This window comes from Neodiprion fabricii, chromosome 4 (genome assembly GCF_021155785.1).
Source record: "Neodiprion fabricii isolate iyNeoFabr1 chromosome 4, iyNeoFabr1.1, whole genome shotgun sequence".
Classification (NCBI taxonomy): Eukaryota; Metazoa; Arthropoda; class Insecta; order Hymenoptera; family Diprionidae; genus Neodiprion; species Neodiprion fabricii.
Genome location: NC_060242.1, coordinates 38,618,145 through 38,893,840, shown reverse-complemented (window position 1 = coordinate 38,893,840; position 275,696 = coordinate 38,618,145). Strand labels below are relative to the sequence as shown.

The following is a 275,696-nucleotide window of genomic DNA, read 5'->3' as shown; positions in this document are numbered from 1 at the left end:
GAGGCACGCAGCGAACATCCGGGAGCGAAAGCGGATGCTCAGGTGAGAAGATCTAACATGATCGTAGAATTTTGCCTCCGGGTTTCGGTCTCGTTCGTTTTTCATTTCAGCCCGATAAGGAAGAAGGCCGACTTCTAAATGTGATTGCGATTTTTAGCAGCATCAACTCGGCTTTCGACGAGCTGAGAGTTCACGTGCCAACGTTTCCCTACGAGAAAAGACTGTCGAAAATCGACACCCTCCGCCTCGCCATCGCCTACATCGCTCTCCTCAGGGAAGTTCTTGCCGCCAGACTCGATCCTCTCACGTACGTCGAACGGTGTCTTCGAGGCGAGATAAGTGGCGAACGTGCAGAATGGAACACCAGTGGTGAGGAATTATTTGTTTGGGAAACGTTTCGAATTGGAGATGATCGAAGCTCTGGGTCCAATTTCACGACTCGAATCGGTTCGAGTCACTGTTATATCGAGTATATCTCGCTCCTTTATTAGCCTTCGGAGGAGTAAGGGAATTTCCTCGATTTTCTAATCTCACGTAAATTGTACCTCGTAGATTTGACGGCGCGGCTGTCTTGGATAAATTGGGAGAACCTTGGTGTTAATCCAAATCGTCGTTCGGTGCTGACGACGCTTGCACTCACCGCTGACAATATGAACTGAATTAGTTTACGTAGCATAAATGAAGGGGAAGTATGATAATCACGTAACAGTACCTATTTAGCCGTAATTTATTTGTTGTAAATAATATTTTTCTGATGCAAAACATCGCGTAGTTAGTTCGCAAATTTACAGTAAATACGTGCATACCTAAATTAAAGTACACCGTTGTATCTAAATAATTTTATGCGCAGCCAGGAATGTAATATTCAAAGTGTTCAACGTATTAGATGTACATCTATACCTACATATGTATACATTTTGAAAGGATTGTACGGAGCAGATATTTTAGGCCATGTGCAATATTGTACTTATAGTATGTATAAATGGCTGTATAAAAGTAATTTTTATTTTGCGCTTTGAATATCAGTATATATCTTGAATCAAAATGGTACTGCACGCTAAGGCTATATTACCTACAATGAAAAAGAAATAAATAAGAAATGAATTTAATTAAGTATAAGCTGGTACAATTATGTTTTAACCATAACTTATTTCGTATGTGCAAGAATCTTATCACGTACTATGACACTGTGTTATACGTATCAACGGTAGAAAAGAAAATGAACAAAATTAATGACATCCATCGACATATATACTTAGTATGGACTGTGCAATCCCAACATGAAGGCCTACGAAAAGTGTCCGCTAGATTTAGACAGAGAGAACGAGGTGGAGGTCAATTGCTTTCTCTCTCTATCATATTGGTACGCTCCTGAATAGAAAGAGATGGAGATTGACCGCCACCAGTGGCTATCACTTTCTACCAGCTGGTCGTATTCCACTGGCATGGCCTGAGCCTAATCCACACTACCTATATGTCGATGACGATATCAGTGAGCTCGGAACAAAGTATTGCCGAGGGATTTCGCACTTCTCGAAGTATTATGCATCCTCAATTTCCCACAGCGGACGAGTCGACAGCGGCAGGGTCCACAGTAGCCGGCTAGAGGGCTCTAGGTGTAAGATGCGTGAGCGTAAATGACAACAGTTGCGTCGGCTGTGGTAACAAGATGAAGATCGAAAACAAATGAGCGGCTATAACTTAGCGAAGCCGGTATTCACGTCGCGACGATTTGCAGTGTTATTTCCAACCAAAAAGCATTAATCGTCAGTCACCTCGTACTCGCCGATTTCAGACTCGATTCGGAATTCATCTTCACTCGGCCGTGAGAATAAGCTTGCTACTTTCTCAGGTACTTTTTAATTACCGACTACCATCGAATCGCGAGCATCGCGAACTGACTGACGTTTTCGTATCATGGACAAGATATAAAGTGCTCGTACCTCTGCGTTGTAAGCCTCATTGTGTTTCTTGAAACGTTCGGATCTGAGCAGTTATTGATTGATTGTTATAAGCTTCTTCGGATTTGTATAATCGCACATTTAACCTAGTTGGGAAGATATGCTGTATTGCGAAACAAATGACTGCGGCGAGGACCGATTGTCTATTCGTTTAGTCGCATCCTGCGCAAGGGTCCCTGGGTAGTTTAAAATTCTTAATATCACGCTAAAAACATTGGGTTGGACTCTTCTGCATTGTAATAATTAGTAGCGAATCAAATATTTGTAATGCGAACTTATTATTGATGTGACGTCACTTTCTGTAAAATATGGTGCTGCCGAAATCGAATAGACAATCTGCGTATATACTTTTGCAAAACGACGGTATGTAATGTGAATTGCAGCGACTGATTGCAGTTTTTCTTTTATCAAAGACACGCCGCGAACTCGTATTACCCCGAAAATTGAACTTTCCTCACTGATCCCGTGATGAGCTTGGACGGCAGGAACAAACCGAGCAACAAGAGTCCACGAAAAGGAAGGACTTCGTCGGCCGGGGCCTCGGACGACGAGATCAGCGTGATAGCGGTGATAAAGAAGGGCAGTAATTCTGCAGGTATTCCGAAACGAGCGAGGTATCACTACATCCGTGAGCTGCCATTGGCCGTGGTAAAGTCGTTCAAAAAGTCGTTTCAAAAAGCCGAAGAGACTCGGACCCCCGTTTCCAATACTGGAGAATCACTCCGCGGGCCCAGATCGGATGGTCAAGTGAAAAAACCACGAGTGATCGACCTCAGCGACCAGGCATCAAAGATGGAACTTCGTAGGCAATTCAATGTCACCGAGAAGGATGAAGACGAAGATCGTAGGTTCATTCACTCATAAAAATATTTTTCTCAAGAAATTTAATATTTTTTTCTTTATTATTGACACATTGTGTTTAAGGGGATGATCTAGTCAGTCTTTATCGACAGAGTAAAATTTCGCTCCTTTCGAAGATTATTTGAATAATGCTGTATAGTCAGTCCTTACCGATCGAGCAAAATATTACTTATTTACGAGGTTGAAGTTAGTAAAGTTATCGTAACGAAACATTGGGGTAAAAGTTACTATTTCTTAATTTTACAATGATTTTGAAGGAACTGAGATTTCGAAATATGAGTGAGTTTTGTTTTATTACGGTTTACTAATTTTCAGAGAATTCCAAAATGGTGAAATAACGATTTTTCCTCAGCATGATCCATTACGATAACCATACTTACGTAACTTCAATATGATACTTATTTCATAGACTATTATTGAGAGCCTATACACATAGACTTTATAGAGATAGACTGCGGGATATTACGGGGCCGCTGAAGCCCAAACCGAAGGTCAGAGATAGTCCTGGAGCTGGCCCACTTTGTTGCACGATCGAAAGAGTTGGGAGCAGTCGCCATGCGGGGAAAGCAATTAGGCAAGCAGGGAGGTACCCTTGTATCAAGTCTATGTGTTTCCCCCGCCACCGAAAAAATTTTTAGGGCAACCATGTATGGGCTCTAATAATAGCCAAAATAAGTATCCTTTAACGCGGCCGGTAAAAACTTACTATTCCAAGTTTATCGACGAAAATTTTATCTGCATTTCCAATATGAAAATTACTGTATGTATTTATGAATTAATCCCGTAAAGAAATTTGCAGTAGAAACTAACAAATATTTATCATAAAGTTGCCGAAAAATTCAAGTATTTAGACGGACAAAAATCAAAAAATTCAACAATTTATAGAGATTTCTTTGGAAAGTTCCATTTCATATATTTCGACTCAAATCATGTATTTTTTTCCAGGATTGAGCTCCGGTTCGGTCTCCACGGGACTGCCCTCGGTACCAGTTCACAAACTTCCTCCAGGAACTGTCCTTATAAAACAAGAACCCAGAATGGAGAGCGCCGACGGAAACGACGACACTTTCACTGTCAGGACCCCGGAAGCCGACGCAGCCCCGAACAACTCGAACGGAAGCTCAGTTGAGACAACGACGGCCACGACTACGACAACGACTGGTAGCAGCAGTAGCAGCAGCAGCACAAGCAGCGGCAGTAGCGTCAGTAGCTGTGGTAGCGCTAGCAGCAGTGGTGGCTTTGAGTCCCGACCCGCCACACCATCCAGCAAAGTTAAACGCACACACAGAGCAGCCAGAGCGAGTGGAGGAAAAAAGTAGGCAGGCATTACTTACGATCTTGATCTTTTTCCGCCTTATCTTTTTAATATCTTTTCATTCTATTCCATCCGGAAGAATTCTCGACGTGGTTCCAAGAAGAAATCCTACGCGATGTAGCTCGAAGAAAAATGCGACTACAACTGGGATAGCGGCAACGACGTCCATGACGTCGGCTACGTGTCCCCGGCAACGGCAGCGACTTCTCGCTACCAGGAGACTAGGGAGAAACGAAGGAATTGCCGAACTAGGAACCAGCAGAAGAACCAGACCCTCAACCACACCCTACATGAATACCAGATCGGTTACCAGAAAGCTCTACACCGTTGGAGCCACCTATCAGGCCCCGACTCGAAAAGATGAGACTGAATGGCGAGAATGGCCCGTTCACGGCATGCACGAAAGACCCGTCTTCCATCCTCAGGTCATTACTCATCTATGCATAATATATGGTGTATGGTAAGCGTAGTTTAGATGTACTAGTGACCGGTCATTTCTCAATGTCACCTTTGAATACTTACCCTGGCACAAACTTCCGACAAATGTTGAGTACTGAAAGTTCTGGAAGTTTGAGATCAAAAGCGATCTTGAACCCTTCACTGACCTCTTCTACACGACAAATCTTTAGGTTGGATTAGCAGCGGGTTATGCAGGTCGTATTTTCTGGTCGAGCACCGATACCGAAGGGTTGGACTGCACGTACCGGGAGGTTCTGGATGGACCGGATGAGGTGGAAGTGGTGTCGGTGGACCCACGCCCGAGGCGAACCCCGCCGACGACGTCTCCCACGTCGTCGAGATTCCTCCAAAAACCACCATCGACTAAAAATGCTATTCAGCCCATCATCGAGGGCTCGAATGTATCCTTTAGAGCTTGCATGCACGAAAGCCTGCATTCGGTGCTGGCCTACTGTGCCCAGGTAATGTTGCCCAGCTACCGTCGCATCGTCGGAAAAAAACGGCGCCACGACGCTGAGGCTTGGACTCAACTGGACAACGAACTCAAAGACGGAAAAAAGTAAGCACACTCAAGCTATGCAAAGATCCAAGCAGGATTCACGTCGCAATGTACTTCGATGTATGTGAAAGTTGCATGCATGGAACTTTTTCCTAAAATCGATTTATTTCAGCACAGAGCAAATGACTACTGATGGGCAGCCGCTCGGTGCGGACAGTATAAACCTTACGGAGCTCGAGGATTCGTCGATAAGCGACGAGACGCTGATGGAGATGTCTTCGATATACAAAAAGCTTCTACCGATGGAGGACCTGCCTTCTAGTCACGAAGACTCACCGCTACCACCGGACGATAATTGCGACAAAAAACCGAATGATGGGTCATCTGCAATCCTCCGGAACACCAGCGAGGCCTCAGAAATCGCTAAGATCCTTTCGGAGTATAACGAAAGCCTGAAGGAGCAGGGAGCTGCCTCTTTTGCCGGTCGATCCTTGAGCCGAGGATTGAAGGACGGAGTGAAAACGAGTTGCAGGGAACCGGAAATGAAGCGAAAGACGTCGGTGATCTCTGCAGAAGACGCAACTGGATCTTTATCACGAGAACCGTCGAACACCACGACGATTACCGTCAGCGAAGGGGTCCAAACTCCCGATCGAAAAACTAGCGGCCATCATTGGCTCGAAGAGCTCCTCGTTGACACTAGTCTTCTCTACTGCGTCGCAACTGGGGTTGGACAGCGCGACCTCAGTCAATATGTTGACAGTCTCGACGCAAAACACAGCTTGCAGTGGCTTCAACCCCGCGAAGGATGAAAAAGTTCCTTCCGTCGTTCCTTGATGTGCTTTTTGTATAATTCCGTGAACTGTTTTCACAAATTCATTATAGTACTCAAGTTAGATAATCAGATGATATATAGTCGAGTTGAGCAGGGATAGTTATATTGGATACTACTGTGTATGTAAAAAAAAAAAAAAATTAGTTTCATGCCCGACAGAAGCTGCGCAATGAAAAATGTATTATATTATTACTAATTGGCAAAGATAAACTACATAAACGGTTAAATTATCAAACCGTAAATTTGTATATTCACGTTTATGCTGCATTCTCACAAGTATGTTTGCAGGTAAATTGTGGCGCAACTTAATGTTTCATGATTTGTGCCAATAAACGTCAAAATGTATTAAATCACACCGTCAATTTTTCAGTTTCGTATCTGGAATAAGTCTGATAGTCACAAAAGTATTTAAAAATTTATGGGGTCAAAAATCGACATTCCACTAAAGAAAATGGTTATTTTATTTATTTTGTTCATGATGAATAATTAAAACGGTACAATACTTTCGTTATCTGGCAGGCTTTTTACATGAGAGAAAAGGACCGTGTAATCCATCAATCAATATTTAATTACACGCTATACTCTGAGAACTTCCAATCCTCGCAAAAATTGTCAATAAAATGTAAAATTCACAGTTAAAACGTTGAAACAACACTAATCTATATAATGCTCAACAATGCACATTGCGTCCATAATGCAGAGGCTCAGCTGCATATCAAATCTAACTCTGCATCTACGCGTAAACACCTAAAATGCTAGAATTAATCACAATATCTCAAATTAGAATAGATTCATTCGAATGTGTTTTGATTATTAATAAATGTAGCCCGTTACAGCCTGGCCGAAACAATTGGATCCGGTCTGATGAGGGTCCGAAGAACACGGTTGTGCTTAAACCGTTCGCGTCAAGTTTCTGATCCTTGTTGACTGGGCGACGAGAAGAACTGACGACGACTTCTCGTCGTCAAAACAAGGCCGTCATTTATACCGGCGTGAATGAAAAGCATGCAAATCACGAGGATGACAAGATAGAGGAAGAACATCGCCACGATGCCGAGACTCCGTTGTCAATCGCGAACTTCATGTCCACGCCTCCGCCGCCTGTATCTGAATAGAATCAAAAAGCGAGCAAAAATTGGTGAGCACTCTGAACTAAGGATTAATGACTTTTGAACATTCGCTAACCTTCTGGCGCCCTCAGAGTCGCTTCCTAAACTCCGAGCAGCTGAAGAACGAGACGAAGATCGATGCCGGCTTCTTTCCTCTTCGTCGTCTTCGTCCTCAGTCTCGGTGACCGTCCGCTGTATCTCATCTTCCTCTTCCTCCTCACCCTCTTCGGGATCGGGAGCCTCGCGACGCCTTCGGCGGCCGTTGCCGTCTGTTTCCTTCTCCTTTTTTTCAGCACATCGAACCTTGCCTCGCCGACTCCCTTTTGGACTCTCCTTCTCCACGCCGGCTCCAACTTTGAAGCTATCCTTGAGTTCCACGGATCGCTTTCGCTTCTTCTTCTTCGGCTCGGATCGCTTACCGCGACGCTCTTCATCGGTCGAATTCTCCCGCCTGGAACTCGTCGACTTCTTCTTGTTCTCTCGTTTCTGGAGCTTGTCCTGTTTCGACGAAGTTCGGGAACTCGATGTCGAGTAGCCCGTGTCCTGACGACCGCCCCTCGTCCTCCTTCGCACGAACAGACAAGAATGGTCAAGAATAGTGCCGACCATAGACCAAGAACATTTACTTACCTCGTCGCAGCCTCAAGGTTTCTCGGCGAGAGTTCGTATTTGTCGGTTTCTCGCGCGGACTCGTCACTCTCTGAGTCCTGATCCCTCCTGGGGCGTCTGGATCCGTGCTCTTCGCGCTTCCGTTTCCGAGAAGTCGGAGTGCTTCGAGATATGATGCTGATATTGGCAGATTGGGCCTCGCGCTTGCCAAGGTTCTCCTCCTTCCGCCGGATCTTACCCTCACTTTGAACGACGTAAAGTCGGTACAACTGGAGGAGTATGACCAGGGTGTTTTTGCAGGTGAAAAAAATATTCATGTAGCTGACTATCTGGTAGTGGATTATCAGGATCAGACGGAAACCGAGAAACGGTCCGTCTTGCAGCGCCATGTTCAGTGCGATTCCCCAGACGTCGATGCTGCAACAGCTCGTCTCCTGCGCCCGGACGCCCCGTTTCCGCTTCACTGTCGTTCCGGACGATAATCGAGATTTCCTGGACTTTGTTGCCGTCAGGACTACCGTGAACTGCATCAACGACCAAGCCCAGATCGCCAATGTAAGGTACACCAACAGAGGTTCTTGGGCGATCTTTCCCTCCTGTGGAAATGGCAACAAAAAAGAAACAATGATCATTCTTCTCAATCTTAATCTGATTCAAACATTTTTTAATCGATTCATCTCCCAGATGGAATAGAGATCGAGAGATGGAAGAACAACTGAGGGCATTACACCTGACCTTGAATGAATCGAAGAACTCGATGATGTCAGCGGCAGTGCCAATGTAGACAAGCAACAGTTGGCTTAGCTGATCTCGCGTCAGTTCACCCTTGGGAAGCATCCAGCGACCGATTATCAAAATAAGCATTAAGAATTGCTCGATCAACGTCACCCAGGTCTCGGTCGATATTTGGATATCCGGTAACCTGATGTTCATCTGCATATAAAAATTATTACCCGTGCATCAGATTAAATTACGCAATTTGGACTTAAACTGCTTGCTATACGGGCTTATCAAAAATTGTAACGTCGCTGTAATATTTTTGCGTGGAAATTTACGTACACCGAGAGCTTTTTCCAAGTTTTTTAAATCCGCCCCAGCAAGATTAGTGAAATTCAAATTATCAGTAAGATTGATGTTGGAATCGCGCATTTTTAGGCGTCTGTCCACCTTGTCCAATTCCAGAAGCCATATCGCCGGTACAACGCTGCTGAGGTAGAGAAAAACAGAGGGGCAGAACCTTTAAACAAAAAACATTCTTTTAGAATGATGAGTAAGGAGCAGCACATGTTTCACGTAACATGCGAAATGTGAATGCCTAGATGATGCGGAGATATTATTTCACGCGAATCCCTGTGGAGCGAGTACCGTCTTTAATGTAGGTCGATAAATATTGAGTCTGTTTGGTTGAAATCGAACGAGTTGCTAATGCCCAATTTCCGACCGTCACCCCAGAACACGCGCACAAAAGACCGCCACTGCACAGTTTATAGGGGCGACCGCTACATTCATCCGGACCATCAAACGCTATGCCCCGGAAAATTGGCTTGTTAGGGTCCGCGCTTCGTTAGAATAAAATAAAACTGCAGCAGTCTGGTTTGATATATACCGAGAAAATACAACGGAGATCATAATTCCAGAAATTTCATGTCCATTTTTTTTTTCATTTTTTGCGGTGCAGATTCTCGTTTTTAAACATGTATTCTTGTTTTGATACCCAACGTATCATTTCCGATTCGGTTAGATTCTGGATGATTCATTTACCGCGTCACTGGCACACAGTTGTTTAAATAGCTGTAGTGGCTCGTGTGTTACGCAATAATATACTCATCATTATATTTATCGTAGAACTTCCGATACTGTTGTAGACTCTAGGCAAAAATGAACCCACGACATGCTGAGGTTGATCTTACCACTTCCACTCTTGGTTTTCCTTTATGGTTAGCGTGAATATCCCTTCGAAGAATAGGAGCAGAATCGGACAACTCAGATACCAGTAGAGAGGATTTTTTTTGAACGTAGTCACTTGCCAGATGGCGACGAAACCGTGAGCAGCGAAAACGAGCCTCGTTATTATTGCTTTCAAAGTCGCTAAAAGTTTGGCCATTGTGTACTCGCTTACTCTATCAACGGTTTCGAAAGTCACTGAGAGTTTCGACTTATCGTTAGCCGTGTTTGATTGTTACTAATAAACAAATTTGAATAGAACACGCGAAAAATTCAGTTGAACAACATCGTCTCATAAAGGAGAATTCAAATAACTTGACATTCAAACGTTATGTCATTTATCGCGTTTTATTTTCCCTCGATAAGTGCAATGGCAATTCCACTTTCAACTGGATGACGGACTTGAAAGGATCAGAGATTTACGAAGACTGCACTCAGCCCCGTCTATATTTCGGTCACCCCGCGCATGGTTTGAAAATTGAAGGGTACCTCCTGATCCTTGGGGCGAAACACGTGGCGACATCTCGCCGTGGTGCATCCAGGTATAATAAGGGTAACATGGGGAAGACCTCGAATCCTTCGAATGCTCACAATCGGCCAGCAGCCGGCATTTGCAAAAACCAGGTGAATGCACGTAATTTTGCAAAATAAATAATCGGTTAAATATCTCAAACATTTTTATTACTAGTCCGTATAAAAACGTAAATGCTAGTTCTTCGACCAATTCTTCATTATACTCTAAAAGTGATCTTTTCATACACGTAGTGTGCGATTTACCCCAAAATTATTAAACTTTGTAGCCCTCTAGATTTTCTCGAAATTACATTCGTATTTTTCTCTGAAATCTACGTTTGAATCTTGAAATATCTGTCGCTAAAATTATGTCTGCGGAAGTCTTGACCAAAAATCTCAGTTTAAATCGGTTCGATTGCGCGCGCGCAAATAGCGATTTGGTAGGTAGCGCTACGAGTGGTGGTGGACTGAACTAACAGAAAAAATGTCTCGCTGTTGTTGCAGATTATTTCTCACAAGTAAAAATGTAAATAAAAGGTTAGTCAGCTGACCGCTTTCCGTCGATAAGCCCCGTAGTTGCGTTGCGGAGCTCAATATGTACGTGGCTACGGCCACCGCGGTTCGTGTGGATTATATCGTCGTATATCAAAGGTTCGTAACACCAGACGAAAATCAACCCGCTCCCTTTCTCACGCCACCTTCAAAACACCTCCCCTAGTAGAACAATTTAACACACAGGCCTTGAATTATTATTTATCTAAAATTCCTTCATCCGACATCTGCGTATATTCACATAACTGTGTAAATAATGATCATGCCGAGCACGCGCGATGTTGTTGATAGGTAAGGCACGTCCCACTCATGAGTAGTCACGTATACTTACGGATGTCAAAATCAAGACCGAACTCATACATAGCGTGCACCTACGATCAAAGATTTATTCAAAGTCAATTAAATATTCCATGTGTCACCTCATCCCCCGATTCCAGATATATCTACGAAATCCTCCGGTTTGCTTGATAACAGATACTTGGTTAATGAGGAAAAAACGACATTGCCCAACAGTTGTCTGTTTTTTATTCTTCGGTTTTTTATATCTACATGTTTGTTTAGCCAATCTGCTATTACCGTTGGAACAAGAAGAAAAAATGTTCGCAAGTAAAGTGTCGATATTGCTTTCAGATGAACGTTCCGCTTTACGGAGTTGTTGCGGCGGTTGTCATTCTCTTCGTCACGCTCTTTGGATTGGGGACAATTTGCAAAATCATCATCGTTCTACTTGTCCTGTTAACTGGGTGATTGCAATATCTGTTCATCCATATATTTTCATACACATGAGTAAATCTTGCAAAGCACTATCTTGTTGACACTCTTGAATTTATTGAAACAAGTTCAAGGTTGTTACAAATCTGAATAAGGCAGGAACTTTCAGTCATGAAACTTTCCTTATATATAGCAATTTACACCCAACCTTCAAATGCCATGCGTAAGGCAGTCAAATGACGTAATAATTTACCAAATTTGGACAAAACTGTGTCAGAGTTGATGCTTTGTACCTTCTTGCTAATGTGCTATTTCTTTTAATATGTAAATTTAGGAAAATTACAGGTAGAATTATTTTTATATCAGTCAGCTTTATCACACAGCAAGTATTTATAAAACTTATTATCAATCATAAACATGTTATGCCTCTGATACTTGAATATGTTTAATGATTTATTGCAGTCATAAAACTTCAGTCCCTGGATTTATCAGGTGGCTAGTTTTATTGCCTGTCCATTAAACTTACTTGTAGAATTTGTCTAAACATTTTGGTAGCTATCCATCTTGCCAGAATTACATGTCTTGCCCAGCCTCGCTTTGTGCACACATAATACTTATTATCTAAATTTTATTTTTATACAGGATACTAACATCCATTTATGCTCGTTATGCTCCAATTCTTCCTGATGAAATCAAAGCCAGAAGAGAAAACTTATACAAAAAGACAGACAAGCTGCGACAGGTATTTCATTTTTCAATTCAGTATCCTGCAGTGTAAATGAGATAAAATTTGTTAAACTAAACGGAATATTTTTAATCTCTCATTATTTTTTTAGCAACTCGACGACGCTTACAAAAATAAAGTGAAGTTTACCTCTGACAGAAGAGTTACAGGGAGTCATGTCATCGATGAATCTTTACAGGTGAATTACAAGACGTTGAGGTAACATATGCACCGAGTCGGGATTGAGTAGTTGTTTCTATGAGTGTATCGTACACCCTATACAGAGAGTACAACGTAGATACCTACCACAACCATATTGAGAACTGGACAGATGCTAAACAACACATACTATTTCCAGGAAATACTGGACTTCATTTTAAGAGATCACGTAGAGCCATGGTATGGACGGTTAACAGATGATGAAGAATTCCCTAAATCCGTAAGGGACACGGCTCAGAAGATTGCCATCAACTTAGCAAATAGGTGACTATATTGCTGAAAATGTTCTACCAAATGTATTATTGATTCTTAAAATTGACCGCACTCTGATTCGACATGAGCTCTGGTAACATTCCAATAGCCTCTTTCCATGCATTGATTCCAGAGTAAAAGATGTCGACTGGATACCGTATCTGACAACGCGTTTGGTTGACGATGCAGCGTCGCATGTACGTCTCTACCGACAGGCCAGAGCTAAGATGAAAAGTGGGAAATTATACAAAGGTGGTGGAAGTTCAAGCACCTCAGGAAGTACTCCGAAAAAGACTGTAACTCCGACGCATCGTAGAAACAAGAGCGAGACTGATATCTCGTGGTATTCACAATCAAAATTTTATGTCCCAAACTTGGGATCACTCACTGAACCTGGAACGGAACCAGTAGAAGAAAAGGAAGATTCTTTAGAGAAAGTATTCTTTGATCTCGAAGTGCAGATGGAGAATAATCTGATATGTAGAGATCTCGTTTGCACAAATGAGAGTCAGGAGCTCACATTCCTTGCGGAAATATCAGAGATTCTCCTATACTTGTTGCTGCCGAAGGAAGATTTCAACTGCCTCACTGTCAGGATTATCCTCCGGGAGCTTCTTGTCAACGTTGTCATTAAGCCTATGCTAAAATTACTCTCCGACCCAGATTACATCAATCAAGCATGTATATGGTTGGTAAGTAATAGACGAAAATATAATTATCAATAAGAGATGTAGATAAGTGCACCAACACCATCTCTTTTTCAATTCCAGTGTACAAAAGATATGACACTACCTAGCGAAACCTTTTTAACCGTAATTCGAATAACGGATAACCTGGAGGAACTGGCTGCCACCAAAGTTGTTGTATTAAAAGAAATCGCACATTTGAGATCTAAAGATTCGGGCGGTGACAACGACTTGACAGTCAAGCAACGACTAAACAGCATGCTATATGTGAAAAAGATTCTTGAAACTAGGATGATAAGGATGCAGGAGGGTCTCGAAAGCGATCTGACAGATGGTATGAGTGCCCACCAAGAGTGGAACAGGCTACTAGTTCCTGGGCACAAGTTAGTAAACCTGCCACTGGACGAACTGTTGAAGAACAACATAGCGCTCAGCTATTACATTGACTACATGACGAGCATTGGGGCGGAGGCGTACTTATTCTTTTACCTGAATATATATGGGTGGAAAGTGTCAGCGGAGCAGCAAATATCTGATATAGAGCTTCAGAAGCTTCACGGCAACGGTGCGGATAATTCAAAAACGAAAAATACTGATTTGGAGAATCTTAAAGAAGCAGCGGTAAAAATTTACCAACAGTATCTTAGCGATAAGGCCTGCATACGACTCCAGCTCGACGATGCTCTTGTCAAAATACTTGCCACCCGGATAAAGTCCGAACCTGTACGTGAAACTTGGTTCGACGATTTGCAGACCTGCTGCTATGAGAAACTGCAGAATGAGGATAGGTTCCTTCCTGCTTTTAAACGTTCCATTTCGTACGTCCGGCTACTCGCAGAGCTAGAATTACTCAAGGATCCAACTTCTGAAGAAGATTCAAGATCTTTGGATAGCATAAGCGTATCAAGCTTTGGTAACGACCTCGATGTACAACAAGGGGAGTTAATCGACATCCGCCGGGGCAACGACGACTCAGGCAACAGAGTGAAGTCAAATCCAAACTCTTCGACACATCTGATAAGCCTGGGTACGGAGTGTAGCGGTGGGATATCTGATGAAACTGATCTAGACTCTGAGGTGAACATCGACAGCGATGCAAGTGCAGATGTCAATCGGGAGGGGACATTCGCAGAGCCCAAGAGAGTGACACGGGATTTGAGCTCCGGTCCAGAGTCTGACGTGACGTTTTACTTGGAGCCGGAAAGCGAACGATATTTAAAGATTGGCGACACAATGATGACTGACCAAAATGCAATAAAGAAGCTGGTGCAGGGGAGGTTTGACATTTTAGCAGAGATAATTGAGACTGGTATCGTTAATGATAAAGGTAAAACTTATGGGATTTACGCGGTGGCCGTGACTAAAAGGTATGATACTGGGTATCAGGAAAAGTGGCACATCTACAGGAGATACTCTGACTTTCACGATCTTCATCAGAAAATCAAGGACAAGTATTACGATTTAGCCAAGTTGCCATTCCCAGCTAAGAAAGCCTTCCACAATATGGACCGTGCCGTTCTCGAGAGAAGAATGACCATGCTCAACATCTGGCTACAACAGCTCACTAGACCACTCACTGTTGATGGCCACTTGGGCCTCCAGTCCTTACTACTAACGTTCTTGGAGCAAGGAGATTATGACAAAGGAGTCACAGGAGGTCATGTTGCTAGAACAGTTAGTTGGATACGAGTCTTTTCTTTAAATAGCCTTTGCGAAGTATCACTAAGTTACTGCAATTTTACAACCCATCTCAACGAATTTTTGAACACAAAATAATAGCTATCTGTGTTCATAGAATATCTCGATGTTATAATCATGTTGTTTTTCTTGAAAAGAAGACTTAAATCTTTTGCAGCTCGACACTTTGGTGAATCCTTTGAAGACTTCAATGAAGAATATGACGCAAGCAGTGAAGACGATGCCTGACAATATGCTGAGCACAGTGGACGGTGTTATGGACAACATAAGTAAATTCTTTGGAAATCCAAAAAAGAACAGTATGCTTTATGAGAGTGTCAAAGTTGGAGCGAGTCTTGATGTCGAGGTAAGTTTGGTAGAAAATCTGCTAAATGCAAAATAGAATTCTCAGTATAGATTTAAGACCGAATATGCAATGAATGAATGGTGTAAAAAAAAAAGGCTAAAGTTATGCATATTTCAGACGGACGATAACATTCCATTGAGAATAATTTTGCTCCTAATGGATGAAGTGTTCGATTTGAAAGTGAAGAACCAATGGCTAAGGAGGAGAATCGTTACGTTACTGAGGCAAATAATCAGAATGATGTTTGGCGACATTGTGAACAGGAGGATAGTGGAATATGTGTCACTTTTAACAAGTCCGAAAAACGTTGCAACGTATTTGAAACTATTCAAGTAAATATTATTGGAATCAAATCGATAGAATTTCGAAATATTTTTCGGGCCGTGACATATTTATATATTTTTTTTTTTTCACATTTTAGGCATAGTTTCTGGCCAAACGGTGTCAAAGCAGAGGCTAAACCACCGCGAGATGCAGAAATGAAAAGCAGAACGCGAGTAGCAGCGAAGGTAGCGCTTTTATCGTGTTTTTCAGATGAACTCAAACATATCATTGGTAGTGAAACGACTCGCCGTGGATTGCTCAGAGTCTTTCAACTTTTTCAAGAACCTGTGCTTAATCGAAGACTACTTTATGTACTCCTGGAGGGTATACTAGAAAATTTGTTTCCTCAAAACGACTTGGTGTCGGTAATTAGAAAATTGTATTCCTCGTCACCAAGGGTAAAAGTCAAAGACAAGGGGAAGTCTTGATCCACGGAAAAAATGATTTAACTTCAAGTGAATAGGGTGTCAAAAAATAATTCACATGCAGTCATGTAGCTCGATTCTTATATTTGCAAGGAATAGGTACAGATAAGCATTTCGTACGAAATGGCAAAACTCCGTATCTGTGAATTATATATTCGAAAGAAAATTAGAAAAAAATAAGTATTAATCTGTCTCTATTTCTTACGCGTAAGGAATCGCTTACATCACTGCTTTGGATACATTAGGATGCTTTAAGAAAATAGATATTACAACTATTTCCCAACTCGAAAGCTGTGAATCTGTCGTTTGTACTTCAAGAATTGAGGTTTTTCACATCTGGGGTGACAGAAAAACTTCTAAGAGCTCCTCATTTTCTTCATTCCTCATAACTTTGCAAAGGCTAGTCAATATGCTAGTACTATTTATTTATTTGGAATCTCAAGTTTTGGACTAGAAACAAGAGATTGAAGAATTATGGGAGATAGAAACAAAAAAGTGATTATTTTGCATATGATACAATTGTACTTCGGTAACAAAATACAAAAACGTGAAAATTATTATTAAATTACCAAAGATCAACATCGTTTCGAAATCATGGAAACTTATAACCGGCAGCTATATAACGAGAACGGTATTACGTGACTAACAAAGCTCATTCGCATGTGTATGCCTGCGTATTTTAAATTTTCGATTCATCGTAATCATATATTATTCATAGGTAATTACTATTACCCACGTATTAGCGATCAATGAAACATTCCAAAGGCATTTTAACGCTACGTACTCATAAATACGAGAATATATTATTTCGAAGGGTAATAGGGGAGCATCGCTCTGTCAATCCCGGTGTTAATCATGATACGCAAGTATACTCTAGCCCGTGTAAAAAAAAAAACGAAATAAATAAGAACACACTTTTAATTACCTGTTATTGTTACGATTATTATTACTATTATTACTTTATTCGTCATTCGCAGTACAATAGACATCACTTTGTACACGTTAATATTAATTTGTTATACGTCTATTATACACTTATATACAGTAAATATTTAGAATGAAAAACGGTAATTTTATTCTCTATAGTTAGTTACCCCGGCCGTGATATTAAGATAATTTATATTCGAACTTACTCATCTGTATGTATATGATATGTAAAAGTACATGTATACGTATAGTTGAACTGGATACCCTGCGACTGTGCCATTCGCATTATTTATATTTATTTATTGGACCGGAGTTCGCGGGACGGGAGAGATAATATTCAATTGAATTCGTGGAGTGCTGAACATAGCGTAATTGATCATATTCATGTTAAAAAAATACTCATTTATCATTCGAATTCGGCACATCATTACTCTAAAATAATAATTTATATTCCATAATATCTCTGTATATAGATGTAGTTATTTATATTATTATATTAAATAATTACCTAATTATTAAAGAATCTATGCATCAAAGTTATTTCAATCATCTCTGTTTGTCGAAGTACAAATTATTGTCCACAATCTTTTTTCTTTATGCATTATCATACTGCAGATGATATTTTCTACTCACAAAACAGATCAAAGGTCTAATTTATAATAATATTCATCTATTCGCCAGAGTTTTGCCATAGGAAAAGTAGACAACACGTGTCACTTTGTCAATCGTTTAAAGTGCGCCCTCCGTCTGAAGCTTTTTCTGAGCCAGAAAATGGTGTTGCCTTTGGTGCCGGCGCGTCGTATCGATTATTTCGAACTTTGAAAATTTACGGACCGGAAGACTGACAGGCCAACAATAAGTATAGTTCATCCGTTAGTAATAATAATAGTTAATATAGAACTTACACCTCGCGTGATTCAACGAAAAATATGTTCAATAACAAAAACTTGTCAGTGCTTTTAATGGTCATCGGATTTGATACACAATGCGAATCCCCGGGACAAGCGCGTCCGTTAATGTGACGTCATAGGCCCAAGTGAATCGCAAGGTATTTACACGAGTCGCTTCGGATAAGGGAAGGAGCAAGAATTTTCACTTGAATCAGGAGATCCAGTGTATCGAAGCTGAACCGTAACCCTTGATCGCAACATCTGACGAAAAGGATGAAAAAAATGTTTTCTCTCAATATCACATTAAATCCCCATTGTTCCGTGAAACTAATTGAGGATCCTTTTAGCGGCAGCTGCGCCAATTAAGCGATCGTCATCCGTGTGAATAAATTAACGCACGTGTGATATATGTGAAAATTATCGTCCGGCAATGCCGCAAAAGTTTTGCCAAAAACTCATCGAACAAACGATATAACATCGATGGTATATAATATATACGCGCTCCACGAAGCCCTCTAAAGTGTTAAAGGGTGAGTTCAATCTTGCGGGTCAGGGCGACGACGCGACGTTTCCGCGTATCGTCACATGTACGCATGTATGTTATGCATGCAGCCTACCAACAACGAAATACGCAAAGACAAAAGGCGACGAGAGGCTGTACAGGCAGGGGACAAAGGATGAGGGTTTATTAGCTGCACCAGGGCGGGGGCAACACGCGGCTCTCGTTCCGTCCTGGCTGCTGCAACCGAGGACCTGGAGGCCTAGCAGCACTCGGGAGGGCCGATATGCGTGATCGGCGTCCGTATACCGCAGTCGAAGAGCGCGATGATGCTGGAAAGAAAGGCGGCGGGGTGGACGAGAAGGGGCGGGGGGGGGGGGGGGGGGGCAAAAGGCAGGAGAGGGACAAGCAAGGGGGCATTGTGCGGAGGAACACACCACCGCCACCGCTACTGGGGGGGGGGGCCCAGGCCTTTGAGAAAAAAGAATAAGAAAAAGTACGGAGGGGGTTGGTTGACACGTACGCTGCCGTTGCAGACTGCTGTATGCATCGAGGGGCGGCGGGGGCCGGCAGGGGGTGGATGGGAGGGGAAACTGGAATTAGTGGACGGGGGACGCGAACGCGTATGCGTGCACACTGGACTCGGAACGAACGAACGTGCATGCAGGGTACATGGGGATAGAGGAAAATCGATATGCATGATTCACGCACGCAACCGTCGAACGGCGAGGGGCCACGGGGGTTGCAGGCGGGGGTAGCCACTTCCTCGACGTCCCCTTCTACCGGCGGCCCCTACTTCGCGTGCCCCCCGTGGGTAGTTGGTAATTCTATACAAGGAACAGGCGAGGGGTCGCGTCGACGTAACGCGTCATACGGTGCAGTTTACGTCCGCGTCGTGGTGGTGGTTCTTCGCCTTCTTCGTCTGCACGGTTTCGCCATCCTCGAGATTGTACATGACGAGTGATACCGTTTCCGGGACGGCCCGGTCTCATCCGGCCCCCGAACGAACGCAAATATACTCGAAGCGTATAGGTGGTAGGTACGTTAGTCTCCAGGCTACGCAACCTACCCCGTTGATCACGATTCGGTTCATCCGTCTGTCGGTCGATCCGGCAGACAGTCGGTGGTCGGTCCGGAGGAGGAAGAGACTGGTTGTTCAGTCGTTGGCGAAGTTTCGCGTGGCACCGTTCGAAATTCGGTGCAAATATACCCGCTGCGCGGTTCTTCCATAAATTTTTAGCGTTGAAGCGAATTTTCACTGGTTTTCATTCGCCGAAAGCTCTTTTTGAATTTTTATCGGGACTTCGAAATCAGGCTGTAAACGACTCGGGTCTGCGAATATCGCCGATCCTTAAACTGACGCGGTTAACGCGGATCGCGTTGAAATCTCTCGGATGCGTCGCGAGTGCGGGACGCTTGACTAATGAGGATTGATTGTAATCAGTGTAAAGCATTCAAGACGCAGTGCAAGTTTTTGAATTCTCGATCGAAGTGCAACGATGAACGATATTACGGCATTTCATTAACCGAAACAAAGCGATCGATATCAAGCCTCTGTGGTATTTTTGACCGAGTGGAAAAAGAATGCAGATTATTATAAGCTAGTTCTAGTCCGAAATGCTTTGAAATATTGATCGTTGAGGATTGATCGATCCTTTTCACTTCATCGGGCCTGCATCAGTTCGTATTTTAATGCAATCCTGAACGAATATCACGCAGTTCGACATATCCGAGTCGAACTCTTCATCTCAAAGAAAAAGAAATTATGCAACGATTGTTAAAGTTTCATGGATACGTATAAGAGAAATTGGGACGAAATTTATAAACATAAACTTTCCGCGCTACGCTGCATGTATAATGCAGGATATAAATATGGATGCGAAGCGTCGCGGATTCAACTATAACCCGCAGCACAGCGTCGGGGGAAAATCGTACACTAGTAGTTATACGGGGGAGAAAATGGAAAGGGGCGAAAAAGGGGGTAGCGGGGAAAAACGGGGGAGAAAAGGAAAATTCGTGGCGCAAGGACGAGCTGGCTTACAGTTATACGTGGGGTGAGCGACCCCTTTGCACACCGCGCCGCACTTTAATACCCCTAGGCGACCCCGCTCGGTAGCAGCAAGGGTGTCCCTATGTGCACATCAGACATAGTGCAGGGCCAGGGGGGCCGCATCGCCATTCGCGCGTCCCTTATTCAGCAACATGGAGGTTCTTGCCAGACGCCAGACGCAAGTGGAGCAATTTTTTTGCCCAGTTTATACGATTTTCATTTCGTTTCTTTATCTCGATCGTTGTATACCGGAGGACTGCTCGTTTATGTACAACGCGAAACGCGCTCCAATTCGTTGTGTGTCAGATCGCATATCGGGAGGCTCCTTGCAGATGAGTCTCGCGACAATTATACCGCTTAGGTATAATACGAAGATCGCGGTTTATGGCAGCGTATGCAATGTACCACATGCGATCTGTTTGAGTAACAGAGAGCGTAGCTACAACCCGGTGCAAAGGATCGTACAATCACGGTGAACGGAATATGTAAGTAAATACACGATATCCCATGCAGCTATCTTGCGTATATTACAGTATAGACGTGGAGGAGGAAATAAAATAAGTGTAAAATGAGAAAATGGTGCCGACCTGCGGTCGGTCGGTCGGTCCGAGCTGCGGCTCTGGTTTCGCAACGAGATACGCCTGAGACTCGAACAAATAGTATAATGTCGCCTTGCGTTTGGTGCAAGCTGCCTAGAGAGTTATATCTTGTGTGATGCAGCGGCGACGAGGAGGAAGGAAAAAATTAATAAAGATACTCGCGGTATTACACGAAAAATTATCGCTTTGTTCAGCTGCACCGCTGCAGGGAGTCAACCCAATCAATCGCGGGGGGATTCCCGTAAGCTGTTTTACTGGGGGTGAACTTCTCTCTTATCCTCCATGCCGCAGTTTCCACTTGTACTAACAGGGGTGCTTGGACGCGACTGCCACTGTGTAGATGCAGATAAGTAATTCTTCATCCTCCGCAACCATCGACAGCTCTTACAATCGGTGAGAAACGGGACGTTATCGTAACGAAACATTGGGGAAAAAATGATCACTATTTTCTTGACTTTAAAATGATTTTTAATGAACCAAGATTTCGAAATATTCATGTGTTTTGTTCTATTGCGGTTTACTGACTTTCTGACAGTTCCAAAATGGCGATACAACAATTTTTCCTCAGCCTGAATCGTTGCGTTACTAACTTCAATACGATCTCGTCTCCCTTTCCCCTAATGTTCCGACGTGCCAATTATAAGAGCTGCCTTTCGATTTGGTGCATTATATAATAGGAGTGTGATTTTCGATTGGTGACCACGCGACCTCGATAGAGAAATTAAAAAAACGTACTCAGAAAAAACTGCAGCCAATCCCGTACCGCGCAAAGCTATATACATGTGACAGCGTGTCAATTTCTGTGTCAGTTACGAAATTTGTTTGTCATAATTTTTCCGATGCGGTGGATTACAAGATGGTATAACATCGTTGTCCCGCTAAGAATAATCTTCTCTGTTTCGGGTCGTTATTGATTCTACTCTTTTGTTTACCGTATAGACCTGATTTTTGCGAACCTTTCGAAACTTTGCATTCGCGAACCTTTAGTCAATTTCAAAGACGAAGTTTCAAACCTGGTTTTATACAGAAAAAAAGGATTACCTATTGTTGTCGTACCGATCCTACCAATAACATAATTCGTACAGCAATATATGAAAACTTTTCCCCGAGCCTGTATCAAATATAGAGAGTTCACAGAATCTTAGATACCTGTACATTTTCTTCACACACACTGACATAATTACAGAATTTCTACATATTTATGAAATTTCTTGACGTAGAATCGTTGAACATGTTTGTGTTACCACGAACGAGTGGAATATTTCGTAGGTATTTCTCAGGCAGATAACTTTCGCCGGAAAATATAAATTTTTAGCCACATCAATGACAGTACTAAGTTACCAAGTGACGGTACACCCGAGTGAAGAAATTGATTGGAAGAAGGAACCGTTTTAGAAACAGATCGAGAACGCCTATTCGGAATACGCACCCGCAACAGGACAGTCTCTGTCGCAGAGTACACTTTACACCCATGTAATTATAGCCAGCTCCTACGGTCGTAACTACCCGTGCGCAAGTATCGCGATGAGTGCGGAGAAACCACCTGTTGATGGGACGCTGGGAGGGAACTATCAACGCGTTGAGAGAATCGTGGGTGAAGAAGAAAAATAGGAATAAGAAGAATTGAAACGTGGTGACGACTGTTGAATAGAGGAAAAATAGAACGACGATGGGGAGAATAAGTAAAAACAATGGGTCGCCGCATGTAGCTGGTTTTATGATCCAGTTCCATCTCCGGTGCATCGTCATTTTCTCTACCTGTGAGGGTGTTTGGAGGACGGAGGTGAAACTGGTGTACACATCCATGTGACGGAGGTAAAAAGGAAGGGCGAAAGGGGGATGGGGTGGGGGACGGGCGGGAGGGAGCGAGGTGTAGACTTACTTTAGAGACCGTGGTGTGGGATTACCGTACTTATATTCAAGTCTAATATTAAGTTACCATTCTGCTTTACGGCAAGTGAACAAGCTGCCTGCATATAGGAAGCCATCTGACCGCTCCTGAGGCAGTTGGCTCGTCTGTGCCCACCTAGGCCATCTCTGATCTATAGCTACGTCCTTCGACACGTTCGTTACAACTACCCGCTGCAGATGGATATATGAGAGGCACCCTTAATCGATTTACTGCACCGGAAACAACCGTCGAACTACCTAACGTAACGTATTGGACACTCTTTATCACTATTCAATCGACATACCTCATCTACTGGTTCGTTTATTAACTGTACAAGATATCATTCATGCAACGTCCAATACTGCAGTGTATATTATTTGATGTAAAGACAATTAGTACGTCCATCGTTGAAGCGTGATTCTTACGTTCAACGTTTCGGTGAATCTATGACACTGCAGTTGAAAATGCACTAGTGTTTTCAAGGAACAATTGATCACAATTTCTAATCACGCTTAGTTTTTTCATTTTGTAGAATGCCGATCGAAGTTGTATCTTTGCGCGTGACGACGTAAACTTTTTACTCCTGACATTACCAGCGCCATATGGTTGTAAAACCGTGTGATGTTAGATATTCCGTCAATTTTGTTAAACATTTGTTTATTCCTTAATGCGAACTCACGATGTTTAAATTTATGTAAAATGAACCGGTTGTAGAAAATATTTGAAAAATGGCGAGACTGACCGAAGAAACGTCGTTATTCAGAATAACGTGCTGGCCGATGATGGTTACCGGTTTGCCAATTTAAAGATCGGCGCGTGCTGAACTCGGTAAGATTGATAAACGGAAAAAAAATACGAACACGGGATGCCGGAGGTACTGACTTCTGTGTGTGCTGGGGTTACCGATAAGCTGCCTAGCACCATTTGAAATCAGTGCCGCTCCTCCCATCACTCTGCACTAGCCGAGGATAAATCGAGGCTAGTTAAGGTGAGATAATATTAAGAGTCGTTTTTCTACGACGTATGCGGTAAAGTCTGCAGCACTCTACTTTACTATCGAAGCACAGTTATTTCCCTTTCGTAATTGAAACGATATCTTTTTACCTATAGCTAGTAAATACTTCTTTTTTGTCAAGATGAATTATTGACGTATCATTATAATTATTATTCTTATTATTTAATATGCGTATACGTTTGTATCAATTTTCGGTAAGATGCTACATAAATTCATACCCGATTGAATGTCGCACCTCGGTCATGGATATGTGATATATCAGGGTACTCATTATACGGCATCGTGTATATAGTGTTGATTAAGCTATCTTTATTTACAATTAATGTATTCCAGCGATCCAGTAACAGCTGCGATTTCACGAGGAGCGTAGTATTGGCCGTTCGGATCGAGTACCTGAAAGTTTGACGACCGGAATAAGAGGAGGATTAGGTGCTGCACAGGGACGCCTGTGTTACGTTCATTTATCACGGGATATGTGAATTTGTAAGTCATGTACGCAGAATAACCGTACTTGTAACAGTGAGAGAAAAAAAAAATAACAAAGGAAGAATATGCATATAGTGATCGTCGAAAATATCATACTAACAAGAACGATGGTAACTGCATCCGACCAACGCAGAATATTCTAGCCTGCTGAGTAGTTAGGTGGCGGAAGGTTAAGTCGAGTCCTTGCTTCGGTTGGTGGCCTGCAGTCTAGTCCACGTTTCACCGAGGGCTTTGGCAAAGTGGTCGTCAACTGCAATTCGGAAACCATAAACAAATGAGTTTTGCATTCACCGTGAATCAGTTTTTCATATTTCCACTATAATAAGACCCGAATTCGCACTCTGTGAATTTCATCCTTCAAAAATCGAAATGAACAAAATTTTTATCTTACAATTAAACAGAATATTTCTGATTCCTATTCTTTCATTTTTTTTTTTTTTTTGGTACGATCGATATATCAAAACACACACACGTGCGTCTGTTCTCTCCCTGTGCCGTTATACGAGATAAACGAAGTGTAGACTAATAGTTGAATAACATTTTGCTTGAAAACAATATGCTCAATGAATCATAACGCGGTTTTGAACGGATATAAAGAATGATCGTCTATACGTATGTATGTATTATCTGTATAGATACACATAAGGCGACTTGTCCATCGCATCACTATCAATTATCGACAATAACGTATTGTAATATTTGTCACTGCAGGTACGTACATGGATACATGGATACGTATACACTAAGCGTGTACAACAATTAACAACGAAGAGATTTTACATGACTATGCCCATTGAATCGAGGTGACAAAGGAGTCGGAATATCGTCATTATCATATTTGAAACTCACCGCTGAGACCGGTCGCCTTGTCGTTTGATGACGTCGCGTCGAACACGGCCGCGTATTCTTCGAGGCCCAGGGACCGTTTAAAGTGTTCGTCGATCGCCGGGTCGCAGACAACGCCGCTGCTCCTGACCCCGGTTCGCTGGGTCCCCGTTGCAGCGGATGCAGTGGCCGTGCAGGCCGCTACCGCCGTGTCCTCGACGGTCGTTCCTAATTTCAATCGTAAACAATTTAACAACAGGGTGACAACAGTTGTTGAAACAGATTCGATCTGGACCAATGAGATCTCTAACCCTGCTGGTAATAATAATGAAGCAAGTAGAATTGGCGTTACTTTGCACGAAACTCAAAGGTAATATGATTAACGATCCGTCATCGGCTGTTTTTCGCTTCGATTAACGATCAACTAATAATAATAATAATAATAATAATATTAATGAGGATAATTTGAAAAAAATATATCCGTCTTTATTGTATTACAATAATACTGTCTTCCTACTTGATTAAATTCACCTGGTTGCGGTGTCGTTGGCACGATTACACTCGGCCTCGCATGGTGATGTACCCTGGCAGCTGACATGTCAAGAGCTTCGCTTTGGATCGGATCTCGCCTGCGTTCTTTACGCCAGGCACTGCTGGGCTTTCTGTGAAGATTCGACGCTTTTGGCCTCTCCTCTGTAAACATACATGTACACAATTACAAATCTGCATTTGCATCAATGCGCAGCAAGCTCTTATATTATCCCTATTCCCATTGATGTATCATCACTATCAACCATGAGACTGTCAACCTTCCCAAACGTCCTTTAAGGTAGGTGGATATATGGACAGAAAATCGTCACAGTTTTTCGTTAAATTTTTCTTCAACCAATGCGAGTTACAGATTTTATACAACGGTTTGGCTAACGTGCATAAGTTTTCTATCAACGAAAGAAAGGCACTATTGAAAATTTGCAATACGTCTACAACCTCTGGATGTGTAAGACCTTGCGATTTGTAAGCCTTCGTATGAATTTCGCCAAGGCTGCCAAAAAGAACCACTTGACTCGGATATCGCGATTTTTACCCTCGCTGATTCGTCGATATCGAACGACATTGCACTCCTGGCAACGTGTATTTAATTTTTGAAAAATGAAAACTATCAAAAGTATTCTAAAAATTTTCTTGTTCCTGGTTTATTTTTTATATATTCCTAGTCTTTTACTCGTCTCGTCTCGTTTGACGTTGGCGTTTCGTTACCCGGGTAAACTATAATCGCAACTTCAACTTCCGTATAGGCACTCTCTGCAGTTGATACGCGCGGTTGCAATCTCGGCTCATAATTAATAAACCGAACATATAATAATGTGGTTACAGATCGACGACATATGGCGAAAGTTGTACTAGAAATGTATACGTGGAAGGGCGTGCTCAAGAATCAATGAAATATAAGCGAAATCAGCGGATGCTCTCACGTACAGCTATAGGTATGTGACTGAATGCTTTGTCAGTTGCGTTATAAGTATTATATATTATTCATCTACCATGTTGTACCGCATAGGACACGTCGGTGTGTATGTACAGCATAGCTCACTCTGTTCCGGACAGCTGATGGAAAAAGACAAACGATAATTGGTGTGGAAAGCTCTACGTACGTACAAAGAATTAGTAAACCTGAATCGCTTCGTCGACCTGAATTTTCCAACCATGAGGTTTAGTCTCGGCCCGATGAAACACAATCCAAGTACAAACAACGTGATTGATTCACTCGCCTTAAAGGGGTGCCTTGCTCGATTTTAACGCTGATGTATATATCTCCAAATATCAAAGTACAAGTATCTCAAACGCAAAAAAGGGCTCAAGAGTCCCACTCTATACGCAATTTTGAACAACAGAATCCCAACACATTTTCATTTGACGCTGCAGAAATAAAGAAATTGCATGAATTCTACGAATTTACTATTGCGATTTCGTAAAACTTATGCCATTTCTTTATTTCTGCCTAATTTAAAAATGCGTTGAAGTTTTTGTTTTTTGTTTTTTGTTCAAAATTACGTATAGAATGGGACTGTATTTGTCAAAATCGACCAGTTGAATCACTTTCAATTTTTTTTCTCCCAATTCAGGACAATTTTTAGAACAATTTATACCTATATTGCGTCAGAACAAAGGTATACAAGGATAAACTGAAAGTATGTATACGTGAGTGGATACGTATTTCCTGCATTATGCCAGTGATAATGTAATTGTGTATATGTTATACAAACTTATGTAGATATAATTCGAGCTGTACTGCTGCAGGTGTCGAGAGAGAATATAAGACGCTACAAGTATAATATTACATACACATGAATACAATATTCGATCGTGTACCGCATATGCTAATACTAAATCGCTATATGTATAATAAAATCGTTATTTATTTATTTTATCAAGGCTATTGTGCGCATGAATTCATCGGGTAAACGAATGTAATTTACGTTGTGTACATAGCGTATACATTTGTCAGCGTCCGTATGATGAACCGCTGGTAAGGAGTCACTTATTATCGTAAGCTCGTCTCGTGCGAGTGCAGCGAATTTGAAACGCGGTTTCGCGCCAAACGAACGCGCGCACGCGTGCAATCCTCCCACCTGCATAATCAGCGATCAGAGACTAGAAACTAGATAAACTGCCTAGCCGCTGCGTTACGTGTAAGTGTACGAGGAGAACACACATCCAGATATGCGGGAACTTTAAATAAACGTTGTGTAACGAATAAACCTTGTCTAATCAACATAAAGAATCCCTGGTTCGTCATTGCGCCAACGGTGCATACGATCGAACGGAACCAAGTTTGAAAATATAACGAGCGAAGAACCGCCTTATGAGAATTGTAAGAAAATTTGTTGAAAACAGAGGAAGAGATTTGGCAATAAAACAGATAACTCCACAATGACGTGTAGGAAATTACGAAATTGCATACGTATATACAACGGCGTGTATACCTATATATGTATCATAGTAAGACTTGACGAAAAGTTGCCGAGGTGGAGCAAGAGAAGGGAATTGGGGATGGCGTCGGCGGCGAGGGGGGAGAAAGAGGAGGTGGTCTATCGATTTGTGTAAATAATTACTATACTCACCCTGTACCATTGTGGCTGCCCTGGATAAGACGTCGAGAGCACTCTCGACAGCGGACATGTTTTTTTCCTGGGACGTAGTTTTTTTTCTTTGTTTTTTTTTATAGGGTTGCAATCTTTCCTCTTTCCTTATATTATACGTCTATACGTCTATACGTAAATCCTTTGGTTTACAAAATCCGTTTCCTTCCTTCCGTATACACGGACAAACTGCTGCACGTCTGCAGTTCCGGTTGACACGCAAAAAGCTTTTTCTCTCTTCTTTGCGTGTAATATTATAACGCACACGTTTATCGTTGCGCCTGAAAAAGGATCAGGATTGTTTGTAAAACGCAGATGCGTAGGTGCTTGATATATATAAGTATATATGTGCAAGTGATAATCAAATACGACAATATATGATCATTGTTCGCAGGAGGCGTATATTTCACGATTAGATACGTATAAATCTGTACGTATTGACGAACGAGCGATTTTACTCGCGTTGCAATACCTGTTACGCATTACGACTATGTATAGGCTAAACAAAACTTGGTTTTAAAAAAAACGTGGCATTGTCCGTGGAATGCGCCCTCCTTGCGACCTCCTCCCCGACCCTCCTCACTCCTCTAGCTCGGTACTTCCCACCCACCCGCGCCTCACCGCGCCGCGCAAACGGAACAATTTCATAATAATCATCATATCGCGGGAGTAGCGCGCGACTAGAGCGCGTCCGTATAATTTTATTATTGATATAATTCAGCTGCACATGCCGGATCTTTACTCTGTCAGCTTCTTTTTATCATTCGTTTATAGCAATTTTTTTTTTTTTTTCTTTTTTCCTTGTTATTTAAACATTCAAACACATCGCGGCCCCTTGAATAATATTTGTTTTCTCGTCTTGCGATCGTGACACTATGCGTACAATGCATCCTAGGTATATTTTATTTACCGCGCGCGGATTCGTCGCGACGTGGTTTTTTAAATCGGGGCCGCGGCATGAAATGTCTTCGCGGTGTTGCAGCCGTTGTGTTGTTACTGTATTCGGGTTGTTTCGAATACATGCCTACGCTCGGTTATAATACGTGTTGATATTATAACGCGTTAACGGCTTTTGTATAGAAAGGAAGAAAAAGCTAGCGTTTTAAGGATTTTAGGAATAAGGAGAGTGCAACGATCTGGGGACAAAGAGACTGAGGGTGAAAGAAATATTTGGTAAAGGCAAATGAGAACGATAAAAATGAAAAATAAAAATTACTCCGTTTGTTCGTAGGCGAATTGGATCGTAAGAAGAATTTCGCTAATCTCGAGCATGGGAGATATGGGAAACCGTGCGGTAACGACTTGAGAGATAGGGGGGAAAAATGAGAGAAGTAAGGAAAGAAAAAATCGAGGAAAGTGGGCCAAAATCGATCCCACACATCGGAATAGAGATTGTAGGTATATACGTAGTCGCTGAGAGCGGTTGAAAGGTGTATATGTATACATAATAACGTAAATCGGTTATCGGAATGTTTGAGATAACAATTTTGTTTGTTTTTGAATTAGAGGCGAATGTTCTTAATGCGCATACGAGCGAAAGCTTGATTCTTTCGTCGTGTCGTTTTGACAAATATAAATAATTAAGCGAACTTGACCAGTTGGACATACAAGGACGTTATACAAACCGAAAGTCTGCACATTTGGGAAACACGACGTATACAGTATACAATATGTGCATAACACGATGCGTGTATCGTTCGTGTGTGCGTCGCGTAGGAATTTAGCGATAGTATGAGGCAGCACTGGGATGTGTAAATAAAATGAAGCTGTGTAGAACGCAGGTACATAGAATTTACGATAAATAATACATGATTCGAGGAATTTTAACGTTTCTTGCAACAAATAGCGAAGGAACGAACGAGTTACAAAGTTCGTAAGCTGTCTGGCATCCCCAATAACAAATCGATAGTGGAATGCGGGACAGAATAAAAAAAAGCAGACCTTGCATTCCTGAGGAGCTAAATGGAAATGTTTTACGAAGAGAGAAGACTTACCTGTTCGATACACCTTAATCGCAGTTCCCGTGCACCTCACACTTGGCAATAGTGACAACCGACTGATGTGTCGTGAAAACTTGCCCCCGGAGACTTGCTTGTATTATTTTTTCATTGAGAATTATTAAAATCGAATGGTATGCGGACAGACACACACAGCACAAGCTGTTTGACACGAGAAGTAAGTCGGGGACCCCACCACTTGTACGCAACTGGAATGCATGGTATTCGTTCGAGGAGCCGACCTCTACCGGCAAAATCGTCAATTCTTTTGTCGTCTCGTTTCCCCGCACAACAAGCCGTCCAGCTCCTACGATCCATGCACTACACTCGGCCACTTTTACGTACGAATTCTGCACACCCATACAGACTTGTACTCATGCGCATACGTGTGAATCCTTCAAATGCACGTACAAGTATATCGATGCATTCATAGTGCATACGACGTTGCTTCGTATTTGCCTACGCAACGTGCGTCATGAAAGTTTATTTGTCGCGTATATATGCCGAACCAAGGATTACAGACAATATGCATCGGAAATAAACCCACCCTGATATTCATTAAGCCGATACCACGCCTCTTCTTTACCGATTGAAATTATCCTCATTGCAGTTTTTCAAATTACTTCTAAACTCGGACGTCGAATCAATTGTCCTACTACTGTTGTGTGGTTTATGCAGTGTTGAATTGACGAATGTTGAATGAAAACGACAAAAACTTGATTTCAACAAAGTGTCTCTGTTGTATTGCTTCCTGCGCAAAGATGGCTACTTGTACTCTTCACCAAAGCGCACCGTTCGTATAATTCTTTGTGCATTTATATTCTTACCCTTCGTGGACTGCAGTGATTCACGTGGAAATGCCAAACTTGACTTGTTAGTATCTTACCAGAGGCGCGGAAATATCATTTACTGACGATACGCTATTTTCATTTACAAAGTTTTCGAAAAACTGTAAATCTGCGATTACCGACGGTTCAAAATTCCCCGACGAGTGGAGTGTCGCCTTAAGGTTACTGTCAACACCTGCAGAAGTTTGAGCATAGTCCGTGATCATGCGCGGGTCCATTACGAATTATTTGACATTTGTTATAGCGTCTTCAACGTTTTTCAATCTGTCGTGAATTGTTCAATTTAAAAAATAAGCAAATGATATGTATGATATAATAAGACCCAAAAAATGTTTTTCGGAAAAACCATTAGCTTGTAATTTTAAGATTGTCTCCAGTTAATCCAGTAAACCGTGATAAATTAAAATGCACTCATAGAAAAACTGTAAAACAATCTTGTGTCGAACTAAATAATTTTTTTTTTCCTCTTCACTGATTGTGAGAAGTTTATTTCACTTTAATGAACAACACAAAACCAAATGGACAACTTGTAGAGAATAGCTGTAGCGGTGTGAAATTTGTGAAAACAAAGTACTATACGCATTAAAAAAAATATGATTCTTAGCTACAGATATGAATCATTATGTGATACCAGATGACTGGAATTATACATTATTTATTGTTCTGGAGTATCTTCCTGCAACGCTATGGTGAAGAGTAACTTGGCCATTTCCCAAATATTAGTGACTCTTATCCCAACTTGATTGGAGAGCATCTGAACTAAACGTTCAGTCTCACAGTGTTCTACAGCGAGAATAAACGTGGCACAAAGAACAACCCCAGCTGCTAAATAAAGAACATTACTTTCAAGGGCCATGATGTACCCTGGGTCAATTTGAAACTCTGGAAACCTTTGCTTCATCAAAAATACAAGGCATGAATATAGCCTTTCATGCTGAAATGAAACATGTACGTATCGTTACATTCCAAGGTATAGAATTTCATGTAGAAATGGAAAGGCTAAGTGTCTAGATGCAAATCGTACCTCCAAATATGCTAAATCCAGCAAATTAACACATGCATCATATATTTTAGGCATCTGTCCGAGCTTCGTCGCAGCAAGAAGTATTTCAACACAGTGTAACGGTGTGAATAATGGTATTTTAAAGTCTAGAGCTTTGTATACACGGAATTCTGAACAATATATGCTATTTGTAGTGTACTCAGACTTGTCGTCTAACCATTGCAGCCCACGCACTACCTGCAATATATCAACATCATATCAATTCAAAGCAGTACTAGCTATTCCTCGACAAAGCTTTTCCTTACCGCAATGAATTAGTCCAACAGTAGTAGTGAACAGTTTGCCACGACTAAAGAGGCTCGATTATTATATACCTGTGAAATGCTTAGACCTTTGGTATGCGAATCCATCTTGCTTGCCAGTTGCATGCAAGACATAAGCCTCAATTTTGCTTCACTGGAAATAATTTTGCATATCTGTGGCCAAGCGACCTCACCCGGATTTGATACCATTTCGGCGACGTACAACTCGCAAAACTGGTTTGACATGAATCTATCGAAGAGATGAACCGTCAAGTATCTGGTGTTAGGTCCCAGACCAAGGTGGTCGGTTATTACAAATATTGCTTTTATCACCGGTACAGGAACAGCTGTAAAATATCACCCGTTACAACTGTGCAACCACCATTGTATTACGCAAAGAAGATTCGACGAATCCTTATGTATTGCGTCGGCATGATGGAGCAATTAGTCATGAGCTTACCTATGAACGGGATGAAAAATTCGCTTCCTTCCGCAAAAATTTGCTCCTGCCTTGCATTGTCCTCGTGCACGTGTTGCAGCCATTCTTTGATCAAGGGTTCTAGAAATTCCTGTTATATTAGTTGTGAATAAGTGCAGTAGAAAATATCCAGACAAGTTGAAAAATAATTGACAACCGATGTACGCCGTGTCCAGATCCATTATCCTCGGTAATTTCGTGGCGCACATCGCGGTGTTTCGATAAAGTATTATGGGCTGAATTTCTTCAGTCAACGTCGTTGGAGTTGCGAAGGGAACATGAACGATTCAAAAATTATCTCGGGTCGAATAACGCTTCCGTTTGAATCGCACTTTCCTTTTATAGTATTTTTCGGACACGAACTACGCAAAATGACATCAGAGCGGCAGCAGGAGCGTTGCCAGGAGATATGAAATATCCCGTCATGCTCATACATTTCAGTGATACCAGTGATTGAGTCATTGATTAGTTAAAATCATCTGTCAGATAAATATTTGATGTGTTTCATAAGGAGGATATTTTGTCTCACATAAGATAAATTGTGATAACCTCAGTTGTGTATTTGCTGAGAGATTAAATGACTTTATTTTAACCAGCGCGACGCAATTTGTGAATAACAAATAACAATGGACGTTGATACCAGGCGTTGAAATATACGCTAGTACGTCTCTGACTTCCACGTTTTAAAACTTCTAAACACTCAAAACCGGCTTGGCTATGGAGACAAACAATTATCCCACGATGAACGGACTGGTGAAATTCACCAAGCTAAGGTCAACGATGGACCCAGGATTCTGGGCCAAGCTCTCAGAGTTGAAACTGGACAGCCTCAAACTCAACGACCAGATTAAGATTCCTTTGTGGGCCAGTTATAACCTGGACCGGCAGAGCGACAGGCAGGGTCGCACCTTGAAGTTGGATTGTACTTCGTTCAATGAGTGAGACCGAGTTCGATGAATGAGTTCCCGTTCTAGCCCAACCTAAAGATTTAAATATGCCACGATTTTGTCACAGCCTTATCATTCCAGGAACGTCGAGATGACATCTCATAGATCAGTCGTTACCTGCTCTGGTTTTCTGATAAATACTAACACTTACGAATCTTTTCGTGAGATAAAACCTGAGAAATTCATCAGCGAAGCAAGTGTGTCCTTGCTACGGTCGATCAAGGATGGAAGCGCGGTACGAGAGCCGTGTCGTCTTGCTTTCTTCATCCTATTGTCATTCGCAGATCTAAAACGCTACAGATTTCATTACTGGACTGCCCATCCGACATCCTTCAACTTGCCCGAGCTTTATCATGTGTGTAATCCATTGTCTGCGGGGTCTCAGCTGTCACCCGATCAGTTGGCGCAGTTGACACGCAGCTTTTTGGCATTAGACAGTAAGCAAAAAGCATTCTTTACCGTACTTGTACCTGGATCGGATAATTTGCATGTCGAGCATCTTAGCAAAGGAGTCGATTTGTTCGAGAAGAAAGCTACTGCAGATGTAAGTGTGGAGCAGGTAAGCAAAGCAGATCGATAACCTTAAATGCTATGTTAAGACACCTAAATTGTATCCGAATATTGAAAGAAATGCGTTACATATTGCTAAAGAAACTTCTTGCACACATCCAAGAACAGTAATTTATATGTGAAATATTTTCAGTGCGAAGAAGAGATTTACTTTGGCTTCTACGATCCTTGTAACAGTCCCGAACCTGGTTGGCCTTTGCGAAATTTGATCTGCTTATTATTTTGGCATTGCCCAAAGGCATCTTTCAACAGCGTTATCAAAATCGTTGCCATGCGAGGACCTGATGCCAAAGATGCTGTAATTTTTACCATGAAAGCTAAGGAATATGAAAACAAAATGGAAACTCGAGAGATTATTTTTGAAGGGCGATTCGTTGGATGGGAAAGAAGTCACAATGGTAAAATGGGTCCCAACATAATTGATTTATCAAACTCCATGGACATCGTCAAGTAAGTCTTTCAAGTAAGTGTTAGTATCATCTGAAAAGGATGATTTATTGACTGCTTTGTCTCACAGGCTATCAGAAAGAGCGGTGAACCTTAATTTGAAGCTGATGAAATGGCGGTTAGTACCTGACTTGAACTTGGAAAAGATCAACAAAACGCGCTGCCTACTATTGGGTGCTGGGACTTTGGGATGTTCTGTAGCCAGGGTACTCCTTGGGTGGGGTGTTCAGAAATTGACTTTGGTCGATGGCTCCACTGTTTCACAGAGCAATCCCGTTCGTCAGAGTCTCTATACTCACACGGATGCCGTAGAACGGCGTTACAAGGCAGAAGCAGCCAAGGATGCCTTGCTTCGAATTCATCCTAGTTTGGTTAGAAATAAATGTTACTTTTCATGCATCTCACAGTATATACAGGATGTAGTCAAATTAATTGCAAAAAGTAGCTTCTTAGGTCTTTATTTAGACGAATTTCTTTAAAATAAATTTACGAAAACAAAACTGCAGCATCTATGTTATTTTTGTCAGACTCGATTAGCTGAGCAATATACATCAGCGTTTGTGATATCTGTACAATTATTCATTAATTTTTCAGGATGTAGAGAGTGCAATACTCCAGATTCCGATGCCAGGCCATGTAGTAGGGCCAAGTATGATGGATGCAACTAGGTCAGCAGCGAAGTTTCTTGAGGAGCTTGTGACGCGACATGATGTCATTTTTCTCCTGTTGGACTCCCGTGAAGCTAGATGGTTACCTACACTTCTGGCTGCGGTTCATGGAAAATTGGTGATTAATGCTGCCTTGGGATTTGACTCTTATACAGTGCAACGACATGGTACACGTGATAACGTGAGACCGGATTCTCCAGACTTCACAATGCACAATCCTGCGGGCGCGGACTTGGGCTGTTACTTTTGTAATGATATTACGCAACCTGGAAACGTAAGTTTTTTTTATTAAATCTTGTTGTTAATTCTTTCAAAACTTTCTTTTGCAACTTCTCGGCTTTATACTAAATTATGATTTTCAGTCCCAAATGGACAGAACTCTGGATCAGCAGTGTACTGTGAGCCGTCCTGGTCTGGCACAAGTTGCAGGGGGCCTTGCAGTCGAACTTATGGTCTCGCTGACTCAGCATCCAGAATAGTAAGCTTAGCCTAAATTACAAACAATATCCTGTTTGGAACAATGTTAAAGTTCCATAGTGTAAAATGCAAGAGGGAAACTATATTGAATAAACACGATGGGACTTACGAATATAATTAGATTTACGATAGGCTGGAAGTATAAAAAAAAAATCAATCCAATTCAATGGGACCACAGGACTGTTATCAGCCTGTAAAATCATACAATCTGGGAAAAATAGGTCGTTGCAAATTAGCAACATACCTATATTGAAGGAAGTGCTCAAAACATTCAATTTGCTGTTGTTGAATCAGGCTCTGTTCAAAAACTCTATAAACATTCCAACGCCTTCCGTTTTATCTTGCATCTAACTGGACTTTCACGGACGTTTTTCATGTACCTATATGACAGTTTAATATTTCTTGCAGTGCTGAAGCAAGAGCGTTAATTGCTGACGATAGATCTGAGCCACACTCAGATGTCGAACACGGAGGAGGTGGTCTGCTAGGAGGTGTTCCACATACTATTCGAGGATCCCTTTGGAATTATGAAACACATTTAACCGTGACACACAGGTTTCCAGCCTGCACTGCTTGTTCTACGCCTCTGATTAACGAATTCCGCAAAAAAGGATTTGACGTTATCCTAAATGCTTGCAATGAGCCCAACTACTTGGAACATTTGACTGGTCTTAATGATCTTCTGAAGCGACCTGATCTGGACGAAGTATGCGGTACCTCAACTAACAAAATATCACGTACTAATCTGACTCGTAGTTTCAATGAAATTCTTTTTTTCAGCTGTGCTTCGCCATTGATTCTTCAAGTGAGGACGAGAATGAAGAACCAGGACATCCAACTCATAAGTGAAATCAGTATGAGTCAAAAAATTTGTAAATATACAGATTTCACAATAATTGTATACTTCATTCAACTTGTATTTGTCCCCAGAAAATTGATAGCTTTGATTTCATTCCATTTGAAGCCAGACGTCTAACCAGTACTTTATCACTTTTCCTTGCGGATTTTCCAGAAACAAAACTGGTCAATTCCATGGAAATAACAAAGAGAAGAAATTCAATTTCCTGCACGTAGATATTAAACTGTATTGCCAATCGAATGTACGTTCTGTGAAAAATGAATTTGTGTCAAATTGTGTAACGTTTTTTCCAGTGTTTTACATATTCTATAATATATATATAAGACTAATGAAAAATCTACATGTTCAAATAATAAATGTTTATTATTTCTTTACCTACGCATTTTACTGCAGCTGAAGAGTCAGTGTGTGCATAATGTGATTTTTAAGTGATTATCCGAGGTTATTGCAATTATAGAATTATGCGCATTGAATTCTGACCACTCTTGAGAATTCCTGGCTGAACTTTATTATGTATAAATTTGAGCAGAACGACTCATTTTGCATAAATTTGAATTCTCGAATTGCTCGAGCATTTGCAGATGACACTTGATGCGCCGCTGTGTTGCAACAGTTATCGAGTAGCTGTGAGTGGTTCTCTGTTATGATTTTTGTGCACCAGGTGGCTGCGTTTTTTATTATACACCCTGTTCTGTACGAATGTTGTACAACACTGGCCAACATCCGTACCGCCATTACATCAATAAATGTCATCTGCACCGCGTCCCTCTAGATCAATTTTACAAATAATTTTGTACAGTTTTGGTATTTGAATATATTATTAGGTGGGAGTGAGAATGTCTACAAAGCGTAAAAATACATCGAGTCTTGAAAAAAGTCGTGGCAAGGCCAAGAAAGTCGAGTACGACGACGAGGATATTTCAAGCGAGCATGAATCCGACGTCGAGGACGCCGACGCCGGTTCAAATGTCGACGGGGACGACGCCGTGGAAGACGCCGATGATTTGGCAGTTGTTGCTACAATGCCGGAGCTCCCTCCTCCGGAAGTAACTATTTATATTTGAATATCGTCATCAAAAATTACGAAAATAATAGCCATACTGTTTAGAATCAGGTACATCGCGTCCTTCTTTTTATTCTCATATAACTGACTCTTCTTTTTCCTACCATTTCGTCACCCAAAGACCATAACAATTCTATGCTTATCCATTGTTTAACCCACAATAATAATGTCGGGAAAGACTTCCATCACGCTTGCGAGCTAAAATTCATGCGTGATTTGAAATGCGATTTTTAGGGAGGATGGGGTAAGCCAGGAACGCTGGCTATGTGCGGCTTGACAAATTGGGATATGAGCGGACGCAAGGCACCTCCGAAGGGGGTCAAAGCCACCGTAGGACGCAGCTTGTGGACTCCGCACACATTCAAAAACTTGGAAGGCACTCGAGTCAGACTTGTTGCCTCAGGACCTGCTGCGTCACACAATGTAGTCGTCACCGAAGATAACAGGTGTTTGGTATTTGGCAGAAATGATAAAGGTATGATAATCTAACATCTTGTAGAAATATTTTAAACTCTAATTCACTCTATTTGGTAACTTCTTCATCATAGCATCACCTACAACATGCATTACTGAGGAGTGTGATGATTGTGAAAGCAAAAAACAAACATTTTAATCTCGTCAGATAGAGAACAATTATGAAATTGCAAAACTGGTGCAGGAAAGCTTTTTGGAATCATACTGATAAAATGAATTTGTAGGACAATTTTTCTTACTCACTTGGCTCTGGTTAAATTTTGCTCATGTGAAATTAACAGCCCACAATCTTCTTAGTTTTTAATTATTTGAAATAGTAAGATCTCTTTTAAATTGCAAATTGGGATGAAAGTAATTTTATATCTTATGTTGGGCAATTATTCAACAGTTGGATGTATCATATAATTTCTATTTAATTGTATGAAACTCCATACAATAAAAAACCAGTGACTTTTTTATTTTGTAATTAAAGTTCTGCATGAATTTTTAATTTCTAGGGCAACTTGGTGTCGGCGACACTAAACGTCGAGATGAACCGACTGAAGTGGAAACCCTAAAAGATCACACAGTAATAGCTGCGGCATGTGGAAGGCATCATACACTGTTTTTAACCAGCCGTGGTATTGTTTTTGCAGCTGGAGATAATAAACTTGGTCAGTGTGGTGTTGGTAAATCAGAAACATGCATCGCTGCAGCAATGAAAATAAAGTATAGCGGTCCTCCCATAGTTAAAATAGGATGTGGTGTTGATTTTTCCATGATCTTAGACATTAAGGGAGGGCTGCATTCTTTTGGCTGTCCAGAATATGGCGCTCTAGGCCATAATACGGATGGTAAATACTTTATAACTTCCACAAAAATGGCATTTCACTTCGAAAAGGTTCCTAAACGGATCGTTTTGTATGTCGAGAGAGCAAAAGACGGACATGTCACCCCTCTGGATCGTGTAGAAATTACAGACTTTAGCTGTGGATATCACCACACAGTTGCAATCGATAATAAGAATCGTGCATTTTCTTGGGGCTTTGGAGGCGTCGGTCGCTTAGGTCATGCCGAACAGCGAGATGAGCTGGTACCACGATTAATAAAGTTTTTTGACCCCCCAAGTCGCGGTATCAAATCTATTCACTGTGGGAGCACTTACAGCATTGCAATCAACGTACACGGATCGGCTTTGATGTTCGGGCAAACTAAACGGACAGGTGAAGCAAATATGTATCCCAAACCGATTCAAGATCTATCTGGATGGGAAATTAGGTGCGTTGGATGTTCCCAAACCAGTGTTGTTGTCGCTGCCGATGAATCAGTGATCGCATGGGGTGCTAGTCCAACCTTCGGTGAATTGGTAATTTGTTTGAACTTTACTGTCTATGCTCATAACTAATTAACTTATTCCACTTGTAAACTTTACGTCAGATATTTTTGTGATTGTTACTCCTTTGAGGATAAGTTGAATGTACAGCATAAACGTAAAAAACCATTTCAATGAAAATTCTTTCAGGGCTTCGGTGAAATGCGTAAATCATCAACAACACCGATGGAAGTTAAGGCATTGGAGGGTCTTTATATAACCGCGGTAACATGCGGCTTATCTCACACACTTTTCATTTGTCGAGATGAATCAGACGAAGAAAAAGCGAAGCTTGCAAAACTTCAAGAATATTCGGTTTAAATTGATGATGCACTTTCTACCTTTACACGAAAAATTTTGTTGAGTATCTAAGGTATTGCAACTGTTCTTGAAGGAATTGATTAATTTTATGAGAAGTCTTGAGCGTGATTGGTATTATCACTCAAGGCTATCGATCAGAACCTTGGAACGTAATATCTAAAAAAAAAGACAACATTTGGTCGACTTCATCGGTCGTCTCTTTCTCATCTCGTTTGATAATTTTTAACATATTTCAAAATCTTTTTGACTAGTGAACTTGTCAAAGGCTTTCACAGAAATCATTTAAACAGTGATGATACTTATCTTTTATACCAATTATTTAAATTTTATTTTAGTTCGAATTTAGTTAGGATCTTTGTAGTATTAGGAATAATCGGAAACACGCTCACTGCAGTTTACCCTGTAGTACCCTTTGTGTTCACCGTTGTATAACAGTGCAACAAAAAAAAAATAAGAAAAAAAAATCGATAATACTCCTAATTCGTAGATTTCTTCATACCGTAGCAAATAATACGTCCATACGAGGCATAGACCTAGCAATCTCCCTCCTACTTTGTACTTCCAAGTTTTACTTAACAATTAACTCATGAATGGACGTTAATGAATTTTGTGAAACCCCATTTTGTTAGTAGCTCAGGATATAGACCAAACAAATAGATGCAAAAATATATTTTGATACGTTGCTATTTTATTGACGTTCGCTCTAACTTGTACCAAGACTTTCAATGTAAACCGAAAAAACGTACTCATTGTGAACCTCGGGAATAATCTAAAATAGGTAATGATGGAATACCATGATTCACTAAAGAAATAGCTCCCCTGCATTCTTACGTCAAGTCTGTCATGACAACTTGTGAATTTCCTATTTTCGTACGCGGGTCGTTGTGTTCTTCCTGTTAATTAAAGCACAATCTATGATTAACTAAAAGTTATCAGTGCGTCCAAAAAAAAAAAAGTTTTAGCGAACGATGCATATTGTTGCCTATTACATTATTATACTATTATACCCAACCGATACGTACAGTATTTATTATTCTACATTTTCAATAAAACCTCGAATTTTATACGGAAGTACTGCATTTGGTTTATTCATAAATACACCAGTACTTTACTTTTAACTTCATCCAATAGTTTGAAGATTACTTACCCGTATTTGTTTATTAACCGAAATTTATTATATTTCTACATATTATCATAGAAAAGTTATCATTGTACAATTCAAACACCGCCAGTGTGTTATTATATTTTTCTATTCGCAATGTTTTAAATTTTTTCATCTCATCTGATTTTGTATGTGTGATGGAATCTTAGTACTCAAATATTATGATCAAGTGTTGTATAACAATTGTACGATTCTGATTACCAAATAAACGAATTTTCTATGATTGCTCTGTCCACAATTGAATTTTCTCATCAATTCAATATATTTCTAATCCAATTCGGTTATAATATTTTCCAAATGTAAGAAATGCTGAATAACGAATAGCGGAATGAGTCTATATTTATATAATTGCACAAACGTACAGCGTCGCGTATAATCTCAAGTAAAAGGACGACGTTGCTTGCTTGGAACTCTATCGAGAAGTGATCGTCGCCTCGCCGGTCGAAACGTTGCTTCGCAAACCGTGGGGCCCACTTGTCCTAGGTACTTATCGCCTTGCATAAACAGTCCGGGCTGCTGGCGCGAAGTTACCAAAACCAGAGACGCTCGTCCCAAGTGCGTCCCTTTCATAAACATGAGCGCCGAGAGAAGTCGTCGCTTTCACAAATATTATTTTTCTATTAATCAGATTATCATCACAAGTTGAATAGTCAACAAAATCAAAAAATATTCATGCGATCAATACATATATCATGTATTAGTAGTACCATTCTTTCATAGAAACAAGAAAAAAATTATTTTGCACAAATTTACCTTCATATATCTGATCGTAGTAGTAGTATATTTTAAACTGTAATTTAAAGCAACAGAAATCGGTAATTTTACCAACATAGCAATATTCATAAAATACTTAAAATTGTACATAGAGTTCTCATGCTGTATCAACATTTATGCTTCAGACTTGGTTGAAATTATATGCATATTTTCCTCGTAAGAATCCGATTTGAAATATTCTCCGTAAAATTCGTCAACTCTGTAAAAGAAAACCATATCTCGTTAAAAACTTTAATACAAATGTATTTGGGCAAAGCAGAGATACAGCATTGCTAAGAGATATTTTTATATTCACTAGCCTGTTATAACTTGACAAGTCCAAGTTTTCCGTATAACGGTACTGACCGTCTGATGAGATATTTCTATTATCCAGAATGGCTACTTTCTGAGTCTGTACAGCACTTTCTGTTTCTGAATTATCTCCAGTACTACTTGTTGCCGTGTCAGAGTTCAAAATCTCAGATAAGTCGACCTCACACGAACTACAAATCTCAGGCAACTCGCATCGCTCGTAGTTAGGTACCCATTTTTTAATACATTTCCAACACCGCTCTTTAACACGATAAATTTGTTGATTTTGCCAGCACGGATGGCAAGGAATATTTTGTAAAGCTTCAAAATTACGTTTGGCCATCAACTCTTCTTCTTCTTTCCGTTTTTGTTCCTTAAAAGTAATGTTACTCTCATGAACAGAATTGAAAGTGAACTTTTAAAATTTCTCCAACTTTATCAAAGCTATTTGAAACCATTAATTTTTTGTCCATTTCGATTGTTCTAGCGATTACAAAGTCCTGTACAGCCTTCATTTCCAGTTTGGAAACGTTCCCATATCTCCAACGCAGCAGTTGACATGCTATGTAATGATTTGGATCAGATGGTCTGTACTGTAACGCTCTGCTCATGGCCCAAGCTAATGGTGCCATTACTGTTCGCCTGTAAATAAATTTCAAAAATTGTACACACCAGAGTGAAAAATTGAACTCGCAAATCTTTACCTTAAGTACTCATTTCGTTCAGTGAGAAGTTCTGAGCTTGTTAGCGCTTTTGGTTTTACGTGCACATTTTTGCAATCTACTAGAGTTTGTTGACTCGACGTTGAATTTGACACAGTCGAACTACTTATATCAGAAAAACATACGCGAGTATCTTCGGCTTCAAAATCCGCTTCGCTATTATCAGGCTTTGGAATTAAACTCTTCAAGCTGTTAGTATTAGAGGGTGGCGAATTCACTGAACAAATTTCTGACTCAAGGACAGTCAAATCGCATTCGCAAATGAGTACCTACATTGAAAGTATACGTTGTACAAACTTGGGAGTGGCAAGTAGTATAACATCTGCATACATTGCACTTTTTATATTTTTCATGCATAACTACATTCGTAATGATTTCAGACCTCATGCATTCCCACGTGTTCTTCTTCTTCTGTTTCCGTGTACCCCAAATCCTTAAGCATCTCCATAGTCTCTTCATCGATACCTTTCTGAACAATTAGTTGCAGTACATCCTCTGGAATTCCTAAATTTCTTAAAAATTTTATCATTCGAGCTCCTACATCGATCTTCTCCCCTTGCCAATTAAGAATTCCAGGAACATCAACGCCCGCGAGCATTAATTGCATTAAACAAATTTCGCTTTGTAACAGCATGCCGTTTAATATTATTTTCCTGCTAGCATTATCATCAAAGCCCATAGTTCTCAGAGACGTAGCTAAAGATTCGTCTGTCAACTCATTCCAGAGTTTATGCGATCGTAAAGTTTGAATGGATACTCCAAACTGGATAAAGTAATTCAGATCCTCCGGTTTAAGATGTTTTAAACCAAATTTCATTGCTCTTATAACAAGCGATTCTGACACACCTTAAAATATGACCAATAATACTTTCTATTACAAGATGGAATATATATTGTATTATATTATGTTTCCTAATCAATGTTTACGCCATACCACTGCCATACAATCGTCCCAAAATATCCTTGCTGTATATACCCCTATGAACAATCGGACAGTAAGGTATACCAGCAGAAAATTGTTTAATTTTTAGTGGGGGAATTTTCTCATAAGGTTTGGGGGGTTGACTGGTAGCTCTTTGCAGTAATCGGTCTGTCAATGCTGCCAATAATTTTTCCTCGGTCCACTTGCCGAAAACCTTGACCCTTTGATTAGTGGTTACTACATGCAATTGAGCTCTTCGGTATTTTTCTTTGGCAAGAGTCTCAGGCAAGTGACATACATCTTCGTTGCTTGGAAAAGGTCCACAAACAACAACGCTCTGCTAAAAATCAAGCAAGATAATTCACCTATGATCATACTTTTCGCAGGATATAAATAACTCTGTCACCTGTTCTTCTAATTCTTTATGTCTTCGACTTGTCACACGTACGGCGCATGCCATACAATCACTAGAAACAGGACTGTAATTGTATTTGGAGCCATGGGTTGACAGTTTCTCCGATACTTCGAACAGTTTTCCTTCGTATTCCATATTAGTCATAGCAATACGTCAGGATGTCTGTTATGAAATGTCAAATGACTCATTGATCAATGACTAAACCTACTAGCCCCAACGCAATTGTAAAACAATACCAATTTGCTGCTTTCAATTACTGGTCCTCGTCAATGAAGTCATCTGCTTATGTTATCGATCACATTGTGTCCTGATCTACGTTGCCATGAATGCTACTTTCGATCTTTTTTTTTTCACAAGATATTTTCAGCAATAACGATACAATGCCATTTGAGTCAGGTAAAAGTTTGAAGAATCTACGATTATTGAAAGGCTCTTTTATTTACAAATAAATATGCTCTTTACAAGTTGACATGTTGTACAAACAAAAAATTTCGAGAGGAAAAATTATTTCCACATTTACTTAAGAAATCTGAAGTAATTATTGTATGACAGACCAAAAACTAAAAGGCCAAGCATATGAACCTCAAAATTCTTAAAATAAGGAGTGCTAGATTACAAAAACAGCTGAACAATTAGCGATAGGATAGGGTGTACTTATAATTTCAAATATAAGTAGCATTACAAAAACCGAAATAAAAAATAGCATAGAAAAAATTTGAAGAATAATGCAGATAATCGAATTGTCTGATCGTTAAGATTAGATTTTTGATCAGTAATTATCAATTGCTAAAACGTTCTCCACATCATATGCACCATAGATATATTTACATTACTCCAGACCATTTCGTGTATGGAATTCTTTAAAGAATCCCTTCGGATTCCAGATTGGTTATCTTACAAACTAAGGTCAATAGAAATTAGCCAGAGAAGACTTAATTATGGTTTAGTTTTTTTTTTCGCTATACCACAAGCTGCTCCCAGTGTACCTAGTTTGGAGTGATTGGCGTGTAAAATTAATTCGAAGCTTGTGATGTTTTGCTAAACTAAACTGCAATAGCAATTTGAGTAAGGATTTTGTGGTTCGTAATCGTCTGTCAATTGAACTCCTCTTTTACCCAGGCGATGCCTCGTTCCGCCTAAACTATCACCACCATACATTCTGGTTGAATTAGCTTCCCATAGTCCAGGAGTTTGTATTATCTGTTAAGGCAAAATCATAAATATATTTTCAACTAACGGAACAATTCTTTTTCATAGATTGAAAAATGTGCAGAGTAGCAAGAGCTCAAAAGTATCCACGTGAAACAAGTCACACCACCTTTTCAACGAGTTCTTCAAAACAGCACCTTACTCCGTCAGCAGTTTTTGCACTACTTTCAATGTACAAAGTTTGGTGTCGCCGAGCAAATTCCAAGCCCTCCTCCATGCTGACTTCCCTGTTGGGCAAGTCATTTTTGTTCCCCACAACCATTTTCACAATATCTATTTTGTTGCAGTAAGTGTTGAGTTCGTTTAGCCAAGTTTCAAGCTTCGTAAATGTATGTCTGTCCGTTACATCGAACATTAGAATTGCACCTTGCCCGTCTCTGTAGTAACTTGGCGTTAATGTACGAAAACGTTCCTGGCCGGCCGTATCCTGGACAAATAATTAACTTACATGCTGTCAAGTCTGTTGGCGTCTGATTATCGAATAGTTTCAGGAAGTAGTCGTCATACCCAAATCGCGAGTTTAACCGTATTACCGTCGATGGTGATCTGTTTAGTTTTATAATCCATACCAACTGTGCTCTGCATGTTTTCATTGAACTCATCTTCAGTGAATCGGAGTAATATACTGAAATCAGGACACCGTGTAATTTAAGAAAACACAAGATATCACGAGTTCTGAAACTTACTTGACAAAAAAAAAATAACAAATTAACCAAACGGCAGTTGCTTCAATTTTTGAAAAATCTACCTACTTTTTTAACGGAAGCCTACTGACGTGGTTCAAATATTAGTTGACTTATGCGGATTAAACAATTAATTAATTAATTATCGTAGACTGATCAGAGGTTAGAATTTACAGAGTAACATAATATGGCAATAAATTCGATACCTACCTAGACTTTCCTACGTTAGTTTCACCTATCATTAGTAATTTGAGCGTTGTCAAAACTTCTTGGTCCATTTTACTATATCTATCCTCAAAATGGCCCCAATTAAAGTTTGCAGTTTCAACCGAAAGGTCGGCACCAAATAACACCTCTAAACTCCCGAAAATCGAACGACTCGTGGTTCGACTTTTAGCCTTAAGCCTGGCACTGACAGAAAGCACAATTCTTTGATCAATCCTTTGGTTCAATCAACGTTACAGTTCCGCTGTGCGGGTGTGATGTGCGTGCGAGTTACTTTCGCCGTGTAGATGATCAAATACAATATTTTTAATAATCATATAAGGTGCTAAATTGCACACATGACTAAAACGAAAGAGAAAAAAACAATAACGACTTTACTGCGCGTCAGATCCACTGAATCAGATACAGTTGCAAAGTGACGACGTAAAGTTATTTTTTATTGTTTTTCATCATCCTTTTAATTATAACGCGGTGATCAACGTACAGATGTCGCTGCCGCTCGTGGCATACAATAACCTCAAAAATGTTTGCGAACTGTCACACGAATGTCAGGCTGAAGGTTTAGTATTCGCCAAACCCTTGTGTCGAGCATATCGTCGCACGTTTCTGTGATGATATTTTCGCCTGATCGTTGATCTTCATGAATCAAACTCAATTACACATAAATAAGGCGGTTATTTACTTCAAAAGGGTTATTTCAACGGTGGGTGCTTATAAAGTTTTCCTATACTGTGCTTACTCTTAACTGAGTTTGTAAAAGAACGAGCATGTGAAACGATGCACTATTTTTTTCCCCCTTTCACATAACCGTGCAACTATAGATATTATCAACGAAAATTGAAAGAAAGTATTGGTAGATTCGTCGAATGAAAAGTTTCATTCACCATTGCATAACTTATGCAAGGTCGAAAAATAAGGGTGACTAGGAATTTTTTTCTCTTAATCGTACCTGATTTAACAATATTTTTAACAGATGTCTCGACCACTTCTAGTCGCGTTTGACTTTGACCATACAATTGTGAATGACAATACGGATATTGTAGTCCGGAAGCTACTGCCCGAACAAAAATTACCAGAATCAGTGAGAGGCATGTATCGATCGGACGGATGGACCGCCTACATGCAGAGAATCTTCGAACTTCTCCATGCAAATTGCATTAACCAGACACAAATAAATGCTGCTATAGACAATATACCTGCAGTAAACGGGATGGAGGATCTGTTGGAAAGATTGCACAAGAGCAATTGCAATATTATAATAATAAGTGACTCGAACTCAATTTTCATAGAGCGCTGGTTGAAGAATAAAAAACTGAGTCATACTATATCACGGGTATTTACTAATCCCGCTAAATACGACGACAACGGATTGTTGAAAATTGAAATGTATCATCTGCAAGATTGGTGCGAATTGAGCACAAAAAATCTCTGTAAGGGGCATATTTTAGAAAATTACATAAAAGAGTCATTGGAAAATGGAACCTCATTCGAGAGAGTTGCTTACGTCGGCGATGGACGGAATGATTTTTGCCCCATTCTGAGATTGTCGGAAAAAGATTTTGCCTTTCCAAGGTCGAATTATCCTCTTATTAAAATTTTAAATGAAGCAAAAACTAACGGCACGCATCAAGTTAGAGCGCACATGTGCCCGTGGAACGATGGTACGCACATTTTGGAAAAACTTCTCGTCTCTCTTGAGTAAACTAGAGTTTAATAATAAAAATAAAGTTAAATGACATTTGATTGTAATCGTATGATATTGTGTTAAGGCTAACCCTTCAGTCTAGGCATTTCTTCAATTCGATTCTCAAGTTCTTCCAGTTATGCTGTACCTTGCATACTGCTCCTATCCTTCTTTACTTGACCCAGTCTTTATATCTAGTGACGAGATTAATCGCTACACTTCAGTCCCAACTCCCGATTTCTCACCCTATGATATATATCATGAATACAATTTTTTCGTCACCCGCCAACCACTCAATTCCGAATCCACAACCGACTTAAGATTCTTTAACTAAGGAAGAAACAAAATATTAAGGAATAGTTAAAAGTTTGTTAGTCTATCAATGAACATTGCCAACAATCTCGTGACAATTGTAAATATTGTCGTTAATATTTTCTTATTAAGTCATGTTAAGTTACAATTTGTTCATTTTTGTTAGTGGATTTCTGCCTTACCTGTTTAAGCATCTACTTACCTGTATTCTAAGTTATGTAATAGTTGATGGTTTTTTTTCTTCCTCGAAGTAATTTTAATAGTTATCCACAATGTCAATGATCTCCATTCCCAGAAAATGAAATTAAGATCAGTTCAAATTTCGAATATTTTCGCGCGGTTGCGCGCGCAACTTTTAGGTTAGCCGTGACGTCTACGTCTCCATTAGTTTGTTCGTGTTCTGTCGAACGTGAGTTTATTTACGGTTTCACGGATAACTTTACCCTCCTGAAAATATTAATATGAAACAGGAGTTGCAAAAATTTTCGCACAACTCAACCTGACCTTAAAATCAATGATTAATCGACCTCTAAAAATCGTTTGATCGTTCGACGCAGGAGTTGTGGTAAGTAAATTTTCATTTATGTAGTGTAATTTTTTTATCTTTTTATTTAGTTCACCTACTTGCCTTTTACTTACTGTCGTCGATATTTGCAAGCTTTGATAACAAATTTCGATCAATCAATTTTTATATTATTTCGCATAGACGGACGCTTATCATTATAAACTCGCGTAGCGAATTTTCGCAAATAATCATGCATGGCATTGAAATATAAATTCGCGATGAAAATTTTTCATGAATTTCTTTATTTATCTGAATATACATTTATTTCTCACATCTTATAGCTGTTCAAATAATTATTCAGATGTAACTACTCACATATTTTACATCTTTATGATCAGACTGAAAGGTAACAATGAAATTTTGCTTACGTAATGTGTTTAAAATCTTCGCTGTTGAAGTATATACATTAAATTTGATCGTATTTAATATCATTACAGTACATCTGTACAATTTTTTCAATATAATCGTAATACCCCGAATAGTTGCCATATCACGCTACACGAAGCTGAGATACACTTATCTTATTAATGTAAATATCAAATTTCTTTTAATGACGCTAGAAAGCCAAGATATTCCACTAGGTATATAGACAAATTAGTAGTAAATTAAGTGTAAAATATTAATACTGTTATTATTTTATGTTAGTTTATACAAATTACTAACACAACTTACGTTGCTTGGGTAAAATACATTACGACTAGTTATAGGTGCTAGGAAGGATGCTGTTCTCCTTCACAAACATTTGATCACCTGAATTTTTATTAATTTTTGCTATACTGACGTTCAGATAATTCTTAACAATACCAAAAGACACGCCTAGTAAATACAAAATATCGACTAGCCACGCAGGCGTTGAACTGCATAAAAATACCTTACTAAGTATCTCTATAAAGGCAGGCGTCCACATCAATATACTCAAGATCAAAGTTTTTTTCAAAATACCAAATAGCATCTGCATGCTTTTTATCTCGTGCATAACGTTTTTATAACCAGTTTCCTCATTTTCTTCCATTTCTGAATCGAAGCCTAGTTGTTGGACACTTTGTATAGCTGCACTGCGATCAGATTGAATAATATTTGACTGCTGAATAACTTTAAGATTCTCTAAGCCACTTGAACTCTCCCCTAAATCGTTATTCATTGTACCAGATTCATCTCCAAACCACCCAGGTTTCAGTGGATCTTTGTTAACTAAAGTTTCATCTGAAACCAATGTTCGTTTGGTGACCGGAGAAGCCTTCCAATTTTTTTTGTCAGTTCTATCAATTTTGTCCAAGATATTATTGCACGCATACATAGCACGAGTCTGCAAAATAACGGAAATGAACAGTGGTGTGAAATAAATTAAAAATAGAAGAATCAACAGGTGTACTTTAAGAAATTTCATAGACAACAAACAGCGCTCATCCATGTACACCGGTACTTGCAACATCTGTTTGCCCTCGTTCTTTGCGTAAAAATTTTCCACAGTCTTTTTATCTTCATTAATACTCCTTGCGTTTGGGTTCGGTGCAGAAATTTCCACCTCATTGTCGCTGAATTGTTTATAGAACAAGCCAGTATCGAATTTCACGCGATTTACCTCATAATTATCATGTGAGTTTCCTGTTTGTGCTTTCACTTCAACTTGTTTAACGGTGTCACGAATCCGTTTGATAATATCTGGGTAGATTTGGCCGTTCAACTTTCTCTCTATATTTTTATCAATTTCATGTGTTGTAGTTTTATTTCCGTATGTAGCCGCTTTGTATCCAGCTGTTTGGTTCTCATTTTTATCTTGATCTTCGTTTGTCGAAGTGTTAATGGATGCTTGTATATCTTTATTCCTTGTTAATGTGTCTGCAGCAATTATTTCCCGATAAATTAAATCTTCTGGTTTCATTTTTGTGATCAGGGGTATTAATTTTGAAGTTACCCTGTTTTTGTTTACGAGCACTTCATCGAAAACTTTCGAATCTATAGCTCCAAGTACTTCCGGAGATGTTGTGATCAAGTCGCTGTTATTATTAGACTCGCATTCGTAGTTTTTATAAATTTCAGGATATTTACTATCCAATGTCTCCTGTATATTAGCCAGTTTTTCGAGTATTTCATTTTCATTGCTTTTTATTCCCTGTGTCAAATTTGTTACTGCTACATATTTCGTGATATTCCACGGTTTGAAATTCTCAGAGTACTTCATTTCACTTGTCTTATTGCAAGTTTTCTTCAACACCGATTCAAGTACATTGTGGACTCTAAGTACGACCTCGTCAATCTTTTCAGAATGTGGATAAGAACTCATAACTGTGTCAGGGTCATCGACTTCAAAATATCCACTTGATTCACTGTAGTTCTCTTCGTGGTATACCACTGACTCAACGTTACCTGAGTTAGTTTCATAACATGATTCTAGCGGAAAATTTACTTTGAAAACACATTCCATCTCACTTAATTCACGCACTTTATTCATATCTTGACCTCGAGAAAAATACAATATAGCTGTTACCAATGCTGGAATGAGCCACTGTACAGTTAATCCAAATCCGGTGAATTTGGACTTGTTATTAGCGTTCTTAGTAATATTTTCCATGTCTGCAATATTGATAACAGTTTCTTGTGCTTCGTTATCCACCTCTGGAGCTTTGGAGATAGCATTCGAATCCTCTTGCACACGGAGATTTTTTTTTCGCAAGCCAAGATTAGCTGGTTCATGACCGTTATCGTTGCTGGAATTTTGTGACATTCTTATTAAACTTGAGCATCTTTTGTTAATGCAAGATATTCCACTGCTGCATTGCATTGAATAGATTAGAAGCGAAATAAATGCGTTTACAAATGGCACTAGAAACATTGCATAATGCATTAAAACGTGTTGAAACACGCACTTTGGTGCGGTTCCATTTATATCTTGACTAGCAAGCCAAGAGTCGTCGTACTTGTAAGAAAATCTCATGCACGTTTCGTTCTGACGTAGTTCCTTTTGTTCTTGATGTGAAAATAGTTGACGATCAGATATTTCTTCCTCAACACTCATTGTTAGATCTTGTTCAAAATTATTCAACGGTATTGACTGATTTAGGAGTAATATTATCGATGTTACTACAGAAATTAACGTGTCCGATGTGGAGAGAATGTGTAACGGGGTCTTGAGAATGTCTTTGAAACAGCCGATTTTAAGCAAAAAAATCAACGCTATGCAGCCTGATAGCAACAGACTGTAGCCCGCAAAACCCAATACCATTGTGTGCATGTTGACAATTGATTACTTATATAGTTATTTAACTATGAATTATTGCTCACATTTTTGTTGTCGAAATAACTTTTTAGACAGAAAATTAGGTCCTTTTCATAGAAAAACTGAATTCCCTCTTTGTTCACTGGTTCAACAGTAATAATTTCATGCATTCAATTTCAAGCCTTTCTGTAACAGACTGAGTCTTGACGAGTAAAGCATGAGGGTATGAGATTACCAAATGCAGGAATATGAGGGTCAGTTTATTATCAAAACAAATCTAGGCTCAATCGTAACTGTACTGTGTAAAATATAGGGGCTTGCTCACCGCCCAATCTATACGGACGAACTATGGGACGAATAGAAATGTCCATTTTCTACATTCGTTGAGTCTGGGCTGTTGATTTTTGAAAATGAGAAACTTCCGTCTATATGTTTGAACTGACGTTTTAATCGGCCTATGTTTCAACAGTGAAAAATCGTCAGCATGGCTGAACGCCGTCGGACAGATCCAGTGGTTACCCAGCGTATTTGGGATAGCATAAAGTTCATTGTACATCAAAGAACTTTGCCAAACGAGGAACGAGTCAGGCGTCACATAGCTCGGATGTATGGAAAGTCCGAGCAAACTGTACAAGAGGATTTAAACAATGCAGTCAAAGACGGGCTCGTTCAGCTAAAAAAAGTCGCTAATAAAAATGGTGTCGAACAAGAGAGCTATAGGATTCCTGTTGAATTAGTTGAGACTGATGGACACGACTGGTACTGTTATAAATGCCAAAGAGCAGGAGTGGTCGAATGTTGCCAAAAATGCCACAGAGTATTCCACAAGGAATGCCACGTCCCAGAAAATCTCGAATTAAAATACTGTAATTTTTGTGAAGTATGTTTGCCTTATTATATTTTGCACATCGCACACATTTCATATGTTCATTGGTTACAAATATATCTCAGTATCATTAAGTTAGATCTGATTCTAACAAAAAATAGCTCTTGACTATTTTGTAAATTTTTTGTACATGTGAACTCTAAAATGACGATTAAATGTAACGTACCATAGTTCTAAATATATTTAAAAAATTTTAAAGTGCAAAGGAGTTTTAAAAGTTTGTTTCATTACAGAAAATAAACAATGACGTATTCGGTGACAAATCCGACTTGAATCATATACTTAACTTTACGTGTGGTCACTTAAAAGCAAAGTTACCACCAGAGATTACAAATCGAACGATTGTTTTTGATAATACGCCGGTTGTCACACCATCAGGTGGCTTCTCAGGGCCAACTTGGGTTAGTGAGGGAGAGGATTCTTGGCGTCCAGGAATATTGATCAAGAATCACATGGACTTGGCTATCATGGATAAAAAAACAAAACGTAAAGAATATAACAACCTTGCGGAATTTGAGACAGACGCGCATAATATAATGCATAATATAATCGTGTATCATGGAGGTAAGCAAAAATTGGCTTCAATCTGAAGATTTTCTCTTTGAAAACTTTTCACCTTAAGAAGCAGACTTGGATGTCGTGCAAACTTTAACTTCCATAAGTATTCCAAAATAACTTTAGCGTTGAAAGCATTAATTTTTTTGCTTCAGAAAGTAGTGCGATAGGCGAAATGGGCATTACAATGTACCAGGATTGCTGCTACGATCTACAAGAGATTCGTCGCTGTGCCGATTGCTATCGAATATCTAATGAAAAATCTGAGAAATTATGGTTTTGTACACCTTGCAACCCACCGCATCAACTTGTTTATGCAAAACAGAAGGGATATCCGTACTGGCCAGCCAAAGTAATGCAAATAAACAACGACGTGTATGATGTGCGATTTTTTGGCGGCCATCATATGAGGGCAAACATTGAGAAGATTTTCATACGCCCGATAACGGTCAATTTAAACACACTGCAGGTGATACTAACACATTATTATAGATTAGCACTCAAAATTATTCATCTCCTTTCTGTGATATATTTAAATTTAAAAATTCAGAGTTTTAATCGCGATGCTGAGCAGAATCACTGATTCCCAGCGTAACGCCTACTGACTATATTCTCTGATATGAATTATCATAATTATGCAATAGTATGAATTGTATCATAGTTGAAACGCAATGACTAGTACCATATTTGATTTTCAATTACTTTTCACGTCGCAGTCAGAGAAAGGAAAATGGAAGGAAATTAAGGTATGACATCAGAATTCAATCACAATGATTGTGTTATCTATTAAATAGCTGACACACCTCTTTGTTTTTATAAATTTTCAACATTCTACAAACAGCATTGACACATATTAAATAATCATACTTTCCTCCTGGTCTGTTCGATATTTTATTTTAAAACACGTTGGTGGTACCAAATTTCAATAAAACATTTCGAAATCGTATTCAAGTTCAATTTATTATCGTAATTTGTTATTTAAAGCATGACTAGCTCTATTTTATTAGATCATCCAGGTTTTAGGCATGCAAGAATTTGTGCGTTATTAAATAGATTTAATAACTTATGATTTTTTTAACGATAGACTTCCTTCGATATTACTCATATCAATACAAAAAAAGGTGAAGTTGAAGAAGCGGGTGTTTGCTTATCTGAAATTAATACATGTTTTTTTTTTCTGTAGATCAAAAGATCGGCAGCCTGGAACCGGGCATTCGAGGAATTGAAACGCCACAAAACTTTACTTGCTCAGCTAGCAAAGTCTGAAACAAAAGATGCTGAACTTTCGGATGATGAAAATGGTGTCAAACCAGCAAAAATTCGTCACATAGAATCACCAGGACTGAATAGCTCGAAAAACTCCACTTCGAGCAAGTCGATGACCATTTTCAAAGACTTAAGAGTAAAGGTAGAACGTTTGAGTACTGAGGGTCGTTCGGACATGCAATCTACTTCTGGAGAACTTGAAGAAAAATTGAAGAAATCAACGAGTAGAACGGCCAGTGAGGAGCGAAAAGCTACACCTGGAAGCAGGAAAACGAGTGAAGAAAGACAAGTACGATCAAACTTTGTCTATTTTTTCTGACTTGTACTTTTGGCTCGATGAAATACCAATTTCTTCTACAGGTGCCGTTCTTGGCTGTTGCTGAAGATGAACCAGCCAGAGAAATATGCAGCACTTGTCCGCAAGGCTTGAAAAAGGAAGGATCACAAGAAGATATGGTTACATCAAGTTCTCAAGAGCCAAGATCCAAATGTGTACTTGTTCAAACTGAACAAATACAATCAGAAGTTCTTCCAGCTAAGGTAAGAGTACTTTTGATTTTTAAATAATCGATTTACCTCATTATCAATTAATGTGAAGATTTCGTGACCCTTGAATTTTCTTAAATATGTGGAAGGATTCGTCTGAGAGGGTCAGAGAATTTGACCATGCGTGGTTGCATGTTTATATTTTTATTTAACAACGTTCCGGCGGGCCCAGCCAGCCGTCATCAGGTTATCTGTATTGATGAGGTTTGAATTTCGTGACTGTGTTTCTTGTATGATTAAATTTTCGTTGGTATTAACAGTCAATGATGACAAGATGCAATTCATGGAATGATGCTTTTATTTACGACGTTTCGGCAGGACCCCGCCTGCCATCATCAGGTTTCTTAAAAAAATATTACACAGAGAATTACAAAAATTAGCTAATTTGAATTTAACATATTTTACAATTTGAACTTTCGATTAAAAATTTTTTATACATAAATGCCATTATTTGTTATAGTAGTTATGTTGTCATAAATTAATAAAATATTATACACTCACATTTTCAGACATTCCTTAGCTTAACAGTTGCTTCTTACATGGAGTTATAGAAGGAGGTGAACTATCCGTCTGTCAAATTGACTTGCTTAATGTTAGTTATCATAACAATGATATAATGTCATGTATTTATCTGTGTGATTGTTATTATACTGGACACTTTGTTTACATGACCTTTTACAACGTCTGTTTTTTGCGATATTATAAAATGTCTACGTAAATGTGACTTAGATTTTCGATGTCTGTTCTTTTGTTTACAGTATCATTTGTTGATATGTGCATCATTTCTTTTAAAATTCTTTTGTGTCAGTTTTGCTCTTTATCTAATATTATTACATTTTCAAAGTTGAACTCATCAAGACATTATTATCACAAAGGCAGATAAAGGTAACATCACTGTCATTATGGACAGAGAAGAGTATAACCAAAAAACTAATGAAATACTCAATGATACCAATACGTATAAAAAATGTAAGGACCTGACCAATATAATAGAAAAACAAACTAACGATATAATCAATAACATAGCGAAAAAGGGAGGAATTTGTGACCCGACATGTAGAATGCTTAAAACACATAACGCATTACCACCAAAAATATATTTTCTACCTAAGATACATAAAAAAGATTATCCACTTAGACCGATTGTCTCAAACATTAACTCACCCACATATAAGATATCAAAAGTATGTGCAGGAATCTCATCTAACATCATAGGCAACACTGAATACCATGTTAAAGATTCTTGGTCCTTCGCTAAAGAAATAAGAGGACTTAACATCTCTAATGATCTCTCTCTTTTATCGCTAGATGTATCATCCCTGTATCCAAATATTCCAACCAATTTAGTGATAGCCATTATTAGGAAAAACTGGGTGCTCATATCAAAACACACTGCTTTTCCAAAAACAGAATTCATCCAAGCTGTGGATATATGCTTAAACTCCACATATTTTACACATGAGAACAGTTTTTATAGACAAATCTATGGTGTTGCCATGGGGTCACCCATCAGCCCTGTTGCAGTTAATCTGGTCATGGAAACTCTAGAACAGTCAGTCATAAACTCCTTACCCTTCAAATTAACATCTATAAGAGATACGTTGATGATATCATTACATGCGTACACAATATATGATAATATTCAAAAACTAGTCGATGCATTTAATTCATATCATCCAGGCATCAATTTCACACACGAGTTAGAAGATAATAACAGAATTAGCTTCCTAGGCATGTTAATAATTAATCATGAAGGAACAATACAAACGGATTGGTATCACAAAAAAACCTGGTCAGCTAGATACATAAATTTCCACTCACACCATCCACTACAATACAAAAAAAGTGTCACGATAGGTTTACTAGATCGAAGCATTGCACTTTCAAATGGACAGTTTAGGAAAAAAAATCTAAAACTAGTACGCGAAACATTAAAGAAAAACGGCTATCCTAACAAACTGATTAGACACTCACAGAAAGAAAGAATTGATAAAGATTACAACAGTCTTAACGTTGGTTATTGTGAAAACAACAAAGATAAATGTGTAGGTTCAATTCCATACATTGAAGGTCTATCGCAGAACATAAAAACTACTATGCGAAAAGAAAACATTAATGTGTCGTATAAAATCACCAACTCTTTAAATAATTTATTCACATGTTTAAAATCTAAAACACCAAAGCTCGAACAAACTAATATCATCTATAAGATTAATTGCACAGGTTGCCAAAAATGTTACGTAGGCCAATCTTGACAACATTTAAAAAAAAGGATCGCAAATCACAAATATGACATCAAAACACATGATCCAGAAAAATCGGCATTAGCGTATCACGCATTAGTTGAAGGACATAAGTTCAACTTTAAAAATGTAATAATATTAGATAAAGAGAAAAACTGGCACAAAAGAATTATAAAAGAAATGATACACATATCAACAAATGATACTGTAAACAAAAGAACAAACATCGAAAATCTAAGTCACCTTTACGTAGACATTTTATAATACCGCAAAAAACATACGTTGTAAAAGGTCATGTAAACAAAGTGTCCAGTATAATAACAATCACACAGATAAATATATGACATTATATCATTGTTATGATAACTAACATTAAGCAAGTCAATTTGACAGACGGATAGTTCACCTCCTTCTATAACTCCATGTAAGAAGCAACTGTTAAGCTAAGGAATGTTTGAAAATGTGAGTGTATAATATTTTATTAATTTATGACAACATAACTACTATAACAAATAATGGCATTTATGTATAAAAAATTTTTAATCGAAAGTTCAAATTGTAAAACATGTTAAATTCAAATTAGCTAATTTTTGTAATTCTCTATATAATATTTTTTTAAAAAACCTGATGATGGCAGGCGGGGTCCTGCCGAAACGTCGTAAATAAAAGCAACATTCCATGAATTGCATCTTGTCATCATTGACTGTTATCTTTATTACAAAACAAAAAATAAAAAAAATAAAAATATTTTTAATACATTAAGATAAAAACAAAAAAAACAAAAAGAATTTTTTTAATGCTAAATAAAGTAAGAAAAAATAAACAAAACTAAATATAATAATGAAGAAAATTGACGTGAGGTCACAATTGGATTAAGGCAGTTTTACCGCATGCTGTTTTGGAGGTAGAATTTGAAAATGTACAATATATATAGTGTAAATTATGTTGTGTACAAATTTAGCTACTTATTAAAATTATAACATAATAAGTCGAAAAACCAAGGAAAAACAGAGTGTATCTACAGGTAGAAAGATGTTTTGACTTACTTATAGTGACGTTCCTAAATGTGCATGGCTAATATTCATTTTGAATTTGACTGTTAAGTAAACAATATGGTGTCACCTTCGAGATTAAGTATTATGGAGGTGACTGATTGAAATTGGCTAAACAAAGTTTTTTCGATTTTTTTAAATCACATTCGAGTATAAATGACTAAGATTTTGAATGTCAGTTCTTCTGTTTACAGTGTTGTTCTTAGAAATGTGTATCATTTCCTTAATTAGTCTCTTATGCCAATGTTTCTCTTCATCAACTATGTTTACATTGTCGAAATTAAAAACCTGTCCTTTTGTTAAGGTGTGATGAGCTAGAGCAGATTTATCAGGATCAACAGATTTTATATCGTATTTATGATTCACTATGCGTTTTTTTAAATGTTGAGAGGATTGGCCCACGTAACATTTCTCACAGTTTTTGCACTAGATTTTACAAACCACGTCAGTATGATCAGAATCATAAATACGATATAAAATCTGTTGAAACAATGAAAATTCTTCAAGGTAAAAAGAGGTCGCAGGACCTCTGATCAGCCAATGACGACGGCATTAGAAAAGTTACGACGAGAATTGGAGTTGGACAAATGCAAAGAATTGGAAAAACTTCAAGCAGAGCATGCTAAAGAAATACGTCAATTGACTGATAAACATCAGCAAGTCGTATCAGAGATAAAAAAGAAGCAATGGGTAATTATTCAGATTTAAAGAATACCACTTTAATACTAATTATTTTTAGCATTTTTTCAAGTTCACAAGTGCAAGCAATGACTCAAAATTCTTTCAGTGCTACAACTGTGAAGCAGAAGCAATATATCATTGTTGCTGGAATACGGCTTACTGCAGTATCGAATGTCAACAATTCCATTGGCAGCGTGAACATAAAAGAGTTTGCAGACGCAAACGCTAAACTTTTCAGCTATTTTAAGCAAGTACAAAAAATGTTTAAGGCTTTAAAAAGCTGGTTAAAATGACTTTGGTTGATAATTGCCCTTTTTATTATTTGGGCTCCTGTTCCCTTAAAAGGTAAAAAGCCATTATACGCACCGAATTCTATAAAGTAGCTAATTTATGCATTGATACAGTAACAGCTTGTAAATTTATTCCATGTTCGAATTATTCTTTATGTGCAATACCTATAGAAATCTATTAGACGTCCTACTCTATCTAGTAGACGACTACAATACGTCCTAAAAAATCAATAATTATTATATTATATTCGGATTGAATTGATCTACCAAAAAATCTAAACGCATCAGCATTATGTTTTTTCAACACTATATTAATTAATAAAATATGAAATCATTATCCTATGAGAAGCAGACTTTTGAGGGACACTTTTGTGGACTAAATTTCTGAATTATTAATAAGCTGTTTTTGCTAGGTACATGCGACCTCGCATGAAGAAAAACTCTCTGTTCTTGAAGCTTTTCATTTCATCTTGACATACTGATTTCGTATAGTGTAAAAGTTCGTCATATTACCGAAATTATACTTGCTTTGAAACTCTTTCAAAGCAAGGGAGTAATTGTCTTAGGTCTTTGTAAACAACGAGCAATATGTGAATGTTTGAATGAGTCGAAGATCAGTTATAAATAGCCCACGTATTCCCCGGAATATCATAAAAGAACAAAATTTACATTCGTTATTTTTCTACGAATATTTGAGTAGTGTATATCGGAAGGTGATATAGCTGAAGTTCAAATACCTTATTCATTCGTCAGTCATACAAATCCTAGGCAGATGCTTTTTGCAGCTTGAATTACTTTTAATTAACTGTTGTTGTTCTTTCACTATTAGCAGCGTTACAATCATGATCTTTCTTGATTAACAAAGAGAGAAATTCTATTCTCTACCCACATATATTTTAAAAGAAACGAAACTGGTTTGTAGTTATAAAAATTCACAAAAATCTTTTGTGGCCTCGTCAGTATTTTTACTACTATAATATACTACTCTTGTCTATGGGAATAATTATACACATATCTTCGTTCATTATAAGAATTATTATGAAACAATACGTAAGCAATCATATAATTTAAAACCACTCCAATAAAGGGTTTGTTACAAGACAGTAGCATCTATGAAGTCAAAAACACGAACCCAATCAACATATACGTTTTTGCAAATGGCAGACGTTGAGTCTGGCGAATATTTTTCACACCTATTTTTGAACTTTAATAAAAGTTTGATGTTTCATTTGTTACATATGATCAGTACTTGCTCAGATTTCATTTGAACGAGCGTATATTAAAAACTTGATCTACTACAGCAAACCTGTGGATTAAATCTTTACCTATTCTGTAGGTATTTTTGAGAGTAAGATTATTCATGTTTCACAATGAGTGATAACTAGATTTCAATCTAAGAACAAGTCATCTTACTAGTGAAACGTTCTAATTTTCCGGGAACTTGGAATCTGTTGTTATAATAATGCACCCTAATCGCACTATAATGGGAGCCCAAAATCGCCTTCACTTTAGTTTGCTCATTACCGGTAGAAACGGTTTGTGTTGATCAAAAACGATCCGCGAATTTCAGTTTAAACCTGTTCTTGATTATACAACATACCGTTATTTCTTAATCTTTAATCTAATCGATATTATTTAAGGTGAAAATGATATAATTAATCATTATGTTAATATTAAATATCTTTTATAAATATTATTAGGTCACAAAAAAAAAGGTAGGAAAGAGGAATAAAAATTTATTCAAAAGTCAAATGGTTCTTATAGTACTCACAACAAATTTATAACTCATTGTAAGTGATCAGGATGAGCCTGCGTAATTTAAATCCTGATCACTTATGGGTCATGCCCTGCCAAGTCACTGAGTCGCCGACCTTGACAGTTTTTGATTTGGCTGATTTTTTTCATATACTTAAACTTGGTTCAGCAAGTCTTCTGTGCGTAGTTCAGAGTGCTGAAGATTCTTACTCTGCATAATTGGTGCTGATACAAAAAAAATTTCCAAAGTCACACGACAGTGCCTATCTGAAATACTATTCATACAAACTTTCATTCAAATTCATACAAATCTCTTATTAGCTTATGAATTTCCAGAAACCTGTCAAGATGAACTGTATAGAGAGTAGAAGAAATTTGAAGTATTTGACATGACAGGTTTTTTTTTCTCAATTTATACACGAATGGTTTTTGATGGGTATTCCGGTATGAGAAAAAGAATTAACCAAATGAAAAATAATCAATATCGGAATTTTGGTAATTTGGCATGGGAAATTTCTTACACGTTATTGTAGAATCAAATCTGTATACACTTTAAAAAGTTGGCATGAAAGAGAATACATAAAGCGTTGAATTTGCAATCAGTTCTAAACAAATTGAACACGCATTTTGAATATTTGGCAAAGTAGAAAGTATTTATTTCCATCCATCATTGGGGATTCCGTTAGTATTCGTTTGATTGCCAGTTAAATAACTTAATTATAATGTTATACAGTTACACTTTCATCACACTTGTTGGACATGTGTATTCTTTATAAAGTTAATAAAGCTGCTGGGTAAAAAAATTTTAATAATATGTAGAATATATTAATATTTATTTACATTTTACATAAGTATGGTTTGATTATCCGATATAGATATTATATTGAAGTGTGTTTTTGCATACCTATATAATGGTACTTCCAAGTATATATTGCAAAGTGATTCAAAACCTCACTTACTGTTAATATGTGTTGTATATCCAAGTTATAAACTATATAAACTATGAAGTAAATTCTAAAACCTGCAGAAAAAAACACATGGCAGCTGAGAAAAAAAGGAAAAGTTGGAGTTTTGGCTTCGACTCAACTTCAGCAACATATTAAGTAAATCAACTCAAAATCTATCTATTATTTATACGAATTCCAAGGACTGGAAATGGCATTTAAACCTTTTTTTAATGTACCCTTTACATCACGGTATATGTTTTGACTTTTCTTGTATAGAAAAAACCGCCTCTATGGCATTATTACATGCAGCCTCACCAAACCTAATATAATAGAAAAACGTATGAATTATAAAACATGATATTCCATGGAATAGTTATAACGATGTAGTCATGAACTGGTTCAATCTGCATAAAAATAATATGCAAATGTAGTCAAATAGTATAAGCATATATATAATATGTAGATTTTTGAATAATTTGACAATAAAAGTGAAACTGGGTTGTAATAATCTCATAGTATTCTTATAAGATTCGAAATTTCCGAAATCACAACCGATGTTAGCTAAGCGTCAGTTTCAATCGACGGCATGTTTCCAAGTACTTTCATTAGCTCTGACTTCTTCTCCAGCAAGCGCGACAGCAATCTTTCCTTTGGGACTTTTCTCATCTATTTGAACAAAATTATAATGCGCTGCTGATTCTGGGGATAATTTCTCGACCAGCTGTAATTCGGATTGATTCAGTTTTTCCCCCAACTGTCTCAAGGCGCTGAGTATTTCCCCGCGCTGTCTATCGCTTGCTTCTTTGCTTAGCTTTCCAAGCTTAGCGTCACGTTCAACTTGGTACAAACGTTCTCTCAACTGTGCCGGTTCGCGTTTACCAAACATTCTGATAACCGCAGGGGTTTGAAAGGCTGCGCTGATCGCAGCTTGGGTTGCCTACAATTAAACGTTGTATTTTATACTAAGCGAGTTATTTCTTTGGACAGTCATATTTATTACAAGACGTGTGAAAGGTAAAACTTGATTACCAGCTGCATCGCTCCCAGATCATTTACAAGCGTCATATCTCCAGATATCATTCGTTGTAGACTTTCGTTAAAATCTTTGAGCTGATCCATTGTTTCAGCTTTAGTTTCATTGTAGTCTGCTTCGTCCAACTCGCTCCTATAAGTGAGAGTAATAATCATGTAGAAAACTGGTCGGAATAATTTTTTTTCACAAAGCAATAAAGCTGTAATCAACATGCCGGCTCAATGGAAATTTTTTGTTAGCAAAACAATAACCGTCACCTGACACAAATATTTACCGGCACTCTTCCAAATCTTCTAACTGTTGCACAAGTCTATCCAACTGTTCCTCGAGGTTTTTTCGCAATCTTTCAGTCTCTGCTTTACCGTGGGACGTCATAGTACGGCCTTTGTGGATTTTGGCTGAAACTCGGGACGATTTCAAAATGCGTTGCGGCGCATTACAACTTGCTAAAAGAGGTTATGTTACAAAAACACGATTATCGGAGATTCTCGGTTCGTTTTGAGTATGCAATTGTTCGTTCTAGAATACGTTGACTGTAAGCTTTAGTTTTCAACGACGTAGACTGCGTATTTCACGCGTTAACTTAATTGGCACAAATCTATACCGATACTCGACAAAGTGAATCGTTTACGCGTGCCGTTAGATCCAACCAATCATCTTGCCTTACAGAGGAACGGGGCATATATGTATAGGTATATATAAATATATGTAACTCGTTTGTTATTGTTTTACACAAGTGCGATGCAGTTGGTCATAAAAATATTATTCTTGTCAAGATTGGATGTGTACGCAAGGTGCGTAATTAATTTTTGTACTTTTATATTATTCTTATCAGTCAAGTGACGATTTTTTTCAATATACATATACATACGCAAGACGTTAAAATTCTCGAAGTGGGAAAGGATAATTATCTCGACTCAACCCAACGCTTACAATTTCTGAAGCGTCATTTTTCGCCGTTTCTCTATTTCCGCAGAAAGTAAGTGCATTTCCGAGTTCAGTGCCGCGAACCAATGAACGCATAGTTGAACCTCTATGGCCCAAGTTCACTGATTAGTGATGTGTGTGTAGTACAGTCTAGAGAGCATATACTATTGGCGGGAGGGAGCTACCCATCCTATCGCCTTGACGATAATCCAGCCGACGTGATGAGAGAGAGAGGTATATACACTAGGTACTCCGTCTCTCTCATTCTGCATTTGATTGGCTGAAAGGAAACGTATCGACCAATCAGGCGTAGAGCGAGGGAGACAGATTATAACCAACATATACCTCACTCTCACTCACTCCGTTCCACTTTCTTTACACGCGAAGCTACCTCAGTAGTATATGCTCTAAGAGTACAGTGCAAAAGGTTCAGTAGCAGAGAATAGAGTGAACTGAGATGACGTGTTCCATCCGAGGGCAGTCGCTCTATTTGATTCTCAACTTTCGTTATTTTCTACTTCTGTGAATTTATCCGAAGATAGAAACAAATAAGAATCGACTGATAGTGGGGACCGCGAAAGTCTATTTCCCGCGTGTTTTCTACGGTGCTCGGCGCATTTCCGTAGTAAGCCGAAGAAAGCCGATGTGAAACGAACGATTCGAGACACGCTAATAGTTCGAGACTCTAGAGTCGCCGCTGGTTGCTTGATGCAAGTGAAGTTTTTTTTTTTTGTTAAAACAAGCTAACCCGACTGGACATTACTCAAGCGTAAACGCGAGATATAAATCACGCAAATAATCGCGCCGCCGTGAATAGTGATGCACGCTTAAACGATCGCAGTGCCGAGTTTCGGAATAACCGGTCAAGTGAGAATCCTCGCGGGCACGTCACGACACAACGAAAACGCGTGATTAGCAGCCTGGCTGGAAATTAAGGAACCGAGAGGGTGGCGGTGGCGAATTTTCGGGGTTAAATCAGCGCGTGTCGTTCCCATGACCGCGTGTGAATTATTCTCTGGTATTCAGACGGCCGTCAAGCCTCTGGGTGGATCCTCGAATTATCCGATGCAAAACTAGTTACGCGGCCAAAGGGGCAAGCAATTCATTCAATATTTACGAACCGCAGCTCGGTGGCAGCGATAATTCGTGCAGCTTCACGCGACGATAGAACGAGCGAGAGGAAGCAAGATAAAGAAAGAGAGAGGTAGGAAAAGAGAGAGAGAGAAGAGAAAAAGAGAGAACGCAACGTCTTTACATCAGGTCTCATTTCTCAATTGATAAATTCGGAAAAATCAAGTCCCTATGAGGACTACAGCGGGCCGTGCAACGCTAGGTTTGAAGATTACGGAACGAGCAAAAGGAGGCGATCTCCTGCGATGAGCATGCCGGCTAAAGGGAAGCATCAACACTTGTCCCATCACCATCAGCAGCATCATCAACAACAACAACAACAACAACATCAGCAACATCATCCTCCGTCGCAACACGTAGTCAATCAATCCGTCGTCCAGCATCCGCCGCCAGCCTACACGGCTGTTGTGGCTAACAATCAACGCTTCGCACCGCATGGTGAGTCACATTAATTGAATAACTCCTATCTTATTGAATGAACATTGAATACCACAGCCGAGTTTCACATTCCTTTCGGTTTGGTTGGTAGCTATGTTTTCAGGTTATGTTTAAGGCCTGAGCGCGTTGCGCCGCTCATCTTTTTTTTCTTCTTCTGCTCGGTTTTCGCATTCGCTAATTGTAAGATATTATCATCGCCGTTTTATTCCAGAATTTATTATCCGTGACGTGCGACCGTCGCATTCGACTTCGCGTCGAGCGTGTTTTTCGACTCGTTTTTAGGTTAGGATTAACTGAGGTTACGTTGGGCGGCACGACGCTACGCGAATCCGCAAAAATTGTTGCGCATCGCGATTCTTCGATAATCTTCCGGGTTTTACCCGCCGCTTGTTCGCAACTTCTAGCCGGATAGATTACTCTGTTAGTACTTCGGAGAAACCGTTTCTTTTTTTTTTTCCCCCTTTTTCATCTGTTGAAAAAAATTTTTCCTCGACTTTTGTCCCATTTTATCTTGACAGATAGCGCATTATCTTTAATTATACATTAATTGAACGCATTTTTTCCTCCTCGTTACGTGGAATACCAAGCCAACTCGTTTTATGTACATATGTACACATTCGTAATATTTAAACAATACCCATCCTATCCGAACTGTTAAAAATTCATTTAAAACTCCAGGAATTATCACGAAGTAATTAAAAATCTGGTGATAACTACGTCATACGTGTTGTTACTTAAAGTAGAGCTAATTTCGCCCTGTTTGATAGTACAGTTTACATTTGTTTATCATGGTTGAGTTATTTGTACCTTTAGACTTGTTTTCTGTCCTCCGTGTCGTCATTGAGTCGCAACATTTCTGGGCAACGTATTATTGATGCTGGGTAGTCAGACTTAAGGTCAAAAATCCGTTTTGTCAATATTTTTCATCCGCATCTTATCCACTATACCCCAAGCAATTACTATTTTTATACGACAATTTGTCTCTCCGATACATCGTTGTTATCATGCAATTTTCATTTCGGATGTCCATAGTTCAATACCAATGTAAAATATTTGACAAACATGGATTGCGCTTATGTGCGTTTAGCTTTCCGTTATACGCATTTATAACGGTTCGTACGCGCAGGGAAAATCTGGAAAACCGAGAAAACTCAGGGAATTTCCAAAATAAGACTGGTATTTTCTGTGGGTCGAAGAAATAAACTCGTTGTTACACAAAGTACTATGGATCTTAAAGAAAAAAAAGCAAAGATTAATCTTAAGATTTTGTTTCTACGCACCATTTCATACATTCTATGTATATTACTTTCAATACCAAAGCTTCTTTCCTTTATTTCTTTTTTTATACCGAAATCTCAGGCTATCGTTTTTAAATTGATAGTTGAATAGTAAGATAGTTCCTAGATAACATGAAAGTAATAATTGTTGAAAGGTTACTGAAAAAATCTTATTTTCGGACTGGATTACCTGGAATCGTCTGGGAATTTTAGATTCGAAGATACGTACAAACCCTGATTTAGATTTTACAAAATTCATTTAAAATCTAGACAAGCAATTTGTCGGGTAATTTTGTACTTTGCTCGCGAAGCGGCGCGGCGAGTATTATTTGTACACATGTCGCCACGTGTACGTTCAACAGAGGCACACGCATCGAAATCTGCCCCCATATAAAAACATGCATACATACATGCATGGATCAGTGACGGGACACGAGAAATCGTCGTGGAACTTTCGCTGCTGACCAATGAAATTCAATCTCTGTGATTTCATCAGCCGAGAAATTGCATAGTGGAAAAGAAACAACAACTGACTCGAACTGCTCTTTAATTCAGAATCGTTTCCGTATCCGATCCGAAGCCCTACGTGTACGGAAAATGAAAACGGCAACGTTGCACAGGTGTAAAAAATAGATAAATAAAGATTCACAATTAAAAACAGACCGTGCTCCCGAATCTGTCTTAATATTATTATTATTGCAAATTATTATCGACTTTATTGCGATTTTCCTGTTTCTCGGTTGTTTCCCATAATTTTTTCCTCCGTTTCAGCAATTCTTTATTTTATTTCTATTTTTTTCCGTCCACCTGAGCTAGTCGTTACGCTTGTTGTTCTAGCAAGATAAGTTTTAACACCGACTGTTCGTTATTATTTTATCGAATTGATGGTATAATTGATTGAAGAAGAATTGAATAATGAACTGAGCAAACGAAGAGGCGTTTCAATTCGGAACGACGAATACATAGGTACATATGTAATAATTACAACATCGCGTTGTTCTTATCGACCATTTGGTTAAATACGTTTTTGTGTTATTAGTTATGAAATTCTATTGTTTCAATCCTTCGGTACATATTACAATTCAATAATCCACATCCGAAGTACTATTATGTTACAAAATTGTTTTCAGCTTATAATTAGCCGCTCTTGCAGGTATATCTAGACATTATCGCCTTGTTATTATATTATTACAAAGTGTCAAATTGTCTCCATATTATTATTTTTAGACATCATATTTTTTAACGGTATTAGTTGTGCATTTACGATATCTTCTCGTTCCGTAATAATGCTTTGTACTTCTCTATATTCGTATGCCAGATAGATTTCGACAAAATTTCGGTGACGGTAAATGGGAAATTATAATTATCGTACGTTTTATTAAAGATATCGACTCGTTCGTATTCCAATTTGAATCTCGTTTCTTATTATGCAAACTTTCGTCTCACACGCAAGCGATGTTTAACTTGTCGCATCCTACGTTTTAATTAAAGAACGTCGGTATATAATTTTATTCATCGAGAATTTGGGAATTTACGCAATGTTTTTATGGCTATGCATATCCAGGGTGTCCACGCACCTAGAAAACCTGGAATTATCAGGGAATTGCTAGGGAATTTTTATTTTGGTCGTGGAAAAACACTACTAAAAATATTAGTTTTTCATCATCAATATAGAATTAATAAGCTGAACGATTTTGGTTTTAGTAACTTACTAGAAGTGGGAAAGTGTAAGGGAAAGCTTGGAAATGTTGTGGAATTTTTTTTCTCCAATATTTTTGGCCGGCCTGTAATATCAATTTTGTCGCATGACCGACAAACGTTCGTATCGGGAATGAAATTCGATCCGTCAACGCTAGGTGGCGCATATTGTAACATTTTCATGCTTATCGGTGAATTTTCCTTTTGTTTTCTCTCCTCTTTTACTTTTGTTTTCTTCTAATGGTAATTTTATACTAACTTACTTCTTCTCTTTCACGAAACTCGGCTCTCTGTTTTGCCTTATACGTCAGATAAATAAATCTTCGATAGATATACGTTATATACTTTTATTTTCAATTCTATTCATGGAATGAGAAAAGAGAAGTTGAAAAAAAACTTGTCGATTTCGGATGCATTGATCAATGGATAGATAAAAACGCATGTTAAGTTGTCTTATATATATATATTTATTTATTTATTTATTTATTTATGTTTTTTTTTTTTTTTATTTTTGTACATGGCAAAATCAAAGAGAAAAACGCAATGATATACAACAAGTCAAGGTACTTGATTACTTTTTGTTTTGTTTTTAAATAAACAGAATTGGTATATTAATTAATAAATTTATACAGGCCTTTAAATTTCTATCAAACGACGAAGATACGATGAATCGGTGAATAAGAAACTGTTAACATAATAATATATAATTACCGAATATTCTTATCGTTTGTCTTCTTTTATCTTACAATCAAGTGTATCGTAAGACTAAACTTTCATTTTCGAAATATATGCGTGTTTAATTTGTCGTGACTGACAAACGATACTGTGTGTGCGTCGTTGGTTGAAATCGTTCGGTAATTCTTCCAATGTACTTGAAAATTAGTTGTACTCTACTGTTTGATTGTGAATATGCCGATATATTCCTTCCCCCCTCCCTCTCTCTCTCTCTAGCTCGCTCTATGTCTCTGTCGCTCTCGATAACTCTTCTTCGTTACGGCATGAAACATGGATGTGCGATAGAGGGGATAGTCGGTGAGAGTTCGCGGTGATAATAGCACAGCGGCACAGGCCCCGAACATTTCCGAACAGGGCCGAATCGCTATTCGGCTGGTGATTGCACGTAGTCCGTGTACATGTGGCAATCAAGCCACACGGTACTACACGCTTCTCGTTTCCGTAAAAATCCCTTTCGATTTTTTTTTTCTTTCTTTTTTTATCTATTTTTTTTTTTTTTTTTACAACATCGTATCCTTACTGTTTTCGTACAACTTAATATACTGGAACAGAACGGGGGGGGGGAAAACAACGTGCGCGACAGGATAGAAACCTGGGAACTCTCAAAAAAAGAAGTAACTGTCAAATCTAATAACAACAAAAACAACAACAACAATAACAATAATAATAATAATAATAGTAATAATAATAATTGGTAAAGACATTTAAAGAGAAAAACAAGGCGGCTGTTGACAAAGTTTTGTTTTTAATTGCTTGTCGGCGGTTTGACTTTCTGGTTAAATCTAATTCTTGCACTTTTTCTACGTTCGTCGGGTGTTGAATACCTTTAATTCCGTTGACAAAATTAAAAATTCTACCTTGTAGAATTAAATAACAGAATCAACGCAGTGAAATTGTTTAGCAAGTAAAAATACGTAACACGGTTGATCCGATCCCCCTACTCACCTCCCTGCGAGGTACGTTTTAAAATTTTCTTTCACCTCAATAAGAATCACACGATACGGAAATACAATAATTGATGTATGTATACCTGTAATATGAATATCAACGACGGCATACGTATATTTCAGCGATATAGAAAAAATATATGCAAAAAGAGAGCGCGCGCGTGTGTGTGTGTGTGTGTGTTTGTATATTGTAAAAAAAAATTATTTCCACACATGCATAAAAAATATACGCGAATTAATAAACATATGACGACGGTGACTGTGTGTGTGTGTGTGCGTGAGCGTGAGCGTGTGCGCGTGCAGAGTAAAAACTAAACCTTGCATACGTCCTTTTTCTTCTTATCATCGTCATTATTGTTATTATTATTACGTATCATTGTTCTTCGTTCGTGGACTTGACATATGTTAGCACATAGAGACAGTAACATATGTTGTTACGAACTGCTGGGTGCCACTTGATAAAGTCTCTGTGTATAATAACGAAAGATAGTATGGTAAATTTGTATTTTTACAGTTTAATCAGGGTTCGTACGCACAGGGAAAACCTGGAAAACTGGGAAAACTCGGGGAATTTCTTAAAGCAGGGAAAAGTCAGGAAATTTCGAAAATAAGACTGGAATTTTAAGTTTCTTGAAGAAATAAACTCGTTTTCTTATACGCACATTACTTGATATCAAACCTCCTTTCGTTTTTTTCTTACTGAAAATCGCTGGCTGTGAGTTTGTAAATTAGTAGTCGGACAGTAAATTAATTACTGAGTAACATCGAAGGTATTGGTATTAGTAAGCAAAAAAAATTGTCATTAATCAGCGGCATATTTTTTGGAAGGTTGCTGGAAAAAAATCCTATTGTCAGGCTGGAACACCTGGAAAAGTTAGGGAATTTTGGGTTCCAAAAATCGTACGAACCCTGTTAATGCAGCAGCAACATAGCAACTGTGACGTGAAGCTAGGGAATGAGTAACATGGTATATACAATATACATACACCTATCTAGACTACATCTACATACATTCATTCATTCATTCATTCATTCATTCATTCATTCATTTATTCATATAATACCTGATTTTTTCTGTGGTCCGTCAAGTTTACAAGGGAATAAAAAAAAAAAAAATTGATATTATTTATATACAATATTATTATTGTACACGTAACGTGAAACAATCTTCGTTGCCCTTCAATTTGGGGGAGTAAAAAATAAATAATAATGATAATATATACGTGAGATGTGTCGATTGGGATAACTGTACGAGTTACTATTTCCTTTTTCTTTCGTCTTCTTTTTTGTTCCCCCCCCCCACACATTTACACATGCATAATATGTATTTGTATATGCAATGTATGAAGTATTGCATACCTCAAGTACATATTTATTTATTTATTACAACTGGTTAACATGTGACAAGGGTTGTTTGATTAATTATATCCACTATCAGCTCAATGAATACAAAGTATGACTTAGTATCAATCGTGCAAAATATATTTACTGGTAAAGAAAAGCTTTTCTTCTTCTTCTTCTTCTTCTTCTTCTTCTTCTTCTTCATACGCCGATAAAAGTCGCGCATAGCTGAAAACGTTTCAAACTTATACAATAATAATTTTAGACAATAAATCGTACCATGTTTTTTTTTTCTCGCCCCTTTTTCTACTTTATTATTCCCCTCACCCGAATCACTTTTCCTTTTCTCAATTCCTTTCATTCTATCAATCCTCCTGTTTGTGCAATTTTAACGTTTCTTACGATCGTTTCAACTTATTAATCTCGTTCGACTGTCGCGCGCTCATTTTCTTTTTTTTTTCCCTTTTTTTTCTTTTTTCTTTTTTTTTTCTTTTCATCTTCCCTCTGTTTCTTTCTTTTTTTCTTCAACACCGAAGAGACAATTGAAAAGAAATAGAAAAAGGGTTCATCGAAATTAATTTCCTTTCCCAATACACACACACGCAACAAAAATGAAACACAGCTACAACAATCTATGTATGTGCATACAGGTATACCTATATATGTATATATGTTTCAATTTTTCTAACCAACGTGTTCGCGGTTATTCTTATTACTAAGCTATTTTAACTTTGTCAAACTCGCCAGCCGCAACGGAGTTACAAAATATCTACGTCGTCGTGATGACGTGACGTGCCGGCCTGCTGATATACAAGCACAACTCAAACTACCTGTACTCATACATTACGAAAAACAATTGGAGATAGTAGGGAGAATGATAAATATTCGACAACGATAATAACTGAAGTGAAAGTAAACAGATCAAACGAAAAAAAAAATATATATATATGTATATCAACAAAATAATAAAAAAAAAACAAATGACAGTGATAATAACAACAATTTCGTGCAACCCAAGGATCATACTTTTTTAACAATAATTTATTCAACAAGTAATAATACCGTGCACATTTGCATTCTGAAACGAGGAGTAGGAGACGGAGGAGAATTGTGAAAATTTCAAGAAAGAAATACCAAATATGATAGGTGAGTTTTATTTTTCGTTATTTGTAATATTATTATTTTTTTTTTTTTTCCATTCACTGAGGAAACAAATTGGCTCGAACTGACGTTTTTGTAGATTATATTTTTCTTCGAATTCGAATTTAATTCGAACCAAGTATAGAGTTATTAAGCTGAATGATTTAGGTTTTAGTAACTTACTAGAATTGCAAAAATGTTGGGGAAAATCTGAAAATGTCTGGTCAAGTTTTATAACAAGATAGTATTGTGTGGTTTTTTTGGGTCCCTGGTTACGAGTTGGAAATCAGATTTCAAAAATTAAAGATGACGGATCAAATATTTCGGATAAAATATTAAAATTTGATGAATATGGTTAAGAAACTCTATACCGGGGTTTTCGGGTATGCTGATTGGATTTGTCTTATTGATTTTTCACAATCTGATCGCAGATTCGTAATCAGCGATCCCCAAAAACTTAATAATTTATGTAAAACATTTATATATGTGTAGAGGAGTAACATTTCTCGGAAATGAATTTATTCCTACAATATTCAAGATTTTTTTTCAATTAATTTGTTTCTCACCATAATAATTTACATCGAATCGCAATAATTACCTTCGAGTATTAGTATACTATCGGAAATAGCAAAAAACCGCAAAGAAATATGTTGGAAAGTTAAGAGGCTGAAGCTAGTAACGTTAACGTAACGGATAGTCGCCGGGAAGAAAAATCATCCCTGTGGAATTTTGAAACAACTTTCTACGAGTTGGAATTTAACGAATCACCTTTACGTTCTATTTAATATGGCTAAATAAATTTCAGACAATCCTGAAGGTGCGAAGTAGCGATTTTTCCGAAACATGCGTCGCTAAAGTAACGTTACTAATTTTAACCTCGTGAAAAGTTCTCTAAATATGCAAAAAAAAAAAAAAAATAATGGATGCAAAATAGGTGGTAAGAATACTCCTACCGCTATGGCTCAAAGGGTTAAATTAGAAGTCTAATGGCTATTTCATTTTGCGGTAATCAAAGAAACTTTACAAATGTGGTCGACGGACGAATGACTCATTCATTGACTGAATAAATGGATGACTGACTGCCTGACCGACCGACCGACCACTCGTCGATAATCTTACCGCAGACAGGGGGTCAATATAATCAACATATAATCAACAATACAATCAACATCCGTTGTTCTATTCCCGCACACAGATTCAAGAGAGTGTCGGTTTTTTTTTTCTTTTTTTTTCTTATAGTCTTTTATAATTTTCAAGCCACGTTATAATTGTAAGATAAAACAGAACAACAACAATCACCTTCAATAAATGTTGCAAATTTCAGTCTTCCTTCAACTATGTATGGTTCAAATGTTTTTTTTTTTGTTTTCCCCTTACGAAAATTCAGCTTCACACACTCAAATTAATACTTTTGTTTTTCACCGCGCAGTATCTCTATATACATATTTTTTTCTTTTTTTTTTTTTTTATTACACATTCGAAATTTCATTTTGCAACAGATGACTAATTTGCCGTGAAATGTAATAGTCGAAGAGTATCTTGGTAAGGTTTAAGATGTTTTTGAAATTAACCAGACTTTTTCCTTATAACTGCACTTACAATCAGTACAGTACGAGCAAAAATTTATACATTACATGTCCTCTGTCCTTTTCACTATGCGGAAACGTTTTCGGTTGTCGATATAATTATCTTGTTAATTTATAATTTACTTTTATTTTTTTACATTCGTCCGTCTCTTCGACAGATAAATCTGTATACCAATTGTTGGTTGTTGTTGTTATTATCGTCGTCGTCGTTATTCGCAAAATTTTTTTCTCACGGAAAGTATTCGCAATATTTTCCTCCATTTTATGCATGCATTAATTTATACGCACCCGAAGCGATAAATCGGGATGCGCAGGATAGAAACCGAGTTCATTCTCGTCGGTTGTATTTTATAATTCAAGTGAAATTATTTTCTCACTATTGTTTCACGATTGTCTTCTACGATCGATGAATTGATGTAATTAAATTTATCGAATGATCGAAGAATCGTTAGCGTAAAAATTATATTTAAAAAAAAACAACGGTACAATTTAGTTGCAAAAGCTGTCGGAAAGCGGCAGAAACAATGAGGAAAAATTGCCAAATTGAGTAAAGAGGAAAGAAAAAACAAAAACGTTCGTTAATACTGTTTCAAATTTAAATTTGAATATCTCTATCAATGCCGTTTTTGCTCGAAGCTCCACGAGAGTAAAGCAAACAGCGTTGGAAACGTCAGTTTCACGTGACTCCGTATCTCGGACATTGGTCATGTATACATATATACATATATTTACACTGTATACCGGGTGTCTTCGCATTAGCATTAAATATCGTGTTTCGAAGTTATGTGAAATTTATTACCGTATAAACTGCGTTGAAATATCGTTTTAATTTTATTATTTTCAATTAATTCAACATTTTTTGTCTTTCTTCTCTGTCGAAGATATAGTCTCTTCTCACGATATGATCTGCGACAAAGAGACACCGTATACCCACGTAACATGAAATATATTATAGAAAGATTATGAGAATCTTTTTAAGAACAACAACAATCAAGAAATATTTTGCAAGTTTCTGGCGAGTACATTTTCAACTTGCAGCAACCTTTTTTTTTTTTTGAAATATTTTCGAAATGTTTCTTTCTTATTAATCTCTTTTTTGTAAATCGAAAGTTTAATTCGAGTGTTTTATTCGTCAAAACGCAGTGTTTATGTATAAAGTGTGTGTGTGTGGGGTGTAAATTTTTGTAAAAAGAATAATAATAAAAAAAAAAAAAAGCAATTTTTTTAAAAACTTCATTTTTCCACGTAGACGCATTTACTCGTTCACGTTACACGTATAATGAATAATCATCCATCGACCAATCGTTGCTTCGGGAATCGCATGACGTCACGCGGGTCAGATTAAACGCAGACTAGACGCCTACGCATAAATTTGCGTAGATGAGTCGACGAGTTTTAGGCGGTCGGCTCCAGGGGCGTAACTTGCTTATTTTTAACCCCCATTTGATCGATACTAGCTAACCATGGCTCTGTTTATGGTTACACGTTGTATTATTGCGAACGCGCAGCTTACATCAATAAGTATACCTTGCCTTTTTTCTTTCGTCTTCTCTCCCCCTTTTGCACGGAAAAATAATAATCATATACATGTAATATATAAGAAAATATACGAAACACGTGATTGGTTGGTTGGCACTTTGGTGCGGAGGCCCGACGTTTATGTAATATCTACGTCTGACGATATATTGTGTATACATTTACAAGCTGTAAGTATTTATGTATGTACGTATCTAACATTAGGTACCTAAAGAGAATCAATCAACTCGTACGGTTTCATTTCTCTACGTCTCGCTTAGTTGTTCCCCGTTAACCCTTTGAGTCACACGTTATTGTGCTGAGTCAACTTTTACAACAAGATGGTAATCTAGGGTTTTTTTTTGAGGTCGCTGATTACGAAGCTGAAATCAAATTTCAAAAATTCAAAATGCCGGATCCGATATGGTAGACCAAAATTTTAAACTTCATCGAATACGGTTGAAAAAAAAAAACTGTGCAGAGGTTTCGCTGAGTCGCTGAATGAATTCGTCATACCAAATTTTCAAAATTTGATTTTAAGATTCGTAATCGGCAACCTCAAAAACCATTGGGCAGAGTTTTTTTTTTTCTACTCTGGATTCGATCGAGTTTTAAATTTTCGTTCGCCATATTGGATCCGCCATTGCGAATTTTTTAAATCCGATTTCAATCAGTTTGCTTCTAACAATAATAATTTTACATTATATCGCAACAATTAGTCTCGAGTATTGAAAACCTATTAGTATACTATAGGAAATAGGAAAATACCGCGAAGAAATACGTTCAAAAGTTCTCTGAATATACAAAATATGGATATGAAATAGGCAGTAAGAATATTTACCACTATTATGGTTCAACGGTTCAATACAGCTTGCTTCTCTAGATGTTTGCTAGTTACATAGTATACTTTACCATTTATGTAATTTCATAACCGCGATTCCATTTATTATACAATTTTCGATCATAAGGTTTTTACAAATATAGAATGCGTGTATACTACAGTCAAATATCTTACATTTAAATTTATATTTTTCAAATTTATCTTTAATACGATACTCCTCACTTCTTAATTACTTTTTTCACCTGTAACTTCTAAACCAAAGGTTTAAATCTCATTTCTAATCTTTTTTTTTTTTTTTAACAAAGAATTTATGAGAATAATTTCATGCCAATCGATTGCTGCTATCGATTTAATAATTGGGTCTTCGTGTTCTTGGGAGCAGTAAAATCAAACACGTGGTAGAGAAAATCTAATTCGGTGAATGATATATATGTGTATATATATATATATTAGGAAAAATATTTTTTATAGTAGTTTAAGTTTATACAATGTATAAACTAAAATATTTTTCTTTATTCTGGACCAGAATTATTTGAAAAATAAATAAATAAATAAATATTGCGATCCTTTCACGTCAGCATTCTCTGCGTGACGTGTCTCAAATAATTTTTTCAGGACCCCAAAGACTTTAGTGAGAGTAAAAAGTCAATAATCTAGATTTAAAACTTATTTAATGCGATTTTTCACTGTTTTTTTTTTTACAAACAACGATTTAGGATATTATTGTGTGTGTGTGTGTGTGTGTGTGTGTGTGTGTGTGTGTGTGTGTGTGTGTGTGTGTGTGTGTGTGTGTGTGTGTGTGTGTGTGTGTGTGTTTTCTATCACACCAGACCATACTTGAAGATTCAAGGGTCAGACGTGGCTCGGTTTCGGGTGGAACGCCTCATATATACACGATCGGCAAAAGAGACATTAGTATGATGACTGATTGTGAGTCGTCTTACGCTTATGTCTGCCACAGGCAGGTGAAAGGTGTGCCGGATTGGTTTGATACCTATACCTATACCAACGAACGGAATACAGAAAATGTACATTCCAGGCAAGGCCGCTTCTTCGCGGAAGGAGGCCACTTGCATATCCGGGGAGAAACTAACAGTATTACATACCTATACACACACGAAATAAACCCACACACACACACACACACGCGTAATTGTACGTCACTTATATTCTATACGATTCTGCGGTGCGTTATATGTACAGGCGTTATATTACCCAGAGGGAAATTTGTGCAACAATTATCCTGTGTGCACAAATGTCTACATAAACACACGTGCATATGTATTGCGGTATTATATTATGATGAATTCGCATGAGATATGATTTAATTTGTCATTTTCGAAACGACCGTTTTACTAAATCTCTTGGCGAGAAGAATTTACCGAGCAAATTCGGTAAAATACAGAGAAAAAAAAAAAAGAAACATTTTGAGTAAATTTGTAGTATCGACAATTTTTTAGTTTCTATTACAGCAAAAAGATGTGTAATTTTAAATCGTAATTAGAAATATATAATTTACACGCGATTTGTATTTGACGTCGCAACATATATTGATTACTTTCTGACTTCTGTGAGAGTTTCTTCCTTTTTTTTTTTTTTTTTTCATCTCGAGGAAAACGTTTAGGTTCTTAGTGGTCAATATTTCCGTGACGTTGTGTAGCTGTACTTATAAAGATTGAAAAGGATGGGGTGTCCCTCGGGCGAAAGTGTGAGACTGAAAATTTGACTTCAATTTTAAGTATTAATAACGTAAATATTCAAACGTCAGTCGCTCGCTTTACCTTATGTTGTTGTTGTTATGTTATATTTATTATAACAGTTTCGTTCTTTTGTTCGTTTTTTATTCATACATTGTAAACGTAACTATGTATTGTATTATATGTACGGGGCATAATAATACACAGCAAATTTCTATACGGTTTTCCATTATTTCTTTTTTGATTATTTTTTTTCTTTTTGCAATCATTTACCCGGTGAACGAATAATTCACAAAGTCGCCGAGTTTGTCGTTCTATTCATAATCTTGAAAACTTGTCTTGAACTGACAAAGTTAACGGACAGAGTTGGCTTTCGCCTAGAAAGTTGCAATTTAACCACTTATCTGATATTAATACAATACAGAACGTAATCATAGTTGCGAATAATGGCATAATAATTCCGGAGTAATGAAGGGTACAAGGAAGAAAAAATAATTGGTTAAAATTCTATCGGTTGTTCGTTTTTAATGAAATAAAAATTTTATTCGTGGTTCAGAACGCAAGAGGTTGATTTTCAAGTTTCAAGACATTGTCTCGGTATATGCTCCTATAACTCATGATCGATTTATCGAAGGATATAGGGGGGGTTGCCTTAGGATACTCGAGTTTATAACAGCACCGCACGGCAACAACTAAGCTGCAAGGCATTGCCGGTATAATTTAAAAAAGATTTCCGACGGGTGATATGTTTAAGAATTAATGGGCCGTAGATACCGTATGTTCCAACAATAACATTCGTGCTTTTTAATTTGATAGAATTTAATCGGCAATGAACAAATTCGAATAGTGTATAATAAACTAAAGTAAAAACAATTCGAGGTTTCGTCAGGTTTTATTAATTAATATTTAAGAAACTTTAAATACCATGGTTTTTTTTTATTCTGCGTTACCACGATGTAAGCAGTCTGATTTTTTTTATGTCTCAAATCAAAGCAATTGTAAAGAACAGAAAATAAATATTTAAACAGTTCTTTATTTATTTATTTTATAAGGTTGAAAATGACTTCGTATCAAGCTCCGAAGCTCCAAGGCTCCGGTCAAGCATCTCTAGACGCTAGGTTCGATTCCTGGCTCCGTCGATAACTTTTCGAAATCACCAATTTTTCGAATTTACATTCTTTCAACAATAAAAAAAGCTCCGATATGAAAATAAAAAAAATTTCCCGAAGAATGTTGTTTCCAAATTTGAGAAAGATAGACCGTTTTGAAAAGCCACGTTTCGAGAAAACCCTTAAAAAAAGAAATGTAAAAAAAAAAAGAATCATCGTTCAAAAATTCATTTTCCGTTCTTCATAAGTGCTTTGATTTACTGCATAAGAAAAAACATGAGACTGATTAGCGTTTGAATAAAAAAAAAAATCGCGAAAATCAGATTTTTTTCGACCCGTTACACTACGATGATCCCTTGACCAGTTGTATCATACCTTATGCAGTGGTGGCTCAATTTTTAGAACGCGGTAGTGTGCAAACGGTGGATTATTTTCTTCGAAACACCCGTTAGCGAACAACGGTCCTTACGAGCGCTACCGCGAATGTCGAAGCCAAGTATTACGGCTGCGGGCAGCGGAATCTGGGGCTGTTCCACTTGCGCGGCCTTGTCGGCAATGCGGCTCGCGTCTTGCGTCTTGCTCACGCATCCTGCGTCTACAACGACGACGACGACGACAACGACTTACCACTACCTCAATGTCGGTTTCTTTTTCATATCTACACCGTTATTCTAACGATTCCACTCCTGATCGAATGATTATCGGTTCGCGATCCCGTTTTGTCTAATGCGCATGAAACTGCGTCTATGTAACCTACAACCACACAAATGTAGAACAGAATTCTCGCGATCAATGTACGTTTTGTACTCCAGGCTGACAATGAAGGAATCTTCAATACCTCTTACCTGTTTTACCAATCAATTCAACAAACTCTGTTTTACCAATCAATTCAGCAAACTCTGTCTTACCGATCAATTCAGCAAACTCTGTTTTACCAATCAATTCAGCAAACTCTGTCTTACCGATCAATTCAGCAAACTCTGTTTTACCAATCAATTCAGCAAACTCTGCCTTACCGATCAATTCAACAAACTCTGTTTTTCAACGACACTATATCTTTCTCCTTCTCCTTGTCGATGATAAAATTGCTTGAATATTGTGGGAAATGTGTGTGTGTTCACTGTAAGAAAAGCGTTGATATTCGATCAAGAAATATGAATGTAGGATTTATCGATTGTATCATGTTTAGTCGAATTCCTTTATTTCGGATTTATCTTTAGAATAACGTGTCAGAATCTAAAAACTAGTGAAAGTTAGCTGCAAGTATATTTGTCATGTATTTAGCGTCCATTATTTTCTTCATCTTTTCCTGACGAACACACAAACTCGATAGTGAATCGTGTATCTGAATCCTGAAGCTAAAAGTGTAAAATTCCATTTGCTGAATCTGTATATAAAACAGGAAGCTCCCACAGTCCATTTTTTCGTTTCGTAAGCGAATTTTGCTGCATCGTACCTGACATGTCATGTACGAAACAATGCTATGATCGCTATGTACACCCATGCATTACGTGTGCTGTGGATGAAAAACGTTTAAACATTGTGTCACTGAATGGCTTTATCTTCTCGAACGATAAGGTATCGTGTAATTAGTTGCGGAATGAATTTCCTCGTGACATCTCGCAAGAGAAAAAAACTTTTATGAACCTCGCGTTTTTTTTTCCTTCCTTTTTTCGCAGAAATTCCATGAAAACATCGTTTCAGACAGATTTCATTTGCAAATTAAAACACTTTTAGTCTGTCTGTAAACGAATTATTATTATTGTTACTCTCGCATCATCACCTATACCATAGATAAAGTATCAATCGTAATGACAAAGTTGATGAGCCGTTACGTCATCTTTTACGCCTATCATAGCTACTTCTTTCTTCGTATACCCCTGATAGTAATAAAACTATGCATTTAGCCTAGTTATCCTATCAATTATGTATACGCTATTTTATATAATCTATTTTACGGACACTAAAGGATGCTGTGTAAAGTGATTCGTAATGTTGTTGCGATATGCGTGACAACATTTTTAGCACCTGCAGTTGTCAGAGAACTCGGCGGTCGGTTGGTCGGTTTGTGGTTTTCCAGCTGTGGGCATTCTATCAGGTGAACCAGGTTCTCTGTTCTCCTCTCTTAGTTCCTGGTAGAAAGTCTACTCTTACTGCACGCCCGAGCAGGCATTAATATTTTTATTCAAATTGCCGTGTATTTTTATATTATCTCACAGTTCACTAGTGTAATATATAGTATATTATAATTATTACGGTGCCAACCGTAGCGTCGTTACCGGGTAAAATAACAACGTTGCTATTTCAGAATTTTTACCAACCATGTAACTATTGCGTACTAATTATTATTAGTTACCACATTCTTGTCATTAAAAAAAAAAAACTTGTGCGATAAAAGAAATCATGCTTATTACAACGGTTAGTTTGATAACACATTTTATTTTTTTTTTCGTACTTTTAGAATACGCAAAAAGAATTAGTCAACAATCGATATTTGTTCGTAGGCTTTCTTCGGATGGATATACATGTCTACAGTATACGTCAAGTTATCGTCTTTTAAGAGTATTTTTCACCATTTATTTAGCGTTTATATAATATTATTATCGGCTTAGAAATACGTGTAATATAATATACCCGATGTAGATGTGATAGAATCGACTGGCTAAATACGTTATTGTAGTAACGTACAAGTTATTATACCTGCGCCCTAAAAAAGAAAATACAACAATAAAAAGCTTGTAAGGATCAGACTTATAATTGGTGGCTTTGCCCGATGAGGCGTTAAAGTTGAAACAACGCGCATGCGAAACGGAGATAGGTAACAAGAAAAAAATCTTGGTGTTTATGTAATAACTTTTTTGTCCTCTTAATTCAAATTTGCCTTCGTTCTGTTCAAAAACAAACTCGCTGAAGATATATTGTTAAGTAAAGTCTTTGAAAATGAAATGTATAATAATTTTCTATGGCATTGTATGAAATTTGTGAGGTTTAATTTTGTTCGGGTCGAATTCTTGCATTGGGAAATGTTGAACGATGTCGAATTAGGGAATTCTAGGAATTTGGTACCTGTGCTTTTACGCAATGGTATGATCATCTATTTAGAACATCCATTTGATTCCATCATATTATGCTGATTGATTTTCGAGTCGGATAAAAAAGAGAATCCACCTCCTTGCCGTTCCATGCTATATCGTTATGTACCACTCCGACTGTATAAAATAAGCATCCGAACGACGACGACGAGAGATGGAAAAACGTACGTGAATACAGTTAGGAATGCCACCTTGCTGTAATACATTCGTCTCCTCCTCTGCACCGCTCTGCCTTCTGAGTATATCCGCTATTTTATTAGCATGTATCGTACAATTTAAACGCGCAAAACCGTCCGACAACGTCCCAGTGAACTTTTAAATTTGCATCAATACCTAATGTTACGAGCCGCTTTAACGCCTACTTTGCCTTATTCATATAAAACGTATTGCGATTTGTTGTGTCGGATTTCAACGAGTTCGTTGTACCTGCTACTTGCTATATGTATACCTAATATCTGCCTATAATTTGTATTATTTTCATTACATCATTCGCGTAACGACACGTTTTTGAGGAATTTGTGAAGGATGAAGTTAGTAATTTTTACTGCAAACGATGCATGTTTCGCACCTTTAGGAATTTCTGAAATTAGGTAAAACCATGACAAACTTATATTTTACTTGTATTTTGCAAATCAAACTCCTCGAAGGCGTCATAAAATTATATGCAATAATCACTTCGTCACAGTTTTCCACAGTTTTTCCACCTGATGTATCGCAACGTTGACCGTTACTAACTTCATCCTCGTGTAAAATTGCACTTTTAATATGCAAGTTTAAAATTACTTTTTTTTTTTTTTTTCATTCTAAAACACGTATAACATCGGAATGTGATTACCACAAGTATATTACACAGATATGTTGTATAGTATGTAATTAAGTAGTAGAATGCAAAAAAAAAAAAAATACAAAATAAGAGATTTCTGCACGAATACCGGATTCTCAACACTGTTGCATATCATACAAGCGAGGCGACCGTGTCTCTGCAAATAACATTACACTATACATATTCTGTTTTTATTTTCTGGCTTCTTCTTCCTCCCCCTAGTGTTTACTATTTGCAACGGTTATAATACGGTTCACACACCATCCGTTACACGTGTACAGCAAGTTCAATGTCCAAACGTCTCTTTGAGGGTGAACTGTATGTTTACTTTTCTTTTTTTTTTTTTTGTTCATCTTGTTATATATTTTCAACGGTTGTTTTTCGAATGGATCATTTTGCACTGTTCAGTCTTCTTTCCCTATCATATATATATATTTTTTTTTCATTATTGCATATTAAGATGTCGGTGATGAAATGTCCAAATCATGACAGTCACGTTACGTAATGGAATTAAATACCGCGAGTCGCTTCTAATTCGAACTGCACGCATACATGTATGTGTATATGTATTAGAGTGGTCTTTAGATGGGGTTAAAAAGAAATTCACACGGAGCCTGTCGAATCGTTTACAAATGGTTAAGAACAAAATTCCATAATTTTTTCACATTTTTATTTCATTCCCCTGATCTTCCTCTTTAAGTGGGATGTTTCAAATTATTTAAAAATATCATATCCTCATTCGCTATATTTCGTACTGACTTTTATTTCAAAGTTATTCGTAGGCAAAAAAAATCCATAATCTCGAATATTCGGCGAGATTCATCTTCGTTTCAGTGAAAAAAAAACAACAAAAATCGTTTTCTCAATCAGACATAACATGAAAAAAAAAAATTGAAATTAAACCCTAGCATTCAGCACTGTAATGGACCCACATGCAAATATTGAGGTTATTTTTTTACTTAACGTGATCATTTGTTATCTTGAAAAAAAAAAACTAAATTAATGCAGCACACGTTGCTCATGGATATATCCAATTTATGATTTTTTATTTTTAACTGAAAAGAAGATTGATATCACTGAATATTCCAGAACATGGATTTTTTTTACCTACGAACAACCTTGAAATAAAATTCAGTACCAAATATAGTGAATGAGCAATTTTTTTGAATAATTCGAAATTTCCCGTTTAAACAGGAGGACTAGAGGAATAAAATGTTAAGTGGAAAACATTAGGGAATTTTTTTTTTTTTCACCATTTGGAACCGATTTGACACGCTCCATCTAGAATTTGTTTTTTTCACCCCCATATATGGAACACCCTGATATATATGTGCAATACATGCACGCCTTCATGCAAATGCGTACCTTAAGAGGTGTGCGCAGGATGGATCGTGCGATATATAAGAATAATTTTCCGAGCACTGCGGCGGCGTGTGCAGTTGACAATGAGAATGCATCTGCTCATTTTGCATTCATGTATAGCACGTATATATCCAGGTTTATATACCATGTGATCGTTGAACAAAGAGAGCGGATGTTATCAGATCGGTCAGTAGAATTAGCGACTTCCGCCTTGGCCTCGTTCCGAATGTGTACACTGTAGACGACATGCGCTAGCTCTAGTTACGACTCGTGTGTTACTGCTACCACTTCCACTACGACCGTTCCTACGACTCTGCAATGACCACGAAGAACGGATCAAAAGCTTATTATAACATACGCGCGAGGCAGGAAAAATAAGTACATATTGAATGAATAAATAGAATAACTACAACAAGTTTGGGGGGGGGGGGGGGGGCAGGAATATTGATAACGACGATATTGCAGGAGAGGAAGGAAGGAGAAAGATGGTTTCAAAGATGGGAGCAATGAGTTTGAAATAATCGTATATTTTACGAAATGTGAAAGCGAATGAAATACTGCCCTTAAGTGTTCATTCTCACAAATACCTATTCAGTACACCGCACCAAATATATACCTTACAACATTACATATATTTATATCTATATACCTACATGAGGTTGTACGTGTTACTGGTCGCTGTGATGAATTTAATTGTATAGTCGGAAGTTTTCTTTTTTTTACATAAATGACATGTCGGGTAAAGATTCTATTATCGACGATAAATTTCGAATGTTAACTTTTCTGCTGCGAGATTATATCGGGTGAGATGTGATGAGCGGCAAGTCAAGTTGCTGCTCAGTTATCGTTCGTTAGATAAGAATTAGCCCTACATATGTATATATATGTAAGCTTTTTGTCACGGGAGTAATGCGCCGCCACTATCGGTATTAAAAATTAAATTACTCTCCGAGTGTCGATAGTTTGCGATACGATCGCTAGATGCTGCAACAGTCGCGCGCGCGCGCGTACGTGCATACGTGTATTTCCTTCGGTAAATTCCCGCACTATACGTACGTATATATACATAACCTAACTGTACCCAACAACCCCGGTGATGAAAGGAACGTCGTCGATTGCACGCCAACTATTGCAGAAGGATATCAGTACCTATATATATATATATAGGACATTACCTTTAGGATAATATGATTGTATGGTGTGGTGTTATTGTAACTTCGTTTCTTTAGCTCAGTAGAATTGAGAGAGAGAGAGAGAGAGAGAGAAGTGGAAAAGAGAATAAAACGCTTCGACGACCCTCGTAGCGCAGTGACAGGGTTGAGATTATGTAATTTCACTTTTTACATTTCCCACCATCCAAGCATTCTGATTGGTTGACTAAACTTTGCAAACGAATGACAATGCTTGGATGGTGAGAAACGTGGAAAGTGATGTCATAGAATCTCAACGCTGGTGATGGCCTTCGTCTTTTTCTTACTTCACCCCCGTAACTTGTACCTGTACCTTGTCTTTTTCTTTTGCTTACGGTGCATGTATTCCATGTAAATGTCCAGTGAGCATATCCAATATTGCCATGGATAAAATAAACTATATCTATTTATCCATCTACCTTGTACTCTACCTATTCACCCACCCTCTTCGGCAGCGGCTCATTACAATCCCATGCTGCTGCACATCCACGCTGCTTTGCGCAGGGGACGGACAGCGCCGCCGCCGCTGACGACGCCGGAGGAGAAAAACGAACGGGTCGTTGCCCGGGCGGGAAAGCCGAGAATTATCGACCCCTTTGCTTGGTTGGTGGCCGTTGCCTTCGCCCCATCCAGACGCACAGGACTTTGGCACCACATTTGCGCCGTGCCCACCCGCTTAGGACAGAGTACAACCAACTTGTGTACCACCCCTGCATGGCACTGAACCTCTATAGTACTACGTTCGCCACGAGGTTCCCATGTGCGACCTGATGCTACGGCTTCTGCCTTTCTCCGATTGACATGAGCTTAAAACCCTCGTACTGTGCTCCCGCATCACGTTTCTTCCGGATTAATTGAGCTTTTGTCGCATTTGTTATATCGTTTGTGATATGAGTTGTTGTAGCGCGACGGATGCGATGCCGTCTCTCGATTTACTTTAATATCTCTCGCGTGAAATGCTCCCGATCTAAAAGAGAAAGGAATCGGTTCGACTTTTGGTCCTTTTTGTGTTATACATGCCACAGGTGAGATACCGCTGAGAATTTACACGATACGGTTTCAGAGAAAGTAATCTATAATACCACCAATACGGACACGTTGGATTATTAATAGGAGCTTGATGGAGAAACGGGGATATTATCCAGACACCATGTTACGGTATCCGTTATAATTCTGTTATTATCAATCTGGCCTAGAGAGATACGTCTGCTTTTTGTCCACGCGATTTAAGATGCCCGTATCACTTGTTACAAAGCATTGTACGTCATAATTGATCGGGATGATTCGTCGGTTATACATTATCAGGGATTGGAACAACTTGTGTATGCGTATATAGCATGTATGATATATTACATGTGTATAACTCGTTTGCGTGATATCTTACATACTATTCATATAAAAGGAGGTGTAGTCAAAGAAATTGAAAACAGATAAAGGAGAAGTGAATGTTGGTTAACCGAGCACATCGACCCATTACTCCTGGGACGGTGGTGCCGGGGTTGTCTTTTTCTTGAGATCGACTCTCCTTAGGAGGTGTTCTCAAAACTACCGATCACATCCTAAACTCGAAACTATGTTCAGATCCGGTATTTGCCTGAAAGATAAAATTGTGTCATTTTTAACTCGTTTAAGGTCAGGAATTGTGTGTCACTATGCCTTCTCATTTGAATAAACCTCGCGTTTATCACGGCCGCTTGGATCGTCGACGACGGTACGAACAAACCGAAAGTGACCACCTTGCTTACATGCGTGTTTGTGAGTGCAACAGAGTTGCAGCGAGGTCATAAAGTCATATCATTGTGCCGAACAGCTACACACATGCACACACCGTGTGTTTAATGAAGAATTCTGTGAGTCAGAACGCCTGTTAGCCAGGATGACAATGCAACGATGTTTTCGCGCACTCGAGGACTTTGACCAAGGCAGGAGGAACGGGACGGAACGGAACCAGTGTTGCCAACTCAAAATGTCATCATCCCACTAGAAAGTTTCATAAATTTTGCGTATAGAAACCACTAGACTCCTCTGCGTTCGTTTTTCTGTCGAGTGTCGAATTCAATCACTGCCAACAATCATGCGTCTTAAGTAATGATTCACACGTGATTGTTATCACTGTAATGTAATCGAGACATTTTCAAAAAAATTGCCAAATTTGTCCCCGACAACACCGCAATAATTTAAATTACCGAATATTTTATTTGGAGATACCAATCGACCTTAAGAATACCAGATTTCCCCCTTTTTAAAAACTTCCAAAACCGTTAGGTTGACGATTGTAACGTTAACGTACCGAAGCGTTGCGGACGTAAGAGCGAGAGGGGAGGGGGTCACTATTTAGCAAATCTATAGCGACTTTGAAGACGTCAAATTTTCAAAATGTGAATATTTTTTGTACTGTTATAATTTACTGCATTTCAGTCAATACGGTAATTACGAAATAACAATTTTTCTCCGAAACGTAAATCATTTCAATAACCTAACTAACTTCACCTCCATCTAATACCGCCGAGTTGGCGATACTGATTACGGAACGGACGAAACGGAACGGAACGGAACAGAGCGTCAACGTCTGGGTTGTTTAGTTCGAAGGTTGACGCAAGGTTGACGCGGCGTGTTCTCCCGGTAACATAGCCGTCGCTGTTGTTGCTGCTACTGCTGCGACGACGACGACAAGTATCATGCCGGTGACCTGGGTGAACCGACCCGACGCTTCTTTCTTCTCATCCCCAAAACTCGCCGGTTTTTGCCCTCCATCTAGACGGCTAGACACCCCCCCCCCCCCCCCCGTACCCTCTTCTGACTGCGCCCATCCACCCCCCGTTTCCTTGGCTTCACCTCACCGCCAAAACTCTCCAGATGCTTTGCACTCCGCTCGTCGGTTTTACTTTACCCATCTTCTCTCTCTCTCTTTATATACATATATATACATATATATACATATGTTTTGTCTCCATCTCTTTCTGCGCTTCGTCTCGTTGTTCGCGCGAGTTTAACCCTAAAGCGAGGTGTGGGTGTGTCGTCGACCCGTGTTGTGTATATGTGTAATATGTCTATAACCTCCTCTTTATCTACTCGCGCAACAATATGGGCGCCAAGGTCATTGCTTTTTATTGCAGCCAACTCGGTCGCGTTATTACTTACGCATACGTAGGTGCAATATGTATTATATTTAAGTACACTTCAATATCTTTCTGTCTCTCTGTCTATTCATTTATTCCTTCTTTTCTTTTTCTCTCATTCTTTTAATATACGCATGTTTTTAGTTTCTTTGCTTCGTTGTATTTCATTTAGTTATCTTATATTTGCGTTTAATCATACACATCGAGTTCTGGCCGAATGTTTCATCCACACGGCGATAAATACAACTTTTACACGTTATGCACGGTATAATAATATATTGGTATGTGACCTTTATACCGCTCACACCTTTACTATAGCACCGTGTCATTATATATGCATATATGTGTGTGTATGTATAGAGGCATGCATCATTCGTACGTACATAATATTATTGTACGCAACGAATTGAAATATCTGATTGAACACGAGCTAACAATAAGCGTCTTGCTTGTTGCTGCTTGTGCTGCTGTTGTGCTAAAACAGTGGACGAGTGAGTGACCCTTGTACAACAACTTGTTTTCGACAATAATTTCGTGAACCTTTAACAGATGCCTGTATATAATGTTAGTATGAATTGGTCTTCATGAATATTTAGTTTTATTGTTAGAGAACAGAGGAGAGTGAAAAGGACGTCTGCGTAACGATTCTCGATAATTTTTTCACCTGCTTGTTTTCGAATAACTCGGGCATTTACATTTTGTATTATGGATACATGTTATATATGCCGCATGTATTTGTATCGAAATCGAATAACCAACTGCGATTCGATTACAGTTAAAAAAAAAAAAAAAAAAAATTGACGGATTTTTCCTCAGCGACGGTGAAGGCTACAGTGCATCGTATGCTGTATTATATATTATAAGTAAAGAGACTTGTGAGAAGAAGAATTAGATACCTGCATAATGTATAGTTCCAAACTTTATAACAACTCTTCGCAATTACTTACCACTAAACATAACCGGTGCTCTTTTACCTACACCTTCTGTATCCACGTAGATACAGTATACATATACCATACACACATAATGATCGTCTGTCACGAAAGTATATATAGATACATGCAATAACTGACCTTCAAGTATTGCTTCGTATACAAATGCGTCTTATAACCGTTGCATGTCAAGCACCTGATGGTTTTAAACCTTGTGTATTGTATATTTCTTCAACCTTTTTTTTTCCTTTCCGCTTAGCACACGAGAAGTAGAGTTTATGTTTACGTTCTATAGTTTGAAATAAGAAAAGTAGAAGAAACTGACTGTTTTCCTAGAGTTGCTTCATAAAAGCGTTTAGATACGTATATTTATCTCCAAAGTTTCGTCTTCTTCACCTGCTATATGTATATATATAATATACATGTATATCGTATGCTGAAAATGACCTCAATTTCCGAAGATTGTACGATTTCCGCGAATGTGATAAACTGTACAAAACAAAACAGATTTATATAACCGCACTGTGTCGTTGTAGACTTTATTTAAAGCTGCCGCATTGCCTAGAATTCAAGATCAGGGTACCATATTATTATACTATACTATATTTTGCGTGCTTAGGCCTCGTCGCGATTTGAGTTTATATGTATATTGTCTCCTGGTTTTCCATTCTTCGATATATCGTCCCAATGCGAATGATGAAACCTGATTTAAAACTGCGTATCAATAAATATATATATATATATATATATTGTCGCAGAGAAATGGAGAGAGAAAGAAATATTTTGAATCGGTGAAATTTGTTGTATAACTTCCTTAGATGTTCTCGATGATGTTATATTAATTGCGCAAAACTTTATTGGTTGTACACGGTCATATGGAGATGACTAATCAATTGCGTTACACTTTACAGTATAATTCGCGGGAAAAATAGGCCCCTTAAAACTGAAGAATAACTTACGACCGATTTCGACAAGGCTTTTTTTTTTCTTTTGTCTTTGACCTAAAGATACGATTCAAGCGTTATCGACATTTTTTGAAATCCCATTATACAGGGGATCCATTTTACTCGCCTCTTCCATATTACTCTCTCCTCTTGAGAATATGATTGAAGAATAAGTTTAGTTTTTTATTCGACGGAGGGTTAGGGTAAATGTGGGTCAACAAACCCTCTCGAGCACCGTACATGTCCTACTAGGTGAGAGAGAGAGAAGGCGTCACGGCGACCCGTCTACTTTGCTGTATGTGCGGAAAGTGCATATATCGATCTGGGTACAGCACCACTGCAGGCTGGCCTGGTGCACCGGCGAAACTAGGTTACTCTACCTATATGCGAACCTTGTCGAAAACTACCCACTACTACCCTGCCTGACTACGTTAGAGTCGATGTACTACACCTACGACAACGGTACATCATAATACGTATACGTGGTCCTACGATTTCATTGTAAAATTGACGTAACGGGACGACACCCTGTGGAAACCACGACTATTTGCACTGTGCGGTGTCCGTCGTGTCCCCCGTGTAACGAAAGGTTGTAAAGCAGCTTATGAACTTGTAGGTATAATAAATTCTAGCCGGCTTAAACGACCGTCTTTGAATAGAAAATGTCCGTTTCTTCGACAAAGTTTGTACAGGGATGGAAATTTAGGATCAGGCGTAAAACTTTCGGAATCCAACATCATAAACTTTACTATCCTTGCCAATCATCTTTTGTGTAGAGGAGACGGACGGACTAACCCTTGTTTGAATAATACCGAACGTAGTAGCTCAGGTACTTGGCACTCGAGGCTGCGGATCGGGAGAACTTGGATTCAAATACCCGGCCTGTCAATTAAGTCCTTAACGGTAACTTGCAAAAATGCAGACGGGTCACGTCGTTTAGGGCTGGGTTGCTGATCGGTCCTTCGGACCTGGGTCCGGATATACTTGAATAAGGTTTTCGGCAGTTTCCCTTATCCCTCATGCAAGTGAGGATGCTTGTACTACCGCTGCCGAACCCGTAAGTACTCTGTACTTTCTCCCTTCTATTGCAAATACAATTGTGATTAATAACGAATTATTGTTGTTATCATTAATACTTGTGTAGAATCGCATAATTGATACACAGCAGGGGTTGTTTTGTATCCCAGCAACAAAAATCGATGTGAAAAGTATACTATTAAATATGTTCGTTCGAACCTTTTTTTTTCGGAAGTTTTTAAAAGGTTACTTTTTGACACTATGTAGGTTATAGAACAAAATATCAAAATGCCAGATGGCGTCATGGATCCGATATTTTTAAATTTTGGTACTTTAAATTAACGAAGAAAAGGCGTGGCTTCGTTTGTACTCCAGGGTGACAAACAAGAATTAAAATGATTGACGTGCGGATTCGTTGTACTTTGCATTCGTACGCGTAGCACTGCAGGCAGATGCTTACCTTAAACATGATTTCGGGGAAACACGAACACGAAGCTGTAGCACCCGCGTAGTGTCGTTCGACATTATTTCTCGGAGTTTAGCCATTCGTGAGTATAATCTGATTGCAAAATATTTTTCTTCTTTGACGAACTCAGTTCGACAAGCAGAGGTCCTTTTTTTGTTTGCTCGTTGACCGTGTCTTTTGCCCGTACGTTTGAACGTGTCTCTTTTTGTATTTATTTCTTATTATTATTATTATCTAATTCTTATTCCTCAAGATTCTGGTAAATAAGTCGGCAGTCAGTTTCCTATCGGAATAATAACATCTTGTTATTGTTTTTGGCTTATAGCAAATCTAGTGAATCTCGACGTTATGTCAATTCTTGTGATTATGCATGACATTGCCTTCGGTGATGAGTAGAAGTCGAAATTTTAAGACATGAAAAGAAACAGAAAACACAAGGTTCTTAGTCGCTATGTTACACCATGCCTTTGGATGGTTTGCAATATAAAAAACAAAAAAAAAAAGTAAATAAATAAACAAAACAAAAAAAAAAGACTCAGCTGATGACGAGAGTTCGTTCATCGTGCGATCTTGAGACAATCGGGCGTCTGTTCGAAGGCTTGAGTGCAAATTCTTGATGACCTAGTTGAATTATACGCAACAATTGTTCGATTCAAAAGGATGCTGATAATTTTACACATTGGCATTATACAGACATCTTTTTTAGAATTCATTACGTTCTACTGCAAGGAATGGTGAAAATTATCCTTGTTATTATTCTGGTGTTATACTACACTATGATGGTGAAATATGCATACAGCATTGTAGCATAATTCTCTGAAGAGACTAATTAAGTGGCGTTTTGTTCGGCGGCACCGGAACGAGTAACAATATAAATGTATTTAGGTCACAATCTCCTTGTTAAACCTAAATTACGTTAAGCTAAATATATAACATGCGATGATACGGCAGATATTGAACGATTCTAAAAATAAAATTACGTATTTGGTGGCTCCGTACCAGAATAAATTCTATTTCGCTAGTTTCGCTTCTCCCTCGACCTCCCGTAGCATGGATATTATGTTTTATCTGCTCTAATCTCAAACAGCAAACGCTACGTGAAAACTTAGAACCCATCGGCTTTAGGAGTGTTGGTCAACGGGTCGGATGCCAACCGATACTGAAAAATGAGACTGCTTGGAAGTTTTTTTTTTTTTTTGGTAAAATTTTAAACAGCCTTTCTTATCGTCTGAAACAGTAATAATCTATACCATTACGTGTACCGGGATTGAATGTATAATATTTAACTGGCACAATATACTTGTAATAATCGTTAATTATTTCTGGAATCAAATAATCTCCGCGGTAAAAGCCTTGACGTAGAATGAAAAGAATTTCACTATAGCTGTAATAGTTGACAGCGCGTCATGCGACTCGGGAATGAAAAAAAAACGTGACGAAAAAGATCCCTCGCGGCATTGGGTAAAACAGGAATCTGCAATTGAACGTTTAATTTCAAATCTCTGTTCTACCGTCGTTCGGTTTATTTTGTAAAAATCGCTCACGCGTGATTCTAAAGAGCATAAAAAATATTTCCTCAACAAAAACCAATTTGACAGGGTAACGTTAACCGTTGAAAATAGCTTGGAAGTTTTTTGAAAATCGAACGTGTACGTTATCATCGACCATACGGTGGCAGTCGGCGGCGTGAGCTTAGACAAACTTGGTTAGCGTGCACAGAGTATAGCGTTGCAGGTATGTACACGCATGCATACAACACAATGTACGACGCGTGCACGGCGTCGGCGTGGCTCGTTGACGATAGTGAGAGATAGAGAGAGAGAGAGAGAGAGATAGAGAGTGGGGGTAGAAACACTTGACAAATGTTTCTCGGCGACGAATCGTAACGCGAGATTAAACCGAGCGTTTACGAAGTTTGACGAAAATATCCGAAGTTGGCGAATCGCTGCAGTGCGTGACCGTTGAGAGAGAGGTTCGTTTTGGTGACGCATGCGCCTTCCGCGAACTCTTGCCATCTCCCTCTCCTTCTCACTCTCCGAACTTGTCTCGCACACATGAACATCGGCTAAGGTTTCACGAACGTGGGTCGAAACGGCCGACGCGGCATGCGCCTGGGTTCCCGGATCGTCGTTGTGTCAGCCTAGGAATACAACGTGGTGATTCGACGACGCGTATTCTTAGTGTGGGTGAAACTAGCGGCGGTGTAGAGGGGGTCGGGGTCTGCCCTGCATCAGTCTCTACTGCGTCCCTTCGAAAGGGGACGCTCCTCCTCGTCTTTGACAAGCGCGCGGTTAAAATACCCAATGGGGGGTTGACAGTTATCAAGGAAACTGATAGTAATATAATAAATAAATAAATTATAACTAACACGGACACACGAGTACGGATTTTTTCTAAACGACCATTTTAATCAACATATAATTCGTACGATATTGGTTACAATTTTTCAAAAAGTATACTTAGAAACCGCGATCCGAGACAGAATAATACCAAGATATATGTATACACGTGTATGTATTGCTCTTCGTCGCAAGATCGTCCATCGGTTTTCCTAGGACACGAAACTGTAGAAAAGACCGTTTGTTCCGTTGTATATTTTCAACTTTTTTTTAACGTAATTATTTTATTTGGACAATTGATTGTATTAAGTAATTTGTGCCATAATTCGCGTGTGTGTTGTCACTGTGGATTGATGAAAGTTCTCTTTTTTCATTCCCCCGCCACTTGACCGTTTTTTTTTCCTTTTTTTTACGGTAATGTAAAAATTGAATCAGAAAAAAACTGTAGAAGATCTGAGACATCGAAACGAAAACTTTGAGGAAGAAAACGTCGAGGGTCGATTGATTCAGTGTGCTGTTTTTTTTTTTTATTGTTGTTTTTGTTTATTTGACAATAAGTGACGTTTGAAAACGTTGGGTCTTCTTGTTGTCTCGTTTTTGTTTTAGCTCAAATTATGGTTAGTTTACCTTTCTTCTTTCTTCTCGTTACACACAGCGCGAACGACGAGAAGTCGTACGTTGATTATTATTTACCAAGATTTTAAAACCAATTTGGAAAATATTATATGTAAACGAACACTGTATCTAGTTTATTAGTTCTATTTAACTACTGTTCGTGAAACGGGATACGACAACGACTACGAGGACGTGAAAATAAAAATTTTGTTGTATCGAGTGCTCTGCGGACGCCACAAAGCAGCGGCTCTAGTCCTAAATATCGATCTGCTGGCGTGTGCGACCTACTCTATAGTACGTTCGCCTCGAAACATATTGTGGAATGACAGTTGACAACAGTCCAGCTGTCGCTATCATCGTACAATTGACATCTGTCAATAATCATTTGTTGACTCTTACGTTGAGGTTGACGACGAGGACGACAACGACAACAACAACAAAGCCAACGCCAACGAGTCGAATAACCGATTCTCACCGTCGAATTCAACGACAACGAGCGAGAACGTGCATTTTTTGCTCCGCCGATAATCGAGGATACCTCTAAAATTACCAACGCTTTCGCCGTAACGTTGTTAACGGTCGAATTTTTTTGAAGACATTCCGTTCGTTTTCCTTTTAGTTCTTTTTTTTGTTTTTACAAGAAGAACGTACGTCGAGAGTAAAAAAAAAAGGTCAAAAAAAAGGAAGTACAATACGAATAGAAAAAATGTGGGCGATAGTAAAAATCGGCAGGACTTCGCTCAGAGTTTCTTCGCGTTCGATAAAATCAAGTCAAAGCTTGATCGGAACTTAAAGAAGGAAAAGATTGAAGAAACAGCGCAACACAAGTCAACTATTATTGTGCTATTGTAGTACTACCGGCGAAGAAGACAAATGAATGAAAAAATCCAATAAAGTGTAACTCTAAATTTTAGGATAAAAAGAAGAAATCGAAAAATATAAATACGGAGGCGCAAGAATAATGATTCCCCGTCAAAACTTGGTGATAAAAAAAAATTAATTTGAAGAATATTACAACGATGAGAAAATCCGCCTGAGAGGAAAACAATAAGGAAGACAATTCATTATAGAAATTGATCGTTATTTATACACGTACCGTAACACGCTCCTATTAAGAATCAGTAAGAAGTAAGGAAGAAGCTCGTAAGCTTTTGAGACAATAAAGGTGTTTCTAGACGGCTAATATCTACCGTTAATTACCAACGTCATGGTTTCGCGATACGGTGTTACGAAGGAGGGTGCAGTCGGTGTTACGGTCGGCGTCGGGACGATGCACTGTTTGCTACCCCATTGCGGTGGGCCCCACCACATGTCACCACACGGGCATAACCCGAGCCACAATCACATTCACCACCATAACCATCACAATCATCACAACCACCACCCGCCGGCATCGCCGAGTCCTCACGGTCATCTAAGTCAGATGAATCACGCCCAACATCAGTTGACAATTAATATTAACCACAATCATCAGCTGCAGTCCCAGCAGACTCAGCATCAGCAGCAACAACAACAACAACAACAGCAACAACAACAACAACAACAGCAGCAGCAGCAACAACAACAACAACAACAACAACCTCAGTACAGGATCATCACGGCCAGTGCCAGTAAGTCCTTACTACCAGTTACTGTCAACTCACCGAATATGTTGCCAGTTTTTAATTTTACCAAAGGTGTTGATAGGAAATCACACAAATGTACAGTTATACGGACCTACACGAGATGATATATCTATATATAAAATGCATAATAGAGTGTGTGTGTGTGTATATATATATATACACTCTATTATGCATTTTATCAGCCTTACTAAACTCGTACGTCAAGGTGGCAGTCACGTGGACCTCATGCAGTATTAATAGAATATTCATTTATTCATGATGTACATCTATTATCGGACTTTTTGATAAACGGTCGGTTCGAGGGTGGGGATAAATGAGATCGTGGATAGTGTATAATGACGTGTAGACGTTCGCCTAGGTACGTCTTTATTTCATCGCGACGACAACGACTATTGCGATGACACGCGTTTATCAAACACCTTAGCAACGACTGACTGACATACGTCGTCTTGCATACCATACTTTTACTCCTTGTTCCTTAGGCGCTAGCCTTGCTTGTGCCCACAAGGTGAGAAGAAAACCCTAGGTGTGATGTAACTAGCTGACCAACTAATTAACTAGCCAACCAATCACCTTACTAAATAGTAAACCCCTCTCCGCACTATGAAAGAGACATTGAGACAATAGCGAGACGTGACACGTTGCCTACCGCTGCCAGTGTTCCTCGTGTCATGCTGCATTTACTTACCTAACTTGGCACCATTCTCACAACAATTCCTCCGTCGTCAATTACAATGGATACTAATTTTAAATTAGCTTTGACCAAGTTCGAAATAGTCTACAAGTCCCCGGTGTCTGCATTTAAGATTGGTTGTAATAGATCTCACTGTCTAGTTGTATAATCGGTACAATACCTATCGTAATGGGCACGTTACACGGATACGTGTATATCGGAGAGCACGAGATTATCGTATTTTTTCAATCATTTTTTAAAATTATTAATTTTTTTTTCCTTTTTTTTTATACCGACAATGGTGGGGCAGAAAAAATTAAATGCAACGGATAATATTCTAACTATACTCTACAATCGATTCTTTGAACAGGAAACTTATGCTTGACCCATATAAGAGTATTGTCTATATCAATATTGTTCCACGATTAATACAATGGCTCTGAAGGTTTCTAAAAACAACTTCAAGAATTATGAAACTTCTCTTGTGCCGATATCCGTTTACCGTTCAATTTGCCCTAAATTTCTCCTATCATTTTCTCAACGAGATTCTTACCGTTTAAAGTTATACCCAATAGGAATAATAATAATAACAATAATAATGATCATAATCATAAACGTATACTCAATCGATAACACCGAACCATTCTTCTGTAATATTGAGATAATACCGGTGTAATTGCAAGTAAATTTGTATCCTTGAATAGCGAATTGAAATTGAAGAGACTTCGTTTTCTTCTGTCTTTTCGAATTATATACCGTTTTTGTTTTTTTTTTTTTACACAATTGTCGGGAGTTGACAAAAATTGATAATATAAAAATGGTGAGAAAAATTCCGAAGCGTGCTTGCGTGTGAGAAAAAAAAAGAGGTACAACTGTTTGCCCGCGATGGAAAGAAGCCTGGAACCAAACAGCCTTCCAAGTCTCTTCGGTTGTTCGCGCCGTTACGCGGAAATTCCATTCAAGCGGTGCTGCACCGGAAGTGACGTAGCTTCAGTCGAATGACTAGGAGAACGTACGTAGCTTGCTGTTTCCTCTACCGAGCGCTCTGGCTCTGGCGGTTCGGTCTCTAGGCCTCGCCCCCTTTTCCGTGCAATCAATGTGCCTGCAGAGCCACAGATAGCAGCACCGGCCCTGCCCACATGTGCAAACATGGCTTCTCGCAAGCCTGGTCTCTGAGGTTTTATTATCGTTTTTGCTAAATATTTTATCGGTTATTTTTCTAAAAATCGGTTATTCGAATAACGTTATTTCGACGTCGTTTATTACCGTTCGTAACGAGGAGTGGAAGTTTTTTCTAATACGCACGTTTGCATGTAGAAAAAAGGCTGAAATACTGCTGGAACTTGCAACCACCACCAACACCAACACCACCACCACTACTATCGCCAACCAACATCAGCGAGAGATATCCCTTGGCTCACTTTTACTCAACTTTCCCAAGTCGTTTCTAGCCTTCTCGATCAATTTTCAGTGTGATATTTATTTTTAAATATGGTTTACTTCGCGTCATAGAGTTAGGCGAGTATTCAACGGCTGTTACACCTTCGTCACAAAATGACATAACCAATATTTCGAGTCAAGTGCTAATTATGGCAAATGCTGCAGACTCGAACATGCTGCCCGCATACGCTTATGTGGGGGCCTATACTATAGGTCAGTTACAACCTGTTTATAAGTTTTTTATTTTTTTTTTTTCTAATTGTTTCTTATCATCATTGATTTTATCATCGTCATCGTTGTATTTGTGAATTTTTTTAATAATTAAATTTTCGACGTGGCCACCATCCTCCGACTTCCTGTCTTCTTCGTTTTGCATTTCACCTAATGAAATTTCTCAAGAATATTCTAAACCGTGTAATAACAAATTGAATTATAACTAATTCTTTTTTTTTTGCATCTATTTTTTACAGGATCAGACGTTAACTTTCATGTACCTGGGCAGAACTACGGAGGTCAACCTGGCGGCCAGGTCGGTGGGGGTGGAGGTAGCGTAGGAGTACCCGGGGGTAGAGGGCCCCCGCCGATAGCGGGAATACAAAGTATTGGTCAATCTGCTCCCGGTATACCGCAGGGGAATCAAACAGGGGCGCAACAACCTCCGCCTCAATCGCAGACACCTGGGGTACAGTCGCAGCAGTCTCAGGGACCACCTCAGACTACTACGCCTCCTGGTCATACTCAATCGCCTCAGGAAATGGGGAAACAACCTCATCTGCAGGCCCAATCATTATCCCTGCAACCCAACATGTACCCTACCAGTCAACCAAGACCAGCGTCCCAGGTAAATTTTTTTCATTCTAAAGTTGATACGTCTTGTTTGAACTGACGCTTGTGCGTGTCGTGTAACGTCAAGCAAATTTTGAATTATCCGACCGTATATTACTCAATTGAGAATCTATCAAACGAACGAAGAATCTTGTACTCTCAATTTATATGGAATTTGATTGGTTTTTATTGTAAATGGTAACCGTCTTTTGGTGCACAGCAATAAAGTGACCCAGAATTTTTAAAGGAGAAAATTAGTGCAGTTTTCATCGTCATTCAAATAATTTTATGAATATGCTTTTTCAATTCCATTTACCTTACAGTCGCACCACAAAAATTCTATGGGGGTAAAAGAGAGTAACTTTCATCTATTTTATTTCTTTTTGTGACAATTTAGCAGCACATGCTCTTATATTCCCAAATCTGCCATCATTTTCATTGTAAATTGTGTACATTAGAGTTGCTTGCTCAGCAACTATTTTAAACACTTTTAAAGAAAGCCCGCTAGTCTCTTCAATTATATAAAATCTTACTTTTCGTGTGGAATTTCCCCTCGATAGAAAGTTGGTCTACGTGGCAATTATCTTGACATGAAAACTAGAGAATATTCAACTTTGAAGAATCTTGATTGTTCATATTCCGTATTATTCTATAATGGATACTTTGAATTAAAATGAAATAATATAATTTACTTCAACCTGTTGGAAAAACGGAATTTTTCACCAAACTAACATCCTTGAAGTTCCGTTTTTTTCTAAATTGATCTCCAGCGTAATTGATGTTAGCGCTGGCGACGGTGATTATGAATTGAAGACTACAACTATGTAGAAATCGACAAAGTGACAAAATCGGTAACTCGTCGTTAAAAGTGTAACTTGAAAAGAACGTTTTCAGTAACCATGTAAGACATGAGATATGGTGAACATGGTTGATAAGAGGAAGTTATCAAATCAATGAACAATGTAATAAGAAATTTTGTTACAGGTTTATTATCCATCTGCAATGAGGCCGCAGACGGCAAGGGGTAATCACAGGGGGGGTCAGGGGGGTGGTGGTGCTCAAGTTGTGAGCATACCATCAGTGGGCGGGGGTGGAGGCCAGCAAACGGCCATGTTTCCGCACCCTGCCAGTTTGCCGATTCCACCCGGCACCTTGTATATGTCGAGCCAAGTGCCTTTGCATCCTTCGCACAGTGGCACGCACCAACCACCTGTTTATCCGATGAACACTCAGATGCAGCCCATTCAGGTAGTAGTTAAGTACCGTTGATTTCATACTTATTACAATATCTTCCCCCTTCGTCACCTTGTTAACGTGTCTTTCATCTCTCCTTGGTAATGTTTAACACTATATTTGTATACATGTATTACTTGACTGATTATTACATTGATTTGAAAAAATGTCTTACACTTGGGAGCTTTGCAGGAATTACGAAACAAGTTTGATACAATAAATTTTATTTACTCACACTGTTTCATCCAGTGAATGCTGTACTGTGTTGATCACTAATGATTTGAGAGTGAAGTTAGACACTTACAAACCCCAGTATTCTGTTCGCAGCAAGAGTAGGCAAAGTAGCATGTGCAGGTAGCTCATTTCACTATGAAGTCATGCATCACCTAAATGAAGCTAGATGTAGAAGTTCGGAGTAATAGATAGTTTGCGATTACTTTTTCTTTTTCTTTTTTTTTTTAATTCTTACTTCTTTTTTGTATGTTATACGTATTAGCAATGAGGCGCTAGTGTATATTCCAGCCCAGTGCTATGCGTTTACAATCACCTTATTTAATTATAACCTTTTTCTACTTCCTTCATTACATTATATAAATTTTCATACGTCTTACCAAATTTTTACATAATTGAAGCTTTCTCTTGAACAAAAAGCTTTTGACGATTACTGCGGCTAAACAATTTTAAAACGTATCACACCGTGTACCAGTTAGCCGCGAATGGGATTCGTAAGCTTAATCTATTGTGCATTAAATCCAGAGACTTCTATTCTTCATTGATTTCAAAAATATACAACTTCTTGTTACGTGAGAAATTTCTTCACTTATCTAGCAAAGTCATCATCAACGAGTAAACGAGTATTTATTTTTCTGTTATCACTTCGTCTCTGCTGGTAAATTGAATGACTCATCCAAAATAAGTTAGTAATATGCAAGTCCCATTAGAACGAAACTCCAGTTCATATCCAAAGATGTACATTTTTATACTATGAACCACATTGTACTATATATATCAGATATTAAATATCTGAGACAAGTAGTAATAAAGCTCAAGAACTTTCTTGCTAGTTCTTTCTTAGCTATCATTTATAATACTTTAATTCTCATTTCTCTTCTCAGAATTCGATTAACTTTTTGAATTTTCTCTTCCATCCCTTGAGGAAAAAAATATATGCATTTTCATTGAGAAGCTTACAATATATTTATTCGTAATTCAACAGTATTTTCCTGCGATATTTTATAAACAGTGTAATCAATTCTAAGAACGAAAGAACCATATCTTTTTTATTACCAATTGTCAGCTTCTTAGGCCAAACTATGTAAATTATCAGTAACAACTCTCCAAGCCGTGAAATAAAAATGTGACAAATATCTTTTTATTTTATTCTAGTTTCCTGGGCCACCACAGAGACCTCAGGGCCACCAAAGTCAACAGTTTTTCCCGACTTATCAACCCACCATCATACAGTCGAACCTCTATGGATTTAGTTCGGCAACTCCACACCATACATGTAAATGCAGTTTCAATATCTAATTAATGTTAATTAGCATAGCTTTTAAGGTTCTCCGGCAGTGAAACCTGCAATTTCTCTCAAGTTACACCATGCAAAGCAAAAACGAGATATTCTCAGCTCTTGGAAATTTCCTTTCTCTTGTCTGTAACAAGTTTGAAACTTTGAAATTTCTTATTTGCAATGATAACTAACAACGTAATATGTACTTGTTGTTTTAATATAACGTATGTAGAAATCCATATTTTTTGTTGAAATTTCAGATTACTACCAACAACAAGGGCCTCAGGTGAATTTGAGCAGACCAACGGCAGGGTCGATAAGCGGAGGAGCTCCGCACGTTGGAAGTCCTCTACCTGGCGGCCAAGGAGCTAGCCTTGTTCAACAGGGTAGCATTCAGCAACCTTCTCAGCAACCTCAGCAAATGCCAGCGATGGCCCTACCATTAGTTCAAACAGGCAAGTATTGTTTGTTTATTGTGTCTATTCAGTTTTGATAGTATGATTTATAGCATAAGGCAACACACAGTCATTTACTTCTCAGTGCAATCAAGTTACCTTCTTCAAAATTCTGTTGAAGTTAGAATACACGGTTTAGCTTTGTATTTTCCGTTAACATAGGATAAAAAAGTTTTTCGACCTATTCCCATAGTATTATAAACGTGGTTTTTTAATGCTCTTTGTAAAATAGCTGACGGTATAAGTTTGAAAAATGTTGTATCTAGAAGAAATTAATTTTGTTGTGAGTGACCTTCTATTGCATAATCGGGTTCTATGAAAATTTGTATTTACTTTTCTGAATAGTTTTCAAAGATTCATCATAACTTTTGTAATTTTATTTTTTCTTGTGCAGGTGTACGCGAAAATTTTCTTCACTTATAGAAATATTGCCTGGTAAAATGTGTAACCTTTTGTAAAACGGAAAAAAAGATAAAAGTACAATTTCATCTTCAAAGTATGGGAATTGTTGATATATCGTTATAGAACAGTTTAGCGTATAAAGACGTGTAACTGTCTCCCTGGTTAAGTATTCTCTGTAACTAGAAAAAAGAACAAAAAGCGGGGGAAAAAAAAATTAAAATTCACACATTTATTAAGCTCATATGAAAATCGTACTCATTATTTATATTTGTCACTTGTTAAGAAAAAGATTTTGTAATGTCAAGGCATGTGTAATACCGCAACAGATAATTATCTGAAGATACTATATAAAGTACTTGATAAAGAAACTAGCATTGGCTGTGGTTTAGCGCGGTAAAGTAAAGCAGTTGCTGTACTGTTGAGTACTGAATCACACGTCAGTTCGGAATTTCATTTGGATTTCTGTTCATCTTTTCTTCTCAACAACGGTAGATGGGTCGATTAGCTTTTAGACCAATTAGTGAAAAATTCGAGGAGTCTTGCTGTTTCGAGAATTTCCAAAGTTCACTGTAAAATTGACCGTTATAATCCCTTACATCTGATCTCATGCACTGAACGGATTAGTAGAGCGTAAATCTAATTACTTATGTGCAAATTATGTCCATAAACCTTTAAATAGTTCTCTGAAACATATTACATTATACAAAGGGGCCTAACCATTCCTGGAAGGTACTGCACTTTTTGAAAAATATCGAAACTTTGGCGACAGGTATTATGCCTTGGAGCACACCAGCGTACTGCAGCCATAAAATCCTTTACTATATTATTAACGGTATTTTCAAATCGAGACCAGTTCGAACTTGGGCAGTGAATGAGTAAGTTATTAAAGAGGTTCATGATTGAATATATTCGGCCGATTTGATAATGTACGTTGTTGATAAAGTTTATAAGTTACACTTTGGTAAGTGACACACATCACCATATTTTTATTCGTTATTCATATTATTTGGTAATCAGACGATGTTGAGACGATTTTATAACTTGACTTTTTTTTCCATCCTCACTTTGTTTTTTTTTTTCTTTGTTCCTGTTAAATTTACATGAAACAATCCAATTTGTGTCTTGTGATTGATACTGAAAATTTTTTGGTATTATAAATATCGTAATAAGATCTGAATTCTCCGTTATTTATTTGTCTATGTTTCATTTGTTTTTGAAGATGTGTACCAAGGCGACAATGGCGGTATACAAAATCCTGGGATAAGTGCTGCAAACCGAAAAAAACCGAGAAGAACGAAAGCTATTACGGATATCGTAGATCCAAAAACAGGAAAAAATATAAGTGAACAAATTTACGATGACGATGTTGCGACTCAAAGTGGAGATTCCAGTAATCGAACGACTCCTCAACCACAAGTGCGTTTTGTTGTAACAATTAACACAGGCAATCGTCCCAATGAACATACCTCTGAAATGAAAGATATTTGTTTGACGCCAAGTTGTTTGTTTAATGAGGTCTTGAAATTTTCTTGATAATATAGCAAGGGACTTATTTTCCCTGCCTCTTAGAATCAAGTTATTCTTATCAGTTCTCAAGTCACGATATCAGTAGCTAAGTTTCATTGTATTGCAAGATACGGAAATACTTTCCTAAACGATAACTATCTATCAATCTATGACGTGAATGGAATGTTGTTTAGCAAGAGAAAGTGAAGTTCAGTCTTTTCTTTTACTGTGATCGTTTCAAATCGCGTCGGCCAAATTACTGTGTAGCGAAGTTCATTTGGGCAATTACCAAACTTTATATTTGTACCCAAAAGTTATAAACATATTTTAAATCTTTACTATCGCATGAGAGGTCAATGGGTAACTGCATTAGAAAATATTCCAATCTAAAATAGAAATGTCATTAGAGTTGGATGATTATATTATTTTTTCAAACCTGACGTGGAAAACCCTGTGATAATTTTATCTATTTTTTTGTGAACTTAAAGATAAAAATAGTACAAATTTGTGCCACGTAATGTTATTTAAATATGCATTCTCCAATACAAATAAATTAACCAGTTGTTTAATCGAAGCTATGAAAGTTTGGCTGATTTAAAATTTTATCAAACATTGAAAATCGATAGTGGAGATGATAGTTATGTGATAGCTTGTTTGAGTACAAATATTGAAAACTTTAAATATTTATTTCGTTTCTCTCATACCTTTAACTTGTATTTGTATCACTATAATTTGGAGTATGAAGCAAGTTTTTAGTTATTAAAAATATAGGTTCAGTTCTACAAGGCTTATCATCGTCTATCACGTAGATTTGGTGATTGTTGCAGACGTGTGGTATGGAGTTGATTGCTGACTTTGCGGCCCGTGTTGCAAAAGCCGCGAATGATGAATCAGATTCCAGCTCACCAGCCCCATCTAGCGCGTCGGAAACCGCAACCTCGCAAAATACTTCCCCAACATTAACTAACCTCATACAACCAAATCCAGAGATCGATAATAATAGTCGATGTAATACTGGTCCCCCAAATCCAACGCAAAGTATACCCAATGTCCCAAACCCTAGTAGTCAATCGTTAGTTTCTTCTAATACCACGGTTCAGGTAGATCTGTGTCCGGTCAAACCAAAGGAACATAAACCGTTGCAACTACCTGTCAGAGAGTTTCAGCCGAGACACGAAATAAAAATCCTGCCCGACGAACCTAAAACTATCCCAGTTGTGATCAACCAAGAAATTATTTCTTCACAGTTACCCATACCAGTTCCAATTCCCGAACCAGAGCAACCTGTCGCCTTTGTTCCACCCCTGAGTATCCCTGAAGTTTCAAATATCTCTGTGACGGTCCAGAGCTCAAGTGTAACAACTAATGAAGCAGTCAATAACATTGGAACTGCACCAAATTCCAATTGTGTATCTTCAAAGGAAGAATTCCCAACACTAGATCCCAAGATTTCTACAAACTCTCTGTCGCGTCGCAAATCCCACAATCAAGGACAGAGTCAAACCGTCGCTCATCCTATTCCCGAAGCTTCTCCTCCAGTGCCAAAGGAACAGAAGGACCGGAAATCGAGTGAGAGAAACCTCAACTCTAGGGGGACGACGCCGACTCCTCTACAGAATCAATCCGATCACCACCATCCAAAACCAAATGGCGACACGATCAGCGAGAAGCTTGAAAAACATGATCCCGAACCAATCTCTAAAACTGATCAGCAGCAACAGCAGACACGGTTTGTGGATGGTGAGTTTGAATCAACTGTTACTTTCTATTATTATTTATGTTCTTTTCCTCTTTTCAACGCTTATTCGAAATAATGTGCGATTAGGTAGATCCAATGATACATTTATTTCCTCTAAATCAACTTTAGGAAATCGAGAATTATCATTATTGTTGTTCCAAGTTTTTTGGAAAACATAATTCCTTTGGTCAAAATAACGAAAGTTTGTTCATATCAGTGACTGGTGATTGCAATGTAGGTATCACAATTTAAGCATATTTTTGAACGAAATTGTTTACATCTCACAAGTCGTGATAGTATGTCCAATTTCAAGTTTTTATTGGAAAATCTTAATTCCTATTCAACTATCGTCAATCGGTGTGGTAAGGAATGGTAAGGAAAAAAAGATTTCCAGAAAATCTGTTTTTTTTTTTTTTTTAGTTTTTGTTGTTCATCGTTTGCCACCGCGAATTCGTTTTATGTAAACCATACTCTGAATGACGACATGTACTTGATCAATTCCGTTATAGTAACGTTATTTCTTGTCCTTTTCTAGAGGATGATTCACAATCGGTATTAAGTGTCGGACAAATAACGATTTTTCAACTATACAGGCAAAAATAAACCGTCGCTTTATCTTTGTTTATTTTCTCTTGCGAAATTGCGTTCTGCTGTTCTGAAGGCAAAATTACGATGCTGATATCCTGAGGCAGTTTGAACAAGCTGGTAAAGTCAGGATAAACGTTTATCCGTTTTTTATCTGTGGAAGCGTATTCAAGAAAATTGCAAAAAAAATATAAAAAATCAAACGATGAAAATATTACCTTTAATTTGTCTCATAGTGGCGATGAGAAATGAAAATTTAAAGAATAAAAGTGGACTATTATAACCGATGAGTCGAATTGTATAAAATTACGTGGAAAATTGAATGCAATCGGCAACGAGAGTTGATTTTACGGTTTAATTTTAAACTCTGGAATGAGCAAATCATTTGTTATCGATTGATAGTACTGCTTACTGAAGAGTAATTTTACGGTTAGCATAAACGTTATCCGTATGAAATTTTTCGTTCCCAATTTACGTTTGATAATAAATACTGATGAAATCCCCTTCCCGTTTGGTGGTCAAAGGGTCAAAGAGATGCGCGTCTCCGGCCTCTGCGTCTTCGCGTATACGAAGAGATATACGCGCGTGTACATTGATACATATAGATATGTATAAACGAAGAAAAAAGATACAGGCATCGTGTATGTTATTCACTATAGGTATATTGTCCTTTGTGCTATGTACGGCACCGGAGTTGTTTACTTTTTGTTCGCGAATGCGTCGCCAAGGGTAGTTAGTTCGTCGCCACGAAAGGCACGCGAAACAGCTGCGCGCAACCTTTTTAATACCGAATTAAATTTATTGTCATAATATAATTATTTATCATAATTTCGTATTTAATTAAATATAAACTGAAGGCTTCTTTTATTTTTTTTAAAAATTTTTTTTATTTTTAGTTATTTAATTATCTTTTTTTTTTTATTGTTTCCTCCTTCTGAGCAACTCGGTGTAAATAATATATACAAAACTTGAATCCCTGAGTAAGAATTAATAATAATATCGCTAACTCGTTTTGCCTCATTTTGCCATTTTAATTGTATGTATTTATAATAATATAATTCGTTGTCTATTCCGCGTAAAAGGAGTTTGTCGTCGTTGGTTGCATGATAAAATTAGAAACTAAATTTCAAAATTCGTAAACCTACCTTAAACGTTTACAATTGCGTGAGTAACATTGTCTAGTCTGAAATAAATCGTGATATTTTATACCGAATAGTATCTAAAATCAATGAAGTTTAAAAAATATAACATATAGATTAGATTATTGCATAATATTTTACGTGTAAGTCGAGTTTATGTATACAAATTTTACTTGTTTATTAATGTTATACCGATTCTCTTCGTGTTTATTTCGGTCTCCTTTTAAATTCAATCGTTCTGGAGTATTCTACGATTTTGTAAGTCGTCATTCCGGGGGAAAAACAAAGGTTTTGGGATAAATTTAAAACTAGAAGAATGAAACTAACAAATTTCTACAAGTGTTTAATAACGTGATCTTTATATATTAATAATATATTTCGCTTGAAAGAAACAGTGAAAATTCGAGAAAAATGGGGAAAAAGAAGGGTGAGTACGTGCGACCTGGAAATTTTGAAACTAGATAGCTGCCGTAACGTATTTTTATTATTTTTTCATTTTTCCATTTCGGACCAAGAACAAATAAAAATTTCACATATTTTGCCTTCATGATTCATAATTATATATATATATATATATATATATATATATATATATATGTATATACACATATAAATTTTTTCTGCACCGAATTTCCTAGCATTATTTCCGTAGGGCGCCTTTCATCATTTCTCTACAAAGTTAACGATCGTATTCGTGTTTCAAACCATCTAATTCAAAAAATGGAATTAAAAAAAAGTAAAACGGTCGGCAAATTAATTGCGTGGCTTTCAAATCTCGAATAGAGACATTTTCTGCGTGTAACGTGTCGTCGTCTCACTGAGCACGTGTCGAGCATATAACCGTAAAAGAGAAGAGAAAGGAGAAAGAGGAAGAAGAAGCAGAAGAAATGAACGGGCGATAGGAAAATGGCTGAACTAAGAATATCCGGAATACTCGTGTATTTTGCGATCGTATTGTCATTGTTATTATTGTTGTTGTTGTTGTTGTTGTTGTTATTATTATGCGATACATTATAACGCTGCGAAAAAGAAAAAATGCGATAAACAAAATGGGGGAGCAAAGTAAGAGGGGACAAAAAAAAAAAACAAAAAAACAACAGAAGGAAAGACAATCCGTATTTATCCCGTGAGCAGCCGCGTGTTACGGCTTTAATCTCGTGTTTGCGCAAATGAAAGTTATACATTCCTGCCTGATTCCGAAGCATATCGGCGAGGCCTTCGTGAATTGTCGCCGGCCGGCCGGCCAGTCGGTCGGTAACATTTATACATACATAGAAACGCAGGGTGTCGGGTAAACGACGCGACATGGCGCAGCAATCGGCTGGCGGGGTGCGGAGGGGGGAGAGTTAGACGGTAGACGTGACGTCAATATACCGAAAAGACACGAAAAGAGCCGAAGTAGACGGTTGGGAGATGTCGAGAAATTTCGAGCCGGGAATTCCAAGTGCCTTGTAACGGCCGGCACGTGCTGTGTGTGGTACCCGGTACCTCTCTAAGTTTCAAACCTCCTGCAACCCCCTTTTTCTTCCAACAAATTTTTACACATCCCCTTTTGTAACGTCCCAAGTTCCAATACAAGATCCCTTGAAATACAACAAATTACGCTTATTTTATCGCACCTAGTTTTTAAACGAAAAGTAATCACAATCATACTCCTTTTAGCCTCTTATACACCCAAGTTGAAACCATCCTTTTACACCAATTTCCTACGTTCAAGTCGGAGAAAAGTAATATCTTTTTGTTTTTTTGGAAATTGCTGTGGTTTTTTTTTCCATTTCTTTGTTTCTTGTCGTAATTTTTACACTTTGTGTGCGTGTTTTGCTTACATTGTTGTTTTAGTTCTGTTTTTACAAGTGTGATTTACCTATTTATTATTAAATTATACACGTATTTACACTTATCCACATATACTCGAGGTTTTTATATTATACCTATAATCGTATATTAGAACGACGACGCAGTGTTCAGTGGTTTAATTTGTCGAAAGAATTTCACGATAAAATATTGTCGTCGCACGGTTTCGGCAATTTTTTTTTTTTTTTCCCCCCCATCATATTTATTTCTCTTCCTACCGAAATAATTATTCTTCCCCGACGTACGAGAAGTGTGCGTAAATTTGTTAAAACGTGTTACACAAGCAGTCAACGAGGCCCAAGGATATCTTCGCATAAACATGTATGTATTCAATTGTAATCCGTTCCAACGTTCTGGTAATCATATCTGTTTCATCCCATGAATATAACGCGTTAAGCCGGTACAGTTCAAAGTAGAAGCGGCAAACGTTTACACGCCCAAGTATCTTCGTCCATCCATCGAATCGTTGCTCCGAAATCAGTGAATCGTTCCCGATGCTTGCCTGCCCGCCTGTCTCTGTTTCATAACGCAAAGCTTTCGTTGTTTGATATTGATTTCTCTAAAACAATGCAAATCCCGTAAAGTCAAAGTAACGTTCGATTCTTCGTGTCGTTCGCCCTTTAAGAACCGGAAAAAGGGGATGCCACGTTTTCACCACGTGGGTGGGGTGCAAAGACTCGTTTCCACGCTATTTCCCGCTGTTGCAACATTTCAATCGGCACAGGTAATCGCGTGAATGATTTTTCACAAAAGTCCGCTTCACTTTTGTTATTTTTTTTCTTTGTCCTTTCATCTTTACCTTCGAACTAAATTGGCGAAACTTAACGATGTTGCGATTTTCGGAGCATATGGTAGCCTGAAAATACATGCAGCAAACGCCATCTTGTGTAACCATTAAAAGAGCCGACGCCATGTTGGATGGTCCGGCCTCGTGTGCCGGTTAGAGCGGTTAGAGAATGCGGTCCGACCTGATTCGAACCCTTTGTCTCGGCCCTTTTTTCCATGTTAATATTCCTTTAGTTCGGTTTTTGGTTACTCCGAACTGACCGAAAAACCTTTACTTATCATTTAGCTGTCGATCAAGGCTTAAGAACTTTTTCCCAACCCGACTTGCATACCTTTTAAGAATTCATGTCCGTACTGCGTACTATATATATATATATGTACACACAAGTTTCAGGATGTACACACACCCGAAATAGGAATAATTCCGTCAGTACGCATCAGAGCCATTTTTTTTCTTCTTCTTCTTAATATTTGTTTAAATATCTGTTGAACTTTTATCCGTGCGGCATTATTTACCTTCGAAAATCGACTCGATAGGAACGAATATATTTCCAAATGCCGCCATTCGCAGTCTTATTTCTGTGTACACAATCGCAATGCCCTCGCATACCTACCTACCTACCTACCTACCTACCTACCTACCTGGCTGCCTGCCTTTCTGCGACTTTCTCGTAGGTAGGTCGTATATTCATAAATCCGCAGGGACTGCACGTTGCGGCAGGTTTTGTCTGCTGTTGAGGAGGAGGTATGCGCTCTACGGGGTATTGCTAGATGTACATATACATATATATATATATATACAAAAGCATATCCGTTTAACAGGAAAAACCAAGTGTTTCCGTCTAGAAATAGAGAGTGCCGGACGGCTGGGTGTGAGGGGTAAAAATGATTCTAGTCGAAAACCGCATCTCTTGTACCATCCCGACGATGTTGTAATTATAAATATATACACGCATACATACATCAGGGTATCTACAATAGATTTTTCATCTCTCTTTGTTCGATCATTTTCGTCGTTCGAAACGTGTTCCATGAAATTTTCCGCATCTGAATGTCATACGAATATTCGAAGCGTCGTGTACGATTCTTAGAAATGAGTTATCGGCTCATCGAAGGCTCGGGTCGGCTGTATTTCGTTTTCTGGAAATTTTGTTGCAGTAGGGGCGGTTCGACAGTTACTTTGATGAATTGGACACTTGGAGAAGGTCGCAAATAGGCTTTTGTTGTAGGGTGGGTAGGTAGGCAGGTAGGTAGACAGGCAGGTAGGCAGACAAGAAGGCACAGAAAACGGTGTCTACCCAGACAGACAGACACTGAGGAGGCACGGTAGTCGGACGAGGTCATGGCCGTACGTAAGCCCCGTTCACTCTCTGCGATTGCGAGTCGACGATGAAATGCCGCGAGCCACATACTTACAGTTCTTGATTTCTGCATAGCGACAGCCAGTTTTTTTCCAGTCCATTAACAGGTCCGCCAATTATTTCTCAGTATATTATAGGGAGAAATCATTGTATGATTTCAAGAAACTGACCAACCATCCATCCATTCGCTAGAATGATTTTTCGCATTCTGTAACATCATGTGTACTTGTTATTCAGATATTTGTAAGTTTTCGTGATTTTGCACCGTGAGATTCGTTGGATATGTGCGCTTATCTTCTCAGAGCGGGGGAAAAAAGAGAGCAAGGTTCTCTTTTTTGCATACCGACGAGACCGTGTCCACGTTTACGATGTGGCCTACCTGCGCCTTCGCCCCTCGGTCTCTGCGCTAAAGGTTCCCCCTACTGGACTTTCTTGGGTCGTTAGTCGGTTCAAAATTTAGCATTCGATGGGATGTATAATTTGAAAAGGAAATCTCTCTTTGTCTCTCTCTTGTCAAATAATTGTCAGGTTTGAGTCATTCATTGAGTTACCTTAGAGCGCACAACTAGGAACCGTGCCAAGATGCTAATTATTGTTTGACGACTATCCCTGTAACTATATAGGTGTGTAAGAAGTTTTGCAAACATGCCATTTGACCTATATAATTTATCTGGCAAATGATTTTTTAAAATTCACTACCTTTGGTATCCGATTGTGCATAATAAGTATTGAATGATAGAAATTGTTGGATGAATTGTTGCATAATGATAAAACCACTTAAACGTCATGATGAATATATTTCCCGCGGTGCGTAATCGTATGTCGTGCTCTTTGTTTACGTTTTCGTATTTTTCGGTTGAATGTGTTTTATATACCTAATTACTGAATCGTGGAAACACATGCGCATTTGTTCATATATATATATATATATATAAATGCGTGTGTGTGTGTGTGTGTGTGTATGTCTGACGGAAATGAATTATTCTTTAAACCCTTTCGAAACAACGTTACCCGTCGATTTGTTTGACAACTGTTTATCGTCCACTGTTGAATTGCCGTAGTTAAATTCATGTACGAGTACATACATACGGAGCCCTTTAAAATGAAAGAAAGGACTGTCGTCAGAGTTGCGTTAAGAATTAAATAATAGATCGCTGCAGACTCATAGATTACGGATTGTTTTCAAGTTTTCTTTATCTGTAGTTTATAGCGATCATTGACGGCTGTAAATAGCAATTCATTTAATCACAAAATTGTCACTTATACATTTATAATTTATCGGACGATTACGTTATACTTACAAACTACTTTCTAGCGATACTACGTTATACGTATACCTTCAAAGTCTGCATTTGATATGTTATAATGATTATTCCCGATTTCGAAACGTGAGAGAGAGAGAGAGAGAGAGAGAAATTTCTCGAATAAAATTCACCTCTCATTGCACGCGTAATTGCAGAAATTAAGGTGCGGCGCACGTTACGTAACTTTTATATTTTGTTTTATTTCTTTATTATAACACTGTGAATAACCTGCATACAACAAAATTACTTCGGTGGCTAGCTAACGGATTGAGTACTTCAATACTTACATACACATACGTATATATAAATATATATGTATGAATATAAAGTCCTTAAATAGCTTGAAAGAGTAGATTTATTATAAAATGATAAAAGAGCTTTTTTTTATAGAGCGTACAATTCTCTACAAAAAATACGTTCCGGCCTTATCAATATACCAACGCGTTGACGAGTTATGAAATTTTGAAGTTGGAAGAACAAAAAATTTCCATTTATTGAAGTGGGAAATAAAAAATCGCGATGAGACACCTCTAAATATTAAGATTAAGAAACTTGAACAGCAATCTTTTTTGTCATTGCGAACAATATTTTCGATTTGAAGTTTGAAAAAAAAAAAAAAAAAAACAGTCGATATTTTTGATACAGTCTATCAATGTATGCTGAAAATTTGATCCACCCATAATGTGGAAAAGACAACCTTTCGACTTCATCCTAAGAACAATTACTAGGATAAGATTTTCCAACGCTTATCGTGAAGTTTATTGTTCCTGATTAACTTCGCAAAACTTTTTTAAAGAGGTGATATGACGTCTCTATGTCGAGTTCTTTAAGAAATATTCGTTCCGGGGAAAAACGGGAATAAAATCATTCTTTGCCGTATCATGTGTGACTTTCAATTTTGAAAACTTGCATCTATATCTTGAATAATTTTACCTGTGAGAAAGACGTTTAAAGTAAAGCTGTGAAATTTTTATAAGGAACTATTTTTCCCTCTCTTTTCAAATTTATTTCTCGCAACGTTCGACAGTGTCTTACTATATTGCATACAATCAGAAGAATATAATTCGCACAATGCATAAGAAATGGAAATGAAATCGCTAGGGATCATTCAAATTTGACGAATGACCGAGGAATATGCTAATGAATACGTTAACGTGATATTTTCGCGGCAATATGCGGTCAAGAGTGGATATCAAAACGATAACAGCGTGACCCAAGGAATTTGTCATTGATAAGACGTTGAAATTTTATGAGATACATTAAAAGACGCGTCAACGTTTATCGCGTTCTTATTTGTCCGTACATTATACGTGCGTATATACCAACACACTTATCGCTATTGTCGTCATAATTTCTATACCGCGGTATTTCGTGTTAAAACGATTACGTACACGATACACATACTGTAAAAAAAAAGAAGCGACATTTCTTATAAACTCGAGATTTTTTCTTATACAATACGTAGAAAATGGTTATTCAAGAAAATAACATATGCGAGTCTTTCTGAGTTGTGCTTAGGACAGTCGTCTTATATGCAGTTTACCTGTTTCTATGAATATTAACGACACATCGTTCATCGGTGCGTAGTCATGGCGTCATTTTTATTTTCTTTTTTTTTATCCTTGTTCTTTTTTTTTTTATTTTATTTTTTTTTATTTTTTTTTCTTTTCTGTACAATTCCAAGACCGGATGATACACAAACGTAGCGTTGATTTGTCGATAAATTATCACAACGAAGCTGAAAATTTTAATCTCGTATCAGCTCGTATCGAGACTACAGTGATGCAGTAAATACCCTGATATAAAGAGACGTACATACGTAAGATGGTGATTCTGATTTCAATTAATTTCACATCTCTTATACCATCTAATTCACATATCAGTGTATGCAGAGGTAATTCATGATACGCGTATGCATCGATTGAGGAATTCAGTTATGCAATCAATGATAATTCGAAACCGTTGAAATTGGAAACAAATGCACGTCGTAGCGAACGCGCGGAGGAGGAAGACCTCGGGTTACGCAATCGTCTTCGTCGTCGTTTCTACATATACACGCCTAACCCATGCTCGACATTTTCATTGCGGTGATTCATCTTGAAATTTCATTGTTGGTGCGGCTAAGCAGCTGGCTAGCTACCTTATTTGATGATCACCCGATACAATTTTAGTTCTCCCTTTTCGCCAACAGGTGTCATCAAGGTCCGATAAAATGATCGCACGAGCATCTGTCTATCGACTGGATTCTAGATTCTAGATTGAACCATAATTATTTGACGTGCGAACGTTTTTATATTTCACTTCCTCTCGTTCTTTCTTTCTTTCTTTCTTTCTTTCTTTGCCTCTCCCTGTCTCATTCTCCCGAAGCGTTGAAAAATTTTATTAATTGTATGCGAACACACGCAAATTCAACTGTACCTTTGGGGCGAAAATTGAAAGTTGTTTGATAATCTGTCTCCGTGAAATATGCATAAATAAAGGAAGTAAGAAAGAAGGAAAGAATGAATGAAAGAAAGAAAGGTGGGAAGGCAGGAAGAGAAAAATTAAAACTCGCTTATTTTCTAACGGAAGTGTAATAATAAATCGCGAACCGTCGTTAACGATAACGCGTCTTTGAAATTAATCAGTTGCTCGAAAGATTGTACGTAAAAGAAAAATATATAATAATAATAATATTCATGTAGTCGCACGTATTTAAATCGAAACGGTTTCCCATTTATTACAACTGAACCGCTTGGCGAGAAGTTTAGAGGTTAGACGCAATGCGCCTGCTCCTCCTCCTTTTCGAGTGAACTAATTTAAGAAATTTAACCGTCCTACGTCTTGCTTTGCGCCAGTTCGGTGTTAAAATAGACGCGAGAAAGCTTCGTGTGGACATTTCTCGCTGCTGGCGCTTTAAAAGCTTTTCAACATCACGTTACGTATTTATTGGACATGTTTTAATTTGAACGATCAAAAGAAGAGGAAAATTTTGTTCCTTCTTTAATACAAATAAGAGAAAAAGAGGCAGAAGATTTAATAAAACAAAAAAAAAAATAAAATAAAATAAAAAAATAAAAAATAAAAATCACAAAGTTTAAAATATTTTCAGGAAAGACTGATGAAAAACCCGGAGTTTTCTTTTACCCGGATAATACATTATTTGAAACGACGTCACGAATTGCGGTTCGACATAATATCAAATAATAGCAATAACAATAATAATAATAACATACTTCGAAACCTATATCATAAATATACTGCTTATACGAAGTGTTGAATGACATAAACGTAAAATCGTCAGACAGCTAAATTCTCGAAAATCATTGCGAACGCAGATGGGAAATCAATTGGATAAACCCAAGAGAACTTGAATTTTGACGCGGTTTTTAATAAAGTTTAATTACGGCGGTTTACTTTTTTTTTTCTCATATTTTAATATATTACATATTGTTACTTGTACACGGACTCTTAACATTCCTATATCATTACCGCTGGCAACGATCTCTCGGTAGTTTTATAAATAAAACACTGACTCAGTGCCGATTTCGACCAGTGAAATTCGAGCTGTAATGATTTGATTTTTTTCCAACTGCTGTTGCTACCGCCCTGCGATAATTATTATTTATTTTTCATTTAAAGAAATTTTAATTCTATTTATTTCATCTTTTATTATTCTTTTTTTTTCTTCTGCTGTGATTCGTTTAATTCAACGTTCCTTTTCGAAGAATTAAATATGGTGAAGAAATATCGTATTAGAAATTGTTAGAATATATAAAATAACACAACATGAGTGATCGAAGAACTAACACCGCTGGCCGAGCCTGCAGTAGTTCAAGATCTAGGAGTCGCAACAGACGGGGGTCCAGAGATCATGGTACACTATCCTAGTTTCGTTGTTCAAACCTGGAGAAATTGCTAAAGTACTTGATAAAAATAAGTGAAAAAATCGAAGACCGTTTAAATAAACCAAGATTGAGGATTTTTACAGCTATTTATCAGTTTGTTTTCTACCATTACGCAGGCTGGAAATCAAAGACGATTATATGTCGTATCCCTTAATAAAAATCAGTCATATCGTGAACAATTTATCTCTGTTTAATAATTTAGAAGTTTCTAACTTGATTCCAAACATTTTGACAAACAATTAATCATCCAAGTTGCAAAAACTGCTTTGAATTTGATTGCATTTCATTTTGAGAGTTGAAATCTGACTTTTACAACGTGTCAAATCTACATTTTTCCTAAATCGAAAGGAAACTTGGTATGGTAACATTTATAATTAGGTATTTTTGGGTATTACTTGGTATTACTCGCTTTACTTTTCCACCTCAGACCTTGTCTAATTGACATTGCAGTCCTGTATTATTATTAGACCAGTATTTTAATAAATTGCACATTATTCGGTAAGGTTTGAAAACCGTTTGATAAATTTTTATGAATTTGTATGATGATTAAATTAAAAAGAAATGAAAGTAGTGGACTGAAAAGTCTTTGACAGATATTTGATAATCTGAAAAATATATGCCATAAGGATTTTCACACTGTGTTTCTATGCTGCGGCAATTTCAACGGGATTGTTTTCTTTCTCTGTTTCTATCTGATAGGTAAAGCCACACAGAAGCAAAAGCATAAGCGAAGTCATCTTAAGAATAGGGACGTTATCAACCGCAAAGGTGCCGAAAAAGAGGGCACCGAGATGGATGCATTTATGCCCACCGCACCATCTGCAAAACCCGAAGCTAAACAACCAGAGGTGGTTAAGCAAGAGATTCAGGAATCACTGCTTCCTAATGACTCTGGAAAAGAATCTACTAAGGATATTAAAGACGAAGAAAATATCGAGTCTAAAAAAGGAGCAGAGACCAAGCTTGCTCTGAAAATTGAACAGGCTACGCCGGAAGCTTCTAAAGACAATACTCCAGTTCAAACACCAACGGCGGAAAAACTGCCGTCAATTGTTAACAATAATAAAGAATCTTTAAAGGAAACGACCCCGACAATTGAGGATACAGACAGAATAGAGGAAGTTGGTAAAATGCCTGTTAAAACCACTGCCAATGACGTTGTAGACCACGCCGTTGTTGTCGATGATTCTGAAATAGAATCTGCTATAGTAGCTCAGAAAAATGAGGAAAATGCTAAAGTTTCTGCTCTCCGTGATCCCAGTGAGGAACAGCAAGATAGCATTCCCATTATAGAGAAAGAAGACGATAAGAATGAAGAAACCGATCCAAATGAAAACACGCCTAAAGGTCCTGCTCTTCTAAAATACAATTACAAAGACGACCAATGGAGTCCGCTGAACAAGAGTGGGAAGAAAGTCTACGATCGGGACTTCTTAATCAAGCTTCAGAACGATCCAAATAGTAAAATAAAGCCCCTGAATTTGCCGGATTTGGAAGTTGTTTTGAAAGATAACTCTAGAGTAAGTAGCTGTTAATAGTAATCAGTTTTACTGCACGAGCGAAAATTCGTATTGTTGCAGTGTTATAATAGCGTTACTTCGACCTTTGTTGAAATAAAATTAAATTTTAGTATTATTATCAATGATTCGTAAATACAGGCTAATTTTTTTTGTACAAATGGGTATTTTAGCATATGAATTTTATTCACTATTGTCATTTTTACAGAATCGTGGTGCAATGGATCTAAGGCAATTGAAAGATGCGAGTATTGGAGGCAGGCACGACTCTTTCCTATTCCCTTTTGGGAAACAGTCACAAAGTATGCGAGGTGTAAGTTGATCTACTGAATATTTTCCATCAATAACTATATTACAACTCTTTGTTTATTTCATTTCAACGTAGTACTAGATCTAATAATTATACAAGGTTTATGTGTATGGATGTTTATTAAATGCGTGTGTTGTAAAAATTGTTTAATGAGGTAATAGAACATGTTAATTATCTAGTTTTGTTCTTGTTCTTATTACAGCCAGTGCCACCTAAGAGAGGCAGCCAACAGGGCAAACCCAAAAATGCCAAACCAGTTATCCATGTATCTTTATCCTTGAGAGAAGACGTTAAGTTAAGGGAAACAGAAAATGCATGGAAACCGGGTCGTCTAAAAGACAGCGGTGTTAGTGATAATGTAGAAGAAGATGCCAAAACAGAAGCTCTGTACAAGAGAGTGCGGGGAGTTTTGAATAAATTAACACCACAAAAATTCAATACGTTAGTGAACCAAGTTAGAGCGTTGCAAATTGATTCGCAAGAGAAATTGCAAGGTGTCATTAATCTAGTTTTTGAAAAGGCAAGTACGCATTGTTATTTGTATGATAAAAGAAAACAAATAATTACTTACTTAATCTGGGACAGTTAAACCATCAAAATTGTACATACACTGAAATCGTAGTGCTAGTGATGAGATATGTGTGTGTATGTCAGACTAGAGTTTCTGAATTTTACATGATTGCAAAACACATTCTGATATACCACGATGATAACATTGAATCGAAAATATTTCTTTATCTTGACACTAATGCTGATACATTTGTGAAAAAAAAGGTATCGAAAAAAGCTTACCGCTATTGCGTATCTATTCTAACCATAAATACTGATACTTATTTCCTGAAACTATACAATCAGATGAAAATAAGTACAATAATGTGGTTGAGTACAGACCGCAGTTTGTGGTTTTACTATAGCGTTTATCTGATAAAAATATCAAACAATGGGAAACGTTGTGTAATTTACTTGTAACTTGTAATAAAATAAGAATTTATTTTTCACTATTCATTCAATAACGTTCCATGCGGAATTACTTATATTACACCGTGTGGATAGCTTATGATAGCTAAATAATAGTTTATAAATCTTCAATCTTTACTTACACCTAACTTGAATTTTTTTACTAATACAAAACTTGTGTTTCTGATATCAACAGGCAGTTGACGAACCCAGCTTTTCTGTAGCATATGCTCTCATGTGCAAGGAACTTGCTTTGATGCAAGTTTCTAGTTCCGATAGTAAGGCAGGCAAAGAAGAAAGCAACGTCAACTTTCGAAAACTAATCATAACCCGTTGTCAAACGGAATTTGAGAAGAATACAGTCGATGAAACTGTCAAAGCCGTGAAACTGAAAGAGATTGACGAATGTACAGATCCAGTAAGTTTTTTTTTACTGTTTATAATGTTAGTGCACATCTTATGTGAATTTTTACGTAACATGAAAAAGAATTAATTGTTTCCCGTGATTTAATTCATGATGATCATTTATTGAGAGAAGAGGCACGACAAAGTGTTTCACTGTTTTTTTTATTGTCAAAAGGATTCTGAGATTGATTTTATATTTGCTTAGTTGTACGATTGCAAAAAGTATGCATGAGTAAATGTTTGCCGTTTTCTATATTCAGGAAAAAAAGAAAGAGCTACAGGCGGCATTGGACGAAGAGGAGAGAAGAATTCGTGTCAAATCCGTTGGTAACATCAGGTGAAAAAACTGCTACATTTCCTCACACTAATCTAATAGTTTTAGAACTTTTATAGCATGTTATTTCATTACCTTTGAGTCTAATTATACGCTCGACTCGTAAAATTATTTCATAATGATCATTCTTCATAAGTTACTTAAAATTGAATCTGGTAGAATAATTCTGAGAAATTTCACGCTACTTATTTTGCAATGATGACTATTTTTATACCAAATTGATTGTGATGGTTGTAAAGCTCAACAGGGCTGACGCATATCTAGACTATCAACATCATTACACAATGGAATTTCCCATCGTTATTTCATGACGTTTTTTTTTTCAAATTTACCTTGCAGGTTTATAGGAGAACTTTTCAAACAAGGAATGTTGACGACAAATATTATGCACAGATGTATACGTCATTTGCTCGCTCAGATCGACGAAGAAAATTTAGAATGCTTGTGCAAGCTACTTAGTACAATTGGAAAGGACTTGGAATCTAAGAGTCAAGTAAAGTTTCATTGCATAAACATAATATGACTATAAAATTGTGCACATTCTGATTTTCTTATAATGCAAGTTACTAACATTTACATATCTCGTATTTCAGAATTTGAGCGACTATTTCAAACAAATGCTGGATATTGTTAACCGCAAATCTGCAGGTAAAGTTAGTTCGAGGGTGCGGTTCATGCTGCAAGATGTGATTGAGTTGAGGATGAACAAATGGGTACCAAGAAGAGACGACAGCAATCCCAAGACAATGGCTGAAATACAGAAGGAAGCTGAAACGGAACGTCTAGATACACATCTAAACAACACTCCGATGAATACCCCGAGAAAAGACGACCGAAACAGCGACAGGAAACGGAATCGTAAGTCTTACTTCGTGTAGATCACATGATTCTGGTTTTCCACGTTTTTTTTTCCAAGAAATCTTTATTTAAACTATGTCATTATTATTAATTGAATAAGATGTTTGCTACATGTTTAGTTATTAAATACCTATTTCCGAATCGAAATAGTAACGAACGCCTAGCACTTTGCATCAGCACAGTTGTGAAGTTCTGAAGTCTTAGCAATTCTTAAATCAGCCATGTTTGTAACAAACGAGTATTTTTTTTTCACATCTGATTGATTATCAAAGATGTAAATAATCCATTATTTAACGACACATCGAATTAATACAGTAATAAAATTACAGACCAATAAATGTTGAATTTGCAATTAATCGATGTAAGTTATAATTTTTCATGATGATATGATTTACGTCATGCCAGACTGGAGTTTCTGAATTATTAAACCATATTGTGATTGGATAAAATCTACTGACGAGAGTTTTAGAAAATTTTTGTGTATTTTCTTTTAAAGAATTCGTATAACAATTGCGGTTTCGTATTTTACATTGTAGGTGGCGGTGGGCCAGCAGAGGAAGGTGGCTGGAGCCAACCGGTCAGAAGCCGTCAACAGTATTCCGTTGAATCAGCTAAGCTCAAAAACAAACCTGTAAGTATCATTCGCAAAATAGTTGTTGAAACATTTAATTGATCATTTTGATTTTTCGTAACCCAACACGTGCCTAAATATTGGAATTACACATGAATATTTTCAAGTGCGTGCTTGAACAACTGTTTGAGCTTAAAAAAATCAAGATACGTAAAAAAACGTTTGGTGCTTGATAGTATGATGATAATCTATTATTGCGGAGAACGAGTTCGTGGAACTTGGATGTTTTTAGCCAAAAGGATTCTGAATCAATCACGAAAAATGGATCATATTAATTATAACGAAATTAAATATTTTTTCAATTTACTTGTAAAATCTAGTTGAGAAGATAATAATATATGTATAATCAAAAACGTCATTTTACGTTTGTTTCACTCTAGCCTCCGATGGACGATCTCCAATTAGGCAATAAAAACATGTTTCAATGGTCCAGAAACGTTTCTGCGGGTGCTCCTAAGACTGTCACTCCAAATAAATTTGCGATGTTAGAAAACATGCCTAGTGAACAAGACAAGCGTTCCGGAATTCCATTGTCTGGGTAAGGTTATATCATAGACTTTCACTGTGCAAAACTTCTTCGATTTCACTCGATAAACGTATTGCGCTATACCTCGTCGTATATTTCCTGTATCGATGGAGAGATCATTTTATACGGATTTTTCAAAATATGTCACAAATCTATTCCGTCTCGTGCCATTTACTGAAATGATGATACATGCATGTCTTGCCAGACTGGAGTTTTTGAATCTTCTAACATTCCCATGATATTAAACAGCATACTGAAGTAAAAATTTAACAATATTGAAAGAAAAATTATCGTACTTTTCGAATAGTTTTCTAATCAAAGTGTTTTTCATTTTCAAGATCGAGGTCCACTGGTCCTAGAGATTATGGTCGTCCGGATTACAAATCTTATGGTAAGTTTTATTTGAGTGTACCATTATCTTATTTACCGTTTTAAGACGTCTTCTATTTATTACCCTCATGATTAATGGATTATTTTTTTTTTGTTTATCAAAATTTGAACCATCCGATGATGATAATAATTCTATTTGAAAAGTTTTAAGAAACTTGGTGTTGTTTAGCCAAAAGGATTCTGACAGTATCAACTTTACCTAACAGTCAAGATTACTTTTAATTTCAAGTTAATAGATTTTTTCGTATTTCCGTAAACAGATGGTAGGAATTCGAGAAACGGTAGCCAACAATTGAGCAGTAGATCTTCGAGTCGGGATAGTTCACTTCACGATGGTTCACGAAGTCAGAGCATGTCCATGCCTCCACCTCAATCTATTAAATCGATTCCGCCCCAAGTACCTACATCTACCCCTAGCAAGCCAGTGCCATCGATGTCCGAGGAACAACTGGTCAAGAAATCGGCGAATATTTTGGAAGAATATCTCTCCGATACTAACATTAATGTAAGTGATTTCAATTTGGGAATTTATACACAATGTCATAGGAAAGATTGCACGCTCCTTAGATCCACCTCTGATCTACCCTAAGAGGTGCTTGAGTCATTGGCGTGCTAGAATATGCAATATCTCCGTGTTAGTCTTTTGTCTCAGTAGCACAAATTCAAATTTTCGAATGTTACGAATTTTCTTGGAATTGAGCAGACTGACGTGGGGACAATACTTAAATGTATCTTATAATATTGTTCGTAGAATTTCTGTTTTAAATAAATTAACCTTTATTATTTAGTTGTCATTATTTTTTTTTACAATATGCTTGTTCCGTATTGCAGAATGCAGCAATAGAAGTTAAAGAAACATTTGATAATTCTACTTTTGCCAACTTTGTACGAGAGGTGCTGAACGGAGTTGTTGAAAAATCAGCAACTGCCAGGAAACAAGTCAGTCAACTCATGACGCATCTCATCTCTAAAAATATTTTGCCATTGTCTCTCTATATTGCTGGGTAAGTGACGAAATTATAACTTGATTTAAATCAATTGAATGTTCTCCGTTTTTCCGTACTGGGGCTTGAAGAGTCCCAAACAATCATAAAGTGATGATAATTTTTAGACTAAAGAAAAGGCACTTGGAGTGTTTTAGTGTTGTTTAGCCAAAAGGATGCTGAATATATTGAAAACAAATATTCGTCAAGTCCATTTTTCGTTGTCAGGTTTTCTCATGTCTATATTTTATGATTTCAGTCTTGGAGAAGTCTTAGACACGGCTGAGGATCTCGTTATTGATATTCCCAAAATTTGGATCTACTTGGCAGAATTAATATGTAAGTTTGATTGATTGAACTATTTCACAGTTTTTCAAAAGTGATATTTTTCTGACGAGTATACATTAGTCACATAATGCAAAAACTACTATCGTTATTCTTAAACGTTTTATGATGACAACTTCTTACACCATAGTGCTACACCGTGCTGGATGTAAAGCTCAACAGGCCTGATGAAATACGTTTAAAAAGAAAAATACCTTCACAAAATTTAAATACCATCTTTCACTCGTTATTCAATCGCATTATTTGATCTTTTATAGGGTATCCACTAGCGGAAGGTGTTCTTCCGTTCTCGGAACTCAAGAACACGATGGCTGTTTTGAAAAGTAAAGGTTTGGCCGGAAAGTTGATGGGGGAACTCATGATCACGTTAGTTCAAGAAAAGAGCCCAAAATGGATTAAAGATAAGTGGGATCAATCGGGTCTGGAATGGAGTGACTTTCTGCAAGAAAGTGAATCTGTAAATGATTTCGTCAAGAAATACGTAAGACAATCTATCGATGAAATTCAATCTATAAAAATATTATTTTATGATCTTTTACGTGCGCCTACATTACACTACAAATTTTATTCAATTGTGTAAAATGTATTTTTTTTTTTTTTTATTTTATTGCAACTGATTTTGCAAACTAATCGTACTTACAATTAGAAGGGGGTTATTTGATCCAAACCAAATGCCCAAGTTAAAGATTAAATTTCACGTTTTTAACCATTACCACAGATTGCAATTATGGTAAATGGTTATCACTAAAACAATCTTTTTTTTTCTCTTTCACGTAGAAATTAGAGTTCATGTTGGGAGATAGCAATGTTAGTTTTGGCAGCTTGAGCGCGCAGCTGAGTATGGAGCAAATACATGAACGACTTCGCGCCCTCATGGCCAATGAAAAGGAGAATTCGTTTGACAATATCTGCAGTTGGATTTCTGTAAGTTGATTCATTTCAATTTTATTGTTTTCGTTTATTTCATAAGATTTATATGTACAATGTATTTCAATTTCTTTAAGTAACGTATTTAATAGCTTTGAATTCCATATTACGTTTATATGTTACCCCTCGACACGAATAATTTCTTTCTGTAATTTTCATTAAATGTCCTTAGTTCCGTCGAAACACGATTGATCACTTTTCTTTCTTTTTTTATAGGCAAACGTAGGAGAAAGAGCAATCGAACCTCAATTTATCAAGATACTGATGTCGTCAATTTTGGAAGTATCGATTGGTAAGCAAAAATACCGTATTTATTGTGTTTCTTACACGAAACAGTTTGTATGACAAAATGTTCAATTAAAATGTTTATATGATTCGTTAACAATGAAATATAATGGCATATAATATTTTTCTTTTTATTATAATTTACTTCACTTGTGACATGATAATTTTTTTTTTTTTACAGAACCCTACAATAATAATACGTGGAAATTTAGACCAGACAAGTTTCAAAATCTACAAAATCTAATCCCTCGATATATCGATGTCAATGTCGAGGTTTTGGAGTTACAGTGCCTCATTGCGATTCAAGAATACATACACAAATTAGAACACCCATCAGGTAAGACTTTACAATTTTTATCAAATACAAACAGCAATATATTAGCGTTCTTCACACTACTTTTATCTCATTTTCACGAGTAGTACCACATTTTTTTCTTTTTATTCGTCTGTTTTACAGATAATGCAAATCTATAACTCTGCACATTAAATTTTTCTTTCATCGGTTTCAATTTTAAAAATTGTGGTCGTTTCATGAAGATTACATGAATTAAGTTTAATAAAATCACAATTCCGGGTATGATTACAGGTGTACTTTTGCAAATCATTGAAAAGCTGTGGGAAGATAGTATTATTTCGTACGATGCATTCCTTGCATGGGAGAGCAACAAAGACCCGACGACACTAGCGGGAAAATCAGTTGCCATAATGGCTTTAACGTCGTTCTTTACTTCCTTGAAAGAGGCGGATGACGAATCCAGCGGTGATGAAGCGTGAGGATAAGTTCGACGTTCACGGTCTCAGTTATCATTGCTCAAGTGTAACATTGCGTTGCCTTTGAGCTTTCAAACCCTTGTGCGCACGATTTACTACTTTGTGCTTGAACGTGAAATGGATCTTCAAACAAATTGTGAAGAGACTAAAAATGTAAACACGGAACGTGATAAGCAAAATTGCAGTTTTTTTGAAATCCAGAACGATGCGACAAAAAAAATTCATGATATGAACAATCAAACGGTGGTTGTGCCGCGAGGTGTATGTATTATATTCTAGAACAACAGAAGTAAGGTAAAGTAAAGAAGAAAGTCGTATTTGATATACGCTATACATAACGAAGATGAAAGATTAATAATTAATTATGATGAAGAAGTAAATGCAAGATAATTATTATATATAATTAATTGAAATGGTTTAAAGTTTAAATAAAGCAAAAAAAATCACAAAAAAATGAAAAAAATTAAAAACAAAATCACGTATACATATATATATATATCAACAATGCGCGAAGACGATGTCGTGTTTCTATGTAATATTAATATATGTCGCCGACGATGAATGATCATATTTCGAAATGCGATCGCAAAAAAATTAGTTCTTTCTAATTATGCAACGCCACAATAGCAACTTGAATGCTTGCTACATAATGTAGGTAACAAATTGAAATTAGAAATGCGTATAATAAGTGAACAAATTACTCGAGATATAGAATTCGGGTGGAAATAAAATTTTTGAAAAAAAATTTATTTCTTTGCATTAAAAATCGCATATGAAAAAGATTTCATAATCAAGTCTGAGACGAGCGATGGTTCTTCCTATTATTGTAATGAATATAACAGAATTAATAATTTATAATTGCGCGTAGGGTCTACTATGGTACATTGTAAGAAAGACATTCATAAATTTCAATGTGAAGTCGAACGTAAGATTTGTAACTTAGGATCTTGATTTTTAGGAAGGGGAGATTTCTAATGGTGTGCATACTAAGGCGCTACTATTTTTAAAAAAATACTAGTTATTTATAATCATGATGAACTGATGGTGTGAGTGAAGCAAAAGTAAAGCGAAAAGAAAGCGTGTGAATGAGACAACGATTATGAATGGGTAAAACAGATATAAACAGTCAATGCGACACATTGCTGTCAGGGCAAATGCGTGAGATTCAAGTTGTTAACGCGATTTACGATAATGAAAAATTATCAGGATATATATACGTATATGTACCTATATGTATATATATCAATATTATTATCGTGAAATTCAAATGAGAAGTGCGAAAACATTGAATTGCGCAAAACTTAGTCGAACATTCTTTTTCCTCTCGTCTTTTTCCCCCCTTTCTCAATTGAAAATTCTAGCGAATACTGTATACGTACTTGTATTTTGATGCTAACCTTTGAATGACAATATATTACTTCAATTTGCAAGCATTATCAGTATTCAATATCTCGTGAATAGAAAATTCTCTGGTATTTCTTCAATGATGAGTTAAACAGAGACATTGTTCGACGTCTCAGATCTCCGCTGGTCTTCTTCCGTTATTGATTGATACGTTTCGCATAAATATTTCTCATCTAAATTTCACCGAATTTAATTTCTCCTCCGATCGTTCTATGCCAGAATAATGACAACGACGACGATGATTTCGTTGCACATATGATTGGATAGGATTGCTTTCCGATGGTACATAGATTGTTGTGGATGATTTGTTGATACCGTGTTAACATGTAAATAAGTTGCCTTGTAGTAAACTCTATTCCGCAGATAACTGGTTATCAATAACAATCAAGGTATGTCTTTGACCAAATCGTGTTTCCGCTTTCGCAATGAATACATTTGCCTTGAAAATATGATCGATACTTTATTTATGAGTAATTAATTATATTCTCTGCACAGCTGTACTATTTTGATTGATAATTTATTTTATTTCCCGCAACTTATTTTCACATGTAACGTTGCTATCTTCAACTGTATGCATACATACGTATATACATACATACATACATCGGATATGGATTATGAGAATTGTTACAGGTATAGTAGTGCATTTTTTATGAATCCAGCTTGAGGTTGATATTGCGACAAAAGCAATTTTCTTTCAAAGACAAATCAAACAAAAGTTGATTGGATTTGTATTGTATTGATTTGTTTTTATACAAAATAATCGTATCGTTATGATAAGTGATAATATACTTAGGTATAATTTGTTGTACGGACCTCTGCAGCGAATCTATTGAGTGATGCAACAATTATTCTGTTGGTGTTTATTTATTTTGTATGTAGGGGGACCAACCTCCGGAAACTATTTATTGTTTCCACACAATGAGACAGGACGAACGTTTGATTGCAAAAATAAAAGTAAACCAAACAAAACCGAAAAAAAACAGCCAGTTATTTGTCGTCACATTTTAAAAACGAAATATTAGTGAACTACTTATTCTACTGATGGTAGAATATTCCGAGCATTGATAAAGCTAAAAATGATGAATAAAAAAGTAATACTACGAAGAATAAAAATAAAAATCGCGAAAGAGTAGGTAAATTAAATGAATAAATTAATTTATATAATGGATAAACTTAAAACGTAAAAAAAAAATATGAAAAAACTAGAAAGAAAAAAAAACAGAACACGTTGTTGAAAAGTTGTGGATAAACGAATAATAAGAAAGAATATTATTGCTGTAAATAATGAAAGAATAGGTAACGTAAGTGGAAAATTGATGACAGGAAGGGCTTGTGAGGAGCCGGCGTTCGCTTCTGGGGGCATGTAATTGCGACGCTGCTGTTCCCGCCTCTGCCGGTTATATTATGTATTGTATATACTATATATTATACGTACGTATATGTATATACATGTATTTGTGTATGTGTATATGTATAAACATATGTATATATAAAATTAAAATTAAGAACACAACACACACTTATATAATAAACCATATCTATATAAAGAAAAAAAGGTAAAAAAAAAAAATAAAAAAAAAACTCCATGCCATTTTGCAGATGACATTTTTCAAACCTTGGATATCCAATCTCTATACGACTCTGATCCAAGTATCGATATAGTCCACATAATTTACTTATCGCTGATTAAAAATAGAAAACAGAATGAAATGAAGGGGAAAGAGTCTGAATAGTATACTCTTGAATTGCAGAATATTTTATCTACAATCAATATTTATTATATCGAATATATTTTCATTGAGATACGAATGAAAAGAATACCATCGATGAAAATCGCAGAGATGTTGAACTGAAGAAGATTGAAGATTTTATAAATGCAGTAAGTTTTAACTATGTTTGATTTCACCTTACGTTCCTAAAAATTGAGGATTATTTTTGGTGCAGTATTTTTATCCAATCGTCAAAAACTTCATTTTCATCTGTAATTTATTTTGTAATGAATTCTTATTCGGAGAAGATAGGTCAGGTATTTTAATCATTTTCACTGTCAAAAGTTTGATTCTACAAGAACACAATATATGTATACAGAAGTATAGTCTTCTCTTTACCTGTCTTTATGGAAAAGGAAGAATTATGTGTGGTGTTGGATGCAGAGAGAAAAATTCGTCTTAAATCTCTTGATAACGTCAGATAATAATATCAGTTTTCCATCTCACATTTCTCTAATCAAATTAATTTATCAGGATATTCTTCATTGTTACTTGAAATCGAAAAAAACATTTCTCATACTTGTGTTTTTTCCGTTTCAATTTTTTTATTAAATGGTTAGAAAACGTTAGAATAATATAATTAGGGGTATATAATTTGTTTTATGTTGTAATTTATACGAAAATAGGTTCGCTTTCTGGGTATCAATATTTATTATAAACCATCGCTTGAATAGGTAGCAAACAATCAAGAATTCGCCTCGACCAAGATACATGAAACATTATTTTGTAAGTATTAATTAATTAGTCGTCCGGGGTCCAGATCCGGGAAGGTCGGAATCTTACTGTAAACCGGGTGATCGTCTAAAATGAGCCGACGTTGTTAATGGACCCTCTTCTGCAAATCCAGCAATCTCTTGTGGGACTATAGCAGACTCTTCGACTCCGGTACAGGGTCGACACATGCACTCAAGAGGTGCCTTGGTAATCACCTAAAACAGCAATATTGTTGTTGACAAAAAATAATTTCATAACTTAAGAGTAAAAAGTAAATCAATACATAGGTAGGTATACGCAGTGCATTCGTTCTACAAATCGAGCAGTTAAACACTGCGAAAAATTATCGCTTCTACTCATTAATGGTGCAGATTTTTTGGAGTCGGTAGACTTACTATTGAAAAATTTCGGTTCGTGAAATAATTTCAAATGCTATTTAATTTAAATAATTTTCTAACATATTTTATCTAGCTGCGTGTTCAGAATCTGTCAGTGCATATTCGAAGCTGGTGCGCACGGTCCGATTCCGTGCGTTCCCTACTCCAAAATAAAAACAATATGGCAGTACTCGAAACACTAAGAATCTAAGTTTGGATAACAATAATTTTTTCCTGTATTTATCTCTCGACATACATCTTTGAATGTTTCTTAAACAGTGTACAAGCACCTCGTGATACCTGCGACGAACTTATAGCTGTGTTTAAATCGCTAAAATCTCACCACCTTTCGGAATTTTCTTTCGCCTGGTTTCGCTTTCGGACAGAACAGCGACACGCTCGCTTCTCTCTCGCCGCTCTCTTGACAGCACATGCAGCTTCTTTCCATTTGCCAAATTTTCGAACCTGACACCTACGATATCAGGTATTATTATTATTGTTTAATTATTTTTAAACTACGATAATCTGTCACCCTTCAACTGTTTTTACTTCACCTAACGTATCATTATCCACAAATCTTGAGAGTAACCACTATGTGTATATCTGTTTACTTATGTATACAGAAGTGTCAATTCATTCTTTGGTAATTACGATCCTCTATATTTTTTCATTTATTCAGTTCATGAAATCTACAGGACCCGAAGACACTTAAGTTTTTAAATTCTGAGGTTTACCCAATTTTTTTTTACCATTATTGCACTGCAATTTACTTTCAATCATTTTTAGGTTATTTTTAGAATTTAAATGTTATTTTGACGAATAATAGAATGTGGATGTTTTTCTTACTTGTAAGTAGCTGCTGCAACGACCAGTGCATGCAAAACTTGGTATTGGTTTTGGAAAACAGCCTGGATAGCGCAGAACGTGTATTACGGGAGTCACTTGACACTCATCCACCCCTGCGATTGTAGAGACGTTTCCACAAAGTAGAAACATCAGTGTAGCCAGTAGAGCTGTTGTGTAAGTAAATTGACATTATTTTTCACTACTCTCAACACAATATTTAGCTATTTTCTATTACGGAAATATCACACTGTACAAATTTATGACTAACTTGTCTTTATTTATTGTCTTAACTATACTTCTAGCTTTGATAGCGCAGTTCGTGAAGCTTGTGCAAAATCTACTGGATTTTGCCGCAGTGGCTAAAATTTCAATCGTTTTATAGCTTAGTTTTAATCACTGCAAATTAATCTGTTGAATTTATTCACTCAAATTTTCTTAGGTACGAAAGTCATAATATATCGATCACAACTTCACCAAAACTCAGATTACAATGTTTTAGAATATCTCAGAGATGAAAATCATTTTTATTACATAACAATTTTTTCATTAATGATGCTCTAGATTTCACACTTCATTTCCAAATACTACTCACAAATCATATTGAGATTGCGCAGACTGTTTCTGCATTTCATTGAGTCCATGGATTTCTGGTAACTCTTTAAATAAATTGATTAAACGCTATTCAATGTCATAATGATGAAAGAACTTTGATATTCAAGATAAGTCTTTTGGACACTAATTTTGATTGAAGAACAAAGTGAAACGACACGTAATTCATTGAAATTAACGTTGTTAGTTGGTTTGTCAAAGTCTTCTCGTTATTTAACTTACCAAACTGACAGAAAAATAGGTTTTCAGTGCGATACATTTTTAGGCTCTGCTAGCAAACCACTGTGGCTATTATTCTTCGGTCGTGGCTTTTTATACCCCACAGTTAGCTCCGTTCAGCCCCTACTTTGTGACGCCACTCCCTTATAGAGGGGGGAAACATCTGTTGCCTAAAACTATGCTTGCCAATACCCTGTATATAGTTGTTATACATCCCTATAATATGGAGACCTTAGTTTTCTCATGCTAAAAATTAGTATTCTTCTGATTTCTCTATAATTCAGTTTAATTCACGAGAAATAAACTCACCTCATTTAATCACAGTTTTCAAGAGTAAGAAATTTACATGGAGGATGAAAAACTGTAAGTATGCAGTGGCGTAAAGTATAAGTGCAGTTCAGTCAAGTGTGAGGTTCTCAAAAACATCTAAGTCTATAACTCCACCAAAAAATCGACTATTTTAGTTCTGTTAGTTGAGAACCTTCTTAGCCACTCACAAGAGACGTATCGCTGGACACCCTATGGAGCAGCACGAAAAAACAACGTCATATAATGCTTTTTCATGGTTCACTCTTAGCGATTGAGCCAAATAACCAGGGAAAATCTATTGTTGACCTATAAAGAGCAGTTCATATTTCAAACCGATTTTGGGCTTAAACAGTTTTTATTAACTCATTTATTTCCTTTTTTGCTGATGCGGCACGGGGGGTTAACTCCAAAACCATAAATGTAATAGCATTCCTTGAGTTGTCTCATGTCTTGGCCGTTGCAAAATATTTAATCGTCTACACGTTACTGGCAGAAATCCAGTTTATCAATTTTGGTGGTCCTTTGGTTTATTATATTTCTCAAGATATACTTATATCAATGATCCCCTATTTAGAGAGCTTCTTCTTTTGTGCAATACGCTACGGTTGTAGTGCAAAATTGAGCTATTTTATTTGTGTTAATTTCTGGTCAACAGTTCCACATTCCAATAATTCTTTGAATACACACAATTTGGATTAGTGGTGAGTGCAGAAAAATTTTTCATCTAATACATTTAAAAAAAAAAACTTCATCTAAACATCAATGTATATAACTTGAGTAATTAGTTGTTAGTAATTTGTTGACAACAATAATTATTTTTTCTTATTACATGTATTTGAGTCTCATTATGATTCAGCAAATTCAATTGATAAATACGACAATAATTCTTTGCACATTCAATGCGTGCTAGTCAGTTTTAAAGTAAGTAGAAATTAATATGTTTTCTTCTACAAGACGAGAGACTTGATGATGAATTGAATGCTTTTCCAACATTTGCGATCATTCGATTTATATATGAATTAAAAAATTTAATTTTTTCAGTCATACGCGGTAGTCAATAAGCAGAAGTCTTAAATCACACTATTGTTGGCAGATTGAGCTAATTCAGAATTCTATATGTATATCAATACCATGTTCAATATCATTACTACGTTCGATATCATTCAGGAATTCACTATAAATGATTATTATTAACTGATCAAAGGTTTCAGGTAATATTAATATCTTGAAATATTTAACGACTCGGAATATAGGCCATGTGTGAATCAAATTTATTGCAATGATTCAGCCAAACTTAATGACGTACGTATAATTCAAAGTGAAGTTGAAAAAAACGAGAATATGTATATTGGAAAATTGTATTTTATTCGCATTATTAAATACAAGCGCAGGGTTTCGTTGAAGAACAAGGTATTTCAAGTCATAATGTTTATATTATATAATCAATAATGATACAGTATTGGATTGTAACAAAAGACGACGATTATTGGTATAAGCATGTAGTCCAAGTCAGCAAATCACGAAGTTCTATCTTGCGAAATCCCCGCATTTGTAGCATTTGCATTCGGCTGGCTCTCGTAGCTTGATTTCCATGGAACCACCTTCTTCGCTGTCCAATCTAACACCATCTGCGTCATAGCAATGATCCAGGAAAACATCTCGCTCTTTTAGGTAACTTTCACGACAGCAGAAACATTCCTAAATAACACACAATAGAAGAAAAATTAGTTTGGCTATAAGGAGAGTGGATATCAATCTAACTTTGATCTCGCTTTATTTTTATCACAAAGTTATTGAAGCAACCTATCAATAATTACTATACTTTTTTTGTTTCGGTGTACCTTTAAAAATCCTGTGGTGGAGACGACGCTTGGCTGTACCTGCGAATTACAAAATCCCTCGCATTTTGTGACCGTAATATCACCGCCACACGTTCTTTTCAAACGTCCCAGGTCGTCATACTCGTCTGTAGTAAAAACATATTACCAAATGTAATTTGAAGCTTATTTAAGCGTTTCAAGTTTTACCTTTAGTTACGTGAATTTCTGTTTGCAATGTCTCACAATTCTCATCTCCTGACAGCTGAGCGATTACATTACTTTTAAAAAGTGCCATAATGGCTAGTAAAAAAAGGACCGACTTCCGCATTATTTAACTTATTTCAACTGTAATAAGATTATTTCTAAGATGTCCTAGACTCGCGTGCGCTGCAATAAGGTTTTCAATGAGCTTTGTCAACGTTTAGGGTCAAAGTGAGGAGACGAAATACGAGAGGAAAGCTTTTATACATACTTTTCCCACCCCTGACATTACACGTTGGGGAGTAAACCACCCACTGTGTCTTGATAGCCTAGTCGATCCGAAATCACTTCCAACTACATACAGCTCGAACGTTTTTTTTTTATTCTTTTTTTTAATTCTTTTTCTTTGTAATACATCAGTTTATTCGTATAGAGATACTTTGCATTATCCACCTAATGCTTTTTTTATGTTATGTTCCCCAGTAGGAGGTACTATCTGACATTCCATAGCAAATCAGAGTTTTACTATACTAAGTATAGAAGCCTTGTATAAAATTGTCAGCTATAACAATTGTAAAAGATGTAAGGACTGGAATGAAATTATTTTTTTATCATTATATACTTGACAAAATTTAGTGTCTTTAGTACGTCTGTTGCAATTGAGTATCTGGATGCACGCACAACCTAAGTTAACTTAGGCATTGATACAAGTTTTACGAAAGTTGAAAAGCTCTAATGAGCTCGTGTTTCATATCACAATACCTCGTTGGCAAAGTATCAATGTCGGAAGGTAATTATTTTAGCAACCTGCAGATGCATACTAAACTTCACGTCGTCAATAAACAATCCAAAACAATCACTTGGATCATTCTTAGGTGAAAAACGTGGAATTTCGTGTTAAATTTATTTTCCCTTACTATTCACAGTATTTCTAACTTTCATCTCATATACATGTATACAATTTAGTAGTCAAGAATAATTTGAATAGTTTTCATGAAAATATCATTCTAAATCCATTGAATTAATCATGACCAGAGCTAAGAGATGTGATCTCATAAATCTATGTATAAAAAAAAATTTTCAGAATGGCTGAATTTTTAAAATCGTATAAAATCCATCATTTTTATTGTCAACTTCTTATGATATTATTAATACCTGTTCTTCAAAGAACGTAATTATCCATCAACACATTATCAATTATCTTCTGTTTAGGATGCAGTCTGCTAAAAATTCCCCTAATTAATTTGTTTTCTTCAAATATTATTTGTCGGTAAATTCCAGAAAAAATTCAAACAATACGAAACACTAAAATAGTTTGGTTCTATTTTGTTTATTTTTTCCGTAAAAAAATTGACAGTATTACAAGCGCCAAATATTGGCCTAGATATGATGTGATTAGTCCATTAGATAAATTAATTTCAGCATTCAATGATCATCCCGTGTATTTCCTGGACAATTATCTTTCAAATCATCTACATCGTCATATGCTGCCCCGCACCATATGCAATAAAAATATTGATCTCTTAGGTATTTGGTTAAAATTTCTAATTTTTCACTAGCTGGGATCCTGTTGTGATCATCTTCATTTTCATCTTCATCCTCTTCACTTGATTCCACTGATTCGTTGTTTTCAGAGTCTTTTTTCTCTTCTTCCACTATCGGCCAGTACCAAATTTCTACAGGTTTGTCAATATTATTTTGATTATCTAGCTGCTCGCAGCTGTTTTGACTTCTACGTAAATCAACCTCTATCATCTGCTCGGTTTTTCTCTGTGAAATTCTTCCTCGAAAATCATTGGCGTTAAAATTATCCTCTTTCTTCTTCCCATTTTTTGTTGCCGACGGTTTTTTCTTCGGTGCTCTGCCTAAGCCCAGCCTATTTGTCTTCAGATCAATCGAAATTGGCTCGCATATTCCACTCTCCTTTTTTCCGATTCCTTGCCCAGGTGTGTATCCCATTTTCTCCAATAATTTGAAACCTGAATATAAGTAATAGTGGATATAACAGTTTCGAAAATAGTTCAAGTAGGATATTTGTCTAGCTCCAAGTGTGCAGAAATATAATTACAATGATTTGAGCTTGACCTTTATTGTCACTAGTGATGGCAGATGCTAGTCCTTTATCTCTCGTTTCCTGTTCTATGACCCGTACAGACACATTTTTTTCCTTTAATCGAGCTTCAATCTCTGCCTTCTTTTTTAAAAGATCTAATTCCCGTTGATCTGCGCGACGACGAGCGAGAATTGGAGTGCAGTGTTGTTCGGTAGCAAGGAGAAATTTATCAGACATGTAATCTTCATCATCGGACATGATTTATTACCTACCTGACAATTGAATACAGATAAGTAGAAATGTAAAAAATTCGCAACCACGTTGAAGACTAAACCATTATTGTGACAGATCTGATGAGTTAACATAACGTACAGATATAAAAATTAATTAACAAGCGAGGCTCAAGATGGTCGTGACAAAAGTTCCCTCATATGTAATACCATAAACACTTAAATTTCTTCGATTCTTCCCCTTTCTTTTCGTTAATCTTCTGTCAACTTGCTTTTGAGGTTATCTTCAATTTCTACTGATGATGATTTGACCAAGTTATTCAAACGATCTTGTCACAGGATATCTTCCAAAAAATTGTACTCGCGCTTCTCCATTTGCACGCAAGATTCGCCTAGCCTCGCATTCAGATTGATTGAAATACTTTCAGAATATCCATGTACGATGAACTCGCTCCGGTTTATGTGGGAAATTATGCATACAAATGGTCATGTGATATTTTAATAAGACGTACGTCACACATACACATGTTCAGACGCAGATACATCCGACGGTCGATAAACGGAAGAAACACCGGAATCGGAATTCGGACTGACTCTCAAGGAACAAAGGGAATTCGGACCACTGTGTTTCCGCAGTCCACCCGTGTACAATATTTTGTCTTTCAATTGTTTATTTAATTGCTTGTGTAGTCTCTTATTCCCATACGTGAAGCGTAGAGAACTCCGAAGGCGATGCGATCAAATCACTAATACCATCACTACCGAGTAAAGTTCACGGGAGTTCAACGCAATTGTTGAGAGAGCGAAAAAAATATTTCTGATTCTGTGTGTCTGTAGAGCAACATCTCGATCTCGAGACATCGGAGATTTCGCGTAATTATCGTGTTAAAAAAGTGCTTTCTACAACTACACCTTCGTCGCTGACCCCTTGAACGTTCGCCGTGTGTTACTTACGTTGCATTACCATGTTGAAACTGTGCCTGACAAATAAATTATATCAAATCTTAAAGTAACAAACACCGTTCACTGTTCCGTGTTTTAAGTAAAGTATTTTCGTCTTGATACCAATAACGCAGAGCTGCTGCGAAAGTCGAGTGTGATTAAACTTGGGTGATATAATTTGACAAGCGTAACACAATACGCCTAGCGAGTTCCTACCGAGTGATGATTGTCCGTTTTTTATGCCGAGTTATGGCATGCTATTGTTAACGCCGATGAACCCTACGAGCCAGTTTAACAGCTATTTTCGTTGTGTGGGCGTGTGCAGCTTCTATCCACACATGGACTCGAACCATGGTACATGGTATCCGAAATTTTTCGAACATACAGCTTAAAGACCTTTCACCTTAAACGAGTTGATAATGTTATTGGGCGATAAGTTTCAAGCCATCTGGATAGGCGAATGAACTGAGAAAAAGTGACATTGACGTTTATGTAGTGGTGTACACAATATGAAGATCAATATTAATCATTGTAAAAATAATTGACGAGGATATAAGCTGCTGGAAATCTTATCGTGCATCCAAATGTGAAATTCCAAAATTAACACCAAACTAAAATAATCTCAACGCTTTGATGAAGAAAGTGTTCAACGTACGATTAACCTACTGCCGTAACCACTAGCCAATTAATATATTTCTCATAGTTATATCCGTTAAATAAAGTTTACAATAGGTTATGGTTATAGCTAGTGGGGGTTGGATTCAAAATGCTACTTATTCGCCGACCCCGAACAATTCCAACCTGAACACTAGTAACACGCCAAACAACAAGATGGCTGCTAAGGCAGTTTTGATTTGTCGGGCAAATTCCCATCCATTTCACGAGCGCACCGTTTCGCTCGAACAACCGGTTAAAATTGGTCGTTCCGTGGCGAGAGCTCGAGCTACGCCGAACAATGCTATATTCGACTGTAAAGTGCTTTCGCGAAATCACGCCTTGCTCTGGTACGAGGCTGGTAAATTTTATATGCAAGATACCAAGAGTAGTAACGGAACGTTTATCAATAGCCAAAGACTTAGCATAGGTGGCGAAGAATCAGGACCCAGGGAGGTGTGCTCTGGTGATATTGTACAGTTCGGAGTCGATGTTATGGAAAACACGAGGAAGGTTACTCACGGATGTATTGTCGCTACTTTAAAATTGTACCTGCCTGACGGTAAAGAAGCTAAAGCTAGCGTTAGCACGTCGGTTGCGAGTCCTACGAGCAGTGTATCCCTGGAGGATTTGTACAAACTTAATCAATTCTTGCAAGAAGCTAACAGACGGGAAGAGGTCCTTAACGGCAAACTTCATCACCTCCAAAGACTGGTAGAAACGACAAGACAGGCAGCCGATCAATCGTGGAAAGCTTTGATTGACGAGGACCGTCTATTATCGCGTGTCGAAACTGTCGAGAGTCAGCTAGTTGCTTATTCGAAGAATTTTACAGAGGATAAGATAAGGAATGAGCTTGTTAAACTCCAAGAAGACAAAGCACAGTATCAAACAGCGGCTAAGGAAGCTTTGCAGAAAATATTGCAGGAGAAGCTAGAGGTGACACAAAAGTTTGCCAATCTTGAAAGGCAGCTTAACAATACCGAAGATGAGTGTCAGAGTTTGCATGAAGTATCCAAAACTACGCAGGCTGAGCTACAGGAACTAGCAGCTAAGTATACCGAGGCCCAAACTAAAATAAGCGAATTTTCTAACAAATTGGTAGAGAGCGAAGACAAGATGAAGGACTTGGTAGCTCAAGCTGAACAAGAAAAGAAGGGACTGCTAAAAAGGATCAAGGATCAGGCTAGAGTGGAGAAAATCTTGCAGTCAAAACTTAGGGACTTCAGGTATGACTCTACTACCATTCACGAGAAAGTGACTGCACTTAGAAAGCACCTCAAGACTCTGCAAGATATGAATTTGGACCTTCTTACCGACGAGACCCAGCTTGCCGTTAACAATATATTGTACAAAACAAAGCTGATGTCTATAGAAGACTTTGATTATAATGAGGAGTCTAATTCTTACGTGAACAAAATTGAGCATGACAATCAAATTAACTCAAACTCTTGCAACAAGAGCAATATCGACGTATCATTGTCAGAGATAGATAAGATTGTAGGGTGCATCCTGGACCCACCTTCCAGGAGAACCCTGGTCAATGGAAACGCTAATTTAGATAATTTAGACACCAGCGTAGAGTCTGACAATAACTCTGAGGTTAGCGAAGACGCTTGTACCACCACCAGCGACGATGGCAGCGAAAAATCAGTCGTCGAAGTGAAGAGAACCAGCGAAGAAAACAGCACACCAACTAAAGCTGCCAGTCAGCCAGCTAGATTATTAGAGGTGAGATTTGCTTGCGAAGAAAATGGCGAACCTTTAGAGGTTCATTATGATCCTGTTGAACAAACCGGAGAGGAGTCCGAGGTTTCGAGTTTGACATGTGATTCAAAGGATATTAAAAATTCAGCAGAAAGTGAATTCGAAGACATTGATAAATCTTTTGAAGTATGCGATAAAGAAAAGAAACGTGAAAATAGTGAGGAGCGTGACGAAGATGAAGAAGAATGCGGCGAGGGTGAACATTTAGATGGAGATTATATAAAGACTTTAAAACCGATATCGAAAAACGAGTCTGCACAACAAAGTTTACAGTCTAAGGAATATACTCTTCAAACTTTAATTGGCTCTTTGGACTCCTTGAAGGATGAAGATAACTATGAGGCACAGCAATTAGCTAATAAGGAGCTGGACGACCTTAGAGAATGGCTGATTCACGAGTCTAATGAAACTGTAATAAGTAAACTAAAGGAGTTGTATTATCGTGCTAAAAATGAGACTCAACGGATTCAAGAAATAAACGAAGAACTTGTCATTCTTAAAGAAAAGTGCAACGCTTGTACAGAAGAGAATACAGAACTAGTTAAAGGATACGAAGCTCTTAAAGCTCAGTGTGGAGATCTGTTGAATGTTACCTACACAGTTCCCATACAATACGTTGCACCAATTGCAATAGCATTTTTATGGATGCTGTTTGAAAAAATATTCTAATGTTCTCTAACTCTGTACATAGTTATTGTTCATACTATTATATTTGATTTTTTATGATGTCACATGTTAAGCATATTATTATGAGATATAGTATAAAGTAATTATGATAATAACAATAATAATAATAATACCAAGCATTACACGATACTCCAGCATATTGTTTCGGTTGCAATTGAGAACCTTTTTTTATACGAAAAGAAAACAAACATAATAAATAAATTAACAGTGTACATATATACATATATTATATTTAACTCTAAAAGTCAAGGATGTGAAGATAAGTTTATTCGCTTCCATTATTAGTAAACATTGAATGGAAGCTCAGCATCTTACCATTTCAATTCAAGAACCAGAAAGAAATCAAATATTTATATTATTTTACTTCTATTTATATCCTTTACATCTTCAGTACACATAAAAACATTCAAGCATTGTGCCAATTCTTCGGAGTTGGAGATGTGTTAGAAAAATATATAGACAATACTGACGTACCGTATAAAAAATGAATAACCACTTTGCCAATTTCAATACCATATCGTTTTTAACGTATATAACGTATTTCTACACTGAAAAAAAAAAACGACATGCAAATTTATCGTATGTATCATTGATTATTATGCATTTTCATTTGCAAGTAATCGTAATAATGTATATTGGTAAATAAAATAACTAGAATGCAAAATTTTTTATAACTTAGCACGGAGAATCTTTTATACTCAAACTAAGTGAATATTCAGGAAAATTCAAACATTTATGCAAATATGTAAAATTTATTCTCTACTGTACTAGCAGATATCACGCACTGAATATTGCCTGTGGAAAGCACTTGGTTCTGTTATATGTTAAATTTTATTGTAATAAATACATTAATGCAATGTTAATTGTTAGCTGGTAATTATGTTCTTGTTATTTAAATTTTCACAATATGGTTTACAGAACACCTCAATGTGGTATTGATCAGTATGGGCCTAGAGTTATTTTCATATTGGCAATAAATAAAATAATGGTCTCTCTTAATTATTCGTCGTTTATAGTAGATTAAAAATTTATTATATTTTCTTATCATGTTAGTTTTTGTAGTGTGCCATTGATTAATTCGATTCTTTCCATTTTGCAAAAAATAACTGAAAGATGTTGCACTATCTTTCCAGCGTAAAATGCAGCATGCTGTAGAATGAAACCAATTTGGAAGGTTTGAGATAGAATATGACGATAATAGTTATTAAATTCTGTACATATTTTGTTGATATAATATTAATACCTATGTAACAGTCATTATACAAAACGAAATAAAATTAAATTAATTGAAATTTTATTAATCCGTCTTACTATATCCTCTTGCAATTTGCACTGTGCTATCGCTTTCAATGTCAGCTTGAGCAACCTTTAAAGTCAATTATTAGTCCTAATTAATTCTAGGAAGCATTGTTTTTTTAAGCTAGATATGAAATTAACTTGGATAAAAATGCGTTGAGCGAAATTTTTTTAATCATATACCTCTTCCATGTAATAGTTAAAAGTACAAATTAAGTATATGTATAATGAAACTAGTTGAAAAGTAATGAGGGATTAATTTTTTGTTGTAAGTAGTATAAATTTAATTATTGTATTGCATATAGTATACAGAAATTTATATCAATACTTTGTGTTTAATTTACAGTCATGGATACCTAGCTGGTTCTAGTTCACTGAGTTATAACTAAAATCATAAGGACTTCCAATGCCATGCGGGCAATAATATTCTTGACAATAACTGGAATGTGCCGAAAACACTAACACATGGCAGGTGGTTCCAGTTCTAACGGAGATTCTTCTCCAAGTCGAGTATGTAGAGATTTTCTGCGCAACGTTTGCCACAGAGGGAAGCGATGTAAATATCTTCATGAAAGATCAGAAGATGACCCAGCAGACGAATATACTTTTTGTCATGATTTTCAAAATGGGATTTGCAATTGGCCGGGATGCCGATTTTTGCATTGCACCGAAAGTGAAGAAAAACACTTCAGAGCAACTGGTGAATTACCACCGCGTATTTTATCGAATTTGAAATGTAACAATGACAAATCCGAACTACCGTTATGCAAGGATTTCATCAAAGGCAGCTGCCAAAGAGTCAATTGTAAGTACAGGCATTACAAGAAGGAAGAACCACAGCATCCTATGGTCCCTCCGCCCCATCATACCGTTACGAGACCTCAACATAATTTTAACGGTGTCAGTAATGGCGAAAATCGAAGATATGAAGAAGAAAGAAGGTAATTTACTTGACAGTTGGAATTTAAGATTCAAAATAAGTATTAAGGTTGAAAAATGCATTTGACAAGCAACTCTTTCATTGGTCTACCATAGTTATTTCTTAATTGATCAGTAGTTGCAGTGTGAAGAGATAATGTACTCTGACTGAGCAGAGAGCTAAAGTAGGTTCATGCATATAAATAGACATTCTATTACATTAACTATCACACTGGCTGCCTTCTATCGTGGATAGAACATGTTGCTGCTATTTAGATGAATCATGCATTAGACATGCATTGTAAGCATCAATCATATACATACATCTGACTGCGGTATATTCTGTAGCAAACAAGCAAAATTAATGATCAAGGCTATTTTTAAACTGATCTTTTTATCACTACCTCTGTACACGTAAATATTTACAAAGAGGATATCAAATCATACTGTACAGCTTTGGTTTCTTTGTTTCTGGTTTTTCTTCTTTTCAAGAAACTATCAATTTTTGAAATGTAATAAACCACAGATTATAATTGTTTATATATCATAGTTTTTATTGATGAATATGCTTGATTACCAGCTACCACTGGCAGATGGAGGACCCGCATCCACTGGTCCACAATAATGGCTACAATCCTTCTACGCATCCGCCTGATTATTTGGGGCCTCCTGAAGCAAAACGACGAATTGTCTCTGGAGAAACTATCTTGCATTTCGAAACGTCACCTCTGGTAGGACAGCATCCAACCCAGCCTGTAACTTCTAGCTATTACTATCCTGTAATCCCCAGAAATGAAGCTAGAGCTTTTAATCTCGAAGATGAAAATGCATTGCTGAAAAAAAAGATTGAGGAACTAAAAAAGCAGGTAAAGTTCGCAATATAATGTAATACAACTTTGTGGTGTTGGTCAAGTTTCTGTTTCATAGCTGTTAAAAGAATTCAGGCTTATCAATTTATAGTGAAACTGAAAAAATGACTCATGGAACATTAAAAAATTGGTTTTAAGCAACTCAATTATAATACAGAGTGACTTTGTTTTATCAAAAATGTCGTTTAAAGTTAATTCTATACTCTTCAAATTGCAGGTCAACGATTTAACAGCGACAAATGAATTCCTACTGGACCAAAATGCACAACTAAGAATGTCTGGTAAAAGGACAACTAATGTAACTGCTGTAACAGTCCCAGCAGTTACGATAACAAACACTGTACCTCCATCTCAAGCTCCAACACCTCAACAGATGGTTAATGCTGCTGTAGCAGCTGGAACACTGCGAACTGTTACAGCTAGCGTTGCAACTGTTCCTGTGAGCATAGCAACAGTAACTCCTGTATCAATCGCTGCTGTTTCCATGGCACCGGTGTCTATTCCTCCACCGATTGTCACGATGGCTCAACAAACTATTAGTATGAGTGGTTCGGGTCCTCAGCCTACCAACCAACAAGCACCGAACGCTCAGCAACCAACAAACTTACCACTATCAATATCTGGTCCAACCGCACCACTCGTTTCTTATCCAATTATGACACAAGAACTGAGACCTGTCTTACAATAAAAGATTATTCTTTTATAGAAGTTAAAAAAACACCAACTCATTTAAATACTGTATTACGGAGCCTACGATCAAAACCATGATTCGTAACATCCCAGCTAAAACCGTATAAAATCAAAAGATTAGATGACTCTTGACCCGGCTAGGTGGGTAGTAACGGTCAAGAACGCAGCTGCTTTGTGGGGGGCCATTTCTGTTGTGTCAAAACAAATAGGTAGACAGATGTATAACATCCCATCTGATAGTGAAAATGTACATAGATTTTGTTATTTTACTTATAAAATTTTTGGTTTAAGACATTTTGCGCGCAGCTTTTTACCTGGTGGAGTTTTCAAAAATGGCACCAAATTTAGCCAACCTCTTCCATAGCATCCCAGTTCAATTATTTAAAATCCTTTTGTATGACTACTGAGGTTACGAAAATACTGTTTTTAAACATTTTTAATACTGACTATAATGCCCAATAAATCAGATGCTGCACTCGGTTGGTCTGATAAAAATTTCTCCTATATCTAGGCAACTTATTTTATCATTTCCAACAAATGGGATTGGCTAAATTTGTTGACATTTTCAAAATGCAAATGTAACGTCTGAGGCGGTGCGATTTTTTTCTGACCCCAATTTAATTACAAGAATAATTTTCAGACGGCATGCTATACGTAATTTTTTTTCTCGTTTGTTTTTTCAGAATGGTCTCGTGGACAGGCGCTGCGCTATCGGTGTATGAAAAACGTGTCATTGGTATTTCAGAACTATCATGTAACTACATTCCGGAAATCAGACAAGATATTATCGAACAGGTCGGCTCAATTTGTTCACATTTTTGAGTTCAGGATCATATAATAGATTTTATACGGTTTTGGCCAGGATGTTATGAGTCAAAAATCATGGTCGTGAGCTGCCGTAATATACGTGTGTTCTACTTATCGTAATGATCAAGAAATATAAGCCTAGGAATAGTTATATTTTATATACAAAAATAGATTGCTATAGGTACTTTTATTGTCCCAGATGCTACTAAACAAAGCTTGCGAAATTTGTTAGCTTATTGGTTGTTTTCCCTCATATTAACGTATCAGGCTTCTTTTCATATTTTCAGTAAGATATTTTTCTTCTTAGAAGTGGTAGAGTGGAGAATTCATTTATCATTGATTGTTAAATGTTTCTGAAGCAAAATATTACATATTTATAGAAAAGAAATGTCTAATTTGATACAAGTCTAGAAATTCCAGACAAATATAATAAATTGTGAAAGATGAACTGTATACCAATCCCGAACAGGTGTAGAGCCTTGAAAGTTATCGTGTGTACTTTGGTAAGTTCGTTGACTGAAGAATATAAAGACAGTTGCCCTAATGGTTTTGGTGTGACAACCGAAAATCGTCGTGCGCTTGCACCCCCTGAGATGTTCCAACGGTAGAGTTGAAAAGTTATTGCAGAACATCAAGAGAGTTGCCGATTTCGACATGATGCTGGCTGTATTCACCTTCCGAGTAACGCAGTCTTCGCAACGGTAAGCCCAAGCCAGTACTTGACCTGTGTGTACTTACCGACTTGTCGGCGATACAAGAAATCAATAATGAGAATAAATTTCTTCCAAAATTCGTAGCAAAACAGTGATTTGATTATAGTACAAGTACCCGAGAGAAGAATGTATACATAGATCATAAATAATAATAGCTCAGATGTAATAATGATGCAGAGGCCAAAAAGTATACATGTAAAGGCGGTCCATGTACGATATTGATATATATGATCCACTTACGATTATTACGTGATGCATACTACAAATTTTATAATTTTCCAAGGGACAAACTAGATCATCTACAATAATACGGCTATAATATGGAAATAGAAGAATTATTCATTGCAAAATGGGATTCTATTCGACACACGCTCGTTGTATTCCATAACATTAATATTCATAATTATTCCAATAACTTTTCATTTGCTATCTCGATCTTGAAGTTTCGTAGGCATAGAATCGAAACGCTGTTTTAGCTAATCGCAAGTGAAGTATCTACGTTGGGTAGAGTAGCAGAATTGTTTTTTGAAAAGTGTTCGTATGGAAAAAATTCAGAGTAACTGTCATACATCACGGATGCACTAATTTTGATCGAGATGAAATGGATGTTCCGTATATGAGACAGTATTTAACGCAGTGTCCTGATTTAAAGACCTAAAAAGGTGATTGTTGGCGATTTTATTTATTTTTTTTTTTTTGATAGGGAGAGATAGAACGAAGCTTTTTAAAACTTCGAGTGTATTTTAACACACGTTTGGAAGGTACGAGCAAAAATTTTTATCATCCAACTGTCGCAGAACGGCAGCGTTATTAGCTGTCCCGGTAACTGAAGAATATATCTTTAGTCAACGGCTGACCATCGAAGGACCTAGCCGCTTGAGTTTGGAATGGGCAGGAAAGATAAAGTGCGTATTTCTTGTCTGATATGTAAAAACTAAAATCATTATACGTGAGCAATCGACGTCAGAAATTAAGTGATACTAGTATTTTTCGAAATCTGCCAAAATGCGTAAAAAAAAATAAAAATGGGCCGAGTGACTGAACGTTGAAGTCCTGTCTCAACCATTTTCTTTCATGAAATTCATACTCCGAATCAAGTATGTACATTAAAATGAACATTAGTCAATGCTGCTAAGTTGTAACCATTTGGGCCTTCCAATTGTTCATTATTTCATTTTAAAGGTAGGCGCTCACTGATGATTTTTGTTATGAGACAAAATGTCACGGATCGTAGCTTTCTATAGAAACCTATAAAGCTGAGTTGTCGTGTGATAAAATTTAGGAGTCAGCGCCTTCCCTAACAGTGTAACGCTAATTAAGAAATAAATTCTATGGATAAAAAGCCGTTCGTCAAGTACGTTTTCTTTTAACCGTAGGAATTTACATTGGATATACTTGTATAATTAATATACATACAGTGTGGATGAATATTGGAATGGGCTTATTAGTTATGTATACGATGTACATATTTTGGCAACCAATATCTATATAAAATACAACGGAATACTAAATCACATACGAAACTATTAGCTATTAATAATGTATCAATACAACCAATATTCCCTCTCACCGAGTCAAATTGATTTTCAATAAATAAATTGTATTTACAAACAAGCAGCACGTTGTTTAAACATCCCGACCATTCGACCTCTGTCGATTTGGTCATATTATGCTAGCCAAAAAGTTTACCAGGAAACATATCAATAATTATGAGATGGATGCACGTGCCGTGATATATTGTAAACATTTATACTGAAAACTTATTGTGTGATGTGCTAGTAGTTGAAATATACTTTTTTACCATAGACGCGGATTGGTATTTTACTATTGATTGCGACTTTTTGACAACTGTAATTAATAGTAGAGCATATTTGTGTTGTCAACTACGAGATTCGCCTATTAACACTTATTAGAGTTCGTATGCTTGGATTAAAACAAACGTAGTTACTGGACGCTCATCACAATACAGCCAGAGGTAATGGCTTATTTGATTTTGTTTTGATCCAATAAGCACCAGCCAAGAACATGGTACAGCAAATTCCTGCAATAAACCTGAGTTTCCAGTGGTGTTTGGAACATTTTAAAACATTTATTATTTTGATAACTTGTTCCCTGGTATCCCTGTCGCTGCCTGAATTCTCAATAACGAAATTCGACATCTCTGCCTTTTTATCTAAGGACATTTGAGCCTCGATTCGTAGCTTTGCTTTGGCTTCCGTGAAGCCTGACCGTTCCATTAAACGCTGTAGCTGAAGATCTTCCTCGCTGGAGTATAAAAAAAAACAAGAGTAAGTGCAGATATGAAATATCAACAGGATAATCTTTATAGCTACTTTTACCCACCATGTGACTACTATTATTTTGTGCAGATAATTGAGCATGTGACCCGTCTCAAATAGCAATGGTAAATCCATCACTATGAATGGATAACCACGTAGTAAACATTTTAAAGCTTCCCAGCACATTTCTCTGTAGATATCTGGATGTGTTATGGCATTTAATTTCTTTCTTAATTCGACATCGTTGAATATCAAATCACCCAATTTGGTTCTATCAAGCTGTCCAGACTCATAGAATACTTCAGGACCGAATTCTTTTCGAATCTTGTGCCATGCTCGTCTCCCTGGTTCGACAACTGGAGACACATAAAAATCATGGTTTACATCCAGGAATTCGATGTCATTGCTAAAACTAATCCTAAATTTTCTGCTACCTCCTAAATATGCAGATCATAAAGCTAGATGGTCAAATGTAATAATTTAAGACTGTAGGGTGACACTTACATTTTGAAAACTCTTAAACAAATTCGACGGGCTTTTGTAAAGCAAATTTTTGAGAGATGAAATATATTTTAATCGAGGTTGAAGTGCAAACGTATGTGCATATATTAAAATACATTTAGTTAACCTTTTCTCGCAATTTGGTCGGCATCAATGACGGGTATATTATATTCTCGGAATATAGCGGCCACCGTACTTTTCCCTGTGGCTATGCCTCCTGTTAAACCAACTATAAACATTTCTTATAATTCTAATTCACTGTGCCGAGGAACTCTAAACTTGTACAGAACCACCAGCTGACTGGCGCATTACACTGTAATACACGAGGTTCGAGGTGTGGGGGAATCTCGACTTTGGTTATGTATTCATTTATGCGGGTGTCTCGCGTTGTACGACCATATGACTACAGACGCCATTTCCACAAAATTGCAATGACCTCTTATTAGAGCAGCAAGCAATGCGTTGCAGTTGGTTTTTCCACAGGATATTATCATTGATCTGGTTAGGATTTTTGACGAATCCCGTTTTAAAGAGTAACGAGTCAAAATACGCGAGCTTGGGATTGGGCTTGCCGGAGCATATGAGCCGAATGGCTCGCTTACGTCGAATGGTTACTGCGACGTCACTTCCGATTGGATCTGAGGACCGCTGCTAATTTCGATATATTATTTTGGTAGAGGTTGTAAAACACATTATTTTCGATGATTATAATAATGTATGTATGTACATAAATACCTTTGAAAAAATTCTCTTAATAAGTTAAAGCTGATTTTTGCAATTTTCTATACAGGTTGGGTACAAGCATGGTTTGTTGTGAAATTAATGTACTTAGATACAAACGTTTAACGTTTCATTTAAACATACTTTTATTGGACTACAAACTGGAAAGTAAAGACTAATGTTTAAAAAAGTAACATAGAACTCGTATCATTATCCTATCATAGTAGTTAGCAGGTGATAACATTTTTACAATTAGATTATCCTAATTAAACGAACTCCTTCATACGTTTAACGAGAGAAAGATTCGCAAAATGCATTGTGCACGAGTACGTACTCTCACAGTCCGCTCGCACGCTCTTTAAATCATCAACCAAAAACATGTTTCGACTAAAAAGATAAAGTTAGCCGCCGTTCGTTAGCTAGGGATTTTAGATGACCTTTGCCAAAGTAAATAATAGGAGATGAAATTTGTTTGCAAAGTATAAAATAAAATAAAAGAAAACAAAAAATGTGACAAATTAGTGGGTGTAAAGAAGACTCGTGCTGTCTCATGATCAACTTATATCCGAGATATATATGCAGACTGTTTGCTTTGTTATGACAGCGCCTTTAACCCAGGCAACTATTCCCACGACCCATGAAATGTATCCAACATTCATCATACTAGATATAATATTCAGTTTCCAGATTATGACATTTTCTGTTTTAATCTAACACCTGGTTAGATTGAATAATTTCATTTTTCTGCGGGTGAACCTTCACTTGAAGTAGTAATATCCAATGATTCACTGTGTTGAAACTTGGGATATGGTATTCCCCGTGATTCTCTAGTCTCGAATGAATAATTAAAACGAATAATTTGAATTTGGCTCAGTCTTTGAAAACTTATTACATCCCCATTCCACCCATTCCGCCCATTCCGCCCATTCCGCCCATTCCGCCCATTCCACCAGGCATCGGTGGATCTTCCTTAGGAATTTCCGTAACAACAGCCTCTGCTGTTGTAAGAAGAGACGCGACTCCTGCTGCATCGGTGAGTGCGGTACGTACAACTTTTGTTGGATCAATTATACCCTTTTGAATCATATCTACGTATTCGTTATTCAATGCGTCATAACCCAATGTGCCCTCGCTCACTTTGGCGACAACCACACTCCCGTCGACACCTGCATTTTGTGCTATCTGAAGACATGGCATACGCAGCGAATGTGCAACAATTTTAATACCAGTCTCCTGGTCAGAATTGTTCGCCTTCATCTTTAATAGGGCAGGCACGCAACGGAGAAGGGCAGTTCCACCTAAAAGTAATTGTAAAGTGATATAGTTTATAGAGTAATTGGATATGATGTATAATGGCTGAATAATTTCAAAGCAGCATAGTTCCACTATATAACTGAAAAATGTAGTTATGAATTATAATCGTCATCGACACTTTAGGGAATATATCTCAATTAGATTAAATGACAAAATCTTGAAACAAAGTGAAAAAAACAACGCGCCAATAACACCTTGGACTTTTTGTTTAGAGAAACTGATTACTAACCTCCAGGAACAATACCCTCTTCAACGGCAGCCCTAGTAGCATTAAGTGCATCGTGAACACGATCTTTCTTTTCATTGACTTCTACTTCGCTGCTACCACCAACCCTCAAAACTGCTACACCTGAGGCAAGTCTGGCCAAACGTTCTTGGAGCTTCTCTTTCTCGTAATCAGAAGTGGTATTGGCAATCTGGTCGCGAATTTGTTCTGCTCTCCTATCAATGTCTTCTTTTTTACCTTTACCTTTCAGAATTAGAGTATCATCCTTAGTAATGACAATCTCGCCAACCTGACCGAGGTCATTCATCTGGAAACATTATAAAGATAAAAATAGAAATTATTGGTTGTAATCAACCAGTAGATTCTGTGCAATTCTGTACCTATAGTGTACAGTGACAAACCGTAGCTTTGAAACGAAATTTTCAATTACCTGAACATCTTCTAATTTGATGAGATTAGCGTCGTCTCCGAAAACAATACCACCAGTAGATATGGCCATGTCTTGGAGTGTTGCCTTACGATTATCGCCAAATCCAGGTGCCTTCACAGCAGCGACTTGGAGGCCAATTTTCAGACGGTTGACGACCAGTGTGGACAGAGCCTCTCCGTCGATGTCTTCAGCAATAATAACTAGAGGTTTGCGCTGCGAGTTAGCTAGTTCCAAAGCAGGAATTATGCTCTGAACAGATGAGATCTTCTTTTCACTAAATATCACCAACGCATCCTGGAACTCTACTTTAGCACCTTTGCTCGAGTTTATGAAATATGGAGAGATGTATCCACGGTCGAACTTCATTCCCTCAATGACCTCCAGCTCATCGGTAAGGGTTTTTCCATCCTTCACAGTAATTACACCCTCCTTTCCGACTCTCTTCATAGCATCAGAAATAAGATTGCCTATTGCTGTGTCTCCGTTGGCAGAAATAGTAGCTACCTGTGCTATCTCTTCCGGTGTTGTAACAGGCTTGCTCAATTTCTTCAGCTCCTCTTTTACCTGCTCTACTGCCAGCATAACGCCTGAAAGTGCACCGTATGCATTAAATTTATGTAAATCATTAGCTCCGATGCTGCCATCATATTCTTTAGTATTGCAACAGATATTGCATGGTATATGACCCAAAGTGCAAAGGTCAACTTATTTCATATTTATTATCTATTTCAAAGCGTCACAAAAGGGTGACTAAATACATACCTCGTCTAATTTCAACAGGGTTAGCACCTTTGCTGATTTTCTCAAAACCTTCTTTGGCGATTGCTCTGGCCAAAACAGTTGCGGTTGTCGTACCATCCCCAGCCTCTTCATTAGTATTGTTGGCAACGTCTTGTACTAGCTTTGCTCCAATGTTTTGAAACTTGTCTTTGAGCTCTATTCCTTTGGCTACTGTTACTCCATCCTTGGTGATTTTAGGGCTTCCCCAACTCTGTTCCAAAATAACATTACGACCTTTAGGGCCCATTGTTACAGCTACCGCGTCAGCTAGTATATCCACCCCCTGCAGCATCAAAGCTCGAACTTCGGGCCCGAAACGAACATCTTTGGCATAAGATCTAGAGTGGAAATTCAGCTGGCGCAGGGCTACGCCTCGTAACATATTCGGTAGTCTGTACATCTGTGAAATTGAATTGAAATGAATAATTCTTCAGTTGTAGGTGTTTTTCCTTCTTAGCTGTATGGCAGAATTAGGTGTAAAATAAAAATCCAATGCATGATACACTTAAATATAATTAATTCAGGGCAAGTATCTAATGTTCGAATCAATCTATTGCTGTTTAAAATACAAATGAAGGGATTAAAAGTTGTGATATAAATGATTAAATGATGACATAAAACTAAAGCAATGAAACAGGTTAGATTATGATATGAGAAACGTTGAAGCGCGGTTAGACCATGTCTGAAGAGAAGAAACGCCGAACTTGGTTATGTAAAAATTTTACCAGAATAACAGGGTGTGTACAGTGATGAAAAAAGAAAAATATTAAAAATTATATACGAAAATGATTTAAACCGCATTGGATTTTGTATCGAAAAAGTATTTAATGGTAAAATTTGTTAGTTAATCTGATAATTTGCCGAATGCCGCGTGCATAGCAATCTTTTATCAAGTTAGACAAGCCGTACGATCTTAGGATTGGCAGTGGAATAATTAAGGAATATAATAGAATTGTGAAATAACAATAGACTCGATTACCTTCGTAAGTGTTGCGATTGAAAACGTTAGATGCGAAAGGAAGAAAAATGTGAATATAAATCGAGAATCGTTGTCGCCGCAAAGAACCGCGCGTTGCTCCCTGAATGGAATGAGAACAGCTAGGAGGTCTGCGATATCACATGGCCTGCTATCCCCACCAACTCGCTGCTTACTTCCCCTCTCGGCCAACGATCTTTCGTTAAATTCGTAAAAACTCACAGTTCATTTAATATGATTGGTAAAATACTATTCTTCACAAGATGTTTTAATTATTTTAGAAACCGGAACGATCATTAGATACCTTAATTTCCTTTACATACGGATTTTATCCGTCAAAGTTAATCGCCGGTCCATGTGTTTTCTAGAAGTTACGAGATTATAGATGACGCAATAAACTAGAGATCTAAAATCATGCATCAATGAAGTTGGCAATGTTGTCTTGAATAAAAAATTGATGACGGTAAAACGTTGGATGATATTCCTGTAATCGGAAATACTATTGACCAATAAATTATTTACAAATTGATTTTATCATTTGTTGATTATTTCTAGAATCTCCCAAGCAGACGATCGATATAACAATCGACTTCCCATTCTCGCCGCATGGTGGCGCCTCTCCCAACAATGCAGCGACGCGAACGCAACAATGAAAATCCGTCATCGGCAACCGAATCTCGGGAACCTCGCGTTACGTAAAGCGCGTTTATCATTTCGGAGGGGAAAAATTGATCGCTGAATTTGTTTTGGTGGGGCGGGCGGAACAACGAAGCTTCGAGAAAATTCAACCACAGGAGGCCCATTCCGACTCTCGACAAATAGGTTACACAACGTGTGCGTTTGCCGGCTAAGGTTCAAGCTCCCCGATCAACTCGTCACACGCGCCAGTTAAGATAATTCCTCAAAATGGTACGTATCTCTCTGGACCGACTCAATCGTGGTACCGCATAATTCTACGGGAAGGATATAAATCCATCATTTAAAGAGCAAATAAATTACAGCTGAATACCCATGTGACTGACATGCATATTAAAATATTTCCCTAAAGTATTAATTTCTTGTTGCCGTTTAAAGCACACTCACAAGTTGATGAGAAATCCCGTGTATTCTCGCGGGTAGCATGATGTTCATCATCTCAAATATTTTTAACCTATTTCACAGGCCGTCGCCGCTGCAGCTAAGAGGTTGATCCCACTTTTTGATCGAGTATTGATACAGAGGGCCGAAGCTGTGACTAAAACAAAGGGTGGCATTGTTATCCCAGAAAAAGCTCAAGCCAAAGTACTCAAAGGCACTGTTGTTGCAATAGGTCCTGGATCTAGGAACAATGTAAGTTTCATTCGTAGTCGCTGCTTCCATTCAAACACTAGAGTGACTTCAAATACAAGATAGATTGAAAGTCTTTGCGACCATTCAACTCTATTCTAACCGCTCCTGCTAGGCTCAGTGGAGTCATGCTTCTATGTAAATGGTCACTTTGTTCTTCCACATTTTAATTTTGAAATAACTATCATCAAATATAAATAGTATAATTAAATTTTATTTGATATTAGTTGGTGGCATGTTTTATTTGATTGGAAATCAGCTGAACATTCATATATACCACATTGAAACGAAAATTGGTTTATCTTACTCAATCATTTTTTCTAATAAATTTTTTGCAACAATTATGTTTAATCATATTTGAGTATTTGGTGGAAATATGTCCCGGAAGTGATATGAAGTAGTAACTTGAACAATATAATTCTTGCTATTTGGACAGCATACGTTTGAAATTCAATTCATTTGAAGTCCTTGATTTTAACTGTGATTCTAATGCTTACACAGTACTACAAGGTCCAATATGCCGGCTCTATAATAATAGTATAGAAATAATAATGTATTAATAAAAAAAATTATATCTAATTGATTTGATCGAAACCATGTTTTGTTCTGATTACAGAAGGGAGAACACATGCCTTTGAGTGTCAAAGTCGGAGATGTTGTGCTGCTACCAGAATATGGTGGAACGAAAGTTGAGCTTGAAGAGAATAAGGAGTTCCACCTATTCCGTGAATCTGATATCCTTGCTAAATTGGAATCTTAATGCTGTTGTAAATTCCAACATTCGATGAATGCCAGAAACTGAATATTTGTGGTAGAATGTCCATAATCTCATTGTGACATACCAAATACGAACACAGCCATCATCCGTGTTTATAGAATGCAACTAATAATTGTTAATTAGAATTAATTGAAGGTTATGTTTATTTCTCTGTAAGTCTGCTAGTGCGTAGGTGTCATTATTTCATACACAACGTTGCGTAACGAATAAAAATATTTGTTTAACAATTATTTTTTATCGCACTTTTCGTCTTCATTAAATATTTCCAATCAAGACCTGTATACCACCAATTAATTAATTTCGGTATATTTCATACATGTGCTATGAGAAATATTTTTGCGCATGTCTCAAATGTGATATTACATCCAAAACTCGAGTTAGAATTTATTTTGTACATGTTTTCTTTGAATGATTGTTAATTTTTACTTTCACTTCAACTTAATGCTCTTCTTAACGCGAGCATTGATTCCAAAGGTCTCTCCACTATAGCGTGTCTCCTCCTTTCTGACTTCTCTCACCTGAAACAAACAATTTCAATTATTGAGTAATACAGCTTAAGTGCTAAGAAATATAGATAAAACTACAAATACGCACCGCTCCCTTTCTTCGAATTTTAGCCTTGCGATACTTGTTCCTGAGTTTAACTCTTGGGTTGCGTAGATCCTTCCGACGGTGCGGGGTCAGTCCCTTATTCTTTGCAATTTGGCGAGTAATGGCTCGCTTGCCATCAACATCTTCAAACATAACTTCAGTACCCTGGTTCTCAGTCTCGTCAGCGTTTTCATTCACCTCAAAATTTTCATCCTCTGTCTGTTCAATTGGTTTTTCATCCTGAACAGTTTCAACAAAGTTTCTCTTGCCAGTTTTTATCTGCTCATCAGGTAAAACAGCGGATGGCCTCTTTCGGCTCTTTTTATCAAATTCAACATTGTCCAGATTGTAAAGCGATTGGTTGTTTTCAGCAGCTTTCAATATTTCTACAGCTTCTTCTAACAATTCTCCTTGTCCAGATTTTAACTGATTAAGGAGCTGGCGGTACTGTGCTAACCTTTTGATAACTGGATGCGAATTAACAGGTACTCTATCTGCTTTCAGCATCAGATAATATATTATGTTGGTGCAGTAGTTCAGAATGACATGGTACTTGGTCCTGACAAATGTTAAGCCGGCAGACTCCGAGAATTTACCATTTTTAATTAACTTTAAAAATGGTTCTAGAATATCTCGTGCTTCGGTCAGGCATTCTGAAATAAATAAATTGGGCATTCATTACGTGTTGCAAATATATATATATGTAGAATATTAAAAACTCTAGGTTGTTTCATAATAGACAATTGAAACTCATCAGTCGATACAGTAAGAAGGTAATAATCACTAAATGCATTACCTTTCAAGTCCGTTACAAGCCCAGTAAATTCAGGACTCTCTTTCATAAACAACGCCTGCTTTTCCCTTTTAGTGAGTTTGCTTAAATCGGTTTTCACTGTCTGTTGACAATCTTCATTCTCTTCCTGATCTTGTTTAGTCTCAAGTAGGTCCAATCCAAAATCAGCATCATCCAGCTGTTCTGCCAATCTTTTTTGAATATTTCTTGCTTCCTGTTCTTCAAGTTCTGCAGCCTCCAAATCCTGCTGATTAGTCGAAGCGTAATCCTGGTCGACATAATCAGTAGAATGGAACCTGCTCTTTTTATTTCCCCAAGCTTTTTCGTTAGGCAAATCGTCATCCTCCTGCAAACCTTCGATGTCGGATTTCATAGAATCTGATCCATCGTCATCATCATCGTTGTCCACATCCTCGTCAGCATGAAGTCCATAGACTTCATCTTCACTGTCATAATTGTCTACTGTTCTTTTTTTCCGAACTTTCTCCAACAGTCGTTTGTCTTCCTTGGAATACTCCTCCTCTGAATCTGATACGTCGCCAGTTTCGAAGCCATACAAGTTTTCATCAGCATCTCGAAATCTGAAAAGAATTTCAGAATGAAAGGAATTTTATATCTTGAAGACCTGTGCGTATCAAACGTGCTAGTAACGAAATTGTTTAATTATTTTATATCCAAATTATATAACAATTCAATACAAAAGCAAAATCATTTTCGAGAGATTAACTTAAAATAGCAATAATCAACAACTCTTGATAAACGATGTTAAAAGCAATCCGCTACTGAATGTGTTTTCGTTGGATAATAAATTTAAACTTCTCACTTTATTTTGCGACTCATGTTAAAGCCGAGTTTTTATTTTACTTGTGGTAAATCACAGTTCGTCGACCGCGTGCGTCGCCACGCCGTTGACATTAAAAATCTAACCTCAAAATGTTCCATCAGGTATCGCACCTATTTCCGAACCTTAGACCTTCCGAACTATACATCAATCTAACCTAAAAAGTTAAGGCTTCATACTTAAAACTAACCCAGAATCGTGTCATCGATCACCGGTGCTGTGAATGAATAATATTTAATATAGAAAAGAGTAGTGAATCGGTATAGAGATGGTTTTTCAATCATTGACGTTATTCGCGCGGTCGAGAGGTCCAGATGAGTTCTGGCGTAAAAGGAAAATTTTCAAACTCGCCGCAGTGAGTATTACCGTATAGGTTAACTCTAGTAATGATCTCAATTCACCAAGAATTTTGTTAAGAATATTATAATGACAACGTTATTCCGCAGCACTTCGTTGGCCGTAAGAGAAACTGCTACAGTATCGCTATAAGATATGTACATCGTGCTTTGCGTTATGCTACTATGAGTAGGAAACTCAAGAAAGCCGATATGTTGAATGTAAGTACTCGATAGAACCTAAGCATTTGTAGAAGACATAAAATTCTACCTGACACCTTGACACATATTAAGAATATGTCGGCGACTGTAACAGGAATCTATACAAGCAAATGTTCATATATTTCATGCAAAATTTCGAAATGTATCTTACCAATATTATCAATGTTGTGATCTATTAATTTTCCAGCTCTGGAACACAAGGCTCACAGCTGCATGTGCCGAGCATGATATAAATCTCCGGACATTTAAAGAGTCGTTGATGCGAAACAACATTCTGATCGATAGAAAGACTCTGGTTGATCTGGCAATATGGGAACCCAGAAGTTTTAAGTCACTGACTCAATTAGCAATTGCCAGAGGAAAGCAGGATGGTCTTAATGATGTGATGTATGTAAAAACACCACCTGGTGTAATAACAAGAGGAATGCTTAAGTGAACTTCAGAGTATGAAGTGAACTTAAGCCATAGAGAATAATATAGTATTGATGAGAAGCTGATGTAATGTAATTTATAATATTCACTAATACAATAAACAAAATGATAAATATATTTAGTAATTGAACCAGATGTTTATGACTGAATTATTATTATTGTTGTTGTACCCATTTACTCCAACGCTGAGTAAATTTCTATATATGTATTACACATTCGTTCATAGAGTAACAATAATCACATTTATTAATAGTAGTAACAACCAACACAATAAACTTATCAACTTAGGTCTATTGCTTAGCGTTAACTATTTGTACGAAATCTGGCTTCAGAGAAGCACCGCCGACCAAAAAGCCATCGATATCTTTTTCCTTAGCTAGCTCTTTGGCGTTTCCTGCTGTCACAGAACCACCGTAAATAATCCTCAGAGATTCAGAGACAGCAGGATTAACAGTCGTTGATAACCATTGCCTAAGTTTGTCATGCACCTCCTGAGCTTGTTGAGGCGTTGCTGTTTTTCCTGTACCGATGGCCCATACTGGTTCGTAAGCGAGTACAACATTGTCCCAGGATTTAATTTTATCCGCAATCGCCTTAGTCTGCCTGAACACAACTTCTTCAGTCTTTCCAGCTTCACGTTCGTCCAGTTTCTCTCCGATACAGGCAATCACCTTTAGGGTGAAAAATAAACAAGATATATACAATACTGTCAAAAGTCATATCGAGTTACAACACACCTATTGTATAAATATTCTTATTAAAAAAAAAAAAAGCAATCCAATGTAAAAATTGAGAACTGAGACTTAATCCAAAGGATTTACCTTTACACCAGCTTCAAGGGCATGAGCAATCTTTTCAGAAATGAGTTCATCTGACTCGCCAAACACGTTTCGACGTTCAGAGTGTCCTAGGATTACCCAAGGGATCTCATTGTCCACAAGCATCGCAGGGCTAATTTCTCCAGTAAAAGCACCTTTAGCTACCTTGTAACTGTTCTGTGCACTGACTTGTACGTTGGCAGGTAATATACTCTTGGCATAATTCAGGTAAATGGCAGGTACACCAACAACGACCTCTGAAAAAGTTAATAACGCAATTAGTGACAAGATATTTTGACTCTTAGATAGAATACAGTGATTTATCGGCATGTCCCAACAAGAGTAAATCGTAGATAAAAGTTCCGAATAAATATTGAATAAAATTTGAAAGTGCTAAAAGAGAAATATAAAAAAGTATTAACGTACAATTTTTGTTTCATCAGCAACAGAGACGACACTTTTGCCTACAGATTTAGTTTGTATTTGTTTGGAGAAACGCAATGTTAATACATACACAGTAGGTTATTTGAAATAAACGTAACATTGCAACTTGCACGTACCGACATTCGGGTCGAGGGGGCCGGTCTTTAGAAATGCGACGATTTCGTCTATTTCCTTTTTCACTCCATTCATCTTCCAGTTACCACCAACGAAAAATTTACGACCCATGATTCTCAGACTGCCTTGCTGACAATTCTCTGATAAATACTTGCGAATTGTTCTGCTCTCTGCGAGAACTTAACCAAATACTTGCTAGCGTGACCTTCACAATAAGCGACAAGGTGAAATCCGCCCTGGGCTCAGTCGTCCCCTCCACTTGACATCCCCTCTCTATCAGCCAAGAGAATTTAGAGTACAGGAGGGGATTGAGAGCTCTCGTACTACCCAGTGCACATAATATCCGTACATGCATGCATCTATTTTCAATCTATTTCTCACGTGGATACCTCAAAGTAAACGTGTAGGTGGATTTTTGTCTTGATTAACATCAAACCCGTCAGACACTTTTCGGTAATTATTATTACAGAAGGAAAGCTAAATGTTGAACACATATATCTGAATAGGACGCACGATGTGAGCATTTAAATATCCGTAATATTATGTAGTATTGATGAAGCTAATATCAGCTTGGTAAAAGACTCAGAATAAATTTCAAATTATCGCTTAGATAATATTCGATCTTATAATTATTAGCTGTTTGCAGAGCCTATAATTCACGTACGAAGTTGTCTGATATTCAACGCATTGCGCCCGAATTCTGTATAATATACTGAAACTTTTTCATACACATTGCGGGAGAAGATTCTGACGTGATAGTAAGGTATGCAGATATTTGGACACTTAAAAAAATAACGAGATCACCAAATCGTCAAACAATTCGCCATAAAAGGTTGTACAATTACCCCTGACACACTTCAGACTGTTACATCTGTGAAATATCGTTCTTTAGCGTTTACAATGATTAGTGGCCCTGAAAAGGGCCGATTCGTAAACAAATTGAGGCAGTCGCGCTTATTTCGAGCTGGTGTATTTGGTGACAGCTTTAGTACCCTCGCTGACAGCGTGCTTAGCAAGTTCTCCAGGAAGCAGAAGGCGAACAGCAGTTTGAATCTCCCGAGATGTAATCGTCGAGCGCTTGTTGTAATGAGCTAGACGAGACGATTCGGCGGCAATGCGCTCGAAAATGTCGTTGACAAAGCTGTTCATGATGCTCATAGCTTTGCTCGAAATACCAGTGTCTGGGTGGACCTGCTTCAGGACTTTGTAGATGTAGATAGCGTAGCTCTCCTTCCTCTTGCGCTTCTTCTTCTTGTCACCCTTCGATATATTCTTCTGAGCCTTACCGGCTTTCTTCGCTGCTTTACCGCTAGACTTTGGCGTCATTGTCTCCTGTGCGTCGGTGTCGGGAATCGAAGGACGACTGTACCTGCGCTCTCTCAAGCAGCATATTTATTAGGCGGCCAGGTACGGCCGCCGGGCCAATCAGAGAGCACAGAGCTCCAAACGACACGCCCATCGTTAGCCGCACCGGGCATGCCGGGAAACGAGAAGCCCGGCTGCACGTTCCGCTTTGCAGCTTGCAGTCGTGTTTGTGGGTCGGCGTGTAATTTCAAGCTATACTCTACGAACTTTATTTTATGTTGGGTTGCTTAATTTATCCACATAATTATAATATTCCGTACTGTAATTGGTCTATATCATCAAACTTAGGTCTGGTCGTGGGATTTATACTAATGTATTTTCTATGAATCACAATTGTATACATATGTATTATATGACGAAAAATTCATTCTTTAAAACAGTATAATTATTGGTTGCGTTAAAGGGTATTTCGCCGGAACAAAAATTGACATCATGAGTACATGTTTCGTGATTACTACATTTTATAGTGTTTACGAGAGATTGCTTGAATAAATTTTACTGTAATTACGCGATTTCTCATGATTTCTAAGATATTTCATATGATTTCTTAAGATCAAAAAAATATTCTTGTAATCCTAAATGATTTTTCATGACTATTCGTGATTACCTTGATTATTACTAATGCAGAATTGTATTTTAATATTATCGATTTCATTGTGATTTCGCAGAATACATATTACGATATTGACAACTCAATCGTTGCAGTAAAACATTCCTTGGGTTCTTTCGCAATTTTGGACCTATAAGAGTACGAGTAGCCACATAAACGCTACTGTATTTTTGGGTCTTGAAGGGGATTGATTGTCCAATATCTATTATCTGCTCAAAGAACTATGTTTACTCTCCAATCGTTAGGAAAAATTAGACCCAGGATATGTAACCCAGTCAAGTCTAATTAATACAGCATAATAAATAAAAATGCTTGCTTCGACAAAGCAGCAAACAATAATATTCTTTGTTATCGGCCCTGAAGTCGATCACGTTCTGAGCATACTATTATTGATTTATATGTATACTGGATGTTACAAGGGCGGCGACGGTGTTTCTAGCCATGTGGAACTCCACGAGGGGAAAATAACTCGATTTGAGTTACATTCAAATTAATTTTTTTATGCAGATAAATTTCTTTAATTCAATAAAATTGATTCTAATTCAAGTGACTTTCAAAAAATTTCAATTAAATCTTTTATATTTTTAATTAATTCAAATTGATTTTTTTTAGTTCAACTCCATTTTTTTATATTTCAATTCAAATTTTCTTTTCTCTGCAGACAGATAATTCCGGCACGAATCAAAATTGATTCAAATCAACTTGACTTAATTTCTCATAATTCATTTATTTCTCAGTTAATTTTCTTTGATTTATTTATTTTGCGTTAATTCAGGTGATTCTCTTTAATTCAGGCCAATTATAATTAATTTACAAACCTATTGATACGTTAATTCAGTGCGTTATTTCCCCCTTGCAACCCCACTTCCTACGGAACTATACATTTCGAGCACATTTTATTTTACTCACAAAGTACAAAATTACTCGAAGTCTTGACGATATCTAAATTAATAATAAGTATGGCAAAGCATGGGGTGAGAAACAATTATTTTCATTATCTATGCGAAATGGTAATGTAACGGTGTATTACCAGAAAAAGATGGAACATGATGACAATGACTACCCGGAATTTCGATGCATTCCCTTCTCGTGTTCAGGCAGCTGGCAGGTAAACCGGTGAGTTATATCTGGAAGGATATCCAATATACATACCTATAACGGCCAGTTACCTATCCCATAAACTAAACTTACAAATCTTGATGCTATCCAATACGGTATTGCTTGGTATAAATGTTAAATACGACTACATCGAATGAAACATAAATATTCATGTCTGAGCAGGATATGGTAATCAAGATAATGTGTATGTGTTAAACATGGTGATGTGATATTCGATTTGCATTAGAAAACTATTTTTGGCCCTGAAAAGGGCCGTTTTGAGAATTGAAGCGAGGACCAGGATAAATTTAACCGCCGAAACCGTACAGAGTACGACCCTGACGTTTGAGAGCGTAGACTACGTCCATAGCTGTTACAGTTTTCCTCTTGGCGTGCTCGGTGTAAGTGACTGCATCACGGATTACATTCTCAAGAAACACTTTGAGAACGCCACGAGTCTCTTCGTAGATAAGACCGGAGATTCTTTTGACTCCACCACGACGAGCCAGACGCCGAATAGCAGGCTTGGTGATTCCTTGGATATTGTCACGAAGCACCTTCCTGTGCCGCTTGGCTCCTCCTTTTCCCAAACCCTTTCCTCCCTTACCGCGACCAGTCATATTGGAATAGTTCAGAGAGGTACGACACTAGACGAAAGTACGAGGTTTACTGTGAGTGAGCGCGGCACGTCCCACCTATATACCCTCGACGCTATTATCCCCACTCCACGTCCGCCGGCCAATCAGAGCGCACCATCTGGTTGAGCGCGCTGTTATATACCAGAGGGTCCGCCAGCAGGCTGCATCAAACTTTCGAACTTGGCTACGCTCGGACAACTCCGCATCCATCGTTATGGCTCGTACTAAGCAAACTGCTCGAAAATCCACTGGTGGCAAAGCTCCTCGCAAACAACTGGCGACCAAGGCAGCACGGAAAAGTGCACCGGCCACGGGTGGCGTTAAAAAGCCGCATCGTTACCGTCCTGGCACCGTTGCACTTCGTGAGATCCGTCGTTACCAGAAGAGTACTGAGCTGTTGATCCGCAAGTTGCCGTTCCAACGACTCGTTCGTGAAATAGCTCAAGATTTTAAAACTGACCTGAGATTCCAGAGTTCTGCTGTTATGGCTCTTCAGGAGGCAAGCGAAGCTTACCTTGTTGGATTGTTTGAGGATACTAATTTGTGTGCAATTCATGCTAAGCGAGTCACCATCATGCCCAAAGACATACAACTGGCTCGTCGTATTCGTGGTGAACGTGCTTAAATAGCTCTGCAATGAGCCAATAATTGACCGGCCCTTTTCAGGGCCACCAAAATAATTTGTGCACAAGAATTGAATCTACATGTATGTCGAACATGAATTACCGTTGGGTTTATCCAATTTAACCAAATTCCTAAAGCAAGTGAGCTGTTGCAATTTTTGTAAGAATGCAACGAACTTCGAAATTTGTTTATTGTACCATTCCATCGAAATCGACTCCGTACTTGCCAATCATTAAATTTTGAATGCTTTCGAAGTAGTGCCCTCGTCAATTACAAAGTTGCGTGCATACATCCGAACATCAAGGTTCGCGTATCTTAAATGCGGGAAGGCATGAGAGTAGCCCCCATTTTATTGAACTCAATTCTGAACAAAAACCATCTTCATTTGACACGATTTGATAGAACATGGTGTCCAGTAGAAGATACGTAACGAATTCTAAGGCATTTTTAGGTTATTCAAAACATGCAGGAAAACTAAAAGACGTATGCAAAAGGCAATCTACATAATCCAGAAAGACAGCATACATTATTTCTACTACACCTGTTAATAGGGAAAAATACAATTTTAAGCGGGAATCCACTTTTTACAAACATTTACTCAGTGAACGTCAATAAATATATCATTTGCAGCAAACTTTAAAAATAGAATATTTCCAGGATACAGCAAAAAAAAAAAATTCAAAGACATGTCCAGGACCACAGGACACCACGGAGACAGTGGATATTTTGGGCCTGAGAGTGGGTAATTCAATTGGAATTACGGAATTAAAGAATGTAAATTGACCAATGGATCGCATTTTATTTTGTACTTATATTAATTTAACTAATTTATTTCGGTAATACCATACCGGCATAATTAATTGGAAAGCATCGAAATGAATTCATTAGTAAAAAATATATTGATTGTAAATAAAATTGATTCTGTAGTAATATATGTATAATATGTATATGCAGTCTGTAAAAATAAATCTACAGGTAAAAAATTAAATTCTTGCAAAAGTACATATGCAAATATCTGGAATTAATAATGTATAAATCTGAAATTAAAAAATTTCATTCATGAAAAGAAATCATAGGCTAAGCGATTGCAATTATTGTACGTACATCGACGAGTTGTCGTAACTGCATGACTTTATCACCGAACTTACAGGTAGTCAATTCACACGAGAAAAATTATATTCACTCGTCTCGATCAGCGTAAAGCAGTGCAAAGCTACGATTGCATGGCGTGCGAATTCAGAATGGGTCGTAAAACCAATGCAATGGCATCCGGTTGAACCTCGACGCGTTCGCACACGAAAAAGAGAATATATGGACCCTGAATGAAGTAGAAACTCGACAAGACTGCAATCCTTAGGATTTATAACAGGCAGACTGTCAGTTTCAATTCTTTTTTGTAATCGTTTCCGAGCATTGAGATAACGGCAGATTCGTAAATTATCGACCTAGCTCCTGACTAGGCCGATGAAAGTTCTTCATAAACTGTCACGTGCCAACGTTGGTAATAGACTGTCCGTTGTTCTCTATACATATACCGTTTACCAACGTGAGTAGCGCGTACATATAAAACGCAGAAAGCACCGCTTGACGATAAATTTCTCTCATTTTTGTTTAGGGAAAACCCGATAATGCTAGCAATCGACGGATCTACTACTTCCTGACGTTTTAAAACGCGAATCGACTCGCTGGCTATAAGATTCGATAGTTTATCGAAGATCTATGAAGACAACAGAAATAAATTTTCGTCTGATTTTAGCAACTACCTAGTATCGGCAATACGGATAATTTATAACTCGTAATTTGCTCTTCAAAATAACGATTTCCAAAATGTTTGGCATAAATTTTATGTATACACCATTAACATGAAAACGTGCGTACGATCAAATTTGTTTTGCAAAAAATTTTTGATGGTCCTGATAAGGACCGTTTTTTTTTGTGTTGATGCTGCTGCTTGCTGCTGCTGCTCATTGCTATTGTAGATGACGCCTGCAAATCGAAGCGATTTACTTCTTTTTAGGAGCAGCCGCCTTCTTCGGTGCTAGCTTGGCGGTTTTCGGGGCAGCTGTTGCCTTTTTCGGTTTCGGTGCTTTAGGCTTGCTTGTAGGTGCTTTAGCGACTTTCTTGGCCTTGGAAGAGCTCTTTGCTTTTGGTGGTTTGGCGGCCGGGGATCTAGCGACTTTGCGCTTTTCCTTTGTAACAACACTACTAGCAGCGCCGGTTTTTTTGGCTGCAGCTGCTTTCTTGGCGGCGCTCACCTTCTTATTAGAAGAAACGGCTGAGGGGGCAGCCTTCTTCTTGAGTACAGCTGGTTTTGGTGCTGCTGGTTTTACCTTGGGTTTGGAAGTCTCACTCTTCGTAGCAGAAATCTTGAACGAGCCAGAAGCTCCCTTGCCCTTGGTCTGAACTAAAGCCCCAGTGCTGACAGCAGCCTTCAGATATTTCTTGATGAAAGGTGCTTGTTTTTCTCCGTCGATCTTGTACGTAGCTGAGATGTACTTCTTAATAGCCTGCAGAGATGAACCTCCGCGTTCCTTCAGAGTAGAGATTGCAGAGTTGACCATCTCAGACGTACGAGGATGCGCCGGCTTGGTACGAGGTTTCTGCGATTTCAGAGCAGCGGCACCTTTCTTCGCTTGTACAGCCGGACTGGTTGGAGTAGCGGCTGCTACAGGTGATGCTACCTTGTCTGCCATTACTGCGGATTATTATTGATGTCGAATTAACTTGAGAGCAATTATTTAGATGCGAACAAAACAACTGATGCACGAGTTATGACGCGATTGCCAAGTCCCCACCCAAGCTATGCCCGAGCGCGGACCATGGAGAGAGGCCTCAAGCGTTTCACGTTGTGCGCGCAACGAGTCTCCGAGCTGGTGGAACCGGGTAAGCGGACGATAATCGCTTTTCCTCAGCTTTCCTGGGGTTCCTGGTGGTCGGGCTTTTGTCACCAGGTGCTCCATACTTTCGACAACGGGTTGGAAGAGATTTCGAACGAGTTCTTGCATAGAATTTCTCGAAAATTGCGAGCGGCTGAGACTGTGCATCTCCGCTGCGATCGCACCCTGGTCAACAATTGCTACGTTTCCGACCTAGGTGACGGTTACTGGGTATAAAATTAGGTGATGCTTCAAGTCAAAGCTTTGCTCCAACTCCATGCAAAAATTCAATTTTCTAGGTCGACCTGGAGCGACGATATAAGCCGTCGAAGTCGGAAGGGATGCGAGCAACCTCCATCTCGGACGACGCGATTTGCTCGAACAAGATTCGGCTCGACACAGCAAGGATGAATGCCATCCTCGCAGATAATCATGATGACAATAGTTTTTGGATAAATTAATTACGAAATTTTCCTCCTCGAATTAATTGCCGTGCCGATAATCCGTATATAAGTTAATAAGCATGTGGTGCTTTTGGTTGATGTAGGTGCAGGTAAATGGATTCAGTCATTATAGATTGTGGAATGAACAATCCAATATTGCAGCCTGATATAAACAGAGCTATTTTAATTTCGATTGGGGTGTCTGATGTTTCTATTCCGTAGATCCCATTAATACATTCCATATACTTATATCTAATGCTGATAATTATTTAGAAATAGATCGTTGAAGATTTTATTTATTTGGCGCGTATTCTCATTACACGTCGATGGTCCAAGTTAATTATCTGAAAATGTAAGACCACCATCATATTTTTATGATAAATATTTCAATAACGCACATTACGGTTTTTCGATATATCGTTTTCTACTTTCTTATTAGGTTTTCCTGCAAGCGTTTTATGGCGCCGAAATATGTACCATGTATGGAAACAGGGTTAGGTTTCGACAGGTAATAAAATATCAGATCGGAAGAATTCCACAGGCTCGATAAATTATATTTTGTTATAAGAAATTCACATAAGATTCTTTTAATGGGTAAAATAAAATACACACATCAAAAATTAATTGAAAATCATGGAATGTGACGTAATTTTAAAACAATTATACCAATAAGTATAAGATACAGTATATTCATTAGTTATCATCTCAAGACTGTTACGAGCCTTTGATTTAACATTTTCAACATCAAATCCGAAATTCGGATAATTTCCGACAATATATAAATTTTATTATGGTCGATTTCGACGTTCGACGTATATGTATATCTTCGAATATCGAAGTCCACGTATCTCCCGATCGAACGCAAAAAAGACATAACAGCTCCATTCTCTATGCAATTTAAAAAAAAAAAAACACATTTTTATTTCACAGAGAAATTAAGAAACGGATGAATTCTACGAATTTACTAATGCGATTTTGTAGAATCCGTGCAATTTATTTATTTCTGCGTCAAATGAAAATGAATTGGAGTGTTTCTGTTCGAAATTGTGTATGGAATGGGACGTTAAAGCCAGTCGTTTTCGCTTATGCGATACATGGACTTTGATATTTGGAGATACATACGTCCACGTCGAATCCGACCAGGGCACCCCCTTAACCTATAATAGAAGAGTGAAAGGGTTACAATACAGCTATAATCATGATTGAGAGTGGCATAACGTGCTACGGATTCTGAAAATCGACTGAAAATTTGTCAACGGTTGGTTAATTCCTTAAAAAGCGATTGTAGCTATAAAATTTTGAATTTTTTGATGTACGTTTATAAAGTTATCGATACAGAAACGTATAGGTTACGAGGAGATTCTAAACGGCATATTACATGTATTACATTGCGAATATTTGTTAGATTTTCTCCACGCTATTGGTAGCAGATGTCATGTATCATCATTGACCGCGATGAATAGAAAAATATTACAGTAAGCTAAGTGCAGAATGAGGCAAAAAATATTAGCTCAAACTCCTCGAAAGCTAAAGAAATTTAAAAAAAATCGTTTTCAAACCACGGAATTCGTGATGAACAGTCAACAGCGAACGGCAGAACAGTGGAACCCGGACCGTTCCAATTCCAATACCTTTGTTCAATCGAATACTCTAGACCTGCAGTTTTGTGGTTATTTTTGCAAATCTCAACCCTGCGTTTTATTTCCATTATCAATTTTGTAAAACATTTGCTAACTATACAGCCAAAAACGTTTACGTCTCCACTTCGATCGCCACATCGCAGTTTTCACATCCAAACTGATTTGACTTGACAAAATGGTGAGTGACTACTCGTGTTCTGTCGGCTGAAGCGAAACGGGACGATCACGTTGTAGAATATTTCTTTTACGTTTAAATCGACTTATTCACCCGAAATTTTCTTTGTCAATGAAAAATTATCGATTATCATTAGAATCCTCATCGCAAAGAAAGTAATCAGTATGCCTGTGCGGCAATCTCTTCGAACAATAAATAATTACGGAAATGATGACAATGTTTGTTTATTCCTGCAGTAACAGCAGCCTGCAGCTGCTCAGTTGAACACGTTTACATTTTGCCAACAGCAAGAGGAGATTTTTATTTTGATATTCACGTAACACATTATTTACGTTAATCATTTTTCCACACTCATTTCTTGTCTAAATATACTTCCTATATCCATTACAGCATAATATGCCAGCATCGTTCATGAAGAAATTATTTTCATTTTCAGTCTCACACTATATTGCTTGTTCAGCCAGGAACCAGGCCTGAAACGAGGACATACTCGGATTATGAAAGTGTCAACGAGTGTATGGAAGGTAAAAAAAACTTATTTATTTTCAAAAAAATTAAATTCGTATTGCGATCCGCCATTATGTCTGACCATGATGAGCATATGAAATTCAACTGTTAATATGTGAATTAAATGAATAATTTTTATTTTTAGGTGTATGCAAAATCTATGAAGAGCATTTGAAGAGGCGAAATCCCAACACACCTACCATCACATATGACATCAGTCAATTATTTGACTTTGTTGATCAATTGACAGACTTGTCATGTTTGGTTTACCAAAAATCGACAAACACTTATGCCCCCTATAACAAGGATTGGATCAAAGAAAAAATATATGTGTTATTACGCCGAGCCGCTGGCCACAGCGAATAACCTTTGCCATTAAGTACACCTAAGAACGAGACCTTTATCTTCACGTATAAGCTAAGTTAATTCTAAGTACATTATTATAATATTGTCTATATTATTATTAACAATAAATGAGCAGTAAGAAAAACGAAATTATTATTCTTTTCAATTCCTGTATCATCATCAAATTAGCACTCTTTGTTGTTGCAAATCTTGGTAACTAATTTCCTGCAGAGAATTGAAAAGGGTTAGATTTGTAATTTGCATATTCAAGTTTGTTAAAATTTCAAAATGGGTTGGAAACCGTCAGGTATCATCTTTCACAAGTTTAATTTCGTAGAATTGAGTTCACCATTCGAAGCCGTACCTTGATTTTGAATCGATTCTCGTGAGTAAAGAAACAAGCTTTGTACAAGGAAACTTTCGTTCATTGATAAATTATATTCGATGTATAAGCGTATGTTATTCACCACTGATAAACTATTGTTGATTATGAGATAGTACGGCATAAAATTCTTAGTATTCGAGGAAATCGTGCATAATTCTTATCTACCAAGTGTCATATGTGATAAAGATAATGTAACACACTGCCTGTCGTCCAATGTTTGGAGGAAACAATGGTCCTCCAGTTTTAATATTTATTAGTCTGTAACTGATGTTGACCAAACAACCAGAGAAAGAGAAATCCATAGATCATTGCACATAACTTATGTGACGAAGTACAGGAAATATGTTAGTTGTAGGCATAATTGGTACAAGTTTTTTTTTTACCTAGCTACCATACAGAAAGTGAATGTTCCGCGTCAGTTGCGTGCACTGAAAAACACAGAATAATTACACCTTGAGTAATATGTATTCATGATTTATACCACGCTTGAATAATTCGAATGATTTATTAACCGCAAGAAATTTTCATACATAATTTCCAAACGTAATAAAATTCCCGAGCCGGTTTTATATCCGTTGACCGAAATAGATTATACCCAATATGTTTTAACGATTTCGGGGTAGAACGAGTATTGAGATTTTCAACTTTCGCGACACTATATCTTAAAGTCTATTGACTAGATGGCTAGAGAACTTAGTAGTTAAGAAAGAATGCGATGACCTTGAATAAAAATGATGATCCTTTGGCACACGTGTATGCGTCCGAGAGACGCAGACACGTGGCAAATAGTCCACAGACTGCGCACCATCAAGTGTACGATGAATATTGAGACGAAATTACGTGCATGGTCGGTGTACGGTCGATTTTATATCTTATTATATACCTGTTGACACATATTTGTCAGTCTCCTCACCCTTTCAAATGCAGCGGCGACGCCGCGCGCAGGCTCTGCAGTCACCGTCGTTGCGGCATTATAAATTTTTTTCCCAGTAATTTGAAATTTCTATGATATTTTTGCTGTATTCAGCTCGTAACAATCAGTGCTTAGCAAAATGCAGATACAGCGGTGCGTCTTTATACTCCTCAATGCATCCTATACAGTGATCCTTTATCATATCACTTACTACGCAGCCTCTGATTCATCATTAGGTATTATATGTATATATATACACGTTATATATACGTTGTATTCGATGTGTATCATACACACGTCTTATCTTCCTCCTCGAAACTGAAACGTCCTGCGTGATGACACCCCCTCTTTTCTTACAGCTGTTCATCTGTGTAACAGGGTCATGACAAGATTTGAAGTAAAGGATAAGAAATAAAGAAAATAATAACCATGGAACTGTATACAAAACATCGGTTGCATAACCGCATTAGGCAGGCGGAACACATATTATAGCAGTGGGGATGAAGGAACGTTTTTACCATCGACTAAAGCAGCTCTACGGAGCGTTAGAGTTCGAACCGAACCGACTGCCGACCGCTCTGGTGCTTTAGATAAGATAATTTTTTTCGCATTAGAAGTCAGTGGAAGTCTTGCGCGAGTGCGAAACGGTCGGATTTAGACCTGCGGCGTGGCTCGGCGTATCATAAAATAGTACATATTACACAGTCAGTCAGTCAGTCAGTCGGTCAGTCAGTCGGTCAGCAAGTCAGCCTGTACATAATATCTAGTGGCGTAAAAATAATTGAATAAAACAATCGCTACATAGAGCGTTATATTCATGCGGTATTATTTTCATTGCATCGAAATCTGATCTGTCATTAGAAGGAGACGCAGTCAATGGCGTAAAGGAAAAATCAACGTCCTGACAACATTGACAAGTAAAATTTCAGTACATACAACCTTTCATATCGCTGGACAAAGAAAAATCATATATGATAAAAAAATCTACGCTCGATTGAATCGCGTCTCGTGATCGGAGTGACATCATCGTTCTCAGAAGAGATTCACAGAAAAGGCACACTCGTCACTCGACATTTTGACAGTTTGACAACGACGTTCACAGAGGCCAGCAAGGGGGTTTGAAATGTCTGAAAACCTGTTGAACGATGTTGATCCCCTGAGCGAAATACCCATGGAATCGGATTCACGGCCCACCGAAGGTACCGGAATCACGATTTTTTGTTATGTTTGAACACGTGTTTGTGCCCCGTCTTATTTCCGTATAATTTATTCACATTCCTTGTACGTAATTTTTCCACTCGAAAAATATGCACTATTCATTTAATACTCCAACGTATATCTCAGGAAAAAATTGCGCATTTTATCGTCGTGAATAAGTTATTTTCATTTCTTTTCTCATCCCGGAGTCACAAGGCCGTTTCTTGTTATACGTACGAACATAGTATATCTATCGTAGTATCTTATCTTCCAAATATTCAACTGCTAATTCGAAACTCAATTCTTACGAAAGAGCTACGTTACAAATGCGTAAGAAAAATCCATGGCACAAGTTCAATTATTGCCTCAAGCTAACGCCGCTCGTTATCTAAAGAAACTGTGAACCCGTCGATATTAATAATGCAATCCCCTAGGAAAGTATCGACAATATTTCCATTGTCTCGATATCCAAGAATTATCCATTTTTCCTAGGATGTTAGAAATTTTATTTTAGATTACCACAACTCTTCATTGTTCAGCTCAGTAAAAGCCTTTAAAAAATAATTTTTTCTCGCCAACGAACTGAATATGCAAATATAGATAATGTACAAGATAACAATAGGTAGCCTTCATTCTCTGTATACTTATACATGGAAACAATATGGAAAAGAGATGTAAAACATGAAACACCTGGCTAGAAATGAACAATATCCACTTCGTTACATGCATAACTTTGCAATATTTTTTACCAACGGATGAAATTTTGTGCCATGAAGTATGCGAGTGTGAATAAATTATGACGTCAGCACTAGTCTGAGTAATAATAATAGTGTTTTTGCATGCATTATTCTTTTTCTTTCATGTCTCTCCAAAGAGCTGCAAGACAGTTTGTCCCAACACAATGGAATAGAAGAAAATTCAGACATCGAAGTAAACGAATTAGAATATGCAGAGCCTCTGCCCCCAGAAAAAGTCAGATGGTTTTATAAAGAGGGAGTGGACAAGAGATGGGTTGAATTTTGTGGATACGACAGTCTTAGAATTGAAAATGTTTGGAGACGTCGAAAGAGCGGCACAAATGAACACAACAATCTTACCGCTGATGGGCATATGGAAAGAGTTGTTGTCAGAGGTGGAATGTATGATGTAGAAATAGACAATATGCGATGCGTCTCAATTTACTGGCCAGGTAGGCTTATAATGTCGAATGTAAGACATGGATATCAAGTAGTAAATAAACTTGGCAAACACAGATTAATTTTTCTAATTAGCTTTCTTTTGTAATCACTTTGACTAATATGCAATTTATCGTGGCCTAGAAAAAAATCAAGAGTTACTTATGTGTATTAATACATAATGTGCACTAATGAATAACAAATGATTTTGAATTCAGTCCTATCGTCACACATGAGTGTCTACAGATTACTTTGTCCTTGAGGCCAATATGGCTAATTTTCTCCAACAACATCTACAATTGCTTGCCAGAAGTACATGATATATGTGATCTTGCTAGAATAAGTGTAATTTCAACATCTACTGGGGTCGTGTTGTACACTTTTTAGTAATTGACCCTTATGTGAGAAAATTTAACAGCTTTAGACTTTTGTAGTAAGATTTCTTTACCGAATGATTTTATCAGATTTTCACAGCAAAAAGTTTCAGTAGTCATATTGTTCTGTTCATACTTTGGCAGTTGGAAAATTTATGAAAAATTGTATAAGTCTGGTACAAAACATTTTTCGGTTAATACCATTGTGTTATCTACTTTGTTGAAGGCGAAGAATGGGAAATAATGAGGGGTACTTGGTTTTATGATGGCAGTTGGATACCGCTGGAACCGGATCCCTCGCGGGCTATAGAAGAAACACATCTTACGTTGTTTCAAAAATCGTCTCCCACCCAATCTAGTTCAACGTCAGCAGCCAGCACCCCGTCACATTCTTACAAAGGTACCTCAGCCTTTCATTTTCTCTTTCTCTTGAATGTTATTTTGTTACCAATCTCAAGTGTCTACACTTACTGATCTTGAAACTTTTGCAAACGATTTCGTTCATCCTCTTCTGTTATCGTGCTCATGATAACTTCCAATGTTATTACACAGAGGTATAATATATGTACGTATATATTCATAAATATGTATAATATATACGTGACAGTTTGAAATTTAACAGTTTGGACCATGATTTGTTAGTTTTGGCAGGCATCTGCATTATGCCTAATGCGTCATTGCGAAACCTGGAATATGCTTAAATGTGTCAAATAAGTGCATTAATTGATAAAAAGTAAATGGCTATCAGTGTTATTTACAAGAAAACTATACATAAGGCGCATAGCAAACTTACTTTCTTGAGAAAAACTCTATTTTTGGGAAGTTGAATGAATTTTCTTATTTCCTAAATTCATACTTGTTAATTCTTTGCTTCACATCAACCCAATAGCATTACATGACATCTAGATAATAGAGCAATTTGAAACAGCGGGACGTAACTTGAGTATTACATAAACAATTGAAAAACTGTTTCCCACAATAACAGATTGAAAATTCTGTTTCAATGTACTATTGTGGAAAACACAATATCTGCACCTTCTATACTTTATTGATGCTCAAAATATTTTATACAATTTGAAAGAATATCTGGGTAGACTTGCCTGTGTTATAAAAATAATTAAAAAGTTTTGATCAGTTAATAATTGTTAGCACACATGTATTATCCAGATATTAACGACTTCAGAATTTATAGCTAATAGTGTCACCTGATTGCTTTCATTTTAGTTCTTCATACAAAAAACTTTCCCGAATTCCATGTGGATTGGCATGCAGTAGATGATGTAGCTCTCTACAGTGAAAATACACCAAGCAAATTAATGCGTAGCGTAACACTGAAATTGGGATTCACCAAAAGTAAGTTAAAATTATCTTTGCTGGTAACTATTATCTATAGAATACAGCGTTTGCTTTTCAATTAATTTTTCATTTTGCTATCAAGTGGTAATCCGAGATTTTTATCTATGCACAATAAGTTTCAATTTCAATTAGCATAATTTGTACATAGGAAAATCAATATTTGTATGTTTCTGTGAACGCTTATTAAAAAATCATTAGAAATAAGTGGAAAAGGAATAATGATTTCAAATCATTGTATTTGATATGTTTGGTTGAGCATGCTAGTCAAATTGCCAAATCTATTAATAGAAGAGTTTAAATCAACAAATTGTTTTACTTTTTTGGCTGCAGATCATGTAATATTTATAATGTGGCTTATTCACGAATCACAAGCATGATACCCACGTTTATTTTTGCTTCAGTATATTCATCTATAATACATTTATGATCTCCACATTTCCAATTTCATCACGCTACTGAAATCATTCAGTCTTTATTTTCTAACTTTGAATTTAGATTCATTTCAATATTTCCATTCATAGCTACTGCAACTTTGCATTTTGTGTCATGACATCCAGAGCTATTAATCCTGACTCTATCATGGCTTTTTATTAGAGAAGGCTTAGAATAACTTAACTGTACTGAGTTTACGTTTTCAATTTCATTGATAAAATCATTCAGTCCGAAACAATCAATTATAGATTTCCGAAGTAATAATGGTACACCTTGAGACATCCGACCATTATAACAACATTTTGTGATGCAGGATAAGTATCTCATTTCTATGCTACCAGACCCAATTTTCAATTTACCGCAGCGTGCCAACTTTTATTATCTCTGGCATTGGTGTCGGAACAGTGTCAATGAATTGAAATATTACTACTTAAATTTCTGGCGCGGCGAGCAATATGTACGCTCACTGCACGAATTACTACAATACAAAGTCTTTTTCGTTAAATATATATGTAGTGCTTTGCAACCTATGTTGATTTCTGTATTCGTAATATCTAAATTCCAAGTAAAGAACGCGGCCCGAGTTTGCCTATTGGATATAAATTGTAGTGATGAATTCCACGTTTAACATGATGCAATATTTATTTCAGAGTTTCTCGGAAATGTTCGAGCGAAATTAGTTAGCACAATACATCGCCGTTGTTACAGGCCATCGTTACCCCAAGGAAAACCCATCTATCGAAAAGGCCCCACTGGTATACGGAATGTCAATGACATTAACATCGTTTAATTGTTTCATTTGACGTTTGTTACAGCGACGGGATATCGCCTAAGGAGAGGATACAAACATCCTGCGGTTATGGACGATAAACCACACGACATCGATCACTTGGTTTTTGTCGTTCATGGTATCGGACAGAAGAGAGACACTGGAAAGATTATTCGTAACACAACATCGTGTGTGTCTATGTTTTTGCTAATAGTCCCTAAGGCAATTGGACAGAGAGAATATTTGAATTATCATTCCTGTGATTTGTCATTGTGCTCACCGTTCTTCAGAAATACTTGAGATGATACAAAGCCACAGAAATTTCTGATATGCACCCATAATTAGATCAGTATTGGTTACATAACGTTCTTGTAAGGTTTTTACAGACTCAAATATCTTTTAGTAGACCTACATTAATTGCCTTTAGGGACAGAATGTATAGTCGTTGCATATTTCATATGTGTTATATTACGTAGTTTCAGAGAATGTGTCGATTGGTTAAAACAAAAGTATTTTCCAACTTTGACTCACCGTGCAGAATTTTTTCCTGTTGAATGGAGATCTTCGCTCAAACTTGATGGAGGTGAGCCTCAAATTTCCAAAAATAAGTCATACATGAGATAATCGAGACACTAATTCCGAGTTGAAAATAGGATTGACTTGAATGACATCTGTACTCAATTTAATTTTTTAGTAAGGAACAATTATTTCACCAAAGATTTTCTATCTCACCCTCACAGATATCGTGGATGCTATAACACCTTACAGTGTTCTGAGTATTCGTCATTTACTGAATACATCGGCGATGGACATTCTCTATTATACAAGTCCATTGTACGGCGGAGAGGTCAGAGCTGGTCTTCAAAAAGAGCTCAACAGACTTTACTTCATGTTCGCTAGTCGCCATCCAAATTGGAAAGGGAAAGTATCCATATTAGCTCACTCTCTGGGTTGTGTAATCGTCTACGACATTGTCACAGGATGGATGGGCCCTGACAATAGACCTTCGTCACCAGCATCACCCGAAGTTTCGCCAGAAGGTCTGCAATTTCCTGTAAGTTGACAAATCCAATGTTTGACAAAAACATTTGGTTTAAATTGATTGAAAACTGAATTGTTAACAATCTTACATATTTTTGCTCTTTAATGTACTAATTATCTCTTATTCTTTTCACAGATTGAGAACCTCTTTTGTCTGGGTTCTCCGCTATCGGTATTCCTAGCTTTGCGCACCCGTGCTCCATCCAACAGAATTGGTGTAATGCCACAAGATTTGTGCAAGCGATTCTATAACATTTTTCATTGGTCAGATCCAGTAGCTTATCGAATGGAGCCATTATTAGAAAGGGGATACAGTAGAGTAGAACCTGTGCTGATACCCCCGTACGGTGGGGTCGATGGCCAACCGTGCGAACAGTCACCCTCCTCGTCGAATGCAGTTGATCCAAATTTACCATCTGCAGGTATGTTTTCCACACCAACACTTTTTATGTTGAATGAAACATTTCTTTTCAAATGTATAGAATTGTTCAAGATATCATACGAATCAATTTCAACATGCATTCATCCTTGGATTTACAAAAACAAAATAATCATACATTTCAACTGAACATTTCAATCTGATAAATCATGGTCAATTTTCAACTCAGAGAGCGAAGAAAGAGACGAAAGCCCAGGAGATATGCCAAGTCGTAATGCAGACAAAGGCTGGAGTCTCTGGGGCTTGGTGAGAGGTGGGTGGAGCACGAAAGATGGCACATCCTTGTCTACACCAGATATGAATCCACCATTTCATCCTGATCAAGGTAAGGACTAGGTAGATAAGATAAGGTAAGGTAAGGTAAGGAGTAGTTTTGTTGATCAAGTTTTATGCATTTAATAATTTGATTTCTCTTTCCGTCAGAACTGAAGCCTAGATTGGATTACGTCTTACGGGCTGTTGGTTTGGGGCGAAATTACCTTTATACAGTTACAGCTCACACTGCCTATTGGAGCAACTATGACGTAGCCTATTTTGTACTGACTAAACTTTTCCCTGCACTGGAGACATGATGTTGGCTTTTATTTTTTTTATTTGGGCCGTTTTTCGACCCTGTTGAACTCCACTAGTCCACCACAGGCCTTCCAGGTTTGAGCTTGTTAAAAGGCCTGCCACCAAAAATAATCTGTGATAACGGAAAAATGATACAATAACATAATAAAAAAAAAAACATTTATGGAATAAAAATAAATCGGAAACAGGATCGAGAAGATGAAGAAGAGGAAGAAGAAGGTGAAAAACAAACTAGGTGTACAATTCTGAATAATTTGCACGATCGAAGGCTAAATCCAAGCGTTTCACTCTTCGGGATCAGATACAAAGTTTTACAGTATTGTACAGAAATATACAGTTGACGTGAAAATAGGTATCAATAGAGAATATCAGTCTTTCGTACAAGAGTGAACAGTAAATTCTCATTTACTACGTGTCTACCACATTAAATAGGAACATATCAATAAATTGTATTAAAACAGTCCAGGATCACCTATTTGTTGAACTACCGTCGTTATTTGTGGATTCTTGCAGTAGAATCTCGATTATCCGAAGGTCCAAAATTTTGGAATACATAACCATGCATTAACGATATTTTGAGTAATTTCGCACGTAAAAGCTAATAGAATAATGTGTCGTGTGTTAACCCTCTGTTGCACGGTGGTAAACACGTATGTACCACCTATATTCCATGGCTTCTATTTCAGATTGGTGATCAGCGACCTAAAAAACCCCCGGAACGCGTCTTAAACATAAAAAATATGGCTTACATAAATGTGTGCAACGAAGGGTTAAAGGCGACACATTATATGTATAAAAGTAATAAAATTATACGTGCGTTTTATTTCCAATATTTTTTAGCATTTGTATCATTTCATCTAACATAACTGTTCCATTCTCCGAACTTTCACTGATTCGAACTAGGCCGGATGCCAATTTGATTTGGATAATCATAGTCTACTCTATTAAAACTATATTACTTACAATCAATCCAAAATTTTCAATTTTAGACATTCAAACTGCCTAAAAGTTTATTAAAGTGTATCTGTACGGAAAAATCGTATCAATTCTTATAGTTAAAATGTATTTTTTAGGTCTTTGCTTGTCAAATGTGGTCATAGTTAAGCTTTGTGTAACAGATGAACTTTAATATTTTTCATTATATAGTTTTCATAAATTGGAAATACTCCGTGAGATTGGAAAAGGTGTCTATAAATAGATTATAAATCGTACATGCCAGTCACGATAAAATTTTAATAGTAATTGGGATTACATTAGTGTGTTATTTTTCAGTTCAATTGATCGACGAATCAATCACTGTCGCGCAGTTGAGTATCAGTGAACTACGTGAACTACAGTACAATGTTCGAACAGTAAAGAGATTTCGATAGTGCCGTACCGAAATTTTTTTTGTATATGATATCAAGATATTTACCATGTAAAATTAACTGTTTTTACAGAATTTGATACCTATCTAGAGAATATTAGTAAAAAAATTTGGGATTTTCATTATTAACCGAACACAGGCCTGTTATTTTAAGTCTGATAATGTTATCAAATGTTGCTTGTATTGTGCTAAGCTTTTTAGACGGTTGTTTAAATTAATATCTCCGTTATTTCTTGTACGAACAAAAGAACAATGATCAACAATGTTGCCGTTAAATACTCATCAAATAAATAATGAATTCTAATTTTCTAACACCGTTTAACAGAAATCAGTGGAACAGGGTACATTGAGTTGTAAATAATTAAAATAATTAAAAAAAAGTGAACTAAAAATAAATGTGTAAAACGCGTAAAATGACGCTAGTACTATAGGTTCTGTGGGATCTTGAAATAGTGAATGTGAATGAACTGGGACAAGAAAAAAAAAATTCCGTAAGATCTACTATTAGGGAAAGGAGAGAAGGAAACATACATTTGTATAAAATCATCATGAGAGTATTGATTTAAAATTAGGCGATGCAGGATTATTTATATCAGTCTAATTCATGTTTACGTAAATGAATATTTGATCTTTGGTTTATCCTATCCACAATAAAATGCTCTCATACCTATGATGAATTTTTACGTTCTGGTGAAAGGATAATATAGAAGATTGTCAACTATACTTAATCATAGACATGATATTTTCAGGCAAGGCAGTATATCTGCTTGTGTATGTGTCGATTGAAATACTTGATTATTTTATAGTGTTCTTCAAACTGATGTCGCATGCCGTATGGGTAAAAATTACTGTACAAGGTAGAAGTTTCTGTTTCTTGAATATTTTTTTAAAATCCCATATACATGCTCAAGACTCGATACCAAGGTCGAAGTGATGTGATGAATGTCGTGAAATTTTCATCACATTATTTTCTTCAAATCAATCACTAAGAAACGATAAACTTCTAGGAAAATATATGTAGATATTTAAAAAACTGTCTGTAATATAAGCTTACAACCTTGACACAGCATCACAATGCTAATTCAGCTTTTGTCAAGTGACGTACATTGTTAAAAATTTTATACTTTATAATAATTTATACATGCAGCGATAATGTAGATGATAGAAACTTTGTTGCCGAATTACACACATATTATACAGTTTATCATCACTGAATATTCATTTTGAAACTGGTAGAGATAGTTTGTGACTTTAGCGTCATATTATAATGATAATCGCGTGTACTGTTTGAAACAGAATTCCTATCAGCAAAACAATTTTGACTAATTCGTAGTAAAATTTACAATTTAATGCATCCATTTTTATAATGTAACACACCATATGTTTTGTTACTTTGTACTAATACTGGTCAAGTTTGTCATCTCTTGTAATAGTTTACTGTATATTGATGAATTCTAATCAATTTTTACGCTAGATTTTTACAACTTAATACACCAATTTGAAGACTACGTGAATTTGAAGACTGCTATAATAAGCGAAACACTCATGTTCACAAATGTTCGACAGAGTGCAAAGTTTATGTGTACAAATATAGATTTTTAAATGAATGTAGTAGAGTCCACAACATTTATTGTTGAAATAATCAATCTCTCTTATGCTTTGCTTAAAAAGAGAGTTATAAATGCTTGATCACGTATCATGGCATAACATCCTATGAAGTTGGAAAGTAAATATTTTACAAATTAGCAAAGCCTTCGTAGTTAATGACTAAACTATTATCGGATACTTTCGTTTTTTCAAACTATCCGTAATGATATATTGTAGAATGTTTTAAATCCAAGAGAACAAATAAATGATTCGACTTGGACATTCATCTACTTGGATGCATGTGCACAGATTGAATTTATCGTTAGAGTTAATAAAACCACGTGGAACCACCATCAAATCGTATACATAATCAATGTCATATCTATTTTCAAAACTCTCCTTGCTTGATTTTTGATGATTATCTTCTCATGCTAAAAGGTAATCCTGTTATTCCAACAAGCTTTAGCCAATTAATTGCTAAAACATGTCCATCAGATCAGGTCGAAAATTGTTTGAAAGTTTAGTACACATTGACTAATAAAGTGTCTTTAGTACCTACATTTAGTGTGATTGCATTAACATCACAGGAAGAAAAAATTTTTACAAATTAAGTATTAGGATGTCATGACATATTATAATATAAATAAGTATAGTCGAAAAATTATTTTCATTTTGCAGTTTGAATACAAACGTTGTTACTACTGACTACTGTCGTTATTATTATAGCAAACAGCAGCTACTCCCATCATTTGGTAATTCATCCTAAACCGTCTGAGTTTTGAGGTCCACATCCCAAATAGGTCAAGAGCATGGACTTGGAAATTCTAAGCTGTGAATTTTCCCAATATTGCATTAAACCGAATTTTTATCAGCCTTAAAAAATGTTTATGGTAACAAACCATGTCGTTTTTTACAATGATTAGAGCGAGGTAATCCTAGAATATTTTCTAAATACTGGGAGCTGCCTCAATTGCAGGCGGCTTCCTATTTTTTGCCCCCATCTGAAAATATATGAAACAAGTCATTAATTACTGCAAAAATTTCTGGCATATGGGAGTAATGAGTCAAAAATAATTTGGAAATATTTGTATTGGTGAATAATTAGCTGTTTGTCCTTTGATATACTTTATTAATCTAAAATTATGATATTACAATGTACACATTTCAATCGCTACCATGGGCTCTCTTAATGCCTTCATTGACTTCAAGCTTGGCATTTTCTAGATTAACGTATGATTTTATCGCTAGGTCTAATGTATTTCTATTATTTGAGTCATTATCAACAAAACTTTGAATGAACTTCAATTCATCGCCTTCAAATTTGGTCTCTGCTGATTTAGCCGTAGGATGAATTTTATGATATAACTGTATTAGTAAGACAGCATCGTCCAATCTCGAAGTCTGAATGTTCTCCAGAATCAAATTATCGATATTTCCTTTCCAAGCCAAATGGAACGCAAGGGGACCAAAGTGTCTGGTTGACCTCAAATCATTGAAGTGCTTCATGTTATTTACGTAAGAATAAACCGTCTCGGTTACCCTATGATACTCTGGGTCATTAGGCTCAAACTGTACACAGGCAAGATCCAAAATGAACTCATATTCCGCGCGCTCAAGTAAATCCTGCAGATAGAAAAATATGAAATAATTAACTCGTAGGTTATTAATAATAAGCAAGGAATATCATTGTATTCATTATTCGACATGAGGTGCCAATCACTTTGGCAAGAAAATGACTGCTCAGAACTGCACTGAATATAGAATTTCAACAATTTTTAGAAAATATTTCTGCAGGATATAGAATTTTTACTCTCACCATTAAATACTCTTCTTGAAATAATTTAGGCGCATCAACTTCCCGTCCTTCTAGGGGAAAATAGATTTGATTCATTCTGTGCCTCTCTCTAGCATCTGCACTTCTCAAAATCCCATCTGGATCTCTGACTACAATAAATCTGTCCACATTGGAGATGCCATAAGTTATGTCTGTGAAAACGAATTTTGCTGTATCGTGTTTTTGGAGAGCATGATCATTCGATAATATGTTTGGAGTATCGTTAATCTTCTTCACAACTGGTGGCATTTGAAGACGCAGATCTGCTTTTGCTTTTGCCTCATTTAATGCTGCTTCCAATTCATCATCAGTCATAAACTTATAGACTGGAGGCTCCAGCTTTTCACCATCTTTTCGGTGACGATAAACTCTTTTCAGGTCCACTTTGGTCAATGTTTTAAGCAAATCCTGTACCTCCTTGTTGAAAAACAACGGTGCCGGGTCTCGATCATTTTCTAAACATTTATTATAGAAATAAAGCAATGTATTGTTGCGATACTGCAAAATCTGAACAAAACAAAGCTCAATATCCAAAAGTGGCATTTCTAAAGCTCACATCTAACACCTTGATAAAATCAGTTGAAGATCAAATAAACCAAATGAATAAAATATCGATACTGGCATTATTGCTTAAAAAATGATACACAAATATGCTTTTCTGATTGAATTTGTAGTCAATCCTAGTCCTTGATCAGTTAAGTACTGGAAATACCTAAGTCTTTTCGTCTGAAAGATAACCTATAAGCTCTGAATACGTTTGTAGAGACTTAGTAATTAGACTTACCAATTTCGGAAGGTCTTGAGCTGAAAACTCGGTACTTGATTAGCACGGCGGTATTACGTGATGGATTTAGTAATAATCCACTCAAATTAGAGAAGAATGTGTTGTTTTTAAGCACTCTTGCTACCCGTATACCGGTGCACGCCATTTTCCCCAATTTTCCCGTGCAGTATGCTTTAACTCGTAGGCTATAACAGTCCCCATGTTACCGACAAGCGACTTATAAAAATTACATCCAACAATTCGTCGGTAAGTACGCATGCATGCATGTATGCATGTATGTATGTATATACGTACAATGCATACAATGTCCACACATGCATACATTCTGACGATATCCTTGCGTGTGGTGTGATAGTGGGTGTATATGGCTATGGCATGTGTCCACGTTCATGCTACGTTGCATGCTACGTTGATAAGTTGATAAGACCGCAAATATTGTTGTAAGCTCGGAAAAACGTAAGTCGGTGACAAATATCAACACGGACGTGCTGCCACAGTTAGATCTGTAAGAGAAATATTTTATTAAAAACAATTTCAAAATAATAATGTTCTTTTTGAGCCGGATCTAATTTATCTGTACTAGGTTATCAACAATTTCATAACCTATGTTACCATTTTCTTTTTCTATTTCACATATCCTTTTAACAGTTCGATACCCGGCATGTGGACGGTTGGGACTTCGCACAATAACTTTTATTCAAAAATCTATTCGCCGGGAGAATAACTTCATACAATGGAAAATCATTTGGTACCAATAAACAGTGTACAATATCCACAAGAAAATGATGGGGGTACAACAGGCGGTCCTGCGCTGAACAAAATTTATATCGAAAAAAAGAAACGTGGGGATGAAGTTATTCTGGCCAGCGATTCAAAGGGAGGATTATTCAATCCTAGAGCTATATTGTTCTTGACCCTATGGTATGTCTTCAGCGGATGTACCTTATTTTTGAATAAATACATACTTTCGTACATGGAAGGTGACCCAACTATTTTAGGTAACCGTATAATGCATCGTTATATTAATTTTATCACTAAGTTAACGTTACTTAAAATTTACTTGGTGTTGGATTGCAGTTTGAAAGGAATATTGCCTTCCTCGATTAGAAAAGAAAGTCAGCATATTTTGCCTTTTTTATAAAATGAAACAGAGATCTCGCTATATTTTTACTGTGATAATTACAAATTAATATTTCTACCAAAAGGTGCCTGCCAGATGCTCATGACAGCGACGTGTGGATTTATACAGATGTACTTCCCCTGTGGAATGTATCGAACAAGTCCTCGACTCACAAGGCCTCCGGGTTTTTATAAGCACATGATACTTGTAGGCTGTACTAGATTTACAACAGTTATACTTGGATTAGTGGCACTGAATTATGTGGCTGTTAGTTTTACCGAAACAATCAAGAGCAGTGCGCCACTTTTTACAGTCTTTATTAGTAGATATTTATTAGGTAAGATAATAGTTTCAAATGGATCCATCCTATGATGTCAGATTACGTCTCCACTGTTTCATTTTCCGCTATATTTTAATTAACCAAATTACAGGAGAATACACAGGCTTGTACGTAAATTTATCACTCATCCCGGTGATGGGAGGATTAGCACTGTGCTCAGCAAACGAACTAAGTTTCGACTTGAGAGGTTTTGTTGCTGCTATGGCTACTAATTTAACGGAATGTTTACAAAACGTTTATTCAAAGATGCTAATTAGCGGTGATAACTTCAAATATACGTAAGTTACTTGATAAATCTCCATTGCATCAGTAAATTCTTGATTAACTTAAAACACTTTACTATTTCAAATTAATTTCAGCCCTGCAGAATTGCAATTTTACACTAGTCTGGCATCTGTGGTGGTTCAAATTCCTGTGTCAATAATGCTGGTAGATTTGCCAGCCCTCCAACACGCCTTGAGTGCCAGATTACTTTCGGCATTTCTACTCAATGGTATCTTCTTCCATTTCCAAAGTATAACAGCCTATGTCCTCATGGACTACATCAGTCCAGTTACGCATAGGTGAGCTTCAACAGTTTTCAATATTTTTGTAGCATAGCAGTGAATAATGACAAATTAGCAACTGTATCATAATTTATATCAAATATTGACCTACATTCTAATATTCTGGTTTTTTAAATTGTTCCTGTACTTAGCGTTGCAAATACTGCAAAAAGAGCATTCCTCATATGGCTTTCAGTATTACTGTTCAACAATCCAGTTACCGGTTTATCAGCATTGGGAACATCCTTGGTCATCGCTGGAGTACTTTTGTACAATCGTGCACAGCAGTATGATAAAATGAAGTTAGCACTTGCACGGCGTAGTTCAAAAGTTAGTTTTCAATGATAGAGATGCAATTTTACCTAGGACGAATAACAACTTATTCAACCAATTGATATACAATATGTAGATATTAATGCAAATCAGAATACACGATGTTTTTTGATGGACTTGAAATTAATCTTACTTTAAAAACAATGATTTCTAATGAAATATTTAAAATTTAAAAAGTGTTTCTTTTTAAAGTACTTATATCATAGAGAGAATCTATTTATTATTATTATTATTATCATCGTAAAACTCAGCAAAAGCTATTGCTTGTTGAGAGCGCCAGTGCATTTCGAGTAAACAGTAATTTAGTGTATGTAGCACATGATTCCATTGTAATCTCGTTTGAAAAACCATATAAGATATTATATACCTACTGTGCATAGATAATTTATTGACTTAGTTATTTAAAAGAAGTGACAGTAACGTATTGTGATTTTCATGCAGGTTCTTAACCGTCTCAAAGGTTTTTTTAAACTTCTTACAACGATGGAAATATTACTTGTATTTTGAATAAATGAAAACTGAAATCAAAAATTCTGAAAGTACTTAAATTAATTGTACTTATAACGCTTTTTATTAGGCTGTAGTCTATTTAACTTTTTGACATTCCCATATTCAAAGTATTCATTTCATCATTCTAATTATATGAAAGTTTGGTGCACAGGTAATAAGTGGATGTGTTGATTGTTCGTGATTCATGTTTGATATGATTATAACATTTAGAGTGGTGTATGGGTATGTATTACATACAGGTGGTGCTCGTACACCTCCGAATAAGTAGACACCACGAAATCGCACACATACACCTTTTGTAAATATACCATACATCTGAGAATAAAAAAATTACATAATATCAACCTGTGGAATTACTTAGGCGAGATTAACTGCTTTTAATTTGAAAGCTAATTGTGTTATCGCCGTGGATTCTCTTGAGGCGAATATACAATAGATAGGTGAATGATTATCACCAAAGCTACGGTAACGAGTAAAATAATTTATTTTCATTTGTTATTTACAATACTGGATTTCATGTATGTATGTATATGGACCAGGGGCCGTATTTTAACGTATTGAATAAATATTTAAAGTGAATTCTTTCAAAATATACTTATAAACAGAAATGGAACACGTTTTTTTTCCATTTAATATATCATTTCATGCACACCCTGAAATAAATTACTACTTTGTACCACGGTTTGATCCTGAATCAAAATTTACCTGGTGTTAACTACGTATTTCTACAAATTTAATTTAGTCAGCAAAAACAAACATCTATATTTTTCCGCTTGTATGCAATGAGATAGCTAAATGCATATAAATATTGTGTACAACTACATTCGGACTAGTTATTTGCGGATTATCAAGTCAAACAGCCTCCCTGGTTCGTTGTATGTAATTTATTCTGTTCAGGTTATTTGCTATAATATGTTAGTAACTATTGCATCGACTTGCACCAATTAAAACCAAGGATTGCATTATATTAATTTCCGATGACATATGGCGCTGACATGGCTCTAAAAAGTGACCTATCCTCACGGTAGATAACTTGGTACAGCCTATATTATATTACATGAATAAACAATTACATTTTACAACTAAGTGAACGTGATCACTTAAGGCTTATCTTGTGAAAGGCAATGAAGGTAGTGTTACAAAATATTATCAAGAAAAAGTGCTCTATATATTAATTAAATTAGTTAAAAAAGTATTAAAGCATTCAAAAGATTGATAGTGTGAATCAGAATTGTGAAGTTGGATCAGATACTGTTTGAGATTAGAGAAATCATCACTATCTTTCAGTTGTAAGTAAAATAGAGAACATACTACCCAGTTCTAGTCAACACAATAATAACACTAGAATTTATTTGCTACAGTGAATAGCAAACAATAATTATAAGTGAAACATTTATGATAAATTGTATAAAATGATGATATTTAGCAAATTGACGTATTGGTAGTATGTAGATGGAAGCCTTTAGCGTTTTTTTTTTTCATATAAGTTTTCGCACCTAAGAGATTTAGCAAATTTACATGTCTAATTGTTTGAGAGAAGTTTTAATTTCAAACATGTTTGTTCATTGATATTAAAATTTTAAAACACAATTAAAGCACTTTAATTGCTAATGCTTGGTTAATTTTGTGAATTGTACTTCTTTCGTGTAAAAATTATGTAGTCCGTTACCAATTTCATTGTGCAGCTTTCAATGCTTGATCAAGGTCTGCCAAAATATCCTTTTCAGATTCAAGACCAACTGACAAACGTATAAGTTGATCAGTGATGCCTAGTTTTTCTCGCTCAGCTTCCGGTACCGATGCATGAGTCATAACGGATCTAAATCATTTTAAACTGTCCATTAAATTCGAGTTTATGCAAAAGCAGCATCCTTTCTAATCGGTAGTTAGTAACTGGTCAGATAGATTGTTGATTGGTAATTGGCATCCTTAGTTATCATTACAAATTGGACCAGTTTTGCTTAATTAGAATGAATGAAATTGATTGCTCTATCAAACTTACGGTAACTCAGCGAGAGACTCGTACCCTCCAAGGGATTCAGCTAGAGTGAACAGCTTTAGAGCTTTCAAGAATTTAGTCGGGTCTCCTCGCAAGTAAAAGGAAATCATACCACTGTGACCACTGGTTTGTTTCAAGGCCAATTGATGCTGTGGATGACTGGGAAGAACTGATGGAAAATAAAAATTTTAGATTAATTTTGTATTGTTGTCAAAATTTTGCTGATGCTGTAGTTTTCAACGACACCAAACATAATTAACACTTGTGCAACACTTACGTGGGTGAATTACTTTTTCAACGTGTTGATGTTTCTCTAAAAATTTCGCTACAGCAAGACCATTCTTTTGATGCTGCTGCATCCGCAATTCTAAGGTCTTCAGGCTACGGTTTACTTGGGCACAATCAAATGGAGATGGAACAATCCCCATGGCTGATAAGTGAAAGTCAATTAAAGTTTATGCAAATTTTTATAATTGTAGAAGTATTGAGTTGTACAATTATCTACGAATTGATAATTTTATGCATACCATTTTGTATGAATCTTAGTTTTTCCTCAATATCAGCCCTCTTTGTAATAGCAGCACCCATAATAATGTCTGAGTGGCCATTCATGTACTTTGTCAAGGAGTAGACGACAATATCGGCACCATATTCCAAAGGTCGCTATAATTACAAAAATGATCAACACTAACGTATTGATTATTTCATTTCAACCTAAATAATTGTTGAATATTCATGTGTAACGTTTTACCTGGAAATAGCAAGTTAAGAAAGTGTTGTCAACCGTTAGTAGAATTTCCGGACGTTTGTCTTTAAGCATTTTTGATACGCTTTCAATATCGGCTAATTTCAACAAAGGGTTTGTGGGTGTCTCCAACCATACCATCTGGAATTGATAAATATACACAATTAGAATGAATTTTATACATATAAAAAGCAAACAGAACACTTGGAGAATTTAATCATTGTTCGTTATTTAACCACACATCACTTGAGGTAATGGGATCATTTGATGTTTACAAAATACATCGATGAGTTATTAAGTCTACAGCTGTAACATTGCTCAAACTTAGATAAGTGATGAGTATGTTACGAAATTGTATGTTATTGGGGGGGAAAAAATTGTCATAAATATCTCGTATTAATCAATTGTTGGGTTATGAGAGCTGGAAATTTTTCCGACACATTTGTTTTGAAAGATTGCCCAAGATTAGACGTTAGATTAAATCTGAGTACAGAGATTAAACATTTTATGCATTTCAACTTCTAAGAAACATATACATATAATACACCTCTATGATATCAAATATGATGCAGCTGAGCTGTAAATTTAATCATCACAAAAAATGAAACCCATATTTCGAGTAATAAGAAGGCAAAATTATTGTTGCTATGATCTTCAGGTTTCACAATACCTTTGTACTTGGTAGTAATGCTTGCTCCACAGATTTTACATTCGTGGCATCGACAAAGGTAACCTTGATGCCTTGCCTAGAGGCACATTTTTGGAAAAATCTATTGGTACCCCCGTAAACGTCGTCGCCACATACAATGTGGTCCCCTACTTGGAGCAAAGAGGTGATCGCTGTTGTAGCACCAAGTCCGGAAGAGAAAACCACTGCATGTTTAGCATCTTCGATTGAAGCCAAGCAAGCTTCAAGAACGTTACGAGTTGGATTACCAGATCGACCATATTCGAAGCCCTGCAATAATCATATGATAATCAATTGAGATTTTGATTTCGTAAATTACAAGTCTTGAAATTGAATACGCTGTTCAGTACACTAAATTATTTCTCAGAATTTTACATCTCTGTAAACTGAAGATCTTCTTTTATTGATCACTTCCTTATTTAATTTTCTTTTCAACTGATCTTGATTCTATTTATGTGTTAATTTTAACAGCATTTTTTATATATTAGTTTTTCATATTTGACTTAGGACAGGTTACAATGAGTGAGAGCAGTCGTTTTGCATGTTCATTCTTTGTATAATTAGTAAAACAATAATTGTCCCAATTGTAGATCCAATTGGCTATCCAATGTCTAATTACCATCAAGTATCTCAATTGGCAGATTAGTGTCATGAATTTTCTAATAATAGATTAAGTTGTACAGACTAAATAATGCTTGTACTACTAAACAGAAGTCATATCAATCCTTGCTGGGTCAATGACTCGTGTTCATATCATATGCATATCAAAATAAATGAATAATAGATTAGTACAACCTGACTTTATTTGGTTGAATGTCAATTCACGTGATGTAGAAATGCGTAAAGTACTTTCACCGTACACCAAAAAATTTCTGGACTAACAAAATATCTTGAAAAAAGACTTGATGACTTAATTCAAGAATTAAGATGATAAGAAGAATAATGAAAGACACACGCATGTATACCCATGCCAAAGTCATTCATTTCAATTCAGACAATGATTCTATAAATTTCTAGACAACTTACAATTGAAGTAAGTCATATAATTATTTCCATCAGCACTCATTTTGTCATGGCGAATTATTACCACCTTTAGAGACATCGAATCACTAATTAAGTAAGTCCAAGGAGCTAAAACGAAAATACTTTTTGTTTCGCACAGCACGTCAGATGAGAGAAAAATATCTGGGTTTTTGCACACAAATAAATGCAAGTGTACTAGGAATTTGCCAGACATAATTAAATTTAGCACGAATTTCAGTCCTCATTCATTTACATCGCATTATTTTTAGTCATTCCATTTCAGTTTGCTCAAGTTGCAAACAGGTACAGGTATAGTTTAATCTCTTATTCGATGCGTGAATTGCATAATAAATCAAACTATACGAGAAAAAAGAAAAATAAACAGCAAAAGCAAAAAACGTGATTGAAATTTTCTTAGATATCTTCTTGTTGGTAAATCCGTAATCTAACCTCACGTGTTATCATATATAATGAAACCACTTCGCTGCCTGCTGTAGCAGTTCAATAGGTACATGTTTTTGTTTCCAAAAGATTGCTTGACGTTTCGAAACATCTGGAACATTATATAACGAAGCAGTTGACTTTTATCGATCGAAGATCAAAGTAAAGAGCTGATACTTTGAACTACGGATTGAATTTTGAATGGTATGATCTACAACTAAATGAATATAATTTACTGCAAAGCATTTATAGCCACTGACTCTGTGCTGGGCAGGTCCGTCTTGACGAAACGTAGTGGACATCACCAGAGGTGGTATGACTGAGCAGTGCTTCCATTGGAATGGATCTTGTCCTGCATGAATAGCTTTCGTGGCGAAGCCTTCTTGTGTGTTGGTTGGCATTTTTAATTACAGAGGTATCTGAAATAATTAAGACCCATTTAATCATTTTACATTCATGTAACAAAAAAACTACTGGGTATAATAAAATCATCATCAACTATCGACAAGGGATGAATCTACTGTAAGCAGTACAAATTAAAAATTTAGTCGATACATATAGTTTGTCATGATGATGAGAATTTTTTGTACTAAATCTTCTGGTTGTAATACGAGAATAAATACATTTAGAATATAACATAACGTCTCATTATAAAATTATCTTACATTTCATAACTTGACGATTTATCGTGTCATTATCATAAATTTATAATGATGCAATAATACAAATATTTTAAATTATTATCAAATCGGCAATAAAAAGCACACTTCTTTTCTTTTTTGGTTTCGGGCTTTTTATGAGCAATAATGCATATTTCATGTGTAGGATAAATTTTATAAATTCAGTTACAGTTTCGTAAATGAGAAGACACTGTCTTTACCTTTACAAGCTGAAAATATTATTGTTCATACATTTTTCACAGCCAATGTAAAGATACAGATAATAAATCTTCAACTTCAATAGCAAAAGGCTATCTGATATCTCAATAATATATGTATGGGGCATTCTCTGTCAAGTCGACCAAACTTGACCTCTCCGTTCTGGTTCGCGATTTATTATAAAATTGTTTTGACTCTCGGAAGCACAGAATTTTTTATATAATCCAAATGATGAGTCAGTCCACTATGGGTTGATTCTGGAACATTTGTATATGTAATGCTGGATTTTTAAGAATTATTTCAGATTTTTAAACTGTGTTGATCAATATGTTCATTTATAAAAATTCTAGATAATTCCAACGGATTCAAAAGCTTTGAAGAAAAAACAATAGTACTTTCAAAAGTCAAAACAATCATATGAAAAATTGCGCGTCAAATCAGAGAGGATTCAAGGATTAGGCCCAGGTCGATTTGACGTGGAATGCCCCGTATAGTAATAAAAGTATAAAATAAACATGGTATGTGTAAAGAAACTCGAGTAACAATAAAAGCAATAGCAAGTTCCACTTGCTTGGTTCGTTTATCGCTCAATTGCATCTATGCCGGGTTATCGTTGTTTGGATATCCCCTTCTCCAAGTTAAAATCCATGCAATTGTAAGACGTGGCATTAATTTGCATCCTTACTATTGCATGTTTGATTACTTACAAGTAATACTAAAGATTGAGAATTCCTTGATTGTAGCTACATGCAAAAGCGTTCTATAATTATACGAATAAAAACTCTGTACGTAATGATCTGAACTGCCAATTATAAAATTCCCAAATTACGAAGGCGGCGACTACTAACAGGCTTCCTTGAACGAAAACATGTGTGAGTTCTCAATATAAGGAAGACTCGTTACCGTGTTCCCGAATTCCGTCGTTAAACGCGGGACTATGCCAACAGTCAAATTAAACACTAAATTGCCTCTAGGAGAGTGGTAGAAGTATTTATAAATGTGAAATATGTTATACATTGTTATATCTATATTTATACATACCATTTAATATTGTCAACGGATGATAGCAAGTGGTTATAAGATGAGAAGCGAGTTGCGTATGGAAATTAAATCGGCGAGAAAAGAAAAAGAACAAAATTCGTAAAATAACGCAAGTGCAATGAGAATTGACTGCAACTTGTGCCTATGAGGAAAATCGCTCGTTGTAAAGTAAAGCGGCTGTCATCGCGCATGCTGCTGTTACGAGATTCGTAAAAAATGTTACATCAGCTGAAGTACAAAGGACGTGGGGAATAGATTCGGTAAATTAAATTAACTAAAAATAACGCAAATTCGAGAATTTAATACCAGCCAAGGTAGAGAGAAGGAAACACTTTAAAATAGTGCTAATTTTTTCACTTTCTTCTACTCGGTCTGCATTTCATTACTTACGGTAGAGCAGGAAGCAGAGGGGAAAGTACGAAGCGTCGGGTCTGATGGTTAACGACGGACTGAGAGCTTGCCTGAGTTGCCGACGCGGGAAGAATAATTAGAAAATTTTTCGATTGGAAGCCGCCGACGGCGCAAATTATCACCCGAGTAGACCAGGCCACGTGCAAAAAAATCGCAACCCACCTGAAGTTAACTTCGGTTTAAAAATTGGCAAAGTATACAAGGTCATTGTCGTACGTAGATGAGTGACTACTGCGACGCTTCACATGATATTAAAACATAAACCATTGCTTGGTATCCTGATATGCAGGCGGAAATATAGGTTGAAAATTGTTTCATATAACAATGTTTAGATGTGTTGTTTGAAAAATTTTAAATCGCTGATTTAGCACGTAGGATATGAGACGTTTAAAATAGCAACGTGAATGTAGCAGCTGGACGATGTTTGACAGCCGGAACTCCGATGTAAAGCAGACGACGCACGTTTCAGAACCGATCTTGATGTTGATTGGCCGATTGTTTCGTCTTTCAGTGCTGTCGACCAATCAGCAACCTTCCCACCATAATTAAATCGATATTTACTCGATTATTCGTGTGAGGACTATCTTTGTTTTAATACCAACCCTCCTTGTTCGACGGATTATATTTCATGCAGTGGGTACTCGTCTGCGACATTTGAGCGCTGCTTGCGTGCGTTGCGATGGAAAGAAATAAAGAAATCCTCATCGTATTTCTCGTTTTTATTGCCGATTACGTTCTGGGCGATGTTTATTACAATTTCGTTAATCGAGAAGACCCCTGCATCACGCTTTGCGACAAAACTCCCCTGTCATTTAGCGACGTGAGTAATTACGGTTCTATTCGTCTAAAAATTTCTTCAATGTTTATACATGCAACGCTAGACGACATACGGAGCGTATGTAAACATACTTGGCATTCCAATACCTGTTTATTCATTTCTTTGTATCCTGTGACAGACGAATCATGCCAAATCTTGCTGTCAACGTGGTTGTACTTTTTTCAATCTAGTCGATGTTCGTCATGGCTTGGAACCTGAAAGTTTAAATGGAACAAGAGATGCCTGCGAAGCTTGTGAGTTTCAATTTTGATTCTTTTATTTTTAGTTACTGTCATTTTATTTTGCTGGAAGGAATTACCAACTGATTTGACTACGCTATTGATTTCTACCATCTATGTACCTAGTTCTAATAATAAATAATGTTATCTCCTCGTTTTGATGATAAATTAGTCACCATTAATTTACAGCATGCATCGAGGCATATTCTACCCCTCAAGATCGCTACTCCTGTAATACAGGCTGCGAGTTTATGGCCAAGGAACGGGTATCTCAACTCGTCTCTCTCTTTTCTGTCGCTATTTACGTCGAAGAGGGACCTGATTCTAGTATCCTTCTAATGTCTCCTGACATGCCCGAAAGCGATATTCTCACCGATCCCGGACTGAGGAAAGAGCTTTTGCCTGGCTGGTGGGATTCGGAAGGATTTAAACTACCGCAAACTTACATCAAAACAGTTCCGATCGACTCAGGGGTGAGAAAATATTGCAAGTCTACACAAAGAACACAAATAGATCAGTCCACAAATATTTCCTTATCTCAATATATAGTAGTGCAAGAAACAATTATGTTCCATGTAAGATGAAACAACAATTGTAAAATTCTAATCACAAGACAGAGTTACATTAATTTTTCAAGTTTAATTAGACCGACAATTATACACAGCCAATTGGCTAGTAAAATCTTCTCGCTTCTCTTATCTTATTTTGCCAACAAACTTGACTGATATGCATCTATTTTTACTGATTCTTATCATGAACAATAATTTTAGATCATAAGATTTTTTGCCTAACGATCTTAACGATACTCAATAAAGAAAAATCCAAGTCTTTGTTAGAAAATAACGAAGTAGATTTTATAATGCAACATATCCTAATACTTTGGCCCTTAACACATGTACTTTTATGGTTCGTTGTCATTGTATTTTCTTAAAACTAATGACATCATTTCTAAAACAGGCTGTGGATTATGGCATTCCATCTGACTACTCTGGTGAAACCGAGCAATCAGCATCAATCCCAGGTTCCGATTGGCTGCAGTGTGCTTCGCGACATACAGGGATGCCACAGTGGGTTTTAGCTGCATCGATGATAGCTGCTGCACTGTCCGCTCTCTGGCTTTGTTTGTCCGCTGACAAATCAAGCGACCTGCAGTCTGAAGAATTGATTAGTGAAAAGTCAAGCCCTTCCAATAAGTTGACAATACTTATATTGGACGAGGCACCTTTAAATAAGATTCCGCCACCCAAATACAGCGAGATTGATATGAATGGTAAATTCTAGATAGCTAACATATTATTTGTATTCCAATACTACATTTCAGATTTTTTTTCTTTGCAGTTGAAAATATATGAAAGAGGCTTTGAATAGGAAAGCATGAATTTATTCGCAAATTAAGGTACTTCATTTGTTACTAACACATGGCAGCGTGTTAATTTATTTCAAAGTTTGAAAAAGATGATAATTTATGTAAAACGAAAACAAAGATTAACATGTAATGAAGATTTTGGTAAGCTACAGTTTACTAAATGATAATGTTATGAGGTTTGGATGTTTTTCTTAGGATAAGCTAAAAGATTGAATGATTATTACATTTGTTCCTGCTCAGGTACGTTATTCTTTATATATTACATATTTGTCTTATCTTGATGGAAGCAGTCATGATCTGAAATAGAAACATTACGAATCAAATCAAAAAGTTGGAGAAAAATGGTGTATAAACTTTTAAATCATTTGACCAAATATTAAAAAATTCTCATTTGTGATGCGGAAGAAAAGCTTCCATATAATTCCTGCAAAAAGCTTTCTAAATTATACATTATCAAGACGTTGCGTTATTTTCAATAATCCTTTATATGCCAAAAGTTCACATTGTTGTAATTCAGAGTACGAAAGTCGCTCATTGCCTCAGACTTTTTTACTTACCCATGGAAAAAAAGTTACTTCAACTGTGTTGAATTTTTGGAATTCAAATTCAAAAACGATTTATCTGATAGTGATGCCCAATTCATGATAATTTTCTCCCTACTGAGCGTATGAATTAATTCGCATAAATGAAAGTCTCGAAAATACTGTTATATAGAATTAAGATTCAAAAACAACTGAAACGTTTTTCGCTTCTGCGGGATAACGTTGGAATTGAACGTTTAATTTTAAAGAGGAAAGATGTACATTGAAACTGAAATTCGTAATTTTCCTATATAACTGTGATTCAAATTCCAAAGATGCACTGTCATATGTTTTCTGTGCATATGCAGTATCGATGTTCGACCAATTCGAAGTTTGAATTTTCAATATTTTATAACCAATTACCTACCTATATTAGCTTGCTCAAATTAAGTTTGTGTTATATTCGTACCTATGGCGTACCTATAATATGCATGCATATGTAGAAATTGTGAATCCGTAATTCTTAATCATATCTGAAATACTCAAACAAAAGTTCGTAAAAATTCTAACATTAAACTTTGCAAGTAAAATGAAATACCGATACTACTCTAAGTTACCAAACAATCAATAATCCACCCAAGGTACAACGAAGATCACCACCTGAAATCTAATCAAATCTGAGTAATGAATTACGTAATGGCGAAATGTGGATTTATCAGAAATTTTTAGGCCTGTTGCCAAATACTTTTGAGGTATGCATAGCATATTTGCACACGAATACATATGTATAAGTATTTAAATATGTATATTATAAAATACTCTTAAGTCGAGAATAATTTTAAAAAATATATAAATATACGTATATAAAAAAAAATATATATTATAAAATAGTGGAAAATTTTCTCCTCTCACTAATCACAATATGGACCTTTGTGAAAAAGACATATCTCAGTAACTGAGACACGTCTCTTTCATTCAGACTCATTGCCAATCTTACGTAAGAGTAAACCAATGAAAACAAACAAATATTTAAGTTCAGACAGGTACATCATGTTTTGACTTTAGGTTAGTTAAATCTGATTCAGTTTAGTTGTGATGAGAAAAAGTACAGCCAAGCAAGCGCAGCTGCGTGTAGAGTCCTAATCAAAATTATGGTGGGGCAAAATATTTGTTTGGAAACCGATATTGATAAGGAGGCCTGAATTAGAATGAGACTGGTTCCCAGGAACGTCATACACCTATTTGTTTCATATTATTTGACGTACTTGACGATTAATTTCAATCACCCAGATAGCAAAATACCAATACACTCTATAAACACTCATGCATACTTTGATTTAGATTTATAAAAACTCCACACACTCATCTATAAACACAATTATGCACTCGTCGTTATATAGAACTTTACTACCACTGTTAGTTGAGTACGTGCATTTAGACCTTGATTTTAACGTACTTATTATAAACCCAGTATTATAACACCGTACGGAAATTATTTGCGACAGAGGAAAAAAGTTTTTGAGAGGCCCTATCTAGACAGCTGCTATCCGGACAATTATATTTACTAAACTTTACATCTATTGTGTACGAGTATCAAAGAAATGGTCTGAATGCACTGCTTAAAACCAAGTTTAAAACCACCTGAAGTGATAATTAATAGAAAAACATTTTATCACTAATATAAAACGATTAGAATTTTGTGTTGCGTGATGCAAATTTTATGCATATCCGCACGATAACTGTACAGAACTTTTATCTTTTCAATTACTTCCTTTTCCTGTTTTTCCTAAACTATCAATAATTGCTTGTCAAATGGAGGTTCACCTAATATTTTTAAGATTACGTAAGATTATGTAAGCAATAAATCGTCTGAAACAGTTCACAATTAATACGCTTTCCATAATCAAATAATATAATTCAAAATAGTGTTAATCAGTTTAGTGCGCTAGATTTTTGAGCAATGCAATCCTTTCTCTTCAAACACCTACTAACGTAAGCTTCTGTCAATGTCTTTAAAATCTTCAAGGTGATCCGAGTCTAAGAAAATCAGTGTTTAATTTTTTTACCTGCATCTTATATATATTATAAATACTTTTTTTTATCTGGCGCAGTCTCACGCGTTTTGATAACTGTCACGAATTATTCAAATTATTTACTAAGTAATCCTTAGCGCTACGGAACACCTTGAAAGTCTCAGTGTATGTGCTTTTCGGAAATATGCGATTATAATAATGTAACGTAACATTTTCTGCATTTATATTATAAAAATATTCATGAATAAGAATATTCTAATTTCTTTTTTCAGTAGGGAAACGGGTTACACTCGAGAACAGAAAATAAAACACCTATACGTGTATACGTTTTTGATCTCAACTACATCATTCGAGAAAAAATTTAGCTTACAAAACTCAAAATCTTGATTAAATTGACATACACAGTTTCTTAAATCTATCAAGTAATCTTGCCATATGTTTATAAACAGAATGGTGGATAGAAAATGATATTTTGTAGACTTAGAGAACTGTACGTTAGAATGAATCAAGACTGAGATGTTCTGATGGAATACAGTGCCAGACTTGACAGTAAAAAAGTTTTAAGTCATGTTATTACGCAAGATTGAAAATAAAGATAATAATGTGTCATTGAGGTACATAAATAGTATTTATTTCACCCAATTGGCGTTATTATAATGATAGACAAAGTTATTGTTTTAATGCAGCATATTCAGTTTTAAACATTATAGGTACGTTCAGTTGAAACTTATAAGAATTGACCTTACATTTTATTAAAAAATAGTGGTGAGAATTTTAACAATTCTCAGAACAAAGAGGCAAAATATTTACAAAGTTGCGGCTCCATTTATTTTTGCCCAACTATCTAAAAGTTACGAATGCAGTTTCCAATATATCGTGTGTTTTACGTGATTTATTACGTACTCAATTTTAACAAATAATGTTTCTCTTTTTTCAATACTGTGCATTCATTTTCGCGTCGAACACTTTAAAGTGATTCAATAACAAAATAGATTTCTTTGTTATTTTTATGGAGGGAAAAAAGCTCAATAAAACAGGTGCAATCACTGCATACCGACCGCCTCAATTTTAAACCAATATAATATAAAGGACGAAATCTTAAAATTCCCTACGTTGAGCTTGAAGGTAGAGTACAGTATTCGCGAGCAAATGGTACATTGAGCAGTATTTTGACCAGTACGTCATTTTTGTACTGTTATGGAAGAAGGAAAAAAAATAGGAAATCAATAGGTACCACTGATGATTGTCAAATGAAGAATAATCTGATATTGTAGTTTTGGAATACACTATTCAAAATAATAATAACGAATATCCATGTGAAAGCAGAGTTAAATAAAAAGAGTTAAATATTACGCAAATGGATTGATGTTCTATATTATAGCCAATACAATCTAGGGTCGTCTCTGCGTATTTGAAGTTTCAAAACGTGTCGATAAATCTTCAATGCCGGTCCCAGAAGTAAATCCATACTACTCAAAACGTCGGAACGCTTCATTAGCAATAGCGAATGACCATCTATGTCCTGAAATCGTAAAATCGTGAGTAATATGTCATTTTAGAAATTGCTAGATACCTGGAATCATCATAAGCGTAATTCGTCATACCTGCTGTCTAAAAACTTCAGCTTCCTTCGGAAAGAGTCTCGCAAAATATTGATAAACCTGTTCAGAAGTCCAGTCGGAAGCGTCCGGGATATTTGGGTCAATACCATCTCTGGGCCCATCGTCATCCATTTGATCGGAAGACCCCCTAGCAGGGGAAACTTGCGGACTTAAAACAGGGGGTAGTACAGATGGATGTGAAGGTGTTACTGGACGGCTTGTGTTGGAACTGAAGCTATGTGTATTATTTGTTTTACTGTGCTTTTGTGTGCAGTTGTTACAGTGCCACTTTGTCGTTGACTTAGTAACTGATATCCGAGGGGTGTGACACGAAGAATGATAAGCTTCGTCACAGGAATAACAAGTTATCAGCGGACCCTGTAAAATGAAAATCAAGTTATTGTCAAGACAGACTGGAACTCAAGAAATGGGTCATTATTTAAAGACGATAGTGAGAAGCAGTTCGCATTTCTTCCAATGTAACAACTTACAGCATCAGATGTTTCGCAGCAAACTGTGCAGCTCTTGCATCGTTCACATTGCCAACTACTGTCCAATTTGTGTATCAGTTCTTCTGGCGAGTAAATGCAGCTGGGATGCGCTGGTGAAAAAAATTAATCATACATAAACTACCAGTTACTTGAAGTGATCTGCAAGTACAGATTAATCGAAGAGTTCCGGATACCTCTGACGGTACAATCTCGACACGCAACAAGTCTCTCTTGCTTCTGTTTTGCACAAAGACTGCAATGCCTGTGTGGACCCTCCTTTGCACTTGGTTTTACCGCTTCCTGAGAATCCTGTGATACGATCATTGCCGTTTTGTTCTGGGAACCAGATTGCCGCCCTCTTTTTCGCCTCACAAGATTATTGTCTGACGGATCAAAAACTTTCTTCGCTCTCTGCAGAAACAATATAAAAAGATATTATAGACTCGCTATGGCCCGAGACTTAATTAGTGAGAGCAAAATGTTTTTGTGTAAACAATTGTGATGATAAACTTGTTTGTTTTAGAAATGAAACCAAACGCTAAGAGATCAATAGAAATAAGAACACAATACTTTGGTTGTTCCAAAATACATCGCAGTAGGAATGCATATACTAATATTTTATTGAAAAATTCGATTAAGCCTTATTTTTCAGCTCAAATAACAATCAATTCTGAAATATATCAGCTTGCTTTGAACAGAGTACTTGTAGAAATACGAGGCTCCTGAAAATGATGAGAAAAGAGAACGATGAGCAGAAACAAATCAAATTCAAAGGTGTGAAAGCATCGTTAAACAGTATCACTGGGTTTACCTTTCGGCGAGCGCTTCGGAATCCACCAGTATTAGTGGACGACGGAGTTGGCGAAGGATTAGTGGAGCTTCTACCTGCATCCTCTTCGTCACGTTCCTCGCTGAGCTGTTCAGACTCATCTCTCTGCTCTGTTTCTTCCTTACGATCAGTACGATAGTCTTCGTAATTGATTTGAATTTCAACCGGTTCTTCACTCCTTACTTGAAGACGTTGTTTGCGTTCAGATTTCGACGCTTTTTTAAGGTTAGGCTGATGATTGTTACTCCTGTTCAAGGATTCTTCCTTATTATCGATGAAACGGGAACGCGATTTCGTGCTCGAATTATCCTTGTGAGAATTTTGCAAGGTTTGCTTAGTGCCAGTGGCGATTTCGCAATACTCATCCTTTTTCAGCGAATCTTGTTTCGGACTCGCCTCGCCGGACGACTTCGGCGTATTTGACCTGGAATCCGTTACGGTCATGTCGTCGCATTCGGTAAAATCGTAGGCATTCACCACGGCCAAATTCTTGGATGTGTTTTTTTTTATACCGTTTTCCTGACGAGAGTTCTCCTGGTGAACGGACTCTTGCGTCATGTCAGGTGTTGCCACCAGGGAGTAATTGCCGTTGTTCAACCTCGTCAAATTACCGCTCGCCACTTCTTTGCTCAAAAAGTCATCGACGACGCGTCGAGTCGTCGGACTTGTGCTCCCATTCATTAACTGCTCGATTAATCTGTCCGCCGGTACGCCCTGATCAAGGTAATCCGGTTCGGCCACAACCAACTCCGCCACGGCACCCGCAACCATTGACGAGTTCAATTTTTCTTTCACAAATCCCTCCGGTTTATTCTTGTAAAGTTGAAGCCTCGACCACTTAGAGGCATTACGGTAACTCGTGTTTCCCTTATAGTCTACTTGGATCACTTTCTCAGCTTCTATCAGCCGATGTAGATCCGCGATTGTATCACGCGCATCGACAGAACATTTGCGTAACAAGTAATTACAAATTCTATCTGCATCTGGCCGAGCTTTTCTACGCCGAAGTTGATCTATAGCTTCCAGTATTTGCTCCTCGTGTTTTATTTTTGATTCACCGCCGCGATGCTGCATCTTTCACTCTAGGCAATCACAAAAATAGTGAATTTTTATTTGAAAATTAATAAATTCGCACGGACCGCTTAACGATTTTTCTCTCTACTCTTTCACTAGTACTTCCTTCGTTCTGGTAGTTTGTACAATTGTCATGGGATTACCCGTCTACCTATTGCAATTTCGCGACACCTTTTCGATTCTTCTTCTTCCTCAAAGAAATCTGCATGACAGGATCCGATCGAACGACTCTGGCTCCGGGAATAAACTGCTAATTCTATGTAACGTATAAACACGACATAATAGACGCGAGGAGATATACGTGCACCTTGACTCACACCTAGCTTGGCAAGGATCTTTGTCACAATACGAAGCAATGCGGCCGATAGTCGGCTACTTCGGCTGTACGATGCACTGGATACACGGCAAGTAGCCGGGAAGAAGGGTGGGGGAGGGTTCGGAGAAATAAAACTGAATCGTGTGGACAGATATATTCTGCCGCGTTAAATATTCATTGTGAAATATTCACAGAAATGGGGGGTGTATAATCTTGTTGATGTTTACTTGAAACAAGGCAGCTGTTTTAACAATGAACGTATGCTAATCCCCAACAATGTTGCATTGAACGGTGTGTTCGATTTAGGAATCGAAACTTAGGTCGGAGGATGAGAAAGTAGATTATTAATAAGAGCTGCAGTGGTTTAATTGAATGTCCGCGTACGTGCGGCTGCACTTTTCACAGAGAAACGTTGACATGAAGACATGCAACGATTACATACACGGAGCTAAGGTAGACAAACAACGTCGGGCGAACTGCGCCACGCGCAAAATTGCGCTTCGCCGAATACGATGCGATATAGACTGCGGTAATTAATACGAGTAAATGAAAGTGTATCGTAGTCAATTTCTTAGGCGAATAGACACGCGCACGCCGTTGTGTTGCCTATAAAACGGCAGTATGCCAACAAGGGTCCGAGGTTGGGTTGAATAAAATTGTCTCAAATGTCGATAAGCACAAAACGCGTTTCGACGCGCTCTTTCAGAGGCGCGCCGCGCCGTCTGGCCGCCTCGCCGGATGATCCCTCGAAAAGATTCCGGGAAACTGTGCCGCACTTATATTTCAACACTCTAACTTGTTCGATATTTTTCACAGAATCGTTTGCACGCTACAGTATTATTCTCCGTACACGATTAACAGCGATATTTTAATAATACTTTATCTCGCGGGCCGGGTGCGGCTACGAACATGGACGGGCCACGAAATACGGACACGCGGGCGGAGTTTTTGCGGGGTCGGTTTAGTGCCTTGGTGGTTCGCTAAGCGGCCACGAAAATGGCGTCTGCGCACGACCGCGTCGGCGTCCCAGTCTTAAGGCAAGCTCACATTCACTTTCATCGTCGTCGTTCACCCTCCATCGGCCAATAGAATATCTTCTTTACCCGACCGGCTTTTCGTCCTGTCTTTTGATTGAACACTCGAGGCGCGCGATGCGTGTTTCATCTCTTGTGATACGACCATGAGCCTTTATTTCAGAAGTGAGACCACGACGGATGTTGTTTAAAAAAAAATCGCTCTGAATTACGCGCGGAATTACTATTCGTATATGCGTCGTTGAATTTTTTTTTTACTTATATTATTGACGAAAATGATGATGCTGGTGACCGGTCGTCTTGTTTTCAGACAGCCCGGAATCAACAGCATATATTATTGTAACTCGGAATCGATTTTGTCTACATCGCTCGATAAGTTTGCACCTGTTGTATTTTTTCCGGACATTCATCGCGGCACGACGAGAGTCAAAAAATTAATTACATACGCAGTTTTTTCATTGCTGCTGCGAAATTATGTTCAATAATTAGTAAATATTTTTTGTAGTAATAAACTCAGAGAAAACAAGAATATGTAGAGTTTATTCCTCATTGGTCGGGGGAATTTCGGATTTCCTTCGCTCGACTTTATCTTCAATGACTCATGTAGCAAACGATTCGTACGAGTTGTGTACTTGTATGCGATTCAGGATTCGATCATGCATTGAATGACAATGATAATAATAAAAGTTCAAAGGCAATGAATGATTCGTTAGTAAAAATATCACGAATACACTTTAATACGAAATAAGAATGAGGATAAATTCTGACTTTCGGTATAAAAATAATTTAAAATCATATTCTTACATGGTTGAATATTCCACATATACATTCTCATTGACAACCGCAATACTGTTAATGGACTCTCAGGATATGGTGATCTTTGCAATTCGATATTTTTAGACAATTGTAACTACAACGGAGCTGCACTACTGGACTGTATTATATACTATCAAAGAATAAAAAATATTTGTATATAAAAAACATTTTTATAGAAGGAAACATTTTTGTAGAAGGAAACATTTTAATTACCCACAGTTCTCTTTGTCTACTAACTTGCTGCCACTGTTACCCCGGCAAATCTTAGATACCTGAAAATACAGAAATATTCATTAAAATCTTTTAATAGAATAAACGGTCGTAATAAATATGGTTGCCACTCTTCAAGTGTCATTTGCATGAAAACACTTTGTTCTGCTTACCAGATTAAATGGTTTAAATTTAGTAGTCTGATTGTTCATAGTTTTCAAAGGACTCTTGAGTATTTGACTTTCACTCTTGCTATGGACAAATGGTGCCTTTTTTGGAGTATTTGACTTTACCAACGATTTCGTTGGAGAGCCAGAAATATCGAAGGTTTTAAGTGCCTCCTTAAAACTATCCTTCGAAAATCTGGCCAACGGTGAATATTTCGGAATGCTAGACAGAGTTGCATTGTGCCCCTGAGCCCCTTGAGAATTTCGTTTTTTTGGGGGAGACAGAGTTTTGTTGTGTCTGTAGCTACGGAATAAAGATTTCACAACATTATAGATTTATCCACACAAAATATTGCGTAAATTACTGCGTATTACAGGGACACCAAATTCAAAGACAGTTAAAATCCTGTCCTTACTTTTTGGGCGAACCCTTGGAACCGCTGCTGATACCGTGAGTTGGCAATGGTGAGACAGGGGAGATGTTGCAGGAGAATCTTGGTTTTGCCATGTTCTTCGAAACCTGCAATTTCATTTTGCCACTCCTGGATCCTCCACCATCTGGTGTGGAGGACGCTACAGGTTTATTCCTTGGCGATTTTTTAGCGATACTTATTGGAATAATGGGATTCGGAGTGCTGCTGGTCCCGAAAGTGAAAGTAGGGGGTACATTGGAACTTGATTTAGGAGGGGTTCTTGGTATTGATATATGTCCCTTTGAACCCAATGACCCTGAAAATATAAGCAATTGTTTGAGCGAAAAATCTAATAAAAACCAATTATTTCTAGTTTTCTATTCTAAAATTCAATGGAAAATTCGAACCAATAAATTGATGGTGAAATTTTACCTCGCCTCTGCATATTTCCTACTGGAATTAAGGCTTTCAAGGGACCTTTTTTGCTAGCACTTTCTACGATGGATTTCTTTTTTAGTTTATATATGCCAGTAACTCCGATCACAGATGCTCTACCTTTGCCTAATTCTTGTCCAATGGATGAAGATTTTTCTATCGTACCTAGGTAAGATAAGAACACAGAGGGCATGTCATATTTTGTAGTATAAAACGTGGCAGTGAACATTGATCGAGAGGAACTAATTTAAATTAGTCACCTGATTTGGGAAGTGCACTGCAAGATGATGCCCTCTTAGTACTGTCAGAATCCTTTTTCTCTTTTGCTTTTGACAGAACTGCTGTTGGCGTACTATTACGTTTAGGGCCGCTCAGCGACATGCTGCGTTTGTGTAAAACCGGAGGAGTGCATTGTGTCTATATTGAAAAACAAGTTCGATGCATTTTAAATGACTTACAAAAATTTTAACTTCAATGTGACTAATTCAACCTAGTAAATATTTTATTTCATTATGAATTTTACGAACCTTCATTGTTGAGTCTATACTTTTTTTACGCTCTGGTTTGATTTCATTAGTTTTGGTTTCAGATCGCTGAGTATTATGTTCTGGCCCAGCTGCTGTTTTTTTTTGCGACAGAGCCTCAGTATTAGCCTCCTTTGGTGTGTCTCGATTTTTGGATTTCGTCGTTTGGCAATTCTCAAAATTCAATTGATTTGTGGCTAAGTTCAAAACTTTCCGTAAATTTGTGAGAAGTGAAAGTGGAGAAGACTCGTTGTTGCGTCCACCCAATATTTTACTAAGATTTGTAATCAGCTCCAATGCTTCTGCTTGATCAACCTGCACTTCTTTCTGCTCATTTTCCACTATATTAGAACTATTAGACTTTTCAGATAAGTTTGCCGTGTTTTCCTCAGTAGATGGTGAAAAATCGGGTATTACAGACTTTTCAATTTTGTTTATTTCCTTTTTATCATTTAAGTTCATCTCCAAGCTTACATCATTTTGTATTTTAAGAACTTTCATACTATTCGACATTCCAGCAAGATCGTTATCCTCATGACTCTTTTCCAAATTTTCATGTCTTATATTTTCAATGGAACTCAATTTTGACAAACATCTCTTCGGACTCTTGCTTAAGTTATTGGTTCCCTGCATGCAGGTGGCCAACAACTGAGCATTGCTTTCACAGTTAATACCCAAGACTTTCTCTAAATTTTCAAGTAATGTTATTGCCTCAGGATTATTTTCTCGATGAACTATCTTTTCAAGATCCAAAAGTAATGTCGCAGCCATTACTTTATTCATGGTATGGTCTTGGTCAATAAATTCACTTTCTAAATCTTTGAATCCTTGACAAATTACTGAGTCAGATGGTTTGCTGCTTGCAATCTCTGTCGGGTTTCCGTTTTGGTCTGAGTTTGCACTAGTTTCACCTCTTGCAGGAGATACAGGCAGTTCAATTAAATTATCAACTACAATTTCATCATCTGAAGCAGGCAGGAAATCAAAGTTCCATTGTGAGGTTGACAGTAAATCGTCAGAGCTGTTGAATGCTTTAGGTATAAAAATAGAAACATTATTATATATTAAACCTTATTGTAAATATTAAGGAAATTAAATTCTTTAGTCAAATTACTTACAGCAGGAACTGAATTGTTCTGCCGCTTCGGCGAAGGTTCGAGAAAGTAATTTTGCATCCTGCAACACTATCGGATCGACTTTGTTGTTATTCTCCTAAGTAAAACAGTTAATACATCATTAGGCTGAAGCATAAATTTTCGAATTTCGATAATGATAATTTTCGAACCTTATTTTAAAAATGATCCGATGTGATTAATAAATTAATCAATGATACACCAGTGTACTAAGTCTGATAACTACATTAACACCAATGCAGAAATGACGCTGAAACTAGCTGGTGATATCCAGCAGGTGATATGTCTGGTAGAATTTCAGGGAGTGAGCAAATGATAAAATATCAAGGAATATATTCGAAAGAGTTTCCCAAATAATCTTGTCAAGTTTCATTGCTTGTTCATCCCTTTGAACCTTTCCACCTATGTTATCTGCTAGTTTCAGCGTCATACTGCAGAAAATAAATTTCAGTTTAAACTTACAATAAAAACAGAATCTAAAGAATGATTTGACACAGAGGTCGCATTGTAGCCATCACAATCAATATCTATCAATTTAGATTCTTTTTGTACATCATTCTCCTGGCAGTTTTCCATTTTAGTATTATCAGAACAAACTTCATCAAGCTGTAGGAAATTCTTGACCTTGTGATTCGGGCTGTACAGAGGCAACTCTCCGATGTTAGTGACTGATTGTAGTTTCACTTTTTCAAGTCTGAGAGCCAAGTCTGACATTCGAACAGAAGTTTTCAACGGAGTTTTCATCAAGTAATCTCCAGGTCTAGTCGTTCTTGAGACATTTGACAAATTGAGACTAGATTTAGCTGAGGAAATGCTCTTGAGCACTTTTGACGACTCACTGTCCAACATAAAAGCCTTGTTGTTGGTGCCGTCGGAGTTCATGGAAGACAGAGAACCATAAGAGTAGTAACTCGGTCTGGGGGTACCAGAAATTTTCGAAATATCAAGCAAGTCTGAAACGGTATTGCTGCCAATATCAATGAATCCATTATTCATGAAGTCGGTGTAACGGGAGGATGCATTTGATACCGATAAAATCGGAGGATTACTCGGGATATTTCTGGTCCTGTTGGTATCAGCTGTAGATTTGGACCTAGGCCGAAATGTGGTTTCCTCTTTGTCAGGAGACATGAGCAAAGGCTTGTTACCCTGTGACAAAGATCTTCTGTGCATAGAAGACTTGACTAACAAGTTTTCGAGATCTGTAGGATTTTGGCAATGGTCAGAGAAGCCAGAATCTTTGACATCAAGGATTCCCTTTGCGTTGTTCTCTACTAAATTTTCTTTGACTTCGGAGAGACTGTCATTCATTGCGGACTGATTCAGTAGGGAGGAATTCTCTGGGGATGGCGGCATCAAAGTGACGATTGGAGTGGCGAAGCTGTCAACGTTTTTGAAAGGTGATTTCGGCATCGAAGAATCTGAGCAATTATCCTCCAGCAAATTCGTGTTGTTTAAATCACTAATAATGCTCTGATTCGCACTTAAATTCCAGGACAATTTTTGAACATGATTAAGATGTTTGTTTAGGATTTCACCCATCAAAGGTTCATCCAGGGTTCTGTTTACCTTTAACACATCGGAATGTCTTCTGCGCTTTGGCGAGAAATCCTCTCGATGCTTACTCCTTTTTGCCAAGTTTTGGCTGCTCTGATTGTTCGATTGCAGCGCCTTTTGCAAGATAACTTCGAATGGGTCATCCTTTTTGGCCATGTAATCTGCGGTCTCTTTGTACACTTTGTCGAACGGATTGTTCTCAAGGCTCGAACGTTTTCCATGACGAACAAACTCGAGGATGTTCAGTTTTTTATTGTCGTTATTGTCGGCGACAATCGTTGGTCCGGGTATCAGAGGAGATGGGAGTCTTGAGCTAACCGAATTACGAGGGTCTGGGCTGTTTAAATCAATCAAATCACACATGACGGTTCGATCGTGACGTCAGCTTAAGTATATTAATAAATTCAGAACGATTTCGCTTTATTCAAAATAAGGAGAGCCAACTCGCCGAGTGAGTTTCGCCCGTTAAAATGGGCACGAAACATTAGCCTGAAACAAGATATTTTGTTTTTTCAGATTAGAAATACAAGTGTAGAAAGTGTGGAGCATCTTTTGTTCGTCATTGGAACCCAGGCTTACCTTTTAAAACAATGATTTGAAATGTACAACAATAACAGAAAAACATTCACCCACATCCAAACATAATTTTTCGACTCTCACGACACGAATCTCATTTTACGGTTAGACAGCATTTTCAAATAAGTTTTTACCAACGACATCTGACGTGCGTGAAGGGAGTCATAAATCTCAATGGTACCTACCCACAGCGAAATTAAACCTGATCATTCGACGCAGGTTGGCGATGCTGAAGAATCAACGCTAGTGACGTGCGTCCGGTTATTTAAACTAACATGGCGCCAGACGATCATATGTTCCGGCCGCTTTCAATTTTAGTATATTTTTAGAAATATCATATATAAATAGTATAACGCGCACAAAGAGTGGTTTTAATGTTGTCGTTATTTTACGTTGAATTCAAACATGAGTAAAGGCTGCTGGAAGTTTGACGGTAATGATCAAGGTAAGTCTAGTTAGGTAACCTATTATAGGTTATACACAAATGTCAAACGGCATTGAACTGATAGCTCGATAAAGGTCCAGTTTTTTTTTCTTTCTGCTTTTACCTTTTTATGAAGCAGTGAACGTATTTACGCAGCTAAATTGCACACCGGCCTCAGATTTTCAAATTGTTCGATAATTTCTCGGTCATCGTTATCTCGGATCAGGTCGGTAACCAGACATTCGCTATATCTATTTAGTGTACTATTTTTACTAAGCAACGCCGAATCCTATTCGCCTATAAGTTTATTCACGCAATATTACAACACGCATCCCACACATGAACTAAAAATTGGCAAGATCTGGAAAACGTAAACTTAACTTAATGCGCAAATTTTCTAGGTTTTTTTATTGACTTGACGTCCAATTATACAATTCGATTAGTTTTTTGTTTGTTCTATTTGTCCAGAAATAATTTATCTAATAACTAATCCATTGCAAATATTCTTGTCAAACTTATAATGTTAACAGCGCTTTACATCGATATCGAAGAGGATTCAGATGATGTGAGGCAAAGAACAGTATACAGCTGTTGGAACGATCTTCCAGACATTTTGCTGGAAGAAATATTTTCCTATTTAACAATACGCGAGCGTTACTACGCCTCGCTTGTTTGCAAGTCATGGTACCACGCATTCAAATTGCAAAGAGTATGGTCGTTATTCGTGCTGGAAGACAGAACACTGACACGTGGAAAATTCAACTACTACAGTGGATGGGAGTATGTTCTGGATCACATGCGCACCTCGATGTGCCTCAACAAAGTTGGGAAAAATTTCCGGACCCTCATCTTTGAGCCGATGCTGAATTTCTACAATTTGTTTGAATTCATGAATATGATATCTTGGTACACCGAGAAGCAAGGGTCTGACAACACCTCTGTCGCTGGTGTTGGTACATTGATCAGACGATTAAAGTTCACATTTCCATGCAACATGGCCAACAGAGATGATCATGAAAGAATCAGGGTTTTTGGAACTGGAGGAAAATTACTTGAAGCTCTGAAACGATTGATGGGAAATTTGGCGAATCTGAGGTGCTTGGAGCTGATTGACTTGATGTTAGACAATAGAGAAGCCATACATTTATTGGACGAAGTTTGCACAGGTTGTACGGAAACGTTATCCAAACTTGTATTGATAAACGCAACGAGAAACAGATGTCCCTTGCTCCATGTTGGTGTGTTTCTGAATTTGAATGTGAGCATTTACCTTTTCATACTACGTTGTGAATCATGGACATAAGCCAGGAGTATGAAAAAATAAATTAGTCACTACTGGATTGAAATATATTTTCAACTTTTTCTCTCTGCTGCTTGCACAATAAAGTAAACAAAGAAATTGTTTCAGATTCTTGTCATTAGCCCTCAAAATCTTCACGAAGATGTAATCGAACTACTCGGCTATACAAAACTCCGACACTTGCATATTCTGCAAAATCGATACAGTCCTGTGGATTCAACAGTTCAGTTGGTAATATTATGTTAATTATTCTCACATTATAATGATACAACGTATTTCACTTGAACTTTTCAGACTTAGATTTGATTCCTGTTGCTGCTTGTGGTTATTTTTTATCTCACTGTCCTTTATTCTTGGCAATTATTAGCTATTTTTGTTGTCATTTAAATTAAAAAAGTTGCAATATTTTTATGAACAATCATATTTTAACTTTATATGGTTGCCATTTTGCTTAAAGAAAGATTTGGATTGTGGTAGAGAGGATAAACTGTCCAAGGTACGGTCTTAAAATTTAAGGTAAATCGGTTGAGCAATTTTTGAGATAATACAGTCGCTGCAAAACATATCACCGAGTGAATTGATTGACACTATCTTCTATAACAATTCTTCCAATTTATTGATTTTAATTAAAAATATTGAAAATATATTTAAAATGCGAAAAAAAAAATACAATTGAACAGTTATTTGTCAATTTATAAGTTTCTAAATTGAGGCACTTTTTTAGCTGGCTCGTTATATACATCCATTGAAAGATTTAGCTATGACAAATCTTATTGTAAATATCTATGTTTGCAGCCAAAGATTGATGCATGGCGCAAGATGAAAGCAAACAATCCTCATCTGCTGGTTCACTTCGAATTAGAGAGCTCGAAACCCACCGACTTTGCTCTGCCTGTTGATGTAGCACTCCAAGATGGAGCCATCCCATGCTATAGCATTGTTATGGATAATCCAAACACTAAGGTTGCTTGAGTACACTAAAACTAAAAACAGATAATTGATAGATGCAGACATGATATATAGATACATTTTTTTGAAAACATTACATTCAACATATTGCTGGAAAAGTTTCACGACTATTTTTCAATCAGCATAATAATTATTGATACTCAATAATATTAATCGAATGTTTTGTATACTTTTCTCCAACAGCATTCAGCATTTACGTTGACAACTCACGGAGCATACTTTGAGTCTACTTTAAGAGTCTACGCATTTAAAGGATTGTCCAGATATTATCAGCATAAAAATTTTTCTAAAAGACTGGATGAAGCGCTAGTTCGGTTTTGCAAGTCTTGCCCGAACCTCCACACACTGGTAGCATCTTGTGTTTAGATTCTTACAACGCTGCCTAAGCGTTGGTTGCAGTCTACTTTCACACTGCACTTATGCTAACTGCGTGTGCTTAACGTTGTTGCATGTTGTGAGTCATTCTTTTCTGCTAACAAAAGCTACAACTAATAAACAACAAAGTCAACTTTCGTTTCCTTATTATCATGACGAGTTTTGAAAACATTTTGTAAAATAATAAAAGTAGTAAGGCTTTTTAAATCCATAATATGACTCGTCAAAACTGATGTCAGAGATAAAAACGTATTTTGGCTAATGATAGCATTTTTGATAAAGGTTATGGTCAATCAAAGGCGATTGAAGAGTCTGACCTTGTTTATAAAATTTTTATACCCCAAAATATTCTACCAAAGAACAGCTTTACTTTTGCCTTTGTTAACGCTATGCCAATGTGTTTGGTTGTGTGGACTTCCTGACTAATGAAAATATCTTTTCTCTTAATATTAGATATGCTATTTTTTTACCTGTTAATCAAATACGATACCGCTAATAAAAGTCAAATCTTGATTCCTCTTTCTAATTACAAATTCACTGGCCAAATTATTATTCTTGTTTGAAATTTATAATGTTGTTGCTCCTTAGATGGTTCGTGATAAAATATCGACGGCAACAATTCTCCAGATTGTGAAAACAGCAAAAAACCTTCGCTGTTTATTTGTTAGACGAAATGTGATACTGAAAAGATTTGATGGAGCCTGGTCAAAGATGAATAATTGGACACCAGAACATTATCAATGGCTAAAAATAAACAGCCGAAGTTATGAAGACACTGAGAAAGAAGTATCGAAGGTATTGGGATATCGATGGCACATGCTTTCAGAAAAAGAATTCAAAAACCAACAGCTCAATATTTACACATAACCAGCATTGAAACTTCACAGAATATGCATTTTTATGAGCATATCTCTTGTGGGACAAATTTGAAAAAATTATTTCCCATATCATTTGTAAATTTACGTTTCATTTGATAATTCAGGCTTATTGAAAATTTCTCCTGGTTGAAAGCTCACAACTTACAACCCGTGTAAGATGTAAGCTAGTTATATTGTAGCATCTAGCATAGCTAAGTGTTGAAAAAGCTTTCAGCTCAGTTAGCTCTCTAAACTAGTCAGATGATGGGAGTACTACAGTGATAACCATTTGACCCAATTTTTGGATCAACATTGCCTTATCCACGATTATGGCGTGAGAACGAAAAAAAAAAAAAAAAAAACACTTGCTCGAATACACTAACTACTTTTGTATTGTTTGATTTCTGTTCTAGTCTTTATGACTTATAAAGGTGTGGAAAATTGCGTATACATATCTCGAAGCATCTGTGATTTTTTTTTTGTTTTCCTAACAAAAATTGTATTAATAATTGTAAGAACAATAGTTCTTGTATCATATCGGATTGTTATTAAATTCGACTGTTTGCATTTAAGTGTAAAATAAATGTTTTTAAACCAAAATTGACGACAGCTTTTTTATTTACGTTAGTTACGTATGAAATATTTCTCGTTTTATGGGAAACTCATTGGATAAGCATGCACGAACTAAAAAACAACTGTTTCAATCCTTGAGCGATTATTAAAATTATTCTGGTGAAGAATCGGGGTTTCAGTTTAAAATTACGCGAATGTCGACAAGTATGGGTAAGAAAGTCTTGAAACTTGAGATAATAATGTGTAACGTACATAATATTTTTACAAAACAGTCTAAATTACATAACATATAAGTATAAAGTACATGAACTGTGCAATTCTAAGCAGTTTTGAAATTGTATATAATTAATATATACAGTATTTTTCTACACTTTGATTGCAGAGTGATCAATTTATAGCTATGTGAAAAGAAATAAATTTTAAAAAAACTTCATTTTCGTTAATTATTATCATGTATATCTATTACAATGTTAGGAATTTGTATGTGAAATTTAATTGAAACAAAAATTCAAGTCAATGCTGTCTACTGGATATTTATAATAGTTCAAAAAACAAACAAAATTTAATCAACTGACTTCTATCAACACGATGCCCAAAAAGGTATAGAGAGAATCTAAAAAAAATCCCAGAATAAAAACATTCACTACAGAAATTATAAATTCCAATATTTGTTTTCTAAAATCAAATACTGATAATAACTTCGAACATATTCGTTTGTGGATTGTTGAAGTGTCACACAGATATTCCATGATTTAGTCGTGCGATATTTTTGACTAATTGCCCCAGAATGCAATGATTTTCACTATAACCTTTCTTTTTATACTATTTCCCCTCCAAGCAACAAGAAAAGCAAATCAATTATTGTATGTACAATTTTTTTCATTCACATAGTAGTTTCATAGTATTAATAACATTTGCTTGAATCTTCATTATTAGATATTAAGCTAAATAAATAGTAATTTCGATAATGCTATAAGATTGTGTGGATTAATTATTTAGTTGTGATAAAATAATAAAATTCAAATTAGGAAGCTAGAGTAGCAGAGCGTTTGTCCCGGTTTTTGTTGCGCTGCCTTGTCCGTGCTTTGAACGCAGCGGCATTTAAAAGATTCTGAAAAGAAGCACAGATGTGTTAACTTTTATTCAGTAAAAGAAAATACCCTTGAAACAAGTACAAAAATTCACTCTATCTAATTATTACTGCAGGTGAATGGGAGAAAAAATAATAGTTTACTCAAGTAATTGCTCACCCTTTGCTGTTTCGTCGCTCTCCTTTGTGATGATTGAGGTGCCATGACTCTATCTCCCAAACTAAAAATCTCGCGGAGAAGCTTATTTTCCCCTAAATGAATATTGAGACCGGGGCCAAGGAGGCGACAACAAGCGGTGTACTGAACTCGGGTACACCAATCTTCCAAATACAGAGTTTCATGTCCGAACTTTATTTGTAGCTCTGGAAACTCATCCTCCTAATTGAAATGAAAAAATAACAAGAAGTATGAGAGTTTCCAATATTGACGTGTATCAAGTTTTATTATACAAGTACACACTTATCATTTGCCTGCTTACCACTATGTACCGCAGTATGTCTCTAAAACTGGCCTTCTGTTGTTTGCGATCTTTCTTGGCTCTATGCCTGTTTGAATCAGTTGCTAGATCCTTGAGAATTGCGATAAGATCTATTGCCCAGAATATTTCGTCTTCCTCCGAGTAATCGCGCCCAAGCTCAAATATTACTGCTAAAGCATCGCCGGCTGCTAGGCGTAGTTCCAGATGTGCAGATTCCAGTAATTCCCGTATCTGATTCAGTGATCTAAAGCACAGAATATCAGTTTATGAATAACCCAAGAAAATATTTCAATAGCTTTTATGTTTGAGATCTTATATTTAAACGAATAACGAGACTATTCAAATGATTTGAGAGTCTGTAACGTTCAATGTAGCAAACGGATGCAGACTAAACTGAGTAATTGTTGCAAATGGGTAGTTTAAACAGTTGAACAAACATACAGCATGTAGGAGTCCGTTGTGTTACTACTACTAATCAAGTTGTGAACATCTGAAGATGCCATAAGCGTCAAAAGAAGTGTCCATGCTGAGAGAATTGTTGCCTGCAGGGCCGTAAGATCAGCGGAAGCAGAATCGTAGAATGCGGTCAAAAGTAGTTGCATAATTTCGATTGTATCTGCAGCGTCGTTGCCTGATAAAAATTGCATCATACTGAGGGTCCAATAACACTGTAAAAATAAAGAGAACAATATCAACTTTATCGCAGATGCAAGTAAAAACTGCAGTAATTAGGTTAAAAAATTCACAAGTAGGATAAGTTTTATTTGTAATAATAGTATTTCTGTTAATTCAACTTTCTTTACCTCAGCTCTGGCAGTTGGTGAGATAGACTTGTTGTTGGCAGTAGATATTAAAACAGTCTTGAGATCCTTGACTATTATTTCGGCACTGTCAAAAGCTCCAAGTTGAACGCATAGTAAGCTAGCAAGTCGAGCAGCAGCAGATTGTTCGTCGCCTCGTCCCTTCTTGAGGGCTCGTTCTATGCTGTCGGTGATTGTCATTTTTCTGTCCTCCACAAAGTCTGGAATGTATTTCATAGTGAAGGCCTTTTCTATGCCGTTGAAGCATGTTGTTCTTGATTTGGCACACTTCTGAGTTAGACCATCGATCGCTTCCTTCAGCTTTTCCTCTAGCGCTTCTTGCTGAGCTATTTCATCCACCTCAGTGTCGTTGAAGTTACCATCATCCATCACGCTGCGACTGTCCGACTGACCGCTAGCAACGCTACAAGCGTCATTGTTAATCGAGTCGTCGTCAGACATCAGCTCAGCCCTTTTTCCGCCATGAGCTAAGACAGAACAGATTAAATATAAGAAAATTATAAGATGTGATTAATCGATTGTAAATTGATTGTAAAACTGTAGAAGAATAATAAGTCCATGCACAGTGTATCATCTGTCATCAAACTTCACATGCCCTTGAAAAAATGCATTCAATATATTTATATTGACTAGGACTTTCGGCACTATGAAAGTCATAATTTGACTTTGGTTAAACAAAAACTATTCGCATGTGTTGCTGAAATTAAAGGCCCTTCAGAAATACTGGAATAATTTGTGGCAACAAGGCATAAGAATAATATTTTATAAGGTAACAAAATTTTTGAGCGTAAAGTCGGGAGGTATAAATATTTATAGGGACTATGAATTGGAGGTCAGCACTTTTGGTTGCTGAACAGTAATAAGGTGAAACATTATTTGATCTGAAGTGTTAAAAGAGTAGAGCGATAGTCTGATATCTTGAAGGTTGTCATAGTTTCGTCATCCTTTTCAACTAAACTATCGAGTCATTTCTCATTCTGCAATCTTGTGGTGCCGTAAAAATAAATTCCGCAATCTTTTGATTGAAATATATTAGAGTGTTTCTACCGATTAAGTTGGTAACGATAATGTGGAATTTGTTAATCTGACAATCTGTGACCGCCTGACCAAGACCTTATTAATGGGATATATTCCGAGATTGAATATTTCCTGTTGACAATAAATCAAGGAAAAAAAATTCCCCAAGTATCATGAGTGTGTTCATTAATCACTAACAACTGAGCAGAATTAAGAATGTGAGAAATACATTAGGAAAACAAATGATTGAAAAATGCAACGTGTTTACATGGCTGTGGGACGCAAGTTTATCAAACAGCTGCTAGAGTCTGTATTGACAATTAGTCACGTTCACCTTGAGGATAGGTGGGAAGGAGAAAGAGAGTGAAACCCCTTTCGTAACATTCTGAAAAAAAATTGTGGCAAATAAGTACAGACCAGGTCTTAAGGCTTTTAGAAGCAGCTTTCCTGCAGTAACCATGTTTTTTAATCAATGATAGTGGAATTCCAGAGTCAGCTCAACGCTTGATATTCACTTATCAGAAATGAATTGTAAACATATGAGTTAGACCCGCGATCCGTATGTTATATTCGAATTAGCCAAATACTAAAGTTATGATGGATGTTTTTCAATGAATTATTTCATTTCTGTTTAGGATGATCGGAACCCACAGCCTGAATCAAAAGTTAGGAACGGAGAAAAAAAATCTTTTAAAAAATCTCCAGCAACTTGGACATCTTAGATGTTATTTGAATTTTTTCGGATTCTTATTTGGCCATCATTGGTGGAAAATAACAGCTGGAGATATTTGAAATAACTTATTTCAATTTCCCAACTTTTGATTTCGATCGTGGTTTCCAATTATTCGTACAATTAAATCAATTATAATTGGATGCTGTACATTATATCACAAAGTATGTTTATTGTGACTTGCAAAATGCCATAATAAGAATTCACAAGCATTCTACTCTATCGCCAGCATATGCACGAGGTTTATTTTAAAATAGAAATGTTCAAAGCGCTGTAGCTTCACAAGTATTAACTATCACATGTTACATAACACGTGGCTAACAGCTGTGCCAACTGCAACGATACACGCGTTAGCAGTTTTGTACAAAGATTGTATTTACATTGACTATCAGTTATGACGCTGTGGAAATTTTGCAGAATCCAAAACAAAATCGTACCATTTATTCACGTTGATTTATTACAATAATTACGAGATTAAAACGAATGCAATTAAAATACAATTAGTTTCCGAAGACTCTAATTGCTGGGAAACGGTCGAATAGCACGTCAACGCGATAAGGAAAATGATAAAACTCAGCTTGCAAGCTGAATTTGAAGAACGTTTCAACGAAAATTTTTATTGCGCCGTTCGGAATGGCGCATTGGCTAGACACGATCCACTGAAATTTCGGAGGCATGGAAGTCACATGGGGGTCAATACGATGCCTGTCTCGTGGCCATGAGCTATTCTGATCCTAGAAAATCGGATTAAGTTGGCCTGGCGATAAGCGTGTACGAAGAGTGAGCGAGAAAAACGAATGGCAAAAAAAAGTAGGATAATTTTAAATACAGCCAATTTACAGGGGTCAGGTGAAGCGGGACAGAAATTACACCGAACGGTGAGACGATGAATCATGCGACGATCGTCCTCGGCAGTAATAACAAAGTGTAATGCGAACGAACATAGCATATGTGGGGTAAAGAAAATATAACGGAAAATATTACAGGCAGAGGAATTTATAGGGAGAATTTTTCTGGGTGATATTATTCTGGTAAATTGGTTTGAATTATTCTTTCTCACCTGACGATCGCTTTTTGCTTCCTTTTCCTGGCATGGTGATTTGCCTTTTCAGTTACACAAATAATACTAGCGAAATGACTCGATCAAGAGGGTAAATATCTTGCACTATTGTTTTTCCTTCGTATACTGAACACGCTGTATGAATTTGTGATTAAAATTTGATAAGAACTCATTAACATGATGCGAAGTCTTCAAAACATGCACGTCGAGACAGCCAACGCCGGGCCTTCTCAGCTATCTTTGCTCTCAGTGCGATCAAGTCCGCAGCTCTTACGACTTCGCCACTCTCGGAATCATCCGAACTTTCACGATTGTTCCCGAACTACCTCGCCGATGGAATGCGCATGCGCCGATCTGCTGTCACTAATCTCGTATACATAAATGACGACTACTGTCGTACAAAGAGCATTTCGAAAATAGAATTTATTTTCATTGTCAAAAAAAAAAAAACTTCGCGTTGAAAGCCAGTAAATTTCCGTTGTACGCTGATATCTGTCTTGCAATCGCAGATTTCCGAAGTATGCGACAAAATCCGGAGTAACGAAAGCTGTTTGCCTCGGTCTTTCGATCCTTCCTCAAGGAAAGTTTCATCGCGTGACGTAATGTTGTGCTGCACAACTATGCAGGCGTATTTCACAACATCGCATCAGTTGTATGACGTATGCCAGCTGTGACGCACAACTTCAACCTACAGCTGATATTAAATTTAGTCTTGGAAAAGATGAATCACGCTAATTGTATATGGGGCAAGATTGGTAGATTTTTTGAACTTGATAAATTTTTATTTCGAGAGATAAAATTTTAAACATCTCAAAATTGGTGGTAGTTATTATGTCAAGTTTGGGAGTACTGCACGGCATTCCGATACAGAATATTTTCGTACAACATGACGATACTTGGAATTTTTACTACACGTTCGAAACTTGAATACGTGTCTGTGCTTACTGAGGCGATCAAAAAATTATAATGAAAGTCGTGTATAATTTTATGAACATCTGATGATGAAATATGCGACTTTTCGTATTGGCGCAGCTTAAATGCGGCGACTAAACTGTCATTTCGCTAGTCAAACCATGTCCTGAACATAAATATAATAACGTTACCGTCAGTAATGTCAATAAAACTTCTCCTTCGATCAGTTGACATTTCTCAAATTTGGGATAAGGCCAGTTAATTTGAAAATAATTACATCATTCGAACAGAATCTTGAAGAGTGAGTATTTACAGATAAAATCAATTTTAAGATAATTCACGATTCAAAAATAACAATCACAGACTTATAGATTTTTGGGAAACAAAGTATCTAGACAGTCATCAAGGCCTTAAAATTTTCCGATTTCCATGATCATAATGAGGAAATCATAAGGATCGGCAGACAATTTGGAATCGCGCCTAAAACTTTAGCTAGAATTGAGTAAATATTAATTCCAGATATTTCAACCTATGGGAGCAACAAGATTCCAGAATCACTTGAGTGCGAGGACCACCCTGATGTGGATACATAAGAATACATACGATTGAAATATTAAGACGGTAATGAAAATTTTGGAATTGACACACTACCGAGTGAAATTTTCGCCGGCATGAATATAAAAGTATCTGAATTATTATTATACTCGTTACTACGTTACCGAAAGCGGTAATTTAGCGCTTTTTTCAAACGTGGCAATATCCTCAGGAGGTCTAAGTATACCTAAAATTCAAGGCACGTTATTATCAACTTCTTTTTTATTAATTTACTTTTTATGTTACACGTCTGCCCACATCATTTACTTACGGATTTGATCAAATTTATGCTAATCAACAGATATTTCGTGATTTACAATGACAAACGCGAATCTTGCTTTCCTTTACCTCTCGCTTGAAAAGTGATCGGGCTTACCATTGAAAATAGTAATTCCCAACTAACAATCTTTGTGATAAATTAAATTTTCATACAAAACCTGCCGGCCTTTCTGGAATTCTGCAGAAATCTTCTGTACAGTTGCAGCTGTGCCCCGCAGGTAGGTAATACTAGGAAATGGCCAATCGGCAAATACAGCTGTGTTCCGCAGGTAGGTATATTAAGGTTCATTAAGGGCTGAACGGCAATTTCCTACCTGCGGATTATAGCTTGAACTGTACAGAAATTTTGGAGAATTTCACGAAGGCTGGCAGGTTTTATATCAAAATTTAATATATCACAAATATTGTTAGTTAAGAATTACTATTTTCAAGAATAAGCCCGACTGTTCAGGCGCGAGGTAATCGAAAGCAAGATCCGCGTTTGCCATTGAAAATCACGAAATATCTGTTGATTAGCACGAATTTGATTAAATCCACACGTAAATGATGTGCGCAAACGTATAAAGGATGAAGTAAATGAATAAAAAAAGTTGATTTGAAAAAAAACGTTACAAACCTTTCAGCACATGAGTACGTAAAATTACAAAAATATTATTGGTGGTAGTGTTCTCTTGATAGCCTGTTTTCTTCGCAAGTGCAGTTATAGCAGCGCTTCATGCAAATAAGTCAAATCCCCGTCGGTACTATTTTACCATCGGTGCTAAAAATTTGCACAATCCTCTTGGATTATACCGGCCGAGATGATTATCGACTACTACTGTCGAGGTCACTGGTCGTCCTACAGATGGCAGGGCTATCGATGTTTTACGAAAAAACGAGGATCACTTGACTGATATCAATTGTTCACTTTTCTAACGCTTTTTCGTCCTCGATACCGGTGGGTCTGAACTTGTAATAACCCGTGATAACCTGATGCCTGTACCAAGCAATGCCCACCGGACCTCGTAAGCTCTTTAACGCAGGCTCTGAGAGAAGTGATTTTCGGACAGTAGGTGTTCGGACGTAGGTATCGACTCGGGCGGTATCATTAAGGAGCCAGTCCCAATTGTAATAATATCGCGTCGAATTCGTCAAGGATGCGATACATTCTTCAGCCCTTATTTGCCCTGCCGTGGCAACGTCTTCCGGCCACGACTGACCAGTAAATACACAGATTGATCTTACAAGTACTTTAAATTCGCTAAGGTAGCAGCTCAATAAACTTTCATCGATTATGCCAAAATTATTGGAAGCTGCTAATATATTTCGAATCACTTGATTTTGACCAAAAACGACGTTGAAGTTTAACATTCCTGTACGAAGAGAAAGAAAAAATAAGATCTACCATCGATTATACAGCCAACGAATATAAGAAATCGTTCGACATTTTTTGTGTATTTGAATATAGCATGACGAACGAATGCTGCAACTTGACTCGGGTTTTACTTGGTGATGTTGATGACGTTAAAGATGTCCGCTCAGACATCCGCGTTCGAACTAATCACGTCTCACATTTGCGCAAATTTGAATACTGCGGCGGGCGCGGGATGTTGGTTGGGCGGTTGATATCTCCTATTTTTTTAACCATTGATCCTGCCCCGCAGTTCCTTCCCTCCTTTTCTCCGCAATTTTTCTCCGAAAAGTTGCCGTCGTCATGCTCTCGACCTTTGAACTTAGAGTGAATGATGATTATGAACAGTGCCGTATACGTGGGGAATTTATTGTGAGGTCGAAGAAGATATTCAGGTCGAATTTTTGACTTTCGCCATGCTTCTATTTGATTTTTCTCATTCTCATAACCCCAAAACGCTATAATTCAAACTGCTATATACAGACAGTTTGAATTCTTTCATTGCGTTTTCATTTTCAATCAAATTTTGTAATAAGATTCGATGCGCCGAAGCATCCGGCGTTTAGCTTGATACTTACAATTATACCGTCGATAAAATCATGAAATTCGGGGTAAATATTCGTTAACTAATCCTCTTTCAATTCCATATCAGTTCTAAATGAAGCGATGTCTTTGTTTATTTTTTTTTTTCAATATTTAATCCAATCATATTATACAACATGTATGTAATGCATGTTAAACACGTGATCGCACGCAATTTAGGAAACGATTCAACAGAAAAAAAGAGGCGGATAACTGATAAAATTTAATCGTAGATTAAAAAAAAATTTGTTAATTAGCATTAGACTCGACACCGCTATATTTACGCAAAATTATACATATAATCGACGGCTGAACAGAAAATCATCGTATCTTAGAATTTGGTTCGACATGTCATCGTATCGCAAGTTAACATTTCGTTCGTTAAAGCTGCGGAGGCTCACCATTGGTGTGAAGCTGCCACAGACACATTAGTCCTCCAAACATTAATTAACATTATCTTTTAATTTGCTTCATTCGGACCGACTATATCATATTCACAGAAAGATTGTATTTTCTTTTATTTCTCATTCACTCCAATTACCGACTTACAATCAGAAGTCGTTGGACATCTCATATCAATTAATACGCTATAGCGGTACTAACTTGGTAAGTTTTTGGATGAATAGAACGATAACGTAAATATCTCCCTGATAACATATATTTGCGGTACCAATTACATTCAGTGACACCAGGATTATTAATCACTAATACTTTTGAGAAATATTTATTGAACAAAAATAGTAATTTAGAGACACAATCGGTAATACATGATTTCTAACACTAGTAGAAGTAGAAGTGAGGTACGCGGCACACACCTGATCTCATGCCCGCGTTTCTCTCTCTTTTTTCACACGACACAGACCTACATGGGGATTACGGAAAGAGGCATACACTCTTGTTTGTATTTCTCTTACTCTCATACAATATAATATGTGTACCGTATATTCTAGGAAATACATCCAAGAAAATCAAGCTATTCCTTGTTTATAGTGCAAACAGTGAATTGTGTGGTACTTTTTTACCAAAGTGAAAATGTCATCGACACATCGTTTATACCTATGTTTTTGGAGAGATAGCGATAGATACTGGTCTATTGACGTGGGGTCCGTGAATTGGTGGTAGAGGATAGGAGTGAGTGTATCGGGATGATGATTGAAGACAATTGATGATTAACGAACAAAAGATATGCTGTATTTTTGCACACACATACGAACCGTATCGCTAGAGGTCAGAAAGGCAATTGAGCTTTGACGCAATCGAGAGAATACATGGATGATACTAAAAATAAGAGTGTGAGTAAGTGTGTATATGTTTGAGGACGATTCTAAATAGCGAGTGAAATCAGATCAAGGAGTACGATACAATACTTCGACTTGAAGCGTTACATCGCTACTTTGCCGAAACGCTGTGTTGCGTGTTAGAAATATATTTTTTTCTGAATAAGAGTTTTAAACGTTCCATGGGCGGATCGTCAGGTTGATTGCAGTCGAGAAGAGAGCGTTGATGCTAATAACTGGTAATGTCTGTGAATTACTTGATTTTTTTTCTTCTTCTTCCTTTACAATTGGTCTTCCGAATGCGTCTGTCCTAACTGGCTTAGTCGATGAATTACTTGAATTCTTGCAGCCTAAGTTTTCCAGATACACGTCGAATACACCTCTCACGAAAGCTACAGTTATCTGATGGCTCCTACAGTTCGGTATCTTTTCGATGATGCAATTGTAGGCGGATTTCAGTTCCCTATTGATTAGAAGTTAATTGTAATGGGAGATAAGAGTCTACATCTTTTAAGAGAAGCATAATGGAATCGGTTCATCAAACTATTTCAAATGCCGTAGCAATCATTTGATTACGTTTCTTTAACCCGAGACCTATAACTTTTCGTTGAGATTTAAAACTTCGAAAAGTTATCTTCAAATCATGAACGGTACTGCAGGTCGAAAAATAAGGTCGTACCAAAGTTTCGATTCGCTACCAAAAAAAAGGATGTGCTGGTGTACTTGCACTAGTTTTCAAAATTTGAAAAACTGTTACTTCCGTTCGATTGAAACTATGTATGCAGAGTTTCTCTCGTATTCTTATCGAAATCTTCGACCTGCATCTTTATGTAAGATAAAAACTGTGCATTGGTATTTGTATTATTGAAAGATTTCCGGTCCATATTCTCGACTTATACAACTGTTTATGTGAAAATGAGACACTTGGTTTACTGCGAAAATGTCTAAAGACTTTCCAATCAGAGAGACGTTTTGAAGATACTGGTAATACTTACGAGCATGTTGCGTCATTCCAAACCAGAGTGAAATTGTAAGTTTCTAAAGTATTGATTCCGGTAGTCAGTGCAGGCCAACATTTCTCGGGATCGTTAATCGAATGATAACATTCACCGCCTCCATTGATACTCAAATCTGCAAATAATATGAAATTTCAATACGCGTTAACGTAGTTTTACGGGCGATTGTTCATCGCGTGTATGCGAGTTCCAACACTGGGAGCATATTCGACACTATCTAGGAAAACTGAGATGATATTGATGCGATATAAATAAATTTGCTCACTACGTATCACATGGTGGTATGCCGCAGTATACTGATAAATAACGAAACACAAACTTCCGCAGGACGAAGCCGAGACTCAACCATTTAAAATGCAATTGAACGATTCGGAAAACGACGCATTCGCATGACTAGATAAACTAAATGACACATACTGACCCTTAAACATCTTGGCGTCATTCTCGCAGACGAATTCGAGCGTGGATGTTGAAAATTTACCGATTATCTCGATAGTTTTGAGTTGTTGCGAATCCACGCAATGCTCGAAGGACTTGGAATATTCTTTCATACATCTTTCGAGAGTTATTCTGCTTGGACAATAAGTTCTTACGTAGTACTCAATACTAGTATTCAGTAGGGAACTGCCATTGTACGTTTCGCGGGCGGTTTTCATATTCGACTTCAATACATCGTTGATACATTTTGTGGCGTTTTCTAGGCTGCTCGTTGCTTCTTCTTCCTTCCAGGTTTGACCATTCGTTGAGCACGCTTCCTTCGTGAAGTTTTTGATCAGTCCCAGGTCTTTGATCATGCTTTCATTAGTCACCATCATAACCACATCTCTCACGACCTGTAGTGCATTTCTATATACGATACTCGCCGTTGAATCATTTCTTTGTCCGAGGGTCAGGCACAAAATCCCTGGAACAATAGGGAAAGGTTGATATTTCTTCTTGGACACTTCTATAACTGCGTTACGTTCCAAAACGTTACCAGCCATTCTGGTTGCAATTCAGTCAATGGTTTCGGCATTTTTTCCTGTGTTATTATATTTTGGAAACGTTCCACAATGACAAGGTCAAAACGATGTTCGTGGATCGAATCAGGTATCAAATAATATTTCTAAAACGTATAATTATTCGGTGCACTGACTTACCAGTGAAAAGAAAAGTTGTCAGGACGTTGATCCTCATTTTGGCGTATCGTAGGTATCAGTAATCGGCAGCGAGCTTCCACTTGCAGATGTTTTCGGTGTAACGCATGTATTATTCAACGGCTGTAGATATAAAGACTAACTTTACTTTTAGTGGTAATACGAAACCCTAATCACGTATTGTACAATCATAATTTTCGGCGTATATGACATCATTTCTCGTGTATAATGACTCGGCGTTATTTAAATTTTTCCGTACGCGCAGAGAATTCCTCATTGCACATTCCGAAGTTAGAGAAGAATACAACTTCGAAATTTTCTGGTGAGTTGAAAAATTAACGACGGAGCCAGGAATCGAACCTGGTATCTAGAGATGCTTTACCGGAGACTCACTCCACTAGACCACCTAGCCGCCCTGACTACAGTGTCAACTCGCCTGAAAATTTCGAAATTGTACTCTTCCCTAGCAGGTATAGAGTAAAGTGCAATGGGGGACAGGAAGCACAGGTGAAAGAGAGAGTACGGAAGGCAGGGGTAGTAATGAGGCAGGTATGGGGAATAGGAAAAAGAAGGTTTGGGAGGGATTGGGAAAAAAGGATTTGGTTATTTGACAGGCTAGTATGGACGGTAATAGAGTATGCATCGGAGATATGGGGGTGGAGGGAGTGGAGGGCGGTCGAGGCGGTACAGGATAGATTTTTGAGATGGACATTAGGAGTGGATGGGAGAACACCGGGTTATCTAGTAAGGGAGGAACTGCAGAGGGAGAAACTAAGGATTAGGGCAGGGAGAAGGGCATGGAATTTTGAAAGGAAGCTGGAGCGAGGGGAGGGTAGCGAGTTAGCTAGGAGATGCTGGGAAGAGATAAGGGACAAGGCAGAAGCTGGGAGGCAGGGATCGAGGTGGGAAAGAGAAAGGGAAAGTTTCTTTGCGGAAAGGGGAGTAGAGAGTAGAGAGGTAGTCGCGAGAAGGGAGAGGGGCGAGATGGAGTTTAGGGAAATAGAGGAGAGAGAGAGGGAAGAACAGAGAAAAGAGAGGTGGGAGAAAATAAGGGAATCGAGGTACAACAGATGGTACAGGCTAGTGAAAGGAGAAGGGATACCAGGATATCTGGGAAAGGGATGGGGAGAAAGCAGGTGGATAAGGGTGGCAAGATTTAGATTAGGAAGCGAGATGAAGGAGGCAAGGTACTGGGAAGAAGAGGAAAAGAGAAGGTGTAGGGTGTGCGGGGGGGAGGAGGAAACATGGGAGCACGTATGGGAAAGGTGCGTAGGCTGGGATAGAAGGGAGGAAAGCTGGCAGGAGGTGGTGAGGGAGATGTTAGGTGAGGAGGGGGTGGGAGAAGTCTGGATGAGAGAATTGGAAAGGATCAGGGATGTACAAGAGAATGAAAGAGTGAGAGATGAATGGGAAATGGAAGTCGATTAGGATAAGGACGAATTAGGGAATAGAATAAGGTAAAATAGGATAAGGTTAAGTAAAGATAAGGATAAAAAGTAAGAAAAGGATAAGAGGGAAAGTAAGGGAATGGCAAGGCAATGGCACAGGACACAGGCAATTAGAAATTAAGTAAATTAAGTAAGGATAAGGTAGGAAGTAAGAATTAGGGTGAGAATAGGTTAAGAAAACATGTAAAAAAATATTGTAAAGGAAGAGGAAAAGGGAAGTCCTTGTAACCCCAAGGGGAACAATAAAGATTACTACTACTACTACTCTTCCCTAGCAAATTTTTCTCGCTATAAATATGATATGTTGTATTTCATATCAGCAAAAATGAACGGCCCGCCGTTCAAAAGTGGCTAAGTGAATTTAATTCACATTAATAGCTACATAGAGCACATGTGTCCACATATCAACAAGCTTCACACACGAGTCAAAAATGTGTCTCTTCGCGACGAATCTCGAATGTAAATTCCGAAGTTACACGTCAATTCTACGTCATCACGATCTGGTTTCATTATGTGGAAAGGATAACCAAATGACAATTTTTTCCTAATACTTTTCAACTTGCCACGGGTGTTAATAATCACATCTATCACAAAACCATGTCATAACACGTTCACTCTAAATTTTCCGTTCAATTTTCGCCCGTAGGTGTTGTATTATGTTGTTTGAACCATGCACAAATGCCTGATTTTGCTCCTATTCATGATCAACTGGAAACTGTGGGCAACCCTTTTTATAATCGCTGCGCTTAAGTAGTTTGCTGACACTGGGAGTGGACGGGCAAAGCGATCTGTCGCCACTCCAATTCAAACAAATTCTGGTGCCTGGCGGGCGGCGCGCCAATTTAAGCCCAAACGGTTGGACAGGCCGCGATCCAACACGTGGACAATAGGTCGTAAATAAATCGGAAATTAAAACGTATAGGTATTTCATTCAAGAGGCTGAAGTTAATGACGTTAGCGTAACGAAACACTGGAGGGTAAAATTACTATTTTGAAATTTTGTAGTGACTTTGAAGTGGCCAAGTTTTGAAAATATGATTTTCTTGCTTTGTCTCATTATGACTTGGTCCATTTCAGAGATTCATAGATTCCTAAAATAGCAAAATGACTGACTTTGCGAAACGTGAATCATTACAATAACGTTACTTATAAATTCAGTCACTTAACCAGGTTTACTACTCGCTACCTTACGAATGAGAGGCGACACAAATGATTTTACCGACAACATAGAATGTTAATTAAGGACCCCCCGTTTTTGAGATGGTTATTTTAAATTTATTTATTAACTTGGAATCCTTTTCATGTAAATTTCACCGTGCATAAGAGCCCCACTCAAAGTTGACCTCTGAGCTTTACATATATCAGTGCTTACATACAAGCGGTACAAGGACAGTCGACAAAGACCGAACACAGCCGAAGACGTGAATCGCTTCTTGACACGTCTTACTTTAAAGTGTTTAACGGTAGTTAAAAAACAACACGTATCGCTTAGTTTTTAGTCTACTATGACATATTACCAAAGAAAATCAAATCGGAGAGATGGGCTTAAAACCCCTTGTCTATGAAAAGGCAGTTCCGGCAACCCCCGAGTACGCGAAACGCCAGATGTATCAGGGTGTTCTCGATTTCAGTACTTTTTCACAGAGTGTTCAATTTCCTATAAGAATTTCTATTCAGCTAGTTAATAAGTCAAGCCGTTTGCGAGATGGAAAAAAAAAATTCAAAAATTTTTCAATTTTTCTTTACCGTTATTTAAATGGGAAATTGAAAAAATCAATATTAAGAGCTCATATTTGCCTGAGATATTCTATTTGAAATGCTGTACTGAAATTGTGATGCGCGTTTGAAGAAAAGAATTTTTGTTCTCGGAACACCCTAATTGCTTCCCTTTCGACTAAATGTGGTTTTCCCCTTTTTCATGCCAAGAACAACAAATTATTATATTTTCTATAGTTTTTTGACTTTTGTCTGAATGAAGTAAGACTAAAGCTATCGATAGCATTTTTTTTAATAAACTTTAGAAATTAAAAATCAAATTTCTCACCTAAAATTGCTTCTCTTAATCGTATATAAAAATATTGATAAAAGAAAAAACTAGAGCCAATTTGAAAAAACTACGCATACTCCTACGATCGTTGACATCAAACCTTTCAAAGACCATTCAAATATCAATGGCAACAAAACCACTATTGACCGGTGTAATGCATCATTGAATTGATTATATCAACATCAAATTGAGCAATGTCATCCGCGAACGAAAACATTCGAAATGTAAAAGAACCCGGAAAGTATAATAACCAAAGTTATCCCGTGTAATTGAATTCCATGGAGAATTTACAGCCAATCTTTGTCGCGAGGCCATCGTAAACATAAAAAAAAAAAAAAAAAGAATGCCAAACACCAACAACGTACATGCGTCTGTGCGTGATGAAGTCGCAAAGACTGCGGTTTCCCGTATAGTGCTGATATCAGAATGTCACAATTCCAAGAACTAAGATAAGGTATTTGGTCGGCACGGTTAATTTCCACACTTTAATGTAAATATCATCAACTCGTTACTCAATCCAGCTCGACAAGCAGAGATGTGGAAAGTATCTACACTGATTTAGTTTAATTAGAATCAGGAGGTTCGAATAGCGACTTAAGACGTCAAATCGACACCTGAACAGGACAATATCGTGCCTCAGGATTATTTTGGATGTCGAATTTTCGAAAACGTGTCGCAGATACCTGAATGAAAGGTCCTGTTCGTTTTTCGATCTGGTGCCACAAGCGAAATAATTATAATTACGGTGCGTCATTTTATCTCCTAATGAGTTTTCAGCTCATTGTCAGTGCGTCTCATAATTAGCAACTCTACAACAATTCTGCAATCTGCGATTATCGCATAATAATATTATACCAGCAATGACTGAATTACATGTTCAAATCGTGGGCAACTGGATTTGAGGATCGTGAATTATGATACCGGCGATCTGTGAAACAGTACCACGCATCAGTTACACGTGGTTTCTGACACGTTGATACTCACACTGCTCACTTGCTAATTGACGATCGGGTAAAGAGGGTGTTTTCCATGCGAGAAATCGTCAAGAAGATCAGAAAGAATAAGGTTTGTCAACAATAAATTTTGTCCATAATCTGCAATAATCACAAGACGAATTTTCACACTCGAAGATTACGCGCGTAAGTGATTACACCGCATGATGAAATTTATGCAATGTTTAGAACATGTGTAATTAATTAGGACTAATTAACCATAAATATCTAAGCTTTATCGATTATGAGTGATCATAATTCCTTACTCAAAGCAATCGATTAACGTCTGGCTGGGTCGACTGACCGCTGTACACTGACTGCTCAATTATAGGAATTGTCTTATATATATGATCCATGCTCTTGTGTGTGTGTGAACCGCATAAAGCTCAGTGTACTCACAAGACTATCAATAAGGTGCTGTATAAAAATCAACTTATTTTTGATATCAGCGGTATTCTCGTCACATCGTAAAATGAAGTAAACAACCCATCTACAGATGTTTTGGCATCGTTGAAGCTCTCAAAGATCTTCACAGTCATTCAACAATTCACCAAGGTCAAGAAAAATCGTCTTCATCTTCACAGTGCATTGGCGAAAGCTTTCTTGGTCGCTGTTGATGATTAAACGTGTCAGGTGGAAAAAATGTTGGTTCAAAAGTTTAGCATGAAGAATAATCGGTACTAGTGAAGCCTACTTGCACGCTCCCTGTTTCAACACCATGTCCAACAGTCCAATTATCCCATTTGGAATTGCGTCCTTCTTCATAGTTGAATGAATGAAGTGCTGGATGAAACATTTCTCCAGTTTCTCCTCGCACGCCGTCATGCACGCTGACATGTCACGGCCGTTAACAAACTCTGTGAGCAAAAAAATATGTCTGTTACGTCAACCACGCGTGTGCCAAGTTTAGGCATTCATCAAAATCCACTTTCCACTGTTCTCCTGACACATTTCGCGACGGTTGAACTAATCGCATGTCGAGAATGTCGTTAAACATCCATATGTTAAAAAAAGAGAAGTATGAATATCACAGGGATATGAAATTCGATCAACAGTGATCTTTTTTCAGAAATTCACCGACTTTTTACGGGATCTTCTTTGTCATGGTCAGAGAAGTTCCTCAACGAAGTTATCATTCCGTCAACTACGTCAAGGACATTTTTCTCCACTTTTTTCACGCACTTGTCACCGTACAGAAGTTCGACCGTGCACTGTGAGGAATTTTGAGTTTTGTTTTCCGCTCAGTTCTTAACTATTTTCATTTTTTACCACAATAGAAAAATATAGTTCTAGGTACTAAATGAAAACTAATTTTTAGCTGTTACCGGAAAGTCTGGTATCCGTTACTATTCTTTCTCATTACGATCACCGTTACTATATTTTCTTGTAATTGTTGCGAAAATTCAACGCTCGCGCAACGATAAATTGACGTCACAGCCTTGTTTAACTAAAAAAGTAGAGTAAACCGGCGAAACTGATTTTGCATTGTACCCCGTCTTCGTAATTACAACAATATTCAAACAGTTTTTTCAACGATACCTGTTTTACTGAATTGTTATAGGTACTATGACAGATGAAATTTTTCTCAGTGTGAAGTTGATCATCAAGTCGATCGCGTACTTGGGCATTTCGTACCATTCGGCATTTACTTTCACGTCGATCACGGGTTTCAAGTTCTTGATGCACCGTTTGAGCTGGTCAGTCGTACAAGTTTCAAAACCGCGAAGCATCTCTAAGCCTCCCTTCTCGTAACACCTCGCCCGAATTTCCCCACCCGGCGTCGTTTTCTTGATCCTTGGATTTGGGGTGAATGATGTTCATGAACAGTACCGCGAAGGAAACCGATGTTGAAATTTCCTGCAGCTCTTCTTGTTCTCGGAGACTGCTGTCGACGATGGCGAAGCTTAAAATACCTTTCACATAAAGACGAAATCGTTTGAACATCTTTGAAAAGTTAGAAAACTCGTCTTGTCATCTTATTCCGCTAAAGACAGATGACGGCTGTTAGGCGGTAAAAATAAACGTTTTTTGGGCTCAACCTCGCACTAAATTCCGATCAAATTTTTTTTTTTGTAATATTTGGGGTCACTTACTGAGTATAAAAACACAAAATGCTGACAGATTAAGGCTTCAGGCGCATTCTCGATAAACGTTTTTGGTCGATATCTCGGAAATCATGCATTTTAGGGCAAAAGTTGTGCGGACCATTATTGTGGAGAGTAACATTTTGCATCTTTTGTTACTTCGAAATTTTCTTGTAAAACTTACCGTCTACGTTTTATGGCTCGTTGAATGAACGAGTTTTTCTATCTCGGCCGATAACTCTTATAATATTGGATTAATGAATAAAATGCTGCCGTACATTTTTGAAGGTCAATGTATTCCCCACACCTTTTGTTCGAAACTCCTTTTTTTTAATGTCCATAATTTTTGAGCTATAAAATAACTGGAAGCCCGTATGAGATTCGCGTGGTTGATGAGATTACGATACGTTTATCCAAGGAGAGGTTGGCACGTATACATATTATTTCAAATATTTATTGCTTACGCAAAAAATAACAAGTTACAGAAATCATTGAATGATCTTCTTGTTTTCGAGAGATCTATGGCATAACTCGTTGCAGTAAAGTGAAAAATATTACAAGAGAAATTACCCGAAACAGCAGTTAGCTAGTTCATGACTAAATACTAGGGATGGGCGATCTCAAGCGAAAGATCGATTCTCAGAATCGATTCGAATTGATTTTGGAAAAACCTATTCATCCAAAAAATCGGATACAAAAGATTGATCTTTGGAAGATTGATCGTTATTTTTACTTTTTAGTTTAACTGGAAACCGGTGTCTATATTGGAGATTAAAAATCGTGTCACGCAAATGTATTACTTATTCAACAGTTTTGATATTTATCAATAGTTGGCTTTGGGTCATATTTGTTTATCACAGCAATAGTTCTCATATACATATTACGCAAACCCAGCCGACTGGGTGGGAAGCTTTTTTTATTAGTCGTGATATTAGATTTATTAAGCGCTAGAAATTGGTCGATTCTTTTGTATTCTCAAACCTATGTTATCCATAAAATACAGAACGCCAAAATAAACTTTCAAAACTTTTTTTAATTGAGGATTGAAGAACCTAATCCGATCCTTGCAAACTTGGAATTGATTCTAGAATCTATTTCTAGATTTCTGATTCTAGAATCTAGAAAATCTATTAGTAGAGTATCGATACAAAAGATCTATTTTCTCGACCCAAAAGTTCGATTCTTGAGTGGGTCGATCTAGAATCGCGCATAGCTACTGAATACATTGCCATCAATGACCCAGGTCTCACCACGTGGGAGTCGCTGCGATGAAGAGACCCACTCTATCCCGTCCCAACCTCTCAACCATGCCAGCAAAAATTAAGAGTGTTACATGCATCGATAGATAACCCATAACTCATGACCCCAAAACACTCATTCAAACTGCTATGTACAGACAGTTTGAATTCTTTCATTGCGTTTTCATTTTCAATCAAATTTTGTATTAAGATTCGATGCGCCGAAGCATCCGGCGTTCAGCTTGATACTTACAATTATACCGTCGATAAAATCATGAAATTCGGGGTAAATATTCGTTAACTAATCCTCTTTCGATTCCATATCAGTTCTAAATGAAGCGATGTCTTTGTTTATTTTTTTTTCAATATTTAATACAATCATATTATATAACATGTATGTAATGCATGTTAAACACGTGATCGCACGCAATTTAGGAAACGATTCAACAAAAAAAAAAACGAGGCGGATAACTGATGAAAAAAAATTGGTGCGTGTACTTATGTACGCGCGTGAGAAGTTATACTTCTTTGGCATCATTAAAAAACAATAAAACAAATAACGGATGTCTTACATTATATTTAAATAATCTATTAAATTTTTGTCTCGAACTTTTTATTAAATGTTCCATTAAATTTATTTCTTTATTTTGTAAATATTAAAAAACCAATAATAAATATTCAACATTGATAATTTAATAATATTTAGTATTAATTATATTACATAATGATATTTTAATTTATATCAATAAATAATACATACGGATAACTAACCTCAATTATATTGAAGCACTTGACAAAGTATTTTAGCACAATTTTTTCACTAATATTCACAAATAGTAAATAACATTAATCCAAATATTCAATTTAAATCACGACTGAATATATTTTATTGCCACATATATAATTCGCACTTGTATGAAAATAAAACACGTGTTGTGACTGTAAAAACTAAAACAATGTGGATAAATATTATAAATAAATATGAAAACAGTGATCAGAGGCGACAAGCGTACCAATATTTGCTTTCTGTTTTTCATAACGCGCCTAAAGAAGTATAACTTCAAAAATAAATCGTAGATTGAAAAAAAATTTGTTAATCAGCATTAAACTCGACACCGCTATATTTACAAAAAATTATACATATAATCGACGGCTGAACAGAAAATCATCGTATCTTAGAATTTGGTTCGACATGTCATCGTATCGCAAGTTAACATTTCGTTCGCGAAAGCTGCGGAGGCTCACCATTGGTGTGAAGCTGCCACAGACACATTAGTCCTCCAAAGATTAATTAACATTATCTTTTAATTTGCTTCATTCGGAACGACTATATCATATTCACAGAAAGATTGTATTTTCTTTTATTTCTCATTCACTCCAATTACCGACGTACAATCAGAAGTCGTTGGACATCTCATATCAATTAATACGCTATAGCGGTACTAACTTGGTAAGTTTTTGGATGAATAGAACGATAACGTAAATATCTCCCTGATAACATATATTTGCGGTACCAATTACATTCAGTGACACCAGGATTATTAATGACTAATACTTTTGAGAAATATTTATTGAATAAAAATAGTAATTTAGAGACACAATCGGTAATACATGATTTCTAACGCTAGTAGAAGTAGAAGTGAGGTACGCGGCACACACCTGATCTCATGCCCGCGTTTCTCTCTCTTTTTTCACACGACACACACCCACATGGGGATTACGGAAAGAGGCATACACTCTTGTTTGTATTTCTCTTACTCTCATACAATATAATATGTATACCGTATATTCTAGCAAACACATCCAAGACAATCAAGCTATTCCTTGTTTATAGTGCAAATAGTGAATTGTGTGGTACTTTTTTACCAAAGTGAAAATGTCATCGACACATCGTTTATACCAATGTTTTTGGAGAGATAGCGATAGATACTGGTCTATTGACGTGGGGTCCGTGAATTGGTGGTAGAGGATAGGAGTGAGTGTATCGGGATGATGATTGAAGACAATTGATGATTAACGAACAAAAGATATGCTGTATTTTTGCACACACATACGAACCGTATCGCTAGAGGTCAGAAAGGCAATTGAGCTTTGACGCAATCGAGAGAATACATGGATGATACTAAAAATAAGAGTGTGAGTAAGTGTGTATATGTTTGAGGACGATTCTAAATAGCGAGTGAAATCAGATCAAGGAGTACGATACAATACTTCGACTTGAAGCGTTACATCGCTACTTTGCCGAAACACTGTGTTGCGTGTTAGAAATCTATTTTTTTATCGTCATCGTCAGGTTCATTGCAGTCGAGAAGAGAGCGCTGATGCTAATAACTGGTAATGTCTGTGAATTATTTGATTTTTTTTCTTCCATTTTAAGCTTCTCCTCTTTCTCTTTTTCTTCTTCTTCCTTTTCAATTGGTCTTCCGGATGCGTCTGTCCGAATTGGCTTAGTCGATGAATTACTTGAATTCCTGCAGCGTAAGTTTTCCAGATACACGTCGAATAGACCTCTGACGAAAGTTACAGTTATCTGATGGCTCCTACAGTTTGGTATCTTTTCGATGATGCAATTGTAGGCGGATTTCAGTTCCCTATTAATTAGAAGTTAATTGTAATGGGAGATAAGAATCTACATCGTTTAAGAGAAGCATAATGGAATCGGTTCATCAAACTATTTCAAATGCCGTAGCAATCATTTGATTACGTTTCTTTAACCCGAGACCTATAACTTTTCGTTGAGATTTAAAACTTCGAAAAGTTATCTTCAAATCATGAACGGTACTGCAGGTCGAAAAATAAGGTCGTACCAAAGTTTCGATTCGCTACCAAAAAAAAGGATGTGCTGGTGTACTTGCACTAGTTTTCAAAATTTGAAAAACTGTTACTTCCGTTCGATTGAAACTATGTATGCAGAGTTTCTCTCATATTCTTATCGAAATCTTCGACCTGCATCTTTATGTAAGATAAAAACTGTGCATTGGTATTTGTATTATTGAAAGATTTTCGGTCCATATTCTCGACTTATTCAACTGTTTATGTGAAAATGAGACACTTGGTTTACTGCGAAAATGTCTAAAGACTTTCCAATCAGAGGGACGTTTTGAAGATACTGGTAATACTTACGAGCATGTTGCGTCATTCCAAACTAGAGTGAAATTGTAAGTTTCTAAAGTATTGATTCCGGTAGTCAGTGCAGGCCAACATTTCTCGGGATCGTTAATCGAATTATAACATTCCACGCCTTCATTGATACACAAATCTGCAAATAATATGAAATTTCAATACGCGTTAACGTAGTTTTACGGGCGATTGTTCATCGCGTGTATGCGAGTTCCAACACTGGGAGCATATTCGACACTATCTAGGAAAACTGAGATGATATTGATGCGATATAAATAAATTTGCTCACTGCGTATCACATGGTGTTATGCCGCAGTATACTGATAAATAACGAAACACAATCTTCCGCCGGACGAAGCCGAGACTCAACCATTTAAAATGCAATTGAACGATTCGGAAAACGACGCATTCGCATGACTAGATAAACTAAATGACACATACTGACCCTTAAACATCTTGGCGTCATTCTCGCAGACGAATTCGAGCGTGGATGTTGAAAATTTACCGATTATCTCGATAGTTTTGAGTTGTTGCGAATCCACGCAATACTCGAAGGACTTGGAATATTCTTTCATACATCTTTCGAGAGTTATTCTGCTTGGACAATGACTCCTTACGTAGTGCTCAATAGCAGTTTCCAGTTCGGAATTGCCTTTGTACGTTTCGTGGGCGGTTCTCATATTCGACTCCAATACATCGTGGATACATTGTTTGGCGTTTTCTAGGCTGCTCGTTGCTTCTTCTTCCTTCCAGGTTTGACCATTTATTGAGCACGCTTCCTTCGTAAAGTTTTTGATTAGTATCAGGTCTTTGATCATGCTTTCTTCAGTCGCCATCATTTGCACATCTCTCACGACCTGTAGTGCATTTCTATATACGATACTCGCCGCTGAATCATTTCTTTGTCCGCAGGTCAGGCACAAAATCCCTGGAACAGTAGGGAAAGGTTGATATTTCTTCTTGGACACTTCTATAACTGCGTTATATTCCAAAACGTTACCAGCCATTCTGGTTGCAATTCAGTCAATGGTTTCGGCATTTTTTCCTGTGTTATTATATTTTAGAAACGTTCCACATTGACAAGGTCAAAACGATATTCGGGGATCGAATCAGGAATCAAATAATATTTCTAAAACGTATAATTATTCGGTGCACTGACTTACCAGTGAAAAGAAAAGTTGTCAGGACGTTGATCCTCATCTTGGCGTATCGTAGGTATCAGTAATCGGCAGCGAGCTTCCACTTGCAGATGTTTTCGGTGTAACGCACGTATTATTTAACGGCTGTAGATATGAAGACTAACTTTACTTTGAGAGGTAATACGAAACCCTAATCACGTATTGTACAATCATAATTTTCAGCGTATGTGACATCATTTCTCGTGTATAATGACTCGGCGTTATTTAAATTTTTCCGTACGCGCAGAGAATTCCTCATTGCACATTCCGAAGTTAGAGAAGAATACAACTTCGAAATTTTCTGGTGAGTTGAAAAATTAACGACGGAGCCAGGAATCGAACCTGGTATCTAGAGATGCTTTACCGGAGACTCACTCCACTAGACCACCTAGCCGCCCTGACTACAGTGTCAACTCGCCTGAAAATTTCGAAATTGTACTCTTCCCTAGCAAATTTTTCTCGCTATAAATATGATATGTTGTATTTCATATCAGCAAAAATGAACGGCCCGCCGTTCAAAAGTGGCTAAGTGAATTTAATTCACATTAATAGCTACATAGAGCACATGTGTCCACATATCAACAAGCTTCACACACGAGTCAAAAATGTGTCTCTTCGCGACGAATCTCGGATGTAAATTCCGAAGTTACACGTCAATTCTACGTCATCACGATCTGGTTTCATTATGTGGAAAGGATAACCAAATGACAATTTTTTCCTAATACTTTTCAACTTGCCACGGGTGTTAATAATCACATCTATCACAAAACCATGTCATAACACGTTCACTCTAAATTTTCCGTTCAATTTTCGCCCGTAGGTGTTGTATTATGTTGTTTGAACCATGCACAAATGCCTGATTTTGCTCCTATTCATGATCAACTGGAAACTGTGGGCAACCCTTTTTATAATCGCTGCGCTTACGTAGTTTGCTGACGCTGGGAGTGGACGGGCAAAGCGATCTGTGACCACGCCGCGATCCAACACGTAGACAACAGGTCGTAAATAAATCGGAAATCAAAACGTATAGGTATTTCATTCATGAGGCTGAAGTTAATAACGTTAGCGTAACGAAACACTGGAGGGTAAAATTACTATTTTGAAATCTTGTAGTGACTTTGAAGTGGCTAAGTTTTGAAAATATGATTTTCTTGCTTTGTCTCATTATGACTTGGTCCATTTCAGAGATTCATAGATTCCTAAAATAGCGAAATGACTGACTTTGCGAAACGTGAATCATTACAATAACGTTACTTACAAATTCAGTCACTTAACCAGGTTTACTACTCGCTACTATACGAATGAGAAACGACACAAATGATTTTACCGACAACATAGAATGTTAATTAAGGACCCCCCGTTTTTGAGATGGTTTTTTTAAATTTAATTATTAACTTGGAATCCTTCCTATGTAAATTTCACCGCGTATAAGAGGTCTTGACAGTATTTACATTCCTGACTAGGGCCCCCCTTAGGCCCGAAACGTCATGAATTGAATTCCTGGCTTGTTCATCGATTTAAACGTCGAGAACTATTCACACGCACCGAGATAAGGTCGAGAAAACATTCAGCGTTATTAATTACAGCCTAATTTTAATTTTACAATATCGTGTTTATACGCGTTATATTAGCGATAGCATAAAATGCGCTGTTCCTTTATCTCCTATAACAATTCAGCTTCTCACACTGTGCGGTGTACAACAGCTACTTTTATTCCACTTTGTGGTTCGTCTCCTTGAGTCAACGGAAATTTAGTCAACAATATTCTAACGTCACGTCCCTTTACAGCAATAGCGTAACAATTGTAAGTGTCAATTATTCATTACTGCATTACGTGTATTGTAACGGACCCACTCAAAGTTGACCTCTGAGCTTTACATATATCAGTGCTTACATACAAGCGGTACAAGGACAGTCGACAAAGACCGAACACAGCCGAAGACGTGAATCGCTTCTTGACACGCCTTACTTTAAAGTGTTTAACGGTAGTTAAAAAACAACACGTATCGCTTAGTTTTTAGTCTACTATGACATATTACCAAAAAAAATCAAATCGGAGAGATCGGTTTAAAACCCCTTGTCTATGAAAAGGCAGTTCCGGCAACCCCCGAGTACGCGAAACGCCAGATGTATCAGGATGTTCTTGATTTCAGTACTTTTTCATAGAGTGTTCAATTTCCTATAAGAATTAGTATTTAGATAGTTAATAAGTCAAGCCGTTTGCGAGATGGAAAAAAAAAATCCAAAAATTTTTCAATTTTTTTTTACAGTTATTCAAATGGGAAATTGAAAAAATCAATATTAAAAGCTCATATTTGCATAAGAAGAAATGCTGTACTGAAATTTTGATACGCGTTTGAAGAAAAGAATTTTTGTTCTAGGAACACCCTAATTGCTTCCCTTTTGACTAAATGTGGTTCTCCCCTTTTTCATGCCAAGAACAACAAATTATTATATTTTATATAGTTTTTTGACTTCTGTCTGAATGAAGTAAGACTAAAGCTAGCGACAGCATTTCTCTCTATCTAATAAAAAAGTTTCAAACAAATGAACGTAGGAAAAGATTATAATAACAATAGTAAAAAAAATATTATAGTAACAATAGTATACGCATGAAGTTGGCGGTGGGGTGAGATCCCGAAAACAAAACAAAAAGCATCTAGCAAACCCTTTGACAGCTGTCATCGGCTGTTCATGACAGTCTTTGACAAATATCTTTATAGGTATCTGGACGCGCAAAAAATGAACATGCAAACGAAAATTATCAAGATGATTCCCGACGGGAATTGTCTTTTTCGCGCGTTGGCGTATTGTGTATACGGCACTCAAGATCGACACGCAGAGGTGAGACTGAGTATCGTTTCAAATATAGTGGATAATTGGTCTACATTTGCGGGTTTTATTACAGGTAATGAGTCAAACGGTGCTGTGATTAGGTCACCTGGTGATTACAAATCACATATGAATAAAAATGCAATATATGCAGCTGCGGACATTTTTAAGATATGTTTAATCGTGTATCGCGAAGAACAAATTCATCCACACCGGATCGGATCACAAAATGAAACACAATTCTCGCTACTCTTCACCGGCGACGGAGACAGTGGACACTTTGATGTCTTGCAGTACCAAAATAAAATTCAGATAGTGAGTAATAAGTATGAAAAGTAACAATCAAATAATAGTAAATCTAAATATATCACCAAACAGTCAAAAGGACAGCCAGGATTTACGTTGGCAATGGAGAAAGGAGGAGTTTCAAGCAGCAGACAAGGCGATGAAGATGGTGGATGGTCGGAAGTATCACAAAGGAAAGAGGAAAATAAAATTTTAAGTGCGAAGAACCAAATAAGCCAGAGAATAATATCCAACAAATATTCGTATAACCAGGCAAGAGGACGACCATGATCGATGTTGACCACAAGAGAAAGAGGTGTTTTACGGAGTGAACAGCAACATAAATATAGAGAAAAAAATAATATAAAGAAGGTGATTTTGGAGAATAACGGGCAGAGCGGTAGCAAAAATAATTCAGCAAGTCAAGGAGATAGATCGATATCAATAGAGAAGGAACACCAATGTTCAACCAACGAATGGAAGCTTAGATTGATGAAAAAAAGAAAAGTAAGCACGGAAGGAATTGAAATCGACAGCAAGTGCAGGACCTGTCATTAAATCAACATGAAGGAATTCGCCTGTCTACTAGACAATGCGTAAGGAAATAGTGAGGCGCGTAGCGCCGAGATGGGGTTGGCGCGCGAAGCGCGCAGGGGAGAAGCCCCTAGTTTTTTAATAAACTTTAGATATTGAAAATCAAATTTCTCACCTAAAATTGCTTCTCTTAATCGTATATGAAAATATTGATAAAATAAAAAACTAGAGCCAATTTGGAAAAACTACGCATACTCCTACGATCGTTGACATCAAACCTTTCAAAGACCATTCAAATATCAATGGCAACAAAACCACTATTGACCGGTGTGATGCATCATTGAATTGATTATATCAACATCAAATTGAGCAATGTCATCCGCGAACGAAAACATTCGAAATGTAAAAGAACCCGGAAAGTATAATAACCAAAGTTATCCCGTGTAATTGAATTCCATGGAGAATTTACAGCCAATCTTTGTCGCGAGGCCATCGTAAACATAAAAAAAAAAAAAAAAAGAATGCCGAACACCAACAACGTACATGCGTCTGTGCGTGATGAAGTCGCAAAGACTGCGGTTTCCCGTATAGTGCAGATATCAGAATGTCACAATTCCAAGAACTAAGATAAGGTATTTGGTTGGCACGGTTAATTTCCACACTTTAATGTAAATATTATCAACTCGTTACTCAATCCAGCTCGACAAGCAGAGATGTGGAAACTATCTACACTGATTTAGTTTAATTATAATCAGGAGGTTCGAACAGCGACATAAGACGTCAAATCGACACCTGAACAGGGCAATATCGTGCCTCAGGATTATTTTGGATGTCGAATTTTCGAAAACGTGTCGCAGATACCTGAATGAAAGGTCCTGTTCGTTTGTCGATCTCGTGCCACAAGCGAAATAATTATAATTATGGTGCGTCATTTTATCTCCTAATGAGTTTTCAGCTCATTGTCAGTGCGTTTCATAATTTGCAGCTCTAGAACAATTTTGCAATCTGCGATTATCGCATAATAATATTATACCAGCAATGACTGAATTACAATTTCAAATCGCGGGCAACTGGATTTGAGTATCGTGAATTATGATACTGGCGATCGGTGAAACAGTACCATGCATCAGTTACACGTGGTTTGTCAACAATAAATTTTATGCATAATCCGCAATAATCACAAGACGAATTTTCACACTCGAAGATTACGTGCGTAAGTGATTACACCGCATGATGAAATCTATGCAATGTTTAGAACATGTGTAATTAATTAAGACTAATTAACCTTAAATAAGCTTTATCGATTGAGAGTGATAATTCCTTACTCAAAACAATCGATTAACGTCTGGCTGGGTCGACTGACCGCTGTACACTGACTGCTCAACTATAGGAATTGCCTTATATATATGATCCATGCTCTTGTGTGTGTGTGACCCGAATAAATCTCTGTGTACTCACAAGACTATCAATAAGGTACTGTATAAAAATCAACTTATTTTTGATATCAGCGGTATCCTCGTCACATCGTAAAATGAAGTAAACAACCCATCTACCAGATGTTTTGGCATTGTTGAAGCTCTCAAAGATCTTCACAGTTATTCAACAATTCAAAACTTTTTTTAATTGAGGATTTAAGAACCTAATCCGATCCTTGCAAACTTGGAATCGATTCCAGAAAAAATCGATTAGTAAAGTATCGATACAAAAGATCTATTTTCTCGACCCAAAAGTTCGATTCTTGAGTGGGTCGATCTAGAATCGCGCATAGCTACTGAATACATTGCCATCAATGACCCAGGTCTCACCACGTGGGAGTCGCTGCGATGAAGAGACCCACTCTATCCCGTCCCAACCTCTCAACCCTGTCAGCAAAAATTAAGAGTGTTACATACATCGATAGATAACCCATAACTCATAACCCCAAAACACTAATTCAAACTGCTATACATATACAGACAGTTGGAATTCTTTCATTGCGTTTTCATTTTCAATCAAATTTTGTAATAAGATTCGGTGCGCCGAAGCATCCGGCGTTTAGATTGATACTTACAATTATACAGTCGATAAAATCATGAAATTCGGGGTAACTATTCGTTAACTAATGCTCTTTCGATTCCATATCAGTTCTAAATGAAGCTATGTCTTTGTTTATTTTTTTTTCAATATTTAATCCAATCATATTATACAACATGTATGTAATGCATGTTAAACACGTGATCGCACGCAATTTAGGAAACGATTTAACAGAAAAAAAGAGGCGGATAACTGATAAAATTTAATCGTAGATTAAAAAAAAATTTGTTAATCAGCATTAAACTCGACTCCGCTATATTTACACAAAATTATACATATAATCGACGGCTGAACAGAAAATCATCGTATCTTAGAATTTGGTTCGACATGTCATCGTATCGCAAGTTAACATTTCGTTCGTTAAAGCTGCGGAGGCTCACCATTGGTGTGAAGCTGCCACAGACACATTAGTCCTCCAAAGATTAATTAACATTATCTTTTAATTTGCTTCATTCGGAACGACTATATCATATTCACAGAAAGATTGTATTTTCTTTTATTTCTCATTCACTCCAATTACCGACTTACAATCAGAAGTCGTTGGACATCTCATATCAATTAATACGCTATAGCGGTACTAACTTGGTAAGTTTTTGGATGAATAGAACGATAACGTAAATATCTCCCTGATAACATATATTTGCGGTACCAATTACATTCAGTGACACCAGGATTATTAATCACTAATACTTTTGAGAAATATTTAATGAATAAAAATAGTAATTTAGAGACACAATCGGTAATACATGATTTCTAACGCTAGTAGAAGTAGAAGTGAGGTACGCGGCACACACCTGATCTCATGCCCGCGTTTCTCTCTCTTTTTTCACACGACACACACCCACACGGGGATTACGGAAAGAGGCATACACTCTTGTTTGTATTTCTCTTACTCTCATACAATATAATATGTGTACCGTATATTCTAGGAAATACATCCAAGAAAATCAAGCTATTCCTTGTTTATAGTGCAAACAGTGAATTGTGTGGTACTTTTTTACCAAAGTGAAAATGTCATCGACACATCGTTTATACCAATGTTCTTGGAGAGATAGCGATAGATACTGGTCTATTGACGTGGGGTCCGTGAATTGGTGGTAGAGGATAGGAGTGAGTGTATCGGGATGATGTCTGAAGACAATTAACGATTAAACGAACTTACCTAAGTGAAGTTCAATCGTGATTGTACGAGCGCCTCTTCCTTCAGAGTTCAAATTGTAGTACCCCTCACTTGCCTCATTCGTCGCCACAAGTTTTAAAGCCAGCTTTTTTCCCGGGTTGCTATGCAACCCATAACCTGCTCCGTTGTTGATTCTCATTTTTTCAAAGTTCTCTTTTCTAAGCCGTAACTGATATGTTTTGGGTATCTCATACGAGATTAATGGGTGGGCGGGACTGATCTCTTCGGAAGAGGCGCTCATACAATCACGATTGAACTTCACTTAGGTAAGTTCGTTTAATCGTTAATTGTATTTTGCGCCTCTTCCTTCAGAGATTAAATTGTAGCTGTTTAAAGCGAGTTACGGCTGTTTAGGAAATTGTTATATTTATTTTTTAAACATTTTTAAATTTTCATAACATTTCAAACCAAAAACGCAATAATGCATTAATACGCATGTAATTTTTCGAGAGCTTACGCTAGACATAAAGGTCCTTTGATGCACGCTCAATCGTCTTTGCAGTCTTTATTTTTTCTTCCAGATTTTCCCCGAACAGGAAACCGTCGACTGTCGAGCCCGTCAAGATTTCTCTGACGGATGAATTGAGATTCGCGAGGATTAAACTCTTGCGAATTTCTGATTCCTCCCTCTGGAGAAAAGCCAGGAGTCTTCCTATGTCGCTCTCAATTTCGAGCCGTTCGAGTTTATCTGGACTGTCCGATTTTAAAGTAATCGAGATAGTTTTTCCGTTGGCTGCCATGCAGGCAGCGATGCGCTCTTGTTTTTCCGTAATACACTTGTCTCTTGTTTTGACATTCTCCTGTATTGCAGCAATAACCTCCGAATTTAGCACTGGGGCAGCTATGAATCCGCAATTTTCGGGAAAATTATATTTTTTCACTAGGTTCTTGTTTTCCTCGTTAGAAATTCCTTTTTCAAAGATCTCTTTCCAACGAATGACAATATCCTTGTGCAATGCAGGGGCCTTCTTCTGGTCCGGTTCCAAACGCGGTCCAATAACGTTTAATACGTCCTCTCCAAGGTCAACTTCATGATCAGGCTGGTTTTCATTGTCCGTTGTAGTCACGCTCGCGTGTTGTTCCCTGTCGACCGGGGCTGTTGATTCGGCCCCTAGTGCGCCCGCTGGCAACTGCTCGGTATCGATTTCCACCTCGTCATTTTTTCTGAGTCCGTATCGGAAATTCCTCTCGTTCTTCCTCCGACTACTGCGGAAGTTGTTGTGAGCCCTGGCCAATTTCACGCGAGTGACTCCGCTCTGAGCGACGAGAATGACCCGAGCGACTACGCTCTGAGCGACGAGTGTGACGCGAAGAACTTCTCGAACGTCGTGATCGACTGATGTCGTATCGATTTTCAGGAGACCGGCCGCGACGATCCGACCTTCGTCTGCGTTCGCCGCTTTTCCTGTGACGGGTTCGAGAGCGATCCCGACGATGTGGCGAACTCGATCTATAACCTGAAAGGTAGACGGGCAAATTGCCAATACTTGTCTCACATCGTCTTTGAATTGTTCGATTTTTCGTTGAAAGGCAAAATTACATTTCCGAGGGTCAGACCCAGGAAACTGAACAATGCATGTTGCATTCCCCGGTCAGACCGAAGGCACGCGGCCGAGCAATCGAATCGCTGGCATAGCAACAAGGTGTCGAGACCAACAAATCTTTGTCAGTAATTGATCTTTCAGAAAGAGTCAATTTTCGTGGTGGTCATTTTCGCCCCGTATGAACAGATTAAGTTCTTCTCCACTTACGTTTTTTATTTTTCCGGTTAATATTTGTCACCATTCCTCTTAGTCTCTCAGTGAAGACTTTCTTTTTCTTTTCCCTTGACGGTGAATGATCGTCATTCCTCTTCTTTCCCATTTCTTTTTAACTTTTTGCGTTTTTATTAATATTTCGCGTGTGACGACGTTGACACAAAGCGAAAAAATAAGAATAAACAACGGAGCAGGGTACGGGTTGCATAGCAACCCGGGAAAAAAGCTTGCTTTAAATCTTGTGGCGACAAATGAGGCAAGTGAGGGGTACCACAATTTGATCTCTGAAGGAAGAGGCGCAATATACAATTGATGATTAACGAACAAAAGATATGCTGTATTTTTGCACACACATCCGAACCGTATCGCTAGAGGTCAGAAAGGCAATTGAGCTTTGACGCAATCGAGAGAATACATGGATGATACTAAAAATAAGAGTGTGAGTAAGTGTGTATATGTTTGAGGACGATTCTAAATAGCGAGTGAAATCAGATCAAGGAGTACGATACAATACTTCGACTTGAAGCGTTACATCGCTACTTTGCCGAAACACTGTGTTGCGTGTTAGAAATCTATTTTTTTATCGTCATCGTCAGGTTCATTGCAGTCGAGAAGAGAGCGCTGATGCTAATAACTGGTAATGTCTGTGAATTATTTGATTTTTTTTCTTCCATTTTAAGCTTCTCCTCTTTCTCTTTTTCTTCTTCTTCCTTTTCAATTGGTCTTCCGGATGCGTCTGTCCGAATTGGCTTAGTCGATGAATTACTTGAATTCCTGCAGCGTAAGTTTTCCAGATACACGTCGAATAGACCTCTGACGAAAGTTACAGTTATCTGATGGCTCCTACAGTTTGGTATCTTTTCGATGATGCAATTGTAGGCGGATTTCAGTTCCCTATTAATTAGAAGTTAATTGTAATGGGAGATAAGAATCTACATCGTTTAAGAGAAGCATAATGGAATCGGTTCATCAAACTATTTCAAATGCCGTAGCAATCATTTGATTACGTTTCTTTAACCCGAGACCTATAACTTTTCGTTGAGATTTAAAACTTCGAAAAGTTATCTTCAAATCATGAACGGTACTGCAGGTCGAAAAATAAGGTCGTACCAAAGTTTCGATTCGCTACCAAAAAAAAGGATGTGCTGGTGTACTTGCACTAGTTTTCAAAATTTGAAAAACTGTTACTTCCGTTCGATTGAAACTATGTATGCAGAGTTTCTCTCATATTCTTATCGAAATCTTCGACCTGCATCTTTATGTAAGATAAAAACTGTGCATTGGTATTTGTATTATTGAAAGATTTCCGGTCCATATTCTCGACTTATACAACTGTTTATGTGAAAATGAGACACTTGGTTTACTGCGAAAATGTCTAAAGACTTTCCAATCAGAGAGACGTTTTGAAGATACTGGTAATACTTACGAGCATGTTGCGTCATTCCAAACCAGAGTGAAATTGTAAGTTTCTAAAGTATTGATTCCGGTAGTCAGTGCAGGCCAACATTTCTCGGGATCGTTAATCGAATTATAACATTCCACGCCTGCATTGATACACAAATCTGCAAATAATATGAAATTTCAATACGCGTTAACGTAGTTTTACGGGTGATTGTTTATCGCGTGTATGCGAGTTCCAACACTGGGAGCATATTCGACACTATCTAGGAAAACTGAGATGATATTGATGCGATATAAATAAATTTGCTCACTACGTATCACATGGTGGTATGCCGCAGTATACTGATAAATAACGAAACACAAACTTCCGCAGGACGAAGCCGAGACTCAACCATTTAAAATGCAATTGAACGATTCGGAAAACGACGCATTCGCATGACTAGATAAACTAAATGACACATACTGACCCTTAAACATCTTGGCGTCATTCTCGCAGACGAATTCGAGCGTGGATGTTGAAAATTTACCGATTATCTCGATAGTTTTGAGTTGTTGCGAATCCACGCAATGCTCGAAGGACTTGGAATATTCTTTCATACATCTTTCGAGAGTTATTCTGCTTGGACAATAACTTCTTACGTAGTGCTCAATACTAGTATCCAGTAGGGAACTGCCTTTGTACGTTTCGCGGGCGGTTTTCATATTCGACTTCAATACATCGTTGATACATTTTGTGGCGTTTTCTAGGCTGCTCGTTGCTTCTTCTTCCTTCCAGGTTTGACCATTCGTTGAGCACGCTTCCTTCGTAAAGTTTTTGATTAGTCCCAGGTCTTTGATCATGCTTTCATTAGTCACCATCATAATCACATCTCTCACGACCTGTAGTGCATTTCTATATACGATACTCGCCGCTGAATCATTTCTTTGTCCGAAGGTCAGGCACAAAATCCCTGGAACAATAGGAAAAGGTTGATATTTCTTCTTGGACACTTCTATAACTGCGTTACGTTCCAAAATGTTACCAGCCATTCTGGTTGCAATTCAGTCAATGGTTTCGGCATTTTTTCCTGTGTTATTATATTTTGGAAACATTCCACAATGACAAGGTCAAAACGATGTTCGTGGATCGAATCAGGTATCAAATAATATTTCTAAAACGTATAATTATTCGGTGCACTGACTTACCAGTGAAAAGAAAAGTTGTCAGGACGTTGATCCTCATTTTGGCGTATCGTAGGTATCAGTAATCGGCAGCGAGCTTCCACTTGCAGATGTTTTCGGTGCAACGCATGTATTACTCAACGGCTGTAGATATAAAGACTAACTTTACTTTTAGTGATAATACGAAACCCTAATCACGTATTGTACAATCATAATTTTCAGCGTATGTGACATCATTTCTCGTGTATAATGACTCGGCGTTATTTAAATTTTTCCGTACGCGCAGAGAATTCCTCATTGCACATTCCGAAGTTAGAGAAGAATACAACTTCGAAATTTGCTGGTGAGTTGAAAAATTAACGACGGAGCCAGGAATCGAACCTGGTATCTAGAGATGCTTTACCGGAGACTCACTCCACTAGACCACCTAGCCGCCCTGACTACAGTGTCAACTCGCCTGAAAATTTCGAAATTGTACTCTTCCCTAGCAAATTTTTCTCGCTATAAATATGATATGTTGTATTTCATATCAGCAAAAATGAACGGCCCGCCGTTCAAAAGTGGCTAAGTGAATTTAATTCACATTAATAGCTACATACAGCACATGTGTCCACATATCAACAAGCTTCACACACGAGTCAAAAATGTGTCTCTTCGCGACGAATCTCGAATGTAAATTCCGAAGTTACACGTCAATTCTACGTCATCACGATCTGGTTTCATTATGTGGAAAGGATAACCAGATGACACTTTTTTCCTATCACTTTTCAACTTTCCACGGGTGTTAATAATTACATCTATCACAGAACCATGTCATAACACGTTCACTCTAAATTTTCAGTTCAATTTTCGCCCGTAGGTGTTGTATTATGTTGTTTGAACCATGCACAAATGCCTGATTTTGCTCCTATTCATGATCAACTGGAAACTGTGGGCAACCCTTTTTATAATCGCTGCGCTTAAGTAGTTTGCTGACACTGGGAGTGGACGGGCAAAGCGATCTGTCGCCACTCCAATTCAAACAAATTCTGGTGCCTGGCGGGCGGCGCGCCAATTTAAGCCCAAACGGTTGGACAGGCCGCGATCCAACACGTGGACAATAGGTCGTAAATAAATCGGAAATTAAAACGTATAGGTATTTCATTCAAGAGGCTGAAGTTAATGACGTTAGCGTAACGAAACACTGGAGGGTAAAATTACTATTTTGAAATTTTGTAGTGACTTTGAAGTGGCTAAGTTTTGAAAATATGATTTTCTTGCTTTGTCTCATTATGACTTGGTCCATTTCAGAGATTCATAGATTCCTAAAATAGCGAAATGACTGACTTTGCGAAACGTGAATCATTACAATAACGTTACTTATAAATTCAGTCACTTAACCAGGTTTACTACTCGCTACCTTACGAATGAGAGGCGACACAAATGATTTTACCGACAACATAGAATGTTAATTAAGGACCCCCCGTTTTTGAGATGGTTTTTTTAAATTTATTTATTAACTTGGAATCCTTTCCATGTAAATTTCACCGTGCATAAGAGGCCTTGACAGTATTGACATTTCTGACTAGGGCCCCCCCTTAGGCCCGAAACGTCATGAATTGAATTCCTGACTTGTTCATCGATTTAAACGTCGAGAACTATCCACACGCACCGAGATAAGGTCGAGAAAACATTCAGCGTTATTAATTACAGCCTAATTTTAATTTTACAATATCGTGTTTATACGCGTTATATTAGCGATAGCATAAAATGCGCTGTTCCTTTACCTCCTATAACAATTCAGCTTCTCACACTGTGCGGTGTACGACAGCTACTTTTATTCCACTTTGTGGTTCGTCTCCTTGAGTCAACGGAAATTTAGTCAACAATATTCTAACGTCACGTCCCTTTACAGCAATAGCGTAACAATTGTAAGTGTCAATTATTCATTACTGCATTACGTGTATTGTAACGGACCCACGCAAAGTTGACCTCTGAGCTTTACATATATCAGTGCTTACATACAAGCGGTACAAGGACAGTCGACAAAGACCGAACACAGCCGAAGACGTGAATCGCTTCTTGACACGCCTTACTTTAAAGTGTTTAACGGTAGTTAAAAAACAACACGTATCGCTTAGTTTTTAGTCTACTATGACATATTACCAATAAAAGTCAAATCGGAGAGATCGGCTTAAAACCCCTTGTCTATGAAAAGGCAGTTCCGGCAACCCCCGAGTACGCGAAACGCCAGATGTATCAGGGTGTTCTCGATTTCAGTACTTTTTCACAGAGTGTTCAATTTCCTATAAGAATTTCTATTCAGATAGTTAATAAGTCAAGCCGTTTGCGAGATGGAAAAAAAAAATTCAAAAATTTTTCAATTTTTCTTTACCGTTATTTAAATGGGAAATTGAGAAAATCAATATTAAGAGCTCATATTTGCCTGAGATATTCTATTTGAAATGCTGTACTGAAATTTTGATGCGCGTTTGAAGAAAAGAATTTTTGTTCTTGGAACACCCTAATTGCTTCCCTTTTGACTAAATGTGGTTTTCCCCTTTTTCATGCCAAGAACAACAAATTATTACATTTTCTATAGTTTTTTGACTTTTATCTGAATGAAGTAAGACTAAAGCTATCGATAGCATTTTTTTTAATAAACTTTAGAAATTAAAAATCAAATTTCTCACCTAAAATTGCTTCTCTTGATCGTATATAAAAATATTGATAAAAGAAAAAACTAGAGCCAATTTGAAAAAACTACGCATGCTCCTACGATCGTTGACATCAAACCTTTCAAAGACCATTCAAATATCAATGGCAACAAAATCACTATTGACCGGTGTAATGCATCATTGAATTGATTATATCAACATCAAATTGAGCAATGTCATCCGCGAACGAAAACATTCGAAATGTAAAAGAACCCGGAAAGTATAATAACCAAAGTTATCCCGTGTAATTGAATTCCATGGAGAATTTACAGCCAATCTTTGTCGCGAGGCCATCGTACACATAAAAAAAAAAAAAATGCCAAACACCAACAACGTACATGCGTCTGTGCGTGATGAAGTCGCAAAGACTGCGGTTTCCCGTATAGTGCTGATATCAGAATGTCACAATTCCAAGAACTAAGATAAGGTATTTGGTCGGCACGGTTAATTTCCACACTTTAATGTAAATATTATTAACTCGTTACACAATCCAGCTCGACAAGCAGAGATGTGGAAAGTATCTACACTGATTTAGTTTAATTAGAATCAGGAGGTTCGAATAGCGACTTAAGACGTCAAATCGACACCTGAACAGGACAATATCGTGCCTCAGGATTATTTTGGATGTCGAATTTTCGAAAACGTGTCGCAGATACCTGAACGAAAGGTCCTGTTCGTTTTTCGATCTGGTGCCACAAGCGAAATAATTATAATTACGGTGCGTCATTTTATCTCCTAATGAGTTTTCAGCTCATTGTCAGTGCGTCTCATAATTAGCAACTCTACAACAATTCTGCAATCTGCGATTATCGCATAATAATATTATACCAGCAATGACTGAATTACATGTTCAAATCGTGGGCAACTGGATTTGAGGATCGTGAATTATGATACCGGCGATCTGTGAAACAGTACCACGCATCAGTTACACGTGGTTTCTGACACGTTGTTACTCACACTGCTCACTTGCTAATTGACGATCGGGTAAAGAGGGTGTTTTCCAAGCGAGAAATCGTCAAGAAGATCAGAAAAAATAAGGTTTGTCAACAATAAATTTTGTCCATAATCTGCAATAATCACAAGACGAATTTTCACACTCGAAGATTACGCGCGTAAGTGATTACACCGCATGATGAAATTTATGCAATGTTTAGAACATGTGTAATTAATTAAGACTAATTAACCATAAATATCTAAGCTTTATCGATTATGAGTGATCATAATTCCTTACTCAAAACAATCGATTAACGTCTGGCTGGGTCGACTGACCGCTGTACACTGACTGCTCAATTATAGGAATTGCCTTATATATATGATCCATGCTCTTGTGTGTGTGTGACCCGAATAAATCTCTGTGTACTCACAAGACTATCAATAAGGTACTGTATAAAAATCAACTTATTTTTGATATCAGCGGTATTCTCGTCACATCGTAAAATGAAGTAAACAACCCATCTACAGATGTTTTGGCATCGTTGAAGCTCTCAAAGATCTTTACAGTCATTCAACAATTCACCAAGGTCAAGAAAAATCGTCTTCATCTTCACAGTGCATTGGCGAAAGCTTTCTTGGTCGCTGTTGATGATTAAACGTGTCAGGTGGAAAAAATGTTGATTCAAAAGTTTAGCATGAAGAATAATCGGTACTAGTGAAATCTACTTGCACGCTCCCTGTTTCAACACCATGTCCAACAGTCCAATTATCCCATTTGGAATTGCGTCCTTCTTCATAGTTGAATGAATGAAGTGCTGGATGAAACATTTCTCCAGTTTCTCCTCGCACGCCGTCATGCACGCTGACATGTCACGGCCGTTAACAAACTCTGTGAGCAAAAAAATATGTCTGTTACGTCAACCACGCGTGTGCGAAGTTTAGGCATTCATCAAAATCCACTTTCCACTGTTCTCCTGACACATTTCGCGACGGTTGAACTAATCGCATGTCGAGAATGTCGTTAAACATCCATATGTTGAAAAAAGAGAAGTATGAATATCACAGGGATATGAAATTCGATCAACAGTGATCTTTTTTCAGAAATTCACCGACTTTTTACGGGATCTTCTTTGTCATGGTCAGAAAAGTTCCTCAACGAAGTTATCATTCCGTCAACTACGTCAAGGACATTTTTCTCCCCTTTTTTCATGCACTTGTCACCGTACAGAAGTTCGACCGTGCACTGTGAGGAATTTTGAGTTTTGTTTTCCGCTCAGTTCTTAACTATTTTCATTTTTTACCACAATAGAAAAATATAGTTCTAGGTACTAAATGAAAACTAATTTTTAGCTGTTACCGGAAAGTCTGGTATCCGTTACTATTCTTTCTCATTACGATCACCGTTACTATATTTTCTTGTAATTGTTGCGAAAATTCAACGCTCGCGCAACGATAAATTGACGTCACAGCCTTGTTTAACTAAAAAAGTAGAGTAAACCGGCGAAACTGATTTTGCATTGTACCCCGTCTTCGTAATTACAACAATATTCAAACAGTTTTTTCAACGAAACCTGTTTTACTGAATTGTCATAGGTACTATGACAGATGAAATTTTTCTCAGTGTGAAGTTGATCATCAAGTCGATCGCGTACTTGGGCATTTCGTACCATTCGGCATTTACTTTCACGTCGATCACGGGTTTCAAGTTCTTGATGCACCGTTTGAGCTGGTCAGTCGTACAAGTTTCAAAACCGCGAAGCATCTCTAAGCCTCCCTTCTCGTAACACCTCGCCCGAATTTCCCCACCCGGCGTCGTTTTCTTGATCCTTGGATTTGGGGTGAATAATGTTCATGAACAGTACCGCGAAGGAAACCGATGTTGAAATTTCCTGCAGCTCTTCTTGTTCTCGGAGACTGCTGTCGACGATGGCGAAGCTTAAAATACCTTTCACATAAAGACGAAATCGTTTGAACATCTTTGAAAAGTTAGAAAACTCGTCTTGTCATCTTATTCCGCTAAAGACAGATGACGGCTGTTAGGCGGTAAAAATAAACGTTTTTTGGGCTCAACCTCGCACTAAATTCCGATCAAATTTTTTTTTTTGTAATATTTGGGGTCACTTACTGAGTATAAAAACACAAAATGCTGACAGATTAAGGCTTCAGGCGCATTCTCGATAAACGTTTTTGGTCGATATCTCGGAAATCATGCATTTTAGGGCAAAAGTTGTGTGGACCATTATTGTGGAGAGTAACATTTTGCATCTTTTGTTACTTCGAAATTTTCTTGTAAAACTTACCGTCTACGTTTTATGGCTCGTTGAATGAACGAGTTTTTCTATCTCGGCCGATAACTCTTATAATATTGGATTAATGAGTAAAATGCTGCCGTACATTTTTGAAGGTCGACGTATTCCCCACACCTTTTGTTCGAAACTTCTTTTTTTTAATGTCCATAATTTTTGAGATATAAAATAACTGGAAGCCCGTATGAGTTTCGCGTGGTTGATGAGATTACGATACGTTTATCCAAGGCGATGTTGGCACGTATACATATTATTTCAAATATTTATTGCTTATGCAAATAATAACAAGTTACAGAAATCATTGAATGATCTTCTTGTTTTCGAGAGATCTATTGCATAACTCGTTGCAGTAAAGTGAAAAATATTACAAGAGAAATTACCCGAAACAGCAGTTAGCTAGTTCATGACTAAATACTAGGGATGGGCGATCTCAAGCGAAAGATCGATTCTCAGAATCGATTCGAATTGATTTTGGAAAAACCTATTCATCCAAAAAATCGGATACAAAAGATTGATCTTTGGAAGATTGATCGTTATTTTTACTTTTCAGTTTAACTGGAAACCGGTGTCTATATTGGAGATTAAAAATCGTGTCACACAAATGTATTACTTATTCAACAGTTTTGATATTTATCAATAGTTTGCTTTGGGTCATATTTGTTTATCACAGCAATAGTTCTCATATACATATTACGCAAACCCAGCCGACTGGGTGGGAAGCTTTTTTTATTAGTCGTGATATTAGATTTATTAAGCGCTAGAAATTGGTCGATTTTTTTGTATTCTCAAACCTATGTTATCCATAAAATACAGAACGCCAAAATAAACTTTCAAAACTTTTTTTAATTGAGGATTGAAGAACCTAATCCGATCCTTGCAAACTTGGAATTGATTCTAGAATCTATTTCTAGATTTCTGATTCTAGAATCTAGAAAATCTATTAGTAGAGTATCGATACAAAAGATCTATTTTCTCGACCCAAAAGTTCGATTCTTGAGTGGGTCGATCTAGAATCGCGCATAGCTACTGAATACATTGCCATCAATGACCCAGGTCTCACCACGTGGGAGTCGCTGCGATGAAGAGACCCACTCTATCCCGTCCCAACCTCTCAACCCTGTCAGCAAAAATTAAGAGTGTTACATACATCGATAGATAACCCATAACTCATGACCCCAAAACACTAATTCAAACTGCTATGTACAGACAGTTTGAATTCTTTCATTGCGTTTTCATTTTCAATCAAATTTTGTATTAAGATTCGATGCGCCGAAGCATCCGGCGTTCAGCTTGATACTTACAATTATACCGTCGATAAAATCATGAAATTCGGGGTAAATATTCGTTAACTAATCCTCTTTCGATTCCATATCAGTTCTAAATAAAGCGATGTCTTTGTTTATTTTTTTTTTTCAATATTTAATCCAATCATATTATACAACATGTATGTAATGCATGTTAAACACGTGATCGCACGCAATTTAGGAAACGATTCAACAAAAAAAAAAAAACGAGGCGGATAACTGATAAAAATAAATCGTAGATTAAAAAAAAATTTGTTATTTAGCAATAAACTCGACACCGCTATATTTACACAAAACTATACATATAATCGACGGCTGAACAGAAAATCATCGTATCTTAGAATTTGGTTCAACATGTCATCATATCGCAAGTTAACATTTCGTTCGTTAAAGCTGCGGAGGCTCACCATTGGTGTGAAGCTGCCACAGACACATTAGTCCTCCAAAGATTAATTAACATTATCTTTTAATTTGCTTCATTCGGAACGACTTTATCATGTTCACAGAAAGATTCTATTTTCTTTTATTTCTCATTCACTCCAATTACCGACTTACAATCAGAAGTCGTTGGACATCTCATATCAATTAATACGCTATAGCGGTACTAACTTGGTAAGTTTTTGGATGAATAGAACGATAACGTAAATATCTCCCTGATAACATATATTTGCGGTACCAATTACATTCAGTGACACCAGGATTATTAATGACTAATACTTTTGAGAAATATTTATTGAATAAAAATAGTAATTTAGAGACACAATCGGTAATACATGATTTCTAACGCTAGTAGAAGTAGAAGTGAGGTACGCGGCACACACCTGATCTCATGCCCGCGTTTCTCTCTCGTTTTTCACACGACACACACCCACATGGGGATTACGGAAAGAGGCATACACTCTTGTTTGTATTTCTCTTACTCTCATACAATATAATATGTATACCGTATATGCTAGCAAATACATTCAAGAAAATCAAGCTATTCCTTGTTTATAGTGCAAACAGTGAATTGTGTGGTACTTTTTTACCAAAGTGCAAATGTCATCGACACATCGTTTATACCAATGTTTTTGGAGAGATAGCGATAGATACTGGTCTATTGACGTGGGGTCCGTGAATTGGTGGTAGAGGATAGGAGTGAGTGTATCGGGATGATGATTGAAGACAATTGATGATTAACGAACAAAAGATATGCTGTATTTTTGCACACACATAAGAACCGTATCGCTAGAGGTCAGAAAGCCAATTGAGCTTTGACGCAATCGAGAGAATACGTGGATGATACTAAAAATAAGAGTGTGAGTAAGTATGTATATGTTTGAGGACGATTCTAAATAGCGAGTGAAATCAGATCAAGGAGTACGATACAATACTTCGACTTGAAGCGTTACATCGCTACTTTGCCGAAACACTGTGTTGCGTGTTAGAAATATATTTTTTTCTGAATAAGAGTTTTAAACGTTCCATGACCAGATCGCCAGGGTGATTGTAGTCGAGAAGAGAGCGCTGATGCTAATAACTGGTAATGTCTGTGAATTACTTGAATTCCTGCGGCATAAGTTTTCCAGATACACATCGAATACACCTCTCACGAAAGTTACAGTTATCTGATGGCCCTTACAGTTTGGAATCTTTTCGATGATGCAATTGTAGGCGGATTTCAGTTCCCTATTAATTAGAAGTTGATTGTAATGGGAGATAAGAGTCTACATCTTTTAAGAGACGCATAATGGAATCGGTTCATCAAACTATTTCAAATGCCGTAGCAATCATTTGATTACGTTTCTTTAACCCGAGACCTATAACTTTTCGTTGAGATTTGAAACTTCGAAAAGTTATCTTCAAATCATGAACGGTACTGCAGGTCGAAAAATAAGGTCGTACCAAAGTTTCGATTCCCTACCAAAAAAAGGATGTGCTGGTGTACTTGCACTAGTTTTCAAAATTTGAAAAACTGTTACTTCCGTTCGATTGAAACTATGTATGCAGAGTTTCTCTCGTATTCTTATCGAAATCTTCAACCTGCATCTTTATGTAAGATAAAAACTGTGCATTGGTATTTGTATTATTGAAAGATTTTCGGTCCATATTCTCGACTTATTCAACTGTTTATGTGAAAATGAGACACTTGGTTTACTGCGAAAATGAAAGTAAGACAAGTCTAAAGACATTCTAATCAGAGAGACGTTTTGAAGATACTGGTAATACTTACGAGCATGTTGCGTCATTCCAAACCAGAGTGAAATTGTAAGTTTCTAAAGTATTGATTCCGGTAGTCAGTGCAGGCCAACATTTGTCGGGATCGTTAATCGAATTATAACATTCCACGCCTTCATTGATACTCAAATCTGCAAATAATATGAAATTTTAATACGCGTTAACGTAGTTTTACGGGTGATTGTTTATCGCGTGTATGCGAGTTCCAACACTGGGAGCATATTCGACACTATCTAGGAAAACTGAGATGTTATTGATGCGATATAAATAAATTTGCTCACTACGTATCACATGGTGGTATGCCGCATTATACTGATAAATAACGAAACAAACTTCCGCAGGACGAAGCCGAGACTCAACCATTTAAAATGCAATTGAACGATTCGGAAAACGACGCATTCGCATGACTAGATAAACTAAATGACACATACTGACCCTTAAACATCTTGGCGTCATTCTCGCAGACGAATTCGAGCGTGGATGTTGAAAATTTACCGATTATCTCGATAGTTTTGAGTTGTTGCGAATCCACGCAATGCTCGAAGGACTTGGAATATTCTTTCATACATCTTTCGAGAGTCATTCTGCTTGGACAATAACTTCTTACGTAGTGCTCAATACTAGTATCCAGTAGGGAACTGCCTTTGTACGTTTCGCGGGCGGTATTCGACTTCAATACATCGTTGATACATTTTGTGGCGTTTTCTAGGCTGCTCGTTGCTTCTTCTTCCTTCCAGGTTTGACCATTCGTTGAGCACGCTTCCTTCGTGAAGTTTTTGATCAGTCCCAGGTCTTTGATCATGCTTTCATTAGTCACCATCATAACCACATCTCTCACGACCTGTAGTGCATTTCTATATACGATACTCGCCGTTGAATCATTTCTTTGTCCGAAGGTCAGGCACAAAATCCCTGGAACAATAGGGAAAGGTTGATATTTCTTCTTGGACACTTCTATAACTGCGTTACGTTCCAAAACGTTACCAGCCATTCTGGTTGCAATTCAGTCGATGGTTTCGGCATTTTTTCCTGTGTTATTATATTTTGGAAACGTTCCACAATGACAAGGTCAAAACGATGTTCGTGGATCGAATCAGGAATCAAATAATATTTCTAAAACGTATAATTATTCGGTGCACTGACTTACCAGTGAAAAGAAAAGTTGTCAGGACGTTGAAGGTCCTCATCTTGGCGTATCGTAGGTATCAGTAATCGGCAGCGAGCTTCCACTTGCAGATGTTTTCGGTGCAACGCATGTATTATTCAACGGCTGTAGATATGAAGACCAACTTTACTTTTAGTGGTAATACGAAACCCTCATCACGTCTTGTACAATCATAGCTTTCAGTGTGTAAAAAGTCAATATTAAAAGCTCATATTTGCATGAGAAGAAATGCTGTACTGAAATTTTGATACGCGTTTGAAGAAAAGAATTTTTGTTCTTGGAACACCCTAATTGCTTCCCTTTTGACTAAATGTGGTTTTCCCCTTTTTCATGCCAAGAACAACAAATTATTATATTTTCTATAGTTTTTTGACTTTTGTCTGAATGAAGTAAGACTAAAGCTATCGATAGCATTTTTTTTAATAAACTTTAGAAATTAAAAATCAAATTTCTCACCTAAAATCGCTTCTCTTAATCGTATATAAAAATATTGATAAAAGCAAAAACTAGAGCCAATTTGAAAAAACTACGCATACTCCTACGATCGTTGACATCAAACCTTTCAAAAACTATTCAAATATCAATGGCAACAAAACCACTATTGACCGGTGTGATGCATCATTGAATTGATTATATCAACATCAAATTGAGCAATGTCATCCGCGAACGAAAACATTCGAAATGTAAAAGAACCCGGAAAGTATAATAACCAAAGTTATCCCGTGTAATTGAATTCCATGGAGAATTTACAGCCAATCTTTGTCGCGAGGCCATCGTACACATAAAAAAAAAAAAAATGCCAAACACCAACAACGTACATGCGTCTGTGCGTGATGAAGTCGCAAAGACTGCGGTTTCCCGTATAGTGCTGATATCAGAATGTCACAATTCCAAGAACTAAGATAAGGTATTTGGTCGGCACGGTTAATTTCCATACTTTAATGTAAATATTATTAACTCGTTACACAATCCAGCTCGACAAGCAGAGATGTGGAAAGTATCCACACTGATTTAGTTTAATCAGAATCAGGAGGTTCGAATAGCGACTTAAGACGTCAAATCGACACCTGAACAGGACAATATCGTGCCTCAGGATTATTTTGGATGTCGAATTTTCGAAAACGTGTCGCAGATACCTGAATGAAAGGTCCTGTTCGTTTTCCGATCTGGTGCCACGAGCGAAATAATTATAATTACGGTGCGTCATTTTATCTCCTAATGAGTTTTCAGCTCATTGTCAGTGCGTCTCATAATTAGCAACTCTACAACAATTCTGCAATCTGCGATTATCGCATAATAATATTATACCAGCAATGACTGAATTACATGTTCAAATCGTGGGCAACTGGATTTGAGGATCGTGAATTATGATACCGGCGATCTGTGAAACAGTACCACGCATCAGTTACACGTGGTTTCTGACACGTTGATACTCACACTGCTCACTTGCTAATTGACGATCGGGTAAAGAGGGTGTTTTCCAAGCGAGAAATCGTCAAGAAGATCAGAAAGAATAAGGTTTGTCAACAATAAATTTTGTCCATAATCCGCAATAATCACAAGACGAATTTTCACACTCGAAGATTACGCGCGTAAGTGATTACACCGCATGATGAAATTTATGCAATGTTTAGAACATGTGTAATTAATAAGGACTAATTAACCATAAATATCTAAGCTTTATCGATTATGAGTGATCATAATTCCTTACTCAAAACAATCGATTAACGTCTGGCTGGGTCGACTGACCGCTGTACACTGACTGCTCAATTATAGGAATTGTCTTATATATATGATCCATGCTCTTGTGTGTGTGTGAACCGCATAAAGCTCGGTGTACTCACAAGACTATCAATAAGGTGCTGTATAAAAATCAAATTATTTTTGATATCAGCGGTATTCTCGTCACATCGTAAAATGAAATAAACAACCCATCTACAGATGTTTTGGCATCGTTGAAGCTCTCAAAGATCTTCACAGTCATTCAACAATTCACCAAGGTCAAGAAAAATCGTCTTCATCTTCACAGTGCATTGGCGAAAGCTTTCTTGTTCGCTGTTGATGATTAAACATGTCAGGTGGAAAAAATGTTGGGTCAAAAGTTTAGCATGAAGAATAATCGGTACTAGTGAAACCTACTTGCACGCTCCCTGTTTCAACACCATGTCCAACAGTCCAATTATCCCATTTGGAATTGCGTCCTTCTTCATAGTTGAATGAATGAAGTGCTGGATGAAACATTTCTTCAATTTCTCCTCGCACGCCGTCATGCACGCTGACATGTCACGGCCGTTAACAAACTCTGTGAGCAAAAAAATATGTCTGTTACGTCAACCACGCGTGTGCGAAGTTTAGGCATTCATCAAAATCCACTTTCCACTGTTCTCCTGACACATTTCGCGACGGTTGAACTAATCGCATGTCGAGAATGTCGTTAAACATCCATGTGTTAAAAAAGAGAAGTATGAATATCACAGGGATAAGAAATTAGATCAACAGTGATCTTTTTTCAGAAATTCACCGACTTTTTACGGGATCTTCTTCGTTGTGGTCAGCGAAGTTCCTCAACGAAGTTATTATTCCGTCAACTACGTCAAGGACATTTTTCTCCCCTTTTTTCATGCACTTGTCACCGTACAGAAGTTCGACCGTGCACTGTCAGGAATTTTTAGTGTCGTTTTCCGCTCAGTCCTTAACTATTTCATTTTTCACCACAATAGAAAAATGTAGTTCTAGGTACAAAATGAAAACAGTTTTTTAGCTGTTACCGGGAAGTCTGGTATTCGTTACTATTCTTTCTCATTACGATCACCGTTACTGTATTTTCTTGTAACTGTTGCGAAAATTTAACGCTCGCGCAACGATAAATTGACGTTACAGCCTTGTTTAACTAAAAAAGTAGAGTAAACCGAAGATACTGATTTTGCATTGCAATTACTAAAAATGGATCGACAATAGCGTAAAATGGTTAGACGTACATCGTTCTTCGTAATTCCAACAATATTCAAACTCATTGGCTCATGTCGAAACGTGAATGTAGCGTACCGGACGTTGCTGGCATTAAAACTTTACGCTACAACAATGTCTTCGATAGCACGTCATGTTTTCAATTTATTAGTGTATTGTGCATTGACCTTGGCCAGTTGATGTCAAATATCACAATCAAATCGTCAGTTAGGTAGATCAGTGTGCGGTAAAAGTCATCGGTAAGTTTGTAATCGTGAGTCGACGAAAGATGGAAAATGATTTTCGGAAGAATAGGTTGAAAAAACACACATTGAGAAAGGGACGGTTAATAATAATTCGACGAGATTGTTAGGAAACTACGGTGTTCTGAATTAATAAAACGTGCATGGTAGTTAGTCCGTCTGAAAATGAAAACCATCAAGTCTATGTAAGCAAACTTGATGCCATTCTATTTACCTCAACCTCTCCCGCTGATAAGCCGCGAAATTCTTCCAACCCTGGCCCTTTTTCTTACTTTTCCGTAACACTATTTTTATCTTAGTCATAGCGAATGACCGATGAACACTTATCAAGGAGTTTTAGATACTTTACTAATATTTATTCACGAAGAACACACCGAATAACGCGCTTGGCTCGCGGTTTGAATTACGGGTTTGCACATGTCAAATGCAGACTGCTGCTATGGCCGTTAGTTCGTACGGCGGGCGGCCTATGCCTGAGATGGCGCTAGCAAGCAATCGCTTTTTGCGGCGAAAATCCGATGTTTCATGCTTCAGCACGTGCAAGTTTTCTCGCAACTCTTAAGTTCGATTTTATTGCTCTTAGTCCTAAATCAAAGGTGAAGGATTTATCTGTGTCGTATATTTCGTAGAATCGTAAAAAAAAAACATTCGTTCTTGTTTTATTACAACGAGAACTTTGCTCACTTTCAGTGCTGTTTTCTACGACTCTGAAAAAAAAAAATTTTAATTCGGAAAAATACGCGACACAGATCGCTCCTTCGCCTTCAAAATGCTTCTAATAGAAGTTCGATATCTTTATAAATGACGGAGAAAACTTGCACCGCGTGAACGTCTGCAAGCAGCAGTTCCGCCGTGAGTAGGCAACGTCCTTAAGTATTTTTGGCGGAATATCAGTGTAATTCGAACTCCAAGTTCATCACTTCGAACAATCCTTCGCATGGATTTTTGATATCATGTTTGAGGGCCAAGTTATAAATTAATTACCATAAGTATACATTGTAGGAGCGTATATTCATTATATATTCTTCAAAACGTCGAACGGTACTGAGAATCATTGTCTTATATGTCTTGCAAATTTTTTCTACCGCTACTTTTATCGGTTTAAACTCCCTCCCTCTCAGTGAGGTAGAAATATGGTACTAAATGTGTACTCACTGCATAATATTATAGGCAACTGTTGCTACATTACTGCAAGGATCATAGTAGTTGCCTTCATGGAGGTGACTTGGGGATGATCGATACGTACAACGAAGATCGAGTCACATAGAAGCGTACGGCTTATGGGCCACTCGAAGCAAAACTTTCCGCGACTCGTAAATCCGCAAGATGGCTCTATCGTCGGTCGACAATAGAGAGCACGATCACCCCAACTTGCCGGTCGGAGCCAACACACCGACACTGTACGCATTAGTATAGAGCGCTGAGCGTGAGCCACGAGCAAAGCCGCCACTAGCGACACCTAGCTGTCGGGGTGATAGCTCATCCGAGCACCCCAACTTTTCTTGCTTCAAATAGCCTGCAGGCCGTACGCTTCTATGTGACTCGATCTTCGTTGATACGGATGAACTTCGTTTCGACGCCACTCGATCTGTATCTTTAGTCAACGCCAGCACTATTGGACACCAAAAATATTCCGAAGTTGTATTGTACACGAGATTGATTACGTAGCGGATTTTCCACTTTCTACTCCTTATATTAAAATTAAAATTAATTATTCTGAAAACAAGAAACACGAAAAAAAATATATTCACGGCATACGAATTTCGCAATTTATTTTATCATTTGGGATACTTATTTATTTGAATATTAGAAAAAAACTTGTAGTTAAGCGAACATGGATATCTATAAGATAATTATAAGTGATCATACTAAAATCATGTATTAATTCCCTTTTCTGGTTATTACTATTTTTTTTTTGATTTTAGATCTTTATTTTATTTATTTATTTTTTTTTTGTTTTAACGGACTGAATTTTTTTTGTAACATACATAACTTCTCTCAATATTGCACGAATAATGCAGTTGTTAGAATTGCCTCGTATTCGACGAAATTCGTACTTGTCCCTTATGAATATTTGTGAAAAGTTATTTCAGGGTGAAAGGTTGAATGCTGTTCGATTGGCACATAAAATTTGTATACGTGTATATGTATATGTATGATGAAAACGTCGGAATTGAATTAAAACTTCGGTTTTCGTATGTATCTCGAAAAAACTTCGATACATTTTGATTTCACGCAGAAATAAAAAAATGGCATGTCTTCTACGAAATCGCAATGGTAACTTCCACGCGCAATATCTTATCGCCCGCAGTAAAGTTTGCCGACGACTCATTCTCTTTCCTTTCCGCTTCGTGCCACGGACCGCTATCTGACTGGACTGTTCCTCACGCATTTACTTTAGTACGTATGTAATTGAAAAAAAAAAAAAATTTTGCCAGCGTCATATCGTGACTAACGTATCGTCAAATTATTAAATTTAATAATGGAGTGTTTCAACTGCCGTTGCTTGGATGCGCGAATTCTTAAATTCTCGAAAACTTGTCATTCCTGTAATAACATTTTCGCTTGTCAAGTTTTCGAAAATTGAAGAATTCCTTTATTCTGGCAGAAGCACGCTTGTCACGATATGATGCGGAAAGAAAAATAAAAAACATACGTACATTCCGGAATTGAATGTGACAGTAAAAGTCTGGTAAGATAGTGGTAAATAACGTCTATTTACATAAAAAGGCATAGAACTCTATGTGGCCGATTCCGTCGATTAATTATGGGTAAGCCGTCGGGTTCGAAAAACTCGGTTTAACTGCAATTGCGGTATACCATCATGCGTATTGAGATATGAAAGTCCTCCAAATTTCAGGCCTCTAAGCCCTACCATTTACGTGAAACACATTGATGAATTTTTTACTCCCTTATCGATCGATGTTTTACCTAAAATTTTCAGCATCTCTTGCCGAAGGAAAAAAAAATATGAACCACTATGTTTTTAGTGTAAAAAGTTTTATGTTTCGAAATTTTGAATCCATTTTCGGATAGATCGTCAGCAATAGCCTTTTGAAAAAGCAACGCTCTTTTCAGAAAAAAGAAAGAACTCGTTTTTTTCAAAGTTCCGTAAACGAAAAAATATTTTGATAATTCTATTGAAAAACGGGTCATTTTTACGCAAGGATACTGGATTTTCAAAGTGTGATGACCATAGAATCGGGTCAGAGCTTAATTTGTCTGAAACTTGTACTTGGGATGGAACCATTCGTACTGGAGGTGTAACCCTAATATTAGTAAGACTTTGATTTGTGTCATCACTAATTAAAACAAATTAATTTATTATTCACAGCGTTCCATCCATTATATCGAAAGTAAACATTCAGTTTGTTGTAATTACATTTAGCGTTTGAGCATGCCGTCACAAGGTTTAAGCAGTTCTGCACGTAAATATTTTCATGATGCTCGTTTTTTCTCGAACTACAAGAAATCGATTTTGTTTTTGGCTTTTTTGTAAGTTAATTATAAAAAATCAAAATAAAAAGAAACGCTCGTTGATCGAGAATCGGACGCGGTCTTTTCCTTTTTGACTTATTCCGCCTTAAATTTTCCGCTCATTTTAATTTTGAACTTACAAAGCTTTTGAAACGCCGTCGTCCATTTCACTGCAATCGATCCAACCCAGAGATGAGCTTTTAACCTGCAATCGCTTAGATTTTCAATGGCCGAACGCGAGAAACCGGCGTCTTTACTTCTGCGGTTGGCTGACATGCAACGTGCTTGTTAGAATTAATGAATCTTTGTTACTTGGTACAATTAGCGCTATTCCAACCGGTATCACCAAGGCTTATCGGGAAGGTTATAAAAAGCCTGCGCTACGACAAACACACCCATTATGAATCATACGAGAAGTTGCGGACTCGCCAAACTGATAATACTGACGACCGGAATTCTTTTTCCGCAGCTTTTCATAGTAACATGTCTGTCTCATGTATACGTGTTTTGTTGTGTAATTTTACCCGCGCAAATGCCAATACTCAAGTATGAATAAGATACACGAAGAAAGTGATGTAGCAGCTGCAGTCTGTCATGCTGTCCCATCGACCAGTGCAACTGCAAGCAGCCTGCACGCCTCTACTTCTGCACGGACTTCACCGACTTTTCCAATAATTAATCCAAGAATCGAAAAAGTTGAAAATCGTCAGTTCATATTTTTTACATCGTATCTTGTCTTTTTTCCTTCACCGAATATCAAAAAATACCGAATTCCACATCAGTCTGTCATCGAGAATAATTGTGTTTGAAATCATATGCAGAGATAACCGTTATGACTGAGTTATCAATGACGGTATAGCAAGAATAAAACCTATACGTCAAATAATTTTCTTTTCTTCATAGAGGGAAAATTATCACCACCTTTTCTACGTTGGCGGGCTTATCGTACATGGTTGACCAAGAACTCTACCGGAAAAGCCTTCTTCTCTGTTTGTACCATAGTCTACGAAAAAAGGTTACAGCTTTCAACCGACAGAAATCGCATGGCATCTCTCAAAAGGTTTGTGATGGATGGCTTTGGAAAAACGCAGCTAAAACATTAAAAGCGCACGAAACTGGCGAACTGCATCGAAATGCCAGACAAGTGATAGCAAGTTTACAGCCAGCCAACAAGCGTGGTTGAGCAGCCCAGTAGCAAAATAAATAAGACAATGTTCGACGCTCGCACAGCTTTAGGAAAAATGTTCAGCACCATTCTGGGTAGAAAAGGTTTAGCATTGCATGGCAGTGCTAACGACGAAAGATCAAATCTTGTACAGATTTTGAAAGCAAGATCCGAAGACGTGAGCCAACTTGATTCCTGGCTGAAACGACAGAAGTCCACTTGGTTGACCCATGACGTCACAAATGAAATACTGGAGCGTATGGCTGATAAAGTATTGCGGCATAAAGTGGACCAGATAAAGTCAGCAGGATCTTTTTCTTTGATAATGGATGAAACGTCCGATGTTTCAAGATTTGAACAAGTCTCAATGCGTATGAGAATTGTTTTGGAAAATTTAACTGTTCGGGATATTTTCATCGGTTTTTATAAAATAGAAGATCCGAAATCAGAGGCTTTGTTGAAAATTAGGCAAAATGTTTTCGTAAGATACGGTCTTACCTTCAATGGTTTGATGGGACAATTCTATAACGGCATTTCATACAAGCACGGCAAAATTGCGGACTTGCGAAGCCGTGTCTTCGGAAAGGCGTCACGAACCTTATACGTACACTGGTCAGCGCATACTCTGAATCTGGTAGTCGGGATACTCTAGAAGACCTACCTTGCGCCAGACTCTTCGTCGGACTCGTCAAGGATCTCGTCAATTTTATACAAGACTCACCAAAGCGATTGGCCCAATTTGAAAATTTCGAATCTGCAGCTGGCTCCAGCTTGACTTCTTATTGTCCTACAAGGTAATATCCGATCATCATTTTTATTTTCCCATTCGACAACTTCGTTTCTAAGTTCGATTGTAAAACTAATTCTCAGGTGGTGCATGAGTGTCAAGAGTCTGGTGACTCTACGGACGAAGTAAAATTATTCGGTTGCCTTGGAATTTTTCGAATCAATGATGAATGACAAAGAAATTGACAGCATCGCTTCGGTAAAAGCAGCAGGATTCTTGGAACGAATTAACTCTGTCGAGTTTTTCTTTCTTTTGAACGTGACCATTGATATTTTTGATTTTATTGAAAAGTCAAGTGCAGATCTGCAAAAGCATGAATTATGTATGAACAAGTCTCGCAGAATAGTAAACACGGTAACGAAAAACTTACGTGTCAAGCGAGACTCGACGTTTGATTTCACCTGGAGCCAAATTATTCCTAGCCCTAAAGAACTTGGCATTCGAGAACCTCATTCTCAACACCCACGCACAAGGTATTGGAGTAATGCAAGTTCCGTTAGTGCTGGGCAGACTTTTCACAGCCCCAAAGATTATTACAGAAACGTATACTACACAATCTTCGACACGGTTCTGTCTTCATTAACCGTTCGTTCGCAAAATTACATGATGTCAGTTTTATCAACACGCGAAACATTCGTTATTGGTCAAAAGGTAGACGTTAAAACACTTACGCATAGTTATAACCGGCAATTTAAGAACGAGGATTTCATTCCAAACTCTGTTAGATTGAATCTGCATCGAGACATGTTTTTGGACCTTCTCGCGCAACGAAAGATTCGAGTACATTCGATAAAGGACGTCGTTTACTTTCTCAAAAAGAACGCTTACATTCGTGAGCTTGTTTCCGAGTTAGGCGAGTTTATAAAATCGTTATTGGTAGTACCTGTATCACCATATACGTGCGAAACGTCCTTCTTTACATTGAAGAGATTGAAGAATTATCTAAGCAGTACAAAGCAATGACCTAATGACTCCACAGCTCTGCTATATGTCTATAATGAGGACGCTGAAGACTTAGGTTTGGAGGAACTTATGAACGAGTTCATAAATCAGGACGAGGTCAGAAAATCTACATTCGCGGTATAAAGAAGTAGAAACGAATTCCAACGAATATGACATTTCTTGTGATCTCTTAATTTGCGATGGCTTATAATATGTCAGATTCATAAGATATTATGGATGAGTACAGTTAAGTGAAAATACAGTCATAAAATATATTACATGCTTATGTAAAATAAGAGTAGTAAGAAAACAAAGTGATATGAAACTGATAAATCAGTTGCTATTTCAATAAGCCCTTTGAAAAAGCCTAAGAAGAAAATTTGAATAAAAGTTTTTGATTAGCTCGCCATTTTGTTTATATTTGATGTTAAGAATTGTAATTCGGCTTGAGAGACGCGGAATATATTCAAGTATATTGTGTCAAAGTTTCAAAAAGAAATGTGTACATTTAAAAAAGTTACGACTAGTTGAAGTGAAAAAAACATAACATTTTTCTTTTCTCTAAAATGGCTTCTTACTTAAATATTTCATAAAGTACAAAAATTATCAATATCGTTTATATGGGACAAAGATGCAGAACGAAATTCTCTAACGAACCTAACTTTTCAAATTAAGTTTGAAGTGAGTTGAAAAAAAATTGTACTGGACAATACTTACTCGGCAAAATTTCGTTTAGTCCCTTTTCTTTTTTTGCAAAGCCCTCAATTGTATCGCATTTGTGTACCGCATCATATCGTCAGACCCCAGACGATCCGCACTTACTTCCTTATTACAGAGGGACACGTGCATCGAATATTTGAAGTAAATATTTGGAATGAAAATTAATTGAACACCGCATTATTCTTTGATTTTGTTCATCAGACCAAGTTCACATGTGTGAATCGTTGCGTTTTTGCAGTTAATATACAAGCACATATTTTATTATTCCAGCAGCGGATTTATAAAATTCTACATGACTTTCTGATTTTGGCAATACATCAAGCTTCGCAGGCACTTTCTATCATAAATAACACATTTCTTATTTAATAAAGTTGAAGCTAGCAGTCAAAGTTAGCACCCAAGCCTTTTAGACGTTTTGTAATTAGAAAAATACAGTTCAGTTTTATCCTCATAATTCTATAAAAGTATTGGGGGTTCAAGGCATTTCACTAACTTTTGGTTTTTGGACTTGACTATCTTATTCGAATGAACATTAAAACTTTTGACTGCTAATACGGGCTGCTAGCTTCAGCCACGTTCTTATTTATAAAAGCGAATCACGAGCACTATTTACTTTGTAATAGTACTAATCGGCAATGGTTGAAGGGTTAAAACGGGCGGGGGGAGCAAATCGCATTATAGATGAAGGACGCCCTTTCGCTGCTGGACAAAAGAACGAAAATTCAATGATTTTTCAATTATTGCTTATATCTCTGTCAGCATTTTTTTTTTGTTTCAAATCAGCTACTTCGGGACAATACGGGGCAATACTGTTTAACACTAGAATTACCGAAGTTAAGTCGATGCTATTTCTGTCCAAATCAGTCGAAATGACCGGTCTTCAAAAAATCGTAATAACAGAAAATGTTTATATCAAAAAAAAATAGTTCAAGTGTCGAACAGTATCCCATCTTGCCCCATTCCATATTCGTAGACTAAATACAGAGATACTGTGCGTTTGTGACCATTTGTCTGTATGCCACTGTACTAAACTTGAATGTATGTGAACTGTGCAAAACCCGCTGATAACCAAAGTTCATGAGTATCCCGTCTTATGCCCTTTTTTCATATTTAAAAAATTTTATAACGTTATTAATGAAAATTGATATAATGCTAACTATAGGACTGATTGCCAAAGATCACATATCTAATTAACAGAATACTTAAATTATAAAAATAATATCTTTTGTTTATGCTCAAAGCTTCATGTCCCCGCCCAGCTCTATATGTTCCAAGTTATCAATATCACAAAGAGTTTAAATGCTTTGCAATAAATCAGCGGTTGCATTTACACGAACGAAGCTGATTTAGTTGACGTTGAATATTCCTGACTTATACTTCAAACTCGATCCTCAATTGAATTATAAACGTAGTGCCGTGACGGCTGTCACAAACACCAAGATGATGAAACTGACCGGCGGCGATTGCGAGTTGACCGAATTCCTGCAGCGAAATCCTACCAGAGTTTCGCTATACAGATCCTTCATCACATTTGTAACTTCCGGTTCACCGCATTGCTGCAGCGCATGGAGATAACAATCGATAACTTTTTCCAAGCGACTGTTGAAAAAAGAATACAGCAAATTTTATAGTTGGTAATCAGAGATGCGACGTCGAAAGAAAACGTCAGTATGATTTCACTTACGCGCAATCATCCTTGTCCGGAACAGACAATGGAAATTCTTGCGGTTCGGAAGTGGAAGATTCTTTGGAAATATATTTCCTCATCTTATCTGTAAACGCTTGTTTCGGACAGGTTCCCATTTTATTATTTGCAATGTCGAGACATTGCGAGCCGCCTTCGTTTATCAGTTCTGTGAAAAAACCAAGGTCAATCGTTCGTTTCGCGATGTCAGGGTAATCGGCACGCGGCTGCATTATTTATGGATTGAGGAGCGAATCGGTCCTCTGCAAGTGTGAACCACGACATCGGAAGCACATTTAACTCACGTGTTGCGTGCCGACAGACCGAACCAAAACCCAGATCGCACAATAATCGTGGGCTTGTACACTTGGGGACAATGAATCTGAGACGGCTAATTTTTTACACCAGACAGTTACGTTGGCAACACAGAGAAACCTACAGCGCCGTAGTCGGCTGAGCGCGAAACTAACTCAATATCAATAAACGTCACACAACCCATGGCCGTCGAATCTAACCTTAGAATTGACGTGTCAATCCAACAAGTCATTATCCCCGCGGTATTCTAAGGTTAGATTCGACGATCATGGGTTATGTTACGTTTATTGAGATTAAGTTAGTTTCGCGCTCGGCCAACTGTGGCGCTGTAGGTCTCTCTGTGTTGCCAACATAACTGTCTAGTGTAAAAAATTAGCCGTCTCCGATTCATCGTTCCCAAGTGTACATGGAGTATAAAACGTGCGAATTCTCGCGATTAACGACTCGTTAGATCTACCGGCACTTGACATTCCTCGATTACACGCTGACTGCTTTCAGGGACGTTTGACAGCCGAAGAAATACTTATTG

General features: G+C 37.2%; 44 protein-coding genes, 6 long non-coding RNA genes and 1 other non-coding gene across 84 annotated transcripts in view; 21 read left to right on the top strand and 30 right to left on the bottom strand.

Annotated features, from left to right (window-relative positions):
• The window catches only part of LOC124180224 (basic helix-loop-helix transcription factor amos-like), a 2,662-nt gene extending 1,423 nt beyond the window's left edge, over positions 1-1,239 (top strand). The window contains exons 3-5 of one of the 2 annotated variants that reach the window (XM_046565451.1): positions 1-42; positions 161-369; positions 553-1,239. The exon at positions 1-42 is cut by the window's left edge and continues 127 nt beyond it. In XM_046565451.1, the coding sequence (XP_046421407.1) occupies positions 1-42; positions 161-369; positions 553-659 (358 nt within the window). In that variant the 3' untranslated portion in view covers positions 660-1,239. Of the gene's footprint in view, positions 43-157; positions 370-552 lie in introns of both variants that reach the window. The other variant, XM_046565450.1, reaches the window with a different exon arrangement.
• A 1,190-nt stretch (positions 1,240-2,429) lies between these two features.
• On the top strand, positions 2,430-4,141 carry LOC124180743 (putative uncharacterized protein DDB_G0281733). Its single transcript, XM_046566490.1, has 2 exons — positions 2,430-2,805; positions 3,768-4,141. Exons 1-2 carry the CDS (start codon positions 2,430-2,432, stop codon positions 4,139-4,141), a joined length of 750 nt encoding a protein of 249 aa, XP_046422446.1.
• Positions 4,142-4,224: 83 nt separating this feature from the next.
• On the top strand, positions 4,225-6,078 carry LOC124179528. The gene is made up of 3 exons (XM_046564016.1): positions 4,225-4,562; positions 4,767-5,155; positions 5,268-6,078. The coding sequence occupies exons 1-3, from the start codon at positions 4,305-4,307 to the stop codon at positions 5,905-5,907; spliced, it is 1,287 nt and encodes a 428-aa protein (XP_046419972.1). The 5' UTR covers positions 4,225-4,304; the 3' UTR covers positions 5,908-6,078.
• A 336-nt stretch (positions 6,079-6,414) lies between these two features.
• Positions 6,415-10,140, bottom strand: LOC124181513 (transmembrane protein 26). Its single transcript, XM_046568151.1, has 6 exons — positions 9,559-10,140; positions 8,708-8,885; positions 8,384-8,581; positions 7,670-8,244; positions 7,116-7,604; positions 6,415-7,037 (listed from the first exon to the last, which is right to left on the bottom strand). The coding sequence occupies exons 1-6, from the start codon at positions 9,750-9,752 to the stop codon at positions 6,998-7,000; spliced, it is 1,674 nt and encodes a 557-aa protein (XP_046424107.1). The 5' UTR covers positions 9,753-10,140; the 3' UTR covers positions 6,415-6,997.
• A 441-nt stretch (positions 10,141-10,581) lies between these two features.
• LOC124181509 (sorting nexin-13-like) lies at positions 10,582-16,966 on the top strand. 2 transcript variants are annotated; one of them, XM_046568144.1, is made up of 10 exons: positions 10,582-10,756; positions 11,288-11,400; positions 12,011-12,110; positions 12,205-12,291; positions 12,451-12,575; positions 12,697-13,255; positions 13,334-14,923; positions 15,105-15,293; positions 15,411-15,625; positions 15,715-16,966. In XM_046568144.1, the coding sequence occupies exons 2-10, from the start codon at positions 11,288-11,290 to the stop codon at positions 16,043-16,045; spliced, it is 3,309 nt and encodes a 1,102-aa protein (XP_046424100.1). In that variant the 5' UTR covers positions 10,582-10,756; the 3' UTR covers positions 16,046-16,966. The 2 variants fall into 2 exon arrangements, with proteins under 2 accessions (XP_046424100.1, XP_046424101.1); XM_046568145.1 differs by lacking the exons at positions 10,582-10,756; positions 11,288-11,400; positions 12,011-12,110 and having other exon boundaries at positions 12,205-12,311.
• A 5,732-nt stretch (positions 16,967-22,698) lies between these two features.
• On the top strand, positions 22,699-31,770 carry LOC124181524. 11 transcript variants are annotated; one of them, XR_006870490.1, is made up of 6 exons: positions 22,699-22,822; positions 22,966-23,160; positions 24,247-24,396; positions 25,111-26,053; positions 26,599-26,708; positions 29,596-31,770. It is a non-coding gene; the product is annotated as an uncharacterized LOC124181524 (long non-coding RNA). The 11 variants fall into 11 exon arrangements; XR_006870494.1 differs by having other exon boundaries at positions 25,111-26,708; positions 29,596-29,758; positions 29,963-31,770; XR_006870492.1 differs by having other exon boundaries at positions 25,111-26,708; positions 29,596-30,145; positions 30,211-31,770.
• Positions 24,203-30,496, bottom strand: LOC124181521. The gene is made up of 6 exons (XM_046568166.1): positions 30,359-30,496; positions 28,347-28,645; positions 25,756-25,917; positions 25,249-25,452; positions 24,500-24,649; positions 24,203-24,306 (listed from the first exon to the last, which is right to left on the bottom strand). The coding sequence occupies exons 2-5, from the start codon at positions 28,402-28,404 to the stop codon at positions 24,570-24,572; spliced, it is 504 nt and encodes a 167-aa protein (XP_046424122.1). The 5' UTR covers positions 28,405-28,645; positions 30,359-30,496; the 3' UTR covers positions 24,203-24,306; positions 24,500-24,569.
• LOC124181517 (cyclin N-terminal domain-containing protein 1-like) lies at positions 31,645-33,356 on the bottom strand. Its single transcript, XM_046568159.1, has 5 exons — positions 33,150-33,356; positions 32,975-33,073; positions 32,587-32,861; positions 32,234-32,449; positions 31,645-32,143 (listed from the first exon to the last, which is right to left on the bottom strand). Exons 1-5 carry the CDS (start codon positions 33,199-33,201, stop codon positions 31,865-31,867), a joined length of 921 nt encoding a protein of 306 aa, XP_046424115.1. The 5' UTR covers positions 33,202-33,356; the 3' UTR covers positions 31,645-31,864.
• A 75-nt stretch (positions 33,357-33,431) lies between these two features.
• On the top strand, positions 33,432-37,313 carry LOC124181511 (ubiquitin-like modifier-activating enzyme ATG7). Of its 2 annotated transcripts, XM_046568148.1 has the most exons (9): positions 33,432-33,930; positions 34,021-34,498; positions 34,643-34,959; positions 35,027-35,327; positions 35,551-35,898; positions 35,987-36,102; positions 36,510-36,807; positions 36,882-36,993; positions 37,104-37,313. In XM_046568148.1, the coding sequence occupies exons 1-8, from the start codon at positions 33,710-33,712 to the stop codon at positions 36,948-36,950; spliced, it is 2,148 nt and encodes a 715-aa protein (XP_046424104.1). In that variant the 5' UTR covers positions 33,432-33,709; the 3' UTR covers positions 36,951-36,993; positions 37,104-37,313. The 2 variants fall into 2 exon arrangements, with proteins under 2 accessions (XP_046424104.1, XP_046424103.1); XM_046568147.1 differs by having other exon boundaries at positions 33,433-33,930; positions 36,882-37,313.
• A 344-nt stretch (positions 37,314-37,657) lies between these two features.
• On the top strand, positions 37,658-40,326 carry LOC124181514 (protein RCC2 homolog). 2 transcript variants are annotated; one of them, XM_046568153.1, is made up of 4 exons: positions 37,658-38,006; positions 38,258-38,498; positions 38,995-39,842; positions 39,999-40,326. In XM_046568153.1, exons 1-4 carry the CDS (start codon positions 37,797-37,799, stop codon positions 40,167-40,169), a joined length of 1,470 nt encoding a protein of 489 aa, XP_046424109.1. In that variant the 5' UTR covers positions 37,658-37,796; the 3' UTR covers positions 40,170-40,326. The 2 variants fall into 2 exon arrangements, with proteins under 2 accessions (XP_046424109.1, XP_046424110.1); XM_046568154.1 differs by having other exon boundaries at positions 37,966-38,074.
• A 526-nt stretch (positions 40,327-40,852) lies between these two features.
• LOC124181515 lies at positions 40,853-44,731 on the bottom strand. 5 transcript variants are annotated; one of them, XR_006870483.1, is made up of 7 exons: positions 43,501-44,731; positions 43,101-43,387; positions 42,852-43,038; positions 42,405-42,769; positions 42,194-42,304; positions 42,085-42,121; positions 40,853-41,928 (listed from the first exon to the last, which is right to left on the bottom strand). XR_006870483.1 is itself a non-coding variant. In XM_046568156.1 (6 exons), the coding sequence occupies exons 1-5, from the start codon at positions 43,933-43,935 to the stop codon at positions 42,220-42,222; spliced, it is 1,359 nt and encodes a 452-aa protein (XP_046424112.1). In that variant the 5' UTR covers positions 43,936-44,731; the 3' UTR covers positions 40,853-42,121; positions 42,194-42,219. The 5 variants fall into 5 exon arrangements, 3 of the variants coding, with proteins under 3 accessions (XP_046424112.1, XP_046424111.1, XP_046424113.1); XR_006870482.1 differs by having other exon boundaries at positions 42,085-42,304; XM_046568156.1 differs by having other exon boundaries at positions 40,853-42,121.
• Positions 44,732-44,869: 138 nt separating this feature from the next.
• LOC124181519 (ras-related protein Rab-18-B-like) lies at positions 44,870-46,998 on the bottom strand. The gene is made up of 4 exons (XM_046568163.1): positions 46,558-46,998; positions 46,172-46,289; positions 45,774-46,091; positions 44,870-45,655 (listed from the first exon to the last, which is right to left on the bottom strand). The coding sequence occupies exons 1-4, from the start codon at positions 46,623-46,625 to the stop codon at positions 45,494-45,496; spliced, it is 666 nt and encodes a 221-aa protein (XP_046424119.1). The 5' UTR covers positions 46,626-46,998; the 3' UTR covers positions 44,870-45,493.
• Positions 46,999-47,545: 547 nt separating this feature from the next.
• On the top strand, positions 47,546-48,274 carry LOC124180742 (pyridoxal phosphate phosphatase PHOSPHO2-like). Its single transcript, XM_046566489.1, has one exon. It carries the CDS (start codon positions 47,546-47,548, stop codon positions 48,272-48,274), a length of 729 nt encoding a protein of 242 aa, XP_046422445.1.
• A 622-nt stretch (positions 48,275-48,896) lies between these two features.
• Positions 48,897-62,658, top strand: LOC124181512 (zinc finger MYND domain-containing protein 11). 2 transcript variants are annotated; one of them, XM_046568149.1, is made up of 9 exons: positions 48,897-49,133; positions 52,820-53,230; positions 53,470-53,800; positions 53,947-54,260; positions 54,508-54,537; positions 54,975-55,346; positions 55,418-55,597; positions 59,406-59,588; positions 59,686-62,658. In XM_046568149.1, the coding sequence occupies exons 2-9, from the start codon at positions 52,835-52,837 to the stop codon at positions 59,806-59,808; spliced, it is 1,929 nt and encodes a 642-aa protein (XP_046424105.1). In that variant the 5' UTR covers positions 48,897-49,133; positions 52,820-52,834; the 3' UTR covers positions 59,809-62,658. The 2 variants fall into 2 exon arrangements, with proteins under 2 accessions (XP_046424105.1, XP_046424106.1); XM_046568150.1 differs by lacking the exon at positions 54,508-54,537 and having other exon boundaries at positions 48,903-49,133.
• On the bottom strand, positions 61,066-64,682 carry LOC124181520 (protein LZIC-like). Of its 2 annotated transcripts, none has more exons than XM_046568164.1 (4): positions 64,538-64,682; positions 63,879-64,050; positions 63,601-63,736; positions 61,066-63,508 (listed from the first exon to the last, which is right to left on the bottom strand). In XM_046568164.1, the coding sequence occupies exons 2-4, from the start codon at positions 63,977-63,979 to the stop codon at positions 63,146-63,148; spliced, it is 600 nt and encodes a 199-aa protein (XP_046424120.1). In that variant the 5' UTR covers positions 63,980-64,050; positions 64,538-64,682; the 3' UTR covers positions 61,066-63,145. The 2 variants fall into 2 exon arrangements, with proteins under 2 accessions (XP_046424120.1, XP_046424121.1); XM_046568165.1 differs by having other exon boundaries at positions 63,879-64,008; positions 64,538-64,679.
• Positions 64,683-95,150: 30,468 nt separating this feature from the next.
• LOC124181508 (eukaryotic translation initiation factor 4 gamma 1-like) lies at positions 95,151-130,445 on the top strand. Its single transcript, XM_046568142.1, has 25 exons — positions 95,151-97,495; positions 100,094-100,464; positions 101,433-101,702; positions 103,068-103,188; positions 103,452-103,646; positions 105,268-105,464; positions 106,382-107,294; positions 118,908-119,728; positions 119,934-120,038; positions 120,238-120,555; positions 121,189-121,410; positions 121,658-121,734; positions 122,071-122,224; positions 122,325-122,589; positions 123,126-123,220; positions 123,601-123,758; positions 124,085-124,137; positions 124,397-124,641; positions 124,968-125,140; positions 125,379-125,458; positions 125,722-125,945; positions 126,242-126,388; positions 126,608-126,683; positions 126,858-127,013; positions 127,263-130,445. Exons 1-25 carry the CDS (start codon positions 97,093-97,095, stop codon positions 127,448-127,450), a joined length of 6,027 nt encoding a protein of 2,008 aa, XP_046424098.1. The 5' UTR covers positions 95,151-97,092; the 3' UTR covers positions 127,451-130,445.
• Positions 112,597-116,345, bottom strand: LOC124181526. Its single transcript, XR_006870499.1, has 3 exons — positions 116,137-116,345; positions 115,865-116,059; positions 112,597-113,225 (listed from the first exon to the last, which is right to left on the bottom strand). It is a non-coding gene; the product is annotated as an uncharacterized LOC124181526 (long non-coding RNA).
• On the top strand, positions 124,690-124,856 carry LOC124181769. Its single transcript, XR_006870574.1, has one exon. It is a non-coding gene; the product is annotated as a small nucleolar RNA SNORA53 (small nucleolar RNA).
• A 30-nt stretch (positions 130,446-130,475) lies between the features above and the next one.
• LOC124181522 (bursicon) lies at positions 130,476-133,453 on the bottom strand. Of its 2 annotated transcripts, none has more exons than XM_046568167.1 (4): positions 133,392-133,453; positions 132,561-132,727; positions 132,058-132,186; positions 130,476-131,552 (listed from the first exon to the last, which is right to left on the bottom strand). In XM_046568167.1, the coding sequence occupies exons 1-4, from the start codon at positions 133,426-133,428 to the stop codon at positions 131,403-131,405; spliced, it is 483 nt and encodes a 160-aa protein (XP_046424123.1). In that variant the 5' UTR covers positions 133,429-133,453; the 3' UTR covers positions 130,476-131,402. The 2 variants fall into 2 exon arrangements, with proteins under 2 accessions (XP_046424123.1, XP_046424124.1); XM_046568168.1 differs by having other exon boundaries at positions 132,061-132,186.
• LOC124181516 (zinc finger CCCH domain-containing protein 10-like) lies at positions 132,597-147,423 on the top strand. Of its 2 annotated transcripts, XR_006870484.1 has the most exons (5): positions 132,597-132,734; positions 143,694-144,288; positions 144,846-145,131; positions 145,352-146,033; positions 146,508-147,423. XR_006870484.1 is itself a non-coding variant. In XM_046568158.1 (4 exons), exons 2-4 carry the CDS (start codon positions 143,813-143,815, stop codon positions 145,820-145,822), a joined length of 1,233 nt encoding a protein of 410 aa, XP_046424114.1. In that variant the 5' UTR covers positions 132,597-132,734; positions 143,694-143,812; the 3' UTR covers positions 145,823-147,423. The 2 variants fall into 2 exon arrangements, 1 of the variants encoding a protein (XP_046424114.1); XM_046568158.1 differs by having other exon boundaries at positions 145,352-147,423.
• On the bottom strand, positions 135,104-135,951 carry LOC124181523 (partner of bursicon). The gene is made up of 3 exons (XM_046568169.1): positions 135,725-135,951; positions 135,539-135,663; positions 135,104-135,395 (listed from the first exon to the last, which is right to left on the bottom strand). Exons 1-3 carry the CDS (start codon positions 135,843-135,845, stop codon positions 135,225-135,227), a joined length of 417 nt encoding a protein of 138 aa, XP_046424125.1. The 5' UTR covers positions 135,846-135,951; the 3' UTR covers positions 135,104-135,224.
• On the bottom strand, positions 136,827-139,085 carry LOC124181518 (G patch domain-containing protein 11). 3 transcript variants are annotated; one of them, XM_046568162.1, is made up of 3 exons: positions 138,956-139,085; positions 137,804-138,043; positions 136,827-137,697 (listed from the first exon to the last, which is right to left on the bottom strand). In XM_046568162.1, the coding sequence occupies exons 2-3, from the start codon at positions 138,027-138,029 to the stop codon at positions 137,144-137,146; spliced, it is 780 nt and encodes a 259-aa protein (XP_046424118.1). In that variant the 5' UTR covers positions 138,030-138,043; positions 138,956-139,085; the 3' UTR covers positions 136,827-137,143. The 3 variants fall into 3 exon arrangements, with proteins under 3 accessions (XP_046424118.1, XP_046424117.1, XP_046424116.1); XM_046568161.1 differs by lacking the exon at positions 138,956-139,085 and adding an exon at positions 138,363-138,486; XM_046568160.1 differs by lacking the exon at positions 138,956-139,085 and adding an exon at positions 138,144-138,471.
• Positions 139,318-143,348, top strand: LOC124181510 (sarcolemmal membrane-associated protein). Its single transcript, XM_046568146.1, has one exon. It carries the CDS (start codon positions 139,679-139,681, stop codon positions 142,031-142,033), a length of 2,355 nt encoding a protein of 784 aa, XP_046424102.1. The 5' UTR covers positions 139,318-139,678; the 3' UTR covers positions 142,034-143,348.
• Positions 147,424-148,703: 1,280 nt separating the features above from the next.
• Positions 148,704-150,668, bottom strand: LOC124179938 (dephospho-CoA kinase). The gene is made up of 3 exons (XM_046564819.1): positions 150,252-150,668; positions 149,688-149,979; positions 148,704-149,609 (listed from the first exon to the last, which is right to left on the bottom strand). Exons 1-3 carry the CDS (start codon positions 150,361-150,363, stop codon positions 149,303-149,305), a joined length of 711 nt encoding a protein of 236 aa, XP_046420775.1. The 5' UTR covers positions 150,364-150,668; the 3' UTR covers positions 148,704-149,302.
• A 297-nt stretch (positions 150,669-150,965) lies between these two features.
• LOC124181533 (heat shock protein 60A-like) lies at positions 150,966-154,725 on the bottom strand. Its single transcript, XM_046568185.1, has 5 exons — positions 154,574-154,725; positions 153,577-153,994; positions 152,815-153,401; positions 152,388-152,691; positions 150,966-152,142 (listed from the first exon to the last, which is right to left on the bottom strand). The coding sequence occupies exons 2-5, from the start codon at positions 153,992-153,994 to the stop codon at positions 151,733-151,735; spliced, it is 1,719 nt and encodes a 572-aa protein (XP_046424141.1). The 5' UTR covers positions 154,574-154,725; the 3' UTR covers positions 150,966-151,732.
• Positions 154,726-155,318: 593 nt separating this feature from the next.
• On the top strand, positions 155,319-156,904 carry LOC124181538 (10 kDa heat shock protein, mitochondrial). Its single transcript, XM_046568191.1, has 3 exons — positions 155,319-155,479; positions 155,732-155,899; positions 156,513-156,904. The coding sequence occupies exons 1-3, from the start codon at positions 155,477-155,479 to the stop codon at positions 156,654-156,656; spliced, it is 315 nt and encodes a 104-aa protein (XP_046424147.1). The 5' UTR covers positions 155,319-155,476; the 3' UTR covers positions 156,657-156,904.
• LOC124181534 (something about silencing protein 10) lies at positions 156,501-159,017 on the bottom strand. Its single transcript, XM_046568186.1, has 4 exons — positions 158,882-159,017; positions 158,062-158,639; positions 157,269-157,918; positions 156,501-157,192 (listed from the first exon to the last, which is right to left on the bottom strand). Exons 1-4 carry the CDS (start codon positions 158,896-158,898, stop codon positions 157,103-157,105), a joined length of 1,335 nt encoding a protein of 444 aa, XP_046424142.1. The 5' UTR covers positions 158,899-159,017; the 3' UTR covers positions 156,501-157,102.
• LOC124181536 (39S ribosomal protein L20, mitochondrial) lies at positions 159,005-160,227 on the top strand. The gene is made up of 3 exons (XM_046568189.1): positions 159,005-159,254; positions 159,346-159,456; positions 159,644-160,227. Exons 1-3 carry the CDS (start codon positions 159,168-159,170, stop codon positions 159,890-159,892), a joined length of 447 nt encoding a protein of 148 aa, XP_046424145.1. The 5' UTR covers positions 159,005-159,167; the 3' UTR covers positions 159,893-160,227.
• LOC124181535 (triosephosphate isomerase) lies at positions 159,950-161,497 on the bottom strand. Its single transcript, XM_046568188.1, has 3 exons — positions 161,267-161,497; positions 160,710-160,963; positions 159,950-160,559 (listed from the first exon to the last, which is right to left on the bottom strand). The coding sequence occupies exons 1-3, from the start codon at positions 161,373-161,375 to the stop codon at positions 160,179-160,181; spliced, it is 744 nt and encodes a 247-aa protein (XP_046424144.1). The 5' UTR covers positions 161,376-161,497; the 3' UTR covers positions 159,950-160,178.
• Positions 161,498-161,919: 422 nt separating this feature from the next.
• On the bottom strand, positions 161,920-162,614 carry LOC124181537 (histone H2B-like). Its single transcript, XM_046568190.1, has one exon. The coding sequence runs from the start codon at positions 162,588-162,590 to the stop codon at positions 162,219-162,221; it is 372 nt and encodes a 123-aa protein (XP_046424146.1). The 5' UTR covers positions 162,591-162,614; the 3' UTR covers positions 161,920-162,218.
• A 1,824-nt stretch (positions 162,615-164,438) lies between these two features.
• On the bottom strand, positions 164,439-165,162 carry LOC124179874 (histone H4). The gene has a single exon (XM_046564719.1). The coding sequence runs from the start codon at positions 164,955-164,957 to the stop codon at positions 164,646-164,648; it is 312 nt and encodes a 103-aa protein (XP_046420675.1). The 5' UTR covers positions 164,958-165,162; the 3' UTR covers positions 164,439-164,645.
• Positions 165,163-165,189: 27 nt separating this feature from the next.
• On the top strand, positions 165,190-166,346 carry LOC124179873 (histone H3). Its single transcript, XM_046564718.1, has one exon. It carries the CDS (start codon positions 165,190-165,192, stop codon positions 165,598-165,600), a length of 411 nt encoding a protein of 136 aa, XP_046420674.1. The 3' UTR covers positions 165,601-166,346.
• A 329-nt stretch (positions 166,347-166,675) lies between these two features.
• On the bottom strand, positions 166,676-168,354 carry LOC124179872 (histone H1-like). Its single transcript, XM_046564717.1, has one exon. It carries the CDS (start codon positions 168,290-168,292, stop codon positions 167,603-167,605), a length of 690 nt encoding a protein of 229 aa, XP_046420673.1. The 5' UTR covers positions 168,293-168,354; the 3' UTR covers positions 166,676-167,602.
• Positions 168,355-170,519: 2,165 nt separating this feature from the next.
• Positions 170,520-171,735, top strand: LOC124181023 (enhancer of rudimentary homolog). Its single transcript, XM_046567122.1, has 3 exons — positions 170,520-170,736; positions 171,170-171,257; positions 171,386-171,735. Exons 1-3 carry the CDS (start codon positions 170,734-170,736, stop codon positions 171,604-171,606), a joined length of 312 nt encoding a protein of 103 aa, XP_046423078.1. The 5' UTR covers positions 170,520-170,733; the 3' UTR covers positions 171,607-171,735.
• A 1,697-nt stretch (positions 171,736-173,432) lies between these two features.
• Positions 173,433-180,436, top strand: LOC124181018 (phospholipase DDHD1-like). 4 transcript variants are annotated; one of them, XM_046567117.1, is made up of 10 exons: positions 173,433-174,082; positions 174,955-175,269; positions 175,856-176,029; positions 176,854-176,982; positions 178,233-178,374; positions 178,663-178,769; positions 178,927-179,226; positions 179,497-179,649; positions 179,836-179,991; positions 180,090-180,436. In XM_046567117.1, exons 1-10 carry the CDS (start codon positions 174,007-174,009, stop codon positions 180,236-180,238), a joined length of 1,701 nt encoding a protein of 566 aa, XP_046423073.1. In that variant the 5' UTR covers positions 173,433-174,006; the 3' UTR covers positions 180,239-180,436. The 4 variants fall into 4 exon arrangements, with proteins under 4 accessions (XP_046423073.1, XP_046423070.1, XP_046423074.1 ...); XM_046567114.1 differs by having other exon boundaries at positions 173,434-174,082; positions 178,927-179,240; positions 179,364-179,649; XM_046567118.1 differs by lacking the exon at positions 174,955-175,269 and having other exon boundaries at positions 173,434-174,082; positions 178,927-179,240; positions 179,364-179,649.
• Positions 180,437-182,502: 2,066 nt separating this feature from the next.
• LOC124181020 (28S ribosomal protein S22, mitochondrial) lies at positions 182,503-185,993 on the bottom strand. Of its 2 annotated transcripts, XR_006870366.1 has the most exons (4): positions 185,811-185,987; positions 185,009-185,481; positions 184,092-184,815; positions 183,412-184,021 (listed from the first exon to the last, which is right to left on the bottom strand). XR_006870366.1 is itself a non-coding variant. In XM_046567120.1 (3 exons), exons 1-3 carry the CDS (start codon positions 185,953-185,955, stop codon positions 184,357-184,359), a joined length of 1,077 nt encoding a protein of 358 aa, XP_046423076.1. In that variant the 5' UTR covers positions 185,956-185,993; the 3' UTR covers positions 182,503-184,356. The 2 variants fall into 2 exon arrangements, 1 of the variants encoding a protein (XP_046423076.1); XM_046567120.1 differs by having other exon boundaries at positions 182,503-184,815; positions 185,811-185,993.
• Positions 185,994-186,145: 152 nt separating this feature from the next.
• On the top strand, positions 186,146-189,395 carry LOC124181021 (solute carrier family 35 member E2A-like). The gene is made up of 6 exons (XM_046567121.1): positions 186,146-186,315; positions 186,459-186,808; positions 187,016-187,267; positions 187,362-187,548; positions 187,630-187,833; positions 187,968-189,395. The coding sequence occupies exons 2-6, from the start codon at positions 186,544-186,546 to the stop codon at positions 188,158-188,160; spliced, it is 1,101 nt and encodes a 366-aa protein (XP_046423077.1). The 5' UTR covers positions 186,146-186,315; positions 186,459-186,543; the 3' UTR covers positions 188,161-189,395.
• On the bottom strand, positions 187,324-188,065 carry LOC124181022. The gene is made up of 2 exons (XR_006870367.1): positions 187,928-188,065; positions 187,324-187,838 (listed from the first exon to the last, which is right to left on the bottom strand). It is a non-coding gene; the product is annotated as an uncharacterized LOC124181022 (long non-coding RNA).
• Positions 189,125-196,019, bottom strand: LOC124181019 (cystathionine gamma-lyase). Its single transcript, XM_046567119.1, has 8 exons — positions 195,864-196,019; positions 193,815-193,973; positions 192,073-192,360; positions 191,409-191,543; positions 191,185-191,320; positions 190,935-191,087; positions 190,661-190,826; positions 189,125-190,477 (listed from the first exon to the last, which is right to left on the bottom strand). Exons 2-8 carry the CDS (start codon positions 193,953-193,955, stop codon positions 190,333-190,335), a joined length of 1,164 nt encoding a protein of 387 aa, XP_046423075.1. The 5' UTR covers positions 193,956-193,973; positions 195,864-196,019; the 3' UTR covers positions 189,125-190,332.
• A 433-nt stretch (positions 196,020-196,452) lies between these two features.
• Positions 196,453-201,477, top strand: LOC124181017 (transmembrane protein 59-like). The gene is made up of 5 exons (XM_046567113.1): positions 196,453-196,704; positions 196,841-196,955; positions 197,130-197,413; positions 197,898-198,210; positions 198,279-201,477. Exons 1-5 carry the CDS (start codon positions 196,564-196,566, stop codon positions 198,290-198,292), a joined length of 867 nt encoding a protein of 288 aa, XP_046423069.1. The 5' UTR covers positions 196,453-196,563; the 3' UTR covers positions 198,293-201,477.
• On the bottom strand, positions 201,205-206,118 carry LOC124181016. Of its 2 annotated transcripts, none has more exons than XM_046567111.1 (6): positions 205,007-206,118; positions 203,764-204,863; positions 203,147-203,363; positions 202,953-203,062; positions 202,465-202,839; positions 201,205-202,382 (listed from the first exon to the last, which is right to left on the bottom strand). In XM_046567111.1, exons 2-6 carry the CDS (start codon positions 204,853-204,855, stop codon positions 202,236-202,238), a joined length of 1,941 nt encoding a protein of 646 aa, XP_046423067.1. In that variant the 5' UTR covers positions 204,856-204,863; positions 205,007-206,118; the 3' UTR covers positions 201,205-202,235. The 2 variants fall into 2 exon arrangements, with proteins under 2 accessions (XP_046423067.1, XP_046423068.1); XM_046567112.1 differs by having other exon boundaries at positions 205,173-206,118.
• Positions 206,119-206,947: 829 nt separating this feature from the next.
• LOC124179439 lies at positions 206,948-212,187 on the bottom strand. Its single transcript, XM_046563791.1, has 9 exons — positions 212,040-212,187; positions 210,366-211,949; positions 209,889-209,982; positions 208,774-209,801; positions 208,507-208,663; positions 208,244-208,411; positions 207,815-208,127; positions 207,405-207,702; positions 206,948-207,293 (listed from the first exon to the last, which is right to left on the bottom strand). The coding sequence occupies exons 2-9, from the start codon at positions 211,821-211,823 to the stop codon at positions 207,231-207,233; spliced, it is 3,579 nt and encodes a 1,192-aa protein (XP_046419747.1). The 5' UTR covers positions 211,824-211,949; positions 212,040-212,187; the 3' UTR covers positions 206,948-207,230.
• Positions 212,188-212,251: 64 nt separating this feature from the next.
• On the top strand, positions 212,252-216,380 carry LOC124179440. Of its 2 annotated transcripts, none has more exons than XR_006870042.1 (6): positions 212,252-212,481; positions 212,991-213,718; positions 213,869-213,991; positions 214,556-214,723; positions 214,913-215,183; positions 215,693-215,829. XR_006870042.1 is itself a non-coding variant. In XM_046563792.1 (6 exons), the coding sequence occupies exons 1-6, from the start codon at positions 212,442-212,444 to the stop codon at positions 215,969-215,971; spliced, it is 1,503 nt and encodes a 500-aa protein (XP_046419748.1). In that variant the 5' UTR covers positions 212,253-212,441; the 3' UTR covers positions 215,972-216,380. The 2 variants fall into 2 exon arrangements, 1 of the variants encoding a protein (XP_046419748.1); XM_046563792.1 differs by having other exon boundaries at positions 212,253-212,481; positions 214,913-215,077; positions 215,693-216,380.
• A 391-nt stretch (positions 216,381-216,771) lies between these two features.
• Positions 216,772-221,986, bottom strand: LOC124179441 (interferon-related developmental regulator 2). Its single transcript, XM_046563794.1, has 6 exons — positions 221,732-221,986; positions 218,907-219,391; positions 218,545-218,771; positions 218,104-218,347; positions 217,785-218,003; positions 216,772-217,645 (listed from the first exon to the last, which is right to left on the bottom strand). The coding sequence occupies exons 1-6, from the start codon at positions 221,763-221,765 to the stop codon at positions 217,559-217,561; spliced, it is 1,296 nt and encodes a 431-aa protein (XP_046419750.1). The 5' UTR covers positions 221,766-221,986; the 3' UTR covers positions 216,772-217,558.
• Positions 221,987-225,737: 3,751 nt separating this feature from the next.
• On the bottom strand, positions 225,738-240,682 carry LOC124180741. Its single transcript, XM_046566488.1, has 4 exons — positions 240,292-240,682; positions 239,850-239,985; positions 239,084-239,317; positions 225,738-227,027 (listed from the first exon to the last, which is right to left on the bottom strand). Exons 1-4 carry the CDS (start codon positions 240,680-240,682, stop codon positions 226,937-226,939), a joined length of 852 nt encoding a protein of 283 aa, XP_046422444.1. The 3' UTR covers positions 225,738-226,936.
• On the bottom strand, positions 228,418-233,732 carry LOC124179419. Its single transcript, XR_006870038.1, has 3 exons — positions 233,671-233,732; positions 228,921-229,040; positions 228,418-228,685 (listed from the first exon to the last, which is right to left on the bottom strand). It is a non-coding gene; the product is annotated as an uncharacterized LOC124179419 (long non-coding RNA).
• A 6-nt stretch (positions 240,683-240,688) lies between the features above and the next one.
• On the bottom strand, positions 240,689-246,050 carry LOC124179418. 2 transcript variants are annotated; one of them, XR_006870036.1, is made up of 3 exons: positions 246,001-246,050; positions 241,010-241,129; positions 240,689-240,774 (listed from the first exon to the last, which is right to left on the bottom strand). It is a non-coding gene; the product is annotated as an uncharacterized LOC124179418 (long non-coding RNA). The 2 variants fall into 2 exon arrangements; XR_006870037.1 differs by lacking the exon at positions 246,001-246,050 and adding an exon at positions 241,949-241,987.
• Positions 246,051-247,421: 1,371 nt separating this feature from the next.
• Positions 247,422-249,791, bottom strand: LOC124180740. Its single transcript, XM_046566487.1, has 2 exons — positions 249,711-249,791; positions 247,422-249,493 (listed from the first exon to the last, which is right to left on the bottom strand). The coding sequence occupies exons 1-2, from the start codon at positions 249,789-249,791 to the stop codon at positions 248,387-248,389; spliced, it is 1,188 nt and encodes a 395-aa protein (XP_046422443.1). The 3' UTR covers positions 247,422-248,386.
• LOC124179416 lies at positions 249,488-262,365 on the bottom strand. 3 transcript variants are annotated; one of them, XM_046563760.1, is made up of 4 exons: positions 262,139-262,365; positions 261,699-261,834; positions 260,918-261,154; positions 249,488-250,257 (listed from the first exon to the last, which is right to left on the bottom strand). In XM_046563760.1, the coding sequence occupies exons 1-3, from the start codon at positions 262,284-262,286 to the stop codon at positions 260,941-260,943; spliced, it is 498 nt and encodes a 165-aa protein (XP_046419716.1). In that variant the 5' UTR covers positions 262,287-262,365; the 3' UTR covers positions 249,488-250,257; positions 260,918-260,940. The 3 variants fall into 3 exon arrangements, with proteins under 3 accessions (XP_046419716.1, XP_046419713.1, XP_046419712.1); XM_046563757.1 differs by having other exon boundaries at positions 249,488-250,262; positions 260,922-261,154; XM_046563756.1 differs by lacking the exon at positions 249,488-250,257 and having other exon boundaries at positions 260,187-261,154.
• LOC124180739 (27 kDa hemolymph glycoprotein-like) lies at positions 250,258-252,391 on the bottom strand. The gene is made up of 4 exons (XM_046566486.1): positions 252,272-252,391; positions 251,554-252,036; positions 251,112-251,247; positions 250,258-250,579 (listed from the first exon to the last, which is right to left on the bottom strand). Exons 1-4 carry the CDS (start codon positions 252,306-252,308, stop codon positions 250,258-250,260), a joined length of 978 nt encoding a protein of 325 aa, XP_046422442.1. The 5' UTR covers positions 252,309-252,391.
• A 7-nt stretch (positions 262,366-262,372) lies between the features above and the next one.
• LOC124179420 lies at positions 262,373-266,451 on the bottom strand. The gene is made up of 4 exons (XR_006870039.1): positions 266,441-266,451; positions 264,580-264,619; positions 262,851-262,973; positions 262,373-262,615 (listed from the first exon to the last, which is right to left on the bottom strand). It is a non-coding gene; the product is annotated as an uncharacterized LOC124179420 (long non-coding RNA).
• Positions 266,452-275,696: the final 9,245 nt, after the last annotated feature.

Excerpts from the sequence above, each read along its gene's own strand:
- LOC124180743 (XM_046566490.1), top strand. The coding sequence starts at position 2,430 with ATGAGCTTGGACGGCAGGAACAAACCGAGCAACAAGAGTCCACGAAAA. Across the intron at positions 2,806-3,767 it reads GAAGGATGAAGACGAAGATC|GATTGAGCTCCGGTTCGGTC; the intron begins GTAGGTTCATTC and ends ATTTTTTTCCAG.
- LOC124179528 (XM_046564016.1), top strand. The coding sequence starts at position 4,305 with ATGACGTCGGCTACGTGTCCCCGGCAACGGCAGCGACTTCTCGCTACC. Across the intron at positions 4,563-4,766 it reads GACCCGTCTTCCATCCTCAG|GTTGGATTAGCAGCGGGTTA; the intron begins GTCATTACTCAT and ends ACAAATCTTTAG. Across the intron at positions 5,156-5,267 it reads GAACTCAAAGACGGAAAAAA|CACAGAGCAAATGACTACTG; the intron begins GTAAGCACACTC and ends GATTTATTTCAG.
- LOC124181513 (XM_046568151.1), bottom strand. The coding sequence starts at position 9,752 with ATGGCCAAACTTTTAGCGACTTTGAAAGCAATAATAACGAGGCTCGTT. Across the intron at positions 8,245-8,383 it reads AGTTCTTCGATTCATTCAAG|GAGGGAAAGATCGCCCAAGA; the intron begins GTCAGGTGTAAT and ends CCATTTCCACAG. Across the intron at positions 7,038-7,115 it reads GACTCTGAGGGCGCCAGAAG|ATACAGGCGGCGGAGGCGTG; the intron begins GTTAGCGAATGT and ends GATTCTATTCAG.
- LOC124181509 (XM_046568144.1), top strand. The coding sequence starts at position 11,288 with ATGAACGTTCCGCTTTACGGAGTTGTTGCGGCGGTTGTCATTCTCTTC. Across the intron at positions 13,256-13,333 it reads ATCAAGCATGTATATGGTTG|TGTACAAAAGATATGACACT; the intron begins GTAAGTAATAGA and ends TTTCAATTCCAG. Across the intron at positions 15,294-15,410 it reads GAGCGAGTCTTGATGTCGAG|ACGGACGATAACATTCCATT; the intron begins GTAAGTTTGGTA and ends TGCATATTTCAG.
- LOC124181521 (XM_046568166.1), bottom strand. The coding sequence starts at position 28,404 with ATGTCCGCTGTCGAGAGTGCTCTCGACGTCTTATCCAGGGCAGCCACA. Across the intron at positions 25,918-28,346 it reads GGCAGCCACAATGGTACAGG|AGGAGAGGCCAAAAGCGTCG; the intron begins GTGAGTATAGTA and ends GTATGTTTACAG. Across the intron at positions 24,650-25,248 it reads CAAGGCGACCGGTCTCAGCG|TTGACGACCACTTTGCCAAA; the intron begins GTGAGTTTCAAA and ends TCCGAATTGCAG.
- LOC124181517 (XM_046568159.1), bottom strand. The coding sequence starts at position 33,201 with ATGTGCGCCACGAAATTACCGAGGATAATGGATCTGGACACGGCGTAC. Across the intron at positions 33,074-33,149 it reads TCTGGACACGGCGTACATCG|AACCCTTGATCAAAGAATGG; the intron begins GTTGTCAATTAT and ends AGGAATTTCTAG. Across the intron at positions 32,450-32,586 it reads AAGGTCTAAGCATTTCACAG|GTAGTGCGTGGGCTGCAATG; the intron begins GTATATAATAAT and ends GATATATTGCAG.
- LOC124181511 (XM_046568148.1), top strand. The coding sequence starts at position 33,710 with ATGGAGACAAACAATTATCCCACGATGAACGGACTGGTGAAATTCACC. Across the intron at positions 34,499-34,642 it reads CAGATGTAAGTGTGGAGCAG|TGCGAAGAAGAGATTTACTT; the intron begins GTAAGCAAAGCA and ends AAATATTTTCAG. Across the intron at positions 36,103-36,509 it reads CTGACTCAGCATCCAGAATA|TGCTGAAGCAAGAGCGTTAA; the intron begins GTAAGCTTAGCC and ends TATTTCTTGCAG.
- LOC124181514 (XM_046568153.1), top strand. The coding sequence starts at position 37,797 with ATGTCTACAAAGCGTAAAAATACATCGAGTCTTGAAAAAAGTCGTGGC. Across the intron at positions 38,007-38,257 it reads CGGAGCTCCCTCCTCCGGAA|GGAGGATGGGGTAAGCCAGG; the intron begins GTAACTATTTAT and ends TGCGATTTTTAG. Across the intron at positions 39,843-39,998 it reads GTCCAACCTTCGGTGAATTG|GGCTTCGGTGAAATGCGTAA; the intron begins GTAATTTGTTTG and ends AAATTCTTTCAG.
- LOC124181515 (XM_046568156.1), bottom strand. The coding sequence starts at position 43,935 with ATGAAATTTGGTTTAAAACATCTTAAACCGGAGGATCTGAATTACTTT. Across the intron at positions 43,039-43,100 it reads GAACGAAATGAGTACTTAAG|GCGAACAGTAATGGCACCAT; the intron begins GTAAAGATTTGC and ends ATTTATTTACAG. Across the intron at positions 42,305-42,404 it reads GACTTGTCAAGTTATAACAG|AGTTGACGAATTTTACGGAG; the intron begins GCTAGTGAATAT and ends TTTCTTTTACAG.
- LOC124181519 (XM_046568163.1), bottom strand. The coding sequence starts at position 46,625 with ATGGACCAAGAAGTTTTGACAACGCTCAAATTACTAATGATAGGTGAA. Across the intron at positions 46,290-46,557 it reads ACTAACGTAGGAAAGTCTAG|TATATTACTCCGATTCACTG; the intron begins GTAGGTATCGAA and ends TCCTGATTTCAG. Across the intron at positions 45,656-45,773 it reads TTGAAGAACTCGTTGAAAAG|ATAATACAAACTCCTGGACT; the intron begins GTGGTGTGACTT and ends TTGCCTTAACAG.
- LOC124180742 (XM_046566489.1), top strand. The coding sequence starts at position 47,546 with ATGTCTCGACCACTTCTAGTCGCGTTTGACTTTGACCATACAATTGTG.
- LOC124181512 (XM_046568149.1), top strand. The coding sequence starts at position 52,835 with ATGGCTGAACGCCGTCGGACAGATCCAGTGGTTACCCAGCGTATTTGG. Across the intron at positions 53,801-53,946 it reads TATAATCGTGTATCATGGAG|AAAGTAGTGCGATAGGCGAA; the intron begins GTAAGCAAAAAT and ends TTTTTGCTTCAG. Across the intron at positions 54,261-54,507 it reads TCAATTTAAACACACTGCAG|TCAGAGAAAGGAAAATGGAA; the intron begins GTGATACTAACA and ends TTCACGTCGCAG.
- LOC124181520 (XM_046568164.1), bottom strand. The coding sequence starts at position 63,979 with ATGACGTCCCACGGTAAAGCAGAGACTGAAAGATTGCGAAAAAACCTC. Across the intron at positions 63,737-63,878 it reads GAAGATTTGGAAGAGTGCCG|GAGCGAGTTGGACGAAGCAG; the intron begins GTAAATATTTGT and ends TCTCACTTATAG. Across the intron at positions 63,509-63,600 it reads ATCTGGGAGCGATGCAGCTG|GCAACCCAAGCTGCGATCAG; the intron begins GTAATCAAGTTT and ends GTTTAATTGTAG.
- LOC124181508 (XM_046568142.1), top strand. The coding sequence starts at position 97,093 with ATGGTTTCGCGATACGGTGTTACGAAGGAGGGTGCAGTCGGTGTTACG. Across the intron at positions 123,759-124,084 it reads TCCGGAATTCCATTGTCTGG|ATCGAGGTCCACTGGTCCTA; the intron begins GTAAGGTTATAT and ends TTCATTTTCAAG. Across the intron at positions 125,459-125,721 it reads CTACTTGGCAGAATTAATAT|GGTATCCACTAGCGGAAGGT; the intron begins GTAAGTTTGATT and ends GATCTTTTATAG.
- LOC124181522 (XM_046568167.1), bottom strand. The coding sequence starts at position 133,428 with ATGTATCGCACTGAAAACCTATTTTTCTGTCAGTTTG. Across the intron at positions 132,187-132,560 it reads GTTGCAGCAGCTACTTACAA|GTGTCAGGTTCGAAAATTTG; the intron begins GTAAGAAAAACA and ends CTGATATCGTAG. Across the intron at positions 131,553-132,057 it reads AAAGAAAATTCCGAAAGGTG|GTGATTACCAAGGCACCTCT; the intron begins GTGAGATTTTAG and ends TTGCTGTTTTAG.
- LOC124181523 (XM_046568169.1), bottom strand. The coding sequence starts at position 135,845 with ATGCGGAAGTCGGTCCTTTTTTTACTAGCCATTATGGCACTTTTTAAA. Across the intron at positions 135,664-135,724 it reads AGAAATTCACGTAACTAAAG|ACGAGTATGACGACCTGGGA; the intron begins GTAAAACTTGAA and ends TTTTTACTACAG. Across the intron at positions 135,396-135,538 it reads CCACCACAGGATTTTTAAAG|GAATGTTTCTGCTGTCGTGA; the intron begins GTACACCGAAAC and ends TGTGTTATTTAG.
- LOC124181518 (XM_046568162.1), bottom strand. The coding sequence starts at position 138,029 with ATGTCCGATGATGAAGATTACATGTCTGATAAATTTCTCCTTGCTACC. Across the intron at positions 137,698-137,803 it reads CATCACTAGTGACAATAAAG|GTTTCAAATTATTGGAGAAA; the intron begins GTCAAGCTCAAA and ends ACTTATATTCAG.
- LOC124181510 (XM_046568146.1), top strand. The coding sequence starts at position 139,679 with ATGGTTATAGCTAGTGGGGGTTGGATTCAAAATGCTACTTATTCGCCG.
- LOC124181516 (XM_046568158.1), top strand. The coding sequence starts at position 143,813 with ATGGCAGGTGGTTCCAGTTCTAACGGAGATTCTTCTCCAAGTCGAGTA. Across the intron at positions 144,289-144,845 it reads AGATATGAAGAAGAAAGAAG|CTACCACTGGCAGATGGAGG; the intron begins GTAATTTACTTG and ends CTTGATTACCAG. Across the intron at positions 145,132-145,351 it reads TTGAGGAACTAAAAAAGCAG|GTCAACGATTTAACAGCGAC; the intron begins GTAAAGTTCGCA and ends TTCAAATTGCAG.
- LOC124179938 (XM_046564819.1), bottom strand. The coding sequence starts at position 150,363 with ATGTTTATAGTTGGTTTAACAGGAGGCATAGCCACAGGGAAAAGTACG. Across the intron at positions 149,980-150,251 it reads CGACCAAATTGCGAGAAAAG|TTGTCGAACCAGGGAGACGA; the intron begins GTTAACTAAATG and ends ATGTGTCTCCAG. Across the intron at positions 149,610-149,687 it reads AAAATAATAGTAGTCACATG|CGAGGAAGATCTTCAGCTAC; the intron begins GTGGGTAAAAGT and ends TTTATACTCCAG.
- LOC124181533 (XM_046568185.1), bottom strand. The coding sequence starts at position 153,994 with ATGTACAGACTACCGAATATGTTACGAGGCGTAGCCCTGCGCCAGCTG. Across the intron at positions 153,402-153,576 it reads CCCTGTTGAAATTAGACGAG|GCGTTATGCTGGCAGTAGAG; the intron begins GTATGTATTTAG and ends GTGCACTTTCAG. Across the intron at positions 152,143-152,387 it reads AGAGGGTATTGTTCCTGGAG|GTGGAACTGCCCTTCTCCGT; the intron begins GTTAGTAATCAG and ends AATTACTTTTAG.
- LOC124181538 (XM_046568191.1), top strand. Across the intron at positions 155,900-156,512 it reads GTCCTGGATCTAGGAACAAT|AAGGGAGAACACATGCCTTT; the intron begins GTAAGTTTCATT and ends TTCTGATTACAG.
- LOC124181534 (XM_046568186.1), bottom strand. Across the intron at positions 157,919-158,061 it reads GCTTGTAACGGACTTGAAAG|AATGCCTGACCGAAGCACGA; the intron begins GTAATGCATTTA and ends TATTTATTTCAG. Across the intron at positions 157,193-157,268 it reads AAATTCGAAGAAAGGGAGCG|GTGAGAGAAGTCAGAAAGGA; the intron begins GTGCGTATTTGT and ends TGTTTGTTTCAG.
- LOC124181536 (XM_046568189.1), top strand. The coding sequence starts at position 159,168 with ATGGTTTTTCAATCATTGACGTTATTCGCGCGGTCGAGAGGTCCAGAT. Across the intron at positions 159,255-159,345 it reads AAATTTTCAAACTCGCCGCA|CACTTCGTTGGCCGTAAGAG; the intron begins GTGAGTATTACC and ends GTTATTCCGCAG. Across the intron at positions 159,457-159,643 it reads AGAAAGCCGATATGTTGAAT|CTCTGGAACACAAGGCTCAC; the intron begins GTAAGTACTCGA and ends TTAATTTTCCAG.
- LOC124181535 (XM_046568188.1), bottom strand. The coding sequence starts at position 161,375 with ATGGGTCGTAAATTTTTCGTTGGTGGTAACTGGAAGATGAATGGAGTG. Across the intron at positions 160,964-161,266 it reads CCCCCTCGACCCGAATGTCG|AGGTCGTTGTTGGTGTACCT; the intron begins GTACGTGCAAGT and ends TAACTTTTTCAG. Across the intron at positions 160,560-160,709 it reads CCCTTGAAGCTGGTGTAAAG|GTGATTGCCTGTATCGGAGA; the intron begins GTAAATCCTTTG and ends TTCACCCTAAAG.
- LOC124181537 (XM_046568190.1), bottom strand. The coding sequence starts at position 162,590 with ATGACGCCAAAGTCTAGCGGTAAAGCAGCGAAGAAAGCCGGTAAGGCT.
- LOC124179874 (XM_046564719.1), bottom strand. The coding sequence starts at position 164,957 with ATGACTGGTCGCGGTAAGGGAGGAAAGGGTTTGGGAAAAGGAGGAGCC.
- LOC124179873 (XM_046564718.1), top strand. The coding sequence starts at position 165,190 with ATGGCTCGTACTAAGCAAACTGCTCGAAAATCCACTGGTGGCAAAGCT.
- LOC124179872 (XM_046564717.1), bottom strand. The coding sequence starts at position 168,292 with ATGGCAGACAAGGTAGCATCACCTGTAGCAGCCGCTACTCCAACCAGT.
- LOC124181023 (XM_046567122.1), top strand. Across the intron at positions 171,258-171,385 it reads TGTCAACGAGTGTATGGAAG|GTGTATGCAAAATCTATGAA; the intron begins GTAAAAAAAACT and ends TTTTATTTTTAG.
- LOC124181018 (XM_046567114.1), top strand. The coding sequence starts at position 174,007 with ATGTCTGAAAACCTGTTGAACGATGTTGATCCCCTGAGCGAAATACCC. Across the intron at positions 175,270-175,855 it reads CGTCTCAATTTACTGGCCAG|GCGAAGAATGGGAAATAATG; the intron begins GTAGGCTTATAA and ends ACTTTGTTGAAG. Across the intron at positions 179,241-179,363 it reads CAGAAGGTCTGCAATTTCCT|ATTGAGAACCTCTTTTGTCT; the intron begins GTAAGTTGACAA and ends TTCTTTTCACAG.
- LOC124181020 (XM_046567120.1), bottom strand. The coding sequence starts at position 185,955 with ATGGCGTGCACCGGTATACGGGTAGCAAGAGTGCTTAAAAACAACACA. Across the intron at positions 185,482-185,810 it reads CTCAAGACCTTCCGAAATTG|AAAATGATCGAGACCCGGCA; the intron begins GTAAGTCTAATT and ends ATAAATGTTTAG. Across the intron at positions 184,816-185,008 it reads TTCAAGAAGAGTATTTAATG|GATTTACTTGAGCGCGCGGA; the intron begins GTGAGAGTAAAA and ends TTCTATCTGCAG.
- LOC124181021 (XM_046567121.1), top strand. The coding sequence starts at position 186,544 with ATGGAAAATCATTTGGTACCAATAAACAGTGTACAATATCCACAAGAA. Across the intron at positions 186,809-187,015 it reads AGGTGACCCAACTATTTTAG|GTGCCTGCCAGATGCTCATG; the intron begins GTAACCGTATAA and ends TTCTACCAAAAG. Across the intron at positions 187,549-187,629 it reads GGTGATAACTTCAAATATAC|CCCTGCAGAATTGCAATTTT; the intron begins GTAAGTTACTTG and ends AATTAATTTCAG.
- LOC124181019 (XM_046567119.1), bottom strand. The coding sequence starts at position 193,955 with ATGCCAACCAACACACAAGAAGGCTTCGCCACGAAAGCTATTCATGCA. Across the intron at positions 191,544-192,072 it reads CATTACTACCAAGTACAAAG|ATGGTATGGTTGGAGACACC; the intron begins GTATTGTGAAAC and ends TATCAATTCCAG. Across the intron at positions 191,321-191,408 it reads TCTTAACTTGCTATTTCCAG|CGACCTTTGGAATATGGTGC; the intron begins GTAAAACGTTAC and ends TTGTAATTATAG.
- LOC124181017 (XM_046567113.1), top strand. The coding sequence starts at position 196,564 with ATGGAAAGAAATAAAGAAATCCTCATCGTATTTCTCGTTTTTATTGCC. Across the intron at positions 196,705-196,840 it reads CTCCCCTGTCATTTAGCGAC|ACGAATCATGCCAAATCTTG; the intron begins GTGAGTAATTAC and ends ATCCTGTGACAG. Across the intron at positions 196,956-197,129 it reads AAGAGATGCCTGCGAAGCTT|CATGCATCGAGGCATATTCT; the intron begins GTGAGTTTCAAT and ends ATTAATTTACAG.
- LOC124181016 (XM_046567111.1), bottom strand. The coding sequence starts at position 204,855 with ATGCAGCATCGCGGCGGTGAATCAAAAATAAAACACGAGGAGCAAATA. Across the intron at positions 203,364-203,763 it reads TCCGAAGCGCTCGCCGAAAG|AGAGCGAAGAAAGTTTTTGA; the intron begins GTAAACCCAGTG and ends TTGTTTCTGCAG. Across the intron at positions 202,383-202,464 it reads CTGAAGTTTTTAGACAGCAG|GACATAGATGGTCATTCGCT; the intron begins GTATGACGAATT and ends TTACGATTTCAG.
- LOC124179439 (XM_046563791.1), bottom strand. The coding sequence starts at position 211,823 with ATGTGTGATTTGATTGATTTAAACAGCCCAGACCCTCGTAATTCGGTT. Across the intron at positions 208,412-208,506 it reads CAGTGCACTTCCCAAATCAG|GTACGATAGAAAAATCTTCA; the intron begins GTGACTAATTTA and ends TATCTTACCTAG. Across the intron at positions 207,703-207,814 it reads TCCAAGGGTTCGCCCAAAAA|CTACAGACACAACAAAACTC; the intron begins GTAAGGACAGGA and ends TTTATTCCGTAG.
- LOC124179440 (XM_046563792.1), top strand. The coding sequence starts at position 212,442 with ATGAGTAAAGGCTGCTGGAAGTTTGACGGTAATGATCAAG. Across the intron at positions 212,482-212,990 it reads GTTTGACGGTAATGATCAAG|CGCTTTACATCGATATCGAA; the intron begins GTAAGTCTAGTT and ends TAATGTTAACAG. Across the intron at positions 214,724-214,912 it reads TGGATAATCCAAACACTAAG|CATTCAGCATTTACGTTGAC; the intron begins GTTGCTTGAGTA and ends TTTCTCCAACAG.
- LOC124179441 (XM_046563794.1), bottom strand. The coding sequence starts at position 221,765 with ATGCCAGGAAAAGGAAGCAAAAAGCGATCGTCAG. Across the intron at positions 218,772-218,906 it reads CACCAACTGCCAGAGCTGAG|TGTTATTGGACCCTCAGTAT; the intron begins GTAAAGAAAGTT and ends TTATTTTTACAG. Across the intron at positions 218,004-218,103 it reads ACATACTGCGGTACATAGTG|GAGGATGAGTTTCCAGAGCT; the intron begins GTAAGCAGGCAA and ends CATTTCAATTAG.
- LOC124180741 (XM_046566488.1), bottom strand. The coding sequence starts at position 240,682 with ATGGCGACTGAAGAAAGCATGATCAAAGACCTGATACTAATCAAAAAC. Across the intron at positions 239,318-239,849 it reads TGGAATGACGCAACATGCTC|GGAACTGAAATCCGCCTACA; the intron begins GTAAGTATTACC and ends TCTAATTAATAG. Across the intron at positions 227,028-239,083 it reads CTTAAAATGGAAGAAAAAAA|ATCAAGTAATTCACAGACAT; the intron begins ATCAAATAATTC and ends AGAAGAAAAAAA.
- LOC124180740 (XM_046566487.1), bottom strand. The coding sequence starts at position 249,791 with ATGGGAAAGAAGAGGAATGACGATCATTCACCGTCAAGGGAAAAGAAA. Across the intron at positions 249,494-249,710 it reads CTGAGAGACTAAGAGGAATG|TTTCCTGGGTCTGACCCTCG; the intron begins GTGACAAATATT and ends TGCATTGTTCAG.
- LOC124180739 (XM_046566486.1), bottom strand. The coding sequence starts at position 252,308 with ATGAGGATCAACGTCCTGACAACTTTTCTTTTCACTG. Across the intron at positions 251,248-251,553 it reads TGACGCCAAGATGTTTAAGG|ATTTGTGTATCAATGCAGGC; the intron begins GTCAGTATGTGT and ends TATTATTTGCAG. Across the intron at positions 250,580-251,111 it reads TGGAATGACGCAACATGCTC|GGAACTGAAATCCGCCTACA; the intron begins GTAAGTATTACC and ends TCTAATTAATAG.
- LOC124179416 (XM_046563760.1), bottom strand. The coding sequence starts at position 262,286 with ATGACTCTCGAAAGATGTATGAAAGAATATTCCAAGTCCTTCGAGCAT. Across the intron at positions 261,835-262,138 it reads TGACGCCAAGATGTTTAAGG|ATTTGAGTATCAATGAAGGC; the intron begins GTCAGTATGTGT and ends TATTATTTGCAG. Across the intron at positions 261,155-261,698 it reads TGGAATGACGCAACATGCTC|GGAACTGAAATCCGCCTACA; the intron begins GTAAGTATTACC and ends TCTAATTAATAG.